The sequence below is a fragment of the Mastacembelus armatus genome, chromosome 1, assembly GCF_900324485.2.
Source record: "Mastacembelus armatus chromosome 1, fMasArm1.2, whole genome shotgun sequence".
NCBI classification, from domain to species: Eukaryota; Metazoa; Chordata; class Actinopteri; order Synbranchiformes; family Mastacembelidae; genus Mastacembelus; species Mastacembelus armatus.
The window spans coordinates 10,652,791-10,937,480 of NC_046633.1; the positions used below are offsets into that span (position 1 = coordinate 10,652,791).

Here is a 284,690-nt window from a genome sequence, read left to right on the forward strand (position 1 = left end):
TTGGAAGAAAATAAAATGGGTCCGAGGTAAATAGAATATGTATACTGTGTATATTTATATTATACATTTCTTACCTACCAAAACATCTGCAATGAAACATCAAATGTGTTGAATTTCTCAAAAAAATTTAACAAAGCCACAGAACTGCGTAATTCGTTTTTATGTAAATCAGTGTTGCAGTCTGTGGTACTGTACTTCAGAGGTTTTTTCTTCCTTTTCAGGCAGCAACAGTTTTCTTTCCCTCATCATCATCCTCAGCTGCTCCCAGCAGGCAGGTTTCAGCCAAGGCCCTCATCACAGAGTAGGGGTCACAGTTGGCAGCAGGACGTCTGTCCTCCAAGTACCCACAGCCACTCCGGCTGACGTGGTCTGGGATGCGAACACTAACCTTACGAGAGGCTGTGGCTGTAGAGAAGCTTTGGAAACTGGATGTAGTAGATTGATTAGTGAGACGAATCATGTTGTCAGCCCCACCATGTGGATCGTAGACACGGAGGTGCTGAGAGTGACGCTTGCTCAGTCTTGCGATTGCTTCTTCAATGTATCTGTAACGTTGCAGAGAATGGATTTTATTTGTTCATCTCTTTCTAAATGGATATGTGTTTTACACCAAGGGCATAGAACTGGATTTTGGATAGTGTGTGTTTGTGTTAATTAGTAGTCAAAACTTACTGGAGTCCCCCTTTGCTCCTCATCTCCTTGGTGCTGAAATTGGTGTGACAGCCTGATGTATGTTTTTTTTCCTCGATGGGTGTAGCATCCAAGGAGGCAACAACCCCAAAGTCTTCACAGACACGGTGCAGAATGTAACGTATCCAAATATTTGTTTTGACCAGGCTTCACTTGCAACAGATACTGTCAGTAAGGAAGAGTGCTGCTTTCAAAGAGAAGCCTTTCCTTGAGTCTGGAAGAAAATCATGATGTCTACTCTCTCCAAAAGCTTCGGTCTTCACAAGATAGTCAAGCAGCACTATCTGTCTCTTGCCAAAGGTGCAGAGTGTCAGGTCACATACATATGGATTGACAAAGCTGGAGAAAACCTACTTTGTAAAACCAGGACTCTGGAGATGGAGCCAGCTGGAATCAGAGGTATAGTAGAAGACACTGATAATTTCACTTTAGAGTTAAAAATGTGTCTGATAGCATTATCATTGGCTTTCACAATTTAGAAATATCATACCTGATATTTTCCTGTTTCATATAGTTTTAACTTTTAAAATATTCATCCCTGACAGACGTACCTGAATGGAGTGCCTACTGGCCAGATGAGAAAATAACTGAAGTCGTTTTGGTCCCGGTCAGAATGTTTCGAGATCCTTTCACTCTTGACCCTAACAAACTGGTTCTGTGTGAAGTGCTTGATGGCAACTATGCACCTACAGGTATTAAACTAAGGTTTTAGCTGAGAACTCAAAAGTGTCACCTACATGAATGTCCACTCTGAGTTCTAAATTGTTTTTTCACCTCTTGCAGTTTAACACATACCTTAATGTTATTTCATGTTATTCATTAGACTTGAACTGCTTACATTTCAATGAAACCTGGAAAAATGTAGGTGTAGGTGATTGGTAGTATATTTTCAGACACACAATATATTGTGGTCTCTCCTCATTGTCCACCATTGTACTGTTAAAGCTTGCAGTCATATATGCCTTGTCATATTTTCTTGTCTTTGCTTTGGAAGCTGTGTGTTGGTGAAGATTCATCCTCTTGTAAATTTAGGGGTAGCTGGTACTCCTCTCATCAACTTCAGTGCTCATGCCTGCCTGACAGGCCCCTTGGCTATAGCTCTACGTCCCCTCCATTGGTCCCACCCCCCACTTTGAGAACCACTGGTTTAATCCATACATAGTTCAAAACCTACATGCTGTAGTTTTATAAAGGGCTAGTGCCGACTACCAGATGTAACTTCTTGGAGACTGGTCATCACTATGAGGCTGCCGGACATCCAGAGTAGACTACAAGCCAAGATGCTATTTAACATTCATATTTACCATTAAGACAGAAAAGCAGCATCAGTCTTCTCATCTAACTCTTGGCAGAAAAGTGGAAAAAAAACATATTTCCCAAAATGTAAAAATGTTAATTTCTTTCATTTTGTTTTTATTCAATACAGTATATTGTAATATTATTGCACTGCCATTCCTCTGTCTTCTACTGTGAGGCAAAATCATTCAGACAATATACAACCATGACAGTGCATTTTACATTTAATACCCCTTATTCCCACAGCTCGCTCTCTCTCTCACACACACATTCAAACATACAGTTGCACAGGACACGCTGCTGTGAATAAAAGCAGGTGTTTTGGTCGGGATAGAACCAGATGGCACCGCTGAAGTCAGATGACAGTTGAGGAACACTGAAATAGGACTCGAGCAATATCTGGTCTTTATTAATGGCAACAGGGTTTTGTTTGAATACACATTTAGTGATGGAGACAGAGATTCAGAAGCAGAAGGCGGGACTTGATAATCAGATTATCTCCATCATTTTAGAGAATTTGCACTATTTTAATGCATCTGCTGATTTAGGACACACGGGAATTACATCCATTTGTTTAAATTGCTTTCACACGGGATTGATTTGCTCTCTTTTGTTAACTAATAATTATAGATTAAATATAGAGAATTTAAAAGTCACAACACATATTGCCTTTTACATTCCATTCCATAATATAATTAAGGTCATAGCATACCTATGCATGTAAAACATAGCAGTTATAATGTATTTGACACAGTAAATACACAGAAAAGAGTAAATTTAGTTGCTGTTACTGTACACAGCATGGATTTCCAATGCTTTCTAAAGCTGCATTTAACCCCATCAGTCCCATCTCTTGCATGTATCCTGTCACAGTGGCCAGTGTGCTTCTTTTCTCTGCAGACTTCTTGATCGTCCCGCTGCGTATTTCTGAACATCTCTCATTGCTCTGTTTGTTCAGTGTGCAGATGTCTTTGTCATACTTCTCTCTGTCCCTCCGCAGGTACACCTCCAGCTGTCTTTTGAGGTTTCCTTCACGCACTTTTTGTTCCTCCATCTTCGTTTTCAGGAGCTTCAGCTCCTGCTGTAAGGCCTCAATTCTCCTTTTCTCCCCTTTTTGATTTTCCATCCATATGTGCCTTTTTCTCTGATTCTCCTCCCTCTCGCGTCTGAGTGTGTCCTCCATTTGCTTTTCCCTGTTCTCCTGCTCCCTCCTCTGCTCCTCAAAGGTTCGAGTGAGTTTATTCAGCTCTTTCTGCACAGTTTCCCTCTTCATTTCCTCTTCCTCTCTGATGGCCCACTCTCTCTCTATCAGCTGAAGTTCTCTCTCCCTCTCCTTCTTTTCATTTTCCAATCTCCTCCTTTGCATCTTCTCCTCCATTGCTCTTTTCATTTTCTCCTCCTGCCCAGCCTGCTCCTCTAGCATTTTAGTAACTTTATCAAGCTTCTCCTGAAGCGCTTCCCTCTTCTCTTCCTCCTCCTTACGTATCTTCATAATTCTTGCTATTTCTTGTATCTTCCTCTCCTTTTCCCTCTTGTCGTTCTCCTCCGTCTCTCGTCTGAACGCTGCCTCCCAATCTCTTGCCAGTTTCTTCTCATTCTGCTTCTTCAACTCCAGCATTCTCATCAGATCTTCCGTCTCCTTCTTGCTTTTTTGACGAAACATCTCTAGCTCTCTGTCATACCACTCTTTTATTTCTTGCTCCTGCTTCTTTTTTAACAGTTCCTCCTTCTCATTCAGCACCCTCCAGTCATCCTGGAGCGCCTGATTCAAATCCTCCACTGCTTTCTGGAGCATCCTGCTGGTATAGTAGCTTCCTTTATTATCTTGTGTCATTTTCTCCACCAAGGAAAGTAGCTTAGACACCTGCTCCTGGTTCTGGGAGTCCTGGTTATTGAAGACACAGTACCTGCCGCCACATTCAGCCACTAGCTCGGCCAACTCCTTGCAATCATCTATCATACAATGCTTCAGAGATGTCCCATTTTCCAGAAGATCTCCATGGGTAAAAACCACCACTGAGAAACTCAAAGCATGGGTGCCCATTGCCTGTTTGATCCACCACATGCACTTCTGATCCTCCTGAGTGAACCTTCCAATCCGAATGACTATGAGGAACGCGTGGGGCCCAGGGCACAGGAGACTAACACTCTCCCTCAGATGTTTGTGCAGCTCCTCTGGAGTCTGATGAGTGCTGAACAGCCCCGGAGTGTCCAGCAGCGTCAGTTGTCGCCCGCAAAATTCTCCACAAGCCTTGCAACAAAGCTGGGTGACAGACGAGCTCCTGGTTTGAGTATCAAACACTTTACAGCCCAAAATGGAGTTGGCCGTACAGCTTTTTCCACTGCCTGTCTTCCCAAGCAAAACCATTCTGATTTCACTGGAGGAGAAAGGTGACTTCCTTCCTAAAGAGACAAAAAATAGATAAGATTAGGTTATAGAAATAAGAAATCAAAGATAAATCACAACTTACCTGCACAGCTCATGTAGGACAGCTGCTTGCCAGCGGATAACATCTTGTTTCTGCTCCATAAATGAGCAGTGTGTCTCTATATAGATCCCAGCATTGTGGGTGTGTCTGCCCCTGTGACACATAAATCCCCTCTGAACTCTAACCATTGTCGTCACCATGTTTCTAATGTCTGTCAGTAGAACGCTTTCCAATAGTCTGTCTCTGAAACACTCAATCCAGCAGATCTTATCTCAGAGTAATCACACTCTCCAGCCTGGGGACGTGGTCCAGCTGAGGCAAAGATCTTGAAAGCAAACTGAAAATTAGGAACAGGGCTGTATGAATAAGTTGGTGTCAATGTTATCAAAGTCCAAAAAGATTTGGTTTGATTGCTGAGTCTCAGATTAGTTGTTATTTGAGAACCACCAGGGATCAGTAAATTGGTCCCTTCCTGTCAGTGTGGATGGTCTTTGTACAGACTGATGACATAAAAAGTCCACGTCTACTGCCATGCTAGCAGCTCTGTGAGGCACATAATCCTTTGAGCTAAATGCTAAGATACAATGACAGTGCTAAGACAATAACATTTAGGTATCAGGTTTGTCTTGTTCCCCATTTTCATATGTCAACATTTGCAAATAAGGCTTAGGCTGATGGGAATGTCATTAGTTCTAGAGAAACCGGACTAATTGTAATTTTAGCCTGAGCATTTCACTGGATGAAAAGTTAAAAGATTAAAAAGTCATTACGGATTCATTCTTTCGACAGCATGAATAGTGAAGTAATCCCATTTTTAACTTAAGTAGAAATGCCATAGTGTAAAAATACTACAAGTAAAAGTCTTTGTTTAAAGTTTTACCTAAATAAAAACACAAACGTATTAACAGCCAATTACACTTAAGTACCAAAAAATGACAAGGACCAAAAGCAAAAATAGTGAATGGCACACTTTAATTTTATTGTGTTTATTAGTATTGATGCATTATTATATTGATCTCTGTGAGGTTACAGCTGGTAAATTTGGAGAAAAATGTAACTACCTTAAATGCTTACAATTCAAATTACTTAACATACTAACTGACTGTGAATTTCCCACCAGTGATCAATAACACATTATGATTATAATGCGTTTTGTTTTATTCAGCTGAACTACTTACAGTGGCTAGTTATTGTACAAGTAAAGCACAAATACCTTAAAAGTCTGCTAAAGTACTTAGTTACTCTCCAGCATTGGTGGCAAATGTCATGGTTACCCATGTACTAGTTTATATATGAGTTTATCATGCCTGGTGTGACTCAGCTAGTACAGCTAAAATCTACACCGTAGTATTACTACATCTCCAGCAGTAACAAATGTCTGATGTCACTAGTCAGACAAGTTATTGACTGTTTTGATTGTGATGTGGTGCTGAGCCTCCAGGTCAGCCTGATGTCCATGCTTTGATGTCACAAGGACAAACTCCCAGAGATAATCAGAGTGGACTTAAAATCAACCTTTAATAATTGGGTTACTGTTTATGTTTTATCTTGTGACTGTTTAGTTTTAATCTGTTTTAATGTTGCCTGCAGAAATCTATGCAGGATATGCATATGTACTATACATGGAGTCAATATATGGGAACAACTATTTATAGAACTATTATAATAATCTTCAGCTTGAGCTGGAAATGTTTGGTTTGTCTGGTGTTGTTTCTCACACTGGAAATGACTGTGCCACAGTAAGATGTTTATTTCCTTGACTTAGATTTTAACTTTTTTTTTCACTTGGGAAATTATATCATCTAATTATGGTCCCTACTTGTTTTATTGTTACTTTTAATTTATGAAAAACACAGTTCATTTGAGGGAAAATAAATATCATTGTGATTTTTCATTTTGATTGAGAGACTTTTCCTAAATAATTTCTTAATAATACTTGTTTCTACGTTAAAATTTCAAAAAGCAAAGGGTTGAAAAAGCTTGCAGAATGTAAATATGGGACCCTTAAAATCAGTTCTTAAAATGTACTTTTCCCATTTACCTAGATCTGATTTTTTTAAAATTATTCTTTTCCTTATTTTAAATTCTTTGTCATCAAGACATCTACTGTGCACTTTCTAAATGGATCTATACATGTTAATATTGTTATTATGCATGGTCTTTCTTTCCTTAAGCCAGTCAGTAACTGAATCCTCTATGATTATCTGCCCTCTAGAGTCTCATAGAGAAACAGAAACTGCACCAGACTCACTTGCCCACATTTTAGCTTGCATTGAAATGCATAACGTTCTCTCTCTATATAGACTAGTGTTAAAACAAGTGTCTGTTTTCATCTGTATGACTATTAATACATAAACCAGGAGGATGAAACTATCTATATAAGAAAGCAATGATTTTGCAAGAAAAGCATTAGGTTCATAGACTATATATAAATATATATATATTACATATTTAAAAAACTGAAATGGACAGTTTTACAAAATGTATACATTCAACTTGAATAAGAAATCAGATTTATTCCACAAAGCAAAGTGCTGGGACAGGAAGTAAAGCCATATTTAATAATAAGATATAAAAGGTTTTTCCTTTACTGTATCAACTTGATTGTTTAACTTGATCAAAATGCATAGTGCATCAAGTGAGGTAGGCTTTAAATATGGAATTAAAAACTGGGGGATTTTATTTTAAGATAAGAAGAATAAACATTCACATTTTTGCTCCAGATCTCAAACTTACCGGTGTATGAACATCTAAACTAGAAAAACTTTTTTTTTTTTTTTTACCTGACTTCATTATAAGGCCATGCATGTTTTACCACTCGTTTACTGTCTGTATACTGTTTCGTTGACATTTGTTTCATCATCATTTTCATTAATCCATCCATCCATTAATTTTCTATACCCGCTTATTCCTTAACTCGGGTCACAGGGATCTGCTGTAGCCTATCCCAGCTCTCTTTGTGTGGAAGGCATGGGTACACCCTGGACAGGTCATTTTCATTAATATTTAAGGTAATTCTGCTGCTCTCATTGTACACAACTCTGGAAAATGGTAGAATGTATTGTAAATAATATAACGCCTATAGCTGGATGTCAGACTGTTAGTCCATCAATAATGGAGAATCCAAGTGCGATCTAGATTGTATTACCGCTCCACTGCTCTAAGACACATAAAAGCACATCTGATGTTAAACAATCCAAGAGGCTTTGAGATATTTCTCAGTCCTTGGATGTGTGGTTAAATCGATGCTTTGTGTGCAGTGACCTTTTCCTCTTTGTGTCCAAAAACAACAATGAACTTTCACCCACACACACACACACACACACACAACACAACACAATACTGACATATGAAATACAGTTGCTTTGCCAACAAAACAGGTCTGATTTGTCATACATTGTGTTAAAGGAAAAATAAGGTGACTCTTGATTAACACAGCTCCAGCAGAGGATGTCAGGATGCCTTGGCGATGATGAGGATGCTCATCAGGAAAACCATGACAAAGAAAATCCACATGAAAAACCTGTCCATCACTTTGGCAACCTTCTTCCACTCTGCCACCTTAACACACGTAGCTCTCTGCTCGCGGAAGCAGTTGGCGATATATTGAATGTTCTTCACCACCTGAGGAAGAGTGACATAGATTAACTGAAACAACCACGTAAAAGAAACTTTAGAAGAAGTGTAATCGGATATCTAGGTTAAGTAAGTAAAAGGAGAAATGGCACGCTGTGGTGACACCTGCTTATGTTGGAGGCAGGGACAGCAGCAGGGACAGACTGGGACTGAGAATTTCTCTGAGGGATAGAGAAACTGCTCCTTCAGCCCCCCATTCAGGTGCTGGAGGTTTTGTGGATAAGAAAGGGCCTGGTAATCCAGTTCATCTCTTCTGATGTGGTGGTAGTGCTGTGTGGGCTCTCGCTTCACCTCACCCCTCTCAAGTCTGGAAGCGTGGTTGTTATGGTTGTTATAATGATGATTCTTGTTGCTGACATTGCACTTTGCTGAGTTTCTATGATGCTTGTTGTGGTGCACACTGTGACCGTTGCTGTACTTATAAGGGTCACTATTGTGATAGTAGATGCCATCTTGAAAAGGGTCGTCATGGTAGCAGCCTTTATCGCTATGTTGGGTTGAAAAGGGCTCCTCTGGGTACAGAGGGGTCCTCTCGCTCTCCGGCGTAGTGCAATTCTCCCCCACCTCGTAAACAAAGAAGATTTTGGACATGTAGTCAATGATGAGCACCTTAGCCCAGTGAGGGACTGGCTTAGCCTCAGCACCACAGAAATGAATGTTCATGATGAAGATGGTGAGGGAAGTGGAGGCTGTGATCATAGTCATGGTAGCGATGTAGTACTTCCCTAGAGAAGAAAAAAGAGACAGCAGGGGTTATTTAACTAGAATACAGGTTTGCACAGATATGGAAATCTGTACTGCCATATATATCACAATATTGAGATGTATCCACCTTTTTTAACCAAGTTTTTTTTTTTTATTTCAAAGTCAAAATTGCTTAGCTTAGCTTCAGATAGAAGGCCATTTCCACCATAAATGTGACTTCCTTAATCAAAAATATTAGATACTAACTTAAAAATGAGTTGCTAAGTCAAAATGACACACTATGTCAAAAGTAATTTCCCTTAAAATTTTTTGACACTTAAAATGAAATGAAATTGAAATGTGTAAAAATATAAAATATTTAGCAGCATCTAGTGATGAGATTGCAGAATTCAACCTCATGAGCATCCCATACCACCCACAATCCTCTATCTATAGCCAGTTTTTAGTTTGGGCTACCGTAGAAACATGGTGGTGCAACATGGTTGCCTCCATGACAGGAGACCCGCTCCCTGTGTAGATTTAAAAGGCTCATTGCAACAGTTGGTATTTTGCAATGATTACACACTAATGACAGCAGTTTCAGTATTTCATTAATGAGAGTACAACTGAATGTCAACATTTATTCAAACCTATATAGGGCATGCTTTCTGCAGGAGGCATGCTCTCAGCCACCAACAACTGGAACACAGTGAGTGCCAGCAGCACCGTGACCCCAAGGGAAACCTTCTCTCCAGAGTCAGCCGGCAGGTAGAAACCCAACGGGGCAAGGAACGAGATAAGGAAGCAGGGCAAGAGCAGGTTGAAAATGTAGAAAGAGGAGCGGCGCTTGAGGAGCAGGGTGTAGGTGATTTCGGTGTAAGGGTCAGAGCAGCAGCCATACATCATGACGTTTCTAACTGCAGGCATGCCGTGGCATTCCCACTCCACATTCTCCACAAAGTCAGACAGGTCACCGCTGTCCATACCTAAACTGATGTCCACCTGGGTAGAGGACACAATAGGTGTAAGCAGTTTAGAGTTTCTGTACCACTAAAATAATGGCAGGGAACAAACAAATCCAAATCTTGCTCTGTATTATAAGAATTTTTTTCCCTTTTTTAAATCTCCTGAATATGTTCCAAGCAAACTGTTTCACCAAAGTATGCCTAAATATGCTGCTGTGTTTGGTTTGTGGAAGTGTTTTGTAAGGTTTCTATGTAGGATTTGATATTTTCTCAGCTATGCAAATTTCATGCTACTGGAATCCAAGCTGATTTAATTTAGAAGCCAAATTTGATTTGAATTGGTGTTTGATCACCAAAACAAATCACTTTTTAAAAAAGTCAATTCAAGGTTTTGAATTGTTTTAATCTAAAATATGAGCTGATTAAAATATGATTTACGGAAAATAGAAAGGTTGAACCTCTCTTATGCTTTCTCACACCTGGTTGCCGTTGTAGGTCCAGGAGCCAAAGGTTAAGTTGCATTGTTGCCAGTCAAATGGGAAGTAAGAGACGTCTACCACACATGTGCTCTTTGTGATGGCTGGAGAGTCCCAGACAATCTCTCCGTTATAACGCAGCTTCACATTAGTGCTGGATGGACCTGATGACTCCTCATCTGCTCTACACAGACATCAGGTGTATCACAAGTAGTGTCAGATGCACTTTTTAACCTTCTAAAATACTTTAACCTTTTACATTCGCTCTTTTTCTGTTTTTACCTCTGTGTCTCTTACTACTCACTTGTTGTAGAGGACGATATCTGGCTTCCAAACCAGGTCGCTGGGGATATTGATCATTTCTAGGTCATCATAGTCCTCTTTGTCCCACTGCAAGTAGGCATCATGCCAGACCTGCCTGATCCACAGGTATGTTGTTAGCACCTGGTTCCTTTCATCCTAAACACATATAGAAATATATACCGGAAGTGGTAACGTTAAAAAAGTACTATCAAATATAAAATATCATGTAGATTAAATGTTCAAAAAGCTCACAGACTTTCAAATTAAACTTGAAATTTGTTTTTTTTAAAAATCAATTTAAACAAATTATAGATACTGTAATTTTTTGCTGCAGTCCAGTGCTACTCTAGTGGCCTCTGGTGGTCTCTACTGGAATACCAGATTGAAAGGTAATGCTGTTGCCATGACCTTTTTAAAGAGCAACTCTAACAAGACTACATGTTACAGTAAATTCAACAGCCTCTTGAGGAAAATATGGGATGTGTGATATTATTTGTGATTAAAAAGAGGACTTGTCATGAGTCAGAGGGAGTAGTGCACAGCCTGGGAGAACATTTGTACGTTTTATTCTGTGGCTCTGGAGGAGCTTTGTCAAGTCGGCTCAGGCTTAGAGACCGAAAGCTTGAGTTACAACCTGGCGTTTGGCATTACACTACATTTTTTGCACTTATTTACACATATGAGTCGGTCACAATATTATAAACACCTTTTATAATTGCTTCAGGTAAATGAGATTAACACCTGTGCTACAGTAATTCTTTATCTTTACCGGTTAGAGAATTGTCCTTCCCTCTGTGATTTGGTATTATATGACAAACCTTTGCTCATTATCTACTTTAGTTCTATTCTTATATTCACTTTTATTCTAATGATTATTCTTTATTACACACTAGCCTGTTTTGAATTTTACGGCACATATTGCATGGACATATGACAAATAAAACCTTGACTTGAATTTGAATATTTCAGTGTAGTCATTTCATAGCTTTAACAAAGCTGTAGGATGCTAGTTCATTGTTAGGTTATTTGGTAAACCTAATAGTTCACCCTGCAATAAATCTAGCATCATGAATGCGATCATGTCCAGTTTTCACTCAAGCTGTTATAAGTGTGGAAATATGTAACCTAAAGATACAGAGGGGAGCATCTAAAGGATTCTTTTCTGTGGTTTAAGGGTCATATCTGTGGCTGGGGTATGCGGGTGATTTATCGCTAAATCTATGTTGTGTGATGATACGTACTTTAACTTCCTCTCTACTCACCATATCTTTAATCTGTGACAGTGTGATCTGCAAGGAGACGTTGAGGGCTTTGTCGGTGTCCTCTACAGGCCTCAGAGCATTGGAATAATCTTCCATCAGGTCTTTCAGAAGTTTGCGGGCAAAATGACCCTGGGCACCGTAAGACACTGAGGGGGCAAAGGCAAAACAGAGGTTGGATACAACACATAAAGATGTAGGAAAGGTTCCACGAGACAGGAAAAAAGATATTGCAGAAACTAACAAAGGAGCAGAAAAACAAGAAAGAGTTGGCTTTACAGAGACACACTTGTGTATGTGTATTCCATATAAACATTATCATGCAGAACTGACCTTGCACCAGAAAGTTAATCCAAACCATCAGTGTTGCCTTCTTCATTTTCAACCATTCACAAGCCAAGAGATCAATTATTGAGTACAGCACTCACTGAGACAGCCTGGGTCTAAATCCAGAGTGTCACTCTATTCTGGTCTCCATTCTCCCCCTGCTGAGGCTGAGTGAGCTGAGACCACAGAAAATTCTTGAAATCTTACATCCTGTCAGGTCTGAATGCTTCGCTAGTTGTTAGTCGCAGTTTCTCTGTCTCTGTCACTGTCACTGTCTGTGTGTGTGTGTGTGTGTGTGTGTGTGTGTGTGTGTGTGTGTGTGTGTGTGTGTGTGTGTGTGTGTGTGCGTGCGTGCGTGTGTGTGTGTGTGTGTGTGTGTGTGTGTGTTTGCGTGTGAGATCGCTGCTCTGAAACAGGACCTGGGGCTAGCTATCATTCACACAGAGACACTGCACTGCAGTATCACATAACACACAAGCACTGGGTGAAATGTGATGCCCGTGGCCCTATCCACTCGTGTACATGACCGCAACCAGCTGTACAACACATAGGTAAACACACTGAAAAGTACTGCATTACACAGCTAAGGACATGTGTCAGTCAAACACATGAAGTTCCACTTTCTTATCCACGCCCTAGTCATTCAAGATGAACACACACATCATTGGGGATGCGAAACATGTCATACACACTACTTAAACTACTCAAAGCCTCATGCTCAGGTGTCCCATTCTAAAGAGAAATATAATATAAATAAATATGAAGGAAATTAAGCTTATATGGTGATACGAGCAGTCAACTTGATCATATTTTAGATATTTTAGTAGATCATTGCTCATTTTTATTCTCTCTTTGTCTATAGGTTGTCAAAAACACCAGTAGCAGGCTAATTGGCCTCTGTAATATTGTTCAGCAATAATTACACTTTAAGATTTAGAGTAGTTTAACAAGCTCATTCACAGATTTTTTTTTTCCACAATATATTTTTGTATCATAGAGGCATATTAAAATAAATGAACTTTTCAGGTTTTTGAAACAGAAAAAAAAGTCAGATTAAAGTTGTGTATTTAAGGAACATTTTAAATAATACTAATAAAAATAGTAATACCAATATTAAGAAAAATATTTAAGCAGTATTACTGTTATTGGAGTTAATACAGAGATGTGCACCTGAAAACAACAAAGTCTCCATCTTGAAAACAAAAAACATGTGAGCAGGGAGAAGGATGGTACACACATTGTATCAGCAAATGACCTAGTGTGTGTGAGTCGCTGTTTCAGTTGCTGGATTTGCCTGTAGGTAACTTTACAGCTTCAGTGTGTATATTTTTACAATGTATTGTCTGGAAATGTTTGATAATTATTTTCGGAAACTGCAAGAAGTACAAGCCCCCATTCCCTGTGCTGTCAGTGTGTCAAAGTGAAGGGTACTGGATAGTAGACGAGTTGCCGGTTAAAGTTTAGAAGTACATAATTATGTGTTAGTTCAAGTTTTAGTTTTTAGTATGACTTTTTATATACAGTGAAGTATAAGTAAATATGACCACTGATAAATATTCAAAGGTCATTCAAAGGTTAGAATAGAATGTGGGTTTAATCACTATATTTGTAATATTTACAATATAAAAGAAAGTTTTTAACATGAAACCCATTGAGAGGCCCTGTGTTGTAATTTTTGCAAACTTATATGAAATTTGCACTGAAAAGCTGAAAATTAAAACATCACACTCATCTTTTTAAACTATTTTTAAACTCATAATTAAATTTTCATTGACTCAAAAGTAGATGAGTCCTTGAACCTTACACAACTCTATCTGTCTCACAAAATTATTGCATCATACAGTAACAGTAAGAAATGTTACTGACATTGTTTTACGCTGTTAATCTGCAGAATACAGTGCATGGTGATATGATGTGTTAAAGTGTCATTGAGTTTCTGTGGTACTGAGCATAGGACAGGTGTTTCCTGTGTGTGTGTGTGTGTGTGTGTGTGTGTGTGTGTGTGTGTGCGCGCGCGCGCGCACGTGTGTGTGTGCGTGTGTGTGCCTGTGCCTGTGCCTGTGCCTGTGCCTGAAAAGGAAGACCGTGTTGATAGTGTTGAAATAGTGTTGTAGCAGCATAAGAGTCAAATAAGACCTTTTGTAAGATATGTTTTGTGTAAATCTGTGTGCAGGGGTATACATATGTTAAGTGTGTGTGTGTGTGAGAGAGAGGAAGAGAAAGACAGATGATCGATTTGTATGCTTAGCATTGAAAATAGCTTAATACAGCCTATCATATGCAATGTACAAACAAAAGAATCACTGTGGGAATGTGATTAATAATTAGGCACACAGTGGGGGTGTGTGTGTCTGTGCAGTGAATGAGTGAAATATGGGGACAGAGTCTGAGTGAGAAATACACAGAAGTATACTCTGTCATCTTTGTCTTGCCTGGGCAGCAAAATAGCATGTGTTAAATGAACTCAGAGATTGTTAACTTAACACTAAAAAGTGTTCTTATGTTTCCACTGTCCACATTTAAACACTCCAAAATCAACAGTGAATTAGTCCCATAAAGTATTGTCTATTTGGCCATAACCAGACCTGCCTTAGTCTCCTGCATTGTTGACAGCAAACTGTTAATAACACATCAATGAGCCACATTGTTTCACATGTGCCTTCATAGTCTTTTTTCACTACAGACATTTTACCATCGTCACAGACAGAACAGTAGACGTGTTAGTAATAACATGAATGATGCACAAATTTCATTTAGGTGCTTCTGGTTCAGGGTCTTGGTTCTGTCTACTGTGAAAAAGAAATGAACACCACCACTGTAATCTGAGTGCCAGAGACTAAAACTAAAAGTAATGAGAGAAGGGCTGACATGTTGGTTTTGGTTTCTTTCATTGGATTTAACTATCACCAGACTTTTCCTTTAACGTCAGCAGTTTTGAAACGCTATCAATTTTATAATCGGTGCTGCCGTTTTATAAGGCAACCGGAGTGTGAAAATATACATGAAACATACGTAGTAACAGGCTGAATAAAACTGATCTGCTGCACATATCAGGAGAATTGACTATTGACTGTTGCCACTGTTGTCAACAAGCATGCATTTTTATTTGTCCTAGCAGTAAAGGCACAGCTATGGCTTAGTAACATTAATGACAGCTCTCTACAATTTAGTGGGACTAGTGAGCCATGTCAGCATACCAGCATGTACAGTATCAGACCGCTTTTATATCCATCAGTCCACGGGCTGGCACCTATGGAGCCTATTCTAGCTGCTGACATTGAGTGAGAGTGGGGGTACACCCTGCATAGATCGCCAGTCTATCACAGGGCTGCCCTACAACAGTAACATGTAAATGTAATGAAGCCCGTATTGGTACTGTTAATAACATCTGCTCTTGTATCGCTGTGAGAAAGGACTGTTTATCAGCTGCTTAGATAACACATGAGAGGCCCTTGAGAAAGGCTCTTAAGAAATAAGTATAACCCCTATCTGATGACTGTGAAGTAACTCCACAGCTACTGCACATCTATATGCCATGTATAGTGTGTGTGTGTTTGTGTGTGTGTGTGTGTAAGAGAGCACAAGGAGGATAAGGCATTGTGGTAGTTGTGGGAGAGAGCACAATGAGAGATGAAAGACCTGACCACAACAGGAGGCAGACATGCTCATCTCTTAAAGCATAATAGCATTTCTCTGTCACCTATAATTTATGATGTCGGTTTTTTACCACATGTCAGGTGATACACTCCCATACGTATAACTTGTAAAATACTAATAATTTTGGTTTTTCATAGTATAACAATAGTGCGTACTACCATAGCTCATTAATTACAATGCTTAAATGCTCAGAAAGTAAAAGAGAAAAAGAGTTGATGGCCATACAGGGACTTTGATGGTGTTTACACCATGTCCCGGTGGCCTGAGTGCCCTGTGTTTATGGTATCTACATGACTCTGTATTATGAGTGAAGATGTATGGGTAAAGTTGTATATGTAAGGACACAAGTAAGTGTGTTTAAGAGACCAAATGAGTGTTTCAAAAGGGAATGTCATTGTGAAGTTTGACTGTATAATGTATATAGGTGTGTGTGTGTGTGTGTGTGTGTGTGTGTGTGTGTGTGTGTGCTTGTGAGAGAGAGTGTGTGTGTGTGGATGTGGTTAGATGTTTTCAGCATATCCTTGAAAAGTCTGTGTTGTATCTCTCATCCTCAGCAGCTCTGAACACCACATGAGAAGGAGATATGTAGAGAAAGAGCGGGAGAAAGCATGAGGGGGAAAAAGCAGTTTCTCTTGAGTTTATTATTTTTTTTCTTGGTTGTTTGCTGTTCCTGGTTGTCTTTTTTTTTTTTTTTTATTGCTTTATTTTTTGCACTTTATCATATTCAGTTATAACTTTGGATATTTGACAAACACAAGTATTAATTTCCTCATGTCATCCTCTCTCATGCATATTCAGAGCCCCCTAGTACGCACATTAGGTATTAAATGCACAAACCAAGGTGTATTGAAGACTATTGTGTATTATGTAAGAAGTCATTTCATATCTGGAAAGATGCTCAAAGGATAGACTGTGTCATACGTTAGTAAGTCAACAAACCTCTAAGGCAGATTTTGGGCTAAATAATTAAAACTGACTGGATCACGGCAGCTACCTAAGTCACTTTATATTTCTGCACCTTATCTAGTATAGGTGTACAGGTGTGGTTTTTATTTAATTACAGTGTTTAAAATAAATTCCAGTGAAGTTTGAAAGCAAAAGGCGTGTGTGTATACGTGTGTATGCATGTGTGTGCGCGAGCTAACCAAGTTGTTTGTGCAATTTTTGGTATTTTGGTATACAAATCCCACTACTTTCACAATTTGTCTGTTTATTTCTCATCTTGTTGCTTATTTCGTTGAATTTATCATTTGGTGTTATCGTATTACACGCATACACCACATATGTCTGTAAGCATTGCTCTTTAACCTTTAATTCTTTAACTTAGACATTATTCAAAAATAGCCTGTAAAAATCTCATCAGTCAATACTTTGTCTTGCAATCTACATGCCTCCAAAAAAATCTATTAGAATCGGTGTAAATGATTTATATATGAACATAAAATATCATTTTTATTCTAATACAGATGCTCATACTACAGACTTGACAATTGTCAGCTTAATACCCCATACTGTTTATACTTTGTGTATTGCATGTGATAAGATGTATTAATATAAATACATGCATCAGATGTACAGTATAGTACAAAAAAACATCAGTTTGAAAGTGGCCATAAACATATAGGTCAATGCATACAAAGCACACCATATAGTTAAGTGTATACATTATACCTTTTATGACGTATACATATAGAGACAAAGTTTTCATAATAAATGTGCACCTAATTTCAAATCATTCAAAAGCAGAAAGGGGCAATAAAAGCCAATATTCAGTAAAATGACTTGTATTCATTCCAAATAATGAAATGTTTAGATATAGATGAAACAATACTGTGTCAACGGGTTGAATCCATAGATTTAATTTATGAAATCAAATGAGTTGTTGCAGTAATGAATACAAATGGGGTGGAGATATATTGCTTAATCAATCATGCCTTAATATTTTTATTTTATTTTTAAAAGGAGGTAAACAGCTCAATAAAAAAACAGTTGCACAAAAATTCCATTGTATAATATGAGATAAATTTCTCAATTACACTTTTAGATTTTTTTTTTATTTTCAAAACAAATGTTTTCAGATCATTAGTTTTTTTTTAAATGTCTATATAAATATACACATATAAACACGCAGTTAATCTAGAGAAACATATTACATATGTAGGCATGTTTTGTCTACTCTTTGACCTATTTTATTTTCTGTTCATATCTAATCTAAAAATAAAATATCGAGAACATTGTTATAGAACCTGGTAAAGCCAAACTGTCCCTTTTGTCTGTGAACTGACACCCACATTATCTTGTTCTTAATAGTTGCTGACAAATGGTGTAAATGCACATCATTGTTTTTAGGGCATTGGACTACAGTTTTCCTTGTGATTTTAAAAAATGTGCAGATCACACTGTAAACGCTTCATGCAACTGCAAAGAATTACTTGGTTTCCTCATTTTATTTGTGGTAGTGAAGGCGCTTAATTGGTCTGCTTGACATACTAATATACGTTCTCTTTGCATTGTAGTAAATTCTAGGAAAATAATTAAATCAACCATGAAAGCATTTCTCAAAAATCCACTGATGTGCTGTGGTTTAACTCAAAAAAAAAAAAGAAAAAGAAAAAAAAAGGATCTAAAGAATCAAAGAAACACTTTTCTTTACATCTCTCTCTGGATCAAACAGAAGTGAACATTTTTACGAAAGTCTGTTAGGTATATAACTAATATATATAACTGTGTTCTTAGTTTTAAATATGATCTAGCGCAGTCTTGGGAGGCTGGACACCCTGTTAGTGAAAAAGAACCCTATGTATAAATAAAAGCAATACAACTTTTGGGCACCTTGTGCCTCTGTAAGACCCCACTGAGTTTGAACAGCACTATAACACAGATTATTAAACCTGCTGTCTCAAGACAGTTCCAGGCCCACCAAGTCAAGGCCAGTGTTCAGAAGACCTTGCACTGGTTTATGCTGAACATGCGTCTCCTGGCCTGCTTCCTGACCTGGTTAACGGCCGTCCGCACTGCGTATTCAAACACCTGCTGCACGCCACGGTTGCTTAAGGAGGAGCACTCCAGATAGCCTTTAGCATGGATTTCATGAGCAATGCGTCTCCCCTCTGCTGCTGAGATGCAGCTCCCCCGATAGGCTCCCGACTCCCGCAGGTCCGTCTGGGTGGCCACAACCAGCACTGGCACCCTGGGCAAGTTCTCCCGAACCTCAGCGATCCACTTGTGCTGGACACTGGATAGAGAGTTAGGGTTGGCCACAGAGTAGCAGATGAGGACGATGTCGGCCTGCTGGTACGATCTTGGCCGGATTTGTTTAAAGTTGTCATGACCGGCCGTGTCCCACAACCCGAGACTGATCTGAACCCCGTCCATGTACACCTCAACCCCTGTGTTGTCAAACACTGTGGGCTTGTAGGAATCTGGGAAAGTCTCTGAGGTGAAGCGGACCAGTAGGGCCGTCTTGCCAACCGCGCTGTCCCCTACCAGGACACACTTCACTGACATCTCTGCCATGCCGTTCATGTTTGCCTCTCGCAGTGTCTCTCCTCTATATGTCTGTGGTTCTTTGGAAAGAATCTCAGAGGTAGCTTTTTTTCTGACTTGTCAATCTGGAGAGAGAGAGGATTCACGAGGTAGACAAAGGCGATCGCTCTCTGTGTGTGATGTACTTCCGTGTACAGGTGGTAGTTTTCATAGCAGGTGATTTGTAGCTCTTGTGGTAATCATTCCTGTTCTGGAGATTTCAGCAGTCATTGAGCTTGTTAAATCAACCTATGAAGTCTCTTTTCAGAGTCCTTTGATATCTCTCATGTATAACACAGTCAGAAGCAGTGAGCTTTATATTCACGTCACATAACTTCCTTAGGTCCTTTGGCTCGCTTCACTTCCGCTCAGTGTGTGCAGCATAGTGAACAGCTTCTGGTCCTTGTCTCTGATCATCCTGAAGGCCAACATACTGGTTTTGGTCAGATGGTTCTATTGGTTTTGGTCTGAAGAGGGAAATTTACTGAGAAAGAAAAATGAAGAGAGCGTATGTTATGAACATGAAGTGTCTACATTAAGAGCTCAGTCTCTTGTCTTTACTTTTAAACAGGACAATCAGAAACGGAAATAGCTCTTTATACGTTTCTCCGTACAGCTGACAGAATCTGCTCATACATCATGTCGTCTGGTGTTGAAAATTACAGCAGCGTTCCTCTTATTAAAATCCTTTTTGAGAAATATCTGCCTAAACATTAAGGAAATATCTGCTAGAGTTGGCTCCTATACATGGCGGACAACACACATTTTTTATTTTTACCAGCAAAAAAAAAAAAAGTTTTCAAAGAAGAGTGTAAAGCGATAAACCTATGACAAAGTACTGCTTAAATGCGGAAGTAAAGATTCGTATGTTTGGGTGTGACCCAGAATTCACAGCTTGATCCTGAAAACTTTACCAGGTGCTCTTCAACAACATATCCATGTGTTGTATAATCAAACTCTTACACAGACAATTCACACTCCTCTAACCCCAACATATCGATTCACTTTATGTAAAAAAAAAAAAACAGGCTCGGTTTTGTATTTAACTTCATAAACAAACGTCTGACAATGGATGAAGATGCCTGTGTGTTTTTGTTTGACACTGTGACAAAAAATCATCTTTTTGGTTCTTAATCCTGGGATTGAACAAAAATCTACTGGTGTTTTTTTTTTTTTTTTTTTTTTTTTTTTATGATTTCATCCAATACCTCAAATTGACAGTTATTATTTTCTAAAGTACCAGAAGTAACCAAACCTCAAAACCACCTGCAGTGTCACAAACACATAGTCATCTCAATGGAAAGACCTCCATAACGTGGATGGGACACTTTAATCAATGGGTTTTCCACAATTCAGCTTAAACTGTAAATGAGCTCACTAGAAAAAGCTGTGGTTTTTTAACTCTCAGTCTAGTCTTAGAGGAAATAAAAATAACTCAAAAAAAAAAACAAGCTTACTTCAACTGGTTTGAACTAGTAATTCAGGAACAAAGCCTGTAGTTTCAGATAAAAAGGGATTTAAAATATTACACTGTCGTTTTGTTCTATGAAAAGAGAAAGTAGTTTCTGAACATATCACTTTAAATTCATTTACAGTCTTTAATACTGAAAGAAGCTTAAGTTATTGGTCCATATCATGAGTCTTATGAAATGTGCAGATAGAAGAGGATAACAGGAGGATTTCAGTAACACGGTGTTGTATCGACACTAAGTTAAAAACAAAGTGAAATGTAATTACCATTCTTGTCGATCTGTGACGGGCGGATGCTGGCTGCCGCCTCGGAGCTCCTCACAGCGCCGAGTCACAGAAAAAAAAAAACACACAGCCTTTAAGCAGCAGAAACTGTTTGTTATTGGCGATATAATCTGCAGGAGAACCTACTACAAGAGGATCTCTAACATGCTGCCATAAAACGCCCGCGGCGCACTGGGCTTCCTATTAATTAGACCAAGACAGAATCTTCCGACACCTGTAGCAGAAAAAAAGTCGAGGTCGGTGCGTAGAGGAGGGAAGTGAGAAAGCGCAAGAGAAAAGAAAAGTACAAAACGCATCCGCTTCTTGGAGTGTGGAGGTGTGACTGAGTCTTCTGCTCGCCTCCCCCACAGCAGCTGTGCACAATACGTCTTTTTTTCCTCTTTCTTCTGTGTGTGTGTGTGTGTGTGTGTGTGTGTGTGTTTGCTGCTGTTTTTAAAAAATGTTTTTTGGACCATTTTTGATGCGCTTTATGGAGCAGCGGTGCGCACAGCTGGCGCATACAGGATTTAGGTTGAATCTAGAAAGATCTTAGGTTGTAACAATGTAACGTTACCCCCAAAAGCATCACATTTCATCCCTGGTATTACTTTTGACATCTGTTATTTGAAGAGTCTGCATCAGTGAAGTAGGATAACAGCTGTTCCTTGCACTGCAGGAGGACTGCATCAGTATCTAGTTTTAGTGGGACCCTCGTTCATTCATGTAGCCTAATGTGTCTTATTAAATTGGGTTATTTTTCCTGTTTCAGGTAATTAACATACCTAATACTGGACTGTCAGAACCACAACCGACAATTACTTTCATTAACAGTACAGGTAAGACTTTTTAATCAGTGATTAATCTGTGTATAAAATGTCAGATTCATCAATGTTTGCTGAAGATGTAGTGAGTTTGTAGTCTCTTAAATGCCCCAGTGAAGTTCATCTGGCCACATGTAACTATCATCACACTGTGGGAAACAGAGACAACAGAAACAGAGAAATAAACCCACCTGGCAGGTAATGTGGGTGCCAGGTTTTGATTAGTGGAATACATAGAGACAGGATCTCTTGTTAATGACTTAACATTTGTAAATGCATGCAAGATGATTATTGAGGTAGCTATTATGAGTAATGACTTCCTAACATATATTTACAACTGGGCCTAGAGGGGTTTCCCTTAATCAATTTAGGTTCATGCTGAAGGAGGATTTCCCACAACCTGGCAACCCAAGAGTTCTTACTCTTGGCTTTGGTAAATAGTCAACCATTACCAAAAGCATTACTTACAAATTTGGAAGTCTTGGTTGCTTATCTGAAAGTGGTATCCGTTTTAATTGGTTGTCCACCATGACTCCAGCACATGTTTTGTTTTTAATTTGATGTTAATCCTCACATCCCTGGTCAAGGGAAAGAATTCCATTTAACAATCTCCGTCTCAGTCACTGTTTGCCCAGTGGCACTATTAGGTCTAGACCTATAGAGAATTTGGCTATGTAAGTATACATTAGAGAACCTATGAGAGTGTAGCCGTCTTTGTATACATGTCTCTGTATTGGCCTGAAGCAAGTGTGTTAAAAAAAAAAAAAAAAAAAAAAAAAAAGAATTTGGGAAATTTTACTGGTCCTCTTCCATCTGCATCATTCAAGGAAATTATACAAAGACTAATTAACTATAGTACTATTGTTTTGTGTTGATTTGTTTTAACAAAAGTGTAAATAATGCTCAATTTCTATCTAGAATCCAAACTCTTCCATAGAACTATTGAATAAACCTGCTTGTTAAAAAAAAAAAAAAAAAATTACAGATTAATCCAAATTAATATTAAGGCTGCATTCACTAAAAGAACTACTGATGTAAACCAAGGTTAAATTGTACATAAACAGGATTTTATTTCACAATACAATATTCTCTGTAAAACCATTTGAACAAATGAATACAAAATAAAATATCTCTGTAAATAATGTATTTACAACATTTTACACAATCAGCTGTTACTGTATCTTAGTGCATATCATATAGGTGAAAAACAGAAGCAGCATTAAATCTACAAAACAATGCTAAAAAATCTGACATGTGTTCCTGCTTCCAGAAATCAGGAACATTCTTCTTGAATGAGAAGAAAACATAAGTGATTGCTGGTGTTTTACCTGAGTTTGGATGCTCATATATTAAAAGCTAAGATTTACTTGGCTTTAAGCTAAAATAAATGAAGAGTTGTGGTATGTTACAGAGGCAGATGCTAATGTAAATAACAGTCATTGCTACAGAATGCAGTGGAGGTTGTTTAAACTACACACTGACCTTTAATCATCTGCAGAATGTCAGCTTCACCTTATGGTAAGACGCAGTGTTATACTACAACCAAAGGAAAATACTCCTCCCTTTGTAAGAACTTCTAAGCTGACAATCTCTGACTGGTGACAAACTGTTTAAATTAGGTCTCAGAAAGTGTATCTTATTACTATAAACCCCAGAAAACATCCTCCAAACAGGCAATCACAATTTAAAAAATACTCGTCTCAAACATGACTAGTTAAATAACACCTTATTCCTCATGTGACCTTCCAATCAACAATATAAAACATTTTTAAATATAAAATATAAAGTACATACATTCTATCTTTACAGATGCATAAAAATACATTAAATGTGTTTCAAAGCAATTCAGTTTTGACAAAGAAAACTATTCTGATTAAGATCTAGATTAAGATTTAACCCACATATTAAATTTCAGACAACAATATGACTGATGGATAAATAGAGGAGATAGTATTAAAAATACAGGTTCAATGTAGCATAATGTAAATACTGTAATAAATGTATAGGTAGGTGAGATAAAGACAGAAAGTGGGTCGGCCTCCATAGCAGCTTTTGGTTGAATCCAATAACTCAAGTTCTTCTCACTTCAGAGAGATCAACACAAGACCTGGCTTTGGCTCAGTGAACCTGAGAGATAAAAAGATACGAGAAAAGGTGGGTGATGATGAACGTGTTGTGCATATGTATGTGTGCGTGTGTGTGCATAACTGCGTGTATACCTGTAGTGTTTGTTGGTGAGGTAGTCTATAACGGCGGGGCGGATGCGGGCCACGCCCCCCTGGCTGTGGTTCCCTCTTCCTGTGATGACAGAGAGCTGAGGTCGACACAGACCCCGCTCACAATCTAGACAGAAAGAGGCCAAAGAACAACAAAAGACACACAAACAAAGTACACAGTTAACAGGAGCAACATGTGAAAACTTTGACAGGGGCAAGAAGGCAAACCTAGAATATAGAGCTTGCTCACTGTCCTGTTTGCCCAGTTGTAAACCACGTACCAGTATCAGCCATAGTTGAAGTCTGGACTTAAGGGGCACTCCATCGATTATGTAAGTTAAGTTCAGTGAAGTTGTCATGACTTGTCATGTATATTATCCTCCGTGTCTCTGAGGAAGTTATGCATTTTTGACCATCTCGGCTGCTGCTTTTTACTTCCACACCAAGTGAACAGCACTGCAGGTTTAACAATCACTGTCGTCTCTCCCATGTTTCTTATGGCTTCATTCAGACATAAGCTACAATGGTTGCGTAATATTCAGCACCTGGTGTGCGAGAGCGAGTAGAAGAGCGAGGGAGGAGATGGAAGTTGAGATATGTATTGCAGTCGTCTTAAAAGGTAGCAGTGTTGCTGCTGCATGTTTTTCTAACAGCAATCACTTGATGCAGGTCCAAATCTAGTATGATGAATATTATGATTTAAAAATAAAAAGTAACCAGGGTACCTATTCAGCCATGGGACCAGCATCTGATATTGACATCAGATTAAAATACAGAGGTGCCTGTCTTAAAGGAGCTATATCGAATGTACACATATGGCATATTGCTAGGTACCTGTAGTTTTATCCTGCAAGACCTGGGCCAGATGCTGCAGGGCCTCATCTACATGCAGTCCATGGAGGTCCAGGATGTTACTAGGCAGCAGTGAGGAGTTCACTCTCTCAAAAATCTGAGCTGCTGCACGGTGATTGGCCTCACGCATCCGCGCCCCATGCAGGTGTCCCTAAAATGAGTAGACAGAAATTCACTTATTCTCCAGCAGATTATTTTTCACCATTTTAAAATACTTGCAAAGTACTTCACAGGTGAAAATACCTGCTGTGCGTAAAATGAGGCCACTTCTTTGCGTCCTTGCTTATATGCCTCAGCGGCCTTGGCGAAACTCTCCATCTGCCGGCTCCTCTGTAGGCTGGCCTCGGTCCTGAAATCATCATAATCTGGGTCCTCCGTATCCTGATAGTCAGGTACAATTGATTCCAGGCGCTTCTGCTTCTGACAGATTAATGAACAGAGTGATACAGACACATAATTAGGGATCGATAAAACAATTCATAACTAATATATTGTGATATGATCTTTTAGCTGCAATTTGTAGTGATGAGGGGTAAGTCATTTCACCATTTTTTCTCAAATATTCGACTTCCTGAACTGATGTTTTGTGGCTGTTTGCTTTACATGATGGCATGTGCCATTTAAAATAAAATATGATGCATTCCTGCCTTTGGTTAATACATCTGCCATTTTAAGGTTATAGATACATAGACACTTTATTCATCCCCCATGGGGGAAATTCAGATTGTCCTGTAGCTCTTATATTAACTTTAACATAGAAATGTCACTATAAAATATAAAATATTATAAAAAGATGAAGCACTGTTGCCTCACAGCAAGAAGGTCCTGGGTTCGCAACCTGGCCTTTCTGTGTAGAGTTTGCATGTTCTCCCTGTGCTTGCGTGGGTTTTTTGCAGGTACCCCGGTTTCCTCCCACAGTCCAAGAACATGTATGTCAGGTTGATTGGTGACTCTAAATTGCCCATAGGAGTGAGTGTGAGTGTGTGAGGTTGTTTTTCTCTATGTGGCCCTGTGATGGACTGGTGACCTGTCCAGGGTGTACCCCTGCCTTCCACCCAAAGAGAGCTGGGATAGGCTCCAGAAGATCCCCATGACCCTGGTTAGGAATAAGTGGGTATAGATAATGGATGGATGGATAAACAGATGAATACCTTTTCCCTCTCCTTGCTGACTGCTCTGTGGTGGACAGACGGTACAGTTTCTGGGGCGACAACTGTCTTGATGGGTTCCTCATCCAGTAAAGAACGAAGAAATAGCTCTGTTTGGCTCAGGCTGTAACTATACAAGCATAAGCACAGAGAAAGTACGGTAGTCAGGAGTCTTGCTCTGTCACACAACACATAAGATTACAATAGAAAAAAGAAAATTCCACTTCAAAACATTTTAGAGCCTCCTTTTATCTACCTTATACCTATTAGTATTGCATCCAGATGAATGTACTGTTAGCCTTGTAATGAAATGTTGAATTATGTCTGACAGACAAAACCAGAGAGCTACAGACTTAAAAATCCACTTGTCTCACTTGTGGTCTCTGAATATGTCCTGCAGGAAGTGTCTGTCAATAGTGGGGAAGAGGGAGTACAGTTGATTCTCTTTCAACAGTGTGGCTGTATCTCGTTGGTCGAGGTCTACACGACTTTGCCTATTCTGAAATTAAGAGACAGAAAGAGGTCAGGATGAGAGGAACGGGAATGAACAAGGACAATAATATTTCAAATGTTTGTGCGCTACCTTCTCCCTGTTCTGCTGCAAGAGCTGCTCCTCTTTTATAATGTCTCTAAGAGAGACATTGTTGGGGACTCGGGACACATTCCAGTGGTCCATGAAGGGCATCTGACTGTGGGCCTCTGGTTGGCTGTCCAGTGGCACGTAGCCATCTGCGGTATTCGAAAAACCGGATGCTGGCTGTGTGGGCTCTCGCAGCCCAGGTTTGGCCAGCTGTGATTTGCCCCCGTGTACTGAACCTGAACATTTAAGGAAAATGATTTAAGACAAAATGTTAGTTCTGTCTTGCAAATGTTACTCCCAGAACTAGTACCAAAAACTAATATTAATGCTTATACTAAGTACTACTAACATATACTAATACTTAATGTATTTTTCCCTTTGCTTGTTTAAAAGGACCATACTGTTAAAAAGGAAAAATGCAATAGAAATAATATGCATTGTGTGTACATTTGAATGCAGTCATACACTGAGCAATTTAAAATCCAAAGAGTATGCTCTTTGGATTTTAAATTTGTGTTATTCAGCCTGTGTGTGATTTTGTGTGAACTTACTGTCCTGAAGCAAATGAAAGGAAAGAGATGTTTGTCTCTGCCTTTCCTATAAAAGACCATGTATAGTCAGATTAACCAATGAAGACACTTAACTTCACATGCAGTAAATTAGGTTATCATGGTAGGTTTAAGCCAAGATAATGCTCTTGTTGGTTAGGTAAATGTTTAAAAATTCACCTGGATTGTTTCCTTCCACTTCTGGTGGAGTAGTTTAGCCAGGTTCATGTCCATGTGCACAGAATAGTCATCAGTGGAGCACGTGCCTGGATACAGTGAACCAGAGAACAGATGTCCTTGTGTTATTTCAGAATAGCAGAGAAGTACAAAGATATTTCGTGTTTTTTATTCAGAAATTCACCAAAGTAAACCAAAGGCCTCTGTAGGTTTCATACATAGTGGTTGGTAGATCATATAGATGCTTATGAAATACCCTTGAGATGGAAGCAACAGCTGTGTGCAGAATTTTTGAAAACGCGTGACAGTCTCGCTCACACTGCGCAGCAACTGGCCAGGTGTGTGCAGCTGTTGACTTTGAACATATCTTACCGCTCTCTAGTTTCCATTCTATTTTACAACTACTTTCATCACTTTCGGTGTGCACAACACCGTGAACGCCTCCAAAGAGAGACGGCACCAGTGTATGTGGTGTGTATCTTATTTGAACCAATAACTACGCCCCCTTCCTATGACAGCACCCTGCTGTGGCTCATCTGATCAGCTTCACTTTACACTTGAGTCTTTGTACATGAAGGCAAAATGTCCCTTAACTAGTTCACTTGAAGCATACTGACATTTTAAGGCTTGCATTGTCATTTCAGCATTAAATGTACTGCTTGCAATTTTCGGTGTGATACCTGTGTGTTAATTACCTGGATCTACTCCCACAGGACCAAACAGTTCAGCGAGCTGTAGTGCCAGCTCAGTGGGTAGTTTCAGCTCCACACTCTGAATGTCCAGATGTCTGCCCCTTCTCTCCTCCTGGTGCCTCTTTTCACTGCTCTCCTCCTTCCTCCCTTTTTCCTCTCTCTCCATCTCCTCTAGCTCCATCTGCAGCAGCCGGTGGATCTCATCCATGCTGGCAATCTCATCCTCAGTCACAACCACTGACTCCTCAATCACCACTCCATCATCTGAGCTCCAACCCCAAGCGCCAACTTCTAGGTCAGATTCTGATATTTCTTTGTGTTCAAACTTTTTAAATTTCTCTCTCTCTTCTGTTGCTTCAGGCAGGTAAAGCTCTGTTTGAGGAGACTTTTCTAATTCTGATGTTGTATCAGGATGATCTTTCTTACTACCTGGAGCAGCTACACCTTCAAAACTTGGTAAGCAAGTGTCACTGCAGCTCCTGTTTGACTCACTAACTGTTACAGGCGTAGACTGCTCAGTGCCCTCCTCACACCTAGATGGCCCTCCTTCCTTTGGCAAATCTTCAGACTGGCATTCATCTAACACTTTTGCACATGACCTGGTTTCTGTGACCTCACCTAAATCGTCACATAGACTGGGTGTGTTCTGGTCATCCTCACCACCAGAACCATTCTTCTCCTCCTCACCATCCTCATCTCTAAAGAAGCTCTCACCAGAGTCCAGCAGCAGGTTGGTGGTCCATTCCAGGTCTTGATGGCATTTGTCATACAGATCTTCTAATGAATCAACACTAACTAGTTTAAAATGACGGCTCAGAATGTGAAGGCTCTCAAGACGGTCTTGAGTTGCCCCAAGTGTCTTCTCCTCCACTTGTGTGCCTTTCTCATGCACCACACGGTAGGGTATCTCTTTGTGGCCAGAGGGGTCAACTGCAACCACTGCAGTAAGGGCAGTGGATACCGCTGGCACGAATCGAGAAGAATTGGCAGACAGGGCCGTGAAGTCACTGGAGTGGCTGCATTCAGGGACAACTTTGTCAGGCTTGCCTTGATGATTCACCCGCCACAAAAGGGCAAAGTCTTGAGGTTCTGTCTGTGTGAAACAGCCTGTGTCTACCAGAGCAAGAGGGGAAGTAGGTTGCAGGGGAGCGTTAGAGCTGGACTTCATGAACAGGTCAAAGTTTGGTTTAAGGTTGAAGCCAGTGTTACAGTCAGAACTGCAGTTAGATTTAACATCTGTATTAATGCTATTCTGACTACTGGTTATATTTTGAGCCATGGTGTTGGTGGATTCGAGAGTATTCACTGAGGGAGCAGGACAGTTTTGAGTGAAGGTGAGGGCTAGCTTGCACTGTTTCCCTGATCTGCGACCGTGATGCTGCTTCTTCTCCTGACTGCCTCTGCTGAAAGCACTGCATTCTGTTTCCACAAAGCCCTCACATGCAGGACTCCAACACACCCCACTACCTTGGCTGTCTTCAGCTTCAGTTCTAATCGCCTCTGTTCCTCTAGATCTGTCATCCTCTGTGCCGTTATCACTATCAGTATGACCACCTCCACACCCTTTACCAACTTCATCTGCAATATTATTGCTTCCCACTTCATTATGGAAAACACTAATCTCTGCAGCTTTGGAGGTAACCAATAAATCATCAGTAGTAGCAGAGTGATGACTTATGCCGTTTGATTTCAAATTCACAATTTCTCTGCCAACCCCTGACATGTGATCATTCTCTCCTGTTGCACAACCTGCTTCATTTTCAGTTTTAATTTCCTCCCCATTATTAAATTTTCTGGCCTTGCAAGAGTCAACTGGCTTCCAGTCTAACACACAGTCAGGCAATTCACATCTGCTGCTTTTACCCATCTTCACGTTTTGCTCTCTCGCTTCAGTATCAGATCCACTACCTTGTGTTTCCTCAAACCTGCCACCTGCGTCCTCTTCATCCTCCCTTACTTCTACAGAGCTTTGGGAAAGGGAGGATGAATGAGTAGAGCTGGTATAAATGGGAGCTACACCTGTTTGAATAAGGTCAAGAAGCTTCTGAAATTCTGTTAAATCAGGTCCAGACTGCGCTTTGATTTTATTTTCAGTAGCTACTTGAAACACATCTTCATCTACCTTCCCATTTCCTTCTATGTGCCTTTCTCTTCTCCTCACTTGTCGCTGCTCAAGGGACACTTCACAAGGCCAATCCCCTACAAAGTCCAAAATCTCTCCCTTTTCTGCCTCATCCCTCAACACCTCAACCCCTTCTGCAGCTATTTCTTTATTTTCTTTCTCCTTTGCCTCACTCTTTGATTGGTTAGTATCCTTCACCAGATCTGCAGGCTCCTTCCTGTCAAAACAAGACCTCCTGCTTGGCCTTTCTCTCCTCGTCCTCTGTCCAATAGACTCGGAGAAAGCAACAGGTATTTCATCACTACTGTGATCTTCATTCATTGCTGATTCCCTAATGCAGTCAGGGATTCTCTGACCTCCTGCTGAATTATTCAGGCCTAACTGGGCATCCAATTCAGAATCTAATTCGCCCAAATCCATGTCATTATCCTTATCGGAAATATCACGGTTTTCCAGGCATCTCCCAGTAGGCAGGAAATTGAGTGACTCAGTAGATTTGTGGGTGCTGTCTTCCAGCATTGCCACTTCACTAGAATGACCAATAGATGACACATCAGGGAGGGAGGAAAAGAGCTGTGAGCGGGATTTCTTACAATCCTCAGTTAATCCAGGCTGTTCAACCAGGTCAGGACAAGGTGTTTCAGAGGATACTGGCCTGAAGAAAACAAGTGAGCTATGAATGACACAGCTGCCATAACTAATGCACAGTATATTGGTGTTTACTGGTCTGCCGTGGTAGTAATTTCTTAGAAATTTGTATATTGAATTGCAACAGATACATATGGCTGGTAATTACATGTGCATAAATTAGCCATTTATACTTATTTTAACAACATTTTATTAAAAAAAAAAAAAAAAAATGAATCAGTTGATATCCAACACTAAAAGCATGTACACTTCTAAAAACCGTGGTAACTGAAGAAACAGAATATTCATTTAAGGCAACAGTGTGAAAAGAAAGCTATCTATTCTGCAGCAGTAAAACTGCAATTATATTTAAAACTATCGGACAATAAGTTTTACGTCTTTTATAAACACAATGTGATACAATGAGTTAAAAGCAAATTTGTATCAAGACAAGTGTTTTTGAGTGAAACTCACCTTAGTTTCCTGTTCTCCACATGGAGGCACTGTTTCCACTCAGGCATTTGTGAGCCCATAATAGTCTGCACTGTGACGAAGCGATCATATCCATTAAGCATGCGGCGGATCGTTTCCACTTGAACATTATGTGTGGTGCGTCTGCACATGCACAAACATACATGCACACACCCAGAATGAAACAAATAAAAGACTTAAAACTGCAATCTTCAATGCATTTTTCTCTTACAAATTAACATTTTGTTTCAATCAAGGTAAAAACATATAGTACAATAATTCCTTTCTCTCTCACCTCTGCAGTTCTCTGGGCTTGTTCTTCCACCAGGTTTCTGGTTCTCGGAACAGCACTTTATATCCATATTTCAGCGCCTGAGACAGATGTAAGGACCAATCTTTTTTTTTTTTTTTTTACGGTTCAAAGCAAATCAAACATGTTCAAATGTCATACAATCTGTTTTGCTCTACAAACATGGTCATGTCAATGTTACAGATGTTACAGGATGTGGACGTAAACTGAACTGGATAGCTATAAGACAAGAGTGTAACTGGCGTTAAGCCTTCTATTTAGACTGTCACAACTAAAGATAATACAGTTGCCACCGTGATAACTTTCCAGAGTTGTAAAAAAGCATCAAACACATAAATCCATTCCCCCAACTGGACCTCTTAGATTTCATTTCATTGTCTCACCAGTACATGAAATAACACATCCCCTCAAACTCAGCTCCTTCATTGTATTAACATGCATGTCTGTGTGAATTCACACATTATTAAACACATTAAAGGCTCCTCAGACAGCAAACTACCGCACAACAGTTAATACTGAAGCAAAATTGAATTGAAAGTTATCACAATGTTTTTTTTTGTCACCTAAACAACCATGAATTCATTGATCATTGAAATGTAAGTTGAAATAAGATATTCATTTTGCAAAGTAATCTATCAGGAATGTGTGTGTGCGTTTGTATGTACTTGATTGACCATTCTATTGTTTTGTGAGATTATGTTGTGTTGCAAGAGAAGTTTAGCAAGACATTACATTTATTCAGGATGACACTGCATGGTTCTGCCAGGGTCTGCTTGTGTGTTGGCATCTAGTTGCTTTGAGGAATAAACACCACTTAAATGATTGTGCGTCTCTCCCCCCCCCCCCCCACACACACACACACACGGCTTATGTTGTTCTGAATGCAGACTAAACCACCAACAGTGTCATGAGAGTTTTATGAAATTCTTCTTCAGAGCAATAAGTGCAACACTTAGTCAAATGAGCTTTGTTATTGTGCTGGATAAACTTGTGGAAAACTGACTGACCTGAATCACATAGGGTTTCATCTCCCAGGCCTGCATGTTGGTATTGTCAATGATGATGGGGTTAGTGTCGTTCCCAAATGCTTCCTTGGCTATGGAGTGAAGTTTGCGTAAGAGAGACAGCACAGAGGAAACAAAGTATTTCTTGTTTTAGAACAACTGGGATAAAAAAGAAACACATTACATTCAGATAAAAATGATAACAGTCAATTACATAGATAAAACCATCTTAAAATCTTAATAGACTTTACTTTTCTCTTTTCTTTTCTTTTTACCTCGTTCATGGTTCCACACATGGGCCTCCCCCAGAGCTGTGGGGTCAAACTGATATTTTCCATGGTGAAAGAAATAGTCATCAGTGCTCAGTATAACTCCACCTTGGTTATGCTGTAACAAGGTTCTACAGGGAGACACAGGCATACACAGAATCATAAGATTGTAATCATGTGGTATTGGCTGGAATAATGTTTCTAAACATATAACTCTTCACATAATACTAGTTTTGTTGTAAACTTGTCAAGTGTCAACACTGCAGACAGAGGTTTCAAGGGTATTCATTTTAATATTAATGCTGGTTACTGTCCTTAACAACCCTGCTTCCAATTATAAGTTTTAAAAAAAAAAAAAAACTACTACTAACTCATTTCATGCTTCAGCACCTGAAGGGACAAGCTAAAAATAGCTAAAGAACTCTTACTTTGATAATTTGACATTTAAAAAAAAAAAAAAATCTATATTAATCATACTATTTATGAATTTGTAATACTAGAAGAGGTAAACACTTTCCCTCAAATATGTCTTGTTTATCTGTTGACACGAGCAAGCAAATTATTACAAAGAGAAAGATAAAAGAATTGGGTGTATTACCAGCCTAAGTGTAACAGTACATTTAAATAGCAAATCATAAACAAAAAAAGGTAACAATTAAGTCTGATTTTTTAGCTCATTAAAATAAAAGATTAGAAATAGGATTTTTTTTTTTTTTTTAATAAATGGCTGTTTCTTATTCTGGCATTACTGGAGCACAAATAATTCTGCACTCTATAATTGCAAACTCAATAGTGTATTACTATCCAAACATTCACACCTTGCCATAGTCGTCTTGCCAGATCCTGGAGCCCCACGCAACAGCACAAGCACTTTTCCTTCCAAACGAAATTTGCTGTACTGGGCAGGAGGCTGTGGAGCAGCAGGCAAGGCCCATGATTTTGGAATAGTAGCAAAAGGTTTGAGAGGAGCTCGACTGACATGGGTTTCACCCAGCCAGGGAGAGGCATGTCTGTGTTGGCTGAACCAGTTGGAAGGTGGTTGGGCTACGGGGGTGATGAAGGCTGGGTCTGGGTTTGCATGGACACGGGGAGAAAACTCTGGTGCCTCCAGGTTCCAGACAGATGACAAATAGCCAAGCGGCCCCTGATTCACCGCGTTGGCCTTAAATCTTGCACCTCCGACAACTGTGTCAGAGGACAGAACCTGCTCTGAAAGACAGTGTGGTGGGTGTTGCTTTTTATACACCTGGAAAGCTGATGGACGTCCTGAAGCTGCCAGGTCCAAAGGAGGTATCTGCTTGTCCACAGTTGTCTGTGTCGTCAGATGGGTAAAATCCACCACCAACTCCTGCCTCTCTGTGGTCTCATCTTTCCAAGTGCTGAGCTGGTCGAGCGGAGAGGAAGCACCAGACATATGCTCCACTAGGCTGCCCACTGAGCCTGGCTCCCTGGCAGAGGGCTTTCTAGGTCTAGGCTCCAGGCTGGACTGAAGCAGTTCAGGTAGGGCCTGCTGTGGAATTGGTGGTGGAGGGAAAGAAGAAAGGGAAACACCAGCAGATAAATGCTGACTGCCTAGATTGTGCTCCTTTCCAACACCTTGCTGTGCGGTTAGTGTCTCTAGCTCCTGATCAACTAGCACATCCAACTCGTCTGTCAGGAGATTAATAGATGAAGGAGAGGGTGGCTGCTGTGATGGTTTGAAGGAGTCTGGGTCTCGTCTAGGTTCAGAAAAGTGGTGGGGGCTGAGCAGGGCTGCAGCAGTGCGCTCAAAGCCACAGACACGAGAAGGAACAGGGGCTGCAACTTCAGCAGCCACAGACAGCTCCAAGAGGGAGTCCATCGCATGCTCAACTAGGACACAAACACCAGGAAAATCAAATAAGCAAGATACTCAATTTGATGATATTATATCTTTGATATTAAATGCTTAAATTTTTCATGGTTTGAGTGTAATTTTAATGTCAGTAACAAGAAATGGAATGACTCCACAGGCAAAAACACAAAAGAAACTTCAGGACAAGTATTAAAAACAAAAAATTATCACATCAAAGATGTAACATATGATTCATATCTTAAAGACAAGAATAAGAACAATACATTTAGATATACATTACATTTAAAGACTAAAAAGTATAACTGAAGTATTTTATTTATTTTAATATTCAATCTCTACTCAGTTTCAGATCAGCTTCACTGTCCAACTTTTGCCCCTTTGCTCGGTAAACCTGACACTGAAGATTAATACGGTGCAGCTGCTGATAAGCAGTAAACCTTTGTAAACTCCTACTGCTGGATCTGTTCAGTGATTGGACCAGGGATTACTAAGTGTGCCAACTTTAAATTGTTGCTGCTGAGAAAAAAGATCTGGAACAGCCTTTTACTGTGTAATCAGCTCACTCAGCAATGCCTTTGTTTGTTATTACTATTATTGCTGACTTCAGAGGACCTTACTGGTGTTACATAAACGTTCAGTCACTGATACTGGTGTATAAACCGTAGCTTGTCTTTTCTGTGTATTGCAGACGCAGGGAGTGGTATTTTCATAGCTCATATAAACAGCCAAAACAGGTGGAAGAATGTGGTGAATCAAGACATGCAAGGTGTAGCTTTACATAACTGCTGATACAGTCAATAACAATAATAATAGTAAAACACACGGGGCCGCCACAGTCAACTTTGGTAGCAAAAGGCTTTGCCTCATCATAAACACACAGCTAACGAGCTACCCAGCTAACTGGTTAGCCCAGTTTAGCGTTCCCAATAGTCACCCAGCAGGTTGGGCACCTGGTCTTCCGTTTTCTGGTTTACCTTTAAAATCACACTCTGACAGCACGATGTATATAACTTCAGGATCCAGGTGTGAGAACATCTCCTGCATGTTTTTGACGATGTTTTCCTTGGCGGAGCTGGTTAACCCGCTGCTGGACGGAGAGCTGTTCGCCATTACTCCGTCATATCCCTGAGGTGGTCGATAAGCCGTGGTGTTCCCAAGGCTCCCCCCTTCTGACGGCCCAATGGGGACTCTGGCCGGGCTCTGGCCGTTTTTCTTTCTCCGGGGCATTTCGAAGTCGAGCCGGTTACTCTCATTAGCGGCTAAACTGAGCTAACTAGCTAATGTTAAGTAGCCGAGGAGCTACAAACAAAAAGTCCGCAGCTACAAACATACTAACTTTACTGTAATATCGGTTAGAGTAAATAAAGTCCAAGAAGTCAGTGTTAAGTATGTAGCAGCAGTCCAAGTGGTGCAAACACATCAGAAAATAGAAACTGAACCAAGAGCGAAAGCGAAGTTAACACCGGAAGTCAGCACTTCACAATAAAATGTTGGCCTGTATATAACATGCTCCTCTGGACTCACCCAATTATGTCTGAACTGCTGTAATGAGATAATTTAGGTAAAAGTACTGACACAGCAATGCAAAGCTACTCAATGACAAGCACTGCATTTAAAATGTAACATAAAATATCAGAAAATTGTACTCAATCGATGAAACATAAACTTGTATTTACAGTACAAAATCTCTTACATGGGTTTATATTGTACTTTTTGTAGTTTTTGCCATTTTTTTTTACTGTTTTTGTGAAGTAATTATGGATAAGTGTATACTTAAACTAGATTATTCTTAGTGATGCAGTAACATGTAAGTGATATAGCTGGTGAAGGTGTTGCTAAGTTATTTAATAATTTATTCTGAGTAATTTGATCTATAAAACACATAATCCTTTATAAACAGGGCATATTTTATGTAAAATCTAGTAACTTACCAATAAATGTAGTAGACTGTAAAATGTTTTTCTCTGAAACATAGTAAGCTAAAGTTGCATGAAGTGGAAACACACCATTAAAGCACAAGTGCACACCAAAATTATACAATATATATGATATTGGAAACATGTTTAAGTACATGTATACGTGAAATACCCAACTGGAATTTTATATATTATATTATATATCACATTTGATATATATCATATTGAACTGAGGTTTCAAGTATTATATGCCTGTTTCTACATGATATGCATTGTGAAAACAATTCATATATATACATATTGTAGAAATTTTCAATTAATTCTGCTTAATATGCATGGACAATCCAGCACCTGTACTATACAGGCATTTCCCCCTGTGTATTACTCTGTAATACTACTACCATTGTACAGTGCATGTTCAATACATAGTATGAATCACTTCATTTTCTTACACAAGAACATTTTTATGGATGTGCTATCAAATTTTACAGGTCAGACTGAGCCTATAATTAGGAGTGCAATCAGCAGAATATAACGTCATATCATATAGTACTGAAACGATCAAATATAAGTTAATCTGAGTATTTGCAGAAAATCAGCAGATGGTCTGCAGCGCTCTCGACATGGGTACATTTGAAACTTAGTGAATTGCACCAGTTGACCACCAGGTGTCACTACTCTCACCGATTCACTATTTATGGAGAAAGTTAAGGTCCCGAATTTGTTATAGCCACTAGTAACTATAATAGTAGAGAGAATAATGACAAGAAATAACCTGTAATCAGTAGTAGCAGAAATAAGTCGGTCCGTCACTTTATCTCTTTACAATATTGCAATGATGTAGACTATTACATTTACGATGATAACGTTAATATTAGTATTAGGTGGAGGCGGGAGGCTATTTTTTAATTGTGATTTTTATACACGTACCACAAAATGTGTATAATCTCAGTATATGTGTAACTATAGACAGACTGACTGAATTTAGGTTAAAAAAAAAGGCTGACACCTACGGCCGATAGTTTATCTGTAAACCACAGCCTGCATGAGAAAGTGAAGCGAGCTGTTTGTTTCTGACTCCCGCCATGTAGTTGGGGGTGCAGTACTACTGTGAGACCGAGGGGGGCGCTCGACACTCAGCCTTCACACAGACAGCACTGACTGAACGGACAGAGAGCTTTGTGCCGAAAACTAAACCCAACCTGTGTCAGACTAATGAATTAAAACGGCCCACTTGAGAGGTAAATACTAACGAAGAAATGCTTGGCAAATACCCAGGGGTTTTATTCGTGGCTGTGTATTTGAAAATAGACCAATTCTGCATTTGTTAGTGTGTTCAAAATCATCCGTGAGGGCAAGTTGGTTGTGAGAGAGGAGGGCTCACGGCGACGGTAGCAGCCCTTCTTCGCCTGTAAACTAGCGGCAGTACGGAGCGATGCGTTGAAGTTGAAAAAAGACAGTAACAAGTAAATTAGCTTCATTTTTAAACTTCATAAAGTAGTTGCAGTTGTCGGAAACCACAGAAACTGACCACGGGCATGGCTGTTTTTAGCAAAGATGATCAGATACTTCACTTCCTCCGTGGTTGTAGCTGGAGATGTGATGGGTACCTGAATAGTTTGCGGCCTAGGCTAGCAATTAGGCTAACCTGTTAGCTAGCTCGGCTAACGTGCTTTAGCCGCTCGCTGCTAACATGACTTCCTTCCCGCAAAATGCTAGCTAGCCAGTAGCTTACTAGCTAATTTGATAACCTGTATGACAGTAGACATTACACCGTCTGCTCTCGTGTTGCTTTTAAAGTTGTTTTCCGACAACTTAGTGGGTCAAATAGCTGTAAGGTTACCGAAATAGCAGTCGAGCTTGTCTCTGCAGCTGTACGGTGTTTGATTAGAAATTTACGGTAAATATGGAGCTGATGTTTAGCTGGGGCATTTTAGCATGTGAGCTAATAATACACACAGTGCTGGTTTAATATTGGCTTTGTGATTGAAAAGTTTTCTCGATTGAAATATCGATAAGTAAACACATACGGTTTTATCAATTTTGGCGGGCAAAATTGATAATTGGCAAATGAGAATGATGCTTAAAACGAGGTTTTTGGTAAGTGCGGTAGCATGGTTGTGTTGAACTTCTGTTTTTTGACCCATAGAGGCCAGTAGAAGACCGTGTGGACTACACATAAACAAGCATGGAGTTCCCGCAACAACAGAAACCAGCGGGGGACGGAAAGATCGTCTATCCTCCCGGAGTAAAAGAGATTACGGACAAAATCAGCAACGATGAAGTGGTCAAACGACTGAAGGTATGATGATGAGATGAGATGCTGTCGGGAGACGTTCTCTGCTAACCTTAACCTCATGTGTCAGTGTCCAGCCCCTGACACAACGCCAAAACGTTCCCAACTTTGTACAGCACTGGACATTAAGTAATGAGAGGGCATTTATTGTTTTAGGCAATTCTCCCAGTCCTCCATCTGTAAATAACACTCACAAATTCTCTCATCCCTGACAAAGTATTATGATGATTTTGAATCTGAGTGTGACGTCCATTTGAAAAAGTAATTACTGTTGTTTGTAAGTGTTGAAGGCTCAAAGTTCTCTGTCCCTTTATCTTAGTCTCTTAAGGCTGAAAATGGGATGATACCAAATTGTAAAAACGAGAAAAGTAAACATTACACACTGAAGCTATTTTACTGCAAAGGACCAAAACGGTGATTGCTTTTTGACTGAATAAAGCGTCTGAGACAAAGGATCAAGTAACTAAAACCTTTGACCTATATCAGCAGGACCCGTATAGTCAATTGAGTATAGCACATTAGCATTCTCAATATTAAAACATGCTAAATCTTCCCTGAAATGTTTAATTTGAACTTTCTTAAGCAAAGGGAATATATGCTAAATATGCAAATAGCCTCTGGTCTCTTTGTCAGCGTTGTGAAGTGGTTCTGACACGGCTGTGTTTCATGTTCAAGTTCAGTTCAGTGTATAAATGGGCAATAATCTATTATTCCAGGACCATCACTGAATGCCAGTTTGATTATTTTATATATGACTTGTCATACATTTGTCAAATTAAAAATTCACTCAGTTAGCAGTTTATCAGATATTCCTTTGTAAAGGTGTAACGATCTGTAGTTTGTGGCGTCTGTGAACTTTACTGCATTAGACAGATGTTTCTGTTATTTCTGGTTACGACTGGGGGCAGTCGTGGCCTAATGGATAGGTAGTTGGACTTGTAACCTGATAATTACACGTTCGAGTCTCAGATGGGTTGGTGGGACAGTGTGAATAGCCAGCACCCTGTCTACCCTCAATACCACGATTGAGGTGAGACCCTTGAGCAAGGCACCGGACCCCCAACCGCCCCGCCCCCCGGTGCTGCAGTGCATTCACTGGTGCATTCACACCACCCAAGGTATGTGTTCACCTTGGGTGGTAATTGAAATGTGGATCTATTAAAAAATGTGGTAATTGTGGGACTAATAAGGGTAATAACTTAACTAACTTAACTTATTTAGCTTTGCCTCTCTGATGTAACTAATATAAGACAGATTTGGTGAAAGTGTCAGCAAGTAGTTGCCTATTTACACATCTAGGAACATTTACGGAACATTTGGAGTCATGTTTGTGATCACCAATATATCTGGCTCTTTAACTGCTAAAGGCTCCACTATGTTCTCCAGATGCTGTAGTTGGTTTCAGCATTGCAGGTTTCCAGTCCAGAGTCTACAGATTTCATTCAGAATCCACTCAATCAGTATAGCAAATTGTTTTTTGATTTGAGTATTGCATAACCATTTGCCAGAATATGCTTCTAAACTGAACTGAAAGACAACTTTATCAGTGTAGTTGCAGGTTTAAGTTTCATATTATATGTCTCTGAAGTCTGAGTGGATTCTGTCCTTGTATTATGAGTCTCATCCTGCCCTTTGTCGTTTTGGCTTTGTGCCTGGAGCGCCGCCGCTGAATTAAGGTAGATTTTACATGGAGTCTGGGAGCCATATTATTGGTCTAAACATTGTTTTTATCTGCTTGACTGTCATCAGATACACCACTCCATTTTTAATTCTTAATGATTTGGACATAAATGTATTCCCTTTGTGACTAGCCAAAGTTAGAATGTGTAGGAGTAACTAGCAAGCTAAGTTAGTCAGGCATTAAAGACAAATGAAACAATGCATGGCATAATAAATACACATCCAGAATGATATTTTTGGAAAACCACTACTGGATACATTTATATAAAAAGCCAAGCTTAATACAAAAGATGTATTAAGCTTGGGGGTTGGAGCCAATCCTAGCAGGCACTGGGTGAGAGAGAGGGTACAGCCTGGACAGGTCACCAGTCCATCACAGAACTGACACATAGAGACAATTACTCAGTCAGATGAGAATATTAATACTAGCACATGGTTGAAATCTTGTCACTGACCACTAGTGGAGACTCCGCAAAGTTACTTTACCATACTAAAACTTTGTATTAATTATTGAACTTTAGAGGTGCTGATAGCAATGATTTACCTTTGGAAAGAGTGGCAGGCTAGTTGTTTCCCCAGTTTCCGGTCTTTATGTTAAGCTATGCTAACCAGCTTTGTAGACAAAATGGTATTATGCTCGGCAAGATAGTGAATAATTATATTTCCCCAAATTGTAGTCTTGCCCCTAAATACTAAGGCATGACTTCAGAAGATGCATCTTCCTCACTGAGCAGACAACCTAATTCACTTCTATATAATTTTAGATACTATCATTGTACATTATAGTGATTGAATGTTTCTGTTAACCAGATTAGTTTTTTAGACCAACAACATCCTGTATTACACAACCCTGGGGACTGTGTTGGTAAGCTTTGTTGCCAGCTAGGATAGGCGAAGCCAACTCCAGTCCTCAACTGAACACACTTGATCCAACTAATCAGCAGCTTTAGGGCAGGGATAGTTGGAAAACAAGCAGGACAGTGGCCCTCAAGGACAACAGCTGGCTACCCCTGAGCTAGGTATTGAAATACTACCCAGTCTGAGAGAATAAACTGAGAACAGAGAAATGAGTTTGTAGACTTATCTGGAACCCACCTCTGCCCAGATGTGTGTCTGTAAAGTTATCACAGAAACTATTTTAGCTGCTTTTGTTAAGATTTCCCGATAAACAGAATTGCCATGTCTAAAAATAAAAAAAACACCAGAAACATGCGTTTGCTGTTAAATTATAAAATTTGGTGGGTCCCATTCTACTTTTTACTTTTTCTATTTTACTGTTGTGGCACCACTCTGCAATACTAGCCATATAGAAATGAATGAGGGGTTGTTTTTTTTTTTTTCTTAAACAGTACATTTGATTTAAACGCACCCAAAGGGTTCAGTACACAGACTAACATGTTTGAAATACATGAAGGAAGTGCAAGGAATGGTGTTTTTTTTTTTTTTATCTCCAAGAAGGAAATGGTTGTAGCTTCACAGTTAGCTAGATAGTATCAGAGCAGCTTGCATGAATTACATGGTTAAATTGTGGCTTATTTTCAGTTAAACATTTAACAAAAACAGCAACTGTTGTCAGATTTCCGCCTTTGCATCATGCGGCTGTTTGAAAATGTGTCACTAAGTTGGTAGTTTATTAGGTGCCCCTTGCTAACAGTCCTGCAATAAATCCTCCCTTTATGAGGGTGATAACATAAAGGTTTTGTTCAAACCGTTTTAGGAAGATGTTGATTCAATTGTATTATAATTTTGCAGTTTGTGCTGCTGTTATAGAGAAGTGTGCATGTTACTTATACCAGCCTCACTGATATGAATGTGCTGGGCAGAATAATAGAAATGTCTGCACTATAACGTAGTAGCATTCAGCACTATCACAGTTTCTATTACACTGCAACAGTTTTTGTTCAGTAAGCTTACTCTGTACACTGTTTATATCTTTATATTATGGTTTGTTTGCTTAATATATCTTGTTTTGGTTGCTTGTTTTCTCTTAAGTTTTTGATGACTATAAAGCATATTGAGAGCCTGTGTACCACAGTCAAATTCTATTCTCATTGAGAAACTGTAAACTGTGTGTGTCATTTCAGACTGATTTGTGAAAGTGTGTCCTCATAAACTGCAATATGTTCAGGGCATAAAGCTGTAGAGATACTGAAAAGATCAGCAGGCCCACACACTCATCTGCACGTAGAGACTCTTCACCGGCTGGATTGTGTCTGTTTCTGTTCCGAGCCGTGGCTGTGTATGTGTTTGTAGGAGTGAGTGTGGTCTGTAATCTGCTGGTTCTGTTGGCCCATCCCCCACCCCTGCTGGCTGCCTGCTCAGTGATCTCTGCTGCTCTGCTTTACCTCTCGCTCACACACACACACACACACACACACACACACACACACACTTCTGGAGGAAGCTGTAGATTGAAGCATGGTATGTTTGGTGGTGCATACAGCCTTGTAATACGTTAGTGTCCGTGTTTAACCTGGAAAAAGGAAGCATTACAATTTTATGGATATTAGTTCCTGTTACTTACACTTTGGGCCTTACATGTTTACTATGACATAATCCAAAATGTCAAAGAAAAATTAGAAGTCAATGCCAATATACAGGGATAGTGTTTGAATTTTGTTGGATCTTCATATTTAAGAATCTACCTTTTTATCTAGATTTCATTACTTTCACATTGATAGCAAAATTGGTAAGTTTTAATTTTGTATTGATATAATTGATCACTTACCAGATGAGCATAACACCGATTTCAGTCAAAATTCTAACAATTAACAAATTTCAACCATGGACGTTCATCTGTGTTGAAGGGTCAATATGGCTTTCACCACATATTTTTGGCACTGCTGTTACATTCGCTCATTTTTCTTTTTGCTCCCCTTTCTACTTGCTATGAGTTTTGCTGCAGCTCCAAATAAACAACACATTAAAAATAATATTAAATCGATCGTATTTTCTGGACTATAAGTCGCACCAGGGTATAAATCACTTTTAGTAAAACAACCTTGTTGAACAGGCAAGGAGTGACATCTAACGCTAGTGACTACTTGACAAAATTGTGGTAAATATACACATATAGGTCGCTTTGCTATATAAGGACAAGGAGTAAAAAGCAATTTTGGACTTATAGTGTGGTAAATACAGTACGTAATCATTCAGTGAATATCTGTTAAAGAAAAGCACTGATATTTTATACTATGAAATTAACGTAACCTGAAGGTAGATTTGGTGCAGTGCTGCACTTCACAGAATCTGACAGGTCACAATAAGGTGTAAGGCTGAGGTGAAAGTTCGTCATTCATTTGTCGTGCTCAAGTAATCAAAAATAGTTCTTGCTTTAATATGTGGGATGGTAGTTGAATATTTAAATAAGGCTTGTCCTTTATCGCTAGTGTTCTCCTCTGCGTACTACATTTTAAAATTGTTTTGTTGGTTTTGGAACCTTGGGCCACCATGTTTGTTTGCAACAGGGTTCCTGAGTTATTGTGAGTGATCTTAGTTATCATGCAAGAGATTACAGTTTTGTCAAACCACTTGTACCCATTTAAACCAAATGATGCAAAAGGACACTCATACATATGAATACTTTCTGAAACCACTGTGCTTAACCAGTTTTAACTCCTGTGATTTTTGCAGGTTGTTAAGGATTGTTGTGATTTTTGGAAAATTTCTCTCCGGCCAAGATTGTTCAGATTGGGATTTACCTTTTTAATCGATATTTGGGCATAAAAAAACCTATATTTATTGTACCATCTGTGAATATCATCTCCCCTATGTGTTTTGCAATCATGCACTATGCAGACATTGTGGCAGTCCTGCCTAGGTCTTTGCCAAACATGCTGGATCCAATCTGATACAATTTATTTTGGTTTAATCTGACCGATGAAAGGGATTTCAATATGCATGAAATTTCTTTTCATGCTCTTTGGCAAAGATTATTTGTCAGGTTTTGTGATTTAAGTTTTTCTTGTGTCTATCTGACCTGTTTGTTTCAACATAAACATAAGCTCAAATCAGTCTTTCATCTTAAACGACAATGTCAATTTTCTGTGTTTTTGTTTCTCCACAAATCCCATACAGAGCCTCAGTAAATTTTGTCTCCTTATCCAAACACAGAAGGGCCTTGCATTGCAGGTGCAGCAGTGTAGCTCACTGGTGTGTTTTGAACGGCAGTCTCATCTGGTACTTCTGAATAAGCTAAACATGTTCTGCATTTCCATCTAAAATGCTGCTATTGTCATTTTTGTGATTTTATTTTTAAGATGAAGTGAGGCTGTTCTCTCCAAGATTTCCACAAAAACCGATACTCTCCAAAGGCAATTTACACAATGCTGAGTAGACTAAGCAGTAATATTTTTTTAGATGCAGATCTGTCAGACATTTCACCTTACTGTGTTTGACTTTGGGCACTCTAGATGCTCTCGATCTCATTTTCCTCTCCTGTTGCTCTGTTTCGCAGATGGTGGTGAAGACCTACATGGACATGGATCAAGACTCTGAAGAAGAGAAGCAGCAATATCTCGGCCTGGCTCTCCACCTCGCCTCAGAGTTCTTCCTCAGGAACCCCAATAAAGACGTACGGCTTCTGGTGGCCTGCTGTCTCGCTGACATCTTCAGGATTTACGCTCCTGAAGCCCCCTACACCTCCCATGACAAACTCAAGGTCAGGAACGAACTCTGAACCCTTTTTAAATTTCTTTTCTCTAATATCTTTCAAATTGATATGTATTTGTTCACAGTTTATATACACTTTACAGAAGCAATAATAACTGTCACCGTAACTGTCAAAACAAAGGTATCATCCTTTAATAAGGTCAAAAGACTATTGTATGGATTTCTAGTGATCTCTACCACCTGATTCAAACAAGGATTTTAAAGCAGTCCAAGGTTGTCAGTTTGGCTTTTTGCATCTGTCTGCAGCTGTTAACAGCTGTCTACCGGTTTTATGAGCTGTAGTTAATTAATCATGAACATGAGAAATATAAAACTCTATGCTGGTGTTCAGTTAGCATAATCCAGTGTCTGTGCCATGTTCTACAGTATAGTTTCTTACTAACAACTAGCTGGCAGTTCACAATCTTCAGTCCAAGTTTTCTATTACATTATAAAATAAATGTTTCATAATCCATAAGGGTTACCTTGTTGAAGTGCCATCCACTTTGTGTCTCTCTTTGGACATATTTGCTATGTTGACAACCAGTCAGAAAAGACTTTTTTGGCACTATCATCTGGATTAACATAAGAAAACAGTGATGTTAATGCTCAATTGTTTTTCTTTCTTCAGGATATCTTCTTGTTCATCACCCGACAACTAAAGGGACTAGAAGACACCAAGAGTCCTCAGTTCAATAGATACTTCTACCTGTTGGAGGTAAGGGACAGTGTATTCACTCATTTTCACTCAGAAAACATTATAATACTACTACTGCTTTTTTATTGCCAAATAACTAATCAGAAAAAAGTAAAATAATCCCTAAAATTGCCACTTGCTGTCCTTATTGTGTTTTATGGACTAGAGGGGAAAATTAGGCTGTTGAGTTGCTGCTGATAAAAGAACAACATTCGTGTTCATTTTTGATGTTTCTGTAGAACCTCGCATGGGTGAAGTCATACAACATATGTTTTGAACTTGAGGACTGCAATGAGATCTTCATTCAGCTTTTCAAAACACTTTTCTCTGTCATCAAGTAAGGTCCTTGTTATCTGCCACTATCTTATACCTTCACATTATTTTTCCTTTTCCTTCTGAAAGGTCTGTGTTGTTGATTAAATAATATTGCATAAGCTCCCTTTTACAGCTGGTTTCACTTGCCTAGATAGAAACACATATACTGATGGATATGAAAAATTTAAGCACGTAAACTGGGTATTGTCACTGGCTTAAGAGCATCTACATATTCATTTGCTGAAATAGGAAAATCAAATAAAACATATGGGAAATTTCGCACACTGTAATCATTGTAAATAGATTCTAGTTTATTTTTGTTTTGCTCATCACATAACACTTGCGGTATAATGTCCCTCTCTCAGCATGTCACTCTTCCTTCTCAGTAACAGCCATAACCAGAAGGTTCAGATGCACATGATGGACCTGATGAGTTCTATCATCATGGAAGGAGACGGAGTCACACAGGAGCTGCTGGATACTATCCTCATTAACCTCATCCCTGCACACAAGGTGAAACACAGCTAACTCACATATACACTAACATACAAGCTCATATATGTTAATTATTAGTAGCAAAACCTTAACATTTTGGGTGTCTCAAGACCTTATTATACAACATAACCAGTTCTATTTGGAACTGGGGGGGCCCTTTGTTTCCTCTCTGCCTTTGCCCTTGTTTTTTGTCTTGCTCTAGAGTCTAGACTATCAACTGTGAAATACAGGGAAAATGCCCTCAGAGAAAGTATAACTAACTAATCAGGCCTAACTTTACTTGTGACAGAATCTAAACAAGCAAGCATATGATCTTGCTAAGACTCTGCTGAAGAGGACCGTCCAGACCATAGAGACCTGCATTGCAAATGTGAGTAGCATCCTAGACTCTCTTCTTTTTATCTCCACATTATTTATTCTCAGGTTTACTCTTTCTGCTTCTCTTACTCTTGTCCTAGGATTCTGTCAACAGCATTGCTGTCTGTACGTATTTACTGCTCTGTCTGACACAACTTTTTTTTTTTTTTTTTTTTTTTCTTTCTTTCTTTCTTTCTTTCTTTTTCAGTTCTTCAATCAGGTTTTAGTTATGGGCAAGTCCTCAGTCAGTGACCTATCGGAGCACGTGTTTGACCTCATCCAGGAACTGTTTGCCATCGACCCTATGCTCCTGACCTCTGTCATGCCTCAGCTGGAATTCAAACTTAAGGTAAACACAATGAAAAGAGTGCAGCTGCTACATTACAACTCTTAACTTTTGCTTTTAAACAGCATACACCCCAGCCTAAAGAAAAAGTGTAAAAATCATTTTATATATATTTGGCAGTGTGCCTGTCAGTGTCTTTGACCATCACTATTGTGTCTAAGCACAGCAGGCAGCTGTTATATATTAGCTGCTTCTGTAAAGTGTAGACAAACCAATATATATCAATTTGAGAAAAGAAATTAATTTAAAAAAAATCAAGTGTGATTGAAAGTTTTAGTGAGTGTCCATCCCTGCTCTGTGTGGAATTGTGCTACAGATTATACAGGAATCATATTTAAGCACAATATTGAAATGGTTGACAACTTGTTACACTGTTGTATTTGTATTATAAATGTAACCATGAACAAAATATTATGAATCATCAATATTACGAATATTTTGAAGCAAAAAAAAAGAAAAAATTACAACAAATTGCGTTGTGTGGTGTGTTTGTAGAGTAATGATGGTGAGGAGCGCCTTGCTGTTGTGCGGTTGCTAGCCAAGTTGTTTGGGGCCAAAGACTCGGAGCTAGCCTCACAGAACAGACCACTGTGGCAGTGCTTTCTAGGACGGTGAGTTATACTTTACACACACACAGTGATGATTGCAGTGAATCTAGTTCAAACAAGGCAGACATATATAAGGAAATGTGAGAATAGGTGTTACAGGTGTATACTTTTATACATATATTTTAGTATATAGCCCATTTTTTTTCTGATATGCAAAAAATACCATCATTATATTTTATAGTTTTCACTGGTTAATAAACAAAGTCAGAGTAGAATTTCCCCCAGTGAAGTCTTGAGTCAAGTGCTTGGAAATATCTGGAGATGATTTGCTAATTTAAGAGACATTGTCTCTTAAAGTGATGTATAGAAAGTTTCACCAGAAATTAAAATGAGCACTAGACTGAAGTGTAGAAAGTGGGATATGAGGAAGCTCAAAGTTCATGGAAGGTCATAGAAAACAGCTCAGTGAAGAAAAGTGCTATATTCTGTCAATTTGAAAAGATGGCGGACCAGTTGAGGTAAACACCTGTAATCAGCAGACTCAGTAGATAGTACAGAATGTGTGCATATTCCATTACAGAGCATGCAAGTTAGTCTTTCTAGTAAACATTTGCTTACTTAGTTTTGTGAAAACCTTTTATTTGTATTTCATCCTTCAATCACTTGCTCCTTTACATACTTTTTCAAAGTATACTTCAGTTGAATTGACTGTATACATGTAACTGGTGTTTTTCCAGGTTCAATGACATCCACGTTCCTGTGAGGCTAGAGTGCGTAAAGTTTGCCAGCCACTGCCTCATGAACCACCCAGACTTGGCCAGAGACCTGACAGGTATGCTTTTTTTCTTGTTTTATCTGGATCACACTCTCCTCTTCCCTCCTAATGCAATCCGTTCTTTCACATTACAGTCTGAACAATAATGTGTTCCCTTCTTGTCCAATCAGAGTATTTGAAGGTGCGTTCCCATGACCCAGAGGAAGCCATCCGTCATGATGTCATTGTCACTATTATAAACGCTGGGAAGAAAGACCTCAATTTGGTCAATGACCAGCTGTTGGGCTTTGTGCGGGAAAGGACCTTGGACAAGAGGGTGAGACAAATACTTACTGTGCATCACTAGTTGTAGATATTATTTGCAGGAAAAAAACTGTTTAAATTAAATTTTGGCTGAATGTGTTATTTGACTTTTATGGTTCTGAGTTGGGTTTCTTCCTTCTTCTCCCGCTTTCTATAGTGGCGTGTGCGTAAGGAGGCCATGATGGGCCTAGCACAGCTTTATAAGAAATACTGTCTGCACCACGAGGCAGGGAAGGAGTCTGCCGTGAAGATCAGCTGGATCAAAGACAAGCTGCTGCACATATACTATCAGAACAGTATTGATGACAAGTAAGAGCATCCATCCTGTATTTAACATCTTAACTGCATGTACACATATACAGTGCATTCAGAAAGTATTCAGAACCCCTTCACTTTTTTCAATTTTGTTATATTGCAGCCTGATGCTACAATTGTTTAAATTGGGGTCTAAATGCTTTCTTAATGCACTGTTAGTTAACTCCATGCTGTAAAGAACAACACCGCTGTAACTTATGTTCCAACCCTTGTCGAAATGCAGCGTGATATAAACCTCTAAAGAAAACGGGGACTTTGTATCAGTTGTGTAAACATTAGTTGAGCCCACATTGTATGAATCTCCAGTCTGGAAGATGCAAAGTACTAGGATGAGTAATATAAGCACAAACGTTTTAGCAACCTTCATAAATTTCATTAGATCAAGGAAGTTAAAATGAACTCTCCTCACTTGTTTGTTCTTTTTTTTACATAATCCACTGAAACTCTACCATCATTCAACAGATTATTAGTAGAGAAGATCTTCGCTCAATACATGGTCCCTCACAGTCTTGACACTGAGGAGAAGATGAAGTGTCTGTACTACCTGTATGCCTGCCTGGACACCAATGCTGTCAAGTCAGTAAAACCAGCAATGTGGACATCTCTCATCAAAAGAAACATTTCAGATTGTGCATGTATATTTCTTTAGAAAGTACATGTTGCAAACACAGCCTACTGATCGTTACCTGTGTTTTTTTTTTCCACCTCTTTTCTCTTTTTGTGTAATTGATCTTTGATTTCAGGGCTCTGAATGAGATGTGGAAGTGTCAGAACATGCTCAGAGGCCTTGTCAAAGAGCTGCTTGACCTCCATAAGCTGCCTGTGGTGCGTTGATACACACATACAATATGGAACCTCCCCACCATGTCTTCTGATGCAAATATCAACATATATTTTTTCCTTTCTTTTTCCTTGTATAGTCTGAGGCCAATAACAATGCTATGTTTGGGAAGCTGATGAATATTGCCAGTAAGTTAGGAACACACTGACACTTTTTCAGTTCAGTTTCCTTTTTTAAAGGTTAATTCTTTGTAATGATGTGAGTGATATCCTAATTGTCACTCTGGTGTTTCCAGAGAACCTGCCAGATGCAGGAAAGGCCCAGGACTTTATGAAGAAGTTCAACCAGGTTCTTGGTGAGGACGAGAAGCTCAGAGTCCAGCTGGAGATGCTCATCAGTCCAACCTGTTCCTGCAAACAGGCTGAGATCTGTGTGGTGAGAGGACAGTGAACACTCATCCACTCTGCACATACACTCACCCTCAGAGAGAGAGAGCCTGTCTTCTGTCTCTCTTTAACACATGCACACAAGTGTTAACATTAATTAATCATCCACAACACAATATGGCTGGATGCTATGGGTTTATTTTTGAGGCAGTTCTATTTTGCATATATCTATGAATCTTGGTGTTAGCTTTATTGCAGTTTGTACTTTGAACAGAGGGAGATCACTCGGAAGTTGACGTTCCCCAAACAACCCACCAACCCTTTTTTGGAGATGGTTAAGTTCCTGCTGGAGCGCATCGCTCCTGTCCACATTGACTCTGAGGCCATCAGGTCAGAAACATTTTCAGCACACAAAAACTGGGCTTTATTTTTTATAATTTCACTACATGCAACAAATATTAATGCATTTTCAATAAAATGGTAAGGTATATTTCACCATTTAAATGGATGAAATTAGAAATCATGTCAATCAAATCAAATCAAATCATGTACCATTTGATTTAAGTGTCTGTTTGCACAGTAAACTCAAATAGAGGCAAACCAGCAGTGTGAGTTCCACTATCAGTGATAAAGAGCTTTGTGTATTCTCTCTTTCTGTCATTGTGTAATAGCACAGACAGGCTTTTCTCATTCATTGAGACACCTAGTGGTGATGAAGTGTAACTGCATGTCTCAATCAGGGCAAAAGTTTAACCCTTGGTGTTTTATGGAAAAACACCCAGAGAGAGGGAATACTCATACTGAATGACTTAGTGTTTAAGCTTAGCAGTATAACAGTTTGTATGTTTATTTGATGCTATTTTCTAAGATATCTAAAAGCATCTCAGTTTGTCGTGTAACACACATAGGTTGTGATTATCTTAATATGGCGATTGTTTTAGTGCTTTGGTAAAGCTGCTGAACAAGTCCATTGAAGGCACAGCTGATGATGATGAGGAGGGCGTTACCCCTGACACAGCTATCCGCTCAGGCCTGGAACTACTCAAGGTACATGTCAAGGACACAGCAAGACAGTTTCATGCAAAGTTTGCATGATTTATAGTAAAGTGGGACCTAAGCATGCAAAAACACTGCTGTTGTCTATTGGGGTGTGATTATATCATTCTGGATAAGTAATCTAATTAATGAATTTAAAGAAGGAAAATTCTACTCTATTTAATTCCTTCTAGGTCCTGTCATTCACCCACCCCACAGCGTTCCACTCAGCAGAGACCTATGAGTCTCTTCTCCAATGTTTGAAGATGGAAGACGACAAAGTTGCTGAAGCAGCCATCCAGATTTTCAGAAACACCGGGCAGAAGATTGAGACGGAATTACAACAAATAAGATCGTAAGTGATGAATGAGAAGAGAAATTATGTTATTCTTTGTATACATATATGTAAGTAATACATATGTATGCATTACTTACCTCATAAAACTACAAGTGTGGAAGTAGGTATATGTCCAATTATAAGAACCAGTCAAAGATGTACTTTGAAGGCCAGTATACCAGAAGTCCAGATGTAGGTTGAATTAAAATGATTACTCTGCTTTGTACACATCTTCCTAATACCTGCTATGTCCACCAGGACTCTGATTCCCATCTTGCACCAGAAAGCTAAGCGGGGGACACCTCACCAGGCCAAGCAGGCCGTCCACTGTATCCATGCCATCTTCAACAACAAGGAAGTGCAGCTGGCACAGATTTTTGAGGTGAGTTACTATTTTTTAACTGGGCAACCTGCAAGGATCTACATTGTGTTACAGAAAGAAGAGACGTTTTTTATTTTTATTTGTCAACTTGCATTGGATAGTATGTTACTCTGCCATGAATATCAAGATTTTTTAATGTTTTTTGTTCAGATGCCCTTAATATGTGTCTTTCTTCACCTCCAGCCTCTGTCACGTAGTCTGAATGCAGATGTTCCAGAACAACTCATCACTCCTCTTGTGTCCTTGGGCCACATCTCCATGTTGGCCCCAGATCAGTTTGCTTCTCCAATGAAGTCCATTGTGGCTAACTTTATTGTGAAGGACTTGCTCATGAATGACAGAGTAAGTTACGTCTCTATGAGTAAACAGATGATTGTTGATATTGAGTAGTGTGTATATATTCAAAGAGTCCTGTTTCTTCTCTCCAGTCTGTGGGAAACAAGAACGGGAAACTGTGGACCACTGATGAGGAAGTCTCCCCTGAGGTTCTAGCTAAGGTAAGAGGCAAACACATCCATGGCATTGAGCTCATTTTAGTCTAAGCTGTTTTATTTCTGCTTTATTCTATTGCTGAAAATTTGCTTTGGATGTTATGTTTTTGTAGTTGTGAAGATGCATAGACCTTATTTTCTCAAAATGTTTCTGTTTTATGTATTACCACAGGTGCAGGCCATCAAGCTGCTAGTGCGTTGGTTACTAGGAATGAAGAACAACCAATCCAAGTCAGCAAACTCCACCCTGCGCCTGCTATCAGCCATGCTGGTCAGTGAGGGAGACCTCACAGAGCAGAAGAAAATCAGGTAGTTCAAACATTGATGGTCACTTTGTTTTGTCACAGGACAGCTAAGATCTAACATGCTGAACTCTTTAAAAAGAGTTCAAAAATATGCCACCATGTTGTCTTTCTTGCATTACTTAGAACAAAACATTGTTATTCATTATTATTTTAGGAAAACAAGCAGCTGTTAACACAATTTATTATTTTAATTTGTGTTTCTGCTGTTTTTTTTTTTTTTTTTTTTTTTTTTTTTTTTTGTTTTTTTCCTCTTACAGTAAATCAGACATGTCTCGTTTGAGGCTGGCCGCAGGTGGAGCAATTATGAAGTTGGCCCAGGAGCCTTGTTACCATGATATCATCACACCGGAGCAGTTCCAGCTCTGTGGTCTCGTTATCAATGTCAGTCTCACTTTTTCTCAGCCGGTTTCAACCAGAGACAGTAAGACATTTGCTAGTAGGAAAAGCACAAATAAGGACAAGTAATAAAATGATAGAGGCTTTGGTTTCAGGGCCCTGGCATTTTGTTGTATCGCTGTCACTGTCATGGTGAACTGGGACACTTCAATGAAACTGAGCCATTGTCAGCGATAATAGTTCATGTAAATAGTCAAATCTGTGTTTTTCCTACTATGTACAAATCAAAATATGTGCAGTGAAAAAGGACCTATTGTAAGATGCACAAATACAAAATAAGACCTAATGTTTACGTTAGCAGCCCTCATTTCCAGTGTAGTACATTAAGAAATGAAAAAATTCTTTTAGTCACTACAAACAATATTCCTTACTCTGTTGCATGAACAGAGTTTCTATTAACAGTCTCTTCCTTACTTTGTTCAGGATGAGTGCTACCAGGTTCGCCAGATTTTTGCTCAGAAGTTGCACCTGGCTCTTGTCAAACTGCTGCTGCCCCTTGAGTACCTGGCCGTCTTTGCCCTGTGTGCTAAGGACCCGGTGAAGGAGCGCCGAGCCCACGCCCGACAGTGCCTCCTGAAAAACATCTCCGTCCGCAGAGAGTACATTAAACAAAACCCACTCGCTCAGGGTCAGTGTTCAGTCGCCGGATGTTGTCACATTGTAACTGTATGTGTGAAATGATTCTTTTCTGTTGCTATCTATAACTCAGAAGAGATGATGTAAGATGTGTTTCCATATAAATATAGTTCACATTTTAAGACAATCAGGAAATGAAAATGAGAATTACTTCTACTAAAATCACTACTGTTACGCAAATACTAGTGGTACTAATTTACATTTGAGCAGCATTAAATAATTGCAGAAGAAGGCTCAAACTAATGAAAATCAAAAAATGAACATTTTTAAGTACTTTGTGAAATCACTGCACTTAACCTAATTAAAATTACTTATCTCTCTCCCTCCAGAAAAACTTGTCTCCCTCCTTCCTGAGTATGTTGTTCCCTATATGATCCATTTGCTGGCTCATGATCCAGACTTCACAAAACCACATGAATATGAGCAGCTCAAAGACATCAAAGAGTGAGTGTTAACATATTGTACTTTGGTTTTGTGTTGTAAACTCTCCTTGAATCTAAAGTATATACTATAGCCTATATGCTAAAAAAATAAAAGCGGTAATGAGTGGTGTGTGCACTTATGTGTGTAGGTGCCTGTGGTTCATGCTGGAAGTGCTGATGACCAAGAATGAGAACAACAGTCATGCCTTTCTAAGGAAGATGGTAGAGAACATCAAACAGACCAAGGATGCTCAGTGTCCTGATGATGCGAAAGCCAACGAGGTACGCAAGTACATGTACACTGTCAGTTTGCAGTTTATTCCGTACATATTGCATTGTACTGACAAGTTTTTCTGTTATTTTGTACAACCTAGCCAAATCAGCGTGGCTAGGCTAAAAAACAAAGACCTCTTTCCAAAATGCAGTACAGTGTAACAGCACAACCTATAAAATGATTCAATCAATACCTCTCTAAAACAGTTTGATCAAAAACTGAACCTTATCAGTTTCACGGTTGGAGAATTTATTGCAGGACTATATTAGTTTTTGCTAAATGTATATGTTGTGTATATGGATCAGTAAGGTAGCTTAAAGCTAAAACCAGAAGATGTGATAAAGTTAGTGAAGAATCCAACAAAAACAACTGTTATAAAAGACTATAAAACTGACATTTTAGTTCCCCCCACCATGAACATATGATACTGAATTTTATTGTAGCTGCAGTACCACAATTATGTTTGAAATACATGATTTTGGATCAGATGAGTGTTTCAGGTTAAGGCAGAGCTGTTTGTAAAAGAAAGCAAGGAAGCATAAATGAAAGGCTAGAGGTTTTTAGACTGCAATTTGTAATCAGTCTATCCTAACAGTGCTGTTACATTGTGCTTACAGAAGCTATATATTGTTTGTGATGTTGCCCTCTTCGTGATCGCCAACAAAAGCACTGCATGTCACCTGGAATCTCCGAAAGACCCGGTCTTACCTTCCAAGTTCTTCCTCATACAGGACAAGGCAATACACATACACACACACACACACACACAGAGTCAAGTAAATCCCTTTAAAACTTCTCAAATATAAATTTATTTCTTTTATTTTCCTCGCCATCTGGCGTGACCTCACAGTATTAAACATTTCACACTTCTAAGTGACTTACATCCATTCACTGATAGTGTATGGACACAGACTTCTAAGATTAAAGCCAAAATAATTACCTTTGTGGTTGATATTTGTAGTTTAACAGTTAACGATAATTCAAGTGTTATGTTTCCTTTGGCAGGACTTCAAAAATGATAAAGAGTATCTGTTGGCAGAGATGAGACAAATGCTGCTCACTGGGAAGGTAAATATAAAAAGAAAAACTATATTTGATCACTACTTTAAATAGGTAGTAGGTAGGTAATGCAGAGATTTGATTGGTATATTGAAGCTGAACGATCACTAATTAATTTTACAAAATGAATTGGTCTAGATTTTATAAATGCTTACCAGGTAGATTTCAGAGATTACACCCCACCACTCCTTACCTCCTTTTATGCAGCCAAAACCAGCTCCAGTGTTAGGAGCTGTGAACAAGCCTCTGACAGTACCAGGCAGGAGAATCTTCACCAAGACCACTACAGCCTCAGACACAGCCAGTAACACCAGCACCAACTCCTCGCCACTCAGCTCCTCATCCATCAACAAGAACAGGTTATCACACTGCACTCATTCACTTATACACACTCAGAGAAAACAATGCTTTCGTCAGCTGAGGGATTTCTACATGTCTTGTAGTAATAGCAATGCTGGCACCGAGTCCTCGGAGAGCCGAGCACAGGAAAACAACGAGAATCCAGTTATCAAGAATGATGAGGGGAAGAAGGTAAGCTCAGACAGGACGGCCAGATGTCGACCTGAAGCAGCATGATTTACGTCAGCGTCAACCCGCTCGACTGAGCTGTTGTCACTGTCTTTCAGGAGGAATCCAGTCAGAATGCGACCCCTGACGCAGCGACAGAAGCATCACCTGTCAAACGACGCGGCCGCCCACCAAAAACAGCTGCGGCTCCTGTAGCGGCTGAGAAAGAAGGAGCAGCAGCACCAACAGGGGGTGGGACTGGCAGGGGCAGAAAGAGAGCAGCTGACAACTCGTCTGCAGAGTCAATTAACATCAAGATGTCAAAACAGCAGCAGCAGCAGAATGATGAAGGGACAAAGAGACAGATTGACTTGCAGAGGTAAGAGTGGAGAAAGGACTGGGGAAAGAGAAAAGGCACAAAAACTTCAGGTGGAATTTACTTTAGTAGCTTAGCTTACCGTAGCTCGGTCCCACTGGTAAATAAATAATGAACTAGAGGAAACTGACAGGCCAGAAGGCTTGACAGTGGTGCTTTCAGCTCAGTTTCTCTTTCATGGATAGTTAGTGAATGTAGCCTAATTCTAAGATTTCACAGGGGTCTTACTAATGTCCTTCAGATATCAACCTTTTTTTCAGCAGGTGGCCATTTGTGAACAGAGAGAAAGATAAAATGAGAAAGAAGGAGCTTGAGGAGGAGACAGAGAGAGCTGTAGGGATACTTGCCCTCCACCTGGGCAGTGAGGGTGACACAGAGCTAGAGCTGGAGTCCAGTCCAGATGATGTTATCTGTGGCAGGAAGGACAGAGCGAGATGCACACAAGGACAGACCAGCTGTGCAACCTGGTATAACACATATATCCAGGCAGATACCAAGTCTGCAGGGAGGGGAGATCCCTCTGGGAGGTGGGGAGAGCCCAGCACTGGAGAGAAGACAGGCAGGCTAGCAGTGAGTTGAATTATTTAGTCCAGGATGTCTCTAAACACAGTAACCTGCTGCAGGACTATACAGAGCGGTCTTGGTTTTTTTTTTGTTTCCCATCAACCCTGAACTTCTGTGCAGCAGCTTTAGCTGTTTTAGGGACTTATCCAGCACTTGAAAGTGAAAATGGCTGAAAGTAATACCTCAGTAGTGCTGCAAAAATCGATTAGTTTGGCTGTCATTTTTTTTGTTTGTTTCAATTTGTGAAAAGATGGCAAATATTTTCTGATCCCATCTGTTGAAATAAGAGGATTAGATACTGTATTTCCCGTACTCTAAATCACACTTCTGTCTTTCAGTTCTCTGGCTTGTCCTGTGACTTACATAGCGAAGCGACTTATATGTATTTACTGTCAATTTACTGTCATTGTGTCATTATGAACTGTTTGGCTGGACAGTACAAAGCCTTGTGATTTTTAAAAACATGACGTGTGATCTGTCATGAGCAGTTTGAAAACTTTTTTGACTAAACAGGCAGATCAACCAATAATAAAAATAATCATCAAACACAGCTCCGTGTCTCTGTCATAAAAGTACAGTAGTGCACTTACAATATGTTGTGTTGTTCTTAACTGTGAGAGATGACAAGAACAGAGAAATGGGCTGACACTGAAACCAATGTTTGTTGTGTTTCAGGTAAAAAGGAAACCGGTGAAGCTGAAATCAAGACTGTAGGGAATGGGCCAGACTCTTCCTCATACCTTCCAAACCTTTATGTACACGCTCCTCTGACTTTTAAAGCTTTCCTGGACACATTATGGACCTTTCTTAAACACACACATTGCACACAAGCACCCACATACCACTGATACCCTAGAAAGTTTCAAACACGCTGTAGTCATGATTTGAAGCTCATTGTATGTAGATTTATCTAAAAAAAAAAAAAAAAATGTTATTTTTTCCTTTGTTTGTTGCTCTTTGCTTCTTTTGTGGAGCCATTTTTAAGAAAAAAAAAAAAACAGGATGGACTTTTTCCAAAATTTTAATCTGGTTATGATTGTTGCTTATTAAATTCCCTGGGAAAAATTTTACTATATGTCTCCTGACTTCTTCGTCCTCATCTCCATTGTACGATATTTTTGAGCTCACCAGTTTTACCTAATGCTGTTGTGTTTTGTAAATATCCATGCAACTTCCATGCTCAAACATTTGAATATAGGAGGCAATTACAATTTTCAGCAAACAGCTAAAATATGGGAACATCAAGGCTTTTAACTGATTTACTGGCACCAAAATTTTGTAAACTTTGGTATATTTAGGTTTTTAACTTAAGTATGTTCAGGTGCTTTATCTTGGTTCTAGCATTACAAGGCCCTTGCTGGCTTCTTAACTGCAACTTGTAATGTTTTTGATTTACATTGTGTTAATAGACAAATTTTGGCTGTCAAATATTTCTGGATACTATGTTCTGCTGCGTTTGCATCCTCATCCCCTAGATTGGTCAGGAGCTCTGAAAATGAGCTGGACTTGAATAACTTTTTTTTTTTTACTGCCGAAGTATGTAACACTTCTTTGGGTTGCATAAATGATATATCAAGCATGTGTTCAGTTTTTTTTTTTTTTTTTCATTTTACAATGTTTTTGTACTTGTCATTTTTCTGTTGGGTATATCCTATCCATTGAGCGAGTGGAGACCTTGCAGGTTGACTTATTTTTGATGTAGTTAAAGTATTCCTATTCTCATGATCATATTTAATTTGTTTTCCAGAAAATAAATGCCTTTAGTTGATAAGCCTGTAGTGCATTTGCCTTGATAACCATGTTTCAAAGCATGGCACTTTAAGAAAACAAGACATGAGACAAGTAAACTTGATTTTCCACTTTTTTTTTTTTTTTTTTTAATCAAAGAAACATGACACTGTCACAATAAATAACCATGCTTTTTTTATACTGCTGATGCTTGCTTCCAAGGAAACAGAATAGCTCTCAATCCAAAAGGAGAAACTGAGATGCAACAGCCCCTTTTTAATGCTTTGTCATCGTGCAATGTTGTACATACTGAGAACACCAGGATGATGGGAAGAAAAGGACCTTTTTTCCTTTCTTTTCTTACAAAATATAGATCCAGCCATCAATGGTGCACTCAAGTGAGATGGCTCTTTATCAGGAACCTGACTATTTACATGTAAAGGAGAGGACGTGTGCATTCTAGCTCCAACTATGAACCTTTTTTTTTTTTTTTTTTGGCTCTGGCTGGAAATTGTTCATTATTTATGAAGAAAGTTGCACAGTAACTCCATGTAGTCATCTACCACTGCATTTGTAGGGACTGAGCTGGAGGGCAAGCAAAAGTAGGCTTCTTTTAAAAAAAAAAAAGGCTGTGTGAGGATCTGTCGACACCCCACTTCTCAATCTGCTAAAAACTTCCACATATCTCAAATCAGCATGTGAAAACACTATCTGGTTTATAAAATAACAGAGGAGTTCCAGCCTCTTTTACTACTTAAGACATCATTCAAACACAACATCAATGAGCACTTAATTTGGCTGTGTCGTAAAGCATGTCTGGAAATATAGGATGTCACCTATATACCTGTATATATGGCCAAAGTTTTGATTGAGCACTGCTGGACTGGATCAGTGATTTGTCATAAATCTCCCCTTCAGGACTGAGGAGGAGGAGCAGATCCTTAGTCCGTGGCTGAAAAAAACAAAAAAACGTGTCTATGGTTGAAAATGATTGCTCCGAAATGACTAGAAAAGCAAAAACCACAGCATTGCAAACTCAAACTCTTATCAACATTCAGAACTGCGCATTTCTTCTGAAGGAGTGCTAGACGAACCTGTTCAGAGGTTCCCTACATATTTCACGTCAAACCGGTTGTGCTCGAGTAACTCGCCGAGCGGAGGTTCCAGGTGTCTCTTTCCACAGATCAGAAAGAATCTTGTTCCACAAATCTGAAGGGATGTCGAAGCTGAACAGATGCCCCATCACCACGTCATTGGCCAAACAAAATAACAACAGCATAGAACATGCAAAGATGAAAAAGTTGGATGTAATGACCTTCAGGGACCTGCGCTTGTCTGCTACCTCCTATGCCGTCAGGGCCAGGATACTGACTCTGCAACCCCCTACATAATCTTAAGAAGAAAATACCAGGGCATTGAGAGGGATTTTACAGAGGCATAAAAAGATATCTTTTCTATAGAATCATAAACTAGGCATAGTTTATATTTAAAATAATTTGTTTTACAATGCCATATAAGAAAAAAAGTATATCCCCATTGTATTTTCAAATTTACACATGTATATTTACAGTTAACATCTTTCTTCTGTGCTGTGTGCGTAGATGTCCGAGGATGTCTTTCTTTTCCAAGAAACAATAAAGCCTTGCACATCCAAACCTCTGCAGATAATTGAAGCATCTACAATATGAAAAACTGCTCAGGAAATAAAATTCCACTACACTGCTTATGCAGAACACTATCCAGTCAAGTAAATTTAATCCAGCTAGATCTTTACATTATTAAACGTCCATAAGAGAACAATCTGACACAAGGTCAAACTGGCTGCTACTGTGACAGCAGTATGCAGAACCTTACATACGTTTTACCCTGGAAAATCCACCAGACAATGGCAGTTATTTGATTCTTCGTAATATTACGGAACTCAAATTTGTGGGGAAAAAACGAAAAAATAGTTTACAGCCAATATGTTAAAAGGGCATGAGAAGACAAGATGCATGACAGAGTTTTCAGGGCTTATTACACATTTTGAGTTAGTTAGACTCAGTATAATGGACGGCGGGAATCAGACAAGCAATGGGGTGGTGTGCGCACTGACGAATTGTGGTGCTGACGGTGTTGACTTTGTAGCAAACAGCTGTTATAAAAGAAGGCTCAGACTGCTGTGGTGAATGGGGGGTTGTCTGTGGAGCAATAGGCAATGGTGGAATGGTGCCGGGGGGGGGGGGGGGGGGGGGGGGGTGGAGCGGATGCTATGATGAAGGGAGGTTGGGATCCTCACACCTGGATGGGTTTCAATTGCTGAGTAGCAGCTCTGTCGCTGTTTCCACATCCCACGATTTTGAAGACAAGGCTGCTATTACTGCGTTCTGTAAGAGAAGGGAAAAATTATTTTAAAAACTGTGAAATGTGTGCATCATTTGCAATATGAAATTAATTAAACTGAAACAAAGTTAAAGTTATATTCTTATGAACATATCCTTATAGTAGAAGTAAAAGAAATGCTTTTAAATAGTAATTAGATTTGAATAACTTGTGCTGTGTTAATTCCTTTCAGATTTACTACAATGACACAACACAAAGCCTTGTTTATTGTGACACTAGGTTATTTTTTTTTTATTAGTATGGTCCATAACATGTCAGAAAACCATAAAAAAATGTTAAGTTCCTAAATTCCAAAGGGATATATTCAAATATATATATATAATATATCAAATATACAAACCCCAAAAATATTCATTTGACTTTCACAGAAGACTAAGATTACTTGAAGATATTCACAATTGAGTAAACAATTCATAAACTGGCAAAACTGTTGCAGATTAATTTCCTGAAAATGCAATAATCATTTCACCTCTACAGTCAATACAAAGCCCCCAAATGCTCCTATCCAAGGCCATGCTTTGTTCAATGTGTACACTGTAAGGTACAGCAAAAACAGAAAGTGATTCTGACCTTATCAAAGCCCATGGCACAGAGTTTGTCTATTTTACGTGTATAGTCAGGACTGGAGACTGGAGCGCCTGCGTAGACGTGTGACCACAGCCTTGCAGTCTGTTTGAACATTTCTGGATTCTGCTTATACTGAGCATGCAAAGAGAGACGAGTGAGCACAGCTAATACGCCAATAGTCAGTCAGCAAAATGTCTTTCTTCAAAACATTTGCATTCAACTTTTTTACAAAAATTGTAATCTGTCATTTGAACATAAAACATAAAAAAAAAAAACATAAAATCTGTGTTCTCACCTGGTTTGCTACTACTGCATCCTGTGGATCATCGGGTTCCGCAGCAGCAAGGAGAGCCTGTAAAGACAACAGCACTGTCCGCAGAGTCATTGCAGCTGCCCTGGGTGAGACAAAGTAAAAATTTGAACAGATGAGCAGGTGAAAAGTATCGGGAGGGGAGACACACTGGTACTAAACACCTGTCACTCACCACTGGTCCTTTAAAATGTCCAGACATATTGCTCCTGTCACAGAACTGATATTAGGGTGCCAGATCTTAGTGATGAAACGCACCTAAGACAGATTGGTGAGGTTGTTTTAACAGGAAAAGTGAGGTCATGAAAAAAAAAAAAAATAGATTTAAGTGTAGCTTACAATAGAAACATTTACATGTACAGCAGTATCCTGGTTTTAAGCCTTATTCTTGTTTTGATTATATGTGGATATGTCAGGTCAGTACGACAATATGCACTACAGTACCTGTACACTTATGTTTACACGATACACACTGGAACAAGTACCTTTGGTGGATTAAAAGGATAGGTTTCTGGAATTTTTATTTCAAGCTGATATCTGCCACCTGGGAAAGAAAACAGAGCAACAACGGGTTTCAGCAGAGCAAATCATAACAATAAAGTCTTGTAGCAAATATCTGGTCAGGTTATTGTAATGCAGGTGTGACACGGGTACCTTCATAGGGCGTGTCTGGAGGACCTGCTATCTCCCCTCTCAACTCTGTGAAGTTCTCGTCCACCAAATCTACTTTTATCTGGTTTTTACTTGTCTGTAAGTTGGGACAAATTGGGGGGGGGGCACAATGAGTTAGCCTGGTGTTTTATGGACTCACGGGTCTCAGTCTGTATCCGGACATGTCTCTGTCACGCTTTAACTTACAAGCATGAAGCTACAAACGTGTTGGCTGATGAAGGAGCCGCAGCTGATATAACGTTATATCGCTTTGTTACTGGGTATTTACGTAAACAACAAATAGGAGACAATTAGGAGAACCAAGCTAACAAAAGTGAACTACAAACCCCAGAGTATCAAGACTTGATACTATGATAAATAAACGCTTTAAATCATCGCGCATTTCCACCTTGAAACTACCAGCTGAGTAAGCTTTAATGCAGCAGTAAATCTGTGGGTGTTATAACATGACCCCACATGCTAGGCAGTGCTAACAGTCACAATAACATTACCGTTAGCATGCTAAACGCCCCGGTAACTCGTTGACGTTAGTAAACAGGTACGGCACCCTGTGTGAGGCGTGTCGCCCAGCCCACAGAGGTAACTTTGCTTTAGTTTAATCACCCAAAGGTTATGTGTCATTGTTTGTCAGAAACAAGGGGGCCCCGGTCAGTTGACCAGGCTAAATCCCCGGTGTTTCCTGAACGCATCACCTGACAGAACAGAAGCGCTTCGCCCGGAGTGACACCGAGCTAACGCTAGCTGAAGTTCTCCGGTGAAGGCCTGACCTGCCGCAACACGGGACTGGCAAGGGTACTTCTGGTCTGGGATAACGGTTGTAGCTAGACACTTCACATCGTGACAGAGTCGAAACCCGGACAAAGAAGAAGATGAGCTGGAGTTTAAAGAAATAGCCAGCGACGTTACCGCACCTCTTCGCTTTTGAGAACTTCTTTGAACTCCCGCTTGATCCTTTGGACGGCGATGTTAGCCATAGCTGTGTCCGCTGAGCCGCTATCGCCTGGAAGCTACACCCGGGGCCTCTCTCCGTGTGTTTTGTGTCTGTACGGGGACTGGCTGCTCGGTGCTTTTTCGCACTTAACGGAGCCCTCCTTTCACTTGTAACGGTGTGCCGCTTCTTTTCGCTTCACAGGCAGCTCGCCGTTGCCGTCGGCTGCCAGCGCGCACAGCGTCAGTGAGTCCAGAACATGCAGACAGACGGTGCAGCAAAATCAAGCAGAAACTGGAACTTTCATTACTGGGCTCTGCTCATAGAAAACATGGATTCATGTTCTTTTCACAATTATCTTCAGGATATTTCGCATCATATGCTGAACACAAGCAATTTCTGTCACAGTCACGACTTTTAATCAGACTGTCGGGATAAAACTATAAAGATAGTTTTATTATTTAGATTAGACAGGGATAAATAAACATGAATAAAGGAATCTAATTTGGTACTACTATCTGATAAGGCATCACTCATTAAAGGGCTGCAAACTGTACTTAATGTGTTTAGTAATCTTAGTACATTATTTATTACTTGAATATCAGTTATATTCCCGAATAAATCTTATCTTATCTTATCTTTTAAGGCATTAACAAGAACAACTTTTAGGTTGCCAGATAGCTACTGAAAAATCCTCCTGTACCACAGCACCGCTCTTTAATTCATTAGGGAGACGTCTGCTGTGGACTATGATCCACTGACGATCTGGAAAAGGTTTGTGGACCAAATCCATTTAGAAATGTTAAATGACATTGTTGTGTAAGCAACTGCTTAACTGTTGTAGCCATGAAAGTTGACAGTAGTTTTAGCTGCATTATACAGTAGTCCAGTGGTTTATACCAAGGGGACAGGCCCCTGCTACTGGTCAGTTTTTGGTGGTTCTGAGATGTTTAATAATACATTCTGATAGTGACGTTCTACAACAAAACAATGTATGGTTTTCTTTGCTTTTTATTTAATCTTTGTTTTTTGTGAAATATTGGACCTTGATCAATTCATGTAACCATAAAGGATGTTTCAAGACAAAATTACTCTGGCAATAGTAATGGATTTGTGAAACATAATAAGAAGTTCAAATTAAACTGTTTTTTGTAAAATGGTCATTAGCTAAAAAGGTTTAAACTGGTTTGTTATATTTTAAAATACATAGCATAGCCAATGTTTATTCATTCATTATCTATAACCACTTATTCCTATTTAGGGTCAGGGGGATCTGCTGGAGCCTATCCCAGCTTTCTTTAGGAGAAAGGCAGGGGTACACCCTGGACAGGTCACCAGTTTATTGCAGGGCAGAGCCAATGTTTTGCATGTAAAACTACTGATATGTTAGTTCAACTGTCAGATAAATGTTGTGAAGTGTAAACTCTGTTGCTGTCTAAAATGTTGGTTTGCTATATAAAATATTATGAAATTAAATACTCAGTCCTACCTTATCTTAAACTACTTTATACATCGTATTTTATTTGTTATTACATTTTGTATTAGTTGTCATAGTAAATAAAATCATCAAATAAATGTTCAGTGAAAAGTGCAATATTGTCTCTACAGTGTAGTTGAACAGACATATATAACGTGGCTTACTAAAGTGAAGCAAAGGTAATCAAAAACTGAACATAAGTGCATTACTCAATTAAATATACTCAGTTACATTTGATCCCTGTATATGTGGTTAAACAGCTGTACAGATGTTGGAAGTAATCTGCCTCTGCATAATGACAGCGCAGCTGGATCGTTTGTTTACTATCCAGACGTTGTATTCGTTCCTTACTGTGATTGGCTTAAACGGCCGCCCATCAAACTTTTGCACCAATAGCAAAGGTCGTTTTCGCCCCCTAAGTTCCCGGATATTTTCTTGCTCACGTGTATGAAACAAAACAGACTAGTCTGCAGTTGGACGGCTCCGGGGAAAGCATTAGCGCCTCATAGGCCTTTCAAAGACGGCAAACCGTTTCTAACCATCTACACAGCTCAAGTAAGTGATTTGTGTGATGATGTGGTTTGCGGTCACACCTGTCTCTAATTATGTTTTCATTACTAGGTGAAAAAAAAGACACGGCTCTGAGTTTTCTCTGGGTTTGCTGGCTAGGTTAGCAAGAAGCTAATCTAACGTTAGCTAAATTAGTTTGAGAGTAACATCTGAATTTATAACTCTGGTGTGGGTTGATTCAAAAGTGACGATCGCTGTCTTTGAAACAAAGCGGACACTTCCATTGTTCGTCACTCAAGAAATATGCAGGCAGCCACCCATGGAAAATATAACGCCTAACAGTTTTGATAATACAGTCACAACTCGGGTACACGTCTGTATTGAGTCCAAATGTATCCAGGCCAATGCATCTGACTTTGTTTAGCTAAGCGGCAGGTTTATGTTTTCAACAATTTATATTTTAGTCTTGTAGCATCGAGCAGTGTATGTGTTACTTTCTGCACCGCGGTCAAGCTAGCCGCCGTTCAAGTTTTCTTGCTATTACGGTACTGCTGTATGGCGCGACCAAAATGGATGTTTAAAGGTTCAGGACCTGTTCACATAGAAATGCAATGAAATGTCAAATTTCACATGCCCAATTAACAGCATTAGTTGACACATCAGTGAAATATGAGAAATGTGTCTTACTGAGCCAGAGTCACTAAAATGACTGATTGACTATTAAAGGGATAGTTGAAATCCCTTTTGATAGAAGATGTTTTACTGTCCTCTGTCTTTTTTGTAATACCAAATCTAATCCATGATGTTGAGATTAGGGCTTTGTTGGTGCCATACCATGTTATCCATGACTCCTTGTCCTTCTTATTGCTGAATAGTTATGACTACCCTACCAGTTAAAAGTTTGACTGGAAGTGTATGCTCAGGGTCATCGTGATTCTGCAGAACCACTTCAGGGACTCAGATGCGTGGTGGCTAAACATCTAAAGCACTTAGAACTTTTGGACAGTGCTGTATGTTTGCCAATAAATAGCAACACACTTCAGGATTGAAATGAAAAAAAAAAGATGTGTTTAATGTTGAATAAGTCAGTCCATTCATGTACACAGTAGGGATGAAATGAAACTTCTCGGAGAGTGATGACGCTCCATTTAAACAGTGCAAACAAGGCAAAGGTGCAGAAGAGTGCAGAAACTACCTAAACAGACATTATTTTGTTTAAAAAAAAACAGATTCAAATGTACTGCTTTTTATGTGTTTACCTCACTATTTACAAAAACAATTTCCTGGGCAATAGCATGATTTCAACCATTAGATTAAATTCTTGCATTTTCATCGTAATTTCCAGTTTCTGTCTTCTGGCCAGCATTGATCTAATTTTTACTCTGAAAAATAGGTTTTCTTCAAATGCAGAAAAGTTTGAAATCCAAACAGATTAATGCTTCATATTAGCCAGTGACCATCATTCAATGTAATTCAATCCAAATGTGATGGGTATGACATTCCTATTTTTTTTAATGCGCAGTATTTAATCCTCACACTACTAACTATGTAATCACCCAGCTCTCTAAATGATGTGAATGCTCACAAGTTAATATTGGGATCCTTCCTATCTCTACCACTCATCCCATACAGTATGTATGTGAATGCAACATTAGATAATAATAATAGTGTTATATTGAAGATATGTGACCTATAAACGCAAACCAATTCAAACAGTGCATGTCCAAATAAACAGTGCTAGAGTCAACACTTAGAAAATATGTTAGTGTCTTCTTACATAAAGTTCCAAATAGAGTGATTGAGATATAGGCTTTTTTTTAAATAAAGTTAGAAAAAATCCTTAATTCCCTTTGATGTTGTTTTTTTTTTAATCTTTGGCAGCATAATGGCAGCAACTAAAAAGCATAAATATAGGGAATGTTGAGACAGACCTTACTGTTAGCTAAAGCCTAGATTACATGAGGAAAGGAAATACAGGCACTGAGTGTTCTTATTTGAGCTGTTCCCTCCCCCTTAACTGTGAAACAACAATACAGCGCAGCACTGACAACACGCAGCATTAAGTTTCTCTCGTTTGTTCATGTGCGTCCTAGATAAATATACTACTTTTGGTTTGTTTAAAGGTGGACGCAGTCTGGTGAGAAATGGCCGAAGGAGGTTTTGACCCTTGTGAGTGCATCTGCACCCAAGAGTATAATATGAGGCGCCTCATCAACCTGGTAAGTAATGTAACATAGATGTTTTTAATGTCACTTGAAATATAAGCAGCAGACCTGATAATGAGAGTGAAATGAAAATATCTCCTGTTGAAGTCAAGAGAAAGAAGCACAGAAATAGTTAGAAACAACCAGTAAGACATTGAAAGTATCTACAGAAGCGGAGAAAAGCTGCAGTGAAAGAGTGAGCCAACATATCCTGGTTCCTGTTTAGTGTTTATCTTGAGAGCCGATCATTTCGGCCACACACAGACACTCACTCTGTTGCACCATGTCAGTCAGGTTTGCACTGTGCTTGGAATTATTTTCTGGCTACTGTAAATCAAAAGTGTGTTGTGAGTAAATGAGGGTTAAAATGGTTTTGAGAGTATTAGGGAATATAGTATGTAATAATGTGTCAACTTCCTTGTGACTCACTGGCTGTGCACACATCTAACTTGCATGGCAAGCTGCAATTGGCTCAGAGCTTGATACCACCCCTGGGGCTTTCTGATTTGATTGCAGTAGGAGAGGGTGTTGTCCAAATACTAAATAATTTGCCAGTGAGATGAGTAATATATTTTAGGAAGTAGTTAGTGGTCCTATTATTGCTTTGCATTGTTGAAATGTGAAATTGTGCTGTTGATAACAGTAAGATGGGATTGATCATATGTTTGCATGCCTAATTTAACAAATATGTAACAGTTTTATTAGTAATGTGTTCATACTGTGAAACCTGTGTTTTTTCTCTTCTCAAAAGAGCAATGGCAACAGTGAATAGTGATGGCTAAAGACATGTTATTAAGATCTTACTAATTTTCTTAAGTTCTGTCGAAGGTGGCTATCTTTTTTTTTTGTTTTTACTTTTTGTGCTGTATGAATGTATGAAAGAATTTTTTTTTTTTTTTTTTTTCCATACGCCTAATTCATTCTGTAATTTCTCTTTCAGCTCAGGCAATCTCAATCCTACTGCACAGACACCGAGTGCCCTCAGGAATGTACGTGTGGCCAATTCTTAATGTAGTTCTCCTTAGACCTCACTGCACGCAAACATGTTAGAATATAAATATCAGTGTAGATCACTTAGAATTTAAAAATATTGTTTCTTGTTCAGTGCCAGGTCCCAGCGGGGCAGTCGGCGGAGGAGGTGACCTGACTCTCCCCATGTTTCTGATGGGTTGGGCATTGGTGGCTCTCGTCCTGTTCCTGCTGCGCCCCTCCAGTCTCAGGGGTCCTCGTCCCACAGGCAAACCCAGTGGACCTCACAATGTCAGTACTGATCATACTTTTTTTATATAACAGTGACACTTTAAATGTAATTCCTGCTCTGCCTTGGTTTATTTTGGCACTTCAAGCAATGACTCACACTGTAGCAGGGAATTTGACATTTCTCAGCAGAATAAGACATCATTTAAAGTTAAAATGGAAATAAAAACTAAGAAAGTAAGTAAAGTAAGTAAGAAAGTAATTAATACTAATACTGGATTATGAAATGAAGATTTATAAGTATACATATAAAAGAATAGTATACATATACATATAAAAGAAAAAATGTAACATTATTATGTGAGGTCAATAATAGTAAAGCTAGATTGGTACTTAATTGTATATTTACTGTATATATGTATAATTACTTTAGCATATGAATGCTAAAAAGGGTAAAAAGCTTAGCCAACATTGTGTACAGTAGAGCAACGTCAAGGTGAGCAGTCAGTCAGAAAAATAGGAAATATTAGATCTTACACATTCAGCCAAAAATGATATGATTTTAATGATACACATAGATTTAATTGGACTTAGTAAGTGCTTTGCTCTTATCGGTGTTAATGAAATCCCTTCCTTCTTATCTTTTTTTTTTTTTTTTTTTTATGGACTGAGATTGACTACCACAAAGCCTTCTGGGGGTTTTTTTCTCTTAAAATGCCAGGTGAAGTCATCACATCTTATACGTTTACTGGTTCAAAGCAAAATTCACAGATTTTTGTGCAGTTTGAATAGTAACTTTTATTGTAGTTAATGTACAGTGGCCGACAAGGGCAGACACACCTCAACAGCCGAACGCTGCAAATACAGAAACGCTGCAACAGCCAAAACACATGCAAGAGAGAAACTCTCTAGGGGGACCTCGAACTGAGGGATGCTATGAACAAACTTTGGCTAACTTTTAGAGAGGTGACTTAAAAAAAGTATGTTTTCCGTAAAAGTACAGTATTGTAAAAGATGCCGGCTAAGTGTTTAAAAAGAAATAAACGGAAAATGTACCTTCAGACATCCAACCCTGCAAAAGCTCATTTTAGGGAGGTAGCACCAAACCCCCACCCCCATGTCTCCCAACATTGTATGACACTATTCATTACATAAACAAATTTAATAGAACACTTTTAGCACATATTAGCGCATATGAGAACAATCATCAGAGGATGCTCATTCTGTTGTAATTCAAAACTTATTATAGCTGCGTCTCATTGCGCAGCCTCCAAAATGAGACACGGCTTATATCATTACATGTGTCTCTCTTAGTCGCTCGCACGATTTCCGGGATATTGTATCTAATTTGCGGGCATCAGGGAGCCACTATGAATATGCGGGAGACTCCCAAAACTCCCGGGAGAGGTGGGATGTCTGTACCTTTTTTATGTCGCCTCTCCTAAAAGTCAGCCAAAGTTTGTTCATAGTATCCCTCAGTTCGGGGTCCCCCTAGAGGCCTGGAGCACTTCCGTTCCTAGAATATGCAGCGTGTGTGTGTTTTGGCTGTTGCAGCGTTTCTGTATTTGCTGCGTTTCTCTCTTGCATGTATTTTTGCTGTTGCAGCGTTTCTGTATTTGCAGTGTTCGGCCGTTGCAGCACGCTTACCCTTGTTGGCCACCACATTCAGTGTGTAGTTTGGAATTCGTTCTTTTAGACCAGTGGTTCCATCCATCCATCCATTTTCAGTACCCGCTTTTTCCTGAACCAGGGTCACAGGGATCTGCTGGAGCCTATCTCAGCTCTCTCTCTCGGGTGGTACACCCTGGACAGGTCACCAGTCCATCACAGTAGACCAGTGTTTCTTTACTCGTTTTTCATGCTCCAAGTTTTATCTAGCAATTAATTGTATGAATGTAAATTAATTGTAAACCTATTTAAAGCAATTCAAAAGTTGCTTTTAAAACTTGTAAGGTCAATATTTATAAAGATGAAACTCTCCCAGAACTTGGGATGTTTATTCTGTGATACTAACCTGTGACAAAACTGGAGCTGTATTCAACAGTGACACAGACCCTGTGTATATACAAAGAGTTGAAAAGACATCTCTAAAACCATACTAGATAATGTGTCTGCAAATATAGTTCACCTATTGTCATTACAGGAGTGGTATCAGGGTGTGCTCCTTAACAAATTAATATCTTCTTGTCTTGGGTTACAGAGTGATGGAAGAGAGCCCCCAGCACCTCCTGTTGACTAGCAGTGAAGCTAGACTGCCACCACTCATCCACCTGCCCTGACTGGAGCTGCACAGTTAGTAACTGTGACCAAGTCAGCCTCATATCCCTGTCAACCTTCATACAAATATCTTTTTCTTTTTACTTTATAATACCTTTCCTTTGTTGGGTAAATCTGTCTTTGGTTATTGTTATTGGAGCCCAACTGGTACTTGATTGAAATCTATACAGTTAAGATATTAGAGAGTTTTAAAACTTATAATGGTTGTAGGGGTCCGTATTCCCTTTTCACACAAAATATAAACAAACAAACAAACAATGTTGGCAGGTATTCTGCTTCTACTTGTGTTCCAGCTTTGGTTATTTTTAACAAAGATATGTGCTGAAGCAGAAGATTTTGCAATAAAATGTTTTGACTTAATATTAAGGGAAATATAATAACCATTCACAAAATCACAAAAACATTAAAAATATAAAACTTGAACTTGAGAGAAATCTGGCTTTGCCGACACATGCTGATGCAGTGTACCTATGTTAAGCCATTTCTGATTGATAATATTGATTGACAATGTTGATACATCAGTTGGGCTTTACATGGTATTTCAGTAAGTCTTAAATGAGGAGCTATGGGTTCATTCTGAGTCAGTCCCTGGTGCTGCCTCTGATGCTGACTGATTTGTAGAAACTCAGACATTAACTCAAAATGAAGGAATGTGTTACATGGATTGGAGGAGAAAAGGAGAGTAACATTAAATTGTTTGAGTGCTTGCTGAGTAATGAAGGGTGGTGGGTTTTACAAATTCTCAAACATTCCTTTCATTCCACCTAAACAGTGCCAGTAACTTTTCATATCATGTTTCAAAAGCATATTTAGACCAGCATCATGTCAGAATTTAATACCTTTATTTGGTTACATTTTGAATGAATTTTGTTTATGATAACATGGCATATTGGTTTTAATACAGTGAATTAATCTGTGTTTACATCAACAGGATTATATATTCATCTAAGCCAGCAAATGGTCAGCTCTCTTGGTTTAACTTTATATTTCCAAGAAAATGTTTGCCCCTTAAATCTGCAATAATAATTATTATTTTGTACATTTGTGGGCAGTAGAGATGAGTTGTGAAGACAACATTAATATATGCTAATAATGTTGGCATCACGGCCTTGTTAGCAATTCCACGAATTATGAGCAACATTGTCATTCATTTGCAGTTATGTTTCAGGCCTCCTGATGGGTATCATCAGTTTTTTGCTCTGTTTTGGTCTCTACCAACTCCTGAGGGAAATAACTAGCTTTTTAGCTGCTAAATGCTTTGTGTCCATCAGCTAGTCTCCAGCTGTGTCTGTTTCCAGCTTGATGCTGAGCAGGTATTGTACAGTGTTAATTCATTTAATGATTAATGCTGTACACAACTTAACAATTTGTGCTGACAAAAAAACTACCTTCTCTGGACAGATATGACACTATATGAGCAGCAAGAGTGAACCTAAACAGTAAAGTTGCAGTCAGACTGCGTAATGATTTCACATTTTAACTGAATATACTATCATAACAATTTTGAATATTTCCAGGTTAAGAATCAGATAGTTTGGTTGCTGTAGTATTAGAAGTACATGTGTAATAAGGTATTTGTTATTGTACCACAAGTGAACAAAATATGTGATGCATAAAAAAAGCGATAACAGTTATTTCCCTTAGTCCGAGAGAGTTACAGTTGAATGAAATGAAATGTCTCTTTAGATGATAGTTTAATGTTTGTATTTCAAACTCATTTCACAAAATTGTGATTTGAAGGCAGAGGGTTTAATAGTTATGTTATGAGTAAGCTTTATGCATTAAGGTAATCATATGTACTGTGAGTGTTTATGGTTAAGAAAGAAAATTATAATTTAAAACTGACTTAATAGCCGTGAACCATTAGGGCTTTTATTGTGATATGTTAATTCCTTTTGAAGGTATGTTGTACTGTACGTGTTTCTTTCTTGCTAATATCATAGCAGTCTGTGGTTAATGGGATCAATCCAAAGTCTCTGCTTTATAAAATATATAAAACCAATGAAAAGGAATGAACATGTGCTTTTTCAATAGTGCCATGTACAGTAAGTTGATCAATTTTGTATCATTCCTAATGTCAGTGATAGAGCAGCAATATTTGAGGCCTTTTTTTTATTTTGATTGGGAAAATGACAATGCAATGAAACATTTGCTGGCATGTTTTCTTATTAGCATAGCAGTTGTTTCTGACATTAATCAATATATTAGTCACTGGCTCCATACCTCTGCTAAATGATTAGTTTGACATCTAAATATCTCTGTAGAAGGTTTTTCAGTTTGATTAGAGGGTGAAATACAATTAGTGAACAGAAAAACAGGAAGCCCTGATGCAGCAGTGGTGAATGTTATTTAGCCATGGATGTAATTCTGGGTGGATTTTTATAACAACAGCCATGGACTATGGCCTCAAAGTTAGAAGGAAGTCAGTCTGTCTTTGATACAATTTAAAAAAAATAAATAAATAAATTGAAAATTTTCAATTGAAAATTGAAATTGAGTAATTTTTTTTTTATTTTTTTTTTTTTTATGCCAACTGTTAGCTATCAGATTGCATTACGTAGTCCAGGGTGTGCTGTTTTTCTAGTCTCTTCACTGTATTTTGTGAACATCAAGGAAACATTAGGGTATATGATAACATAAATTACGTGTATTAAATCTTAAAATGAAAGGGTCTTTCTTGAACATATGGTACAACCAATCAAAATCTGGCTATAATCTGCTACAACTGTGGGCTGGCTGTTTTATTTCCATATCAGTAAATGTCTTCTATATTTCAATACATCTTTCTAAAGTTGCTTGGGAGATGGCAGGGAGGAGATTCAAGAAAAGCAAAGCATAAGTAGTAGTATGTAATGAAGGGGAAGCCTTACTAGATGGCTGAGATGAACAGCTGGACTGTCTAGTATCAGGAGACCTTGAATTACACTGTTCATGTCTAAGAGTAAAAGGGCTTCGACTATGCACTTTTCCTATAACAAAAAATAAAAAGAATACAATCTTATTCCTTGTCTGTGTTTTGTTGCTTGCATATCTTTAAAGTTCATTAAGACAGATATAGCTGTCAGTGAAAAGAGCATGCGCACTAATGACAAAGGTGTCACTTGGTCACAATAAACAAGCCGTGGTGGTGGGTTCTACAAAATCATTAAGCATTAAGTCAGAATTTAATATATTTATTTGGTTACATTTTGAATAAGAATTTTGTTTATGATAACATGGCATATTGGTTTTAATGCAGTGAATTAATCTGTGAAGACAACTGATATATACTAATAATGTGAATAATGTCGTCTGAGCATGCGCACTAGTGAATTGGGTTTCCCTTGGTTACAATAAACAAGTCGGTTAGCTCACTGTAGTTTGTAGCTCGTTAGCGAAAAACCATTTTACGAATTGTTGTGTCGTGTTGAGCCCGACAACAGTCACGTAATGATGAAATTTTACATAATGGAAATTCAGGTTTTAGTCGCGCCATAGGAAGCTCAGTGGCTAACAGCTCCTCGAAACGGTGAAGTTAGCAAACACTAGTTAACTAGCATTCTAATGCTAATGAACACAATCAGAGCAACGTGTTGATAGTTTTCAAGATGACAAATCAGGAGGTCAGTATACTGGCTTACACCAAAAGCCCGAAGACATCCAAACGAACAGTGTTTCAGGTAAAATCTTTATGGTAAAGGGATACCGGCTAGATATCATACCAAATGACATTCTGAAATCGTGTTGTTTCAGGATGAACTTCAGGCTGCTGTCTCTGCCAGGGCGAGTAGAAAAAAAACACAAGAATACTCCTACTCTGATGACTTCAGTGAAGAGGAAGATGGTAAGATGGCAGAGCAGCATGTATTTAAGACTAGCCTCACTACTACCAAAGTACTATAACAGTATTTTCTTTAGTTACGTAACATCAAGTTTAAAATATATTCAGATAAGTACATTTGTAAAATGACTGCCTACTAAGTCTGCCACTATATGAGGCAGTTTAATAGTTATTGTTTAATCTGATGTTTTTTTGTATTAAAATGTCAAGAAATAGTCAGAGATGCACGTTGAAATTTTCCAGAACCCAATGCGATGTGTACAAACCAGCTACAGTCAGCAAAAGATTAAAACAGCTTATAAAATGAATAAAAGAATTAATGGATTATCAGAATAGTTGGCAATTAATTTTCTGTCAGTCAACTCTCTGATTTATTGACTAATCATTGCAAGCTCAACATCCACTTCCATCGATTTACTGAATTTCTGTATTTCACAGATTTTTTGAATGCCCTTCTCAAATCAAGAAAACAGAGGACTGATGCATTTAAGGCTGGGAGGAGTAAAGCCAAAATTAATGACTTCGAACTTTCAGATGATGAAGGCAAACATGGGAGGACTAAAAAAGTTTCATTCCTGAAATCCCAAAGTATCAGCCTTCCATTGGAAGACACAACAGCGTCAGAGTCACATGAAACCGAGCCACCAGATAACTCCGTCAGTAGACATAACACTTACAATAAGTCTTTTTTTTCTCAACACTCCACAAACGTCAGTCAAGATAACATGCCATACGAGTCTACCGATCCTGAAATCACAAGAGACAGCTCCAGTAAATCTCTGTCATTCCAAACATCAGATGATACTTTTATGGATATACCTTTGCCCTTACCATCTGACAGCAGTGTGGTGGAAACTCCAGGTCCTGATGACAAGAGAAAGTCTGTTCTGGAAGAAAGTTCGCAGGCTCTAAATGCATCAGAGGCTGATCTGAAACATGTATCCTTAGCAGGTCTGTTCATAGTGTTAATTATATATGAACATATGAAGCCATGCCTCTAACTATTATCAAACTATTATTATTCAGATAATGCTACAGAAAGTGGGCCACCCAGGCCCAAACCAAGGCAGAGAACTCTTGGATTGAGCCTTCAGGAAGCAGAAAATCTACCTGAAGAAACAGAATCTCAAGATCTCAGCAGGCCCCAGACAACTTCTGCATCCATTCCGGTGTCAATTAATACATCCAGCAACATTTCTGTAAGGACCACCAGTCCATATATGTATCATTGCTTGAGTTATGTTTTTGCTGTTAAAAATTTAAGGTTCAGGGTAAGAAGAAAGATTCATTAACTGGAGCCCATGTATTTTATTTGTTGTATATCAGTGGACGGAAGGAGATCATGCATTTTCATACAGCCTCAGCAGATCCTCTTCAAATAAGAGTGAGCAGTCACAGCTCCTCATCAAATCCACAGCTGATTCTGGATCAAGAGGTAATAATTAGTATGTTTTACCCACTGACCTTACTTTTTAAAAATTAATATTTTAACTCAATTATATTTAATTTGCTGTTTCAGATGACTGTATTTCTGGTGACAGCAAAGAGCAAGAGACGAAGTACTCAACATCATTTGAAGAATTTAACGTATGACTCTTTCCCCTTTTAGTTAGCCTCGTGTTAGATATGCTCTGCTTCTTGATCTTCTTGTTAGTTTCAGTAAACATGTTCATTGATTTCATTCAGGATGACTTGAAAGACCACTCAAATCATTCTGCTGCTCATCTCTCGCATGGTCAGAGAAAATCGCTTGACACTAGGTAGGCAATTTCAGGCTCCAAGCTACATTCATCTTCCTGGCTAAAGCTTGATAATAACATGACTGTCATTTTATTTTCTTTAAAATAGGACTTCAAGTTCTCAGTCTAAGACAACTCAAGGATCTCAGAGTGGATTCTCTAAAAAAGTGGAATCAAAGTATTTGGGAACTCTCAAAGTTCTGGACAACAAGGTGTCACTACAGAACATTCAAACACAAGCAGCAGATTCACTCAGAGCTGCCATTTACCAGGTCAGTGTGATAAAAAGCAGGTGTGTGATTTCTGCCACCCAATGACTTAATCATGTTAAGTGTAATCTTTATGATTTCTGTCCCTGGTTAGGAATAAGCGGGTTATAGATAATGGATGGATGGATAATTTCTGTGTTATTGCTTCATTCTCAGGTATAATGGTGCAGAGGAATTACTTCAAGTATTGGTCTGTTCTTTATGTAAAAAAAAAAAAGTGTAGTGGGTCCATGGGAGTCAGATATCACAGCTGACTGCTGGACAAGAAAGATGTGCACATGATTTGTACTCTGATTATTTATATAAACAGAAGACATCATATTATCTACAGTGCCTTCTCAGTCAAGTAAAATCCCTGTCCACTAACTTGTACTGCTTGCAGGAATGGCTTAAAAAGAAAAAGGAAAAATCAAGAGAAACCATGCAAGTACAGAAGGAAGAGGAAATCCTGAAAGAAAAGAAGAAAAGGGTAAATCATCTTTTTTGCAGATGGGAATTGCTCTGAAGATGACAAGAAGCATGTGGCCATATAAGATATATGCATATTGCTCATCATCATTGTAAAAACAAACAGGAAGAAGAGGCCAAAAAGGAAGAAGCTGTTGCATCATATGAGGCCTGGAAAGAAAAGAAAGTAGAAAGTCTCAAAGCAAAAGCCAAAGAACAGCAAGACACAATCAGAAAAGCACAAAAAGCGATTGAAGAGAAAGAAGAAAAAAGGCAGTCTGCTAAACTGGTATGTTTCTGTTTTTTTCCGCATTGTTTCTTTGTTACTGTGAATCAGTATTGTTAGGATTTTTTACAGGTGTTTGAAAAATGGAAACATGAGCATGATCATCTACACAAAGAGAAGTACAGGAAACAGCAAGAAGCAGGAAATAAACTGAAGCTAAAAAAGAAAGAAAAGGAAGAAGAAAGAAAGAGAGAGAGCAGCTCTGCCTTTTCCAACTGGTGAGTCCTTTGTCATTTATTCTTTCTTTTATTTCTCCTTTGAAAGGGTAAAACATGACATTTTTCCAGCAAATTAATGCCGTAGCACTGATAGAATGTTAAATGTCTGTTGCTCTTATGGCCAGGAGCATGTATAGCTCACTTAATTATAAAGCAACATCCTAAAGATACGAGCTTCTGCTGCAAATTCAGTATATTCAGGTGGTAAAAACTATCAACCAGTAGATGGCAGTGCTAGATGTTCATCACCCTCATTTCAAAAAAAAAAAAAAAAAAAAAAGACATCAAGAGACGCACTAATCGCAGCTGTTTTTAACCTTTTTTTCTTAAAAACTTTTAAGGTGTGAGAAGAAGAAAGTTGTTCAGCATGAAAGAATCACAGTGGAACGCAAAGAAATCAGAAATAAAACTGAGGAGGAACGTTACATGAAGGAAGAGCGAGATAAAATGGCTTTGGAGATGTATGAAAACTGGGTGGTAAGTAGATAGTTTCACTAGCAGTCACCACCAGTATGTTGTGTGAACTCTCAAGTTAACTGCTTAACCCTCCTGTTGTCTTCGGGTCAATTTGACCCATTTTCAAAAGTTAATATGTCATAATTTTGGTTTTCTTCCGTATAATTGACTAAAAAGTAAAATTAATTATGACTATTTTTGTTGAATTATGTGTGTTTTATTAAAATTTATAGCACCTGTGGTCTTCCTGGGTCAATTTGACCCGGCCACATTCAGAGGTGCAATGGGTTATATACTATACCAGAGATGGGCACTGAGGGCCACAGCCCTGCTTGTTTTCCAACTATCCCTGCCTTACCAATGCTGATTACCTGGGTCAGATGTGTTCTGCTGATCAGAAGCTGGAAGAGAAGCTGGAAAGCCAGCAGGGCAGTGGCCCTCAAGGAACATGGATTGCCCACCTCTGTACTATGTATATACTATTGCGCTTTACAGCACAATGAACAAATTTACACACACACACCCCAGGCCCAAAATAACCTCTTAACACACACACACACACAACTTCAAAGTTACCAATTTACTGATTTGCTCACCACTTCTGATCTACCTTCATGGGGCTACATGCACACACACAGTTTTTCTGTTGATTGTATTCCAAAGAAATTGAAAACAGTTTTGAAACAGATGTTGTGCTTTGCAAATCATATGTTTGCTCTCTGTTTATGAATACAATTGCATCAGTCAATTTTGACATGGCTGACCTGGCCATCCTGGCTAATGTTTGAGATATACCAGTCAGTGGTTATCCAGACTAACTAATAATTTCTGCTTATTTTGTTCATAAATGTGGTATAAATGTAATAGAGGTTTATTTTTCATAAATTAAGTATAATAAAAAGAATAAGAGTAAAAAGAAGATGAAAATAGTGGTCGTGGTAATTTGAATGATGTAATATTCAACACAGAATGGTGTGATCACTTTACACTTTATGCTTAATAAACTAGTCGAACTAGACGGGTCAATTTGACCCAGGGGGACAACAGGTGTGACTATTTGCTGCCATTAAAAAGATAGATAGATACTTTATTCTTCCCCCATGGGAGAAATTCAGATTGTCCTGCAGATCTTATATTAACTTTTACATAGAAATTTCACTATAAAATATAAAATTTGAAATATAATTAACAGATAATAACATATAACATAAATAGCATAACTAACATATCAACAATTACTATTAAACAGTCTAATGGGAGGCTCATCTCTAATGGGGACAAAGAATCTTCTCTACCTCAGTTCTGCAGCACAGTGATATGAGCCTCCCACTGCAGCTGCTACTCTGTTTAGTCAGTATATTGTAGAGGGGGTGTTTATTATTGTTCAATAAAGAGAGCAGCTTCCTCCATATCTGCTGCTCCGCCACAGTTCTGAGAGGGTCCAGCCCCCTGCCTAGCACAGAACTGGCCTTTTTCACCAGTTTGTCCAGACGCCTACAGTCTCTGTCCATAATGCCACTTCCCCAGCAGACAGCAGTATAGAACAGTGCACTTTCCATGACGGTGTGGTAAAACATGCACAGCATGTCACTGCAGGCACTGTACGAACCGAGTTGTCTCAAGAAGAAGAGGTGGCTCTGCCCTTTTCTGTACACTGCATCCACATTTGCAGACCACTCCAGTTTTTCGTCCAGTACCAGCCCTAGGTACTTGAAGGTCTGTACAGTCTCTATCTCCTGTCCATCAATGCAGACTGACTGGCATGGTGCTTTTGATCTCCTAAAGTCCACCACCAGCTCCTTAGTCTTGGTGGTGTTCAGGAGAAGATAGTTCTTTTTGCTCCAGTCAGTGAAGGCCTCCACCAAGTCCCTATACCCCCCCTCCCATCCACTGCGCACACATGCCACAACAGCTGTCTCATCAGAATACTTGGACTCTTGAGTTATACCTAAAGTCCGATGTGTAGACTGTGAACAGAAAAGGAGCAAGAACAGTCCCCTGTGGAGCCCCAGCGCTGCATTCCAGTGTCCCAGAAACACATCTCCCCAGCCTGACATACTGCGGCCTGGATGTGAAACAGTCTATAATCCATGACATCAGGGAGGGGGCCACCCCCATACATAGAAGCTTGTCTCTCAGTATGGGAGGCCATATAGTATTGAAAGCACTGGAGAAGTCAAAGAATATAATCCTCACATATGAACCAGGCACATCCAGATAGGCATATGCCTGGTGCAGCATGTAAAGCACCGCACCTTCCACTCCCATGTGTTTCTGATAGGCAAACTGAAGGGGATCAAGATCCTCCTCACCGCAGCCTCATGCGATGGACGAGGAGCCGCTCCAAGGTCTTCATGATATAGTCATTTAGCTCCACCGGCCGCCCTGTTTTGGGCACTGGTATTAGACAAGAAGTTTTCCACAGCACCGGGACATTTTCGAAGACTCATATTAAAGAGCCTCTGAAGAGGAACAGCTAGTTGTTCTGCACAATCCTTCAGAAGCCTTGGACATACTCCATCTGGTCCAGCTGCCTTCCCTGGCCGAAGTTTCCTGAGCTCAGCTCCAAACTATTTCGTTGTTAGAGACATAAGCAGCTGTTCAGATTGTAACAGAGGGATGGCAGGAGGAAGAGGGAACAGCCATACAGATGGAGATAGAGGTAGTAGTCATAGAAGATAAGGTATAGTAAGGAGGTGCAGAGGTGGGGGTGGAGGGAGCATCTGCTACATTGGACATCGGAGGAAAGGGATGCCTTCAAGCTGAAGAAGGAATCCTACTGAGCCTGGTCGGCTTGTGGGACTACTGAGGCAGCTGACGGGTACCGCCTGGCCAAGTGTACTGCAGCCCAGGCGGTGACGGAGGCAAAAACTTGGGTATGGGAGGAGTTTGGTGAGGCCATGGAGAAGGACTACCGGTTGGCCCCGAAAAGATTCAGCAGGGGCTGGGGACTCGGAGGCTGAGCCATCCATTACCCAACCCGAGGTCACTGAGGTAGTTCGGCAGCTCCTCGGTGGCAAAGCACCGGGGGTGGATGAGATCCGCCCCGAATACCTCAAGTCTCTGGATGTTGATGGGCTGTCATGGCTGACACGCCTGTACAACATTGCGTGGTATTCGGGGACGGTACTCCTGGATTGGCAGACCAGGGTGGTGGTCCCTCTTTTTAAGAAGGGGGACCAGAGGGTGTGTTCCAACTACAGAGGGATCACACTCCTCAGCCTCCCTGGGAAGGTCTATGCCAGGGTGCTGGAGAGGAGGATGCGACCGGTGGTCGAACCTCGGATCCAGGAGGAACAATGCGGCTTTCGTCCCGGTTGTGGAACACTGGACCAGCTCTATACCCTCTCGAGGGTGCTCGAGGGTTCATGGGAGTTTGCCCAGCCAGTTCACTTGTGCTTTTTGGACTTGGAGAAGGCATTTGACCAGGTCCCTCATGACATCCTGTGAGAGGTGCTCCAGGAGTATGGGATCCGCGCCCTTTGCTAAGGGCTGTCTGCTCTCTGTACAGACGGAGCAGGAGCTTGGTTTGCATTGCCAGAAGTAATTCAGACCTGTTCTCAGTGCATGTTGGACCCTGGCAGGGCTGCCCTTTATCACCGGTTCTGTTCATTGTTTTTATGGACAGAATTTCTAGGCGCAGGAAGTCCAGTTCGGGGACCACAGGATCTCATCTCTGCTTTTTGCAGATGATGTTGTGCTGTTGGCTCCATCGAGCCAGGACCTCCAGCGTGCGTTGGGGAGGTTTGCAACCAAGTGTGAAGCGGCTGAGATGAGAATCAGCACCTCCAAGTCCGAAGCCATGGTTCTCAATCGGAAAAAGGTGGCTTGCCATCTCCAGGCCAGGGGAGAGATCCTGCCTCAGGTGGAGGAGTTTAAGTATCTTGGGATCTTGTTCATGAGTGAGGGAAGGACGGAACACGAGATTGACAGATGGATCGGGGCATTGGCCACAGTAATGCGGTCGGTGTACCGGTCCATCATGGTGAAGAAGGACCTGAGCCGAAAGGTGAAACTCTTGATTTACCGGTCAATTTATGTTCCTACTCTCACCTATGGTCATAAGCTTTGGGTCATAACTAAAAGAACAAAGGTCTCTGATACAAGCGGCTGAAATGAGCTTCCTTCGCAGGGTGGCCGGGCGCTCCCTTAGAGATAGGGTGAGATGCTCTGTCACCTGGGAGAAGCTCGGAGTAGAGCCGCTGCTCCTCCACATCGAGAGGAGCCAGCTGAGGTGGCTTGGGCATCTGTTCTGGATGCCCCCTGGGGAGATGTTCCCGGCATGTCCCACCGGGAAAAGGCCCCGGGGAAGACTCAGGACATGCTGGAGGGACTATGTCTCTCGGCTGGCCTGGGAATGCCTCGGTGTCTCCCTGGAGGAGCTGGAGAAGTGTCCAGGGTAAAGGAAGTCTGTGTATCCCTGCTTAGGCTACTGCCCCCGCGACCCGGCCCCGAATAAGCAGAAGAAGATGGATGGATGGATGGATGGATGGCATCAGAGTGCTGGGTCTGTATCCTGGCAACAGCGTCATGTATGATGTCACACGCCGTTGCAGACACCACCTTCGGTGGAATGTAAAAAACAATGCCGACTATGTATGTGAACTCCCTTTGGCACATAGTATGGGTGGAAACCAACTGAGACCAGTTCAATGTCCGGACAGCAGACCCTCTCTTTCACAGTCACATTTCGGGGGTTAACCCATTTCTGATTGTCGTCCTTGGGTCTCTGTCGCGCTCATACAGCTGTGAAGCCAGGTATATCCAACATGAGTCTGGTATGTTGTCGTTCAGCCAGGACTCAAAGACATATCAAACTGCATTCCCTGTATAGCCTCTGGCTCCTCACAAGCGCCTCCAGTTCGTCACACTTGTTATGCACTGAGTAAACATTCCCCATGAGCACATAGGGCAGATAAGGCTTGTATCTCCACCTTCTGTTGTTGCTCTTAGTCTTTAGCTTACACCCATGAAACTGTCTCCTCAGCATAGTTGGGATTGGGTGAGTTACTCTGTGTCCAATCTTCGACGGGGCCAACAGTTCCTCTCTAGTGTACACTGCTCTACTTGAGGCAGTACGCACTGTAAGAAAAAAAACATACAAAAAAACACAGGACTTACTACCTACTACCTACTACTCGGACTTGCTGCCATTCAGAACGGCGCATTTTTTGAAAATATCCAGAAGCTGGTTAATATTGATCATAACCATAGTGAAAATAATTCAGAATTTCTGATTTTTTTTTGTTTTACTCAAAAATGAGGCATAATTTTATTTAAATCTATCTATCATACTATACATAAAAAATAACTATACATAAAAAATAACTGTAAAATATATGTTATTATGTTGGAAAGAAGTTCGCTAAAAAGATTAAACTAAAAAACTGGTGATCATTTTATACCTCATGCTTTATAAGCAGTCAAAACAAACCCGGACGGACAAAATGTGCGTAGTAACTTTGAAGACAATATGAGGGTTAAATAATTCTGACAGTCTTAGGTCTGACAGCCAAATGAGATAGTGTCTGTGAATGTTCCTGTTTGGTATTAATGATTTTCTTTTTCTCAAAAGGCAAGAAAAGATTTAGAACAGAAGAGACAGAGAGAAGAAAGGCAAATACAGGCAATACTCCAGGACAGCCCACGTCCACCATGGAGCCCTCCAAATAAAACTGTACCATTTGGAAAATAGCGTTAATATCTGTGTGTACTCTATTTTTAAATCAAAGTATGTTTTTTACATATAGTTAATGAAGTCTTTTTAATGTTATATTTTTGCCAGGTTTTGTATTGTAGATTATATTTTATATTCTTTTTTTGTGAAATGTTGCAGTACCCTTGGAAAGTAAGAAAACACTTTGGACAGGTGACAGGGTGTAATGTTGCTATGCAATAAATGTTGTGATTGTTTGTATTGTATTCGATAAATACACCCAGTAATCATCTGTTATTAACTTGTCATACATTAAAAAGCTGTAATATGAAAATCTTGGTATTAACTGCAATATAATTGTTTTTTTAACTACTTAGCTCCTTATATTTACTGCTGAACTACTGTTCATTTCCATGTCATATTTTTATGTTCTATTATGTTAATCGCCTTTTTAAACACTCGAAACATTTAGTTTAATATTTCAAAGAATGCTGTCAATAACGCCTTAAGGTGAGTTTACATCACAATGACGTCAAATTGTCCATCCCAGTGTGGGAGCGACACTTTAAACAGGTCTCGACAGAGAGAGGCATTTTGGTGTTGCAACTTAAATACAATGAACCCCTAATGTCGTAACGAATAGGTGCTGTTGGGGCATTTATTTATGACCAGCTGTTTATTGTCTGATCCTCTGTTATCCAATAAAAGACTCTCCCACAGAAGTGGGGAATTTTTTTTGTGGCAATGCTCTTAAATTAATGAAAGTTGTTCGTGTTGAAATATAAGACTCGAGTGCTCCAGAGTTTTCTTTCATTAACAATATTTGTGAAGTGATGAAGATCATTTTTCACCATGTTGTGTGTGTGTGTTGTTACCCTCCCCCAAGTATTTCAGTAGTTTGGCTGGGTAGATAGAGATCTGGTGTCCTGTGCATAAAGTTGTATTTTGGCATAATCTAATGAAGATATTACATGCCAAAACTGTCCAAGACTGTATGAAAAATGAGCCTGCGCTAAAACTGCGTGGACAGGGGTGTTTAATAAATAAATGACGTTAATATGTCTATGAGATGATTGTTAAAACATTTTGAGACAAATTTGAGAAATCGTTTTTGTTTGTTGTTGGCAGACCTAAACTTAAAAGACTATTTGATATTGTGCATTGTCTTTAGAAATGCGAAAACACATTTTAAAGTTTGGAGTTTGTGGTGCTTCGATCCAATTTTATACCAGCGACGGCAAAGGTGTAATGACTCTATGCTTTTACTTTGAAAACCCAACGCCGGAAGTTATAAGACGTGTGACGCTGAGCTGGCGCTTTAAAAAGTTGGGAGAGGATTTCTCAGACTTTGTCCCTCTACCTCTGGTTAAAGACGTTTATCGTGTGTGGCCGAACAGTGGCTCCAGAATCGAGTTCTGCTTCTCCAAGACACATTTAAGAAAGGAGCATTCCTGAAGTTCTCCGACTGTCGAGATGGCAGAGGTAACATAACGTTAACATTAGCCGACCACTGCTAACTAGCTAGCTGGCTCACATAGACCTCCATTCATTTGTTTCTGGTGTTGAGTTGGTTCACTCAGTGTAAAGATATAAAATTATTATCGGTTAATTAACGTTAGGTGGGATTTTGTCCTGCGAACAGAGACACGGCTAACCTGAACTGAAGTCGAAGGGTTTTTGAAATGAAAGGTGGTTTTTCATTCATCTGCTGGACGTGGCTGAGCTGCGATGAAAGGCTCTTTATTTTCTACCAGGTTGCAGTGGTACGGCTGGTACTGCAGTCCACAAAGAAAATGTAACTTTTTTGACGGAGCTTTGCTTTACTTCTCTGAAGCTGAGACACTGAAATCAAAAGCCTTGACCACTCCCGCTTAGATTTTGAGAGAAGTCTTTGGACTCTTTCAGACAAGAGAAGTAATTTCAGGGGGTCACTTTGTTCTCATTGAAATCACGATGGGCCATTTGCACTATTTTAGGTTTATAAGAAGAAGCAACTAATTGATTAATAGCAAAACTAACTGGCAGGTCCAGGCGAATATTTGTTAGTTTGAGCCCAAGTAAAATATAAGTACCTTAAGGATGGGAAATGTTTTTATTTAGGGCATCTCTGCACAGATTAGTATTTTCAGAAACTCTAGCAAAAAAGTTTCTTCTTTTTAACGTTCCTTCATTTTTTTGTCCATATTCTTTGTGTATATTTCTGTTTGCAGATGTTCCAGATAAAAAAGATTTGTTGCATTGGTGCTGGGTATGTGGGAGGCCCAACATGCAGTGTGATCGCCCAGAAGTGCCACGATGTCAAAGTGACGGTTGTGGATGTCAACGAGTCCCGCATTAATGCCTGGAACTCAGACACTCTGCCAATATATGAGGTATCTTATCAACATTATTATCCAAAGAAGCTGAGCTTTAGGTTTTTCATCAGGATAAACACTGTGACCTCTGATAGAACAAGCACTGGGTTGAATTTCATTAAAAGCACTGATGAGCCATGTGTGTTTTCCCCAACATTCAGTTTTTATATTTGAGACATATCTGGAAGGAATTGTCAGTTTCGTTGCTCATTTCATTAACAGTGTTGTAAAAGTAGATGTTGCTAGGCAATGGTTCCAGCCAATGTTTTTGTGCAATATTACGTCATCATGGAGGAATTGAAAAATAAATTACATCCAGACTTTTCTATGTCAACCAGAACCACAAGGTATTGCGTCATCATGGGTGACTAGCATAAAGGGCAGTTACTGGCCTGTAGTAACCGTAACCGTTTGTGCTGTGATTTTTTTCTCCCTACATCTTCAATGGCACTCACTCCCTGTTTCATTTACCTCCCACGCCAGCCGGGCCTAAAAGAGGTGGTTGAATCATGCAGAGGAACAAATCTGTTTTTCTCTACAGACATAGACTCAGCCATCAAAGAAGCTGACCTTGTCTTTATCTCTGTGAGTGAATCAGTTTGCCCTTCACACATACCAGCACCGTTTCAACAGTTGAATGTCTATAGAAAAAGATATCACATTTGTAATGCATCGTTGTTGTACTGTACCTCCTCTACAGGTAAATACTCCAACTAAGACCTATGGGATGGGAAAGGGTCGGGCAGCTGATCTCAAGTTTATTGAGGCGTGTGCTCGGCGGATTGTACAAGTGTCTAAAGATGGCTACAAAATTGTCACAGAGAAGAGCACAGTCCCGGTTCGAGCTGCGGAGAGCATTCGACGGATATTTGATGCCAACACCAAACCCAGCCTTAACCTACAAGTGTGTGTTGTCGCATGTACAAAACCTTCTGACCTGTTGTTGTTCGTGTTTCTAAAGTCTCGCTGTTGCTTTAGGTGCTGTCCAACCCAGAGTTCCTTGCAGAAGGGACAGCAGTGCAGGATCTGAAGAATCCAGACCGCGTCTTGATTGGTGGGGATGAGACAGCGGAAGGTCAAAGGGCAATCAAAGCCCTGAGTGCCGTTTATGAAAAGTGGGTCCCAAAAGAACGAATCATCACCACCAACACGTGGTCATCAGAGCTGTCCAAACTGGTGAGCGTGGGGCATTTATTTTGCTTAATGTTAATAATTTCTTTCCAACCAAACTAATAAAAACTTTCATTTTATATAGTTTTCTTTTGTATAATCAAAATCTAGAACCACCAAATGTTAGAAAAATAGCATTATTTTCTTTTGAGCAACCAATCATTTCAACTTCTAATCAATTTGAGTGGCTTATATTTTGTAGTCATACAATAAAATATGGTGTGTGTGCGCGTGTGTGTGTAGGCAGCCAATGCTTTCCTGGCTCAGCGAATCAGCAGCATCAACAGTATCAGTGCTCTGTGCGAAGCCACTGGTGCAGATGTGGAGGAGGTTGCCAAGGCCATCGGCATGGATCACAGAATAGGCAGCAAGTTCCTCAAAGCTAGCGTAGGTAAGAGACGTTAAAACTCAGCTTCAGGTGATGCTGGTATTGCAGGTTTTGCAGGTATTTATAATTTTTACCTCCCATAATTTATTTAGTTTTAACTGCTTTCCTCAGCTAATCATAGTGTTTACATTGCCTCTCCACCCATGTAACACCCTGATCAGGTTTTGGTGGAAGCTGTTTCCAAAAGGATGTGCTCAATCTAGTCTATCTGTGTGAGGCCCTCAACCTGCCTGAGGTGGCCTCCTACTGGCAGCAGGTGAGAACTACAGAGCACAATGTCTTGTTTTGCGAGTTTTCCAATGGGCTAGTCTTAATTTCCTTGTTTTGTGACTTTCTCAGGTGATAGACATGAATGAGTACCAAAGGCGACGGTTTGCCTGCAGGATTATTGATTGCCTCTTCAACACTGTTACTGGTAAAAAGATAGCTCTCCTGGGCTTTTCCTTCAAAAAAGACACAGGTGACACAAGGTTAGTCTGTTTTCATTTTGGCCTTTCATGGATATTTTTTGCCTCCAAGTAATTAGTTGTTTGTGTTTTTTAATTTCTTTGTTATGCTAATAATTAACACCAAGAACCCAATAAACTGTTGTGTATATGCCCTTTGTACACACCAAGCTTCCAGTCACAGCTGAGCACTCTTTAGTCCACGTGAACCGAGCCCTCAGTCAGGTTGATACTTGTCTTAATAGAGTTTGTGCCTGTGTCGCAATTCCAGGGAATCATCCAGTATCTACATCTCTAAGTATCTGATGGATGAAGGTGCCAAGCTGTTCATCTACGACCCCAAAGTCCTTAAAGAACAAATCATTCATGACCTCTCCCAGCCCAGCATCTCAGAGGACAACCGTAGAGGTGTGTGTAAGATTCAAAGGGTTCTGCGCAAAGCTTAAAAAATTGCTTTTGTAAGAGTTTCTATCATTGCATAAGACACAGCAGGCAGTTTACAGGAAATTGGAGGAGAAAAAGAAGGGGGTGACAAGCAACAAAGGCTGGACTTTATTGTTTTGATTACATGGTCAGTATCCTGAACCCTCAGGTCATTTCCAGTACCACCCCCACTAACAGCTGGCAACACTGTGGGTGTTCCGTGTGTTGGATCTTTGTGGTATCACAAAACACAACTAGAACAAAGTCTAAAAATAAAAAAGCAGAATAATAGATAAATGTCAGTCTGTTTAAACACAGTAATGGACTGTGGAAAAACATGCAACTAGTTACATGTTTTTGGGATGTTAAGGGTAGAGGCAGTGCTGGTCAGATGAATAAATATTTTCGATAATTTATTTTTCAGTCATTTCTAAGCAAAAATGCTCAAAGACAATTCATGTCCTTCAAATTATGAAGGTTTGCTGATTTTCTTAGATCATAAATTCAATATATTTAGAGGATTTCTTTAATTAGTTTTATATTTGACACAAAAAATGATTGTGACAAAATGGGCAAGTCAATCACAATATAAACAAATAGAATGTAAATAGGTGAATTGCAGCTTTTGTCATTTTATATTAACATTATGTTCTTTGGTTGTATGAGGTTCTTTGCTGCCATATTTCAGAGATTAAGATCAGCATAATTCTTTTTTCATAATAAATGTATAATCTTTTTGCCGTAGTGTCTGAGCTGGTGACTGTGACTTCAGACCCTTATAAAGCTTGCCAGAGTGCACATGCATTGGTCATCTGCACTGAGTGGGATGAGTTTAAGGTCAGACCCACATGTTTCTTTCTCCCCTCTTATAGATTGCTTAATTTTGAAGGAATCTGTGAATATCACCTTTAAACTCATACCACTTTAATTCCACAACAGACTCTGGACTATGAGAAAATCTACAAGGAGATGCTGAAGCCGGCCTTCATATTCGATGGTCGCAGGGTGCTGGACCACCTCCACCCTCACCTCCAGAACATCGGCTTCCATGTGAGCAGGAAGATACCGCACCACACACACTTCTCATGCAAACTCAAAATGAATGTGTGGAAATGGAGCAAGGAAAAGGTAAACTGATGAACTGACTGCAAGACCCAACAACTGCAATTCATCCTTTCTTGTTTTGCTTTTTCTGTCAACAGATTGAGACCATTGGTAAGAAAGTGACAGCCACAAGAATCCCCTACGCCCCGGCAGCTGTTTGTCCTCGCATCAGTGCCACTGAGCCTCCCACCAAAAAAGCCAAAGTCTAAAAAAATCACCTCACTCTGACACACACAACACATTCCTCTCTGGCTTTTTTTTTCTTCTCTTTTTCTTGTTAGTGGTAAAATATTGTATTCACATCTCATTGTTGCTACGTTATTCATGATCAGAATCATCAAATAGAAGAATGAATTTTGAGCCTTAAGTTCAAAGTGAGTGAGTGAAAATGGAAGTTCAGTGATAAATCAATCCAGACACAGTGTATTTTATGAATTTCACACCAAACAGCATTTATCAACTAAACATGTCGGATGCAGTTACTGTCTCTCAAAGGAATAGTCCGTTTTAAAGAACACAAAATGTGAATCTGCTTTCTTACAGCATTTACTATATAATCAAGTGTTGTTGCTAAATTGCAACTTTTTTAAGAATGTTTTTATAAATCATCTTGTGTGATAATTAGTATGTGTGTGTATCGGTGACCAGTTAAGAAAGGGCCAATGCAATAAAATAATAACCTTAATTTGTTGCTGTTTATTTCAAATAGATGAAGGAACAGTTGAGCTTGAGCTGAAATCAGAGTCAAATGTATTAAAAGAGTCTCTTTTGAGGACTATGTACCTGATAAGACTTTTTCCTAATGTAACAAAATAGACTTTTCAAAAGGATCAACCATTTTAATCCCCCGAGGTCCTACAACAAGACTTAGAGCAAAAATACACCTCTTGCTTCATTAAATCAGTCCTGAAACAGCAGACATGCTCCTACACATAGCTCCGGTGTTGAAGGTCAGTAGCTCCACCTGTAGTCCAGGTGGTTCGTGGTAAATAGGATTTAGGGGCCCCATGAGGTGCAGAGATGACAAAGTACAGTCTATGGCTCGCACCAGGTTGTATTTTCTCTGGCCAGCATTGTATGGACAGACATCTGACACATCTGCAGGCTTCAAACTGATTTTTGTTCTCTTTGATCTGTTATGGGTGGACAGTAATAGACTGGTCCCAGTAGTGAACACCAGCCTTGTTCTGTACCCTTTTAAAATACCACCTGCCTTCATTTTATTTTAAATAGCACTACTCAAGTTCAATGTGATTATTGTGCTACAACTTACAACAATGCATCGTGGTACTGCAGGACTAATGCTGATTTTGTCAGTCTAAATGTGTGTATAGGTGGCGACTGGGTAAAAGAGAGATGCAGCACTGTCCAGAAGCTGCTTCATTCTCCTATAGTGGCATCTGCCTTTCTCTTCTTCAGTAGATTCTTCAGGAAGAACTCACCTGTGAGGGGAAAAAGGAGCTTTGATTATCTAAAATTGACTGTAAATGTACAATTACAAGTCTGCTCATAAAAGCAGACCTGTATGTCACTGGACTATACTGGGCTCTTCATAACTGATGGAGTCTGTCTCTCACCTGCTTTATAGGAGGACCGCACGAGTGGCCCGCTGGCTGTGTAAACAAAGCCCATATCGTTCCCAACTTTCTCCCAGTATGCAAATCGCTCTGGGGTGACGTATTCCTCCACCTAAACCCAAACATGCATTGTCAAATACTGCTTTCCCCCCGTCCTGGTGTAGTATATGAGGAGTCCCCACATAGAATATGATGTTTTTACCTTTAGGTGGCGTTTGGTGGGCTGCATGTACTGCCCAAGTGTCAGACAGTCCACTCCTGCTTCTTGCAGCTCTGCAACATCACCACCAAAGTGGGATCAGGAAATGACTGTACTTAACTTAAAAGGTTTAGGAGTGTGATTGAATAATATAGCTGATGTGTAGAATGCACACCGGTTAGGGTGTTGAGTATCTGTTGGTCAGTCTCTCCTAGTCCCAGCATGATGGAAGTCTTAGTGAGCAAAGTGGGTCTGACCTGTTTGGCGTGCTTCAGGACACTCAGAGACTGGTCAAAGTTTGCTCTGGGGTCACGCACGTGCCTGGAAAGACATAGAGAGACAGTGTGAATATATATTCTCATACTGAACATATATACCTAGATTAGCATGAAAAATGAATATAGCCATTGAGGAGACCCTCAAAAATATGTCTTCCCTGTGTTTATACTCCTGCACTTCATCTAGTATTTATGCTAACAACAGAAAAATGGCTCTTAAGGGCCACCTGCTGGTCAGCAAGTGTACTACTGTACAGACTGATTTCCCTCTTGTGGCAGATTGGTACGCAAAATTATTTACAGTACTTCTTTGTTTAATGCTGAAAGAGAGATCTGATACTTAACCTCTACCTTTTTGCATTTACCATCTAATAGAAACAGGAATTATAAGTGCAATGCAATGAGTTTGAGGACCTCTGTAGTTCACGGACTGTCTCCACATTGTGGGCGTACACGTCTGTTCCTGATAGGGCGATCTTCTCTACTGCTGCCAGGTCACCACGAAAATCAGGGGTCAGACATTCAACTAGGATCTGAGGGTTCCTAGAAAGAGATGACAGAAGTGCTTGTTCGTTCATTTCAGCACAGATATGAAAGATACAAACACAAAAACACAATAAAGAGAGGATTTTACCTTTCTTTCAGGTTAGAAACTGTCTTAGCAAAGTGCTCTGCTCCTCCATCAGCAATATCTGCACAAAAAGAAAAACATGTCATCAGAACAAGCCACAGATATTTAAAGTTAACTGTTGCATCTGAGCGCTTCTGAGGAACAATATAGCATCAGGTGTGAAGCTATCACCATCTCTGTCAACTGAAGTGAGAACGACATAGTCCAGACCCCAAGCAGCTATGGCTTTGGCGGTATTGTACGGCTCATCTGGGTCCAGAGGTGGGGGCTGACGGGCCGTTTTTACCGAGCAGAACCTGCATCCACGAGTACATGTGTCCCCCATCAACTATATGTATGCACAGATGGAGAGAAGAAAATCCTTAGCTATATGTGGATTATCTGACTGAAATCAATTGTGAGCTTTTATTTCTGGATGTAGCTTCAGTTGCACCACAGAACCAGCCAGGAGACTCACCATGATGGTAGCTGTGGCTGTGGCGTACTCTCCCCCTCCCCAGCATTCCCCAATGTTTGGACACCTGGCCTCCTCACACACCTGCGAAAAACACATCTTCATAATCACCTGAGCCCTTATTTTCCAAAGTCACATTTGGGATCTCTCAAAATGTCTGTGTGCATTAGTAGTTGCTTCCGACACATTTATTTCTACATAACTTTAAAGCAGGCGGGTCACATGACAATGCTGACACACTCTAAGCTCACGGACATACGACTTACTGTATGCAGGTTCAGGTCCCTCAGTGTGTTCTTCAGCCTGTTGTAGTTCTTTCCAATGGGGATCTCTGTCTTCAGCCATGGAGGAAGCCGCAGCCTCACAGAACACAACAACACAGTCAGTCAGTAAATGCAGAAGAGTGGGATCACATCCATGTCAGTGTGAAACAAGCTGACGGTTTATCTCAAAAACGACACAATACACTACAACTCATAGTCTTCTTGAACTTGTAGGAAATGAAGATCCCGTGTTTCTCACGGCTGCAGTATCTCTGCTGTCTTACCTCTCTCCCCTCTGCCTCTTCAGGCTGCCCCTGTACTCGGCCCACTTGCTCTTCTCCGACAGTTCTCCAGAAATAAAGTCTTGCAGATCAGGCCCTTCGTCGCCCAGAGACTGCTTCTTTCTGGGAGCCTGGTCTGAGGAGGACGTGGACGCAGTTGCTAGGCCGCTGGTATAAACCTGGAGAGGAAGGGTTAGTTCAAGTTCCTGCAGATTGTACTTCGAGGCCAGTGGCTAGGCTTTACGGGCGACGGAAGCCGATAGTGACATTAGATAAGCTATGCTGTTAAAATATCCGGACCATGGGAAAAAATACTCACTTGAGGAATGAGTCTATGACTCAACCACAGATGACCTGCAGAGAAACGACCAGCGACACAACAACCGTGTTTGAGCAGCGCCATGTTTTTACTGACTAACCTCGACGAGCGACTGATTTGGTCTGGTGCTACATTCAGGTGATACTACAGAATAGGAAAAATGGAAATCTCTGGCTGTCCGACTTGCTGACGTTCACTGATTTCTCCAAAATTTCTAAGCTGTATTTGACAGGCTGGGAGCAAATGGGGCTTAAATCTGCTTTAAGTAAAATGCAATCGTAAAAGGTTGCGATCAAAACCATACAAATTGCGCAAAACAATACTATAACAAAAGTAACTATACTGAAGGCTAAACTAACAACGGAAACAAACAGTAAATGGGATATTAACAGGAGTAGCAGCACATGTAGTGAGTTTTAACAAGAGACCTCATATAAATTGTGTATTTTTCATTTAGTTGTCCAAATTTGAGAGTATCGCCAATAAGGCTCCATCACGATCTTCAGTTTTTACGATACAACCTGAACGCAACGGAGCGAGAGGGTGTTGTAGCGAAAAGTGTGATCTGTCCTGTCGGTAGCACGAACCACTACACGGATCAACGCTAGGGGGAGCTGTTTGATTAGATCTGTGAATTAAAGGCTCGCACCATTTCAGCCGGTGACCTGTTGTTTCAAGATGTGTCGAAAGTAACGCCTGCTTACTGAACACGACGAGTGTAATTCTACTGATCCATAAGCCACCAGCCAGCCGAAAAGTCCTACTCAAGATCAGTCGAATGATCCTTCGAAATGGCAAGAGGAAGATGCATGCGTATGCTATCCAAGACGACTGGTCGGAGAGAACCATTCTTCTACACAAAGCTGCTCAACAGCTGGACCTCAAGGGTCAACCGGAAGATCTTCCCCTGCAAACTATCCGACAGGAGTTACAAGTGCTCAAAGGGTCAACCGTTTTCTTTACCATCTCACCTTTTCATCAGCCTGTGAAGAGGGATCAAATTAAGGGTGCCTTCACAGCTCAACAGCTAAGCTTATCAATGCACTCGCATCAGGTGAAAACTCTGAAGAAAAGGTACAAGCACCTCAAAGGACTTCCACTCCATGACTTCGAATCAGTTTGTCCCGTACTACTGATTGGATCTGATTACCCCAATCTGATCTCACCCATGGAACCAGTCCAGCTTGGGACCCCAGGCGGACCAGCAGCAATAAAGACTCGACTTGGCTGGACGTTGCATGGTCCGCTGCAGCATTCAAGACAAGGAATAGATGAGCAGAACTGCCTGTTTACTTCTGTCGCAAAAACCCGCAGTCAGATCTTCACAAAGATGTCGAGAAATTATGGAAACTGGATGTTCTGCCCTGGCGTAGCGAGAAGACTTGCATCAGGTCCAAACAAGATCAGGAAGCAGTGGATCTCCTTGAGAGAAAGACTGTAAGAGTCTTGCGCACCAAGAATATGCCTGACATAAGTGCACCTGCCGAGGCCGTCTTACCACAGTTGAGAGCCACCGAAAGGAGACTGGCTAAAAATCCACGGCAAATGGCCGCCTACACAGCAGAGATATCGAAACTAGAACAAGCAGGTTACGTCAGGAAGCTTCCATCTGATACAGAGAGAAACTTTCCTTCCTCCTGGTACATTCCGAATCATATGGTGCACCACAACGGAAAGAACAGGATAGTCTTTAACTGCTCATTCCAATGTCATGGGCAAAACCTAATTGAGCTACTGCTCCCAGGACCTGTTTTGGACCCATCATTGCTTGCGGTGCTACTCAGATTCCCAGAACACTCAGTTGCAGATAGCGGCGATATCAAGGGAATGTTCGACCAGGTCAGACTACTCCCAGAAGACAAACCCCTGCTGCGCTTCCTCTGGAGAGACCCGAAAGTCCAGGCACAACCCGCCATGTACGAATGGCAAGTTCTCCCCTTCGGAACTACCTGCAGTCCGTGCTGTGCAATCTTTGCACTTCAGAAGCACGTCCATGATCATTGCTATCCTGGCTCAATTCTGAAATCTTTCTATGTCGACAACTGTTTGCAGAGCTTCAGTTCTACAGAGGCAGCAAAGCGTTTTGTTGACAGAAGCAGGAGCCTGGTAGCGGAAGGTGGGTTTGAACTGAGGCAGTGGTCCAGGAATGCACCCTCAACGATCAGGCCCCCCCCCCCCCCCACAAGACCACGCCTTTTCAAACCTGCCTTTTACTCAACTGGGGTTGACTGCTTTGGTCCATTGTTAAGAGTGGCAGACGCAATGAGAAAAAATGGGGGATAATCTTCAAATGCCTCACCACCAGAGCAGTGTACCTTCACCTCCTCCATTCTCTGGATACTGATTCATTCCCGATGGCGCTACAGCGTTTCACAGCCAGACGAAGCAAACCTCACGAACTATTGTCTGATCAAGGCAAGAACTTCAGAGGTGGTGAAAAAGAGCGAAAGGAAACCTTTGCAGCTCTGGCTTCAGATTTGCAGAGACAACTGGCCAGTCAACAGATTGAATTCCACTTCAAACCTCCGAACTCACCACAGGTTGCTGGGAAAGAGAGATTCGTTCTTTAAAGAATGCTCTGAATGTCACTCTTGGAAAGCAATCCACAACATATGAGGTTCATTTGTCATGTCATGTGTCATCGATTGGTCAGGGCTGCGTAGTCTTGGTCAGGGCTCTCTACGAGTCTTTACTAGTCTAGTCGGAAACCCGTTTAAACATAAAACCACGCATCAAGTTAGAGATGTAAAACCTGCCACTTAGCACACTTCAATCTCAATTTGATGGTCAAGTTTTAGCTGAAGGTAATGAATCACACACTTTCTGTTCACAGAATGAAGACCATTCTCAGCAGTCAGACTGTGGACATCCCCAACGATGGTAAGAAACTGGTGATCTTAGTAGACTAACGATTAAGGCCATGTTGAGCTGGTGTTATTAGCCCATAACCTGTGTGGAGTCTTGCTGCTTACACGTTTTCTCACTCGTTTGTTCCTGGCTCTGTGGTTGTGGTGCTGCAGTGGTGGTGAGGTTGAAGGGGCGGACAGTGATGGTCAAGGGGCCCCGTGGTCAACTCCACAGGGACTTCAACCACATCAACCTGGAGCTCAGTCTGCTGGGCAAGAAACAGAAGAAGGTAAGGAGTACCATTGCTTTTTCATAAAATGATGTACAGTGCAATGTATTTCTTTCTAATAGGAATAATCCTATAAACACAACTATTTTCACCAATATACAGCTACATTGTAATATTTGTACTAGTATGAGTAGTTTTTGTAGAAAGTCTATGTGGCATTCTTGTGCCTTTACTTAAAAGCTTCTAAGGCAGATGACTTCTGAAGACAAATTTGTCTTAAATGTAAAAAGTAATTAAATGCAAAAACAGAATGTTCTCAATTCTTATCTGTTGTAATGGACTGTTAAATGGTGTTCTTAGGGATGATGTTGGGAGCTATAACTTAAATTTATTCTATATTCAATATTGTCTGATTAATTTTGTCAAAGTTTTAGCTGTTACAGGCTAAAATCAGTAGAGTTCTCTCCGCATGACTGTTAGGGCACAGCAGTGCAACAGGTGATGAGGTGTCAGGTTACAACCTGCACCGGGCGGAGCCCATTTGACTGTGACTTGTTCACCCGCACTAGTATTCAAATTCAAATTCAAATTTTTATTTGTTATGTCATGTGTCATCGATTGGTCAGGGCTGCGTACGTCCTCTACAACAGCGTCGTGACGTCCTTCCTTCCTCCTTTCCTCTGCTACCGGCGAGGTGAGAATAGCCGAGATAATATTCCTCGGGTTTCATCTGTTTCCATCTGTGTCAATTAAAAATGTTTTTGCTTTACTTTCGCAGTGTCATTTGCGCGTAGCTTTATGATTGACTGCATGATGTGTATTTTGGCGTCACTTTACGTTTATCGGGGAATATTAATTGTTTTCCGCCCTGATGTCGCTCAGTGTCAGAGGTCTGACATTGTAGCTCTTTCTGTCCCAAGAGCCTCATCGGGTTGAATAATGTCGGTTTTAAAGATAAAGTTCAGATGGATTCAGGTGTTACTTAAGCCCACAATTATTTGGAACATTTTTAACTCTTTCTTTTTACAAATGGAGGACAGCCGGTGTCCCTGCGTAACGTAGCGTTTCATTAGCCGTAGCACTAATGCTAGTTAAGGTTGCACATTGTGGCTCATGCTACAACTTACATTGAAGTCAACCATATTCAGAGTCTTTACTGAACCCAGTCTAGTCGGAAACCCGTTTAAACATAAAACCACGCATCAAGCAACCTGGAGCTCAGTCTGCTGGGCAAGAAACAGAAGAAGGTAAGGAGTACCATTGCTTTTTCGTAAAATGATGTACAGTGCAATGTATTTCTTTCTAATAGGAATAATCCTATAAACACAACTATTTTCACCAATATACAGCTACATTGTAATATTTGTACTAGTATGAGTAGTTTTTGTAGAAAGTCTATGTGGCATTCTTGTGCCTTTACTTAAAAGCTTCTAAGGCAGATGACTTCTGAAGACAAATTTGTCTTAAATGTAAAAAGTAATTAAATGCAAAAACAGAATGTTCTCAATTCTTATCTGTTGTAATGGACTGTTAAATGGTGTTCTTAGGGATGATGTTGGGAGCTATAACTTAAATTTATTCTATATTCAATATTGCCTGATTAATTTTGTCAAAGTTTTAGCTGTTACAGGCTAAAATCAGTAGAGTTCTCTCTGCATGACTGTTAGGGCACAGCAGTGCAACAGGTGATGAGGTGTCAGGTTACAACCTGCACCGGGCGGAGCCCATTTGACTGTGACTTGTTCACCCGCACTAGTATTCAAATTCAAATTCAAATTTTTATTTGTTATGTCATGTGTCATCGATTGGTCAGGGCTGCGTACGTCCTCTACAACAGCGTCGTGACGTCCTTCCTTCCTCCTTTCCTCTGCTACCGGCGAGGTGAGAATAGCCGAGATAATATTCCTCGGGTTTCATCTGTTTCCATCTGTGTCAATTAAACATGTTTTTGCTTTACTTTCGCAGTGTCATTTGCGCGTAGCTTTATGATTGACTGCATGATGTGTATTTTGGCGTCACTTTACGTTTATCGGGGAATATTAATTGTTTTCCGCCCTGATGTCGCTCAGTGTCAGAGGTCTGACATTGTAGCTCTTTCTGTCCCAAGAGCCTCATCGGGTTGAATAATGTCGGTTTTAAAGATAAAGTTCAGATGGATTCAGGTGTTACTTAAGCCCACAATTATTTGGAACATTTTTAACTCTTTCTTTTTACAAATGGAGGACAGCCGGTGTCCCTGCGTAACGTAGCGTTTCATTAGCCGTAGCACTAATGCTAGTTAAGGTTGCACATTGTGGCTCATGCTACAACTTACATTGAAGTCAACCATATTCAGAGTCTTTACTGAACCCAGTCTAGTCGGAAACCCGTTTAAACATAAAACCACGCATCAAGCAACCTGGAGCTCAGTCTGCTGGGCAAGAAACAGAAGAAGGTAAGGAGTACCATTGCTTTTTCGTAAAATGATGTACAGTGCAATGTATTTCTTTCTAATAGGAATAATCCTATAAACACAACTATTTTCACCAATATACAGCTACATTGTAATATTTGTACTAGTATGAGTAGTTTTTGTAGAAAGTCTATGTGGCATTCTTGTGCCTTTACTTAAAAGCTTCTAAGGCAGATGACTTCTGAAGACAAATTTGTCTTAAATGTAAAAAGTAATTAAATGCAAAAACAGAATGTTCTCAATTCTTATCTGTTGTAATGGACTGTTAAATGGTGTTCTTAGGGATGATGTTGGGAGCTATAACTTAAATTTATTCTATATTCAATATTGCCTGATTAATTTTGTCAAAGTTTTAGCTGTTACAGGCTAAAATCAGTAGAGTTCTCTCCGCATGACTGTTAGGGCACAGCAGTGCAACAGGTGATGAGGTGTCAGGTTACAACCTGCACCGGGCGGAGCCCATTTGACTGTGACTTGTTCACCCGCACTAGTATTCAAATTCAAATTCAAATTTTTATTTGTTATGTCATGTGTCATCGATTGGTCAGGGCTGCGTACGTCCTCTACAACAGCGTCGTGACGTCCTTCCTTCCTCCTTTCCTCTGCTACCGGCGAGGTGAGAATAGCCGAGATACTATTCCTCGGGTTTCATCTGTTTCCATCTGTGTCAATTAAACATGTTTTTGCTTTACTTTCGCAGTGTCATTTGCGCGTAGCTTTATGATTGACTGCATGATGTGTATTTTGGCGTCACTTTACGTTTATCGGGGAATATTAATTGTTTTCCGCCCTGATGTCGCTCAGTGTCAGAGGTCTGACATTGTAGCTCTTTCTGTCCCAAGAGCCTCATCGGGTTGAATAATGTCGGTTTTAAAGATAAAGTTCAGATGGATTCAGGTGTTACTTAAGCCCACAATTATTTGGAACATTTTTAACTCTTTCTTTTTACAAATGGAGGACAGCCGGTGTCCCTGCGTAACGTAGCGTTTCATTAGCCGTAGCACTAATGCTAGTTAAGGTTGCACATTGTGGCTCATGCTACAACTTACATTGAAGTCAACCATATTCAGAGTCTTTACTGAACCCAGTCTAGTCGGAAACCCGTTTAAACATAAAACCACGCATCAAGCAACCTGGAGCTCAGTCTGCTGGGCAAGAAACAGAAGAAGGTAAGGAGTACCATTGCTTTTTCGTAAAATGATGTACAGTGCAATGTATTTCTTTCTAATAGGAATAATCCTATAAACACAACTATTTTCACCAATATACAGCTACATTGTAATATTTGTACTAGTATGAGTAGTTTTTGTAGAAAGTCTATGTGGCATTCTTGTGCCTTTACTTAAAAGCTTCTAAGGCAGATGACTTCTGACGACAAATTTGTCTTAAATGTAAAAAGTAATTAAATGCAAAAACAGAATGTTCTCAATTCTTATCTGTTGTAATGGACTGTTAAATGGTGTTCTTAGGGATGATGTTGGGAGCTATAACTTAAATTTATTCTATATTCAATATTGCCTGATTAATTTTGTCAAAGTTTTAGCTGTTACAGGCTAAAATCAGTAGAGTTCTCTCCGCATGACTGTTAGGGCGCAGCAGTGCAACAGGTGATGAGGTGTCAGGTTACAACCTGCACCGGGCGGAGCCCATTTGACTGTGACTTGTTCACCCGCACTAGTATTCAAATTCAAATTCAAATTTTTATTTGTTATGTCATGTGTCATCGATTGGTCAGGGCTGCGTACGTCCTCTACAACAGTGTCGTGACGTCCTTCCTTCCTCCTTTCCTCTGCTACCGGCGAGGTGAGAATAGCCGAGAAAATATTCCTCGGGTTTCATCTGTTTCCATCTGTGTCAATTAAACATGTTTTTGCTTTACTTTCGCAGTGTCATTTGCGCGTAGCTTTATGATTGACTGCATGATGTGTATTTTGGCGTCACTTTACGTTTGTCGGGGAATATTAATTGTTTTCCGCCCTGATGTCGCTCAGTGTCAGAGGCCTGACATTGTAGCTCTTTCTGTCCCAAGAGCCTCATCGGGTTGAATAATGTCGGTTTTAAAGATAAAGTTCAGATGGATTCAGGTGTTACTTAAGCCCACAATTATTTGGAACATTTTTAACTCTTTCTTTTTACAAATGGAGGACAGCCGGTGTCCCTGCGTAACATAGCGTTTCATTAGCCATAGCACTAATGCTAGTTAAGGTTGCACATTGTGGCTCATGCTACAACTTACATTGAAGTCAACCATATTCAGTCTTTACTGAACCCAGTCTAGTCGGAAACCCGTTTAAACATAAAACCACGCATCAAGCAACCTGGAGCTCAGTCTGCTGGGCAAGAAACAGAAGAAGGTAAGGAGTACCATTGCTTTTTCGTAAAATGATGTACAGTGCAATGTATTTCTTTCTAATAGGAATAATCCTATAAACACACAACTATTTTCACCAATATACAGCTACATTGTAATATTTGTACTAGTATGAGTAGTTTTTGTAGAAAGTATGTGGCATTCCTGTGCCTTTACTTAAAAGCTTCTAAGGCAGATGACTTCTGAAGACAAATTTGTCTTAAATGTAAAAAGTAATTAAATGCAAAAACAGAATGTTCTCAATTCTTATCTGTTGTAATGGACTGTTAAATGGTGTTCTTAGGGATGATGTTGGGAGCTATAACTTAAATTTATTCTATATTCAATATTGTCTGATTAATTTTGTCAAAGTTTTAGCTGTTACAGGCTAAAATCAGTAGAGTTCTCTCCGCATGACTGTTAGGTCAATTATCTAACAACGACAAATGGTGAATAAGTCAATATTAGTTTTTATTAATTTACAGGTTAATTTTATCAACACTTGTACAGTTTCACGAAAGTCATGAGTTGCTCTGTTGTCTCTCAGCTTCGAGTAGAAAAATGGTGGGGAAAGAGGAAGGAGCTGGCCACTGTCCGGACCATCTGCAGCCGAGACCCGAAATTCCAGGCACAACCCGCCGTGTACGAATGGCAAGTTCTCCCCTTCGGAACTACCTGCAGTCCATGCTGTGCAGTCTTTGCACTTCAGAAGCACGTCCATGATCATTGCCATCCTGGCAACAAAATCCAAGACTCAATTCTGAAATCTTTCTATGTCGACAACTGTTTGCAGAGCTTCAGTTCTACAGAGGCAGCGAAGCGGTTTGTTGACAGAAGCAGGAGCCTGGTAACGGAAGGTGGGTTTGAACTGAGGCAGTGGTCCAGGAATGCACCCTCAACGATCAGGCACTTACCTCATGATGCCATATTGGACAGTGCAGAACGCTGGATTTCTCAAGGTCAAACTGAAGTGCAGGAATCTACTCTGGACCTACTTTGGAATCCTGAGACTGACGCAATCACCTATAAGTTTCATGACAAAGACAATGGTGAGACAGTTACTTTACGTAATATCTACAGAATTCTGGCGAGACAGTATGACCCTTTCGGTTATCTCATCCCATACACCACTCGGGCCAAAATAATAGTTCAAGGCCTGTGGGACGTTCTCAGAGAAGGTGTGTTCAGTGTCAAACATGGAGAACAAAACCAGAAATTCCAAAAATGGCAGACCCCCCCCCCACAAGACCACGCCTTTTCAAACCTGCCTTTTACTCAACTGGGGTTGACTGCTTTGGTCCATTGTTAAGAGTGGCAGACGCAATGAGAAAAAATGGGGGATAATCTTCAAATGCCTCACCACCAGAGCAGTGTACCTTCACCTCCTCCATTCTCTGGATACTGATTCATTCCTGATGGCGCTACAGCGTTTCACAGCCAGACGAAGCAAACCTCACGAACTATTGTCTGATCAAGGCAAGAACTTCAGAGGTGGTGAAAAAGAGCTAAAGGAAACCTTTGCAGCTCTGACTTCAGATTTGCAGAGGCAACTGGCCAGTCAACAGATTGAATTCCACTTTAATCCTCCGAACTTACCACAGGTTGCTGGGAAAGAGAGATTCGTTCTTTAAAGAATGCTCTGAATGTCACTCTTGGAAAGCAATCCACAACATATGAGGTTCTTCAAACCGTGATGGCTGAGATTGAAGGAATTCTTAATTCAAAGCCGCTGAGATACACATCATCTGTTGCAGACCTTGATCCCATTACCCCGAACTGTTTGCTGATGGGGCGGCCAAACGCATAATTTCTGCTGACAGTCTACCCACAATCTGAATTGATCAGTTGCTGTCAATGGAGACACAGTCAGATCCTTGCAGACCAATTCTGGAAACACTACCTTAAGTACTACCTCCCTGGTCTTCAAAGTCGTCACAAGTGGCAGCAGGACACTCTGAACATTGAAGTTGGGACTGCAGTGCTGATTGTGGACCCACAACTGCCTAGAGTCCTCTGGCCAGTTGGGAAAGTATCAGAAATCATACCTGGGCCTGATGCCAGAGTGAGGACAGCCAAAGTTCAGGTGAGAGACAAAACCTACACTAGACCAGTAGTACGCTTGATACAGTTACCTGCAATTCATTCATACAGAGATTCAGAGAAGCGCAGCAGCGCAACACGTGATGAGGTGTGGATGTACAATGAGTCCAGTATTATGTACTTGAGTGTGCAAAAGTGTAATGTGCAATGTCCAGTCTCATGTGCAAATGTGCAGGTGTTGTGGTGTGTGAGTGGGGAGAGTGTTGTACGAGAGAGCAGGTAGGTCTAAGTGGTGTTCTCGTTCAGAAACCGAATAGCCTGCGGGAAGAAGCTTCTTCGAGCTGGTCTGTCCTGCATGGTGCTGTTCCCGAACCAGGTCGTGATGTTTCCCATCAGGATGCTCTCTATGGTGCAGGAGTAAAAGTTCCTGAGCACCTTGGAGGGCAATCTAAAGTCTCTCAGGCACCTGAGGTGGTAGAGATGCTGCCGGGCTTTCTTCACCACGGTGTTGGTGTGACAGGCCGAAGCAGGTCCTGCGCGATATTGACACTGAGGTACTTGAAACTGTCCACTCTCTCTACTGGGCTCTCATTGATGAATGGAGTCCAGTAGTTTCTATCCTGCTTTGTACTAAAATCCACTATCAGCTCCTTTGTCTTGCTGACGTTGAGGAGGAGGTTGCCAGAGGTTCCTCTGGCACCAGTTTTCCAGACGTCTAACCTCGTCCAGGTAGGCCGTCTCATCGTTGTCAGAGATCAGGCCCACCACAACAGTGTCGTCAGCAAACTTTATGATGGTTGTGGAGCTGGTAGTGGCTACGCAGTCATACATGTAGAGTGAGTACAGCAGGGGACTCAGAATACAGCCCTGGGGGGATCCGGTGCTGAGGGTGAGGGAGGCTGAGACATGTTTGCCCATCCGTACTGCATGTGGTCCCCTCCTTGAACCGCCACCTTATCGTGGTGGAGGGGTTTGAGTGCCCGTATGATCCTAGGAGCTATGTTGTCTGGGGCTATATGCCCCTGGCAGGGTCTCCCAAGGCAAACAGGTCCTGGGTGACGGACCAGACTAAGAGCGGTTCAGTGACCTCTTATGGAAAGACAAACGAGGACCGTGACGTCGCCCGGTATGGCAAAGCCGGGGCCCCACCCTGGAGCCAGGCCTGGGGTTTGGGCCCATAGGCGAGCGCCTGGTGGCCGGGTCTCCCCCCATGGGGCCCAGCCCGGGCAAAGCCCGAAAGAGTGATGTGGGGCTGCCCTTCTGTGGACCCACCACCCGCAGGAGGATCCATAAGGGGCTGGTGCATAGTGGATCGGGCAGTGGTCGAGGACGGGGACCTCAGCGACCCAATCCCTGGATGCTGAAACTGGCTCTAGGGACATGGAATGTCACCTCACTGGGGGGGAAGGAGCTTGAGCTTGTGCGGGAGGTCGAGCAGTACCGACTAGAGATAGTCGGGCTCACCTCCACGCACAGCCTGGGCTCTGGAACCCAGCTCCTTGAGAGGGGCTGGACTCTCTTCTACTCTGGAGTTGCTCGCGGTGAGAGGCGGCGAGCTGGTGTGGGCTTGCTCATAGCTCCCCAGCTCAGCCGCAACGTGTTTGTTGGAGTTTTCCCCCCAGAGTGAAAGGGTCGTTTCCCTGCGCCTTCGGGTCGGGGATAGGTCTCTCACTGTTGTTTCGGCCTATGGGCCGAACAACAGTGCAGAGTACCCGGCCTTTTTGGAGTCTCTCGGGGGGGTGCTGAAAGGTGCTCCTACCGGGGACTCAATAATTCTGTTGGGGGACTTCAACGCTCACGTGGGGAGCGTCAGTGAAACCTGGAGGGGCGTGATTGGGAGGAACGGCCTGCCCGATACAAACCCGAGTGGTGTTCTGTTGTTGGACTTCTGTGCTAGTCACAGTTTGTCCATAACGAACACCATGTTCAAGCATAAGGGTGTCCATCAGTGCACATGGCACCAGGACACCCTAGGCCGGAGGTCAATGATCGACTTTGTAGTCGTGTCATCTGACCTTCGGCCGTATGTCTTGGACACTCGGGTGAAGAGGGGGGCAGAGCTGTCAACTGATCACCACCTGGTGGTGAGTTGGATCCGCTGGCGGAGGAGGAAGCGGGACAGACTTGGCAGGCCCAAACGTACTGTGAGGGTCTGTTGGGAATGTTTGGCCGAACCCACTGTCAGAGGGGTCTTTAACTCACACCTCCGAGAGAGCTTCTACCAGATCCCGGGGGAGGCTGGGGACATTGAGTCCGAATGGACCATGTTTTCCACCTCCATTGTCGACGCGACGGCTAGGAGCTGTGGCCATAAGGTTTCGGGTGCCTGTCGTGGCGGCAATCCCCGAACCCGGTGGTGGACACCGGAGGTAAGGGATGCCGTCAAGCTGAAGAAGGAGTCCTACTGAGCTTGGTTGGCTTGTGGGACTTCAGAAGCAGCTGACAGGTATGATGTAGGATGATGGAGGCAAAACTCGGGTATGGGAGGAGTTCGGTGAGGCCATGGAGAAGGACTACCTGTCGGCCCCGAAGAAATTCTGGCAAACCGTGCGGCGCCTCAGGAGGGGGAAACAGTGCTCTACCAACACTGTTTACAGTGGAAGTGGTGAGCTGCTGACCTCGACTGGGGATATTGCCTAACGGTGGAAGGAATACTTCGAGGATCTCCTCAATCCCGTCAACACGTCTTCCATAAGGGAAGCAGGGGCAGGGGATTCGGAGGCTGATCCATCCATCACCCAAGCCGAAGTCACTGAGGTAGTTCGGCAGCTTCTCAGTGGCAAAGCACCGGGGGTGGATGAGATCCATCCCGAGTACCTCAAGTCTCTGGATGTTGTTGGGCTGTCATGGCTGACACGCCTGTGCAACATCGCGTGGCGTTCGGGGACAGTACCCCTGGATTGGCAGACCAGGGTGGTGATTTCTCTTTTTAAGAAAGGGGACCGGAGGGTGTGTTCCAACTACAGAGGGTTCACACTTCTCAGCCTCCCAGGGAAGGTCTATGCCAGGGTGCTGGAGAGGAGGATCCGGCCAGTGGTCGAACCTCGGATCCAGGAGGAACAATGCGGTTTCCAAGGTCCGGGGCCCTGTACAAACGGAGCAGGAGCTTGGTTCGCATTGCCGGTAGTAATTCAGACCTGTTCCCAGTGCACGTTGGACTCCGGCAGGGCTGCCCTTTGTCACCAGTTCTGTTCATTACTTTTGTGTACAGAATTTCTAGGCGCAGCCAGGGGCCGGAGGGAGTCCAGTTCGGGGACCACAGGATTTCATCTCTGCTTTTTGCAGATGATGTTGTCCTGTTGGCTCCATCGAGCCAGGATCTCCAGCGTGCGTTGGGGCGGTTTGCAACCGAGTGTGAAGCGGCTGGGATGAGAATCAGCACCTCCAAGTCCGAGGCCATGGTACTCAACCGGAAAAAGGTGGTTTCCCATCTCCAGGCCAGGGGGAGAGATCCTGCCGCAAGTGGAGGAGTTTAAGTATCTCAGGGTCTTGTTCACGAGTGAGGGAAGGACGGAACGTGAGATTGACAGACGGATCGGGGCATCGACCCAGGACACGCTGGAGGGACTATGTCTCCCGGCTGGCCTGGGAACGCCTCGGTGTCCCCCCGGAAGAGCTGGAGGAAGTGTCCAGGGAGAAGGAAGTCTGGGTATCCCTGATTCGGCTACTGCCCCTGCGACCCGGCCCCGGATAAGCGGTAGAAGATGGATGGATGGATGGATGGATGGATGGACTGCCTGTGGTCTGCCAGTTAGGAAAATGGAGATCCACTGACACAGAGACGGACTGAGTCCCAGGTGCTCCAGCTTGATGGTGAATATGGAGGGAATCATAGTATTAAATGCTGAACTGTAGTTGACAAACAACATTTTAACATAATTCCCCTTTCTGGTGTCCAGGTGTGTGAAGGAGATGAGCAATGGCATCATCTGTTGACATGTTTGTGCGGTAGGCAAACTGTAATGGGTCCAGTGTGTCAGGTAGTGATGAAGTGATGAAGTCTCTGACCAGCCCCTCAAAGCACTTCATCACTACTGAGGTAAGGGTTACAGGATGATAATCACAGAGGCTTACAGGATGTGGTTTCTTTGGGACAGGAACAATGATGGATTCTTTAAAGCATGTGGGGATTACACACATCGTGCTCGGAGATGATGAACGCGTTTCCGGTGATGGAATTCTCCTCCTGTCTGCAGCCATTAGTTCTGTTAGCTTTGCTAGCGTTATTAGCTGCAGCGTCAAAGCGAGTGTAGAATGTGTTCAGCTCGTCTGCCAGAGTCATGTCCGCGTTCGTCATACCGGATGTTGGTGCTTTATAATCCGTTATTGTTCTTAGTCCCTGCCACAGGCTCCTGTGAAGGCCTCCTTCACCGCTTTCCGAACGTTGTATGACGCAGCCTTGTACAAGTCCATGTCACCCAACGCAAGTCCCATGTTGTAGGCGGCGGTGCAAGATCTCAGAGCGTCACGGATAGTTTTATCCACCCACGGCTTCTGATTGGGAATCGTTCTGATGAGTGTTTTTTCCACGGTATCATCTGCTAATTTCCCGATGAATCCCACAACCGCTTCTGTAAACACGTTGACGTCATCGGAGCTGTGCCAGAACATGTCCCAGTCTGCGTCATCCAGTGCGTCCTGTAAGGCGGCCACCGATTGGTCCGTCCAGCGCGCGACTTCCCTCTGAGCCGGGGCTTCCTGTTTAAGCCTTTGTTTATATTTCAGCATGAGGAAAATGGCGGCATAGTCGGATTTCCCAAACGGGGGACGAGATTGCGCCTTGTAGCCGTCTTTGACTGTGGTGTAACAGTGATCTAGTGTCCTTTCGCCCCTGGTGGGGCAGGTGATGTGCTGGTAGAAGCCTCTCCTTTATTGTCCAAAAACCACAATTTATCAGAATAGACAAAGAAACCGAGCCAACTGAATGGTGATCCTGGATTATTCCTCTGACCTGCCTTTTCACTTATTGTCTCTAACCGGATAACCTTTGGTGGGTGTATATTCCAACCGGCAAATAGGCCTACTGTTCTTATGGTGAAGCGCTGAAAAGCCTACCATTTTTCACTGTCCACGATACTGCTTTGTGTGACATCATATTGTGATTTTAATACAATGACATGCATTAGATAATGGTTGTCACAATGCATAGACAGAGACAATGCAGAGATAGATAGATGGTACCGAGGCTTTGGCGCTTGGGTCACTCTTCCTGAAGCGGAGTGATTCGAAACGCTGTGTCGGAGCATGTATCAAAACACCAGTGTCACGTGACTGATGACTCATCGCTGTTTCGCTTCGCGCTTCATTGCTTCAAAATGTTTCAAAGCTTTTCATTGGCTCATAGTCTTTCAGTGTGTGTCATTGGCTCATGGCGTTTCAATGCATTCTGAGCCAATGACAGCTTGAAAGGTTTGACAGATTTGAGTGGTTTGGTGCCATACCAGCTATATAAGATGCATCATTCTGCTTCAGGATTTGGCAAGTTTCATGGCGAGTCCCACCAATAAGCGACGTTCTAAAGTTTGGGATCATTTTGATCTCAAGAGGTCTGAACTTTTATTGCTGTCATGGGATTGAAACAGTGCATCAGTCGTGCTCTTTAGAGGTTGCTATGGCTTCAGTTGTCCACCAGATGTCACTGAAGTCTCGAAGCTTTGAATCTTTTTCGGCACAATTGTTAGGAAAGCCTCAGTGCTTCATGAGGCTTCACTTGCCCATCACTATTATGGATGTCTCTCTTAACGCAGCACCACAACCATAGAACCAAACGCCTCACAGATCACATTTTTGGCTACAACCCCTGGGCTCAATAGAAAGAGATGTAGCTACAAAATAAAATAACCTCTTCATGTCGGACGGTGTTTACTCCCAATTTCACAGCTAAAATGTGGTACTACTTTGTTGTCATGGGTGGTATTGATCCAATTTTCTTCTAAAGTTGTGTCATCGATTGGTCAGGGCTGCGTACGTCCTCTACAACAGCGTCGTGACGTCCTTCCTTCCTCCTTTCCTCTGCAACCGGCGAGGTGAGAATAGCCGAGAAAATACTCGTCGGGTTTCATCTGTTTCCATCTGTGTCAATTAAACATGTTTTTGCTTTACTTTCGCAGTGTCATTTGCGCGTAGCTTTATGATTGACTGCATGATGTGTATTTTGGCGTCACTTTACGTTTGTCGGGGAATATTAATTGTTTTCCGCGCTGATGGCGTTGAGTGTCAGAGGCCTGACGTAGCTCTTTCTGTCCCAAGAGCCTCATCGGGTTGAATAATGTCGGTTTTAAAGATAAAGTTCAGATGGATTCAGGTGTTACTTAAGCCCACAATTATTTGGAACATTTTTAACTCTTTCTTTTTACAAATGGAGGACAGCCGGTGTCCCTTCAACCTCAATTTGCTGGTCAAGTTTTAGCTGAAGGTAATGAATCACACACTTTCTGTTCACAGAATGAAGACCATTCTCAGCAGTCAGACTGTGGACATCCCCAACGATGGTAAGAAACTGGTGATCTTAGTAGACTAACGATTAAGGCCATGTTGAGCTGGTGTTATTAGCCCATAACCTGTGTGGAGTCTTGCTGCTTACACGTTTTCTCACTCGTTTGTTCCTGGCTCTGTGGTTGTGGTGCTGCAGTGGTGGTGAGGTTGAAGGGGCGGACAGTGGTGGTCAAGGGGCCCCGTGGTCAACTCCACAGGGACTTCAACCACATCAACCTGGAGCTCAGTCTGCTGGGCAAGAAACAGAAGAAGGTAAGGAGTACCATTGCTTTTTCATAAAATGATGTACAGTGCAATGTATTTCTTTCTAATAGGAATAATCCTATAAACACACAACTATTTTCACCAATATACAGCTACATTGTAATATTTGTACTAGTATGAGTAGGTTTAGTAGAAGGTCTGTGGCATTCCTGTGCCTTTACTTAAAAGCTAAGGCAGATGACTTCTGAAGACAAATTTTCTTGTCTTAAATGTAAAAACAGAATGTTCTCAATTCTTATCTGTTGTAATGGACTGTTAAATGGTGTTATGGTGTTCTTAGGGATGATGTTGGGAGCTATAACTTAAATTTATTCTATATTCAATATTGTCTGATTAATTTTGTCAAAGTTTTAGCTGTTACAGGCTAAAATCAGTAGAGTTCTCTCTGTATGACTGTTAGGTCAATTATCTAACAATGACAAATGGTGAATAAGTGAATATTAGTTTTTATTAATTTACAGGTTAATTTTATGAACACTTGTACAGTTTCATGAAAGTCATGAGTTGCTCTGTTGTCTCTCAGCTTCGAGTAGAAAAATGGTGGGGCAACAGGAAGGAGCTGGCCACTGTCCGGACCATCTGCAGCCACGTTCAGAACATGATCAAGGGAGTCACTTTGGTGAGACTTCACTTCGGCAAAATGTCTGTCAAATTGCTTCCCAGCCTCTATGGAAGGATTTTTTTATTTTATTTTTTTTTTAAATTTCTATTATGTGTATGTATAGTCACATAACTGTTGTTGAAAAACAATGTATTGTTTGCTTTGGCAGTCAAGTTTGTCTCCTCTGCTTATGACCACAGGGTTTCCGGTACAAAATGCGTTCTGTGTATGCCCATTTCCCCATCAACGTAGTCATTCAGGAGACTGGAACTCTGGTGGAGATCAGGAACTTCCTGGGAGAGAAGTACATCCGCCGTGTGCGTATGAGGCCTGGTGAGTGTGGGGATTATGATCATTTGCTACCGTTCTGTTCAGCAGAATGCCCAACCCCATACCTTTCTCAGTTTGTGCAGTAGATCCATCACCACCTGTGTGAGCCAATGAATGACATTGTGAAGCTTGGCTTGTCAGATGTACCGATGCAGGCTGTCTGGTCTTATGTGGTGATATCTCCTCCCTGTTTCCCAGGTGTGATGTGTTCAGTCTCCGCTGCCCAGAAGGATGAGCTGGTGCTGGAGGGTAACGACATTGAGCTTGTGTCAAACTCGGGTATGTCTGTTTGCGTTCTTCTCTACATTTGTTCTACCTGGACACATTGGAACCTGAAGTACTGTAATGCTACCGCTTATGATGTCCTCCTCAATATTTGCAGCTGTACAGTGCAGTTACAGCTGCTACCTCTCCTAAAACTAGGCGTTAACATTTCTGTGACACTCCAAGCTGCAGGTTTTGCAAATCAGTCCTGTGGTGAAGCAGGTGACCCTTCTTAATCCTGCTGCCAACCCCATTTCTGTTCTCCAGAGTGGGTGAAAATTCCCCTGACCTAACAGATTGTTCACTTTTCTACTATATATGGCTACGTTATAAAGTTATACTCATCACCAATTAGGCAGTTAATTGTGTTTCATGTTATCAATGAAAAACATGAAACATGTTCTGATGTAGAAACTTTCAGTATGTTCTTTGACTTTTCTCTACAGTCAGAACATACTGTACAAAAACATCATCACTGTTCCTCAGTTTTGGCTCTCACCTACTTGTAAGATCTGTTCTTGGGCCTTACTCTGACAACAGGTGTTTCAAGCACATTTTTCAATTGTCTGTTGTCTGAACACACTGTCTGTGCTGCTATTATAATTAATCCAGCTGTCTACACAGGCAGCCTAATGGCTGGCATTTTACTTAAACTATAGACAGCAGCATATTTTTACTCTGTATGCTTTTCAGCGTTTTGAATGTACAGCCACTGTGATTGTGTACTGGACCTTGAGAACATCGAAATCCCAGGCAACTCAATTCTGTGTAAAAACATGGAACACCAGAGCTGCTGCCGATGTGCTGACTCACACTTCACCACCTGTGTAGAGACAGTGCTAGAGATTTTGATGTGAACCTATACCCATTTCCACAGGTGTACAGTATTGTTAGTAAGGGGGATAGTAAGCTTTTTGTTTTTCTTTTTGGCTTTGGCTTGGACCCCAGTGTGTTGAAATTCAAATTAAAACTGCACCTCAGCTTTTTAGGTGCCTGAATGAGAATGTTGTTACAGCGCCAAAACAAAACTGTCACCTAGGACTTCCTGATTGTACTGTATCTCTCCCTCTGTCCTCTCCACCCTCCTCTTAATTTTTTTGGATCTTTGTGTGACGTGATGTGCTGCTTCTCACCCCACCTTGTCTCTCTTCCAGCGGCTCTCATCCAGCAGGCAACCACAGTCAAAAATAAGGATATCAGAAAGTTCTTGGACGGCATTTACGTGTCTGAGAAGGGAACAGTAGTGGAGTCAGATCAGTAAAAGTTGCATCTGCATTTATAGAGGTTAGACAATGGTTTTTGCATGTTATTCATACGTCTTTAACTGTTCTGTTCCAGAGGTGTGTAAAATCATGCTTTTTGTGTTGCTTTGATTGTTCAAAAAAAATGGCTGGGAGATATGGTTTTGGGGGGAAAAATGGTATAATATGGTATATATAATTTCCCAGAGCCAAATATGTTTTACAAAAATTACAAAAAAGAAATCAGTTTATGTCAAAGAAAAGCATCAAATTGTCATCTTTGAAAAACTAGACAGGCTATTTCTTTCTTGAAAATGACACAGTTTTCATTAGTCAAGAGACCAATTGTTTAATCTACCAGTTGTCATGCATTAATCATGAATTTGTAATCGGAAGTTTACAGGTCTTAACTGAGAGCCTGACTAAATGTGCTAACACATTTTGAGATCTAGCTCGTTAGTTGCTTCTGGATGTCTAAATAAATAAGACGTTTCACACCATGGCAGATATATGCAATGACATTTAAGTGAACAGTTTTCACATCTAATCTCTTTAAGTGAGAATTTGTTGGTTTGTAGTTATTTAATTTGTACCATGGTTGTTTAAAACAGCACAATATGTTTATATTGACGACAGGTCTGTTTGTGTTTTTGGCTGTATTTGGTTCTGTATTTAACATTAACCACAGCATGCATCTAAAATCAACATTGTTAAATCTTAGTTATTTGGATTGTTTTCTGAAGAAATGTTAATCATACTCCTCACTCAGGCAGATGAATGTAGCATGTTGTGGTAATGCAAACTTTTCAGTAAACCCATGTACCTTTCTCATGTGATCTGCTTGTCTTTTCAGCGGACTTGATCCAGCAGGCCACCAAGGTCAAAAAGGACATCAGGAAGTTCATGGATGGCATCTACGTCAGTGAGTGACCAAACCACTGTCGCAGATCCAGATGTTGAATAAATATTCACCGTGTTCTGTTATTAATAAAGTGTCAACACTTCCAAATAATCTCTCGACTGGTTCTTCGTCTGCTTTGACTTGGATAGCTACAAGTCAAGATGAGTTCTGTTAACAGGACTTGTTCTTTTAAGTCTGCAAGAAACTGGTCTACCTGGTCACACAAATAAAGGGTCTACATATAATATACTTGAATTGCTTTCTTCTGTATACTATCTATAGCACCATGCATAACTTCATTTCATTGGCCAGGCAAGATGTGAATATATTTAACCATAAGTAGTATTAAATTGATCAGACATGTTGCTTTCAGTCCTGCTGTCATGAAAACCAAATGTTACATTTTCCCACTAAAAGGAGAAAGTTCAGTGTAATTTAGAAATAAAGGTCGATACACAGCATCCAGTAATGCACATACACTGACATTTTCAGAGCAAGTAGGTTTCAGTCAATCATGACTAGTACTGCCAGCTTCAGGTGGAAGTTGTGGGCAGTGGCGGACTGGCCATCTGGAGCACCGGGAGTTCTCCCGGTGGGCCGCTGGCCAAGGTGGGCCGCTGGCCAAGGTGGGCCGACCCAGTCAGTACGCAAATATATTTTAAAAATGACGGAAACCATAATATTGCATCTCTTTTGTACGCAGATGGATGAGTGCGTTAAACGCACGGGCGCCGCCGACAAAGAGCGTGTGTTTGTGTGCATGCAAATGTATTGTTCCCCCTCCCTATTAATTAGTTTGGTCTATTCCAGACGTGTTCTGAAACACGCCCCATTCACTTCAAATTTACCGAGGGAGAGATGTTGATCCTTTCTCGATACAACGAATTTCGAAACTATAAAGACAAAACAAAAACGAAACTATAGTTTTATTTTTTGTCTTAATGTTCTTTCCTTTGTTTTACAAATATGACCAAATAGTGTATATGTTCAGTGATACTTACATAAAGACACAGAGACAAACAACCTCACACACTCACACTCACTCCTATGGGCAATTTAGAGTCACCAATCAACCTGACATACATGTTTTTGTACTGTGGGAGAAAATAGGAGTACGGATCACGTGTTTATCCTATCTATGACAACTTCCGGTTGTGCGTCATCTCCAGGCGACGTCAGAGTCCTGTTTCGCGCCAACTAACGATCGAAGTATTTGTGTGAAGCGTTTCTGCAAAACTTAAACCAACAGGGCGAGAAACGTCTTCATAATGGTGAGTCACATCTTCCCGATGACATCTTGTATATTTTGTGAGGTTCATTTCATGCTGGTCTTGCTCCTGTTAGCGTGTGATAGCTGCTGTTTACATGACAACTTCACTTCGTCAATAACAGGGATACGTTACCTGCAGAGATCTGTGCTCAGTTTTCAGGGTCGTGATAATTAACCTACGATACGTGTGTGTGTGTGTGTGTGTGTGTGTGTGTGTGTGTGTGTGTGTGTGTGTGTGTGTGTGTGTGTGTGTGTGTGTGTGTCTGTGTCTCTGTGTCTGTCTGTCTGTCTGTGTCTGTCTCTCTGTCTGTCTATCTGTCTGTCTATCTATCTATCTATCTATCTGCGTGCGTGCACAGGACATCAGGCGGTTCTTTGCACCGACATCCACCAAAGCTGCGGTGCAGAAACCAGCCCCGAATGGAAACCTAAGAGCAAAGAAGCCCGCTCCTCTATCTTCAGACGAGGAAGTGAAGAAGAGAGGGACCACCAAGGCAAGGCAATCATGTTGTTTTGTCCAGCTCACAAATCTGAGTTAGTGTTTTAGATAGACTTTTCCTGTTTGTCAGATTTTCTAAGTCTGTGTTGCAGGGCAATACTGTGTTTTTGCTTTGAATGTTTCTTTTGAAGGATTTCTAATTTGCTTTATATATAATAAGTGGATCAGAATACAAAGAGCCACTTTGCTCTTGTATTGATGCTTAAGTTTCCTTTGACTACTGAAAGTTAATTTCAGTGTTGTCTGCTGAGTCTTTCTCCTAATGGTTTTCACTTCCCCCCTCACCTTTGACTGTGGTTGATGTGCTTCAGGTCAGTCGCTCCCAAACAGAGCAGAAATGCAAGGATCGGGAGAAAAAACGAAAGAAACATGCAGTCATAGAGTCAGGTACGAATGATTTTTGTGCTACTGTGTGAGTACTGCACCTAACAGTTGTTTTTAACCATTCATATTCAAGTTTATTGGTCACATACACAATCCTGTGGAGTACCACATGCAGTCAAATGTTTCCCACAACATAATGTACACAAATAGCTCATTGACATTTTATAGACATTTGAGAAAATAATTAGATTAACTGATAATAACAACATTTCTAGTTGCAGATTTTCAGACAAACATTTGTCCAGGTTGAGGCTCCTGCAGTTTAAATCCAAATAAAGAAAGCCATGATAGATCTCTGTGTCTCCTTGACAGCAAAGTGTTTGTACATATAAAGAACTTCATATTAAAACAAATGTAATTAATAATAAAAGCTTAGATTTTGTTCGACTGTACAGATTGAGCAAGGAGGTGTCATTTTCAGCTTCCAGTAGGAATTAAAATGAATATTTTATTCATCCAGATAGTTAGAAGAGTCTTGAACATTCTGAAAATATCTAACAGCTCAGAATATTTACTGTGATGTGTAATGTGTACAGACCGTGATTTAGTGAGTGTGTGTGGTTGTTTGTCTCTATGTGGCCCTGTGATGGACTGGTGACCTGTCCAGGGTGTACCCTGCCTTTCACCCAAAGAGAGCTGGGATAGGCTCCAGCAGATCCCTGTTACCCCAAATAGGAATAAGTGGGTATAGATTATGGATGGAGTAGAGTATAAAGAATATTACAGCACTACAAAGAGGCACAAACTCGTGCTGCTTTTTGGTCTTCTTGACATGTTACTCGCTAAGTTTTTTTTTTTTTTTTTTTTTTTTTGGTTTTGTTCACCATGCATTATTTTTCTGTTTAGACTCAGAGGAGGAGCAGCCTGTGAGTAAGTCTAAGAAATCCCCTAAAGAGAAGCAGAAGACCAGCAAACCAGAGCCCCCTCCCAAAAAAGATCCTGTGCAGTATGTTTCTGAAACAGGTGATGGTTTTTTCAACATCTCGCAGACATAAGATGAATGAAAACGTATTCTCACAGTGCATAATTAAGGAAATGTTTAGAAAAATATGGATCCAGCAAAGGGGCTGTTTTAATCGGATTTTTTTTTTTTTTTTGACTGTAGACTCAGACAGCGACAACTTTCAAACTTTAAAGAAAACCTCCAAACCCAAGCAGAATGGCACATCCAAACTGACAAAGATGGAGACAGAGACTGCTCATCCAGGAGCCAAATCAGGAGAGAAGTCTCCTGTCAAGCGCTCCCCCGCACAGGGGAAAACCGGGGTACCTGTTACCCCTAAACCAGCTCCGCCTCCTCAGCCCAAACAAACCCCCACCTCTGTGCTGGATTACTTCGGCAGCGGGACTGTCCAGCGCTCAGACAAGAAGCTGGTAGCCAGCACCAAACGAAAAGCTGTGAGTACTGAGGAGTTGTGGCCTACTTTCACTTCTTCTCTTCAAGCATCCTCATTCTTCTTTTATATCTAAACCAAGGTCCAGGCTTTGTCTGAGATCAAGCTTTTCATTACTGGTTAAGACGGTGTGACAAAGTGACACTCTGTCTGCTCCTCAGCCCATTCAGGACACGAGTGATCTGATGAGTGATGAGGAAATTGCCAGACAGCTGCAGATGGATGAGGAGGTAAGCAAAACAAAAACACTGCTTGTTGCTGTAGTAGTAGAATTAATCAGCCTGTGGACTGATAGAAAATGAATCAGACACCTACTTTCATAATCAAGTTTCTTGTGAGCAAACAAAAAGTTTGTTTATATTTATTAATTTATTATTATACCTTTTGCGTGCATGTTCCCAGTTTATATTTTTTTTCCTTTTTTATAATTTTTAATGTGAAAATGCCAAAAATCTGCGTTTTTATATGGTTGTAACGGAAGAAGGAAAACATTAGGAGAGAAACACTTTATTTCTCACGTGTTTGCTTCACTCAGCTTGAAAAACAGGTTCATGATGATGAGGAGTTTGCCAAAACTCTGGCCATGCTGGATGAGGAGCCCCTGGCAAAGAAGGTGATGAACATATCTTTTATTAAGGCACATGTACTTTAAATATTACTGGCTGGTAAATATCATATTTTGTGTGTCCTCCTCCAGGCACGTAAAGGTTCTGATGAAAAACAAGCCCCTAGTGGATTTCCCAGAAAGAGCTGCACAGACAGTAGCCCCTCTAAGACCAACTGGAGGGTGTCGGAGAAAGCCGTCACTCCGTCTCCTAAGAAGAACCCATCTCCTAAGAAGAACCCGACTCCTGTCAAAGCCAGCTCCAAACTAGCCAAGATGAAGAAAGAGGATGACGAGAGAGATAAAGAGCCAAAGAGCAAAACGCCAATTTCACCTGCAAAGATGAAAATCTCTCCCAAAAAGGTGCCCCTTTCAGAAAAGAAGTTCACACCCACCACACTTAAACCCTCTCCAAAGAAACCAGAGGTAAAACAAGCATTCAGAGCGTAACAGATGTAATGTGTCGATAAATCAATTAATTTCTCCACATCCTGTCTCGCAATCTGATCAGAGCACAAGTACAAGCCCTGACGATGGTGAGAAGAAGAAGGTCAACTCGTCAGCTTACAGGAACTACCTCAACAGAGAGGGACCACGAGCTCTGGGCTCCAAGGAAATCCCACAGGTAGGAAACAGATCACCATTCAGACACCATCCTTGTCCTGTTGCTAATGACTGACTGTACGGCATCCTCTTTGTGTGTGTGTGTGTTCTTTCCAGGGAGCAGAGAACTGTTTGGAGGGCTGCGTGTTTGTCTTGACAGGCGTCCTGGAGTCAATGGAGAGAGACGATGCTAAAACCCTCATCGAGCGCTACGGAGGCAAAGTGACGGGTAACATCAGCAAAAGGACCACATACCTGGTACAGGGCAGAGACAGCGGCGAGTCAAAGCTGGAGAAGGTGACCAGCGTAGCATCTTTCTCAAGACACACATAGAATAGCATCTCCTGAAGAAAGTCTATTGTGATTGCTGTGAACAATGATGCTACCCAGTATTTAAAACGTTGCAGCAGCCACGTACAATGAATTATATCAGGATTTGTCACATCAGTCATTGAAATTGTAAGAGTTGGTGCATATGAAATGTCAAATACATGCGGATTTTATAAAAATGTACAGAATAACACACGTTTGAATATATAAGCTACGTAACATAGAAGCTTTTGAGCTGCAGTTGAGAAAATACAGTGCACAAGCAGCGACAATCACACCTGTTTGCTCTTTTCTGCACTGATTTTGGGTCTGTCTGTTTATACACTGTTTGTACACTTTGGTTTTATACTCTCTTGTCTCGCTCTGCTCAGGCAGAGAGTCTTGGTACCCAGATCCTAGATGAAGATGGTTTGTTGGAACTGATCAGAACAAAACCAGGGAAGAAGTCCAAGTATGAGATTGCTGCAGAGGCAGAGGTCAGTGCTGAAAATATCCAAGGTGTTTAGATAATAATATAGTACTGCATGCTGTTGACATAGGAAACTTGTTTCTTTGCTTAAATGACATTTATTCATTATTCTGCAGATTATCTCAGTTTATCTGTTAACAGGTTAGTCTATGAAATGTCAAACAAACTGTGAAGGAGGTATCATAACTTTCATAGTGAAGTCTTGAGGTTACTTACTTTAACAGTTCAAAGACGTTCTCTTCATTCTTCCTCTGTCAATTAGAGCAAAGCCTCAAAGACCAGGACTCCACCCAGCCAGACTTCAAAGAGCACCCCCAAATCCCAGAAGATCTCTCCATCCAAGGGGAACTCCAGGTCCCCACAAACGCCGAGCCCATCAAAGACCGGCCTGGTGCAAGGTTTTAGTGGCAGGACCAGACATGGCAGCACCCCAACTGGAAGACGCTCAGGTCCCACAGCTCGCAGAGAGCTGAGCCTTTCCTCCTCTGCCTCTTCATCTTCAGCCCCAGAGCCTTCATCTCCATCCACCACTGCGGAAGGTGCCAGTCTGCTGTGGGTGGACAAGTACCGCCCGCTCTCTCTGAAGACCGTGATCGGCCAGCAGGGAGAGCAGAGCTGTGCCAATAAGCTGCTGTCCTGGCTGAAGAAATGGCACAAGCACCACAGCAGTGGAGCCTCCAAGCCACCAGGTACCAGACAGCTCATGTCGGATTTTATTAATGATACAAACTACACACTCATTTGTTTCAGTGAATTTTACCTCCTGTGTTGAAGACCATGTGCTCTGTGCTGCTCTTTTTGTACAGCAGCAAGATTTGGTAAGTTTGGTGGAGGAAAAGACGACGGGTCAGGATACAAAGCAGCTCTGCTCTCTGGACCCCCGGGCGTCGGAAAGACCACCACAGCTTCCCTTGTCTGTGAGGTCAGTCTGAAAAACAGGCATACCTTGGCCATTCTGTTGCTTTTATTTTACAGCCATCCTCCTGAGTTGGGACATGTGCGAAACATTGACCTTATGCTCCGATGACAGCCTCGTTATGACTCTGCACTGTGTTTGTGCGTCGACCTGTAGGAGCTGGGCTTCAGCTACGTGGAGATGAACGCCAGCTGTACCCGCAGCAAAACCAGCCTGAAGGAAGTCGTCGCAGGGTCACTTAATAACACCAGCATCGAGGCTTTCTACAAAGGTGATCTTTTTTTTTTTTTTTCTCTCTTTGCTGTTCATGTGAACCTGTGTCAGACTTTAAATAGATCCACACAATTGTAGAAAAATGACTGCACACACAGTCATCAAACACAACAGTGTGGGAGTGTTTGGCTGCCCCGGGAAACACATCATATATTTACATTAATTCTGTTTAGTTTTGACATGAAAACATTGAAACAAACTTTGGACTGTTACCTCATTTTGTACATTTTATTGCTCACTGGTTCCTCGTGTGAGTTTTCCATACTATTGCCTGGTTAATTTAACAAATTCCTAACAAAATCCTCACATCTGTTGTATTCAGTCTTTTTTCTGCATAACGTAGCACAAAGAAAGTTCATCCATAAGTGAAGTACATACTACATTGGTATATGTAAGTGTTGGTGTGTGTTTTGTAGGTACGTCTCAGACAGTGAGCAGTAAACACGTCCTCATCATGGATGAGGTTGATGGCATGGCTGGCAATGAGGACCGTGGAGGAATCCAGGTAACACACAAAACAGCAGTTCAGTCTGATAATCTTTTTTTTTTTTTTTTTCTCTCTGCTGTTTACAATACCTGACCTCTGACCTTTCCCCCCCTCCAGGAGATGATTAGCCTGATTAAAAGTTCAAAGATTCCCATCATCTGCATGTGCAACGACCGTAATCACCCAAAGATCAGGTCACTGGCCAACTACTGCTTCGATCTGCGCTTTCAGAGGCCACGAGTGGAGCAAATTAAGGTACGCACACGCACCCTACCCCTTGCCAGGCCTGACAGAGGGTACGGGAGCCATCACCTTTAAAACAAAATGCCTTGGCACCTTTAACAAAGTGCCAACAGACAGCAGCTACTGTGACTTCTAAATTGAAATATTTAAAAGTAACTTTTTAGATATTTAACTTTTTTTTTTTTTTTTTTTAATTCTATCATTTTCGATTTTTCAGGGAGCCATGATGTCCATCGCTTTCAAAGAGGGAATCAAGATTCCACCTCCAGCTCTAAATGAAATTATCTTAGCTTCCAATCAGGATGTGCGTCAGGTAAAGAAATTATATTGATATTATTAAAAGATTGTAAATGTCCGTTTTCGACCAAGGTTGTTTCTTGATGTGCCACCTTTGGTCTCCCCTCTCACTTGGCTGGTCTTTTTTTTTTTTACTCAGATTATCCACAACCTGAGCATGTGGTCTGCTAAAGACAAGAAGATGACATATGAACAGTGCAGAACTGACGCCGCCAGCGCCCGCAAGGACATGAAAATTGGACCGTTTGATGTTTGCAGGAAGGTGTTTTCCAAAAGCGAGGACACTGCCCACATGAGCCTCATCGACAAGTCCGACCTCTTCTTCCACGACTACTCGTTGGCGCCGCTCTTCGTCCAAGAGAATTACGTGCACGTTCGTCCAGCAGCTGCTGGGTGAGAGGCTCGCTGGTTCCTTGTGTGAGAAAACAAAATGTCTGACTTGGCCTTTCAAGGTTATGTTTTCCTGTCTTTCTTCTCACAGTGGAGACCAAAAGTCCCACCTTGTGTTGCTTAGCAAGACGGCAGACTCCATCTCTGATGGAGACCTGGTGGACAGACGGATCCGCTCTGGCCAGAATTGGTCACTGCTCCCTACCCAGGTAACACACACACATGGAATTCGAAAGTTAAGGTAGATTTCTGAGATCAGATGTTATCAGATATAGGTTGTTTGTGAGAGTATAATATTTTTCTTGAAAGACTGGGTGTCTTAACATTTGCTGTTAACGCTTGTGATCACTGCTTGTGTTGTTCTGTAACCTTTTCTTTAATCAGCATGAGGCTCATCTTTGAGGTCTGCCATTTACTTTGGTTTTAGGCCATCTATGCCAGTGTGTTGCCAGGGGAGCTCATGAGAGGCTACATGAGTCAGTTCCCCACGTTTCCCAGCTGGCTCGGCAAGAACTCCTCCACCAGCAAACACTCCCGTATAGTTCAGGAGCTGGCCTCGCACATGAGTTTAAAGTGAGTTGGACCTGAAAGACTCTTTTAATTCTTTATGCACTGTCAAACCCAAGGTAACACTCAGTGTATTTGTTGGGGGCCGGCAGGACGTTGAGTAGCAGGCAGGCGGTGAACCTCGACTACCTGCACTACCTGCGGCAGGCGCTGCTGAGCCCACTTCAGAGGCACGGCGCAGAGGGAGCCACACAAGCTGTGCAGCTGCTGGACGACTACCAGCTTGTCAGGGAGGATGTGGATAGCATCATGGAGATCAGTATTTGGGGCGGACAGCCTGACCCCTACTCCAAACTGGACTCTAAGGTGAGTGGCTGAGGTAATTAGGACAAAACAGCATTTCTCATTCATACCTACAACAGTCAACAGTTCAACCAAATGCTGAGCAGACACATAGCAAAAACACCTTGTAGAGATGAGTTTGGTGCTAATTGACTGTGGCTCTATCAATATAAGCAATTCCTTTTACATTTTAGATGTAGTAATTTGATCTATTGTTAATTTTAAAAGTATTGACCATAATTTTGTCTCAAAAACCAAATCATAAGTCCTATTAACTAAATAAATGCAGAACAGAAAAAATGCTCTCTACACCGTTAGCAGCCCAAAATACAAGCTGACATAACATCCAATAATAAGCCCAGCAAAGAGCAGTATGCAGCACAGTGTAAGGTGCTAACGTTAGAAAATGAACTCCAGTGCCATTTTCTTCCGCTTTTGTCTCTGAAATGAGTGGACCCACATGTGATGATTATGTCCTTACAGCTTCTAATGTAATGCATAGAAATAACATCAGTATCTATGAATGATTGGGCCTTTACGTTGTTGCTCTAACAGTAAATGCTCAATATGTTCTGACACGTGCTGCTGATCTACTTTTCAGGTGAAGGCAGCCTTCACTCGAGCATACAACAAAGAAGCTCACCTGACGCCCTACTCCCTGCAAGTTGTGAAGAAGGGACGCCGTGGCGGCGGTGGGGAGTCCGAGCTGGGAGGGGAAGACATGGAACTAGAAGCTCAGGAGTCTGAGGACGAGGGGGAAAGCCTCAAAGCGGACGCCATGATCAAAGTAAGAACAGTCAAACAGTGCATGTGATAATGTGCAAAATCAAACCCATATTATCTTTATCTTTATGTCTCATCTGTTTCTGGTGTCTCTCTGCAGCAGAAGAAGGCCAAAGATAACAAGGAGGGAAAAAAGGAGAAGAAAGAGGATTCTGGGAAAGGAAAAGGAAAGGGGAAAGGCAAGGCTAAGAAATGACTGATGACCAGTGAAGCAAAACAGACTGTCATTGCCTGCCCTTTTTTTTTTTTTTTTTTGCTGCACTTACATTGATATGAATGAGCATCATAGAATAGTGAAACTGGCCATACACTTTACAGTTAACTCATCTATCTGTCATCCAAACACCTCAGTTACACACTAGTTAATATATATCCTCTTTTTAACTTGCTTGTTTCCATCAGAGGGCATCTATACTGAGAAATGATACACATCTGCTTGTTTCACCCGATATCATGTATGTGCACCTCGGTAGTAACGTCCCATTGGGACTCTCTGTTTGCAGTCCAGGTGCTGAGGCTGTAAATAATGTGACTGTGATGTAAAAGACTGTTAGTTTTTGCTACAACTAGAACTGCGATTACTGTTACTTTTGCTCTCATTGAGCCTGTGAATTGCAATTTTGTAAAACAAATTTCATGAGGGTTAATACAAAAATATTTCACTTGTGTTACTGACTTTTTTTTTCCCCACCTAAGGGAGGGAGCTGCCAGATTTTAGAGAGTTTAAGATCCCACTTGAAAACCGATAAAGATGTGCAATAGTGCTGATGCTGCCATAGGTGTAATTAAGTGATAGGGCTGCAACAACTAATTGATAGATAAAAATCGATTGTTAAAATTGTTGGCAACGAATGTATTTAGTGATGTAGCTGTTCGCGGTGGCACGCGGTGTTACAATCAGCAGCTGCAGAGAGGAAAGTGGCAGAAGTGGGAAAGAGTGAAAGTCGTGTTTTCCATAAACAATTTTTACACTGTTATGTACCTAGTTTTAGTTTTTCCAAAAATCCAAAATTACCCCCTATACACTGTCAATGGCACAGCCCCAGGCTGAGGGGCAAGATGCCACAGAGGACCAGACCCCAACCCTGACATAAAAGTCTGAGATTCAAAATGAAATTGTGACAGAACAAACACCTTGCGGTCCATTTTTTTATCCATTAATTGTTGGTTGCAGTTCTATAACATGAAAATTTTGACCATCTTAACCTTACAGATAAATCACTAGTACAGAAATATTTGTCTCCAGCCACTTAATTTACAAAAGTCATGATTTTTAATATACAAAACAGAAAGCTTTATATATTCCATCTAAAATATGTATTTCACACATTCAAAACAATTTATTTTGAAAAATCCTGTACTCACATAAAATGTATGTACATGTAATAGTATTTGTTTCATCATGGATCCAGTTCATCAGCCTGCAGGTATGTGGAACAGTCGGGGATCTTCTTTACATGTTGGACACTAAGCGTTTCAGAGCACATGGGACATACTGTCTCCGTCTCCAGCAGCCTAGAATAAAGGGTCCAAAGTAGATTAAAGATCATGAATATTTTTGGAAATACATTTTGCTTTGTCAAGTAAGACGATAAGTAGCACTCTCACTTCACCAGTCTCATGTTTGCATGCTGAGAATAACGCTAGAGTACAGAGATGCTTACTGTGGGACCAAGACTGACAGAATAAAGACAAGGAACAACTACTCTGGCTCTGTCCAAACAAAAAAAAAAATCTGCCTAACAAAGTTTCTAAACCTAACTACCATGTGTGTTTTCATACAAAATTGAAAAACATAAATGACAGGATGAGTTAAGTGCTGTAACTATTTGTCAGGTTGTGGCAGTGACTCTCAGGTAGGTACTGATTATTTCTTGGTAAGAAAGCAAAAAGGAATATTTCAAAAAAATGTTTGAATTATGTTCCTAAACGTTAACACTTTCTAGCATAACTTGCTAGAATAGCAGGATGGGGGGGGGGGAGGGGGTGTCATAAAGTAAATAATAAAAATAAAGTTGATCTTATAATATTAAGTAATCCACCAATCTAACATTGCAGTTCTATACCACAGGGAAAAAAAGGCTCTAAATAGGTGCATCAGAACCAGAGAAAGCTTTATCCAGCACTGATGTTTTCTTCATCAAAACCCTTAATGCAACATTACACCTCAAGGAGAGATGAGAAGTAGCTACTGCGTCTGGTAAGCTCACAGCTTTTTAACTCAATGCCCAGATATTTTTTATTCTGAAACTTGTAGTGTTAAGCCCCATTATAAAAGATTTGTACAGCTTACTCTAAAGACACAAAATCTTTTATGTAACCTGCACGAGTACTGGTGTAGACCTCAGAGCCTTTGAATAGGCAAGGGGGCCTGAAATACACAAAGGCCAATGTGAAAATTAAATAAATTTTAAAAAAAGGCACATTTTATCTTTCTGGTGAAAGTAAACTTGACTCTAATTCATGAATTGTGTATTCATATCACACTGCTACATCTGTGGTCTTAGATAAATATGAGTGTTATTGGTTTAAGCTGGTGCATGTTTGTGCATCACTTACAAAATGAACTCGGAGTAGAGAGCAGGAAATTTACAATGAGGACACATGGACCAATCTTCTTTCAGCATATGACGGCCCTGAGAAAATTACAAAAAAAACATTTTGCCATCATTGTTTTTCATGACCACATTTGGTGAACAAACAAGACTTAAATGTCCTCTGTACCGTGGCAATGCAGTAGGGCAGGTTGTTTTTGCAGGACATGCACAGCAGCTCGTTCTGCGGTAGCTGGAAGCCACAGAAGGGACATGGAGCAGTTTCTTCCTCCAGCTCTGACATATCAGGACGTCTGGTGTGGACACATATGTAGCAAAGAAGAGGATTTGGAAGGAGTGGAGGAGAGAGTGGGAGACGTAAGATGAACAAATGAGGTTAAGTGGATAAAGTGAGGTCAGGAAAGATCAGAAGAGTCAGTTTACCAAACATTAAATCCAATTCAAAATTGGACAGGAGGTGTGGACATTTTCATTACGCACCGAACCATAGCCTCAATCTTCTTCCTGTACTTTGGGTCGATCTCATTTCTGTACTCTGGTCTCATTAGCATGGCAGCAAAACCAAAGGCTGAGTTCTTCAGGCCAGCACGGTGGCACTCGATGACTGCTGAAGTCAGAATGGGAACGACATCTACACATACGCAAAGATAAACACTGATGAGACAGGTGAGTCACTGAAGCTTCTATTAAACTTGTTTTTATGTTTTCTTCACAATAGATCAGTTTTGGGAAAAGGTGCCTGTTCTGCGTTGACTCACGTGCGGGAAACTTGCTGATATTGTTGCTGACACGGATGAGCATGCGTGCCCCTTTGAGGTGGTCTCCTCTCTTCACATGGATCTAGATAAAAACACAAAGTCAGGAACACTGCACTTATTTTCTAAGATTTAGATAGACAAGCTCTACCATCTAACAATTACTACTACTGACCTTCACCAGTAGGTAGGAGTGGAGGATCATCAGATTGGTGGCCATTTCAGCAGGGATCTTGATCTTCTGGGCCTGCAGCTCTGTGTACATGCTGAACAGCACATCATGGGCGTTACGGTAATTCCCTGTAGAACAAAAAGAAAGAAAGGAAATTCAGAAGCCAGAACAAAACGTGTGATTAACCTACAGTACATCTATGACTACATGTGTGTTCTGTTATTGATATAAACATCTTGGTTAAGGTTTGTGTGTGAATATACTTGTACCTGCACACTGCTCTTCTCTGGCAATGATTATGGCGGTGCGAGCAGCTTCCCTGTACTGTTGCAGTGCCATATACAGCCGGAACAGGTACTTGGCATCCTGGGAAGAGGAAAGAAAGGTGAACTTACCATTAAGATGGCAGTTCCTTCTTGTTCTTCTTTACCTTACAGGCAGACATGAGCACACTTGATCCAGGGAGATGAAGCTACTCTGTGTGTTGCATTTCTTTTGTCCTCCACCCAACACCTTCACACCAAACGTGCCATTGCAGCCACTCACACATTTAATGATTTCATTGGCATTCGTGACTAATTCTGCTCAGTTTTCTAATTAAATTTCTGTTTCTCTTTCTTTTTTGTAAAGTTAAATCTGGTGTCTCTACCGGTCAAGGCTTGAGTCAGTCATAACAGGGTATTTTGTGAGCAAAGGGAGGCTCAAAAGTTGCAGTTCATTGTCTAATTACCTTGGGCATCCCGTCAGTCTCGCCCATCAGGTAATCTATCAGCTGATTGGTCAGATTGACATCTTTGGCCTGACCCACCTGTAGTACATAAACAAAAAACACGTAAGTGAATGCTTACTTCATTTTATCTATGAATAAAAATATTCGGTTCGATACAAACAGCGCTTACCGTCTCAATAGCCATCTCGACTGCCAGGTTGTCGTCAGTGTTAGGACACTTCAGGAAGTGTTTCAGGGCCTAAGAGAAAGAAAAAATGATTAGAGTGAGTTGATGTACAATCATATAAATGCTAAAAGTTATAAAATAAATGAAATAATAGCAGAGAGCTCTTACTCTGCTGTACTGCCCACACTTCTGAAAGAACTTGCCAGCCTGCAGGTGTTTCTTCTCTCCTTCAAAGTACAAAGCGATGCTCTGGTAATCCTCCTGCGTCGCCTCAGGGCCTGATAACCACACACAGGAGGCCATGCAAATAATATTCAAAATGTTTAACTGCATTAATTACAATTTACAACGACTAGCTGGAAATAATATTGGAATAATAATATGCTCTACTCATACAGACATAACCCCACAGACTGACCAATGATGTCAGCGTAGACCTCCATCTGTCCGTGCTGCTGTGCAAGCTGGAAAGCTTCATCATTGCACTGGGACAGAACCAGGAAGTGGATGGCTGAGCCGTAGTCATTCAAACGCAGGAAGAACCTGAGACACACAATATGTTTATGTTCTGTTACAAAAGATTTAGAGCTGAAATGATACCTTGATTATAATATACCCTTTCTTTTTTTTTCTAAAGTCAACACTAATATGCAGATAAAATGGTATAAATGGAAATAAAAGTTATCATTTGTGATTTAAAATATGGATGTGGTGTCTAGGGAGTGGCCCCAAGCGATGGAATACTTAGTGAATATCTCAGGCAACAGAAGCCCGATGCAGAGGACGAAGAGCAAGAACCATCATGGCAGGACAAACCCCTGCACGGCACGTACCACCGACAGATACAAGAAGTGGCTGATATCGAAAAGTCCTACCGGTGGCTGGAAAAAGCTGGACTGAAAGACAGCACAGAGGCACTGATCGTAGCAGCACAAGAACAGGCCCTGAGCACAAGATCGATAGAGGCCGGGATCTACCGCACCAGGCAGGACCCCAGGTGCAGGCTGTGCAAAGATGCCCCTGAGACAATCCAGCACATAACAGCAGGTTGTAAGATGCTAGCAGGCAGAGCGTACATGGAACGCCATAACCAAGTGGCCGGCATAGTGTACAGGAACATCTGTGCCGAGTATGGGCTGGAGGTCCCAAGGTCAAAATGGGACACGCCTCCAAAGGTGAAGGAGAATGACCGAGCTAAGATCCTGTGGGACTTCCAGATACAGACCGACAAACAGGTGATGGCTAACCAACCGGACATAGTAGTGGTGGACAAACAGCAGAAGAAAGCCGTAGTGGTAGATGTAGCAGTCCCAAGTGACAGCAACATCAGAAAGAAGGAACATGAGAAGCTGGAGAAATACCAAGGGCTCAAAGAAGAGTTGGAAAAGATGTGGAAGGTGAAGGCAACAGTGGTCCCCGTGGTAATCGGCACCCTCGGGGCTGTGACCCCCAAACTGGGAGAGTGGCTCCAACAGATCCCAGGAACAACATCAGAGATCTCAGTCCAGAAGAGCGCAGAGCTAGGAACAGCTAAGATACTGCGAAGAACCCTCAAACTCCCAGGCCTCTGGTAGAGGACCCGAGATTGAGGAAGACACACACACCACCCATAGGGGTGAGACGGGAATTTTTTTTTTTTTATATATATGTATATAACAATAATTTCTATAGAAAGTTATCAGTAAAGGTTACAGATGGAGGACAGACAGAGGAAAAAATTCACTACTCTTACAAAACCGTGGTTGTGTGATTTTGTTTGCCCCTACCTGGCAACCATCTTTGCTCCATCAATGCTCTCTGTCTCCCTGACAATGCGAACAGCGTCTTCTGGGTTGTTCAGGTGGTCCAGCAGCACGCGGATCATGTTGTCCCAATCTTTCGCACTCTCATAGGCCTGTGCTGCCTCCTTATACCTAGATGACACAGTATACATTACACTGGCATCTCTTTCAATGATTCAATGTCTTCACTGGAGATAGACATTCAGTATGTGAACCTACTTGCCATCAGCCTCCTTTGCCTTGGCATATTGGAGGTGGATCTTAGGAGAGGAGACATGTGGGAGTAGCTCTCCCACCTTTGCCCTGAGTGTGGAATTAAATTTTAAAAAAATGTGGAAAAAATAAAAACGAGGTAAGTAACTTGCAGACGTTTGACGTTGTTTGTCTCACCAGTTCTTGCACCGAATGTAGACAGATGCAGCCTTGTCATAATACTGGCCTTTCTCATAGAGCTGAGCAGCTTCAGGGAATTGCTGTAAGAAAGGAAAAAACACAGACCATGGGAACAAAAAGGTGCACAAGATACATCCATTACAAAATGCATAAATAAGCACATGAGATGATTGCAATTTACCATATAATAAGGGAAACTATCAGAACATAAGTTAGAAAAAATAATACAGCTGTGCCTCTACCTTCATGCTCTCCAGAATGGCTCCACATTCCTTCTTGAGGACTCTGCTTGGATGCTGAATAGCCTGGGAGGATCCTCTCCTGATGTCACCCATCCTGATGCACATCCTAGCTATGCCTCCTTGACACGCCTCATCATGGTCCTGGAACTGCACAGTGAATGAAATATGGATGAATAAGAGTATAATAGATAAAGGGGACTTCAAAATTTGTCAAATTACACTTATTTCATCATCAGCTGCTCATACCTTGTACATAACCACAAATCCTAAGAAGGGACCCTGAAATGATCTAAGCCTAACATACAGTAAATGTGCATACTTGTGTTCAACTGTTCTTTAAATATAAAAACCAGCTGGGAAGAACAACAAACTGAACAGGAGTCTCCCATGGAAGTATATGAAATCACTGAGTAGATGTGCCATTACTTCTTAACTTTTACATCTCAGGAATACCAGTAAAATGAATCACTCCCTTTCTTTTTTATATTTGTATGTGTAATTCTTTTGGGTTCATGTTTTTGTGCAACTCAGTTTTACTTTGTCAGGCATATAATTTTTTTTTTTTATTAAATATAATAAACCGTTTTTATTCTCTAAAAAAATATGTGATATATCTTCAGAGGTTAAATTACCATTATTTGTCCTATAGCAGCTATTTATTCTAATTACATTATGTAAAAAACAATCACTTACTAAGAAAATGTGCAATAAACAGTGCTTTAAGTGCTTGTAATGTTATTAATGCTCAAAGAGGCACTTACTTTATTATTGTGGGTCATGCCTTTCTCATAGTGTGCTAATGCATTCACATAGTCTCCACTACAAAGAAAATCAGAGAGGTGTAGATACAGTTTAGACAGTTTAGACAGATCAAGTCTACTAAATGTGTTGTGTACAGTACACTTACATAAACTCCAGGTGGACAGCATATTCTTTGGATATAAAGGGAATCTGATCTTCTGCTAGCCTCTTAGCTAACATAAGAGCACTGTCCCACTGCAGCAGGTCTCTCCTCATCTAAAACACACACATATGTGCACACAAAATTCTACATTAACATGTTTAGCTAATTACATGTCACACACCAAAATGGAAACCAAAATAAAACACAAACGATCATTTTTAATATTTTATACAAACACACCTCAAGGGCAGAGATTGGACAGTTTGAAGACAAATAGAGGTCCTGAGCCAGGTTGTAGTCACCTAGAAACATGGCCAAATGCCCTGCCAGTAAATTCACGTCTTCTATACCCTGGACACAGGAAGACACAGAGACAAAGACAGAGAAAAGGACAAGGAGAAAGGAGGAATGTTGATATAGTACACAGAAGCACTGTCCTTTATGTGGAGTGTGTGAGATCAAGTCTATGGAATGTAAGTAGGTGTGTGTTTTGTACCAGGATGCCCTGGAGTGACAGGACCATGCCCACATTGCCACTCATGCGGTAGACCTGGATGGCCAATTCAACCTCCATATGGATCAGACAGGCTTTGCCTAACTCTGCCCAGTCTGCGTCACTGCCTGCAGCCTTACACAAATCCAAGGCTTCATGGAACCTTGACAGGAATACACAGACAAATATTTCATCCCGTACTTATCTCGGGCAAAAAAAAATAATAATTTTTTTTAAAAATCATGAAGTAAAATTTTGTTCCTAGTCTCAGACTTAACCCAGAGTCATAATGAACCAAAAAAAAAAAAAAAATTAGTTGCCAAAACCAATTTGTTATGTTTGAATACATATATATGTGTGTGTTTGTATGAATATATCAATGACCTCTTTCTCTTTTATATACAGTGTTTTTGGATTTTCAAAAACTTCTAAGCTGATTTAGACAAATCCTCATCATGATACTGCTATGCTCTGTGCTCATTTAATAACTATACCAGATTTAATAATCTGGTATACAGTAAATGTGCATACTTGTGTTCAACTGTTCTTTAAATATAAAAACCAGCTGGGAAGAACAACAAACTGAACAGGAGTCTCCCATGGAAGTATATGAAATCACTGAGTAGATGTGCCATTACTTCTTAACTTTTACATCTCAGGAATACCAGTAAAATGAATCACTCCTTTTCTTTTTTATATTTGTATGTGTAATTCTTTTGGGTTCATGTTTTTGTGCAACCCGGTTTTACTTTGTCAGGCATATAATTATTTTTTTATTAAATATAATAAACCATTTTTATTCTCTAAAAAAATATGTGATATATCTTCAGAGGTTAAATTACCATTCTTTGTCCTGTAGAAGCTATTTATTCTAATTGCATCATGTAAAACCAGATTTAATAATCTGGTATAGTATATAATAATTTAATAATTAATAATCTATTTACAGAACAACATTCATTTGTGAACCAGTACAAGCAATGATACTGTCATCCCCGGCAACAATATATTGTTTTATCTTGAACAGCAGCATCTAATAGAATTGATCCCAGACTTAACTGACCTCTTGAGCATGAGTGCCTGGGCGAGCTGCTTGCTGTGCTCAAGCTGTGAATCTGTCAATGTGCTGGCTGACTGCTTGAGGAAAGAGTGTGTGCTCAGAGCCACTTCACTGGTGTTGCCGCTCGCTGTCTGACAAGTTAGCTCCCCATTATATAAAAGCAAAGGCTTCTGGGCAAAGAGAAGTGCAGTGGTCCCAACCAACACCACCCGGGGGCCTGGGCAGACAAAGTGAAACAATCAAGCCATATTTTATTTGCATAGATTCATTTCATTCAGAAGGAGTTGTTTCTGAGATCAGGGTATTGAGTCTAAAGTGTAAAAGTGTGTCTGATGTGGCAACATCCTACCATATATGGTTGTTTTATGCAGGGCGTAGGTGTAGATCTTGTCATCATCATAAGCTACAAACACTCCTCTGTCAGCATGCCAGTTGTCCCACAGCACTCCCGTGATGGTGGGAGAGAAGTTGGGGAGCTCACAGCAGGACTCCGTTGTCTGGGATGAATGGACACACAAACACAAAACCATCTGTTTTTTTTCCCACATCGACTGCTGTGAAGTCAAGTCTAAATCCAGCCTAGGCCATCATGATCACGTAAAGTGATCAAACTGTCATAAGTAGATCTAAGTGTTAATAATGCTGTCAAAGATTGTCTCAGTCATTTCCAGTGTGAGACTTTGATCTTAATAATATCTCTTATATTAGGGATTTCTTGGTTGCAAATTTTGTTTTTAACATAACACCATAATACCATATTTCATCACTGAATAATTAGCTACTTACTTAAATACACTACATGTATACTGTACAACATTTATCCATAGAGTGTATGTGCCAAGTAACCATATATACTGACATTTGCAGGGGAAAGCAAGAAGCCGCAGTTCTTGCCATCGATGAAGACCAGTCGTGTGCCATTTTGGTCAGGAAACACTTTTCTCACTCCAACTGGGTGGCTGTAGCTGCTCACAGTCTCCAGGTCTTCCACCAAAACACATACAACATGACCTGACTGAGAGATAAGAATGTCCATTAGAAAGAAAGACATTTATCAATCAAAGCCACATGAAAACACAGGCAGTGCTAACGTAAATACTGCATGCATGGATTGAGAGAGGCGCAGAGGTATTGATTCTTACATCAGTGCCGTAGTACAGGAAGTCAGCTGTAAGTGCATGGCAAAGGATCCGACCTTTTCTGTCATCATCGGGAAACAACTTCATCTGCTTCTTCTCCTCCTGGTCTTTGCCTTCAATCTGAACATGCACACAGAGAGACACAGACGTGACAATAAATCAGTCATTGGTCAATAAAACCAGAAATATAAAGATATCTGCATACACAGGTAACTCACAATGTGTAGCTGCACTTTTCCCTCAAACAGTGCTGCTGCATAGTCTGAGTTAAGGCACATGCTGGCTATTGTTCCCAAATACTCAATGTCCTTCAGCTTCTTAAAACCTGAGTGACACACAAACAGTTTGGTAAAATTTATGTGCAGACATGACTAAATGAATTCCTGCGCACACACACACCACATAATATTATTTGAATAGTTAACTACACATCACACACACACACACACACACCAGGTTCTTGGTCGATCAATGCGTAGAACCAGGCTCTATTATTCATCCCCACTGCCACATGGTATGGCCCCACTGCAATGAAAGTGGGCTCTACTTCGACTTGTATGGCCACAGGACTCTCCTGAAAAACACAGTTCATTAGAGATAGCTTTAATAATAAAACTAGCCAGCAGTATTGATCCCCAGCCATACACAACTAGCTCCATCTTACATAGTGTTTCTGCCCATTATACTCTGATGTAAACTTTCCTCTAACAAACCCTGACCTCACTTATTTTTGTCCAAATACTTTTGTCTTCCATTAATACATTTGTGTCACAATAAAACTGCTAGAATGTGAACACACTCTTGTATGTCTCCTGTAACCTTGGTAATGATTTCACATCTATTACTTTTGGAAATTTTATGTTTGGCTGTTGGGCTCCAGCAGATCCCTGTAACCCTGGTTGAGGAATAAGTGGGTATAGATAATGGATGGATGCAGGGATGTTTGGCTGTGCGTTAGTTAGCAGGCTAGCTACAAACATGCCTGACAGGCTACAAAGTAATATATTTTTTAATATCTTACATCACGTGATTTAGGTTGCTCCATATTATGGCCAGCATCAACAAATCAAGACTGATTGTCAATGTTGCTGAAAACGTCTAAACCTTTTGCTATTTTGCTCCTGTTAAAACTAATTTAACAGCTTGACCAATTTTATCAGTGTGAGTTTTACATACTCTGTTCTTTCTTGTCATAGTGCTGTTTTCACAAACCCCCTTTCTACAAAATTTTATTTGCGATTATTATTGTTTTGATACTGTGCAGGTGTGTGTGTCCTCACCCTTTCCACCTGGTTGGACACAGTGACTTCCAGCAGAGAAGTGAGGTAGGCCAGCCGGGTACCATAGCAGCCACCCAGGATGGGAAGTTTGGTCAGGAAGACATGAAGTGTCCCTTTCTGTGTGGAAACCGCCAACAGCTGGCCATCATCTGTCCAGCTCAGCTGGTCCAGACCTGAAGGAGAATTGACAGGAGGCAGAGCAGGGAAAAATGAGTAGTGTGTTCAACACTGCCTTCTGACAGTTTGATTGGAAAAGATGAGTTTTACCTTTAGTCTCATCATCTAACCGAACAACATGACTGATATCTTTAAGCTCAGACAGCTCGTGGATCTTTATGCTGCAATAATAAACATGTGACATTAGTTTTTCCTGTAAACACATAAATAGTAGATGCTGTCTCTTGAAAGCCTGTGTACCTGTTGTCCCCGCAGGAGGCAGCTTTGTTTAGTGCTGGAGAGATAGCCACACTGTTGAGACTATCTTTATGGTTGTGAGCCTGATAAAGTTCCTCCCCAATCTCTCTGATGTGAGTGGAAATAACCACGAAATATCCATGGGAGAATCCAATAAGTATGTAACCATCACCATACCTGGAAGTGACAATCAGTGCAAGGGAGAACTAATTTTAATACAAATATCTCACAGGCATAATTTAGTATATGTGTATGTATCTGTGAATGTGTGAGCAAATGCAGTACCAGCGATAGGACACAATGTTTCCATAGCGGCGCTGAAAAGTCAGCTCTATCCGGTTGTCAGGGTCATTGATACTGAAAAGCATTAGTATCTTCTTGTCCACAGACACGCTCACCTAAAGAGTCAGTGATTGGAATAAGGTTACCATATCCCAAGACATGACTAGTCACATCCTACCTTGCTGGAAAAATAAGTGAACCCCTTTGAATTAATTGCTTTTATGTAAACATTAAAAGGCTGTAATTTAAAAAAAGCATTTTTACTTTTGACTAACCAGGCAAGGATGCACTCCAGTTTTTACTTTCTTTATGGTAGAGAGAGCATTATAATTTAGAGTTGCTTTGCTGCCTATGGGTCTGGACATCAGGTTTTATTAAGGTATTTTACAGGTTAATGTCAAGGTGGCTGTTTACCAGCTGAAGCTTAGCACAAGCTGGGTGATACAACAGGTCAAAAAAGAAAACAAAAATCAAAGTAAATCTACTACAGAATAACTTCAAACTAGGAAAGTTCACCTTTGATAGTGGCTCAGTCAGAGGTCAGACACTAAGACAACAGCAATGCTGTGGAATGACCTCAAGAGAATCATTCACACCAGAAATCCTAAGAATACAGTTGAGTTGAAGCAGGCCTGAAAGGAAACAAGGTCCAAGATTCCTCCTGAATGTTGTGCTGGTCTGATGTGCAGCTACAGCAAGTGTTTGTTGTTACTGATGACTGAAGGAGGTTGAATCACTTATTAAATGAAAGGGTTTACTTACTTTTCCACCAACTCTGTGAATGTTTAATGAGTTTGTTCAGTAAGATGCAAAAAAAAATTATTTTGTGTTATTGGCTTAAGCATACTGCGTTCATCTATATGTGTGATATAAATGAAGGTCAGGTCATATTTTATGAACTTCCAGGAAGCTTTCACAGTTGACATTTAATGCAGAGAACCAAGTAAAGGGTTCACATACCCCTACCTTTTGTTGCTACTGTAAATGCTTCATTTCTTTTTGTGAGTGAACTTCAAATAAGTAATTTTTAAGTATATATACAACAGTGTACCATGGCCAGCCAGACCCACTCCCTTTCTTAGCAAAAGAATCCTTTGCAAGAAATACAAAAAGAGTTAGTCCAGCTAGCCAGGCTCACAGTAGTTTGGGCTCAGTATAACACACTTAAACAAGTGACAGTTTAATCCAAGACACCAATGTGAACATATTGTAAGAAATGTTGTGACATAAATTATGGAGTGTAGATAAATGAGGAGAATGATGGCTGCAGAAAGCACAGAAACTTACAGTGCTCTCTCCTTGAGAGGATCTTTCATCTGTCTTCATTACAGAAAAGTAAATTTCAGCAGGCTCACCACGGAGTGTTGTCTGGCAAAAGAACAGAAAGATAAATGTGATCCTTTCTTTCTATCTTTTCCATCTAATTCTTTTCCTCTACTTAGTGACATGCTAATATGGGAATTATCTACTGTAAAAACTTCAGTGTCATGGCTGAAATGATGCTAACATATATAAGATGCCCATGTGTTTATGCACTGATGGATACCTGTCTGACAGTGTCCCCCTCATGATTGCTGATGCTCACTGTGTTATCATCACTTCCCAGAGCCAGTAGATTCTGAATACTCCAGCACCCACAGGTGATCTTTTTGGTGTGTTTACCTAGAATGTGTGTGGAGAGAGAGGAACAGACAATCAATTCAGAAGCGACCAAAGATGATCAAAACCATAAACATGTATCTTCAGTTGTGCTGTAGAATATGTGTATTACCCAGTACAGGGATTTTCCGTGAAGTCTGCTGATTGTAAATCAACAAGTTTCCTTTGACTGTCCCAACTGCTAACAGCGGCCCAGTCTTTGACCACAGAATGAAGGACATTTGATCTCTGTAACAATAGTATTAAATGTGATAAAAAAAAGAATCATTCACACACAGATAATTGCTCTGTTTGAGCCACAAATTATAAACCCACTAACACTGGCAACAGATGAACAGATATTCAACATCAAGCAATATATCTGTAGCTCCTTCTTTGGAAATGTGATGCATTTGTGTCATACCTCATTCCGCTGTCTATCTGGGATGTTTTATTTACACTGGCATCCCAGAGGTAGATGGAGCTGGACTTTGCAGCTATCACTGCCAAAATGTCTCCATCCTTATCCCAGTCCATACCCACACAGCGCCTAGGAGAAACAGGAGAATAATGAGAAAGTGGAACTTACTGTAAATAAGATGTATTGACGTAAACAAAGCTGAAACTTAAAAAAACATGTTTTTACACTTACCCTGGCAGGTTAAGTTCTGTCCACTTGTGTCCATGTCTATCAAATATTTTCACTGAGTTGTCCTGTCTGCATCGTTAAAAATATACATTTTACTTGTATTAGCTTAGCTACAGTGCCGATGTAAACCTTACATATTAAATGTATTATTCGACATTTCCTTAAGGTTACATTTTCTACCACGACAGTTTACTCACCCTGCGACAGCGATATAATTACCGAGGCTTTTCTGCCACTTATACAGCAGACTAGAACCTGCCCAGGCTTTGTCCGCAAGAATAAAAACGTTCTGTGGACACAAAAGAAACACTTAATGTAGCTAAGCTTTATTTTAAAATAAAGATTTCGTAATATTAACTTATTCATTTAGTTAGTTAAACAATTACATATAAGGCAGGCAGCTGCGACCGCTAACAGTGGTAATTTTGGCCGATAGCTAGCCAAACAATGTAGTTACGCTTTCCTGTTGTCTTTATAGAATGCAGTCTTATTAAATAGCTTATCTTTGGAAACATTGTGCTCGACATACGCTATAGTCATCAAAATAGCTGACCCAGCCAGCTAACGTTAGACAATTTAAAACGTACACATGCATTGTTAGCTATTAGCTTGTTTCCAGGAGCTGCCTTTTTAACATAGCAAACAAACGGTACCATTAGCTAACAGCTAACTAGCACGCAAGCACACTCAACGTAATCATGAAACCAGAAAAATGCTGGTGTTTTCTATTACTTAGGTGGTACCAACCTTCATCTTGGTGATATTTACTTAATCCTTAAAAAAAAAATCCGTTCAAGGCATCTTCGACATATTTAGGTTAACTAACTATTGCTTGTATCCCACAATACTTCACTCGGAAGCGTCTGCAAGGCGATGTCATGGCAACAGTCATTAGCCAATGAGAAGCCTCCAAAGGAAAGCGGGGATGGGGGTTTAAAGAGACAATAGGTTTTACTTACTGGCAGATGTGACCAAGAACATCTGCTGTGAAAAACCCATATGAATCTAACACTTATTGGCCACTAATGCCGAATGCAGAATAGTGCTGTAGCCTCTGTAGCAGCTAAATATTACTGTTTACGTAACAAGATTATATATTATAGGCTCAGTATTTCTAGAAGCATTTTGTGTGGTGGCTACCACAAAATCTGTTTTTCAAACCAGTTCCAAGTAATAGTGTCAGGATTTTTTTTATCTCAATAGCAAGATCGATACCACTTATTGTTTAAAGCAGCCAATGCCCTATCATGTATTTCACTATTTCTTCCACGATCCCGCATGATATCATCATTAAAACATTGTCACAATCATCAGACACCATCAGAGAATTGTGGAGATTTAAGATTTACAAGAGCAGAATCCTCCTATTTGGATTAAGTGGAACAGATTGTGAAGCTGAAACAAAAGAAAATGTTTGAAAGTCTCTGTATTCCCTTCTCTGTTTTAAAAAAACATAGAGTGAGCCATCGGGTATTGTATTGTCTACATACACTCTGAGTGTCCACCCAGCTGTTAAGAAGACATGTTGTTTTATGCGCACAGTATAACAGCCCAAGCACTGATTTGAGCTCTGCATCAGTCCCAGTGCTCCTGACTGGAGCCTGTACAGTAAACAGCTGTAATAAACCAGAGACCAGACCATTAATAACAACAGACATTTACTAGACTTTTTATGGAGTCCAACTCAGCAAGTAATAGTACTGTTGTTCAAGCAACATCATGTGCTTATATGTTTGTCAGTTCCTGCAGACAGTATGATCCCCTCTGACGCATTGGTCCACATGTTTAACCCCTATTGCACAGTTTGGAAAACTAACCCACCAGTACATTTGTGTCATTGCACATATAGTACCAGTCAAAAGTTTGGACACACTTTTTCATTCAATTCAATGGTAAAGTGTGTCTACGCTTTTGACTTGTGGTGAAGTCATATGTATGAGTGAATAAAAACATGACAGAAGGTGCCATATTCCCTCTACATTACATAATTCTTTCCATCTTTGTACATTGTTCATTCGAGGTCCCATAAATAAAGTTGTGAAAAAAGCACTTTTCACAGACAGTTTACAATAATAATTACTATAGATGCAAGTATAACGAACAATAATGCAGAGTGGTGGTAAACTTTGCTGACGTGGATAAAAATAGAATTTGATTCTTTTCACATTGTAGAAGAGATATTATTATGAATAATTATGATTCATATCACAATGACAAAAACAAAAAGGCTTGTGATACTGGGGTAAGAGCCGCTGTTTTACAATCAACTTCCAGTGAATTTACACTAATAAATTCTGTGTTAGCGTTTTCCCATATATAGCAGTTTCACTATCAAGTACACTTTGTAAATGCTGTCATATAGTATTGTGCTTGCACCACAGATCCAGTAGACAGCAGCCTTGTACAGTTTTTATGACTATTTCTGTCCAGTGTCACATTTTGATGTCCCATCTTATTTTCCCTTGTCATATAATTAATCATTGATGTTTTTAAAGAACCATCTTCAGCTTTTGTAACTCAGTACTGAACAGACTATCCATCCCTTCATTTGAAATAAATCAAGCTCAACTGATCCTTCCCTTCTCTTAGTTCATTGTTGACTCTAAAACAGAACTGGCAGAAAACACTGTGGTGACACAGCACCTTCTGAAGACCTACTTTCTCATGTATTGATGGAAACATGACAGCTCATTTTCCTTTGCAAAGCTGGGAGCGGAGATGAAATGCCAGCTGTGTGACACAAATATTCCTGACTGTACTTCAACATGCCATGGTAGTTTACACCCTGCTGAGTCAGACCTCATTAGGATGCACTGAAGGGAGAAGCTGTATGATGTCCAAGCAAAATGGTAAAATTAGAAAAGAAACAGAAAAACTGGTGAAAAATGAATGTTGCCAATAGGATAGGAAACCCAAGTTAAGCGAGTAGAGAGGCTGGATGCTGTTTGTAAATCTATGGTAGTGCAATACTTATAAAAATATATCAGTTTAAAATAATTCCCGTAATCATGCAATGAATCATGGAAAGTCTGTTATTTACTGTATGTCCATTTATCTTCCTTACTATATTGAAGCCAGCAGACTAAATGGAACTTGTGGAAAGACTGTTTTGTTTAGTGTTTCCAAGGTCTAGAATGAACATCATATCTCTATGCTTTTTCCTATTTAGGGTCACAGGGGTCTGCTGGAGCCTATCCCATCTCTCTTTGGGTGAAAGGCAGGGGTACACCCTGGACAGGTCACAAGTCCATCACAGTAATTTCAAACATAATTGTCCAAATTAAGCATGACTGAGTACAGTATCTTGGGAAGGTTTGGGCTTCCATAACAACTGAAAATAAAATTGTGTGGGTTTAAAAAGCATCTGTCTCTACAGCATAAATTTATAATAACTCACTGTCCTTACCTGAAACATATCCCTGTACAGCACTGAAGCTACTGTGAGAAAACAACCAGTTGTGTGTTACTTCTGCATTTAGATGTTGGACATGTGGGGTCAGACAGTCCAGCTCTTTCTGTTGTTTCAGTCAAGAGTAATGGACTGTTATGATGACAAGACAAGGACACTGGCGTCTTTTCTCAGCGCTACCAGGAGCCATTTGCCAGAGCAGGTTATGATTTAAAGCTTCCACTGCAATAAATAACAGAATGAATCAGTTGGCTACTGGCCACTGTCACAGGGTTAAAGCATCTGTAAATTGTGAGCATTCCTTTTCCTTGCACGCTTGTTTTTCACTCAGTGAACACTTTAACCTGCTGCCCTGTCTGGCTTAGGGTGCAGCTTCTAAGTTAAAGCACCCACACTTAAGAATGAGGCCCTACATGAACCTGCAGACCCAGAAAAATGAATCCAGAGCAATACTTATACAGAAAACAGTCATACCTATGCAGAATATATGGTGGAAATCTCATAGAAACCTTTGAAGTTGCTGGGGCTGTTTTGAAGATGCTGTTAGAGACAGGACTCACATATAAACATACAAATTTACACCATAATAGCTTTTATAGTCACTGTGACAAATGTAGACTTCTTGCCAAAACATCTGTATCATAAACACAATTTAACTGCTACCGTTAAACTGCTTCACATTAGTGTTTTATACAGGCAAAAAGCAAAAAACAAACAAAAAAAAACAAATGTTAAATCACATCTTGACTTTAATGTATAAAAATCCCATAATAACAGATTATAGGAGCATATATGGTACATACATAAATGATACTGTAAAAGTGGAGGTGGAATATTCTGGTACAAAAACATGAAATAAGCAGCTGTACCATCTCTCACCAACTGTGATTTTATTACAACACTTTATCTGAATTCATGGTACAAAAACAAAGACACAATAACATATTATATTTAGTAGTTATTGTAATATATACAGCATAATGCAAAAACACCACATACAGGTTTTATACTTATTTATGTACATACTTTACACTATATATATATTGGAATGTCTGTCTTTATTTTTAACCTATGACTGAAATCAAACTCTCTGACAGTCGGCAAGTTTGAAGGGCAGGAAAACAGAATAATGCAGCAGAGATTTAGGCATCAGCTCACCTGTGGGGAATTGTTAGCTTGCCTGTCCTTGCTTTTTAGATGTCATACTGGCAAATATGGGAGGCTTTTCAATCTTCACTGACTCCTGGGGCACTTTGCTTTTAGCCATGTGGTTAAAATGTGCCTTTGTACATGTGTGTGTGAGTATGTGCATATGCATCCGAGAAGTGTAATCCCAGGGGCTACATTAGCTCTAGATCCGTCAGTTTATACAGGATACCTACTTTGCCTTTCACTGTCATGAGCTTGCTTTCTATACACTAGACATGTAGATATTGTATACATACATACATACACACACACATGCAGGAGTACACTGAACCAAACAGTGGAAATAACACAATTAGGTGTACAGCATAAAATGATAGTGGCATTTCTCTGTACTCAACCTGCTGTCAGTGTGTTCTTGATGCTTCTTGTCGTGTAAGTTTACTCGAACAAGCACAAACTATGAGCGCACGAGATTGTTTCATGGGACTTGTTTTCTGCTCATGGCACATACTTTGCAGCAGCATCAAATCTAATAACACTTTGAACGTAACAGCAAACAAAACGTCGGCACCAGCTGAATCAACTTTATTAAATTCATGGTCTCATTATATGGTCTGCTCTTCATTTTGTCTGGGTGTCCAATTCTGCTCTAAAATGTAGTGTTGTGTGTGTGTATATGTGTGTGCTTCCAAGTGTGTGTGCGTGTGTGGTGATGAGATGGGAAAATGAGGATGAAGAGAAAGCAGCAGGGAATTGTAGATGTGGAGAGGGGAAGGGGGAAGATTCTCATTTGAGATAAAAATATACTCCTTACAATCTCTGAACATCGAACACATGTGCGCACACACGTGCACACACACACACACAGATACACACACACACACACACACACACATATATGCAGGATATACACCAGGTGCTCAGAGAAAAAGAAGGTAGCTGGAAGGTAGGAAAGCTCCACTGACCCTGTATGAAACCAAGCTGGTAAATAGCTGACCCCTGTGCTCTGCAGGAAATTGAAAGCAGAATTTCCCTACAGGGATCAACAAAGGGCCACAGTGTTATTATTGTTACTATTATTATTACTCAAGCTATACCAGGCTAAACCCAATGACAGCGCTTAATGGACGTGTGAAAAATGACAAAATGAGACAACTGAAAAGCAAAAATAAAAAGAAAACAAGTTGGATAATTTGCCAGTTTAGCTTGTAAAAAAAGCTATGCTAAATTGCATATCACAGCCTACTTCAGATGTAAGCTGATGCAACATGGAAGACATATATACAGAAACACTAGCTAAGCAATGACGATCTCTTCTAGCCTGAAAAGAATAGTCTCACAGTTCCTTACAGTATAGTTGTTCAAAAGGTTGTGCCGATTATGTCAAAAGTCTTTCTTCTATCTGTCACCGGGCAAGAGAGGTAAAGAAAGAGACAGAGAGCACTTACCAACTGCAGCATAAAAATAATACGGAATATATTAAAATAGCATCAATAGACACTATCAGATATTGTTAGGAAAACTGAGAACATAAAATGATGAGCCATCTCAGCTGTCTTGACAGTGCCTCTCTGTCTCTCTCACCTCTCCTTCTGTCAGCAGAAATAGAAGCTGAAAGCAAAGGTAAGGTTTGTGTGTGTGTGTGTGTGTGTCCCACCTTGTCTACAGGACCAAAATAATTGCAAGAAAAAAAAAAAGATGTGAGACAGCAGTTCTGTCATGCTCAGATAAACACTGCACATTCGTCTTAATTGTGGGTATTAGTTCACTTTGGGGGCAGGGGGTATCAGTGTTTTTAAATATGAAAACTTTATCAGAAACCTGGCACACAACTTAACCCCAAACATTAAAATGAATTGTTGGAAGTCTTTAAGGAGAGTGAAGTTTTCTTTGAAGAGGTGTAAAACCTGAAGAGTGTTTAGTGTTCAGCCTCCTTTCCCCCAGTATAGAGAGACAGCTCTCTTGATTTACATGGTACATTACACTGCCACTGATGACAAAGAGCTGGGTCTCTGAGCCACATTAGGTGAAGTCAATCAAACATCAAATGTTCAGGTTTCATTTCACAGTCTGACAGCCACGACGCATGCTCCTGCTCTGCCCAGACATAGAGATGCTACCTGAAAGAAAACACAAGAAAGTCAGTACTTCTGGAACATAGACCTTGAAAACCCCAAACTAAAACAAAGCTATGTTCAGATTGGACCCCTCATCACATATTGCATATGTTTATGGGATGTTAGCAGTTTAACTTGTAATTCTTTCTCCTCAGTTACATCTGGAGGCCAAAATAAATAAAATTACCCAGATATTCACAAGAACAAAAAGCTAAGGTTAAAAGAAAGTCTGAAAGGAAATATGTTTTTTTCTACTTTGCTTTTTTCTTTACCTCCTCCACTTTTATCTTCTGACTTTTTGACCCAAAGGCTGACATCCATTTGTTTCCTTAATACTTACTTATATGTCATCTTAAATCAGCATTGTACATCTATCAACATGTATCAAAATGTTGAAACAAACGAGTGTTTGATTCCTACAGGAGACACCTAATTTTTTTTGGCTTAGTGAAATTCTGATCTCTTTTGTGTGTTTATTTGCACTTTTGTGTTTTTGTAGCCACTGCTTCTACACAGAGTCCAAACTTGCTTTCATGTAATTTTCATTTATTTTCAAACATAAACTTTTCACTCATTTAATGTGTCTTGGAAGATTGTTTTGTGCTAAAGAAAGCAGGGTGAAAGTGATGCTAATAGGAGAGGACAGACAAGCCCCCTGCTGGTTCTTAACTTCTGACAATGAACAGAGGACACATTTAAGGGCCTAAACGTCTCGTCTTATCTGAGTTTGTCCTCATCCCCCTGTGTGTAAATTTAAACATTGTCTGTATTCTGTATCGGCCCACCTAAAACCCTCTTGTTCTCAATATGGTGCATGATTCTAAAAATGGCAGATTTCAAGAAACTTTGGTTGGAAATCCTGTGAGGCTATGCAGAAGATGGGGAATAAACTGAAGTGCGACTTCAGCTGAATTAGACTTTTCATCTTTGAAACTATCATCTCTACCTCCTACTGCTGCTGTGACAAGGACAATATTGAAAGCACATCTTTACATAATTAAATACCTATAACAAGGTACTAGCCAGAGGAGCTCCAAGAAAGTCAAACTGTGGCTGTGTATTATATATCAACTTTATTGTGAATACCACTGCGTATTAGTGTGTATACCTGTGTCCACTCATTTGTCTGAGGGTCGTAAGCTTCTACAGTATTGAGATACACCTGGCCATCATAACCACCCACAGCATAGAGACGGTCACCAAGGAGACAAACGCCAACAGCATCTCTGCTGATGCTCATAGGGGCTACTGCTGTCCACACATCTGTCTGAGGGTCATACCTGCACACACACAAGGATATACATGGGTTCACACAACACACTGAGTGATAAACTGAATAAATTACGTCTTTTTAAAGAAATAATTGAGAAATTATTCACCTCCTGCCTGAGAATTAGATTAGAAACTCAATGTCAATCTCATGTCTGTACCTTAAGTAAAAGCTAAAGTCATTAGGAGGAGCTAGTCTGGATTAGCATAAAGACTGAAAGCAAGGGGAAACTCGCTAGCCGTAGTACCTTAAACATCATTTTACTAATTCATACACAAACAAACGTAGAAACAACAACTTGGAGCTTTCATAGAAGTGCTGTATCTATTTCTTGGCAAGGAAAAGCTGGGTGCAGTCTTGTCATCACTGAGGGGGTGGCCAGGTGTGGCACCCTCCTGCCAGTACAAGTCTCTAACCTTAACCAGCAACTGCAACTACAACCTGAGGGACAAAAGTGTTGTAAACTGTTTGTCAGGTGTTAACCCATATAATGCCGTGCTAAAAGCACAGACTGTTCTCTGTGCACTAGTTAAACAGGATACAACATGGTAATAAGTATCCTTAGAGCTGCAGGTAAGTGTATTTTTTGGACTTTTGCTAGACTAACCATGTCCTGACTCCAGTTCAGTACTTCAGAGAAACACCCTTTAGTGTCAGCACATGTCCCATTGTATTCCTTTAAAAGTATTTAAAAATGTTAGTGTTAATATAAAATAATAATACTGTGGCCAGCAGCAACATATACTGCCACTTTTGCATCAGACTTGTCCCATTTTCCTACAAACAAAAACATCTTTCAGCATTATCTTCTGAAGATAATATTATATCCACACAATGAACAACCATATAAAAGACATATAAAATAGAGATTAAACAAAAATTACATTTGTCATATCTCCTTAATCAAACAGCAATAAACCTACACATGGATACATATAGACTCACCTTTCCACGCAGTCACTTAGCCGAGACGCCAGGGACGAAGCGGGAGCATCGTGACCTCCGATGGCATACAAAAACCCATGCCATGTGGCTACACCCACACCTCCACGTCTTTTAGCCATAGGAGCACAACCACTCCACCTGTAGATGGAGGTTGTAACCATCAAAACGAAAGGTGAAAAAGGCAGCCTTTAAAAGGGGATAATTTGCCATGGAGCAGAAAGAACCTTCTCTCAGGACTTCCAGAGGAGACCATAATGAATGTACTTAAACCAAAGATGTTTGAATGTGGTCTAGTCTAATCTAACATCCTAAGAGGGATAGCAGTCCCCTTTAATCTGTGGGTAAATAACCTTAAAAGCCCAGAGACACCTCAACAGACAGGACAGGAGGCAGGAAATAAAGCATGAGATGACAATTAATTCTGGTCAAATGAAGTCCTTTATTGCTGACCTGTTGGTGTGAGGGTCGAAACACTCCACTGAACGCAGGCAGGATGAGCCGTCACGACCTCCTACAGCATACAACCTGAGGAAGACAGAAGATGGTGTCATTCCTCTGGACATACACACACACACACACACACACACATCTGCCAAACAAACCACACACATTTCTGAAGTCTGGAATTGCCTTTTCAATTTAGTACCACTGAAACAGATGGCAGAAGGTGCTGTGTGCGTATGTCTGTGTGTGTGTTGTGTGCAGGTTTTTGGGGGTCAAAGGGAAGAAGAAAAAAAAAAATCAATCAGCCAACACTCTTGGGGCATCACAATCCTGAGCAATCACTCAATGTGTGCGTCTCTACACGCATACAAGGATGTGGAGTTGGGAGGGTGAAGAAAAAAGTGCATCAAACCAGTCAAGCAAGTAATGAGCTATATCAGGCAAAGAGCCCAGAGAATACACATACATGCCTGCACAAAAAAAAAAAAAAGACGCAGCCATGCACAAACACACCACTGCTGGGCATGGTTAACACAAATCAGTTGTTTCTGTATTAATTAGCATCTATAAAGCCTTTCTCTGTAGCTTCTCTCTGAGGCACGGAATAATAAAAACAGTGTAATATTGCAATAGTAATAAATTCTGCTGTCAGCTGCTGGAGAAAGTGATGAGATTCAAGCCTTGAACTGATCAAATCCAACTATTAATATGTACAAACTGTATCGTTGTGTGTGTGCTTGACTGAGTATTGGGCCAGTTACATTACTGTTTGATATCACATCACGGCTGTGCAGAAAGCGATGCATTTCACACCAGTCATAGTAACATATCTTTAACTCTGTCAGAGTGTGAAGTTGTAAATATGCTCTCACATTTGGAAAAAGAATTTATGTCTAAATTTTCCTCCTCTGAAAAAAACCCCAAAACCTCATGGGTTCACCTGCAGGTAAAGAACAGTTTTATGTTTCGGATCATACAAAAATGAATCGGTCCTGGTGTTTAAAACTACGAGCACTGAGTTTATCACCTTAATTGGCTCTTTTTATGGCATACAATGTCTATTTACTATAAAGAGCCATATCTAGGGAAGGACAGCATCTACATGTGTACAGTTCAGTACAGTAAAAATGTATTTAGTACAGTGATTTTTGTGTAACTTCTGGAAGAATGCATGTGCAACATCACAATACATGAAGATTGCACATACTTTTGTCTAAAGTGACTCTCAAAAAATGGATTCACCATTAATAGGAACAAGACTAAAAGGTAATCCACACTATTAGTACATCCCTCCATAAGAAAAACAGCTGGATTCATTCAGGTCTTAGTATTTAATCTTAAACCTTTAGCTTGAATGTAATGTAGAGGTATGAATTCATATGTGGTTTGATCTGTGTGCTCACTTACTTGCCATTAAGTACAGCTACTCCTACGGTGCTTCTAGGTGTAGCCATACTTGCAACAAAGCTCCACTGGCGAGCTTGGGGGTCCCACCTAGCAGAAAGTGTGTGAACAGCTTCTCAGACTTGCACACCAAAGAGTACAGGATCAACAACAATTGGTCAACCAACAGAAAATTTATCGGTAATTGCTTTGATAATCACGTAATTATTTTGGGTAATTTTGAAGACAAAAAAGCCAGCCAGCCATGTGAAGTATTGCCTCACCTTTCTACTGTGCTGAGGTAGCTCCAGCCGTCATGTCCACCTACTGCATACATAGGCCCTTCTAGGACAGCCACTCCTGCAAACACAAACACATGTGCATGACTAAATCATGGCAATTTACCAAAACAATACCAGGTTGCACAACACACAGTTTTAGACACAAGGGGTGTGAGTTTATATCATGTGTGCGGCCACATCTAGGGCATTAAGCATGTAGATTTACCAGCATGTTGACACCTCCATATTCAAGGGAATTATTTGCCAGAACATCTGTGCTGCCAGATGTGTGTATGAAGCTCTAGCTCCTTTCGCACAATCAAATTTTGGCATTGAAATAGTAGGCTTGCGGAATGAGTGGGGAGAGTGCCCTTTAAACAAGATATACATAATCTCTTACTATCTGCTTGTGAGGTGAAACTGACCTCATGGTGAAAAGATGATTTTCAATCAAGGATGAATAAAATACCAAAAAACACCAGCAACTCATTATTTTCCCCATAATTGATCTTATATAAGGCAGATTCAAAATTCAAACACCTTACTCAATCCCCTTATAAACAGCTGTCCTATTAATAAAGTGCCGCATTTGTGTTTAAAAGAAGGTGCTCACCTAAGCCGTGCCTGTGTGTGGACATGGGAGGCATGACACTCCAGGTCTTGCTGTGTGGATTGTAACACTCCACAGTGTTGAGGGTCTTGAGTCCATCTCGGCCCCCTACCACGTAGAGACGGCCATCAAGGACAGCTACACCAAACTGTAGTCTCCGCCCACTCATGGTAGCGACCTGTTTCCATGTGTCCCGACGCAGACAGTACTGCTCGATACTTGTAGCACCTGGAAAAAACATATAAAACAAAGAGGGTTATGCTGTGCTCAAATTTTGTTTATTCAATTTATTCATATCTCATTCATATTCTTTCTTTTTACATTATCTTCTGTTTAATGTCTTTGTGTCTAATGCATTGTGCTTAGTTCAGTGGGCTGCACAAATAAAATTTCCTTGCCTTAAACTCATAATTATCAGATGCCAAATTATAATTATGTGTTACTGATTAGGAGAACATTTCTGTGAATTTTATTTTCCTTAATGATACAATGTGGTACGTCATTAAAACATTTGCCAGTTATTGTGATCCAACACAAAACACCCGCAATAACTCTGACCTTTATCATGGTTATGATGTTTAGTGTTTGATGACACTGTCCCGATCCTCATTCAAAACAAAACGTGAATATTACAACCTTCATGAAGTGTTGCCGTATTAGACTGCATTTATTTAGCTTCTAAACTGGGCAAACACTCTCTCTGGTCATGTGTAGATTTGTGGAGGTGACTGTTCCACCTTTAGTGGCATCCATGCCGCCCACAGCAAACATGACTCCAACCGTTGCCTTGCGGGGTCGGGTGCGAGGGCTCTGAAGAACGGGTCGTAGCTGTGGTAAGAGGTGATATTTCATTCCCTCCATCAGCAGTCGCTGGCACTCCACGCTGTCCCGAAGCAGAGGGTTGGACTCCAGGTCTGCCAAGAACTGCACACACACACACATAAAGGAAAACACACACGTGACCACACAGGAGCATGTGAAAATCACTATTAATACGTAGCTGTGTGAAAATCACTATTAATACGTAGCTGAAACAAATGGTAGGTATGTGTGTGCTGTGGTGGTAGAGCAGTGTGGATTATGGTGTTATCAGTGATTGTGGCGGTCTGAGGGTTGAAAGAAAGCTGTTCTGTCATTGATTGAGAGATTAGATCAGATCAGACCAGCGGCTATTAGTGTTCACACGCACACAGAAATACACACTTGTTCACTGGCACACTAAAGGACTAATCTGTTCTCAATATCTCATCAGCTTTCTAGTCCATACCCCTCTAACCTCATCTATGAACACACACACACACACACACACACACACACACACACGAGCTAGAAGCTGTAGGTTGAAGTGCTTCAATCCACCATTCTGCTCCTTAAAATACAGCCACAAAAAAAAAATCAGTGTCTGTGAGAGGCACAAGGTGGTGAGAAGCAAGTTTTCCCTGAAGGAAAAAATTACAAGATTTACATTTAGATTGGTGTGTGTTTGTGTACATGTTCATGTATATTGATAGAAATAACTAAAGGTTCCAGTGGAGCCTGACATTTTACAAAAGTCATTTGAAGTTTCTAGGCTGTGTGCAAACCTGCATGTACAGTTTGTGTGTGTTGGACACGAACCCTGTGTTTCGGAAATGGCTGCTAAGATTCAATTACACAGAGCAAGTATTAAGTGTATTATACATATAAATATATAATTATTTGTACACTCCCAATTTCCTCTATGTTGACCTCCCTGACAGTGTTAAAGCATGTATGCTAAATGGATAAGCAGCTTACATGCCAGGGTGAACCCATATTTCAACACGATCACCAAGGAAAAAATTATGGTGGACCCCATTTCAGCAGTAATTTGTGTATGTGTGTGGTAAAAAAGGACTGAGATAGAAAGCCATGTTTGTTCTCTCCTGTGCTATTTACCAAACAGCAGGCAAAGAGAAAGTTGTGCCAACCTCGACTCATATTTAGATAGGAATGGACTTTGTCCACTTATAATAAACACACACACAATTACATACACATAGAAACATATGTTTTTCATCCTATATTCCCCTTTCATTTCCCTTGGAAGACATACTCTTACTAGCACCTGCCCTAACCATCAGCGCTACACTGGAAAATGAAAACATTAGCCAATTAATCAACTGATCAACAGAAAGTTTGCAAATATTTTACTAAACAAATTGAAGTCATCTCTGAATAGATGAAGCTCAGTCTGAAACCAACAATCACACACACTTAAGGCAATGTTTAAAACCCTTCAACTCTTTTCATTCTTCAATCGAATTTTACGTCCGTTTTTCTAAATCCATACAAGGGCCACAATATAAATGTCTCCCAGGAGAGACGATCTGACAACAGGTGGTTGTAATCTCCATATTTAAACAATTGAATTTTGAATTTTTCCAATCTAATGGCTGGTTTTCCCCTACACTTTAAGTCGTGATTCAGAGCAACTATAAACAACCTGGATCTCTGACACGAGCAGACACCATGTTGTACTAACTATTTCTTTTCTAGCATAACCCATTGCTGCCTGGTATATATCTGATTAGTTCACAGTGTGATTTACGGCCATGGGTGCTCTTCTGAGAAGATTAAACCAAGTGTGTGTGTGTGTGTGTGTAACAGTGGTAATGAGAAGTAGGGATTAAAGGTATTAATCTGGTGAATCGACATCCTCTTGATGAGTAATCAAATGATGGCCTAGATAAAGAGCAGACTAATTGGTTGATGAATATTGATCAGTTGTCTGGGTAAGGTTTATTCCTTGTTTAATTGGCATTTTACAGCTCATGAGGTTGCTGAATGTTTCTTTATTTGTCAGTTAAGTATGGTGGTTTTGGTGGGAGGTTGACTCAATCCTCAGCTCCCATCCTCTTTGCTCTGTCACTGTTTCACTGCTTTACCTCGCTGCCATCCATCCTCTCTCTGATTAGATGTTACAGCTACTTGTGATTTCAGCTGACCAGGGCAAAGTCATACAATGCGAGGTGTACTGTATACCACACAACTGCAAAAACAGGGAGATGTATAGATACGGGCAGAGAAGAGAAGGAAGATATGGACCACAAGGGGAGTTTTAACTCTCATGTTTCGTTGTATATAGTGAGGGAGATGACTGAAGATGGAGATGAAGAAAATGGATAATTTAACTGCAGTTAAGAGAGATTTTGCATATGTGGGCTATTTAAAGCTCTGGGCAGTAACTGAGGTTTAATCTAGCATCTAGCAACTCCTCAGCAACAGCCTCAGCATTACAAGTCAGACGTCGTTGCTGCTGTACACTTGCTAGGATTGAGAGAATGGAAGATAAAGCATGTGGAGATATGTGCACATTTCACACATGCTGAAATACACACGTATACTGTATACACACAGACACAAACACATTAACCACAAGCACACACATGACAGAGTAATGGTTGTGATCTACGGTTAGTATAATGGCTACAGACACTCTAATTGCCTAAAGAGGATAGTGAAACTAAGTGAGAGACAGATTGGAGCCAGGAAAAGGTAGAGAGGAAGAGAGAGGGAGAGAGCACAAGACAACCAGTAGAGGAAGACTCATTCAAAATCTTGACTCTACCTTTGTTGTGAGAGATGGTAATATATGAGCAACTATGACAAAGTGCCTAAAGTTCCTGCAGTAGTTAGTAAAGGTTCTACATGTTGATTGATACCATACACCACACAAAATGGACAACAGCCTCATAAACACATAATCTACTCTTGTTAGTGAATGTAATTCATCTTTTCAGTTTGTTCCTTGGGAATATATGGATTCATTAATATTCATTTAACCCAGTTAAGCATGCAAGAGAAATAAAAAGGAAAACAAAAGAGGACAGAGGAGACTGTTGTTGATAATGTGGTAATTGACCTGTGATTAATGGTATTCTTTGTTCTTTGTATCTACTGTGTGCATTTCAGTTTATCTACCTGGTGAGTTGTTGAATGCAATTGCTCTTACAGGGATAAATAAAGTAAGTAAAGAAGTTTTAAAACTTATTACTGTTTTATATTTAGAAATAGAGATAAGCCCTCACCTGAGGCTGCAGCAGCGGCAGTCTGATGTGAGCCAGCAGCAAGGGCAGATGACGTTGCCGAGTGGAAATGTCATGACGTACCCATGTTAGCAAAGAGGTTACCACAGTTTCCTCACTGGGCACATTGATGTCTTCAGAAGTGAGCAGCCTCTCCATCTCCTCCACTGGGAGCAGCAGGAACTCCTGACCTCCAACAACCTCTAAAAAGTGTTCCTGGTGAGCAGAGAGGGAGGAAATTGAGACAGCGATAATAAGAGAAAAGAAACAGTAAAATAAAGTAATGGATCAAGTGGTTGTATGAGTAGAGAAGGAAAAAGACAATTTAGATTAGTTTCAAGTAAGAATGGAGGGTTGAATAGTAATGCAGAAGAGAGAGGGGAATGGAAAGTGGAAAGAGGAATAAGAACATTTGAGTGCCAAAGGATGAAAACCAGGACCTGACAAGGATCAGGGAGATGGATGTGAAAAGGTTGGAGTAATTCAGTGGTATAAGCTGGGAAGGTTGCTTGACAAATGAAGGGCAAGGCAGCAAAAAATTATTATCATATATTCTGCTGGTGTTTTTCTTAATAAATCAATTAATTGTTTTATAGGCAGAGTGTCATAACAAATCACAAGTTCCCAAAGTTCCAAAAGGTGATTATTTCAAATTGCTATTGTCTAAAATCAAACCTCTAGAGATGCACTATCACAAAAGCCACCCACACAAGTAAGAAGCTGAAGCATGTCTTCAACCTTTAATTGTTGATCAAAACAGGAAATATAATAAACAACACTTGAGTGCATTTACCCAGAATTAGCCCGCATTGTACTTCATAACTGTGCACAGTTTTGTGTGATTATCTGTGTATTTTGTGGGAAGCATTATAGGTGGGAATCAAAAAAGAAAAAAAGTAGAAAAGTAAATGTGACCTACTTTCCCTTACATAAAACATTTTAAACTGTGGGGGGGGGGGGGGGGGGGGGGGGGGGGGGGGGACCTGTATATGTTTGTCTAAATGCGTATGTAATTGAACTGCAGACATAGGCGGACAGTCACACCCAGATAAAGCTGCCTCTACGACATAATTACCCCAGATTAAAGTTTAGCGCTAATCCACTTAGAGAAAGAGGGGAACAGTGACGCTGACAGAGGCAGACACACAGAGGGAGGCTGCGTGAAGAAAAAAAGCATGTAAAGACAGTAGAGAATAAAAACAGAAAAAGAATAATCAAGTCGATGAAGGAGCTGTTTCACTGTCACTATAGCAACCATGTGCTGAAAACTGCCATTGTGCCTATAATGAGTTGTGAATGTGGAACCAATTTGTTGCTAAGAATAACATCAAGACTGGAAAATGACCAGAGTGAAACTAGGGAGTAAAGAATAGAGGCAGAAATGGATGGAAACCTGTTTAGTGTAATTACTGTAGATTTTGCTATTAAAACCAAAACATGAATCTACATAATTATTTTCAGATCTGGTTCCCCTATGCAGTCATTTCATTTGTTTTCTTGTGGTGTATCAACAATTGCTAGAGGTATTATTCCGAACTGGCCATGCACTCACCATGGTGTAGGCGTGAGCGGCCCTCTGAAGGTCACGACAGCCCTGAGCATCAGCGTAGGAGCGAATGCCCAGACAGTTGGAGGGGTGAAGCTGCTTCATGAGGAAGGAGCAGCAGGCCTGAACCACGGACGACAACTGCAAAAGACAAGAGGCTGACAGCAAAGACTCAATGGTATCCTCCCTCAACTCGAGACGGCCTGGACAGAGCAGAGAGAAAGACAAGACGAGAAGAATGGCACACAAAGAAAAACAAGATATCACAAAAGGACTGCGGATTACAATGTGTCTAAGATGCATTATTTAAGAAATCTTCAGAGCAATACCATCTCAACTTAAGTAAGTGGTATTTCAGCTGCCCAATCTGCAGTTTGTGTACAGTGCCCAAACCGTCACCTGAGCTGACACAAATGTGCATGGTACATATATACACTGTTGGGTTAAGGGGGTTTGTTATGTTTAAAAAGTGTCTTTTATAGGACAACAACATTGTTTTAACAAATCCAATGGAAATGCCAAAATCAATAATGTATTCAGTCTCTAAAGACTTCACTCTCCCTATTCTATCTCACACCAAAGCCAATTTGTTCCTAATGAAGACATTAATCTTATTAAATGGATTACAAATATATACTTTCATTTATTGAAAAAACTATGTAAGTCACGTGGATATTTCTACCATGAATTAATACATATTTGGTGACCGGTGTATATGGACTCAGTTACAGTTCTACAGGGCCTATGTTGAGGGTTATGAAGGAACACTGTATTAAGTGTTTCTAAATTGCAATGGTGATATATGGGACAGAGGAATAAGCTGAATTAAGCTGGGCTTAACAATTCAATGGTGGCTTTTGTCTTTTCTTGACACTGTCAATTAGAATCATCTATGTTTTTGTATATACAAAATCTTGTAAAGTAACAAGTATGCATCTCAGTCGACTTATTGTGACTTCTGAAATACAATATGTCAAACAGCACTGATAGATCACCTAAATTTGATCATGTGATTGGTTCCTGAGAAAGAGTGCAGCCTCAAAGTAATAGTTTTCTAATGAGGCATGTGTATATGTACCTGTGTATGCATACTGAACCAGGACCCACAATGCATCAGGGTCTACTCCCTCCATCTTCACTTCATCTTGCTTGGCCTCTAGCACGTCACTGGTGAACATGGCCGCAAAATAGTCTGAGACGGATGAGAGGACCAGCCTGTGAGAGCAGAGTGTTGGGCGTCAGTCAGAGGGAGGGGATGGCTCCAATGAAAGAACAGAATACTTTGACCTTGGTGACAGGACAAGTCTGGGCTGACAGGGAAAACCCATAGAATACACATAGAAAGAGCAGCCTGAACAATGACACAACCAGATAACACACAATAATATCAACCAGTAAATATATTACAAAAAAGATACACATGCGAGGCACATTCACCGTGCACCCTTAGATCTTAGAGCTTATGAGGTGGGAGTGCAGTATGATGAGAATGTTGCGGGATGGAAAATATAGCAAACACTTTTGAAATGCTTTCAACATAGCAAATGTTTGAAGTAAATGCTGTTAGATTAACATAAAGGCTGCTAAAGGTAAAACATGCAAAAACGTGAAAAAGACTGGATGAATTTTGTAATGTTTCTCCCTTACATTCGACCATATAGTATCAACAAGCATGCAAAAAAACTAACTAAATAGGACGTGATTATTTCAGCAGCAGAGGGAATAACGTTCTTTGTGTATGCACTCAATGACAGCCTGTTAGTGAATGTAATATTAAAATCACCTGGCTTTCTTTAAAGTAATAAATTCCCTCAGAATGAGATTCACCATGTATATCCCTTTCTCTGAAGAGATTTCCTTTGAGGCAAAATGAAACTGTGCAAACAAAATGATGAAAATCTGGCATGGGCCTCAGGCATCTCCAGATGTTTGTACATACTGAGCACATTGAGGATAAAGAGCTTGCTGTCCTCAAACATTAAACCCTATAATATTCAATCTGTGGTGTATTGGATCAGGTTTTTCAAAATGTAACACAGATATTCAAAACTTGATTTAAAGGAGATAGACCTGCCTGACCTTTTTGCCTGGTTATCCCCTTTTTCATCCAGATCACTTTTTAATTTCTTTAGTTACCCATATTATTTATAAATACCACAGTATTTTTTCATAGGATTTATAGAAGTCTCCACAAACTACTACAATACAAAAAAAAAAAACACACACGCAACCCCAGCCACACCAAGCCCTGGTGTCCTGGCACTATAAAAGAAATGCCAATCCATCGAGTCACAAAGGAGATTATTCACTTTGCATGTGTCAATCACAGCAGCTGAACTCATGGAGGAGGGATAAAGAGACAGAGACAGAGGGACATGCTTAATGTAAGGTTAATGTAAAATTTACAGGCATGAAAAAAAAAAATCTATGGAGCAATGGAGAATAAGGCAGAGGAAAGACAGACGGGTATTATGTTAAGACAGTTAATTAACTCACCACCACAACTATCAATTTCCTTTTCATGTCACCACGAAGTTAATCACATGCACAAACACAATGGCATTTGAAAAGAACCAGGATGTCACTGTTATGTTTTTTAAACTCTTGTTTCTTGAAGAAGTCTTTGAAACGACATGGTGGCTGAGACCATGATTAGGAAAACTGATCATAATCAAGCTCATATTAAAGCCCTGTCTGAGTCTCATATTGAGAGATTTCTACATGCTGATGTTTGCTTTCACTGTTGCATGTCCTTTTTGACTTCATCATCAATATACTTCAATTTGTGTGTTTGTGCACTGAATGTGTAAATGTTATATGTATAATCTCATTAGTGTGTGACACTGGGACATTGACACAGCCTGCAGCACGGATGAGCAGAGTGTGTGTATGTGTGCTTTAGAGACAAAGATGTCACAATTCACTATACTCAGCAAGTTGTTCTGCCAGTTGACTCGACTAAGAATCAGGTATCATTTTCTTATCTCTCTCTCTCGCTCTTTCTCGCTCTCTTTCTCTCGTTTGATTACATTCTTCATGAGAACTTCCCACTACATACCAAACCCCATCTCTTACCTTAAACCTTAAACCAATGATTTACATACTGGCCCCAGCATATATCACATCATAAGTGTGTAAACAGGTTTTGGTCCCACAATGTGTGTAATATCAGGTATACACACACATATACATAGACATAGCATTTCTACTTCTTAATTTTTCATGTGGGTCTCTGTGTGCCTTGCTGAGAGACACAGTCTATATACAGCAGCTGGTTATTTACACACAAACAGTGCGCTGAAGACAGAGACATGGCAGGCAGTGTGTCACACTATAATGGAAAGAGCAGAGAGTAGACAAAATGCCAGAGAGACGAGAGCAGGAAACACACATTTTGGACTCAGGATGTGCTGTTTCATACAGAAAAAGAGATAAGGGAAAAACAACAGGAGGGGTGGTGAGACAGACTTACTCAAATACTGTGAATTTTCCCTACACATACTCAAAAACAGAAGTACAGTATAGGTACATACAATATTTTAGTCATGGTACAGTTATTAAATGGATTGCCAGAGGATGCATCCTAATTACTCTGGTGCAAAATGGTGCTAATTACTTTGGCCATGAGGCTGACATTTGTAGTTCTGATGAAATGTCTCAACCCCTACTGGACGGATTAGCATTTTGGTAGCAAAATGGGACAACTGGATACAGACATCTATGTCCTCTTGAGTAGAAATATTAGTCATTTTAGTGAACTCTTCATCAAATTTCTATTTTGCTCAATACTTTGGTTTAGAAATATGATGTGATTCCAATCTACCTCAGCTATGCTGATTATGGCTGAAATGAAAGATAATCCATTTTTTTCTGTATATGCAAAATATTTTCTTGGTTAATTGATTTTCCATTTTGTCTTTGAAATGTCTTTCCCAGTTTCCCAGAGCTCAGGGTGATGTCTCCAAACATCTTGTTTGACAGTCCAAAACCAAGATATTCCAAGTATTCCAGAAACAAAAAAGTACAATTGTCTTACACATACAAAAAAATCTCTGTTTTGTTCAAAATGCTTTGCTTGCAACAAACTCCACAAGAAATAAGCAGCTATATCCAGTACAAGTGGCCTATTCAGCAAATATGGTGCACTTGTTTGTGTGTACATGTAAGAGAAAGAGGCAGAGAAAGAGGGGTGTATGTTTTGTTCTCAGAAAAGCACTTTTATCCTACACATACAATAAATCAATTGCAAACAAAACAAAACCGCCTTCAAACAAAGATGTCTTACTCCCACCCTCCACACAGATACACACACTCAACACACACACATAACTTCAGACACCAACACATTCACATTCACACACACCATTAGGATCCTCACACTGCAGGGCTTTTTGTTTGTCACCATCTGTGCCTTGAGGACTAAATCAAATGAGGCAGAAGGGGAAGGCAGTGGGAGAAAAGGAGTCTTTCTCCTGGTGGAGGGCCACTCTTCTGTCTCATCCTTGTGCAGATGGACCCTGCGGCTGCACCAGTGGCCACATGCCCAGAGAGCAACAGTGAGTTGCAGGGGCTATGAGGTGGATGACAAGCACGTGTGGTTGTGTGTATGTGTGTTTGATGCATGATTCAGAGGCTCAAGTTGACTCAGTGTGATATGCAGAGACTACAAAAATAAAAGGGTACTTTTATTAGCATGACTGTGGTTCTGCTGTGTGTGTAAATGATTTTTTTTTCCAAAAAAGAATTCTGTGTATCCAGTGTGGCTCACCCTTTTACTGTGTTCACATATTCCAGTGAATGTGTCATTACTTTACAGAAGCATTGAGGCTTATGCTTTTGAATGTGTGTACATTGTAAAGGTTTGATGTATACGGTCAATTTATGGCTGCAACAATTTGTTTCAACATTGATTCATTTATTGATTATTTTTATTAAATGTCAAGTCGCATGTTTATTCCAACCAACAGTTCAAAATGCAAAGATTTAAAATATTCAATGATATGCGTCAGATAGAGGCATTAAATGGTCATATTCAAGAAGCTGAAATCAGCATATGTGTGGCATTTCTGCCTAACACGTGACAAAAACAAGTAATTGAGTATTAAAACAGCTGCAGATTTATTTTGAGTTGATTGACTGATTGATTAATTCCATGTGTATGTTTGCCTCTGTTGCTATCTAATATATAGATATATAATTTAACTTCTTATCATCACTCAATCTGTCATCAGATTATTTTCTTGATTCAATGGTGTTAGATGGTTGGTAAATAAAATGTCTGAAAAATGTCTACATGAACTTCCTAAAGTTAAAGGTGAGCATAAAAACAGAAAATATTCACATATGAGGAGCTAAATATTTATGTATTTCTTTTCAGGAAATGATCGATTGTTGCCAATTATTTGTCTGTTGATCTACTAATCAATTAATCCACCAATTGCTGCAGCTCTATAATCAGTGTGCAGCACTTTTTGTTACTCTTGGCACTCACCTGTGTGCAGGTATCCGCCTGTCTCCAGCCACCAGTATGACATCACACAGCTGTCGAGTCCTAAGGTAACCCTCCATCTTGCGGAAGGTGACGTCGGCATGGGACAGGGCGGTGAACATACACTCCTCTGGACGTGCACATGGCTCCATGGACACGCATGAGGACAGTGTGGCGCTGCTGTTAGACGTCCTGTCCCATACAGACACAAGCACCCACACACACACACACACACCAGGACAAAGACACAAAGAGAATGAGACAGAAGCTTAGAGTGCATGTGTTAATGCTGATTGTCTTGTGTTCAAGATGAAGAAACAGATGTGGAACACCAGCTGCTCTCTCTCTTGCATGTTCCATCTTTTCCTTTGTACCTTTCCCTTACATGTATTCTCTCTTTCCATTATTTTTAAACAAGGTTACACTATGTCGCCAGAAGCAGACAAAAGCTTTTTAATGGTCCAATTACAAGGAGTAAATGCCCAGATAAGTTTGTCCCACTTAAAAGAGAAGCTGCCAGTTTAACAGCTGTGGGAGCTGAGCCCATAGGATATTCTGTAATTTACTCTACTCCCCAATGGCAACCGGATTCCATGTATCTATACCAACAATGGGAAATGAAGCAGGGTTTGGGGCCAGGATGGCTTCAGTGTTCGTTACTCACCCGTGCTGAAGCCCAGAGCTGCTTTGTCTTATTCTTCCAGTCAGGATTGATGAGGTGTGTGCATGTGTGTTTGTCAAAGATAAGCACCACCATATAGCTGCCCTGTGAATCATCAGCCATCATGGCTCCCAAACCAGCATTTAATTTATGGGAGCCAGAGCTGTACTTCCATTTTTAATTTAACAGCAGAAATGGCAGGACGGACCCTACAGCACAAAGAAATCCACTTCAAATAAAATATAATACGAATTACCGTTAAAGTACGTCTCTGTACTTTTTGTATTCAAGGCCGAGGCAAAATCAAACTGTCCTAAACTGCAATTTCCCACATGCACATTCTGACCAGAATAAACAGAAAGAAAGCAAGACAGAAACACCAAGAATGGGATTACAAAATGTGGCTTGTCTACATGAAATGCTATTGAATCTTTAGTGTGTCCTCTTTGCTACTGGTGTTCAGATGCATCTGGAAACTTAACAAATCTTTAATTTTGACACCAGTTTCAGTCTCTAAAATATTAATAGTTGTTTATTTTCTTCTATCACAGTAAACTGAATAGCTTTAGGTTTTGAACTGTTACTTGAACAAAACAATAGATTTAAATGTCAACTTAGGCACCAGAAAATGACAATAGTCATCCATATTTCACCATTTTATGACATTTCATAGAATAAACAACTATTTTAATTAAAAATCTGAAAACTAATTAATGATGAAAACAGCTGCAGTGCTATGATGATTTTGGGGCTTGACTCGCACATATTCAGGTGCATGATACTGTCGTGTGTGTGCTGATGCTGATGTGCTATGCAGGAGTCATCTCCCCTCTGCTTCTGTCATCTACTCCTTTACATCTGTCTACCATCCTCACATTTATATCTTCGACTAATCTCCTCCATCACTCACTTCATTCTACCTCATCCCATCGCCCAAACATCCATCTTTGCCTCAGTTTTCTCATTTCCCTACCCTATTCTAAGTCTCCGAGCAGGCTTTTTGGCTAGCTTTCCTGTCATCTTCTGTTTGTGTGTGCATGTGTGTACATAGACGAATGGTGTGGCTAAATACTGCCAAAGGAGACGGCTTTGAAGTGGGGGAACGCTGCCTTCCAGTCCCCTTAATTGAGCCTGGCAGGCACTCAACATGGACAGAGAGGGAGACACAGAAAGAGGGAGAGAGAGATAGAGAGGAAACAGAGAGAGAGCGAGAGGGGGAGAGAGAAAAGAGAGTCTGTCTACGGTGAATCAACACCATGTGGCCAGATTCTTTTTTTTTTTTTTTAAAAAGCCCTGCACCAGGCAAGGACACTCACACAACTGTCACTCAGTGTCTCTCTCCCTTTCCTGCCTCTCGCTCTAACATGCACACACCCTTGTGATTAAATATCTAGCCTGATTTGTGAACAGCTAATGCAAATGAAACTTACTTTTGTAAGCTGATATAGAGTATGTTACGATTGCACAGCCACAGTTTCAGGCTACACCCTTTGTGACACATACAAACGCTTTTGTTTCCCAACACATTAGCAGGCAAAAAAGAGAGGCCAGATGAGTTGACAAGATGAACATAGGAAACAAGAGACAGAAAGAGGTTGAGTGCAGTAGGCAGACCAGGATTTAACAGAGGAAAGCTGAGTGGGGTGAGAAAGTGGAAAGGAGAGGGGGTGAGCGAAAGCACAGTTGAGCTTCAGCCACTCTGGGATTCTGTATGCATCCCTTCCCCGTGAGCCCATTTGGGATTCTGCCACCCGTGTTCTTGGAATATCATACTGTACACAGCAGCTCTCAGAGGATGAATAGCATACAGAAAATCATACACATGTAAAACATACACACACACAGAGCTGCACACACATATGCTGCAGAAACTAATCTCTATGTTGGTATGGCAACCATAACATGTGCAAGAACATGGCTATATCCATGCATATGTACAGTACATATGTCAATCAAAGTTCAGGCTCACATAATTTCTCCTGTGCCTACATGCTAAGGAGGCTCTTGCGTGTGTACGTGTGTGTTAATTGTAAGCAAAATCAATTCCCTATTTTATCACTGAAAATTTGACATCAAGCCTTGCATGACAATAGACATTTTTTAAACCACTCCCTCTCTCAGAAACATACACATTTGCAGTGAAAATAAACGGGGCTTCACACTATCGATTTAAAAAAATACATCTGCGTGTGATCCCACTGAAAACTGTTTTAAAGTGGGAGTGTTTGTGCATGTCTTATGAATCTTTTATACTTCCTAATGTGTGTCTTGGGAACACCCTATGATAGGAGGCTTTCAGATACATCATTATGCTAGTATAGTAAACACACACAAAGCCACATGCACATGCGCACACACACACACACACACACGCAGTCTGTTTCTGCCTTTACTTCATCACATTTACTGCTGCATCATAATAAAAACATAAACCAGTGAGCCTGTGCAGATGTGCTAAAGAGGAGTTATAATGCCATAATTGCTCTGTTTTGCTGTCTCCATGGCAACTATTAATTAAATGCTTTTTCACACCACTATATGCCTGAATGGTAATACACACTATCATGCACGTGTGGACACATACATTAAAAGCATAAGAATCAGTCACTGAAAACAAAACTATAAATGTCAAGTGCTGTCTGCAGCATCATGTGAAGTCATATTGTTTATTTGGCTCTGAAAATCCCAAAGCCACAAGTGTGTACATTTCTGTTTCTGCGTGTGTGTGTGTGGGTGTGTGTGTGTATTTTCTAACAGACTGGTTGGTGAAACCTCATTAGGAGGTTGAGAGGAGAAATCAGCGGACCACATGCTGTCCCAAAGGTACTAAGCCATCATTTTCTCTCTCCCTCTTCCTCTTTCTATATTTATATTATGATGCCCCCATTAATGCATGGAGTCTAGTATGAACCAATGCTTGCTTGGTAAAGCCTCCATTCACATTTTTCTGTAGTCTGTAGGTCCTCTTGTAAATTTGACACAGTAAAATGATTCATTATTACTAAGTTCTTCACTTGCCCAAACTTTTTGGATGTGTGTTGTACCGTGACTTTCACAAACCGATTTGTAAGTGACTTAATTTTACTGTCAAATTTTCCTACAAGTTTTATCAAAAGGTCTGGAAGCCGACAGTAAACCACCAAAGAAAAATCCACCTCCTACCTGCAGGAGCTGGAGTCGGTTTCCGGGTGGTTGATGATCTCCTCAGCACCCGCCGCTACCGCCGCCGCCGCCGCCGGCTCCTCCTCGACCCCGACAGGAGCGGAGGGCTCGCGTACCAGCTGGGGCACCGGGGCCTCTCCGGGTGGTTCCATGTTCGTAGTCGGGCGAGAGCGACGATGAAGCGGCGGGGAAACCCACGACAGCGCCGCGGCAGAGCTCCGACACTCCGGTTGGCTGAAGGAGCGGGGGCAAGAGCTCCCCGTCGCTCCAACTGCCGCTCCTCCCGGACCGCTCCGACTCCCCGCCGGATCAGCAAACTTTCTGTTGCTGCCGCCGCCGTTACACAGGTTAGACCCAGCACTGCCGCTGGCCACCAAACCGCTGTGACCACCGGCGCTGAGGTTCCCGCTGGCTGAAGTGGAGTTGCTGCAGCCGCTAACTGAGGGTCCTTCTCCCGAGCTGCCGCCCGTTCTCCTCCCGGCAAAGTATTCTCCTAGCGGCGGGGAGTGAGGCGGAGGTACCGCGGGGTGACCGAACCACCGCCATCGGATCCTGAGGATCTGCTTCACATCGAACTCCTTCCGCGAGGAAGAGCCCGAACCGCTACTCGACATTCCAGGGCTCGACACGAGGAAATGGCGGGGGAGAGCCCGTGCGCTCTGCCGTTAAAGCTGCACGCTGAACTGTACGCGCGTCTCTCCTGGCAACCGCACGCCCGTTAACCGCGACCGGGGGTAGTGAGCGGAATATAGCGGAGCATAGAAACACAGAGAGAGAAAGAAAGAAAGAGAGAGAGAGAGAGAGAGGAGGGAGGCAGGACTACACGGAGTTTTAACGTCATGCTCAAACCAAACCACAAACATCTGCCACAAGGACAAATTAATTTCACATTTCTGCCAAATAATGTATTGCAGACTGCAGGCATTTGGCAGCACAGAGGAGTGATCATTATTGTTTTTATCATTGTATTTATTAGGCCACATAATCAATAGGTTGGCCCGAATAGTAAATGTACCCCACCAGTCAATGTGGCAACAGCCTGGAGCAAGAGATTCCTCTTTCTCCAACAGTCTGCGTTTGTGTGTGTGTGTGTGTGTGTGAGAGAGAGAGCTAGGGAGGATGGTGTTTGCATTTAAAATCATTGATTAGTAGATTCACAGAAAATTAATTACCAGTTATAGCTGCAACCAAGGATGGATTATCAACAGAGCAAGAGCCCAGATGCCCATAAATCCCCAGGTCCATGATGTGTCCGAGCTTTTTGTAATGTGATTACTTCAACCACTAAAGCACAACATCCCATGCATTATTGTGTAATCTGTTAGTCTTGATTATTTTCATAAAATCACTAAAACTCAGGGATGAGGATGAAACTATGAGAGCTGGTTGGTTTCTGAGTGTCTGTGCAAAATATCCATCCATCCATCCATCTTCTATACCCGCTTTTTCCTGAAAGCGCGTGAAACACAGGGGTACACCCTGGACAGGTCACCAGTCCATCGCAGGGCCACATAGAGACACACAAAGACAGACAACCCCACACACTCACACTCACTCCTATGGGCAATTTAGAGTCACCAATCAACCTGACATACATGTTTTTGGACTGTGGGAGGAAACCAGAGTACCTGGAGAAAACCCACACAAGCACAGGGAGAACATGCAAACTCCACAGAGAAAGGTCCCTGGTTGTGCAAAATATCATAAGCCTGAAATCTATAGTATGGTGTTGTGTACGGTAGTCTACTTGATGGGAGCATAGCAGAAACAGAGACCCATCAGTTCATTGCTGCACCTAACAATTTTCATTGTTGAATAATCTGCCAATCCATTTGTTAATAAATTATCTGTTTGGTTTCTAAAATGTTGAAAATGGTGTCAAATGCCTGTCACACTTTCTAAAATCTGAGGTGGCATCACCATGTTGCTCGTTTTCTCCCACCACAGCTAAAAACAGCATCAAAACCAATCTACTACCATATAAACAAAGCAATGGAGCAAATTCTCACCATTTTTTAAGGAAAAATACTTAATGATTTATAAAATCTTTTTCTGTCAGGCAACTAATCGATTATTTGATTGTTTCACCTTTTTTGCAAGTAATTTCAACCATGACTTAAATGTTTAACTACTTTTCAAGTAAACACACTGATCTCTCTATGGTTTCAGCTTCTCTAATGTGAGAATTTGCTGTTTTTTTTCATTTTCAACTTGGGTTTTAGGTTGCTGCTCTGACAAAACCAAACATTTGAAGATACAACTTTAAATTAATTCATTTAAAATTTAATTATTTTTCAGACATAAATTACAAAGTAAACCATTAAAATAATTAGGTCTGTAGTTATAGTTGTGTTAGGCATGAAGCAGATGATTTCAGTGTAAAACCTCTAATGAATGATCAATGCAATACAATGACATCCTAAAAGATTAAAAACACTTGTGTGTGTCTGTGTGTCATTTGTGCTAACATGAGTGAACACTGAGGGTTGTAAGGCTGCAGCAATCATTACATGTCCAACAGTGAGTCTGAAATTGTAATGAGGTGATGAACACGTCCGCTTTTTCATCTTCATTTCCACCTTGTAGGCTGTTCTTGTTCAGTCTCTCTTCCCAGCATTTCTTTCCCTAAGTCTCTGTTTTATTGCCTCCAAACAATCACACTTTGTTTACCTGCCTGGCTGGAACAAGGAGACTGCACATTTGTTTTTAGAATCACCACAGTGAGGGACCTGAGTGTCCTTGAAAATAAAATTTCAGCTGTGCCCCTCGCACCCTTGTATACACTCTTACACCACCTACTCATTCTCCTTTCCACTATTTTATTCCTCTTTATCTTCACAAACCATTGGTCTTCCCCACATTACTACACTTCTTTCACATCTACATGTCCTGTTTCCTCTATCTGCAATGCAGTAGCTATTCATAGGCAGCAATCATCAGCAAGAGCCGGTCCTGTGGGAACCATCTTATCCAGATGACTGGGGAACTCAGCAAACCCACAGTAGACCTTCTGCAGTAACCCCAAGATGACCACAGGATGTGCTGGAGCCCCAGAGCCGGAACATAGTGTATTCTGGATGGAGGCCCACCAACAGGAGGAGAGGGATGCTTTAGGAGCCCCACTCTAGCGAAAATCAATAAGTCAAACAGCCGAGGTCAGTTTGTGAATTACACAGACGGGAGATGTGTTACTCATAAATTGGCTCTGTAGACCAGCAGTCAGGCCCAGAGAGTAATTTTTTCCATGAATAAACGACTGAACGGAGCAGATGAATACAGCTGATTTAGGTTTTACTGCTTTTGTTTGCCAGATTCTGAGAAACTGGGTTTTTCTTCAGCTTCAAAATGTACTGACGACTAAGTGCAGGACCACCCTGCTGCTCTATCTGATCAATACAACAAAGTCAATGCATACACACACACACATACACATACACATATACATACACACACACACACACACACACACACACATATACACTGCAAGGAGGCATGAAAACAAGCAGCAGATTCATTAAGGCAAAGAAACAAGGGAGTAAGCAAAGGACTCAAGAACAAGATTTCATGGTAAACCAAATTAGTTTTTTTTCCCATTAAACTCAATTAAAATGAAAAACATGCTGGTGGTAATATACTGCCTGATGGTATTATGAAGTATGACTGTATCTGATATGCTTTTCATAACATCATTGCAGCTGTTCTGTTTGCATGTCTCCTTTCTTTGCATCCCTTGAGGGTGACCTTATCTATAGAAAGCATAGATGTTTTGCATCTGGGCTAATTACGTAAATAAGTGTTCCCCACTTTCTGTTTGCCTTATGTCCTCAATTTAAATCACTGTCTACTAACAAACACTAAGAAAAGAATTCATGTTACCCCCCCCATCCATTGTCTTTACATTGGCCATCATTTTATTACAGAATCGATTTTACTCATTACTTTTAAAGCACCTTGTGGCATGGCCCCAGACTATATCTCTGAATTACTGGCTGTATCAGCCTGTATGCAGTCTGAGGTCCTCAGGCAGGCACTTGTTGGCGGTCAAGATATTAGACTAAAATGGAAGAGCGCTCTTATTGTTTAAAACTAAGGAACTTGTTCTCGCTAAATAGCTTGTGTTCGCTTCTGAAACCACATTTTTATTTTCGCTAAATTGTTGAGAGATTTGTTATCAGATGTATTTTTATTGTAACGACTGGTATATGTACTGTATACAGGTTGGTTTATGTGGGAAATATGTATGTGACATATGTTTGACACATGCTACATACAACTACAGTATCCTTGGATTATGTGGAAAGGGAATAGATGTTACATGGGCTCATGAATCTAAAAGCCCTTTAATAAAAGGGTTCTCTGGATAACCCCATAATCCTGCCTTTTAAATTTCCACCCTGAAAAGTCCTTCCTCCTATAGAGTGCTGCACACAGCTCTAACAAAACTAAAGACCCAGAAAGAAAACTAATGCATTTCTGCAACACTCACTAGGAAAAGCCATCCTGTTACTGGGGGAGTGGGGCTCTGTGGGGGAATGAAGCTGAGGAATGAAGGGCTCTAGACTCCTTTGGTTGGATCCAATCACTGGTCACTTGGCAGGCGACTTCTTGAGCCGCCTGCTGTTATTGGTCTCCTGGCTGTGGTAGTCCAAGGATATCACTCAAAACTTTTTGGAACCACTTTATGACTGTACAGCACTTTGGATGCACACACATAAACACAGGCACACACCCAAGAAAATGACACCTCATGAAATGTCATTTACACACACTTCGCACTTTGTTATCATCTTGTTTATGTGCATTCACACATGCATGAACACATATACACACAAGCAAATACAGCATGCAGTCTCATTTATGCACACTTTGTATTCTCTAAGTATTCAAGTGCACACGCACACACAAATACAAATACAGGGCAAATAAAAACAGGTAGCAGTCATCTGGGGAGAGCTGTTGTAAAAGATTTTATGGGGCCAGAAAGTGAAACATTATCTGTCTGGCCTGGCTGTGATGATCAGCTCATCTCTTCTGACTGATGTTCATCCTGCAACGGCTTTCTTCCAATCGCTCTTTTCCTCTCCCTGTCCTGATCTCTGTCTTCTTTTTCCTTCTAACACTGTGCTCAGCTTCAAAAACCTCCTCTTTCCCCCTTTCCGTCCAACCCACACTCTCTGCTATTCTCCCCAGTCTCCTTCCCAACCTCAATTTCCTGCTCCCCATCCTTGCTATTATGCTGCGGTGCACAAGGGAACGTGTGTGTGTGTGTGTGTGTGTGTGTGTGTGTGTGTGTGTGTGTGTGTGTGTGTGTGTAATAGTGGGACTGTGGCAATGATTCCCTGAGGTGGAGACCTGCAGGAATGATGCTGCAGGAGTCATTGTTCTATGCAGGCTCACAGGCATACATACATCATGACTTGTGTATTGTGTTACTTGTGTAACACCCACATATGCCCACACACATACTGTACAACTACACACACTGAATAATATAAACTATACACCTACTGTACGTTGTGCATGCATATATATAAAAATACAAGGGCACTCTTTTATTCAAGTAACAACCCCTAGATCAAACACAGACAAACACTCACACACACTCACACACACTCACACACACTCACTTGCTGCCTGTTTCCGTTGTGTAATCAGAGTGCTGGTTGGTACTGTAGCTGCAGGCGAGTCTGTCCTTGAGACTGAGAGCAGGCTCAGACTGGCCAAGCAAATAATTACCTCTTCACATTGACATGCCAGCTCCTCCCAACACATGAAGGAGGAAGCCTGTGTTTGTGTGTGTGATTGTAATGAAGTTGAACTGGAGACAAAATATTCCAAATTATTGAAGATTATATTAATTTAACACTGGCAAGAAGACCAAAGGTCGAGCTTTCTTTAACTGAGTGTTTAATTGTGAACTCTTGTGCTTTGGGGGCAGTCGTGGCCTAATGGATAGAGAGTCGGGCTTGTAACCCGAAAGTTGGTTCGAGTCTCAGGAATGAATAGCCAGCGCTCTCTCCACCTTCACCTACCATGACTGAGGTGAGACCCTTGAGCAAGGCACCGAACCCCAACTGCTCCCCGGGCGCTGCAGCAATGGCTGCCGGGTGTGTGTTCACTGCTGTGTGTGTGCACGTTGGATGGGTAATGCAATTTCCCCGTTGTAAGACTAATAAGGGTAAATAACTCTGTGGTCAACTGAAGTTTTAAACCTTGGAAGTAAGAATATTTATGCAATGTGACTGCATTTTGACCAGTTGTCATTTTGGGATAGATCTTTAAAAGAGTTTTAGAGTTAAGACTTGTTATAAAGCTGAGGTAAAAATTAAATATAGCTTAGGTGTTGGATGGGCTACATAGATAAACTTGCTTTTTTCTCCACAGCCCCAGTTTTTTTTCCACTAAATTAAGTGTAAAGTTAAAAGTAAATTATTTGAGGCAATTTACTGTATCAGACATTGCACAGATCCCACTGGAGCCACAAAATTATTCACACAGCTTTTAGTAGTACTCCCCAAGACCTGCAAACTGATTCTGGTGTGTAAAATTAGCAGGATTCAAGGTTAGGGTTAAGGGCTAGGGAATGCATCATGTCAGTGAGTGTCCTCAGAAGTGTAGGTGTATAAATATGTGTGCGTGCGTGCGTGTGTGTGTGTGTGTGTGTAATCTCAATGAAATGCAGACCACCTTCAGATGGTAATTTCCCTCTTATCCTCCATCACATCAGTCAATAGCAGAACCACACAGATCAAGGATGGAAATTCTCTGTGGTCTGTGTGTGTGTATGTGTATATACAGTAGGCCTTGGTGTACTGGGTCCTATCTGCATTCAAGGAGTGTGTGGTTAAGCTCCAGATGGATAATGTTGTCCCAGTTTCCCAAGAAGTAACTAATAGGATAGATAAAAGAATGAAAGAAATTCAACATTAGTCCATTTGCAAATTTAGATTTCTCACTCTGGTGCTCCTCCCCCACCTTCTCTTTTTTTCCCCACATCACGTGTATGTTATAGGAGAAAAAACATCCAGTAAAGTTTATGATGGGGATTCAATCTTGCAACAATCAGAGTGAACAATGCCTCAGCCTGCTGATCACTGGACCGGCTCGCCCATTTCTATAATGTTTCCTTTTCTAGCCTTCTTCTGATCACCTCATGTAGTAACCTCCGCTGTCCATTTCCTCCTCCACTTTTCTCCCATCCATTACCCTTGTTCTCTCATCTATTTTCTTTCCTCCCTCCTTCAACACATGTATCTAATGCTTTAAAAAGGCCAGCATTAATTGTGTGTGTCTTGGGTGTGCAACTGGTAGACAGTTATGAGAGCAGATACACTAGATTGTAATGAGTGGGAGAAAGATAAGACAAAGAAAAAGGGAGAGACACGGAGAAAGCAAGTCTGTGATCCGTGTGATGAGAGTGCAGGCAGCAAGGATCAACACACCCAAACCAGCCACAATTACATCTATGCCTTGTGTGTCTCATGTTGTTCAGACAACATGAGAGACACACACACACACACACACACACACACAATCTGATCTTACAGCAAAAACCTTCCATCCTGTTCTTCCTGCACTGAGCAAGACTTTGACACACTTTTACTGCCATGTTTTATTCAACAAAAATGTAAAGCGAAAAAGATGTTATTAAGTGTGTATATGTGTGTGTGTGTGTGTGTATGTAGTTAAATGGATGTGTGCTAGAAGTATTTTGCCAATAGCTTTGAGATGCAAAGAATACAAACACACAGAATCACACATATTCATGTGCTCACAGGGCTTTGGACTGCCCAAGTGTGAAGCATACTGTCCAATTACTTTGATCCATGCCTGTTGCTTGGGAAGAGAAAATAGTTTCTCCGTTTTTGCCTTTAAGTAGTACACCTGGGAACCCACACACACACACACACACGCACACGCGCACGCACGCACACACAAACATAATGGCTTTGTTCTGGCTTGCCAGCTCTGGTTCCTCTAATTGCCCGGGAGGATTGATAGAGAAAAAAGGCAGGGGCCAAGAATGCAAAATACCAAATTTAACCGCATTTGTTGAACTGTGCATCAGTAACACTTGAGGAGGAGGAGGAGGATGATGGTGATGACGATGGGAGCAGTAGCTGGAAAGCAATGGTTTCTGGCTCTCATCCAATCTAATCAAAAACCTTGTTATATCAGCTCTTGCCCAAACACACACCCACATATCCATCTTTTGTGAGCAGAGGCAACCATTGATTTGTCAGGGCCTGACATTTGGCCTTGGTGTGTGTACCTGTTCAACGCTGACATTAAATCCTGCTGCTGCAGGACAAACAAGTTTATGAGCAGATGTTATGAGATTAAATGACCCCTGAAAAATCACAGTATGCCCTCCAGCAGCAGCCTACATCCATCTTATAATATCCATGCACAATGAAAACATGATCCTTGCTCATCCCTGAAATATGAAGTATTGCACAACAGTGAATTAGGATATTTTATTGCTGAACAATACACGTTTTTATTGCAATTACAGCCCATGCAAGATGTAACACTGGTAAAGTACCAAGAAGAGAGATGTTATCTTTTCAGTAATGGCCTCTACTAATCAGTTACAAGTGAAATAATGCATTGATTTAAAGATAGCTTTATTTGTTTGAAATTAGGGCAGAGATTTACACCAATTTATACTGCCATTGTTATTCCTAGATTTACTCTTTTTACTGTAAGGTCCTTACAGACTGTTTTGTTGCTATTCCTCTTGTGTTACCTGATTAAGATAATCTTACATACTGCATTTGCTTTAACTTTTTCTAATTGTTTTACTTACTTTAATTTCCATTATATAATATATTATAATGTTCTTTGGAAACACTTTGTTCTTTTTTAAATATGATCAAGAATATTTACGTAATTTATTTGACATGTTTAAGATCTACCTTTGTTACATTCATTGATTTGGTTTCTTTAGTTTTTTTATTTTATTTTTGCCACATTATCACCTCACAATCTTTTTTTAGCCAATATACTCTCAAGTAGCTGCATTTATTGATATTTGCTTGCCATTTACATGGAGTTGTGTTTCAGGTCATCTCATAAAGTCTGATACATTTCACCCTCTCCTTCTTGGGAGTGTGTTTTTTTTTTTTTTATTACCCAAATCAAGGGTCTAAAGATGAAGGATTTTGTTCAGACTGACCCTGAGGTAATCTTCTGATTTGTGATATTGGGATGCATAAATAAAAGCAACAAGAGACACAGATCATATAACACAAAGTCATTTGATCCATTGTTAATATAAAAACATTTAGTAGAGCAGCTCTAAAGATCACACACAGGAAAAAACAGAATACAATAACTGGCTTCAGCAAAAAAGATGGAACAGCATTGTAGAGTAGATGCTGGTATACATGGTGAAATATTTGAAAGACAAATGAACAGCTTACATTAACCCACTACTTCTCTGTAGTCAGAATTTTCTCATATAAAGAATCCATTACTTCCACAAATTATAAGTCTCTGTGCAAAGTGACACAACTGATCACTAATCCTGTTGTCTGTGGGTGTGTTGGTGTGTGCACACGTATATATCGGGTTGTTTTCCGTTGTTAGAATCGCTGAGCCATGAGGTTTGCAGCTGCACACAACAGGAGATAATACATATCTGAATTATTGATGGAAATGAAAACAACTCTTTTTCTTTCTATCGCTTCCTCTATTGGAAACTGTCTCTCCTCGCTCTCTCCCACTTCCTTTCTCTGTGGCCTCACCCATCTGGCAGTTTAACAACCTTCTTATGACAGCAAAACTCAACTGGTCCCTCTTTGCTGTAGCGTGCAAGCACATACACATACAGCACCAGCAAATAGTTTGTGTTTGGCATAAAGTGTGTGTGCTCGCACGATGCACTCAGGTTTCAGTGTGGCAGGTGGCAGGTGGAGGATAGCATAGTGCTTGCTGTGCAAATCATCAGCTCCCTCCCTCCCTCTCTTTCTAATATCTCATAGCTCTTTTCCACCATTTCCCTACTGCCATTCTTTCTCCATTTCTGTCCATCATGACAAGCCACATTTGTTTCTGTGTTATTTCCTCTTTTTGTGCCCCCCTCCCCTTGCTGCAGTGCCTTCTTTTCTCTTTTCTTGTTCACTCTCTTCCTAAATTGAGTGTGGAAGGAGGAGAGGAAGCAGAAAACAGGAGACAGAGAGACATGTAAAGAAAGAGAGAGAGAGGGAGAGAGCATTTACAGCCAAATAAAGAGCAGGTCTTAATAATTTACTCTGCCCTGCAGCTATAAGCCAATCACAGTCCTTTGCTCCCATAGAAATGAGAGCAAGAGTGTCACAAGTAGTGAGAGAGAGAGGCTACTATGTTGGTACTGACAGTCCCTCGATACTGTGATGAATTATTTGAGGTGATACACTGGCCTAAAAGCTCACTGTCAAATGTCCAAAAAAAAACAACAAAAAAAACAAAACAAAACAAAACCAAAAAAAAAACCCAACTAAAAATAAAAGGTATCAATTAGAGTAGAAATGAATATAGCAAAACAGTGTTTGAGTCATGAGATCATAACTACATTCTATGAATATGGTGTAATATTTATATATAGAATGACGGCTGGCTTGATTTGGATGATAGACATTTTGCATTGTGCCGAATGTCTGGGTGAGGAAAATGTTTTAGCTGTTGGCTGAGAAGGCCTAATGCACTCCACCTCAAAACTGCATAATTTGGGCAGCAGAACACAACAGTGAAATTTCATCACCTTATTAAATCCTCATTAGGTGTCACACGTTGCATGTTCCTGCGTTGGTTGGCAAGTTCATCACACACATTTACACAAACAGCAGAAACAATGCAACACCTGAAGGAAAAATCTGTTTCTTCAAATGCACATTCTCCATTATGTTCATCAGCTACTGACAAATTTGGTGTGTCTTTGTGTTCAGAGGGTTTTTAGAGTTGTGTTTTTTTATTATTTTATTTTTATTGCTGAAAACAGCTGTCTGGTGCTGCAAAACCAAAATTGATGACAGCAGTGACAGACTTATGACTAATGCAAGGCATTAAAGGGAGAGTTGCAATATACTGTAAGTACAAATGGTGTATGTTGTTATTTATAATGAAATGTTTGGTGAGATTGAAACATTTGGAATCCTAGACACATTGTATTGTATGTCATCAGTTTGCATAATTATTTTTGAGAGTGGTGCTGGGGTACTCATTGTACTTAGAGCTGACAGTACATCCATAACTTATAACATTATTTCTTGCCTTGTCTCATTATTCATCAGGAAACTGCTGTGTTGCAATTGCTCTGTTTACGCTCATTCCTTCAGTGTGACAGAGTGGTGATCGCAGTGAGCAGACAGTTTGCAGTGGCGATGACCTTGAAAAGCAGCAGATTACTAAGGCTTTGTCTTTACTATATACAATCTCTCTCTGAAACTTGTAGGAGAAACCAGCCAGTCACAGTTCTGATGATCCTGGAGCCATATTCTCCAAAACCTGATGGCTAAAAGTAGCTCCTGACTGGCTGACCTGGGGAGCATTAACTACAAATAAATTAATAAATACAAACTAAATAAATAAATGAACACAGTAAAAAATAATGAATTCAACTAAAGTCTTAATCTTAAGAGTAAGCCATAAAACCTTGTTGATGGTTTTCACAGCTCCATCTACCTGGACACAAATTTGCAGCCTCAGCCCTTTTTTGTAGAATTGTTCAGCAAAGCAAAAATGCTTTTCAGACCTCAGTTTGTTCAACACTTCATTAAGTGCACATTAAATAATCATCAACTGCAATGAGTACATTAAAAAAGGTGATTTCACAACTCACTAAATTTTCCAATAAAATGAATGCTATTTGTAGAATTAGCACATAAATGTATAATGATTTGTTTTGGTGGATGTCTCTTAATGTTCACTGACACAGGACAGACACCTGTCAAATCCCTGTGGTGTCATTGAGCAAAGGTTCTTATTTTATCTTAATTTAGGAGGTCACTTTATTCCTTACTAAAAGTTGCTCTTACTAGCTTTGTGAATAACTCTCTGTTTTTAGTGCCATTTAGGAAGACTCCTGATGGTCAGATAAAAATTTTTTATGAATAAAGATACTGCTGCAACCACAGGCCTGCCATGTAGTTAAATGTCTGAGGTCAGATGTGGTGTGTCTTATACTCCAGAGCTACGCCATAACCCCTTAATGTACACATAAATAAAGTAAACTTAAAGTTGAAACCATAACAATTAACTGAAAGATGTTACAAATGTCCGTAGTGCTGAGAGGAACTGCAAAATTCATCACTACCAGAGACGCCTTTTACATTTCACACTGGTCCGGTGTTAATAAAAAGATGTTAATTAGTGTAGCTTTAGGTTCCATTGATTTCAGGGCCACTGTAATTTTAGAATCCTGAATGTCTTTCTCAAGCAGGGAGATGCTATTTTGGGCTTTTCTATTTATTTTTTTCCCTGGAAGCTTGTACTGTCTTTAACCATATTGAATACATAGCTCAGCTCAAACCTTAACCTAACATTTTATTTATTTATTTTTGCCTCAATGGAGACAGATACCAATTAGTGCTAAATGTGGTTGTAGTGAAAACAACCGAGGACACCAGTTTTTCTCCAATTAGACAAGCCATCTGCAATCAACATATAATATAGTAAGACCCACATCAGTGCACGGGCTCATACAGAGATTGTACAGTGTTCTCTGGACCTCACTGCTCCTGCATCGTGTGAAATAAGCCATAGTGCCTGAGAAGCATTTTTAGTCTTTGGATGAGGCAGCACGCTATACAGCAGGCTCTCAGATTAGTCAGTCTGAGGAAGGTCACCTTACCCCCCCAACAGTCATTGATCCAGAAACCTATGAGCCAACATAGTCACAGAGGAAGGACAACCGGAATGGACAGAGGGAGAAATTAAACCGTAGAAAGAAATAAAAGCTGATCAATAAATATTACAATTGTTGTTAAAGACGTAGTGCAATGCTAGCAGTTTACCAGAATGTCAACCCTTTTTCAAAGCAATCACAGCCCACTGTCACAGTCTTAAAATAATGTCAACACTGATCAATTCTGAATCAATACCTCAAACAACGTGCGTGCTTGGTAGTGATGTCTCAGTGCTTTGTTTTTGCTGTTCATAAATAAAAGAAAAGAAAAGAAAAGAGCATGAGGTGTCTTGGGTAGAGACTTTCAGCATCACAGATGGCAAGCAAACAATAAATTAAATGGCAAAAAAATATATATGTATTTGGAAAAGTCCAGCAAAATTCTCTATATTGAGATGTTAGCTTCCATAAGCTGTCCAAATATATTTCACTTTAATATAATTTATTTCAAACACTGAGGACCGAAAATAAACATTGAAACTAGCCTCCTGGGTTAGCATAGAGATCTACTTATGGGCAACTTGCCGGCTAACAAAGCCTGCTGCCTGTTTATCTGCACACACTGGTTTGTTTACATATGTGAAGCTGCGGGGTTGATGTTGAGGTAGCACACGTGCATGCTAATTAGCAGCCAGTGAGACGAGGTATTTTTTTTTGTTACAATCTTTGCATGAAACAGCAAGGACAAATATGAGTCATTTCACTGACCATAACTATGTAAATCAGAGTTTACAGATGAGGAGATAGACGCATCAAATGGAGGAAGAAAGACAAACATTAGAAGCAGGTTTTTTGGCCATGTAGCCTAATGTGTACACATACAGTTAATATACATAATATACATATTTTTTTACCTACTGATCTTAGTGTCTGTATACTCAATTCCAAGATCATTTTTAGGTGATGGACAGATTTAGATCAGCATAACAAACCTGAGTGCAAGGGTGCAGAGTGCAAGGACTGGTGGAACAATGAGGAACGTTACAGGTTTGTTTTATTGGAGGGTTACATGCAGTACATGTACCGAATTTCTATATACAATACACATAGTGTGTCTAAATGTATATTTCAAAATAATGATGATATGTGCAAGTTGTGACAGGATGTGTATGTAAAGTGAATGTTATATCATTTGTAGGTACAGTATGGTGAATGTTTAGTGCAACAGGGCTATTGCATGGAGAGTGTTTCGGACATTCTGACTGACTTAACTGTTCAAAGTAGAAACAACAGCAGACATGTAGCAGAGGACTGTCCACTAAGATCAACCTAAAGAAAAGTAAAAATGAGGTATATTACAGTGGTATAAATGTTTTGTCTGCATTTCCCAAAGTGCAAAAATAGTATGACCTATAGACAAAAAGCTGTCAATAATGGGGAACTGAATTTGTCCTTAAAAAGTTACTTAGGGGTAGTTTCTTAATTCTTCTGCTAGGTAAAGTTCAATTAAAACCCTAGGATGGTGACTGCTGCGTCTGCCTCCAAACATCCAAAATTAAGTTCTTGGTTAATTGCGAGATAAAAAGGAACTGGGCAGGATGAGGCAGATTAATAATAAGAATGAGTGGACGGAGGGTGTGTTAATGATGCAAAGGAGAGGAGGAACAGGCAGGAGGCCTTGTCGGACAGAGTGACTGAACATTAATCAGCAGTAGGTGGGATAATTACTGGGGGGAATGGGGGGGCCACTTAGGGGACGCTGACACTGCAGTTTATCAACTCATAACTGGCCCTCGATGTTTTATGTTTTTGCACAAGGGACTTTTTAGCATGCATCTGGTTTACTGAGAGAATGAGTGAGAGCATCTGATGACAGAGGAAAGCATTTAGGACGTGTGGGTCGGAGGACGGCCTGGACATGGCAGATAAAATGTTAAATCAAACTGCAAAGGCTTGAATGTTCTCAGTGCTGTCTGATCATAATTATCCATGAGCAAAAGTATTACAGTTAACAATACTGGCTTAATCTGCTTTTACTAATTTAGGGTATAGCTCTTTTCTCTGAAGCACAAAGCTACATTTTTCCAAAATTGTCACTGAAAAATCAAGTCCACCAGTCAGTCCTGTTTGCTCTGTAATACAATAATTTGCTTTATATGAGAAACTGTGTATGTGAGTGTCTAATGTTTGTGCTTGCTTTCTTTTATGAAGTAAAATAAAAGACTCATGTTATTTTCATTGTACAAGCTGTGCTACACAACATGACAAGGATGGGCAGCTCTAGACCAATTAAACACTTCATGAACAAGGCAGAGAAAGACTGTGTTTATCTTTTGGGAAGCTCTTACAATATATGGGAAATAACTCTCTAATCAGCAGCTCTCATTGCAAATATATTCCTCACCTTGCTCTGCATAATACAAAATATAATTTAGAAGTTACATGGCAGTCATATGGTAATACATCATAAAACACTTTTATTCCACCCAGTCAATTATACAGACTTAACAGTCACCACCATTTCTCTGAATTAGTGCAAACCTAAACTTTACCAGACCATATAATCTCAACTCACAGGGCCATTTAAAAGCTTCCAACTGCATTTTATGCTCTGTGTCAGCTAATGACACTGACTCAGGGGTCTGGTTTCATACCTCTATATTGCCACCTGCCTCTGAGACATGTTTAGCAATTCAATTTACATTTGGGGTGTTGTGCCTTTTTTTAAAAAATTCATCAGTTTATGTAACAATTGATCATCAGGGCTCAGCAGTAGCGATTAAAAGCTTGGATGTCATATTCTAGCAACTTTTTATGTCTTTATTGGAGAGATGACAATAGAGAAATGGCAGGAAACTAGAGGCAGGGACTGACACATAACAGTTCCTGAGCACAATTTCAACCAAGCATGTCACTGCCCCCTGTTGTTGCCTCGGCCCAGGCCTGGAGCACCCCTGCTACCTAACTACATTCATGAAAGTAGAAAAATAATGCAGAAGATATGAGATCGATCCAGTTGTACAGGTTGTTGAAATAACTCTTCAAATAAAGGTTATTTGTGACGTTGCTGTCAAAAACTGCTCCAAGCAGCCACCACCTCAGCTGGCGTTAACTGGAAATGACACTGGCAGGATGGACACGTCACTTCTCTGTGATCGATTAAGGCAAAATAAAACAAAATAAATCTAAATTGGCAATTTAGGCCATTTCATCAGAGTATGATCATGTGATAAGTGGTTAAAAATAGGTGGAACATCATAATGCTTTAACCTATGAATTAAAAACAGATACACTAAATACAGCACTGGATGGTCTGGACTTTGCTGTGTTTAAAATAAGGGGTTGTATTTCTGTTTTATCTCCAACATGAAATGATATCCAGATATCCCTCTAGATATCTGGGCCAATAAAGAGTTTTGGACTAACTGATTAAATGAGAGATTGACTTCTGGCTTACCAAACGACGTGGGTATATGTGTCTATTTATCACGCATTTTATTGAGCTTTTATGTTAATGTGTTTTTATTGTGTTTTTATTGTTTTTATGATACATTTTTATTGCAACCCTGCCTGCAAGCCTACTTTCCCTTTCAAGGCAATAAAAGCTGATGGTCCAAGTTGCAGTAAAGCACTTTAAAGTATAAAGTGTTCATTTCAGGTCATGGCAACATAAACAAGATTTCAAAAGCCTCATAAAGGTTGTGTTTTTTTTTTTTTTCATTGTACAGACAGCAAAACCACAGAGATTCTGCTTTAGAAAACTTTTTTTTTTTTTTTTACTCACAAACCACCTTGTGGACAAGAGCAGAGCCACTCATTTGTTCAATAGAGGCATGCTTCAAAAAAAGGTGCAATTGGAGCACATTGATTTTTGTTAAAGCTTTTATTGACGTGGCATTTTCTTACCAGAATAGGTTATAGCAGGGGAGAGAGGTAGGGAGAAGGTGAAATTAGCGGCTACAAAAGAGACGCAGCACCCTGATGGCTCTTAGCTTCACGTGAATTCACCCCACTTTAGCCCACTTTAGCCCAATTTAGAGTGTGTGTGTGTGTGTGTGTGTGTGCGCAAAGTACTGCCTTTCCCAACATTCCCACACACATATACACACACACACACACACACTCTTAAGAACAGACATGGCTGATGCTAAAAATCTTGAAAGTCTGAGATAGAGCAGCAAATGGGGCTAAGAATTTTGTAGAGGGAAGAGAAAGGGTGAAGGACACACTGTATTCAGAGCACAAATGAATAAAGCACTGTGATGTAGACAGGCAGATTAGAGCTATGAGGAGGATAAGTCAGGGAACCTTCAACACCTTTAACGGTGGGCTCATAATGATAATCTCTTTGTGAAAAATTGTAATTTCTCCATAAAAACTCATAAAGCTTCACAGCAGTGTAATCTCTGGAGAGCCAGAAGGTCCCTTACTGCTGACACAGCACTAAATCACCATGCCCCCCCCCATGTTTTTAATGGAAAAACATGCTCAATGTTTATACCCCATGTCCTACAATTTCTCCCCTATATGTCTTTTCTTATATTTGTTTGTCATTTTCCAAGTAGTGCTTATCATTTCAAAATTGCTTCAACCAAGATAATATGCTGTTTAAGAACATAAACATTAGCTCTATGGCTCTAAACATAATACAAAAGGTCCAGTAATATAATTAACCCTGCAATAACAGATTTCTTTGGGACATTTGGGATAGTAGAATAAAGTTATGACCACAACTGACACTAGCCATTTGTTTAATCAGGGCAAAATTAGGAAATGGGAGCCACTGCTGTTTTTTCATTTATAGAATCCATTAATACATTTTACACAGTAGTTAACAGCCTGCTATTTTGTATGCAGTTTGTGTTATACAAATATATAAAACAAAGAACCTAAGTTACTGAGCTTTTTTTTTTGCCATATTTGTGTATACACAAACTGAAAATTTCAAGATTGATTAATGTAATGATCACTTTCCTGATCACTCCTTTCTGATGGTCCTGTTTTTCTACCCTCCTCGTCATCCCAATAAGCAGGCTGCTTAAATATGTAGGGTTTTTTTTTTTTTTTTTTGCATTCTTTGTGGTGTCAACCTGCAATGCCATTTGCTTTTTCTACCACTCTGTTTCTGCAGTGCCAGCTCTGGATTCTCTCCATGCTTCTCTTGATATCATAAGCACTAAACTACCCATGTACCACACATTAGTGAATTCTAATGTCTGAGCCATGATACCAAATCCATGACAATCCCTTCAATAGCTACATTTCATTCTGAACCACAAATATCAAAAAAAGTCAGGGAATAACCAATGTCTCTGGGCACCATCCTCTATTTGCATATTTGTTATCTGGACAACAAAATCTCCAGGAAAAAAAAAATAAAAAATTCACAGCAGAATAATCAACCAACAGACCAACACTGAGCAGATCTATGCTACAGTACCTGCAAGGGTAAAATGCTGGCAGAGGTGAGACGGATTGTTTTCTCCTAAGATGCAGATGAGAGGCAAAGATTAAATTTTGAAATGTTATGTAGGCAGAAGAGGATTTGCAGCTGTATTATTTTCTTATTAGCATGTCGAATCTCATTCAGCTGTATGACAGAAAATCTAAAATGCAATCTGATATGAGTAACTGTAAAATCAATAACTTTAGGGAAGACTAGTTTTTCCACCCACAAAAATTACAGAAAAAGAGGCAAGTCCGACAGTGTGTCAGCAGATAACATTGGGAAGACCTGCTGCCAAAATGACGTGGAGTGCCAAGGCATTCATAACCAGTCACTCGTCACATTTTTAGATGATTAAAAACACCTAACAGGATGACCTTCAAATCTTCAAACTGAAGCATAGTTATAACTACCCTCTTGGTTCTGTCATGATGAATCAGGCATCAAATTGGACAAAAAAAGGAAAAAAAAAAAAAACCCTGTTTCACCTCTTCAGTTTCTAAAAAAAAAAGATCCTCACAAACACAAAAAAGGTGTATAGGATGAAAGAGAATTTCAGATCACTGTCTCCATTTAATGCCTTAGTCTATCCAAGAACATCTCTGTGTCCATTTAAAGCCAATCCAGGTATTAAGTTTAGAAATCACAGCAAAGACACGATGTGAAGATCAAACATACAACATTCAGTGCCTGAAATACAACCAATAACCTGTGCTGAGCCTGTGGAGGGAAGCCTGTTCTTAAATATCGCTCTTGTTCCTAAATCCCTAATCTCATCACGCTGTTACATTCAGTCTCTAAAACTCTCTACATCAGATTCTGCAGTAATGCGGGTGCTTCAGAAACAGCCCTCATTCAGCAGCTCTCAGGCGACTTCTGTTCAAGGTGACACTGCAGACTGTGAACGTGTCTGACAAGACGGATGGTTAACGTGAGGCAAATTACTGGGTGTTAAGTACCGATAAGGGCAGCCGTTGTCTCGCTCTCCCACTCTCACTTATACACAAATATGCACACACACACTGTTCACGTTGTCAGCATTTGCACAGCCCCTGTGTGTAGTGTTAAAAGTGATGGATGTCCAGCTAAAGGTGACGGATATGACTGTGTAAAATGACGGATCACTACTGAACCAATCACCTAGTTACATAAGTCAAATGATTTAAATAATCTGAAGATATTGCAAAACTATATGGAGGAGATTTGCTTTTTAGCTAGACAAAGCATCTGAAGTGTTGCTGTTAGCCCCTGGAGGCTTCAGATACCACTAGAGGGTTGGACTGGACCACATAGGGTTTATTTTCACTGTACTTGCTGCCTTCTTGGAGATCTGTAAAAACCAAGCTTGTCCTAAGACTGTCCAGTATAAAGGCGATGGCATCATTACATTCAGAAGAGCTCTAATTTATTGTAGGGCTGCACATAGATCATTCCAGCACCACCATTGTAATATGTGTGTGATACGTTTTCATATCTTAATATATATTGCAAAAAAATGTTTGTTTTTTTTCCTGCTTTGCAGACAGTGAAAATTTTCAGCAGAGAGTGGCACTAGAGGAAAGACAGTTAGGGCAACCAAAACATAAAGATTCTTAGGCAACTGTACATTCTTATTTAATTTCCAATCTGTTAACAGGAAGCTGCAGCCCTGAAGCAATTAGTTTAGCTTAGTTTAGCATGAACACCTAAATCTAAATCTAGACCTAAAAACCAGACTTTATTCTAAACTGAATGAAGTTTCATAATTAAGAAACACAGGTTTATTGTAACTCTGTACAAGATGAAGAAGTACATTTTGTTTTTGTGTTAGTAAAGGGGAAGATTTCATCCTGATGCTTGTGCTACAGTGGATGAAAGGTCAGTGTCACTGAAGTTACTCTACCAGGGATCATTATTCATATTTACTTTTAAGACATTTTGCTCTGAAAAGGCTGACTGGTCCTGACAAGTCAACTGACATCCCCATATTAAGCTCCTGCTGCTCGAATCCAGAGTGTCAGAACATTTTGTTTCCCCTTCAGTGCCCAATTCTCACCAGGCATAATCAGCCAAGTCCATCTGCTGGAGTGTCACAATCAACACAATCAACCCAAGTTATGAATTATTAGATTTTTGGCTGTCAGGCTGAAGGTTCAGCAATGAAGAGACATCTTCATTGTCCGCATGTTTTATCTTGCTGTTAATGCTGGTGTGTTAATTAACCACAGAGGAATCATGAAGCAGTTTACACAGTCACACAAACGCAACGAGGAGGCAAGTCCATACCTGTGGTTCTCTAACCAGGGTTCAGTGAGACTTGGGAATCATAAAGATTTTTCTAGCTGGTTGCCTGAAACATGTAGAACGGTAACGCCATCACTCTATCCGTACAGCCAGCTAATTCAGTTTAATTCATTTCAATTTAATTCAATTTATTTGTATAAAGCCAAATCACAAAATAATCATCTCAGGCACTTTACATAGAAATCCATCAAATCCCTCATGACCAAGCAAATAGTGACTGTGGAGGGGGAAAGAAACTTCCACAAGCTGAAGAAACATCCCACAGAACCAGTTTTGATCAGGGGTTTCATTCCCATCTGCTATCGTCCAACTCTCAGCTTGTGCCATCTGTGTGGAGGAGTGATGAGATAACATGCTGAGCATACATACAACATAGTCAAAACTTTGATAGATTTAAAATATTATGACATTTCCATCAGGAAGCGTGAAGTGACATTCAAAAACCATGCATATGTGGATAAAGTGGAAAATGTGAATCCTTCATCGAAAGAAAATGAAAGTTGTTAAAAATGTCTAATTGGGCTGATGTAATATCCCACAATCTGCTGTATAGTTTGATTGCATGACAAAAAAAAAAAAAAAAAAAATCACAACCACTGGTCCAAACTGGTTAGTGACAACTTTCGACCTTCTTTTTAAACTAAACAATAAATCACGGTCAAACTATTGAGTCTGACTAACTGTTGGTAGCTTAGATTAGAATGACCTGTTATAGGAAACATCTAGTCTGATTTGACAATCAGCCTATTTATTCATCCATCTTTTACACCACATCCCACTCCAGCTGCCACTGTGTGATAGGTGGGCTACACCCTGAAGCAACACTCCTTCAAATACATTCTATTAAATATCGTATCAATTTATAGTTTTAAACAATTTGCTAGGAATTCCTAAAAAGTACTAAATTATATTAAAATAATTTTAAATCCAAGTAAATATTCATTATTAATGTAAATATTTATTACTTATGCATATGCTTTTACATTCAGATGCCTTTGGAGAAAAAAAAAAAACCCCTTCATCTCTTGACCTGTATTTTTTTTTTTATTTCATTTATCTTCAGAGGCGTTTTGTTGCTTAAACAGGTTTTGGTCTCTGCGACATGTGTAATGTCAGGTACACACTCTCAGTCTCTCACACACACACACACACACACACACACACACACACACACCCTCACACACACACACACACACACACACACACACACACACACACACACACACACACACACACACACACACACACACACACACACACACAAAACCTTTGTATATGCCACAGGTATTGTGGTGGTAAATTCAGCCATACACTCAAAATATTTGGAAGTGCACAAAGTGTCAAGCAAATTCGACTGAACACAAAAGCGCAGAAAGTGAATTTATTTTCCTTTTGGCTGCTTCCATCCTGTTCTATAAGCCGCTGACTGAGCCCTAAGAGAGACAAGCCACTGTGGAGCGGAGATAAGACTTCACCTGCCAGCCATGCTCATCACTGTTTGTGCGTTTGTGTTTGTGTGTGTGTCTGCCGAGATAAGTGGCTCTCAGGAACCCAACCGTACAATCTCAGCTACACTAAACAGCCGACAGAGATCGAGTCAGGTGGTACAAAGGAAAAACACATATTGTTTTCAGAATAGAGTGAAATAGGAAACAGAAAGGTTCCTCTCCCGCAACATCTGTCATCTCTCTACTGTGGGATAATGTTAATTCAAGTATTGGTAGCTGGATGGGGGCTTGTGTTAAAATCCATTACCTCATAATTGTATGTCATAACAATAAGACGCTTTCTCATAAATATAACTTATATTTATGACTTAGCATCTCATAATCACGATAAACGCTCTCATGAATATGGCCTAGTGTGCATACTGTCCTAATTATCACATACTACTTCATAAATTGTAGTCAATTATGAAAAAGTTTGTATGGGCCTATCTAGTCTTCCATACATAATCCTAATTTGACTTTTTAAAATTATATGAAGGTAAAAACAAACAAACAAAAACAAAACATCTGTCACATATATCCACACAAATAAACAACACAGGATTATTTATCTCTGCAATCTAATTGGACTGAATTCATAAAATAAACTCTGTTCATCTCCTTAACAGAGCACAGCTGGCATTCACACACCAATCGCAACATTTCTACTTACATTGTGTTGACAGAAACTCTGTAGCTTTCATTTTCTCTGTTTCGGGGAAAACAACAGGAAGTGTAATAGGAAGTAAAGTGTTCTGTTGCGATGTCACCAGCCTTATTTCTAAAGCATCATCATCAGGGCTTCTTATTCTCTACAAAGGCTACTCTGATGGGCAGGAGCAAGGTGTGAATGCCTGCATTTGTTTAAAAACTGAAGACGGAAGCAGATACAACGGACCATGGATCATGCATGTGTTACTGTGAAGACGTGATGTGTGTCTGTCTGTGTGGGTGGGTGATCTTATGGTGTAGCGATGACAAGGGCAGCACTGACTAAACTTTTCATCCTCGTGATCCTCGCTTTTATCATCTGCCTCCCAGAATTCTTCTCACTATACAAAGGTGGGTCATCTAAGACACATTCAAAGGGAGGTTTACCCATTCTGCTTGGGGTCTGTGTGTATCAGTCTGACTCCACATGTTCACAATCTTTTAAAGCATAAAAATCCAACAACTGGTTTGTTTTGTCTCAATTTTATATTTTGTTTTTCGTCAAACTTTTTTTTTTTTTTAACTAAAGTTCTTAGAAAAATCAGCCTTTCACAAAAGAAAAGTTCTATTTTACTGAGTCATTTTATTTAGTTTCTTCTCCTTCATGTAAACTCAAACTGATTCGACCTCAGTGTGCTCTTTTTTCTTCCTGGAGATAAATATAGCTTCATACAACATTGACTGACAGGTGCTTTGAAAATGTTTCCTATTGTGTTGCCTTGAAAAGTTTCTCTTTTTGAAAGAAAAAGCCTCCAGCCTTTGTATTTGTGCACATGTTCGCCTACAGCACTTTGGTTTTTTGTCCTTCCTTCCTTTGTCTTCCTCCTTCTTTCAGATATAAACTGAAAGCAACAGCGCTACTTTGGAACCTTGATCATTTCTGTATTTTGTTGTTTTCCCACTTTATCATTTTTAATTAAAATTTTTTTTTTTTTATTGTTTGCTATCTTTCTTTTTCAGTATTAAAAGTTACCTTCCTCTGTGTGCCCTATCGACCCTGTGAGCGAGGCAATCAGGTGACAAAGGGGGAGCTTGGGAGGACTGAGGATGCTGAAATTAAGAGAAGGGACATGTGTGACCCTTACCAGGCTCAAGAACGTGAACAGTGGGAGTTGGCCTGTACACACGATAATCGAAGCTACACAACAGATCCTGTGTCAGACTCCAGGAGAGACGGTGAAGAAAACAGCTGGTTCATATGTCAAACAGACACGGGAGTGACAAAATTACATAGCAACATCTCATCTTCAGGTAATCTACATATTTGTAAAGATAAGCTGTTTTCTGTAACAATACTAGCAGCATAGCTCCATTGATGGCAATGTTAGTCCATCTCTTGGTCCAACATGTCAGTCCAGCCTATACAGTGGGTACGGAAAGTATTCAGACCCCTTTAAATTTTTCACTCTGTGTCATTGCAGCCATTTGCCAAAATCAAAAAAGTTCATTTTATTTCTCATTAATGTACACTCAGCACCCCATCTTGACAGAAAAAAACAGAAATGTAGAAATTTTTGCAAATTTATTAAAAAAGAAAAACTGAAATATCACATGGTCATAAGTATTCAGACCCTTTGCAGTGACACTCATATTTAACTCACATGCTGTCCATTTCTTCTGATCCTCCTTGAGATGGTTCTGCTCCTTCATTGGAGTCCAGCTGTGTTTAATTAAACTGATTGGACTTGATTAGGAAAGGCACACACCTGTCTATATAAGACCTTACAGCTCACAGTGCATGTCAGAGCAAATGAGAATCAGGAGGTCGAAGGAACTGCCCAAGGAGCTCAGAGACAGAATTGTGGCAAGGCACAGATCTGGCCAAGGTTACAAAAGAATTTCTGCAGCACTCAAGGTTCCTAAGAGCACAGTGGCCTCCATAATCCTCAAATGGAAAAGGTTTGGGACGACCAGAACTCTTCCTAGACCTGGCCGTCCAGCCAAACTGAGCAATCGTGGGAGAAGAGCCTTGGTGAAAGAGGTAAAGAAGAACCCAAAGATCACTGTGGCTGAGCTCCAGAGATGCAGTAGGGAGATGGGAGAAAGTTCCACAAAGTCAACTATCACTGCAGCCCTCCACCAGTTGGGGCTATATGGCAGAGTGGCCTGACGGAAGCCTCTCCTCAGTGCAAGACACATGAAAGCCTGCATAAAGTTTGCCAAAAGACACATGAAGGACTCCCAGACTATGAGAAATAACATTCTCTGGTCTGATGAGACCAAGATTGAACTTTTTGGCGTTAATTCTAAGCGGTATGTGTGGAGAAAACCAGGCACTGCTCATCACCTGCCCAATACAATCCCTACAGTGAAACATGGTGGTGGGAGCATCATGTTGTGGGGGTGTTTTTCAACTGCAGGGACAGGACGACTGGTTGCAATTGAGGGAAAGATGAATGCGGCCAAGTACAGAGATATCCTGGAAGAAAACCTCTTCCAGAGTGCTCAGGACCTCAGACTGGGCCGAAGGTTCACCTTTCAACAGGACAATGACCCTAAGCACACAGCTAAAATAACAAAGGAGTGGCTTCGGAACAACGCTGTGACCGTTCTTGACTGGCCCAGCCAGAGCCCTGACCTAAACCCAATTGAGCATCTCTGGAGAGACCTGAAAATGGCTGTCCACCAACGTTCACCATCCAACCTGACAGAACTGGAGAGGATCTGCAAGGAAGAATGGCAGAGGATCCCCAAATCCAGGTGTGAAAAACTTGTTGCATCATTCCCAAGAAGACTCATGGCTGTACTAGCTCAAAAGGGTGCTTCTACTCAATACTGAGCACAGGGTCTGAATACTTATGACCATGTGATATTTCAGTTTTTCTTTTTTAATAAATTTGCAAAAATTTCTACATTTCTGTTTTTTTCTGTCAAGATGGGGTGCTGAGTGTACATTAATGAGAAATAAAATGAACTTTTTTGATTTTGGCAAATGGCTGCAATGACACAAAGAGTGAAAAATTTAAAGGGGTCTGAATACTTTCCGTACCCACTGTATATGCCCAATAACTATTCCATAGATTCTCATGGTGTTTGGTACAGACATTTGTTCATCCCCAGATAATGAACCCTAATGACTTTGGTGATCCCTAGATTTTTTCCTCTATTCCTTCTATGAGACCGACGTAAGTCAAACTTCTCTACAACTTTTCGATGTGATGACATAAAACTTGGTACAGACATTCATGTTCTTCTCAGGATGGATTATATTAACTTTGGTGATGCTTCAGGTTTCTTTGTTGTGTATTTATCTACCATGATCATCATATCTACATTTGTCCAGTAGGCCTACTTCACCTTAAAATACTAGTAAACTAATGACGTCAACTGACAGCTGGTTGGGTAAAAGGCAGGACTTGAAGCTAAAATATAAGCTCTGATTAATGTGCCCTCTTCAGCTTCTGTGCTTTCAGACAAGACAAGTGAAAAGACATCAACTGGACTGTGCATTTTTGTATTTCAACAGGGACAGACAGAGTTGACTCTTCTAGAAAAACAATCTAGTTGATCACCTCATCTCCATTTAACAATGCTCCAGCTAAGCTTTGAATCACACCAATATGTCATCACTACTAAATTGTTGTGAAAGCCTACAGGGGCTACATCTGGTAAATAAATGTCAGACGCATTAAAGGAATATTTCATGTTTTATGCTGCACATTTTGTTTAATTGCAGCTACAAGATGTGATAATTAATGCTAACCAGGATGCCTCTAAAAACCAGCATTTTTGCTTTTAGCCTGTATGTTAAATGGTAAAACATTTAAAGGATCAGGATTAGATAAGGGGCAGCACAGTGGTGAGGGGGTTAGCACAATACAGGGTGTACCCTGCCGCTATTATACCTACTGATATTTTTCCAAAGGTAAGCATACTAAGATGCTCAACTAAAATGTTAAACTTTACATCAACTAAGTGTTTGTTTGGTAGCATGGCCATTGTGGGCATGCAAGTATACAGCTGATGGCATTTAGCATTAAGCAAGGTTGCACAGTGTCACAGCGCAGACATTTCAATAACAACCTGCAAGTTACTGTGTAGGTTACATATTTTACACACACACACGCACACACATACACGCATGAAATACAAATAATCTATAAAACTATTTTGTTACATATTTCCATTTTCAATATCATGCAACATTAAATGGGAACTTTACATTATTTATCTATCCATCCACAGATCCAAATGTACATGTGGAAGTGACTGTGGAGCTTCAACTTGGCAATACAGAGACCCTGAATCTCACCTTGTATGACCACAGTAAGACCACCTCCTTACACTTTTACCCTCCTGAGGAGGAGGAGGAAGAGGAGCTGAAGAAGGGACAGGATGAGGCATTTTACTGCTGTTTGCCTATCCTGACAGAATCAGAGTCAGACAGTCAGAGCCGCTGTCTGCTTCGGTTTGCCAATATAACAGTTCTGACTGCAACAGTAAAAGAAAAGCTGCCATGGAAACAGAAACATAAAGGTTGGTGTCAGGCTCAGAGAGCAGGGCCTCCTTCTTCCCAGTGTGGTCAGTGTGGCTTTAAGACTAAGATTGAAGAGGAGAGTATAAAAATGAGGAAATTGGCCAATCAGTTTTCATTTTGGTGAAAATGATTCAATCTCATTCAAACCTGCCTCCTCTCTCAATCCACAACGGAATAATTTTTTCATTAGGACAAATTCCCCACAGTTTAACAGTATCAGCCTTTCTTCTTTGTCTCACTCCGTGCTGTATGATCAGTCACACTTTCTCAGAGATACTGTATATCTTAATCTACTGTATCTCCAAGGCTGTATTGATTTTGTCTCACTTTCTCTTCTGCTCTCCAACACTCCTGATTAAACCTACGACTAAGTCATATTTTCCAGTGTGCATGATGAAAGCTGGATATCCTTCTCACTTCGAGCTTTCAGTGCCATTTTCAGCACTGAAAACACACTCACCTCCTCTACAATTACTTGATGCTGTATCCTTCTCTTGTACCTACCTTGTTTCTTTTTTCTCAAATCTAACCTTCTTATAGATTTTTCTTTTTATGTACAGTATTTATTTCTTCTGATTACATTTATCTGTCATGATAAACTATTATATCTCTTTCTGAGGTTCCTCTTTCCAGATATTTATCTCTTCTATGGCTCTTTATTGCTAAAATAATTAGTTGCGTAGTTGACCAGGTCTAATAATCAGTTGATTAAAGTTATTTATACAGTAGTAATGGCAAACAATTGCTGTTTATGATTCTCAGATGTGAGGATTTTGCTTCTCTTTCATATTATTGTAAATCTAGTGTATATTTTTTTAATTAATTTACAATAATATTGTTTTCCCCTCAAAATGATCAGAGGGGGAATCCAGGGGCCTAATTTTTATGGTGATGCCCACAGAACTGTGGTATCCATGGTTTGGATGCAAAAACTTATTTATTTTGAATTTTTTCTAATAGTTCACATAGTAATCAATAATGTAAATAACAGTTGTCCCCGCTCTCAACCTTTTCTGTTTGATAACTAATCTGTTTTCATTTCTCTCAGATGAGTGGTGGTGTATATTTAGGGTGATGTGGTTGGCTCTCGTCTGTTTAGTGCTCCTGACAATAGTTACATCTGTATTTGGACAAATCTACCGGAGGAAATGCTCATACAGTAAGACACGCACAAAAACAAACAGGACTCTTGGTCATCGGATTAATTTGATCTTTTGCATTTGACCTAAAATGTTTCTTTTCTTTGTTAGAAAAGCCCACGGTGCATCCTGTTGGTTACATCTATACTGGTCAGTATTTAAAGGGCAACTATCTGAATGTCTGGGTCTTTTGAAACCTAATTTCTTAAATACGCCTTTGTAATCCTCATCACATATTTCCTCATTTCCTCTGTAAAGGATGGGTGTACTTATTTAACAAAGCCAGATTCACACTTTCTTACCACTCTCACACTCTCACACACAGGCACAAATTTTCTGTTATTTTGTTCACACTGTGTTTGAAGGCAAACACAGACACACACAGACCATTCAGTCACTCAAGTAAAATAAACCTGAAATTTCAAGCTATTGTATTCTCAAAAAGTGAAAATGAATTTCAGTCTCTGAACACGGTAACTGGACCACATTTTCTACTGCCACCGTTAACCAGTCTAATGGCATCTGCAATGTGGCATTCGGTTAACATAATCATAGTAAGCACAGGTCATCATCACAATCCAGACAAGATCTCAAAGGGTAATTACTTCGATAAACTGGATTTAACGGTTGCGTCATGTTTTCATAACATGTCACAACAGGTGTCAGGGCTGAAAACAGATAAGTCTGTTTCTTAAACCTACAGTATTTTGTATCAGAATTATGTTAACATTTAGTAAATGTAATGTAATGTGATGTGCCTAATATACTGTATGTTTCTAAAGTAGATGGAGAGAAGAACACTGGAGTAACGCCTAAAGGTAACTCTTCAGGATACTTTATCCCATCTTTCTGCATTTTAAAAAAAAATTGTAATATTAATAATATTAAACTGAGTCATTTTAGTTGCCTTACAGTAGTCCCATAATATACAAACATGACATTTGAATGTGATGGGTTTTGTAAAATGCAATACTAACTACCTGTTACCACCTGGCATTCACAGTCCTTCACACATATGGGCCCCGGACCTGGACAGGTCAGTCCCTAATTCTATACACACTTTAATTAATCTATGTTTCAGTATTCTGACTTCATTTTCAATCAACAGGACTATCCCCCATTGAAGAAAGAGATATCCAAGGCAAGGACACACACACACCCCCCACCAACACATTATTAATCAAATTGCTCATGACAATCTAAGCTTGTGTCTCTTTGTGTACATTTTTCAGAGGACATAGAAACTCTGCTGCATGGAAATGTCGACAACTGCTATAATGGTAAAGTCACTACTAGAACAAATGTGCAAGCTCTGAGAGGCTACTTTTAGTGCATATGTTTTTTTACCAATTGATTTCCACTGAGGACCACAATTTTCCAGCTGTGGTACTAGTACTCATTTCTTATACTGAAGTAATAGTAGTACTGAATACAAATACTCCAGCATAAGTAAGAGTTCTGCATTCAAAAAACTCAACTTGGACCAACTAATAGAGATTTTATTTATAGTGCATGAAACATACTTCTCTCCTTTGATTAAATAGCTGCAAGGGTTAAAGGCAGGGCACAGACAGGGGGAAGCAGTAAACAACTACAATAAGCAGATGTCTCAAATAATAAATAAATAATGTGAAGCTAGACTGAACCCTCAGGGAACTTGATGTCAAGATGCCAACAAGACCGATTCACCACAAAATGGCATTAAATCAGAACTGTTCTACACAACTCCAAAACTGCCTGTAGTCTAATAACCATGGGAAAACATTTGACCTTTCTAGCAGTGTGACTTTGTTTGAACACTACCTGAACCACAAGCACATTGCACAAAATGTAACAGTTCATTACCTTGCTAGAGTGGAAGACATTTTTACCTCATGAGAAACATGGAAAGGATGGGATTATTCATTACAAATGACAATAGGTTAATGATGCACAAAGGACAATTGAAAGGATTCAAATACATGCAGTTTTAGTTCCTTGCTCATTAAGAATATTGAAAATACAGTAGAGTACTATGAAGGAAGAAAAACATTTCATGGTTCTACAATTGAAGTCTTCAAATTAGGCTCTTAGAAACGTTTAAAAGAAGCTTACCAGATCAAATACCAAACAACTGCTGGTCTCAGGTCCTGTCTCTCAGGTATGTCTCACTGCAGGAAGACAGGGCCATGTGACAGCCCAGCCCCTTTTTATAGACTCTGCCCCCTTCCTGCCTTAACTTCCTGTTACCTTTCTCACAAGTATTATCATTAGAACATACTTTGAGTTTCAATGCATACTCATAATGCAAATTTGCCATTTCTGAATAATGTACTGCATGCATTTATATTGTGGAACTACAATTACTGATTTATCAGTGTGAAAGACAAATATTTCATCTTGCTTCCTTATATACTGCTGGGACACTTAACCTATGAAAATGCATTAAAATTTGCAGGCTGTAACTTTATATTAATAATGTAAATTTGGAAAGTATCCAGTAACTAAGTTTACCACAAATTACACTTTATGGCCTCTATCTCAAGCTGAGAGTTCAGCTCAACGCCACCCTGACTCCTTTTACTGTGATCTATCTCCAGTTTTTGTATTACCTTTTTTAATCTTTGGCAAATCTACACCATTTTAGCCATCCATCCATCTTCCTCCTCACAGAGGAACAAGCCTGGTGACAGAGGATGCAAAGACAGATGAGCCAAAGGATCACCAAAATGGACTAACAGTGTGTTGGAGAGAAATAAAATGGACTGTTTCACCTAAAAGCCACCTCTGTTTTAAAAATAAAAAATTCTGAGACACATAAAGATGGTTGAAACATTTCCTCTACAGTCAGTCTTAAGATGATTTATTAGAACAATCCTAATACATTAGCAAAATGTCTAAACATTTTTAATTCAACATTACGAATAATTTGGTATTCTAAGGCAAAAACAGTGTTACCACATCAGGCTCTGGCTGAAAGGAGCCAAAACACTGTGACAAAACTGACTAATAATGTCTTTACTTAATAGCTTTCTTACTTCAGTGTATCTCTACAAGAGAAGAAGTAGATGTAAACAAGAGAAAGGGACTTCAGTTTCCACAGGTCAGAAAAACTGCTGCTTAAGTTAAAAATGAGGTGCACTGTGTGCTGAAACTCGACGGGTGATCAGAGGGGAAAAACAGAAAACAGTAGATGGTTGAAACATAGACCTCTGGGCATCATGATCATTATAGATGTAAAGATCCTGGCAAACAGTATTTAGAGACTTTATTTGGGAGGTCAAGATGACATTCAAAGGACACATGTTTTGGCTAATTTCTTCCTACGGATGGGAAATACATTTTCTTGCTTTCAGGCAGAGTTAGATAAGAAAAAGCCTAAAGACTGGAAATGGACAAAGGTATTTCACCTTTTGCGTAAACACACTAAATAAAACATTTTAATTAGTTAAATTTAGGGGTACTGGTAGGTGTATTTTATTCTCCATGTTTCCAGTCTGTGTTCTGAGCTAAACAAAATGTACAGCCAGTTGATATGGCAATAAAGTATATCTCATCTTTTTAGAGTGGCATCGATCCTCTCATCTAACTTTCGTCAAGAATGTGAATTTCCCAATAATGTCAAGTACTCAAAGTGCAACAGAATGGGGGGAAAAAAACTGAATTAGAGATGAATTCCCCTAAATTACATCTTCTCATATGAATGAAGATCAAATTTTTCTTTCCAATCAGACTGGATAAGAATGAAATATAAGGTACTGTTGCTTCATAGAAATTAATGTCATAACAGAACAAGGAGAAATTGTGGTGTACAACTAATACTGGCATTTTTCTGTCAAACTCGATTAAAATATTTTAGCAAAAGAGACATTAATTAGTGTTATTCAGAATTTTTTCTGTTAAAATAATGGACCAAAAGGAGTGCAAAGAACGCTTGATATAAATTAATGTAGAGTTCAACACAGTCAGTCTTTTTCTGTTTTTGGTTCAGCTGTTGGAGACGAGAAACATCTTTATCAGACAAAATGAGCCTCAGGTGAGCTGGAAATAATCAGCTGTTTTTCTCTGCAAAGCAGCAACTAAAATAACATTCAGAGATAAATAATGGAATAGAAGCACATACAAGCTGCACATGGTTCATTTCCGCATGTACCTGTTAAGGAAGTTGTCTTCAAGAATATATTCTGCATATATAAACAACAACTTCTGTCTATTGCAATGGCACTTTGATAGATATGACAGATATAAGCACTTAATCCAGAATAATCTTTTCTCTTTACGTTACTGTACAACAACTGGTACATTAAGACAAGCTGGTGAGCAGGTAGCGTGTGTGTGTTTGTGTGTTAGTGCTGTGTCTGTGCTGCTGGGTCTGTAGCAGGCCGGCAGTGTTGGCTCTGGATGTGGGAGATCTGGAGGATGGGCAGCAGCAGCTGAAATGCATTCTGGATGTAGTTGGTACTGTTGGAGCCCTGCAGACAGGACACTCATGACCTTCAACATCCTCACTGTCATCATTAATTAATCACCACCACCATCATCACCATCATCATCATCATCAATCATTCCACCAAATAAGCATAATTAAAATATAAATATACTGTATATCAGTAAAAAATGTATGTTTTAAAAAGCATAAATAAAAAATATGTTATTTGCTGAGGATTGTTTGAGTAAAAAAAAAAAATAATAAATCTGTGTTTCTTACCTCTAGCAGCACACTATCTACTAACGGATTCAGCTGCTCTGCTTTCCTCTGGCCCTAAGTGAGAGATGGGGTAAAGGAAGCAGCAGTGAGCAAAGATCAATCATAATACTATTACTAATAGTGCTGATTGAAAAACAGTTCTTTGGTAGAAAAATAAAGCACAACAAACTACACAGACAAAAATTAAAGGATAGGACAGATTATATTTTACATTTGAAGTACTTCCAACAAATCCCAAGAAAAACTACTGTAGTAGTTTAGTTTATACCTATGTGTCATAGAGCATCATTAAAAACCCCAAAAAACACTACTGAAATAAGCCACACATCACGCTGAGTGACATTTTCCTTCACCACCACGGAAGAATATACTGTCACTATTTCACCAGCCAACACATAGCTCACTTAACTGAAGTTGTGTTTATAAAGCCTTCTTCAAGGTGTATTACAAGCTGTGGAAAAACACGGTCTACGTGTATACACAGTTCATGTCCCTCTCACCTACCCCAATGAGAAGCAGTGTATCGGAGAACTTCTTGGCCAAACAGTCCACCTCCTTACACATGGCACATGTCAACCTAAAAAAAAAAGAAATCTAGTTTTTAGCAAAACATACTCGCCAGAGAGTAGTGTTCCTCTCACTCAAACACACACACACACACACACACACACACACACACATAAATATACACACCTGGTGAGGATATGTGCCTGGTCTCTGGCAGGTTTCTCCAGCTCCTGACCGTGGAGGATGAGCTCTGCCACCTTGTGGAGCTGTTCAATACTGCGAGCCGTCACTTCTGCCAGGCTGCCAACTGATGACAGGTAGACAGGCTGGAGAGTGGGAGAATACACACACATATATATATGTTCATATATTTATATGTATACATATTAGAAACACCCTGCTCTCACAGTCTGAATTGATATTGCCAGTGGAAAGAGAGAGAGAAACAATATCAAATTTAATCAAACTGTACAAGCAGAATAAAAGGCTGTTAAAATTAAAAAATAGAAAAAAAATGCCACACTAAAGAGTTTGACCTCACCTCTACGGATCTGGGGTCAGCCTCTTCCCCCTTCTTTTCCTCCTCTCCTCCCTTCACCTCCTCCCCCTGCTCCTCACCATCTTTCTTCTCTTTTTCGTTCTCTCCAGACACCTCTCCTCCCAGGTGGTCCTGCATTTCCCTGCCAACTGTCTCCGAAGTGACAGGCTGTTCCACCTTGCTCACCCAATCATGGGCCCTCACCCGAGCCTGTAGATGGATAATTACCACCCATCAGATCTGCACGGTGAGAGATGGCCATGCTGATGTATGCTAATTATATGCATCAACACGATTATATGCTAATGTAGGTTCTATATAGGAAATTTTGATTATGCAGTAGGACTTCAAAGGTGATAAATCAGATATTCCTTCTATAAGACCACAGCAGGAAAGAAGGGCTGTTAAACTGCTGTGCATTTCTGCATTCTGCAAGTTTTTCTAGTGTTAAATGAAAAGCATATTCTCTGACAGACAAAAAAATGTTTTGTCTTCAATGGTCATTATAGTCCAGGCTTTATTCTGTAATGGTCTATTTGTTTTGATACAACATTATCTTGGGCTCTAGGAGTTTACTTACTTTACTAATTGAGCAACACCCAATAAATCGCTTATTAAATTATTGAAAAACCCACAATCAAACAGCAAAAAAGGAGGGTGTAATGAAGAAGAGTTTGTGCTATGTGTTTTCATCATGGTGGATATCCACTGACAGCCAAACATATTTCTATTGTACTATACATGTATGTTTTCAAATGTAAATACTCTAATATATTAATTATGTTTAGCAGGTGTTACTGACATTCATGTGTGTATGACTCACCTTGTTGAGCTTGTCTGGTGTGGCAGCAACATGAAGTTCAAACAGCAGCTCAGTGAGGACATTCATAAACTCCTCACCATCAGCAGCTAATAGAAACATGTCATGTCAGCATACTGTTCACACAGAGTATGTGTAAGCCACAGATGCATAAAGGGTAATATGAGAGCAGATTTCCAGCACATGCTAACAATGCTTTGAATTCCCCCATGCTGAGATTAAAATAATATTTTTGTCATAGATTTGGTGAACTTCTGATTCTTGTTTTGTGTTAAATTAGTCCTATATCTAAGTTAAATTAACTTAAATGTGTACAGCGCACATGCAGATTCAATGTCTTGATTAGCAGTTCAATTCTTTTGCTGACTGTATTTTTAATTCTGTGTTGTGAATGCAGAGAGGCCCCTGGACACCAACACCGAATCAGGCACAGTGTTAAACCCAGGTAAAGGGACACCTGTCTTATCTGAACTCTGCACTGCTGTAACATCACCTCAGGGCACCTGTCACACAGCGACAATAAATGTAAAGTGACAACAAAGGGGACATCTTTAGAGAGACTGTGCTTTAAGCACTTTAAATCTCTGCATTAACACTTGGTTTCTCCACTGAAGTGTCACAGAAGCTGAATCCCTACTGGCTGTTGCTCTGTTCCCTGCCCTGATTTGTGACCTTGCTGTAAAACAGGCCTATCAAATGAGAGATTTAACTTTAAGGGATCACTATAAAGTACCACTGAATAGTGCAATATACGGGCATTGCAAAATGTGAAAAAGTGCGAAAATGGTGGTGAATTTTGGAGCTACTCAAGCAATTTAGTGTTGCACTTCCATAAATTTAGAAGACGTGTGAGAGCAAGATTGAAAAAGCTAAACACTGAAGCAGCAGAGACTGAAATATCCAGACCTTTAGTCTCTAGTATAATCACAAAGAATGCTGGATCTTACACTTACAATACAACTCAATAGGGTCTTTTGTTACACCATCCCTGCTTGGCAAACACTCGTATCTTTCAAACATCACATGACTTGTAAATGGTTTTTTGTGTTTGAAATGAGTGTAGTGCCCCTGCAGGGCTGAATGGACCATCGAGCAACAGATTTCAAAAGAGTCCATTCACAGCTGAAATAGCACGTGATCATAACTATAGTTTGATTAAAAAAAAGAAATAACATCAGGTAAGTCTTCATTTTGATTGATGGACATAACTTAAGCAAGCTAAGTTAGAAAAAAACACAAACACTCTCGCCATTAAGAGTCAAAACATAATAAAGTCCTGATACAGTCCTTGAAGAGTAACCTAAACCAGGTCGCACTGCAGCATTTTAGTGGAATCTCTTATCTGGAGTTATAAGTCTGTTTCATATCTGATCCAGCAGCAGTGATGGGTGTGATATCGCAGGGTATTGGCTGCACCCTGGAGCCCATTTCTACATCACTGCAGCAAGGTGATAAATTATCAACAAAACAAGAGTTTAAGCCTTTGTACTAAAGGTTTCCACTAAAGCGTAATATAAGTTCATTTCCAGGTGCCTCTGTTACTACAGTATATCTACACTGATGTCCCTGTGTCAGAGTCTATCAGAGTTTAACTGATCCTGGGTCAGTGCTCAGGGACCAGCTCTACCTCCATCACATTGGTGGTTGGTCTAGCTTACTCACACAGGGGGATAGAACAGTGTAATTGGGAACTTAGATCACCGTTATCCTTCTCCTTTCCTCCTCCTCCTCCTTCTTCTTCTTTTTCCTCTTTCTCTTCTCCCTCCTCTTCTTCTTGCTTGATGAATATATCTTTGATGAAAATCAGTTCCTTCTTCACCTCCTCCTGCTCCTCCACATCCAGGGAAGACAGGAATGCTTGAACCTACAAGAAGATATATGACTTTATTTTCACTATTTTCAACAGACTGTGTCTCCACATAGTATTGTATATTCCTCACACCTGGCACTTACCTTGGCCTCACTCTCATTGGACAGGATCTCCAGAGCCTCGAGGTGGGACAAGCCCTGGTAGTCGTCAAACAGAATACCATAGTGAGCCGTGGGCGCACTGATTGGCTGGTTCCTCAGACGTGCCTGCTCCTTCTCCTTGGCTTCCTTCAACATCTGAAAAATCACAGTTAAATCTTATAACACCATGACAGAGTTGTGACTTTAGAGCAATTACAGAATGTGAAAAGCAGAGTTAACATTTTTTATCTGATATGAGGAGGCACTGGCTTTCTGTGTGAGTGCATGTCAGCATGCCTGACTCAGTGATGCAGTCTTCTGCATTAGGGTCTTGGTCTTTTTGAAACCTGGATCACTCTCAGCAAGAACAGTCATGGTCTTCTTTCCAATAAATTCCAAGGCATCCAGACCTCCACTGATCACTGACTTACCCTTAGAGAGACACAGAGAAACAAATTACCAGAATGACCATGCAAGCTACAGGAGAAATTACTGATTTAAAGAGATACATACAAATAGATACAAATAATTAGGAATTATGGAAACTCAGGGTAAATGATAAATATATGCTTTACCTTCACTTCATTTTCACTGAAGTAGAATTATTATGTTCTGAGGCAAAAAAAGGCATTCTGAATTTAGAGTCAAAATCATCATATACTAAGTACCCATTTTTGCTTATCGATTTAAAAATTCCACATTTCATAATTTATATTCACTATAGTAACTATTGTGCGTTAAGTTAAATGTTCTGTTTGTGCAGACAAACATTTACAGCAAACATTATTACACCTAGCCTTCTGTCAGCTCATATACTCTTTTACTCATATAGACTGTTTAAACTTACATGTTTAATTTACTAAATTGTGTTATTTACAGGGCCTTAAACGTGCAATGTGTAAATGTGAAAGATTTAGTGGTCAGACTATAAAATGGAAGGGGTAGCATGGCCGTCACCTTTAAAACAAAAAGCAATTCCCTGTGTAGAGCCAGTGTTTGGTTTGTCTGTTCTGGGCTACTGTAGAAACATGATAGTGCAACATGACTTCCTCCATAAAAGTGGACCCACTCCCTCTGTAGATTTAAAAGGCTCATTCAAAGATTGAAGAAGAAAATGCAACAGCTGGTATATTCGGGTGATTACACACTAGTGACGACATATTTCTGAATCCAATATTCAATTTATACTAACACATATTGTACCTTTAATGTTGATATTTTCTTTCTTTCTGTCATGAGAGATAATGTAACAAAATTTCTTCTGAATACACCTTTTTATTTTTCATCTTTAAATTGTCGTTGTTCTAACACTGTTTTATGAAATCTCACCTGTTTCTTATTTGAACTCACTCTGTGATTTTTCTGTGTTTTCCTCAATATTGTTTTCATACTTTTTCCAAGTAAAACTTTAAAAGCCAGCTGTTGTCTTCAGTTTTAATCGGAAGTGAGTTTACCTGGCTGCATTGCAGTGTACCTACACATACTGACGGCAGAAGAAACCCAAGAGACAGCATATGTGTTGAGACGTCAACATTTCAATTTACTACAATTTTGATGTAGAACAAGTAACGAATACAAAGCTGTCAATATCTCACAAAGGGGGAGATATCTGGGTCATACCTCAAAAAGGGAGAATGTATTAAACTAGGTAGGTTTGTATTGAAAATCACTGAACTTATCTCCACTGGCAGGCTTTCACCACATCACTTTGTAAGTGTGCATGTTCACTCACTGTGTTCTGCACAGCGTGCGTGATTGTAGAAAAGACACCCCTGCCTGAAGAAGCTGCAACACTTGCAGGAGAAGACTCCCCAGAGCTGAACAGGCCAGCCTCTCCATTTTCTCCTCCTTCCTCTCTCTTCTCCTCTGCTCCCCCCTCCTCTTCATGTGCCTCCTCTCCTACTGAGGTCCTGTGGAGACGCAGAGCCTCTCCTGCCTTCACCTTAACAGAAGTCAGGCTTTGGCCTGCACACACAAGTGCACAGTGTTAAAACGAAAGCATATGTAGAGCAGTAAGAACAAGACAAAAAAAGTTTTAAAAAATGGAGAGACGGCGAAAGGAAATAGGAACAGAAGACGTACCCACTGTGGAGGTAGCACTGCTCAAAAGAGATTTTCCCCATGAACTCCAACCTTCCCAACCTTTTTCTTTCTCTTCATGTGACCTCTGCACACAAACACCCATAAGCATTATGTGCAAGGAAATGCTGCATTAGCTGCTTATAGACACCAAGTTAGTACTTGTAATTACTAGCAACAAAACTGAAGTAGAGCTGCAATCAACAACAGTTACTGTACATAGTTTATCCAAAAAGCACTACAGTCTGTTTTTCAAATGTATAATTTGACACGTTAGGGTCTTTAAATTTATGGGATGCTTACAAAAAGATCTTTGTTTATATTTTGTATGTATATAAACAGTGAATGCTGTATATCAAATTTCAACATTAGAAGTGGTCTCAAATAACCAGAATTAAAATTCACATATGCACTGTATGACAAGATAATATAATCAAAAAAAAAAAAAAAAATGCTGCAAACCTCCACATCCTCCTCTGCAGCATCTGTGTCTGGTTCCAGACTCACTGCTTGGTCACATTCGATCACTTGACTCTCGGCCACAGGCTCTGGTTGGTGACTCAGATCCTCTGAAGTGTTAATCTTGATGGTGGTGTCCTTTGTAGATGTCACCTCGGTGGACTGTGGGAGGTTGACACTCTCCGAGCTCAAAGGAGGCTGAAGAGGGGCTGAGAGCGGTGTGAGAGCTTCTGGGACATCCTGAGCGAGGCCAGGTTCAGAGGGGGCGTGTTGAACAGGTGGAGGGGTGTTTTCTGTGGATGGGTCTGCGTCAGTGGGGGCAGCCTGGGACATGGTGATCTGGAAGAGACAGCAAGAGCCTTGATTTGAGTGTTTTTTGTTGAGAAAGTGCTCATCTGTGGTTCTTTATAAATCTTGCAATCAAAATATACATACACATACAACATGCACTTAAATTTACAAAAATGTGCAAAAAGATGTTTCATTTTTGGAATTTCAGTTACTTTTGTGTACCTGCTGTTTGATATATTATTATAAATCAAGTGAAGTCTTCAAATGTCTTATTCTGTCTACCACTACAAAAATTATAATAATAAAAAACACACAGCATGCTCAGGTGGAGGAGCTGAATCCAGTGTTTGATTTTTTTCTTCATAATTGACTTAAACAATTAATTGATCCCCAAAACAGCCCAGTGAGCCAAACTCTATAAATTCAAGATAAGATACAAACTGCAACAAACCAAATCACATGCTCACTCTTTTGTTCATGATAGTACAAAATTCAAATCCTGAAGACTTAAAAATTAATAAATCAATTTCCCGTTTGCAAAGATTTTCCGTTCTCGTTCAGTTAAACCTTGAACGTGCAAATGATCTAGCTTCATTAAATCAAATAATTACTACAGTTTGAGGACAACACTAAACATATCAGGGCGATTGTACTTTGTGTCAAATGAGAAACCCTATTTGGAAAAGAACCAAAGCAGTCAGTGAGATGCTGCAGACCACATCATTGAATATCACGTCGTGGTTAAATAGCACCACCTGGTGGTCAGTTGATGTGCCCGTACCCACATGATTACCGTCATCTCCTGCTATTCAATCATTGCTAAATAAGTTTAAAGCTGTTTCCTGGCAGAAAATATCTAGCACGGCGTTATTTCTGACAAACTGTGTGCACAAGACGACAAATAAACCTTCTGACTACACAAATTTACATTTGTCCAAAAAAAAAGTTAACAGCTTGTAAAAAAAAAACGTTAGAATGACATGAATAAGTATAACACGACAATGATATTTTAATCTGGAGCAAAAAGGATTATGATATGTCAGACTTGTCAGACAGGTAGTACAGACAAAACTGCTACTAGCTGCAACCAAAACAATCATATCAAAAACACGATGTCAGACAACTAAGCCTCTCCTGTGCCTTTTAAAACCACTTAACTCATCATTACAACGTGACAACGTTCAGAACCATGTAAACAGTAAATAAAAACATTTGAAACAACCATACGATGTGACATTCAGTTGTTTTCTCGCAGGATTGTTATTCTCTTGACAAACACGTTGTCAACGCAGCAACAAGTTGACGATAAACTCAGCTCCCGTTTAGTTGTACATGCATGTCTTTCAGTTGTTGCAGACAAAGGAAACATATAAAGCTCAGAGACAGTTTTGTTTTTGGGAAAGTGACGGTGCAGCTCACCCGTTTGGTGCCAGCCAGAGGCTCCTCTTCCGCCCCGCCACGTCGGCAGGCCGGTAGGCGACTGCACCGAAGAGTAACAACAGACAAGATGATTCCCCATCTCAAAAACAACCTCTCCCTGTATTTCCCTGGAAAATACGAGTTACATGTACTGATACAAAAAACACAAAATGAAAATTGTTTAGTAAAATACAAATATAGAAAAATGTACTTGTATAGTTCTTGAATAAATGTAATTTGACCCTTTCATCGTTGTTTCCCTTACATAGCCTCTTTGATATACTTCTTAAGGAGGAGTCGCTGAACACTTTTAATGTATGATTTTTTTCTACCACTACGTAATTTAGGCAATAAATTGTGGATAAATTACCTATCATAGGGCTAAAACGATAAATTCAGTTGCGTCACACCATATTAAAAACTGCTTCTCTTAGAGGCTAGGCGAGGACGCAACAGAGAAAGACTGAATCATCTCGCTTCCCTAGATACCCATGTTTGTAAAGGATATACATCTCATGTGGTTGACCGTCGTTGTATATAGAATTAAAGACTTTGATGTCGATTCCTGCTTTATATAAACAAACCACGAACAACAGCAGATATAGCTATATATGATATATTATATCATATATACGAAAAATTCTTTCACCAGTCATGGCGGCTCGTTGGTCTAGGGGTATGATTCTCGCTTAGGGTGCGAGAGGTCCCGGGTTCAAATCCCGGACGAGCCCAGTTTTTCATTTTATAATTGGGTGGAATTTAATTTATCTATCATATTATATTATATTATTTTATATTAAGCTCTTTACAAGTCTTATAATTATATTGTCATGGTCTACATGACAATTAAAAAATAGATTTGTAGGGAATTAACATCCTTAAACTACTCATTAAATGTTTTGATATAAATGCACATACAGAATTTAAGACAAAACACTCTGTTCTGCAAATATTATCAATAAGTTTATTAAGTGGTATGAATATTCTATTTCAAAATAAATGCAAAATTGCAAATACACCTGTACAGTTATATGTTCACAGTTTAACACGTTCCCTTTGAACTGCCAATGTTCAGATTAAAAAGAGATAGGGTTTATTATAGAAACAATATTATAGAAATGCATTATATTCATTACTGTGAGAGTATCAAAATCATGCCTAATAAAAACCTTTAAACCTTTATTTGCTGCCCTTTCAGTCTAAAAATCAGTTTTAATATTATTTATAAGTTGTTATAAATTTCGCCATACATTAACTAATATATATATATATATATATATATATATATATATATATATATATATATATATTCATAACAACTTCTTTTTGCAGAGATACAAAAAACATATATGAGCAAAAAGAACAGAAAGTATCCAGGAGCAAAACTGAGTCTCTACATTCGACGTGTGCTTATATATATGTACTGTGGATAAAAGAAAGGGTCACACCCTTAGTTTTATGGTTTTACCTAATTAGAAAATAACAAAGCAAGACCCCTGTTAAATGTTTCTAATAAAACTGACCAGCAGAGCAAAACTAATGGGGTTTTTAAAATATCTTGGTTTGGGAATTTTATACATATATAGGTATACATATATATATATAAAGTGCACAATGGAGACGTACAAAGACAGTATACACAAAACTACTCTTTTCTCCAGAACATGTAAAAAAAAAAATGCCTGATCAACATGATGGTGGTATAGTTTAATTGTTTGCTGTATTTGAATCACATGGTTATACTGCTGCAATGCACTGGTGACCTGTCCAGGATGTACCCCTGCCTTTCATCCAAAGAGAGCTGGGATAGACTCCAGCAGATCCCCCTAAATATGAATATGTGGGCATAGATAATGAATGGATGGATGGTTACACTGAACTGTTGAGCCCTATGGAAGGAAACTGCATTTTCTTTTAAAACAAACATCCTGTAAGGCAGGCTGGAATAAAACTCATCTGCTCCTGAAAAACAAAAAATGATGAGCAAATTTCCCTGCTTTGCACTATTCTTCCCATATAAAAGTGTCATACAATAAAAAAAGGATACCACGGTGTTGCATCACAAACCAAACAATAGTTCATATCATAGATATAAAAACTTGATATAATACATTGATAAGACATAAAACATTTCATTGCTTCTACCCTTAACCAGTCGAGTGGTGTCTTTTCCTCACTAAAACAATAATGCCCCGTGCAGCAACTTTCACATTTCTGAATGAAAATAGAAAAAACACTTCACTCTGACAATGAATGAGATCCATAGTCCCCCATTTTTCCAACCCAAATACCAAAAGCACACAAGACGGAGCCTGAACTGCTATTATTAAGTGCATGACCTTTGCTGTGTGTGCTGTTGAACACGTGCATGTTTATGTACAAGCTAGCATTAGCTACCTGTTTTTTAAGGTCACTTCATGATATAAGCTGATAGAGGCAGATGAGGTGTGTGGTGTGGTGTGTGATTGTCCATGAACGAGGAGATAGCATTAGCGTTATGATACAGGTAGCTGCGCTGATGAAATAAAAGCTAAAATATGTATGACACAATGCACAGTAGGCGTGATATGATACATTCTGGAAAATTTCACATTATATTGGCCTGGCTAGTGTAAGTGTCAGTGTATTTGTCTTTCCATGTCTGTGTGGATACATTTAAATTTGATACCATCGCTGTATCCCACAATTACAGAGGACTGCCGAGGGTTTAGGGGTTAGGGTTTTAAGGGTTAAGATTAGGTTTAAGTTAGGGTAAAGGGCTGGGGAATGCATCATGTCCTTACAACTATAGAAAGACAAATGTATGTGTTGTTTTTCTACACTAGTGAAGACCCAAAATGGAAGTCCACTGACATTGTGGAGACTTGACACCTAAAACTTGACTTGAAATCATTGAATTCTAAGTTGATGATCTGGGTTAGAGTAAGACACCTAGTGGTTGTGATTAAGGTTAGGGTAAATCTCAAGGAAATTAATTTAAGTCCATGTAAAGTTCCCACAGGTGATGTTAACAATGATGTGTTTATCTGTGTTTATCTGGACAACTTTGTTTAAGGTTAGGGTAAAGCTTAGGGTTAGGGATAGGGTAAGGGAAATGAATCAATGTTGTCTCCACAAGGAAGTGTGTGTGTGTGTGTGTGTGTGTGTATGTGTGTGTGTGTGTGTGTGTGTGTGTGTGTGTGTGTGTGTGTGTGTGTGTGTGTGTGCCTAAATGCCTAAAAGCTGTTGCAAAAAGAAGCTTAAGCATATCCTGTGGCTTTAACAGAGGATTTTGTTGATTAAGTTTAGTTCTGTGGCCACAAGAGGGAGCTGCTCTCAGGCCAGCTGAGATGCAGCAGCCTCTCTTTAAAAAAAGACCTTCCATAGCTGATCATAGGTCTGGTACAACACCCATATTTTCATTCTAACATTAAAAACGAGCTGATAAATCCACAGTGAGGAACTTGGGGGTGGATGCTGTAATGGTTAGATGAGTAGCACCCTAATACCAGCTCATATTCAGGCTATAGAGGTGAAAGGGTCTGAATTTGCACCCTGAGGAACATTTCCCCACTCCCTCTCCAAGTCCAATGTTTAAGGCCAGCTCTTTGAAAAAAACAAAAAAAAACAAACAAAAAAAAAAAACATAAAACCTCTCAAGTCAAAGTGGTATAGTCTGATGTGGAAACCAGCACCATGTTACTTCCAAGTTGCCCAAAGTGCTGTTTCACACTAGGAGGTGGCGCTTCTTGTGCAAAGCCAGGTGGTCTGAGCGGGAGAAGCTGCGTTCGCAGTCAGGACACTGGAACGGTTTGACTCCTGTGTGCTTGCGGAAGTGTCTTGTCAGCTCATCTGAACGGGCAAACTTCCATGTGCAGCCTTCCCACATGCACTTATAGGGTTTCTCACCTGTGCATGTACAGAAAAAAAGAATAACTGATGTTTGTAAAGAAAATACAATGTTTGTGCAAATTGGAAAATTGGAAAGTTCATGGGTGTATTAAGACTCTTACCGGTGTGTGTCCTACGATGCGCTTTGAGATGAGAGCTCTTGGTGTAGACTTTGTTGCAGCCGGTGAAGTCACAGCGGTGAATTCGCCGCTTTTTCAATGAATCTGGTGAATCAGCAGGGAGAGGATGCTTTGCACCTGAATGAACTATTACTGATGGGTTGTTGCCCCTGTAAAAGACACACAGAGTTAAGAAAAAGACGTTAAGGTTAAGGGTTAAGTATTTTTAAAGAGTGCAGTTGCACTCTTGCAAACTGTCTTCACTGATTTGACCAGGAGGGGGCACTGCTGCCTACTTTTTGATGAAGAACTCTAAATACAAGTTTTAATTTGGCTGCAGCTTTTCTCCAAACCATTAACAACTTCTACTCGTCATGAAGTTGAAAAACACCTCTCGTCTTTTCCAGTCCACCACGCCTTTGCTTTCTTCTGTCACCTCTCTTATTCTTGTTCTTTCTAATTCTCTGTTTCGCTACGCTACCATGGAATTTGATGCTAATCTTTGTGTGTAATACTGACAGCTGACAATAAGAACAATAAGACAAAAAAAAAAAAAAGTGAAATCATATATGCAACTTTGCAACACTCTTTCCAGTCACGTACCCGAGTTCAACGAGCCCATGCAGATTAGATTTCTGCGATCACTTTGTGTGTCCAAAAAAAAAAAAAAAAAAAAGTTGGAATGAAGTGAATAGAGCTGAAAAGTGACACACTCGAGAGTTTTAAAATCAAAAAAAGAAAACGGGGAGTTGTCTTTCTGCACTTATTAAAAAGCCTGTGTTTGGATGTGCATGTGCCTGTGTGTGCGTACATGTAAGTGGCAGTTGAGAGCAGGTGTCAAGTGTTGAAATATGAATCCCTCGCAGATCAGTTCTGCGTAAAGGAATGTGCAGAAAATCCCCCCGTGAAATACACACACATTTATCTTCATTCCTTGTGGGGACTTTACATTGACCTACACTAATTTCCTGAAGACTTGTACTCATCTTAACAATAACCACTACTTGCCTAACCTTATACAGGAAGAGAATGTCTAAACCTAAATCTAACCCTTAAACCAAGTCATCAGGTTAAGAAAAGCTAAGACTCCACAATGTGGGTGTGTAAACAGGTTTTTGTTCCCCACAATCTGAACACACACACATAACCCATCATTATTATACAAATTGAGTATATTTACATTGTTCATGTGTGTGATTTGAGACGAAGGGCGATGACAGATAAAGACACACCCATTAAAATTGTCAGGGTGACAACAGCAGCCTGTGATGGCAACCAACAACTACTGTTGTAAGATGTGGTCACATGCATGACTATTACAGGCTGACCAACAATGATGTTTTTGAGGAAGAGCCTTTGCAGAATATGACATTAATGGGGTACAAAACAGACAAAAAAGACCAGGAAAGAACCGATAGGCATCAGAGGAGAGGGGGGCGGAAGAAGAGGGCAACAAGGAATGGGAGATGCAGGACAATGAGCGCTAAAAAATACAGGAAGCGCCAACAGAGGAAGGAGGGGAAAGAAAGGTGAGATGGAAAGAGGAGGAAGAAGAATGGAGGGGGCGGTGGGAACAAGATCGCTGATATGAACTTGTGTGGCTGCCTAGATGGCAATAAGGAGATTCGGTTCAATTCAGTTCAGTTCAAGATGTGGTTAAGAGCTGTAATGAGAGGTGTGGCTGATGGATGGGATTGAAAGTAAGAGAATAAAAGATGCCACAGAGGAATGAAGGAATCTGACACACACCACCAGTCAGGTTGGGAAGTGTGTTGTTCGCAAGAAGCATCAGCACGTAGAGAGCCTGTTTAAAAACTATGCGTATGTAGAGTTTTCCCACCAGAATTAAAACAATAAAAACAAAGCAGCGATAATGATTGTGATTGATAATGACACACTACAAAGGCCCCTGGTCTGATTTATCATGGAGATATTTGATTATATTGTCAAACATATATACGTATATATAAAAAAAAAACATATACAAACATATATAACATCACTAGGCCACCATAAATTATACTTTTTGAGCATTGACCTAATTGTGTCTGTATCAATGGTCAGATAGTTCATTTATCCTTTGATAAGAATTTTTTCCATCTCATTATGATAAAATGAAACACTGGTAAACACGAGAGGCTTGTCTTATCCCATTTAACTAATATATAACTAGATAATTTTAACGACTATCACCAGTAAAGAGCAAACCATTAACAAATCAAGCTTCTTCAGATTTACTGTTGCATGAAAAGTTCAACTTTGCCCAGCTGTAGCTTTAGAGATTCAAAGTTGAAAGACATACAATTCCCCAGTGACAATGACAGTAAACCTGAGAGCCACATAAGCTTTGTCAGGTCTGATTTGACTAATGTATTTGCTTGATGACAGTTTTTGGTTTCTTTCTTGTCAAAAGTAAAGGACAAAACAAATATGTATCTGGTCAAAAATAAGTCCCCGGTTGTCACTTCCATTTAAAGTTAAAGGGGAAGCGCCTCAGCAGACAGTGCAACTTGAGAAATGTTTGGTGCTTCTTTAAAAATCTGAGTGTCTTGGCGAGTTACTCACTCGTAATCATGTGGTATCCGGATTACCGATGATTTAATCTCATGGCTGCTGTGGGGGTCATGAATGACCTCGGGGCGAGGCTCTGTTTTAATTGGCTTGTGTAGGTTGTGGCCGTCGCCTCGCAGCTCCACAGGCTTCGTAGAGTGAACTGAGTAGATATAAATACAATACAATATGTAAGGTGGTGAGCGTGTTAGGGATATATTAACATACTGTTAATATCTCATTCAATAAAGTAAATCTGCAAGGCCACAGGTCAGAAAGATGGTAAAGTTAGCCTGTCTACCGCTTTGGGCCAGACTAAAATGACAAGGATTGATTGGATTGTCATGAGGTTTTGTACAGATTTTCATGTTCCCAAACTGATGAATCCTTATAAATATGGTGCAAACCCATTTTTTCATCTAGCTGCTAGCATGACTTAGACTAGTACATAAGTAAATACTTTTTTCTCCCCATTACTCTTCTTTTTATTAGTTATTTCTATGTTCATTTTGCTTTGGATGAGGATCATAAACAAATGCTTATATGAAACACATCTGATTGTTACAGTATGGCTGCATGGGGTCATTCTGGGAATGTCAGTAACCTCCAGCTAACCACAAAAACAGAACAAAAAAAAAAAAGACTTCCCTAAAAACAAGAATTGAACAGATCGGTTATTCTAAGGACAGGGGAAATGAAAAACACATCACTGTGAGTGAAAAATGTATATGTACAAGATTTCATTTGGGGAAAATGTGTACCAACACTTTCCTTATATTCTGATGTACTTCTTGATATACGACTCTAAATATTTCCTGTTAATGTAGCTCTTTTGGCATTGTTCCCATTTCATTACATCGTTTTGCTTTTGTTGTAACTTAATCATTATTGCTGAATTCATGTTTTATGGCTAATAATTTGTGACTTGAAAACTCAAGTGAGGTCTCACCTGTCTTGTGCTCCCTGCTTCGAAGATGGTCATCATCAGTGCTGACGGGTGGGCTCACCATTATCGGCTGATGCAGGTGGAGAGGTGAGGGGTACAGGACAGGCAGAGGCACCATAACTGGGGACACCATGACCCCTGACCCCTGGATGACCCCAGAGCCTGAGCTGATGAAAGGAGCCACTATGGTGGGGTAAGGAAGTGAAGGAGTGGGTGGCGGGAGAGCGTGGGAAGGTGAGGAACGCAGCTGGGAGTGGGGCGGGGAGCACCGTGGGGAGGCACGGCTCGCCGAGCTGTAAGGGGAAGGCGGAGAGCTGCGTAAGGAGGCCGGGGAGGAGGCTGAGGAGCAAGGAGGGGAGGAGGAAGAGGAGGAGGAGGAAGAACGCTTGCTGAGTGACAGGTCCACTGGCTCCAACTGTGAGTGCATGGGGTTGCTGGGGTTGTGGGTCTGGGTGAAGGCCTGAATGGGTGGGTACAGGGGAGCAGGATGGGGGAAGATCCCTCCGTAAGGCTCTGGGGTTTTAACTAACGAAGAGTAGAATGACTGTAAAAGAGAGAGAGAGGATACAGAAGAAGGAAGCAGCAAAGGGGAGACAAAAGAGCAGTGAGTTAAAAATTTCCGCTCTGCAATGAATAACAGGGAAAACATGTTTCTGCCGCACAAACAGCTACAGCCAGCCAAAAAACCTAAACCCATATCTGTTTGGGAGGGGATAACTGTTATGTCTCAAAATACAGTGTGTTTGTGTGTGTGTTCATTAGCCTGCTGCCTGGCAGCGTGTGTACCCATTGTATGCAAATGTCCACTGTCCAGCAGCCTGTTTGTCCAGGAAGAGTCGGAATGTGGGAACCAGTCTGTCTAGACACGTAGCAGGAGCGTATGTAGGTGTGTGCGCGCATGTGTGTAGGTCTGAGTTACAGTATGGCATCAAAGACATGTTCAGGCATGATGGAAGCAGGTAAAGACACACACAAGCACCCAAAGCAACATTTACACATGTGCCTTACCGTCTCCATGTCTGTCTTCAGAGGGTAATCATACATCAGCATGGCTGCACAGGCCAGGCTCCTACAAAATCAACACACACACACACACACATACATTAGTCCACACAGTTAATAAATGACATGGCTAACCTTATATTTTAAATTGATTTCCTGCTTAGTGTGGTTGCTAACAAAAAGAAGTACTCTGATCCTATTCATGTAAAAGTACCAATGCAAGAATGTAGAAATACTCTCAGTACTCTTTTGGCAGAAAAATCATACATTCATATAACTTTTACCTTTTTGTGAAACAAGGCAATTTAATGGGGCTTTTATCAATTCAAAACACCTGAAACGTGACATGTTCTCAATTAGACACTGCTTTTTTTGTACAAAGTCACAATCCAAAAGGTTTGGAAACTACTGGTTTAATCTTTAATAATGTGTTGTATTTTGTAATCTTACATGTTTTTTTTTTGTTTGTGTTTGTTTTTTAAAGCTGAACAGAAGTGTCAGGTACTGTATAATGAAAATGCTCAAGAAATGTACAAGAACCTGAAAATTACATTCCACCTCTGGCCATACCATGTTCATTGTCTTATTTTCACTGGAAAGACATCAGTAATTTAGAAAATTACCTTAGTAGCTAAAGAAAACAAAAAGAACAGCAAAATTGCAAGAGATGTCATGTATGCGCACACACACCTTGGGAAGTGCTGAAAAGCAAATTACCTAAAGTGGAGGGAAAGCCTTGACAATGGTGTGTAGTTGAGCACAAGGGACTGAAAACTGTGTTTCTCTGTGTGTGTGTGAGCACATTTGACCTCATTTCCAGTAAATCACACAAGACAGTGATCATGAACATATATTTTTCTGTCAGATTTTACACGTCTCGTCCTCCTCTCTACTTTTACCATCTCCACAAAAAGATCTTCTTTCTCACACTGCCAATCCTGCATATGGACAGATCTGAACAAGTCTACCTGATACTTTGTTGGGCCCTGCAAACAAACCACTTAACGACATGGGTGTCGTCTGAAAATACATGACGCTCAGACAATACCACAGACAAGTTTTTACAGTGGGTCATTTTACAGCCTGTTCCAGGTGTGATGTGGCTAGAAACTGCCCAGTGCCAAAGACAGTGACACCTCAAACAGACAGGTAAACACACACACACACAAACACACACACACACACACACACACACACATATACACACAACATGCACCACCTACTAAGGCCTAGCAAGTGTGTGGATTATAAGTGTGTGGATTAAAAGCGTGTGAAGTTTCAGAGGCGGTTCCAGTTACCTTGGCTTTGAATAGCCAGGTGCAGCTGTGAAGTGTTTGTGCCTATGAGTGTGATTGTGTATGTGTGTGTGTGTGTGTGTGTGTGTGCGTGCATGCGTACGTGCATGTGCCCAGTGGAGCATTAAGGCAAAATTAACTGTCAAAGAATGTACCCTAAGGGAGTTTTTGTGTGTGTGTGTGTGTGTGACCTGATTAAAGTCCACAGTCTGGAGACAAGTTAGCCTTTAATTATTAACAAATGGGCAACAACACAGGGCGTCACACCCTGGAACACACACAGGCGTAATGCACACACGCAAGCACACACTCACACGCACACACACACACACACAGGCCAGATGGGGAACAGACCAATTGCAGAGCAGGATGCTCGCTTGCTGGGTCAGGAAGGGTGTGAACATGACGACTGAAGCCTCACCCTTCGATCGGCTCCAAAGAAACAAAGAGACGGCAGTCAGGTGGGGATATAGTCATGCATTGCAGTTTTGTGTGTTTGATGGTGTGTGTTTTCTTATCCGGGTTTGTATTGTATTGTATTGTGGTTCAACTAGAGGTCAAGCAGTTGTTCTATCGTGGTTGTTATACAAACACAGAGGTGTCAATAAGAGAAGGTATAAAGTACCAACAGAAAGATCACGAAACTGCAATCCCACAAAAGAAGCAACTTCTCAGATTGTACACATACACTGTAAGTGGAATGTACAGGTATTTTACCTACATAAAAAAGACATTCGAAACCTCCACGAAACTGTTTGGACTTTTAAAAACCAGTGCCCAGTGTGGAAATCCCCAATCCGTGTGTCTATCCTGTGTTCATATTTTTTTTAAAAATTCCCCTCACTTTCTGAAACAATAAACCAGGGAGGTAGTTGGGCTTCTGCAATGTGTGCATAAGGATACAAAATGTCATAGACTGAAAACACTAGAAACCAGATCCTGCCAAGATATATATATATATATATATATATATATATATATATATATATCAATTTTTTATATATGTATATATATAAATATTGAGTTTACAAACATAGGTTTCCAAAATCTTCCACTTAAAACAGCAGATGCTTTTACAGTTTATCTTGATAAATGAATTAAAAGATTAATTACCAAAACTATTGGTTATTAGTGTTCTGTCATTCAGATGATAGTGTAGTCCGTCATTTAGTGATATCAACCTGTTCCACCTGTGAGGACGAAAAGTACAAGTGACTCAGGCTCCCTCCCTTTTTAAACTATGAAATAAAACACATGCGAATTATCTTGTCACTGCAGGGTTTGCGGAGCCAGAACGACGACTTTGAAGTATAGCACTGAAAAATAACACAAGGTACTGAAAACAAAACCAGAACTGAAAAATGAAACACTGGCACTGAAAAAAGTATTAGGCTAGTTTTGCTGATGTAGTTTTTTTCAATGCCAAAGTTGTTTTCTTCAGTGACAACCTTTTGATTTTCAGTCAGTGTCATTTTTTTTTTAAACGCCAAAGAAAATCAGAAGATTGTGACCGAAAAAAAGCTTCGGCATTAAAAAAAAGATTTTTTTTTTAAAATTTAAGATTTTCTTCAGTACTGAAGAACTACTTTTTCAACTATCCATCCATCCATCTTCTATACCCGCTTTTTCCTTGTTCAGGGTCACGGGGATCTGCTGGAGCCTATACTTTTTCAACTATGATTTAGATTTCTGTGCCAAGTATCGGTTTTCAGTGCCAAAGTTTAAAGTCATTCTTTTGCCCCCATATAGGATTGGACTCAGGGAGATTTACAGTTACATGTGCACTTGTGAGGGAACATAGCATTCCTCTCAGAGTTCACCTGTTTCCTCTCACTGGCCTGCTTACACAAAGGCTAGGTTGATTTATGTAATCTGAGACTTGTTACTTATAGTTCAGTGGGCTAGATCTGCAGGTTAGTGGTTTAGGTAAAGCGAGGGTAGCTTGGGTGATGGTGTCGACTTGGGTCACATAGTATCATGGAGGTGGATGCCAGTTGGTTAGGGTTTACCACATAGTTACCAGCCAACATGTACCAGCAGGATGGTGAGTGGGGGGGGGGGACCGTCCTTGTCAAAAAAAAGACAAACTTTCCCTCTGGGTGTATCATAAAAGAATAAACACAATGAGTTGCACAAAGTTTAGACAATCACAGGAAACAAATTTAATTTAGCTGCAGAGCATCTCCCTCGTTATACATCCACAAACCTCAGGAGATAAAAGATCAAAATCTGGAGCTTGAGCTTGTGAATTTATGTCTGAATTTAAAACCAGAAGAATTAGTCACTAGATTTGTCTTTCTGGAGAAAATTAATCAGTGACTCTTTTGATAGCTAACTATTTATTTTTCAAGCTAAAAAAAACCAAAAAAAACAAACATTGCTTCTCAGTTGCATGGATTTGCTGCTGAGTGTGAAGTAAGTTCTTCAGTAACTAGAAATACTAGTTACTTACACAAACAATACTGTGTTTGTAAATTCAAACAGTTCATTTAAAGACATTACCTTGAGATTTAAAAGACTTTAAATGGCATTGTTCATCAAATGTGGCACTGATTTCGTTTTACAGTAGCTCAACAAGCTCCTGTGAGAGAGAAATCAAACAGATGTTGCACTTCTGCCTCATCAGAGCATTTAAAAATGAATAGGTGAACAAATCTAAGGGGTATATACTGTGACGTGAATAAACCATTGTGCACGGCATCCACTGGGTAAATAAGTAGGATTACTGGATTACTGAGGAGTATTTTCTGCCTGTGCGTATTACGTCTAGGTGTGTGTTTGTGCGTGTCAAGTGTGGTCTGCAAATATTGTCCTTCTCGGTCAGTGGAGCTACTGTGTACTCAACCCCAACCCACTCAGCAAACACTTCCTACACGCTTTCCTCTCTCTCTTTCCCCAGCCTTAGATATCAGATCTTCTTCTCCACTACTTCTTCACTCACTGCTCAGCAAATCACTCACATCTTTACTACTGTATTTATCGGAACAACACACCACCCCGCACTCTTCTTCTCTGCTTCTCTATGAATGATATAAAACAACATGACTGAAGGGGAAAATATTGTGGCTTGGAGTCCCTGGTTAGCGACTCAACCACACACACACACACACACACACACACACACACACACACACACACACACACACACACACACACACACACACACACACACACACACACACACACACATGTGCGCTCACACACACATGCGTACTTATATGCAATCACAGCCACACACCGAGTTTCTGCTAGCTCAACAAAATACACACATTAAATCACTAAAGGACTAAATTATTACAGACACGCACACATGCTTAAATGTACACAGACACGAACAGGGATGCGCACACACACTCAAACACACACAGTAATGGCAACAGGCTGGAGATGATGAGATCACCAGAGAGACCAGAAACCTCCAGACAACAGCTTTGTCCAAGAACACGCCGCAACAGACACACACATTTGCTTCCAGCCTTCAGTTCCCTGCTCTCGACTTTTTTACTTCTCTTTGTTCAGGACTTCTTCTACCTTGTCAGTCCCGCCTTCTGTTGGTCCTCTGGTGTTTTTCACCATGACTGTCATTACAAACCGCCTTACATGGTTTGCAGTGTAGAACTTCATGTACTGTACATACTAGAGCTTGACTCACACCTTCTTACCTAGTCACACACCCTAGAGAATACACTAATTAGTGTTAATTTAAGATCCCGGTAACATGATTCATCAAGATGGAAAGATAATATTCCATCATTTAAATGCGTTTTTCTCCATTGTGGTTTCACATTGCTCAACACTACTTCTGTTGCCCCTGACCCATTTAAAATTACTCCTCAATTCAAGCTCTCACCCCCAAGTGTACCTCCCTGCTCCCTTATTTCAACCCCTTACCTCACTTCCTACCCTTGCCTTCCCTAATAACTCCTCACATGCTGACTCCTCTCACTTTACAGCCCCTGCTTCCTATTCCCTCATCTGAGCCGTCAAACCCACTCATCACGATCTTTTACACACACATAAACATAAACACACATATACAGGGCACGCAGCCCCTACCTGCTGCTCTCCAGCAGACTGTGGGGCTGCAGGCCTGCAGGTCTCTAGGGAAGTCAGAGGGGGCCATCAGCAGGGGAGAGGAAACAGGATCATATCCAAACACACTGATACACACATTTAAAGACACACTGGAGTTGACATAAAGCTCAAACACTAACAAAGATGCACACGCACACACGCACACCTGAAGCTGAACAGAGTGCTAGAGATCAGTTTTGAGGCTTTCCAGACAATTGAGGACAGAAAGGAGAGAGGCTGCCAGAGAGAAAGAGAGAGAAGCGGAAGCCCTCAGAGTTTAGTCTGACTGTTATTATTTCCACACTGCGTGATGGGTCGGGGGCTGCAAAGAAGAGAAGGAGGAGGAGAGTGAAGCCAAATGGGGGGTGCTGCTGCAGGGGGCCTGTGGTTTCCTGTCTGACCCCCCCCCCCCCACAGTATGCACCTCCCTACCCAAAGAATGAGAAGAGAGAGGAGGGAATGGAAGGAGAGAAAGGGCAAAGAAAACAGCCACTGTGACCAAACTATGTCAAAATGGAAGTGGAAAGAACAAGGCAGAGGCAGAAACAGGGAAGAAAACGAAATGGGTTTCAACCAAAATATGACAAAACTTCAATGAACCTCAAACATGGGGAGGGGGGAGGCGGTAAGATAGAGCTACACAGTGGCTCAATCCAGTGGTTTAAAAGCAGCAACAGCCACACTGCACAACAGCGAGTGTGTGCTTTTACATGAGTGTATGTGTGTGTGTGTGTGTGTGTGTGTGCGCGCTAGCATGCATGTGAAGTTGTATAACGAGTTGCCGCTTTTTAAGTTTATGGCTGTCTGTGGGCCACAGTGTCCTTATTGCCTTAACTTCTAATGGACAATCACCAACTATTCAGCATCCATGAGTTTAATGTTTAGCTCTAATGTTCCCTAGGACATGCCCTTTGAGCAGTGTGTGTCTGTGTGTGTGTACACACTCTTGTGCATTTTGTTCCATCAGATAACATCAGCATGTTGATTTAGGAAAAGAGGCATAGGGGTGGGTGCGGTGTTTGGGGCCTGTGGGTGTGTACTGTCCCAGAGTGAGACAAATAAATAAGAAATAAATAAAGCAGCTTATCTGTTTCTTCTTTCTTTTAACTTTTCTACAGTGGGAAAAGTGTATAAAGTAAGACAAAGAGGCAAAGAGGAGAGAGAGAGAGAGAGAGAGAGGTCGCCCTCATTCCACCCATCCAACCCCCCACATCCACATCCCTCTCTCCTCCCTTCTTTCTCCCTCACTCCAGGCTCTAAACAGGATAAGGGCTTCATATGCCAAGTGGAATGTGTGACGCAAGCCTCAGCCTTGAAACAAAGCACAGGAAACAGGGAGAGACAGAGACTGAGAAACACACACACACACACACACACACACACACACACACATACACACACAGGAAGAAAGAAGAAGAGATGTGTATTGTAAAGGATGCAGTGAAGCGAGAGGACAGACAGGAGACGCTCAGGTGTGACTGAGTGTTTGAATCTCTCACTCTCACACAATTAGCTCCGACACCAAGAAGCGACAGTGTCATCTCACACACTCTCACGCCACCATTTAATTCTCCATTCAGCATCACACTCAGCCTTTACTGGTGGCCTGTCACTTTGGGTGTCCAGCTGAAACAAACTACACCACACCAGTTCTCACAGCGAGTCACTTCTGCTGATTAATCAAACTGAAATGTCAAACACTTTGCTGCTTCTCAAATGTGACATTTATTTCATGTGCAGTTTCTTACAACACCTTGGAAAATATGAAACACTTAAAGTGTCAACTTGGCCTCTCAGAATTTATAATGTGCATTTTTCACGTTTTTTTCCTGACATTTCATGGAATAAACATTTACATTTTGACCATCTTAACCCACATAAAAGTCACACAGTGACATTAAAGAAGAACCAACTTATGCGGACAGATTAGTTTTTTTCTAACCTGTATTTTAACACTTTTTTATTTGCTCTTACACATTAAAATGTCATTTAAAGAGTAAAACTACCATGGTATCATGGTGTTGTTAACTGTTAAGATCATTGGTCATCAGGTCAATAAATTAAAACAAAAGATGCTGATTTATACAAGAAATATGCAAAAATGTTAATTCCTGAACACATTTAACGCACAAAAATAAAAGCACTGTCACAAAAAAAAAAAGACCTTTGAGTGATTTACTAATGAATGAGACACATTTTACAGGAGGATTTATAGACTTGCGTTTCCTATAATAAAGTCTGCTTTAATACATCGTCTAACTTTTGAAAGGCCACGCGGCAACAAACGATAGGAAATAAGAAGAGGATCCCGGGGTCAGCTCCGACACACTGTCCCCGCAGATCTCAGACTTACTTCTCAGGTGGGAGTACTCGGGCTGTTCCTGGAGGAGAGACGATAGTTTCACAGCTGCCTTTCTGAGCGGCAAAAGCTTCCTCTCAGTGAGAACCTCAGCTCGGCAACTCCGCAGAAAAAGTGACGCAGGCGACGATCAACCCTCCGCGGTGTCACTGACATCAGGCTCCGAAAATTAAAAAAGAAAAAAAAAAGAAAAGAAAAGACGCTCCAGTGATCGGTGGCCCCACTAAACTTCCCTAAGTTACGAAACTGTCTCTTTCTCTCTCCCTGCGTGTGTGTGTGTCTGTGTGTATGTCTGTGTCCGCTTTTGTCGTTTAGAAACTTGCTGCTTGTCACATGATCCGTTGTGTTCTCTCCATGGGGTCGGGGCCGCTGGGCGGGACCGGGGCGGGGTGGTCCGGTTCGTGTATGCGTGTGTGTGTGTGTGTGTGTGTGTGTGTGTGTGTGTGTGCATAAGTGTGGGTGTGGATGTGTTGCAATTTTCAGTTCAAGTTTGGAGGAGACATCTTGCTCTGAACCTTTCAAGCCATTACCATCAGGATTTTAAGTGTGATAAGAATCTACTTCTCTGAAGCTGTAATCAACACTGATTAATACATCATTTACTCCTACAGGTTACACAGGTTACAGTTGCATCAATAACTACTTTTGGGTTACCAGGTTGTTGAAAATCCTCATGTAGGACTCACCTTCTGGAAAAAGACCAAATATCTGCCCCATAATTCTTTGTGACTACACTGATTCATTAACATTTTTAAGTGACTGACTAACTTTTGCTGTAGGCGTAATCTTAAATGTGTCTCCTTAATGATTTTGAGCGTCAAGTCAATAAATGTTTAAAAAAACAAACAAACATATTTCTCTCCCTTACATGACAAGCTGCACAATTTGGCAACACAAAAGTTATTGTTTTTAACTTCAAACTGATCTGTAAAGCAGCAGGAAATCACTTATGGGCCATTTAAAAAAGCCATTATTAAGAGCTTGTATATAACCTTTATAAATTGCACCTTGTCAAAAAGTGGTACAGTATAATTCATATGATCATTAAGTCACATTTAAATCCAGAATGCTGCATTAGTGACTTGACATATTTAATGGCTGAAACAACTCTGGTATTTATTTATTTATTTCTTTTTTGTTTGTTTTTAAAACTTAAATTGAAATAGAAATTCTATAATATTTAATATCAGGGACATCAGTGATATCGTTACCAGTATCCATAGATGGATTACCGAATGAGCTAACTGGGCACAGGCGCTCAGGCCCAAAGGGTCTGGAGGCTCTTGGGGATCATCTGTAATGAAGTGACTGTTTATTCTTGTATTTGAAATGACTATGAAATGATTCAAAACAAATAAAAATGGAAGCAAAACAACTGAAGAGACACAACATGACTTGTGACTCTTTTCTCTTATATAGCAGGGATGGAGGCCTCTTTCATGTTTATGCCCAGGGGGGCCAGTTGTGTCATACTCCAACCATACCAATATCAATACATTTTTATCTTTATAAGCAGCTAATTTACTGTTACATCATGCATATTATTTTGAGTGGATTGTATGATTTTTTTTCCCCCTCCCTAAGAACATGTGTGATGGGCACAGTAATTTCAGAAAAGCCACTGAATGCACTTTTTTTGTTGCTGCTGTTGTAGTGTCTTATTTTTATCCATTATCTGTCATTACTGTCTGCACATTTTCTGTATCCCAGTCTGTTGAACTATGACCTCACTAGTAAAACACATAATGTAAGTAACACCTCTATAGCAATATAAAAAACAACCCCGAGCATTATAGGCATCATAAATTGAACTAGATTGTAGCTCTATATCTAATAGAGTGGACACTGTGTGCACATTTGTCATGTAAAAAAGCAAAGCAACTACAATTTATAAGTGTATATATAAAACATTTTACTCTTGAACTGCAGTTGAGCAGAAGAATAAATTTGTATCAATATTCAAGCATAATGTAGAGTATGAATGTACTGGGTTACATGCCAGAGATTTGAAGTGCACTGACCTTGAGAGTGTAGGATAGTGCTGTACAGAGTTTCTGATATTTGTATATCAAAGAAAGAAAGAGAAAGACATATTCATGTAAAAAAAAAAAAAAAAACTTTAAAAGTGTTAATAATCAATGTGGGATCAATAGCAAGTTCCACTCCTCTTTCTATGTGTGTGTGTGTGTGTGTGTGTGTGGAACTGCATTAGTATTGTAAAAGGAGTGAAAGATGACTATAGGGCAAAAAGAAATACAGATTATGCAATTTAATGTGCAGTATTTTTCACTCTTCACTAGAGAAAATACTCAGTTCTGATTGGCTGGCAGGTGCACATTAAGAACATGTTTCAGCACTTTCTAATCACAGACGCTGTCGACAACTTTAATCCTGAGCTAAATAGGTGCCAATGGTATATTAGACTGCAGGTAACCATTCCAGCAAAACTTCCCACAACATTTCCAATTAAAGAACCATTAAGCAATAGTTTTATTACCAACACTCATCTAGACCTTTAATCCTGGACCTGAACATTACAGTCATAAAATTTGTAACAATAAGAATGTTTAAAATACAGTGTTACAAGAGTCAAGACAATATTTGTTAGCAACTTATCAGACAGAAAAATAAAGAAAAAACATGAATTAAACATGTTACAACCCGTGTGAAATGTATGAGCTCCCTATGATAGACATTCAGTGATAGAAATGATACCAGGCTTCAATGATACGATCAGGGAAAAACTTGAAAAAAAAAAAAAAAAAAAACCTGAGTGACTAGCATTTGTCAGGGGGTGAGTAGAAAACTTGTTCTGATGATCACTGATTAACGGATCATGCATAACAACTTTGGCAAGGTGATGATTTACTGTGTCAAAGTGAGCTGCCTTTGACAGTTTCCTGTCTTCTCATGCTGAAACATCAATCCATGCAGGAGTTAATTCTCACTTGGTGAGACTGACCTGGGTCAAAACTGCTGACAGACCTGTTGATGATTTACACGCAACCTCAGCTTTATTAGACCAGTGGCCATGATATAAACATGATAATATGCTCCGAGGTGTCTCGATATTTAAAATTAACTTCTTTATCGCCTCCCCTCTCTGTCCATATACCAGGATACCACCCCATGTATTTCCACATGTGTACAACACAGTGTTTAAATATTGATAATGCAGTGTTTTTCTGCCGTCAGTTGGCCATTCAAATCCTTCATCAGAAATAATTCCAGTGAACACTTCCTCCTTTTTATCCTTGGCAAGATGCCAGGGTAAATTGTAAGCGGAACAAAGCAGTCCAGTAGTACATGTGCTGTACCTGTGTACTCCGTTCACTATACGTGCATTTCACATACTCACTTACTCCTCTGCTGCATTTTGTGCATTGTTTAACATTTTTGTAATAATTTCAAATCATTTTTTACTGTTCTACGCAGTTTTAAAGACAAGAAACAATAGAAACATGTTCAGAAAGAAAGACATTGTTGTGCAAAGGTGCCCAGTACAATTTAGTCCTTGATGTATTGAATGACTCAGAAGCAAACTGTATAGGATTATGAAGCCTGGTCCCATTGTTGTGCAAAAAAAAATAAAATAAAATAAAGTAAGTAGAGGTAAAAGCCTAACCTAACAAACACACACAGACACTCACACGGTGGCATCTGTCATCACAGCCCTGGCCTCCCTGCTCTCACAGCCTGTGCAGCGAGGTGAGGCCGTACTGGGTGCTGTTGCAGAGCTGGTTGTTGGAAAAAGGCTGTGATGATATGACAGCTGTTATTTCATGGATGGTTTCTATACTAGTATAGGTGTGAGCCTTTAAAGTCAGTACACACATCCGCTTCGGCTTAGCCCACTCTGTCTGCATGAGAAGTGGAGCATGAGAGGTGATGATGTTTTACAGTGCATGATGGCAGTGTGATGGAGGGCTGGTGGGTTCAGATAAGTCACTGTAACTGTGTTTCTGTGTCAGGAATGGGAAAAACTAGATATGCCTGACACCACAGTACACTCTGAACCTATAGAGAGTTCAGAGACAAGAAGAATTTAAATTAGAAATCGCAGAGCATTTGTGTCATTTTGAGAAACTGCCAAAATATGAACTGTACTCTAGGTTCTTTTTATAACTTTTTAAGTTAAAACATTTTTGGGACTGGGTAGAACTGAATTGTTTATATCAGATTTGGACAGAAAAAAAATTACCTGTAACACATGGCACCTTTTAAAAAAAAAAAAAAAATAACGGTAGATTTTCAGATTTGTAATCTTTCTTTGCATAACAGTGAACAAAACCAAAACATCAAATTCAGACCCACCTATGTAGATACATATCAAGTAGACAAAACACTTGGGTAGGTTGCTCCCAGAGAAACGGTCGACTGTGTGGCTATAACAGATTATTTGAAGATACTAGATTGCTGTCTCTAGGAGAAACACAATATTTTTCTAAAGCAACTTTTCAATGCATTCAGCAACAAAAATAAACTTCTATTCATATTCATTATAATGGTGGTGGTGGACGTTTTAGCAGTGTGAATGAAAAAAAAAAGTTATGAAAATAAATTAAAACTTCCTCATGGATAAATATTACTTGGATCACAAGGGATAAATGGGATAATTATATCCCACATTATATTTGCAAGTAGACAGACACGACACCTAAGATGCTCTGCAGATGTCGGTCTATTGAGAAATTAGACATTAACATTTTGGGGTTAAAGTCAGAAAATTCAACTTTCACATCAGTCCAAAACCTTCTTCTGTTTATTTTTTAAAAAAATTAATGAAAAATAGTGAAGTTGGTGTCTTCATCAGAACAGTTTAGGTGTGAAGGCTCGTAAGCATTCACTTATTAACTTTAAATCAAACAGGACCATGAGTCTTTGCTCCGTCAATGCACTTCACTAACTCATACATTTCATATATTTGAAGCATCTTTTAAATCATTATGTTTTTTTTTTTTTTCATGTTTTCATCATTTTGAGGATGGTCTAATGTTAAGAACCTGTACTGGGTATAGGGCATTAATGTTTCAGTTGCAGTTGGTTCTTTATTTTTAGAAAGCTGGCAAAAAGCCGCAGGTAAGTATAACACATTTTCTACAGGAAAACATTTAGTGTTAGTATAAACTCTCATGTCATTTAGTCCCACCCCCAGAGGGCTGCGAACGCTCCTGTAAATTCTCTGGAAAAATACTGATAGCATGACCTCAGTGTCCTCACTGGAGGCAGCTGCTCTGACCCTAGGTCAGTCATATACTTTGGTTGTCGCTTCTAATAATAAGCAGAACAAAGGTCAGAGCCATGTGTCTTGACAATAAATGATAATCAAAGTGATACTGGGCAGATTTAAAAAACAAAAAAGCATTGGGAAAGAGAAAAAAAAGTCCTGAGCTGAAGTCCTACTTACCCCTGATTGGATAAGCCTCTCAGTATCAGTATCAGTTTTTCTTTGGAAACCAGTAAAAAGTGTAAACATAGGTGTGTGTGTGTGTGTGCCAGACAAACGCAAGAACAAAAACATTACAATAAGAGTACATGTTGGGATATGTGTGAATCAAACCCCAGCTCTGGAAATTGAACGTCACAAACCACAGCACAGTCGAAACCTGCCTGCAGTGTGCATGCAACCTGGTTTCAATATACTTCATTTTGTCACTTTTTAGTAAAAACAGTTCATACTGAAAACCTGTTCAGAATCAGTACATAGTATGCATTTGGGTTTGGACTGGAGGAAGATCAACAGATTATCAGGATGAGCTCTGCCCACAGCTACAGTTTCATCAGTGCCCTCAGTAAAGAACACTGGTTTCATCATAATGTTTGTATGTGTATGTCTTGTCAGGTGTTTGTTACAGAAGAACATGAGGAATCATAATACTCAGCAGTTACTCTGAGTGAGCGATCGTCTTTACGACTGTTGTACGTGTTTCGAGGTGGAACGTGAGATACCATTTTGTCTTCCCTGGAAAAGGCAGGTGAGATTATTTCCTGTAAAACCACACACACGCACAAAACTTGTCCAGGTTACATTGTTCCAGGTTACATCATGCCTCGCTGCACATGGAACGGGAGCTTTAAAACACATTCAGGCTGCTCTTACTATTATTGTGTCACTTCAGTTCTAGTATTATAGTATATATAGTAACATTTTAAACTTTTATCAGACCATATCTACGATGAGATAGTTTATTAATCACTAAAGTTATCATGACTGATCGTATTGAATGTCTTGGCAATTGATCCGGTTATTAAGACATTTCATTTAAAACCATAATTATGAATCTCATGAAGGCACAAGAAGAAAAATCACCATAGACTGAAAAATAGTAATAACTAAATGCTCATACTGCCACAAGCTGATCAGCTGATTATGAAAACTTTAGTATTTCATGAGTCGAACTAAATCTATTACAAGAATAATGATCAATGCTTTTAACTGCACAACAATGTTAGTCAAACTCTCAGAGTTATGATTGCTCAAAGCACCACTGGCATTGCTGTCATATTTTTAAAATAGAGCCTACTGTTAATATTCATCTTGATTGACTGGACTATTCCCTAAGTGCATTGTCAAGCACAACAGCAGCCACTCCTTGAATTATAAAAGAAACCAGTAAAGTAAAAGCACAAATAAAGTAATGTATATATGTCCTTTAGATCTTATTTCCATACCCTCAATGTGAGGATATTTTATCTTACCACTTCAAATGGCTTTTCAGGGGTTGTTTTTAAGAGAATTAGGTGTGTGTTGACCTGGTTAGGATTAAGGTAAGGGGATACGAAACTATTATGTGCACATACACATACAGAAAGACAAGCACGTGGGCATGCGTGTGCTGTGGTGTGGTTGTTGAGGGAGGATTGCAGTTTGTTAAAGCTAAGTTCAGCCAAAGGTGAAGGTGGTGCCCCACACACCCACATACACACGCTTGTTTTTATTCATCATGCGGACATTACATTGACTTACATTCATATCCGGGAGACTTACCACCACTTGCCTAGCTAACCTAACCTTGACCTTAAACCAACTCATCCAATCCATCCATTCATCCATCCATCCATCCATCATCTATACCCGCTTATTCCTAACCTGGAGCCTATCCCAGCTCTCTTTGGGTGAAAGGCAGGGGTACACCCTGGACAGGTCACCAGTCCATCACAGTTAAACCAACTTATCACACTAAAATTTGATGATTTACTGCATCTGGTCCCCATAAGGCTGTCAAGTCCCCACAATGTGAATGTGTAGAACAGGTTTCGATCACTCCAGTGTGAGTAATACCAGTAATACACACACACACACACACACACACACACACACACAGACCAAAATTTTAGCATTTATTTGTGACTGTTTTTCATCTCTTATGGGTTGTTTTGCATCTCTTTAATAAGTTTATGTCTTTTTGTGGTCATTTTGCATCTCTGTGGTCGCCTCTTCGTTTTGTATTATGTCTCTGGCTGGCTCATTACTGTAGTGAGCAGAGATTTGCGTTTGTTAAAAATTAATGTTGTTTTGGGGCAGCCCCAACCTGCTGAGAAATAGATGCTGTCATGTTATTGGCACTGCTATTTTACCCACTAACACAGACAGTTATTTAAGTCAGGTTTGACATTTGGGACTTGGCGCTTGGCAGGATGCAGGTGATTAGAGATTAGTTTATTGATGGCGCGGTTTGTGTGCACGGAAAATCCTCGGAGTCAAGGTGCCTTGTTCCAGTTCTTACAGCTCCACTAGTACAGTAGCTCTACAGATCAGCCTACCCTCAAAATTTGGTTTTGAGAGAACAGCTCTGTCTAGTCACGATGCTTGATCAAGTCACAGTATTCATGAAGACTGTGGACAACAAAAAAAAATCTAAAAATCTAAAGAAAAATTTTAGCTCCATAAACTTAAAGGGCTTGCTACGTTACACCAGTCTGACCTCCTTACACCTTATCCATCCTCTTTGCTCTCACAACGACAGGCTGGAGTTAGGATGCATTCACACTGACTTGCACTCTGTGTGCAAAAACATAGCCCTCCTCATTCGTTTGAATGGGGGTAGAGGCACCTCTGTTGTCCTTGGGTCTAAGGACAGAGGGTATTGTATGACTTACAGATTGTAAAACCTTCTGAGTGAATGCATTATTAGTGATATTGGGTCATATTAATAAAATGTGAATTGACCTGAGCGCCCCGTTTTTACTACACGGCTTTACTGGTACTTGAATCAAGCCCCCACTACCACAGCACATTGCACTTTTAAGGATATTTTAAAATGCCTGAATGTCCACTTACACCTTTAAACAGGTTCCAACTGTATCCAAGCATAAGGTAGCGAGTGTTTCTCCCTGTTTTCTGCCCTTCCTGAAGAGCAGTGGTGACAGAGGGAGGGAAACTGTAAATATACTAGACTAGACATGGTTTTTGCGAATGCCTGGCGCTGGCCCACAGATTTTCACTGTTCCCTGTTCCCACTCTGCTACTGTATTGTTCTTCTCACAGTTCATGCATGTAGAAGAGAGATAAGTGCTTGCACCCATGCACACCAAGAAGAACATGCAGTGGACAAAAAAAAATAAAAAGTTTCTACCAAACTTGTAAATTCGGATTGATGTTGATTGATGCCATTAAGGAATGACATTTGTGTTCCTGGATGAAGTGCAGGAATGCTGAAACACTGCTCTATGAGCAAATCATCAAATGCTGGCTGCACCTGTAGATCATGTCTTCCATTTGACATTTTTTTAAACTCTACTTCCCTGGAAAGCCTGTGGAATTTAAGCTGGAATCTTAAAAACAATGGGCCGAAACCATGCATTATCACAATCACCCTGTCACGGTTTAAATGTTGTGGAGTATGAAAAGCATTTCAGGCAGAATAAAAGCGCTCCAAGATAAACACAACGTCAAGATTTCAGTTAATTTGAAATCGATTAAGATGCATTTAGAGGATTCGCTCTGACCTACCCAGTAAAGTGATTATGTTTTGCACAGTAGAGACAATGATAATGGGCTGACAGCTGCAAACATACAGGCGCTAAACATAAAGCACCCTCTTAACTTTAACAACCATCTTATTTCACTGGAAATATTTTGTCTATTTTCTTAACAAATCCTTAGATTATAAATTTGGTGTAATCGTTTATTGGTTTTAGTTTTCTGCATAACGTTAAGCTCTTTGCAACTCAGCTTTGGTAAAGTGCACTATTGTGTCAATAAATATCATTTCAGCTATTAATTATAATGTCGGTGATTGTTCAAATTATAGGCAACTGGTTACAAAGAACCAACTTTATGCTGACGATGACAAAGCTGCCAAAAGGCTTTCACTCTGGAGGGGAGTACAATTATCAGTTATTCACAGAGGTAGAAGAAGTACACGGTACCTTTACTTACAGTAGAAATACATTAAGCTAAAATCAATACATTATAAATTAAAAGTACAATAGCTTTCTTCAGCTAATATTATTGTTAAATAGCCAAAGCTAAAGCTAAAATTAAATGATGTACTCAAACAAGTTTAGATCTTGAGAATGTAACTCATCTTTAGCAGCTGACAATTTGCCTCAGGCAGGAATGCCTTGTTCTACAAGGACCATTACTAATTTTATGAGGCTAGTAATTTTTTTCATTTACACTTATATATTTTTCTTTTTTTTTTCATTTCCTGGTATTTTGTCTTCATTTGACACAGGAAAGGTCAGAAAATAAACACTGTGATTATATATCACAATCTTGTTTTAACTTTGCATGTGTCTGTATTGTTTTACAGCTTTTCATGCAGCCTTGTATATTATCTTTGTATCTTTGGTTTTAAAAATACTACATAAACAGGTTTTCATTGCTATGACTAATATTTAGGATGGATGAGCTTCAGGAGGTGAAAAACTACAAAGCCAAATAACTTGAATTACTTGGGGTAGTATGAAGAATAATTAATAATTTCATTTAAACGTGAAACATTTTACTTCTAAAGGCATGAAGACACACATACCAACACTGGGCTGGGTCAAATTCAAAGAGAGCTAAATGCTCCTGGGGCAGATCCCACACTACCGAAGAAAACCTATCACAAGCAGTCAGTCAGAAGAGTCACAACAAAGTTTTTTTTTTGGAAAACGCCCAGACCATCCTGGTTGGTTATCTTCCTGACAACTCAGATCAACGTGAAATCAAGTCTCTATTTTAGTATCAAGATCTTAAAAATACAAAAAAATAAAAAATAAAAACATAAGATGTGTGTTTTTAGGTCTTTTGATTCTTCACAACAATGCACAATAGAAAAACATGAGGTGGAAATGCAGCTCTGCAGAAGTGAAGAGAAGTCAGATGCCAGCTAAGATTTCACCAGAATCGCTGCCCTCACTCAGGTGAGATGAACCACACTGATAACTTCATTCCTCTGCACAACATGAGCTACTGCAGCAAAAGTAAATAAGCAAATTGTGCTTTTCCAAAGTACACCAGGAACGATGTTATGACTCACATGTCCATCCCGTTGAGGTTAAATATATTTATTACACATAGTATTTACCCTGAAGATTTCCAGTTAATGTAAGGAAATATAAATTGATTCAATTCTATCTGTTATGAGGAAAATGTGTAACTAATTTACAAAGGAAGGATATTCTGGGACTTTATCCAAATAAAAAATGTTGTTGGTATTATAACGAATAGCATGCTAAACCTTCAGTCCTCATCTCAATAATATCTCACATACCATATTCATTTACATAATATTTGAAGACTCCGTACAGTCCTCTGTCATTATGCACAAGTTTTTATTTACACTCTGGTAACATCTCAGATTGATTATTTCAAACTTGTAATGTAATCTAGTCCATCAGCCCCCAGTCACCAAAAAGTCTGCTACAGGATCATCCCCTGTCAACCAACCATATCTTTCCTCATCCGGCTTCACTGGCTCCCACCCTCACATCCGTTCCTGTTCTTCACAATCCTCTTCAGCCATCCCTCAGCTGATCTGCACCAAAACTTTGGCCTCATTGCCGCTACACACCAGTCAGCTGGACTCGAAACGCATTTATGTAATACCAGGCACACACATGCACGCATGCACACACCTACACTTACACACACACACACACACACACACTCCTTCTGTTGAATGTGTGACGTATGGAGAGCAGAGGCGTGTTCAGACAGAGATAATCCATTAATCCATAATTATCACTTAATCTGACCTCATCTGAAGAGCACAACTACTTTATTCACAAACACACACACAGTTGTTTTTCTATGGTTGTGGGGGACACATATTGACATAATACAATCCCTAGCCCCTTAGCATAACCTTAAATATCACAATTAAATCCCAGGTTTACCCTAATCCTAACCCAAACCAAACCAAACTCTAACCTGAACCTCATTTAAAGGTGTCAGAAAATGAGAACCAGCCAAAATGTTCACTTCCAAAAACGTCCTCACACTTATGTATGAAACTAAAATTGGTGCCTAAAAAGATACAAACACACATGTAAAATTGACTGTGTGTATCTCTTAAACTTTAAACTCACTTTAACAGCATTTACTTTACAGTTTATTACGTAAAACCTTCAACTTCACAATAACAAAATCCATCACAGAGTGCAGACAGGAGACACTCCTTACTCTCTGTGATCCAACAGTCTCTATATTATTCATTTCTATTTGATTCCAGACTGATAAGAATGATTATAAATCAAAAACACGACGTGTCTGTATTGATGCCTACGTTCGTGCCGATAGACATGCAAGGAGAACAATCTGCCAAATGATTAGAAAAACAAGAAGAAGGAGCTCTAGGACAGAACCAAACATTGTGCAAGATATTTGTGTGCATTTCATTTGATCTTGTCATAAATGCTATTCAACAGATTGAGCGATAGGCTCATGAAGAGATAATGAATTTTGAGGAATATTATCTCTGGAGGATTTTCAGACATATCTGACAGGGAGAAAGAGAGTTGCATGGAGGTCTGGCTACCATAAAAATAACTATAATAAAATATAAGTTTGACGTAAGATTGCAATCTGCTGTCATATTAGGTGAATACTGTGTGTGTGTTTGTGTAATTATGGAAGGCGACTCTCACACTGAGCTATGCTATACTGTATGAACGACTCCCTGGGGAACAATCACATCTCTGTCTCTATATTCATCACAGACAGACAGGCACTATGGCGTAACCGCATGAATAAATCCCTAAGAACAAATACTGTGATTGTTCCTATCTGTTTTTTTTTTTTTTTTTCCCAGTGGCTGCACCTCTTTAAAAATAAAAAGACTCTGCTGGGCTTCCTCTGGCATCTAAATTTTCCCAGTACAGGTGTACATAGGGAGAATCAGACCAGGGTGTGTGTCTGGCTTGTTATTTGAGCAAGCGCTTTCTTTATAGCGATATTTAAAATATCACCAATTAAGCCATGAGGTCAACCTGAAGGAAGATCCACCCAAATAATAAAGAATGAAACCATGCACACAAAGCATGTACACATAAAAAAATCTGTCTTCACTTATTGTCCAGTGTGGTTAAAAAAGGGAGAATTTTAAATTTTATTTTCAAGGTCCTGGGTTCACAAGCTGGTTTTCTGTGTGGAGTTTGCATGTTCTCCCTGTGCTTGTGTGGGTTTTCTCCACGTACTCTGGTTTCCCCCCACAGTCCAAAAACATGTATGTCAGGTTGATTAGTGAATCTAAATTGCCCATAGGAGTGAGTGTGAGTGTGTGAGGTTGTTTGTCTCTGTGTGTCTCTATGTGGCTCTTTTACCCAAAGAGAGCTGGGATAGGCTGCAGCAGATTCCCGTGACCCTACTTAGGAATAAGTGGGTATAGATGATGAAGGAATACATTTTCTTTTCTTTATTTATTTATTGGTAATTGTGGGTGAAAACTGTCAGAAAGTGGAAGATTTGGTACGACGTTAAAGGAGGTGGGGTTGCTTTCTAGCAGGGATCCACCTGGATGTCAGAAGCTGAGGCTCAGCCTGAGCCCAGTTTTGTTTGATTCATTGGTTATGTAGCAATTGTATACGCTAAATAAGGAGACCTGAAGTGTTACCCTAAATAGCATCAGATAGGCTGGTTTAATCTAAGATTTCCCACTCTGATGCACTAACAACCTTTTTTGTATAAATAAATGTTTAAAAACTTACAAAACAAAAGTCTGTTGTGGGTTATTTGGCTGCAGTCACAGTATTGCTACTGATGCTGTCTGTTTACATGACTGATTGCCATGATCAGATTATACCACCAATACAGTATTTGCTTGAGCCATAACCCAAGTCTTTATGAGCTATGACACTTCCTAAGCATTAATGATGCAACTGGGTTTGGTAAATCCTTATTCTAAAACTAGCTAATCTGGTATTTACTAAGACCTTGGGAATGACTTTAAACACACGCTTTCAGATAAATAGATAAACGTATGAGTGGCCGATTTACACCTGGACACTGCAACATACAGATAGACAAGACAGACTTAAACAGAACAAACGCAACAGTGAGAAAATATTTCTTTTCTTTCTTCTTCAAATATAAAGCAGCATGACATAAACTACAGGAATCCAGTCAGGTGGTGTGCTGTGAACCACTCCCAGTCATCTGATAACCCTGCAGTTCAATCAACATGTTTGTCTTCTTCCATCTGTTGTCTGGCCCTCTGAGCTAACGAAGTCTCATCAACCAGCTCCACCCTATATTTTACTGATGCCCCTCCTTTGCATATGAACAGTAGCGTGTTGTCATGGCACAAACACATGTGTTGTTTAGTCTTTTTATGGGTCATGTAAGGCAAAGAAGAGCAGGCTGAGGGCTGATGATTGCTCTCTAGTCATTAAAGGCACAGAAAAGCCAAATCAGCGTACACCATTAGAAAAACTGCTATTTGTGATTTTGAGTGAACTATGTAGACAACCATCAGATGACCGGCCATGAAATTTGGTTTGAGAGGTTCATTTTTCAGGAAGAGTATCTTAATAAGCCCAGTGATCCTGTACTTTTCCTCTAGTGTCATCATCACTACATTTGTGCATATATTTATATATATAATATTTGCAGTGTTTATTTTAATTTTTTATTATAACGTTCCCATTTCACTTTGTGTTTGGTGCTAATTAACAAACTTTAGCATACTGGTGTCAAACATGAAAAACATTCTACCTGCCAAATATTAGCATGGTTGACCTCACAACACAGCATCACAGAGTCATTTGGCATGTAGATCCGTGTCCTGTTATAATACATCTCCAAAGACGCACACAAACGCTTTGCAACAACAATAATTACTTCCCTCTCAAATATCTCTGTAAAGCATGACTGATTTTTTTTTTTTTTTGGCTGATCACTCATGCACACATACTGTACATTTCACTGAACCCAAATTATTCTTGAAAAACTAAGTATTACTCTCTGTGTTTGTGTACCGTGCGTTACTGCAGTAATTACAGCCAGCTTTACTACAGACAAACAAGAGACAATAACATTTCTTTTCTAATCAAAACTGTAATTACAGAATCAGACTTCTTACATAACAGCGCATGTAATTGACCTGCAGCACACCTTGATTCAGAGTGGTGCAGCAGAAAGAACATGCCTGAGGGAAGTGTCCAGTTATTCAGAGCATTGTTGGAATATGGCCCGACTTCATATTAGACGACTCCTTGAACGACACAATTACTGATTCCTGCACAAGAAGGGTGGGGCACACAAGTGAAATACACTTTGGGCTCAAAGATAGCCAGTGTGTGCAACTTGTGAGCTGTGTGCTTCTGGATCGCTATGTGTGTGTGCTTGTGCGCACAGTAGTGTATTTTTGCATGTGTTTGTCTGTGTATGTGTGTGTATGTGTGTGCATTTTGGGTGGGGGCCGTATGAATCGTCTCCCCACCCTGCAGGGAGTAGTGCTTCCTCTCCAGGGTTCAGAAATAACCAACAGACAGCTTTATTGTTCAAGAAAACCTGCCTGCTGTCTCTGCCTGTTGCTCACACACGCACACACACACACACATAAAGACCCTCCTCTCCTTTTACAGATCTGAGTAACTGACAAGTAAAGTCTTGGTTACGCCTTGGCTCTGAGGAAGGGAGGAAGAAAGAGAGTGAGAGCGGGGATGGAGGGAGAGAGAGAAAGCGAGGGAAAGAAAGAAAGTGAAAGAGAGAGATGGAGAGAGCGAGAGCAGGGGGTAAAGGGAGGGGTTTTGTGGACACTCGATGTGCTGACAGGACAGTGGTGGTCACACCCAAACTGTGGCGCCTGACCTTCTGCAAACAGCAACACCCTTACACACATATATATACTGCACGCACATGCATGCACACACACATTCATACACACACACACACAAAAATCCTGTAACATCATCCTTCCTAGTTTTCCAGCGAGGATGTCTTTTCTCCGCTTGGCCTGCTGTTAGTAGTTTGTGACTCAGCAGGTCGACTACAATCTGCCTCTTTCATAATCTGGGCCTCTCCTCACTAACAGAGCCTCTGCAGCACCCTGGGGCCTTTAGCTTTAAATACTCTATTGATAGAAAGTAATTAAGTATATTTACTCAAGTTTAGTGTTGTCAAAAAGGATGTAAAAAAAAAAAACTAAAAAGAGTCTTAAAATTAATTAACAATGGTCTTGATGCTTTTTCTACTGTGGCTGTATTTCAGTTATGAATAAGTTTGTGTGCACCTTAAGCAAAAATATTTAGGATTTCCTGACCAAAGTGTGATACAACTGTCAATAAATATATGCACTGTTAATGGTTTTCTTTGATATCTTTCATCATTCTGATAAACCTGCAAAACCCCTGCTGTATTTCCATTTGATGTCACTTTACACTTCCTCTCCATAAGATTTTTGAGGGAAATAATCCTTACAACTGCACTACATTTATTTTAAATCCAGCCCTTAACCAGTTATTTTGCTGGAACATGCAAATATATACATGGACATATATAAAAGATTTATGAGACAGTATCTTTAGCACTGAGCTCCAGTTTCTAGTGATGTATTGTCCAACATTTGCTGATATATTCCAATATCAACATAAATATCTGAAATTGGCAAGTATTGATTACAAACGTTCGTCAGTCAGCCTCTCATACAATGACGTTTTATATAACCCTTCAATTAATTATTCATAACACGAAGAAACGAGACTGTGAAACGCGTCCAAACCATCCATCACCAGTGATGTGTTAACATGGTTGCTCACACATGCCCAGGTACACAGCTGATCACTGGCAATCCACATTCAGCCTTTTAATGGGTATTAAAAAGCAGATTCATTAAATAATGTTTCTTATTCCATTGTATATTGGCAATAAGAACTAAACTGTAATGTTGAATAATTACTGAGGGTTTGGCCTCATACATATCAGATTTGTTTATGGCCTTTTATTTCATAAGTGCTCATCAGCTCAGATATCAGCAGTCATAAATCAGTGCTCCTTTTAAAGGCCGGGCAGTCTGATGTAACTTCAAACCGACTTTAATCTTCACATCTGCTCCTTTAATTTCTAACACTGTTTACCACCTCAATCACCCGCTCACTGCTTTACTGTCAATCAGCACCACACACGGGATAAATTAGACATTCTTGCTTTTTATACAGCAGTTTATCACTTTCAGTTTCACCACATGGTGAAAACTATGATACACACGCACACACACGCGCACACGCACGCACGCACGCACGCACGCACACACACACACACACACACACACACACACACACACACACTTTAATGTATCACAGGGGAATATGTGCATCACTCATTGGACAGATGATTAAGCAACACTGACATGTTAACCAGAAGTCTGCATGTGGAGCGGCAATGGTCTGGGTATTATGATGAAACAGAAACACACACACTTACATATACAGTGATGTTGAAATGCACAGGATGAGATGTGTGTGCAATTTCCTTGCCAAGACTTTGATGTTTCTTTGAAAAGAACTGTTTCTTCACAATCAAGTTTTCTGGTTGACAGAACACTGCAAGGAAAGAAAGTATGGGTCAGGACAGAAAAAAAAAAAAAAAATCATTTTCTTAGCAGTTAAAGTGGGAGGTCAAATTTTTTATTTGCCACATGTTTATACAATATGTGGCTGCGCTACAAAAATATGGGCAATAATCAAATGGAATTTCCATTTAACCAGCCAATCCTGGCAGACAATGGGTGAGAGGCGGGGTACACCCTGGACAGATTGCCAGTCTATCACAGGGCTGATAGAAACAGACACTCACACTCACATTGACAGCTATTGGCATTTTTTTTTTTTTTTACCAATTAACCTAATCCCAAACTGTATGTCTTTGGACTGTGGGAGGAACCTGGATCACCCAAAGAAAACCTACACAGAAACAGAAAGAAAGGCCCGGGGCTCTAACGGGATTCAAACCCAGTGCTAAGGGCAGCTCCACTATGCCTAAATCAAACTTGACTTTGTGAAGAAAAATCTTTAATAATATATCTTTAAATATTAAAAACATTAAAAAAGTCAAAACTAAAAAATTAAAAACAAAAATGTAACAAATTCAGCCAGTGTGTAAGTGGGCTGTGCAACATTTCACTACTTAATGAGATTTAAGCCAACCTATATATAATTTTGCACATGCTCGAGTGCAGATATGCGCTTGAGTGCAAATCAGTCAAGTGTGACGTCACTCTATAAAATGGGACAGATGTATACAGTACAAAAAAAAAAAAATTAAAAATTAAAGTTGAAAATACTTTATTAAACATTCCCACCCTCAAACTGGTGTTAAATGCAGGGACTACTTTGGAATAAATCAGCGTAAGTTATTATAGTTTTCTGATGCTGGCTGGCATTTATTGTATCAGTAATGTTTGTAAACAGTAAAGTGGGCTGGGGGCTCTTAGATGCTCAGAAATGGCAGTTAAAGTATTTATTGAGCCAACAGTGACACGTTACGTAAAATGCTAATAATAAAACTGCAGATAAACCGAAGTCTCAGACTATTTTAGGCATTTCCTGTTTAATTTGTAAATATTTCAACTTTTGTCAAATAATAAAACAGGAAAAAAAAAAAATACATGAGAGGTAGATAAGCCTGATCATTGGCTGGGTGTGACCCAAAAGGCTTTCTTGAGCTGTCTCCAAATTACACCAGTCCTGGTTGCCATTTATCATTAATGCTATTAAAACATAAATTTATTGAGATCAAGATTTTAAAGATTTGCCAGAGAAGACTGATGCCAGACATCAGAGACTCCATGTCAACAGGTCCAGTATAATCAGGAGCTTTACAGCCTGTCACTCTGAATTATCCAGCCACTTCAGGTAAAGTGTCTGTTTATCAAGATTTAGAACTGCTGTAGTGTGTTATGAGCTGTTATTCAAACCGTTCGCCCTTTTGTACTGACCAGTGCACCAACTTCTTAGCACTTGATGTGCTGTTGTATGTCATTGAACGGATGTTCATTACTGATTACATCACCTGAATGACTTTATATACCACATAAAAGTGAAGTTGGTATTTGTCGGTGTGTAAAGGTGAGCTGATAAAATCAGAGCCACAGGTTCATTATATGATATTATTACTGCAGCACAGATCTTTGGACAGCACCGCTGGTCAGTGCCACACTGAAATAGAAGACTGAAATATCCGCACAACTATTTGATGGATTACCATGAAATTTGTAGGTGGACATGAACAGACTCACTCTTGGATACTAAGACAATGGCTGATGAGCCTGGTAGTGGGCTTGGTGTGGAATTTATTGTACCTACGTGATTTATTGTAAACCTAATGTTTTTCTATGTAATGGCCTTGGTCTAAACATTGGTATCTGAGCTTAATAGCCTTTGATATTACACTCAAATACCACTTAGTATATAAACTGTTGGTAATTATCATATTCTATGTTTGAAAATCCCTCTTTCATGCTCGCTTAGGAGTGTTGAAAGTCAAGATTTGCAGGAGGATACGGGCAATGTGGTGGAGCTCAGCGCAGGGCAGGGCAGGGCTGAGGTGGAGACTGGAAGGGTAAACTGATGCCAAGTCAAATAAAAGAAAACTCCAGGCAACAGCATAACGGCACAGCCCTGGCAGTCTGCTCAGCCTGGCAGAAACACATAAACACACACACAGTGTACACATAACACTGTTTACACACAGCGTAGGGAGCACTCTTAGAGAGCGGGTGATCCTGCTCCCTCCTGGTTCAGTGAACCAGAGAATTAAGCAAACCTGCCCGCAGAGGCCCAGTTTCAGCCACGGTCACGCAAGACGCTCCCGAGTAGACGAGATATTTTTGCCTTTTAAACGTGGCAACTTTGACACAGCAGGTGCACACACGAGGACAAAATTTTAGCCGTTGCAACACAATGATTACTGAGCCTCTAATACAGGCACACACAAGATATGGGCAGGGCTTCCCAGGCAGGGGTTATGTACTTTAAAAAGAAATCCCCATGAGAATTAAAGAGATCATAACAGATATGCTGCATCAAGCTATGGTTATGGTGGTCCGCAGGGTGTGGCCACACACTGAGCAGTCATGCAGTTTAGCTACTGATCAGTGTCATTAGTAGCAGAGGGTGTCTGCAGCTTCTGGATGTAGCACTTGACTGTCTTTGTTACAGCTTCATGGAAATCTCCATTCAACAGAGTGTTTGGATAAAGACTCCAGCTGCGCATTTGAAGCACAGCAATCAGTGTACGAGTTTACTGACATTATTAATTATGGTAGTTAATTCTCTGGTTGATGGCTTTAGGGAAATACTTCTTCTTCTACCCGCCTCCACAAATTGGCTGAGGTATGAACAGTAAACGTAAATTGGAAAAGATCAACATACAGACTAAGAATAGCTTAATTTGTGAAGGTGCTGTTCCAGTAAAAGAGACAACACTCTCCTGTAAAACAATTAAAATAACTTGTGGCTAAGGGTGATTCAGTTGCAGAAAGATCTCAGATGACAAGCTTTAACTCTGAATAACAGTTGCATTGGAAAGTATGACAGCATGATTGATGTTTCACAAGTGCGGGACAGGACAAATAACTTGGGAACACAAAACTGGTATATCATCTTTTAAGTGGATGTGAGCACAACCAACAAATACATAGCAACATTATAATGGTTTGGATTCATGTCTCTAGGCACCTGGCAATTTTCAGTTCAATCAAATCTTTCTTTTTATTCTGTGTTTAGTCTCTATTATGTCCACTAGCTAACTGCTAATTTTGCAATTCTGCTGCCTGGTGCTGAGAAAGTAACATGTCACTGAAAACAGCAGCTGTGTCTGAAATGTGTTAAAGCTAACAAAATATGTGAACATCAAATATATATATGTATATACATATATATACACACATATATATATACAGTGGGTACGGAAAGTATTCAGACCCCTTTAAATTTTTCACTCTTTGTGTCATTGCAGCCATTTGCCAAAATCAAAAAAGACCATGTGATATTTCAGTTTTTCTTTTTTAATAAATTTGCAAAAATTTCTACATTTCTGGTTTTTTTTGTCAAGATGGGGTGCTGAGTGTACATTAATGAGAAATAAAATGAACTTTTTTGATTTTGGCAAATGGCTGCAATGACACAAAGAGTGAAAAATTTAAAGGGGTCTGAATACTTTCCGTACCCACTGTATATATAAACAGAATACAAGCTCTAAGATCAGATTAAAGGGCAAGGAGCCATCTTTATTTGGTATCTAAACGGCCAATTGAAACATGTATTTGGTTATAAAGTAACTGTGTATTATCCTGTATTATTCATCACATGTTTATAAGCTTCCATATGGTACAACAACTGTTGCTGTGTCCTAATTGTTTGAGAATTTCACCTAGAAAGCAAAGCGGACAATCAACACCAAAACCTTGACATTTGCTAAAAAAAGAAAAGGCCAATAAATTACAGTTAATAATCTTTAGTATCAAACTGAAGATAAATTTCTAAACTTTCACATGGTACCATTTTCATTGTTCTACAGTACTTTGTCAAAAGGTTAGGAGGCATCATGACCATCAGAGACCCCACCCCCGTTGTAGGCAAATATACTTGCCTGTGTATAATTATAAATCTTAAGAAATTTCTTGAAATGTTTTTACCAACCAGCACCTTTAGCACCTGTTTTCTAATTCACCTAATCAAAATATGTAAGAACTAGTACATTTTATCTCAGAAGCCGATAATTTCTCAAAATTTGTAGACCAGTGTAACATATACATGCTTATTATTATTAAAAACTAACAAAATTCTTGTATTTTATTCTCTCATTTAATTTTTTTTTTTGGCTGATGTTTTGTTGCTGGTGTTTTTTCTATTGTGTAAACACATACATACATGCTAAGAGAACCACAACTTGCCCCAACATGCTTTTCCTTCCCCCTCGGGACAAGTTCCTGGAAATAAACGCATGTCTGGGTTTTAAATACTGTGTACAGTATATTTCCATATGTTTGAAATCTTTTTATCATACCTGAAGCATTCAAACTGACTGGCATGTTTGGACAGGAGGCTGACAGTCTGACACGTGACACGTGAGTTCATAGTATATGCATGCAAAAAACAAAAAAAAAAAACAAAAAAAAGTTTCAAATGTGCAGAAAGGATATGAAAGGTATTTTAAGGTACGGAACAACAACAATCAATAAAACAAGAAATCGTGGAAGAAGAGTTGGGAGTAAAAGCAAAGATCTCTTTACAGTGTCCGGCAACAATTTCTTTGCAATCAGTGGTGTGCACAAATAGTGCACAGTAACACACACACACACACACACACACACAAACAAACACAAACACACACCAAGCTGCAGCTTAGGTGTGTTGAATACAGTAAATGACTCAGGCTGACAGATTGTCTTGATAGCAGAGGTTTCATGTTTGAAGTTTCAGACATATGTTTTTGTTGCAGTAACTGATTTCATAAACGTATGCACATCCACTCACTAGAAAAGCCCCGCGACTATTGGGAAGTTTTCTGCTGAAACTGCATGTTTGTTTTTTTTTTTTTTTTTCTAAACCAATGGATTTGTGTGTAAAACAAAGGTGAAAAAAAAAAAAAAAAAAAAAAAAAACAGGATGTGAAATGGACTGGATTTATTGTGTTACTCTTCCTGTAGGCTACTACAGCTAAATGAAGTCTGAAACATACAGGATAAGGAAATGAAAACATGAAGGCTAGAGAATCAGAAATAGTTCAACTCCGACTCTGAAAAAGGAGCACCGCTGTCTATGACCTAACATCATTTAACTTATACTCAACCTTGTTAAGAGAAAAAACACTGTCATGAGGTTCATTACTTCACCCGTCCCTCGATCTCACTTTCTTGTCACACTTCTCCCCTCTTTTGTCTTTGGAAACATTCCTTCCTTGTATTACTCATTTGCAGCGTGTAGGAGTGATCATTTAGATGTTATTTCAAGATGCTATCAGAGTCTTTGTTCGAGCTTGCTTTACACTGACATTGACATTCTTTGGCTATTTTAGCCTCGCGGTATCCGTCACAGTTCAACAAACCTTCTCGCAGGAGCATAAAACACACCAGCAGCAGCACTCGCAGACATATATAACGCAAACAAACGTATAGGTGCAAATGTCACTGATTTGTTTTTACAGTAGAGGCCCAGAGGGACAGTGCTATTTTTGAGGACAAAATCACATGTTCATTTATATTGATTAGAGAAGGGAGAGGGAGGGAAGGGCATTTGTGTTGTTTTGGGATAATATTCACAGGTCCCATGTTTGCTCTTTTCATCTCATCCCCATTTTGCTGTATTTCCATTCGTCTGCTCTCTTGTTTTAGGTCCAACTTTCTGTCTCTTCTGTTTTTTATGAAATATTCTATTCCAGTAAAAAGGACCAAGGTCGAGGTAGGGGAGTCATCTTTATGGCTCCCTTGACCATCTCTTCCCGAATCTTTCAAGCCGGCTCTTCCTGTGGTTGACCTCAGTATTTGAAAAATGATTATTTGCAATTACAAACTCTCTGGGAGAGCCAAAGGGTGGAGATGGGAGTCCACAGTCCTGCTCCCCAGCCCCTCTCTGTCTTCTGCTGTGGCTGCGTGTGTTTCAGAGAGTGGGGGGAGTGGGGGTCCATGAAGGGAGGTGTCTATTCCAAGACTGTTGAGAAGGTTCTGGAGGCAAGTGACGGTGCTCAGTAGCTGTTTCTTCTCCTCCTCCAGTGCAGTAACCTGCTTCCTCAGTTGGCTTTCCGACTGGACCAAACCTTCCACTCGGCTCTCCAGGCTGCACACACGAGCATGGGACACCTGGAGGGGCAATGACCACGTCAAAGTTAAAATAGAGAAAGCAACAGAGACCTTAGCTTGTGTTTACGTGCGATGCGTGTGTGTGCACCTGCAGCTCCTCGAGCAGGTCGAGGTTCTGCTGTCGGAGGCTCTGATTGGTCCTCTCCAGCTGTGCAGCTCGCTGGTGTTGGTTAAGGGTCGGGGGTGTGTCCAGCAGCTCATCCTGCAAGACGTGGTACTCCACCTCATAGGCCTGGAGCTGCTTACACACATCCATCTCACAAACCTGACAGATATGCATAAAAGAGACAGTGTATAGAATGTGTGTCAACGTTGAGAAAATCCTGACCTTAGTAGAACAAAACATACAATCAAAGCCCTTTCTTCTTGTATGTTACACTAAATATTTTGGCTTATTACAAATTGCATCTTTTTTTGTAATGTCAGCCAAAACAACTGAGAGATCTGAGAACATGACAAATCTGACAGAGCAAGAAATGATCAGACAACTTGCTCAGATTTAAGCTAGATTTAAAAAGACAATAGGATTTGTATTGGCTGACACCTGTGCGTTTTGAATGAAAGCTCCTACAAGAGCCAACATATACAGTCTGTATTGTAGTCAAATTATAATCAGGACTTAGTGGATCTTTGACTCCAGACAGCACCATTGTTTGCTGAACATTTTGTTTATGAAGGCAGGCTGTTATGCAATAATGGGATACAAATGGGAGAGTTTGTCTTTAGTTTTTCTTCCAAATAGGTTTGGCTCACCTGTAGATTCATTTAAAACTTGGAAGATCATCTGACTGTGTTACTTCCCATGTTCTCAAGTCTCAGCTACCTAACCGAATAAACATAACGTTATCGTTACTGACAGGAACGGCTTAAACTAGGAACAAAAGGCTGCATGAAACTGGAAATTCCCTTAAAATATTTTCTTTTCATGTAACAAATGACCTAAATTAACTAGTAATCCTGTACCTAGAAATTCCATATTTCGGCTTAATGGAAATTGAATAATGGTTTTGCAAAAAATGTTCCATACATCCTGTAAGTCCCCTACTTAGGTTTACGTCAAAAAACAAAACAAATGTTACACCAGATAAACTATGTATAAATGACCGTATGTGAATAAAGGTAACTGCAGGGAAAGTACAGACAAGCTGGTCCATGACTCAGCAGACTTTCGCCATCTGAAATGCTGAGGTAAATGCATATTTTCTAAACTAGGCTATAGCATACCTTAACAGCCTCTCACATGTTTGAACTCCACAACCTCAGCTCCTCCCATCACTAGGCAACTGAACACTGAACATATTACTGCCAACGTTAAAGGGAAATGCCGTCTCTTGTCAGCAATTTAAATCTCTCGTGAAAACGTCACACAAAAAAGTCTTACCTTGACTCTACTGGCTATTGACACACCGTAGTTTTCTTTTACCACTAATACTGACGCATGAAGTGAATGTTAATGAATTCAATGCTACTTCACCTGGTCTCACATTTCATAAAGTGTGTTTACCAATGATAGCTTCTGTCATCCACTCAGTATAACATTCTCAATTTTCTTCTTTAGCCATAGAGCAACTAGATTATCTCTTTATCACCGTCATGAGCTATAAAATCTTGTGATAAAACACAACTGTTTATTTACATATTTATGCTGAGATACAACATCAGACAAGTTACAGGAGGTCATCTAGCCACTGTGCTACGCATTGTCTTACCCCAATGCAAATTCATTCTACTTCTCACTCACATAGTGAAAATACAAGTGACAGTTTACATGAAATGTCATTAAATGACTCCTAACTTTGTCAAATCTGAGGACAAAAACATAATAAACAAATTTTAATCCAGGGTGACAGATTACAGGTTGTGATAAGATGGTTACACATCATTGACTAAACCTGTCTCTTTTTCTAACCTGGTTAATTGTTTTCTCCATCTGCACTAGTCCCAGGTTGGGCAGCGTGGTCTTGATGAAGTCTACTATGGACTCCAGGCTGTCATGCTGCAGAATCAGAGGCTTGTGACTCCCCAGCAGGCTCAAGGCCACCTTGAAGATGACCTCTGACCCCTGCAGGAACAGCATATCTGAAGAGGACAAAGAGAAGTCAAACATAACAAAAGATAGAACCCACCCCCCACAAATCAGGAGGTAAAGAAAAAGACCTTGACACGGCAGCTTTTTAAAAAATTATTTAATGCAAAAATTAACAGTGACAAGTGACATCTTACTATGCTGATAGGTGACCTTTTTCAAATGACGTCAATAGAAACGTTTAAGCAAACCCAAATATAGACCAGGGTGAATACGAAGCATCAGAGGACAGTAGGTGTATGTGTATCTGTGTACAAGCTTTGAATGCATTAGGGTGGGGCAAGGGTTAGGCAGGATTGCATGAGATCATACAACAGATTAAGGAATGGGAGTGGAGGCGTGGAGCCACACGTATGATATCAGGGACTTCACAGTGCCGTGATGATGCCCTCTAACTGTATCATTCACACACACACACACACGCACAGATATACACACACAGACACTGTGTTATGCTTAGATGAGCATGAGGAGCCAGTGAGTCTGGCTCAGCGACTGAACAACATGTAGGAAATTAGGCATGAAAACAACAGTAAGGAAGGAATGAAGGAGAGAAAAGCACCATGAAAAAAAGAACGGACATATACGAAGGGGCTGTGGGTGTGATGGTATTTAGCCGAATGATAAAAGGTTACTTAAACAACAGCCTGAACCTGACTAACAGACCTTATCTCACGTGAGTCTGTGGGTACGTGACACATTATTTAAAAAAACAAAAAACAAAAACAAAATAAAACAAAAAACTTGCTGTCTAAGGATCCAACTTTCACCCTGTTTCACCACTTTCTTCCTCACTTCCTTAACTCTGGGTTAAAGATCTAATTAAAAGAGTTAAGTATGGTTGAGATAATATAAACACCTCTGTGCTCGGTGCTACCACACCGCTTCTCTTCCCACACGGTCACTGACAAGCTTTTCTTCATCAGAAGAAAAAATGTGGTGAGCCCAGATGTATATGCAAATCTCATATCTTACCAAAGACTCTGGCCACAAAGCCGAGTGGGAAATGTGACGCGAAGGCAGTAAGGAACCAGGGAGTGGCGTATAAACTGGGTCCAATCTCTTGCTGCTCTAGGTGGCTGTAAAGGTCCCTGTGGTAGTCATGAAGTAGTCGCGACAACTGGTACATTTGAATCTGGTGTGAACAACATACCAGAGACTTTTTACAGATTGTAAATACAGTAACCATATGTATATATCGATGACAGGACAAATACAGACAAATCCAGTAATAAAAAGATATTGACCGCCATCCTTTATTTGATGTCATTTATGCATGACAAATGTGTGTGTAACTAGGAAAAATGATCAAGGTCGTGGTTCTGTAGGGAGGAGTCTGTAAATGTGTACAAAGAGTGCGTGCAAGCATGTTTTACCTGCAGAATAATCATATCAGGCCTGTACTGTTTACGGAGCCCAATGTCATACATTAAAAATTTTAGCAAGTTGAAGGCGTCCTCCTCCCCCATGTGCAACAGCAGCACTCCAGCAATGAAGGACAGGCCCTGGCAGTAGCCCACCTATAAAACAACAACAAACACCACATCGGCATAGGAGGAGGAAAAAAAAAAAAAAAAAAAGTTAAGCCTAAAAGACATGACAATTTAGTTTAGTCCTTTGAGAAGAGAGAAAGACAATATGAGAGTAAGAACAAAGAAACAAATTATACCTCAGGGTCAAGCAGTGAGTAGGCCTTCAGTAAATTATACAGAGACAGCTGTCCTGCCCCCAGCTGGGCCTGGAAATATGGATGAGTTGGAAAAGTGCGACCTGAGAAAAAAAGAAAAGACTTGAAATATATTTAAATATATTTGATTTAGTAGATTTATTTTTTTTTAGTGACAGTCCTGGAAAGAATCTCAATGAACAGTGATACCTAAGACACCAAAGCTGCTCAGTGTGTACACATGATCGAATGAAGCGTGAACTAGGCTGAATTTTGCCTGAGGATGCTAGACTTCACACTTTGCTGGTGATGTTAAAAAAAAGGAGATCAGTGCGTGAGCATGTTAAATAAAACACACACAAGAATGTAGTTTTACATAAACACTTCATACTCTCCTACAGAAGCTTAACATATATGGGTGGATGCAGTGTACACCTTTCAAAAATGACAACATAATGACGACCTGACTGAGTACTCCTTGACTTACAGTGTATAAAGCAAGGCTTTGGAGACAATGACCATGGAAATGTGTATGTGAGGAATGTGCTGTGAGGCACCTGAAGGAAAGTGTGTGTATGTCTGTTCTGTGCCCTGAGTGTAAGGTGTGGGAGTGCAGAACTTAACAAGTCTATTTTCTATATGTTCTTTCTCTTGCCTCACCAAACTGAAGTCACACTCTGCGCTTTCACATGTTTACATGCAGCAGCGAGCTCTGAGTTACCACGTGTCTTCTACCTGCAAGGCCCTGGACTGCTTCAGTGCCATAAACACAAAATGCTTTTGTGCTGTAGTGCATAACACCTTCATATTGGACCACGTTAGTGAAGCGTAACTGTAAGCTGTTACCACCATCCCCACCCTATTTAGATGTAGTGAATAACACGATAAACAGATGAAAGTCACAGAGCCAACAGCAAAAACACAAAAAGTTACTTGCAACATAGATGGATATGTGGGTAAACGTGTTGTGTATGTATGTGGGTGTTATATGGGTGGGGTGTGTGTGTGTGTGTGTGGGTTTTTGGGTGGGAGGTGTTGGGTACATTTGAGGGTAAAAGTGAAAACTTTTTTAATACCAGAAAAAGTTAACTATATAACAGTTATAGTGGCCAAAGAGTGATGGAAAAAAGACATACTGTGTGTCACATTTTTGTCAGTACCTTATTTCTCAACTGCACATAACATTAGTATTTGATAATCAAAGAATAAGAACTGGACTCATAAAAAACACTGGATGGTTAAACTATGTTAAAAAAAAAAGAAAGAATTTATGCATGTTTTTGCTAACATCTGCACCTTACTATTCCTATTGTATCAATGTCACTTGAAAACCTATAATTGCATTTTTTCAGATAACTGAATTAAGACTTTTTAATGCCATATATCCATCAAAACTTTAAAATGCATTATTGAACTTTAAAAATTGTAAGAAGGTTTATACAAAAAAACTTTAAAATGCATTATTTTCTTGTGTTACACATACATACACACAAGAAAAGAAAAGTAAAGATTGTGCACAAAACCTACGGTATTTTCTGGTTTATAAGTTGCACCAAAACATTTGTTGTTTTTAGCAAAATAGCCTTGTTGGGCAGAAAAAAAAACAAAAAAAAAACATAAGTCACTGCGGTGTATAAGTCACATTTATAATTATACTAATTATAGTGTAAATTAGCCAAGGAAGAAGTGGCAGTTGAAGCGGCGTGTCCCCCTCATCTCTTGGGCTGCCTGAATGCCAGCACTCACTCCAAATGTTGTTTCAGCTGTATAATTTATTACCTGCACCTTAAAGTCTGCAGTACAATGCTTTCTTTTGGGTGGCATTTTCATTTGTTTTACACTAGGGGTTATAGTTTAATATATATTAATATATAAGTTGCTTTACTGTTTAAGGTGGAGGGCAAGCGAGAGCACTACAAAAAAAAAAAAAACGTGAGCGTCTGGAAAATACAGTAGACATACTGTCATACATATAGGTACAGATGAGCTCAAAAACAAAGAAATTTTATCTGTATGCAGGTGAATATGTTATGTTTTTTAAAATATTCTATTATATTTTGAGTGTGTGAGCATTACCAAGGTCTATGAGGATGGCGTGTTGCTGCGAGGTGAGCTGTTTCAGCAGCTCTTTGTATGGTGTGTCATTGGCAGGGGTTCGGGAGGGGACATTCTGCCTAAGCAGGTACTGCTCAGAGAGAAACTTCCAGATCTCACCTCTATGCTGCCTTGGGACACCTGTCAGAGAAAAATGAGGACAAGGGTGGGGTAGGGTAGTGCAAAGGTGGTATATGTCACTGTGCTAGTACTGGAAGCCCTGCAGTTGCAGAGCTTGACAGAAACAAACATATTGAACACTCTGCTGCTAGTATTCAAACTGTAAGAAGATCTGACATCATGACTTGAAAAAAGGTAAAGGTAGCTGAAATTACTGAGGAGTTTTACTTGACTCTAAAAATACCTTACGTCAGCCCAACCACAGCTTATTATTATTTTGCCTGCTTGTTCTATTTTGCTGCTAGTTGGTGGATTTTATTACCAACTGAGCCTATTTCATGGTTTCCAGACTTTGTTTGAAGCTAAGCTAACCAGCTGCCAGGAGAAACTGTTTTATATACAAGGCTACAAGTGTTCTCTGTCTGAGTACAAAGAAGCTTTTTCACAAAATTGAAAAATTGCCCATTAAATGCTTTGATCAAGATCACTTTAGATGTTTAAATGCAAGTGGGCAAATGTAAAATTGGTAATTTGCATAATATGAATGTGTATTCTGCTTTAGTAACACTGATTCAATCAATATAGGGTTTTTGTAAAACAATAACAGCACAAAGCACAAGCATGTCAAGTGGATATTTAAACATGTGACCTTGCAGCTTTAAGCCTGTCCCCTTGTCTGGCACCCTGAATTGTGGCCAGAGTTTTAACGTGATAACGCCAGCTTGCTTAATAACATGGCTGCAGAGATCTCATTTGTTAATATGGAGACTGAGGATTGAAGAGAAAATGTTCCTGTCCTCTGTGCAGAACATTCTGATACTACAAACTGAACAGTGCAGAGAGCTTTTACAATGTCGGACACTGGAGGTTAAGTTGTTAAAGAAAAATACACACTTCATTCTGATCATAAACGCTGGATTTAAAACACTTCAAAAGAATTCATGTGGTTTCTTTTTGCTGTTGTTGGGAAAAGGGCACAGGTGGAGGCTGATGATAAGGAGAAAAGCTACAAAACATATTTTCAGTTTTGGAGCTTTATACATTAAGCTCTGGTAAATATTTGCAGATGCCTAGTTAAAAAGAACAAACATTTCCAAGAAACACTGATATATGTATTTGTGAAACCAAATATGTACCTTGTGCAACTGCAGCATGTATGGTCTCTGTGTCAAATTTGACCTTTGCTCTTCCGGGAGTTCCTAGCATCTTCTCCCACACCAGAGTGACCTCCTTCAGACATGGAGTTATTTCCTCATAGTCCAGCTTCAGACGCTTGTTTTGCAGGTCACTCTCTGAGGCTGCACAGGTAAAAACAAAAAATGTGACCAATCCAGATCCTCTTGACTTAGCACTATGATCTGTGTGTATGTTTATTATGGGTCACTGGCAGGGTGGAGCTCAAAATGCGAACACCTGGAGAGTGAAAAAGCCTGAAAGCCATTTAAACCCAAACAGCCCAGACACCATGGACGTACTCTCTCATGAACATACACAAGGCCCTGCATGTGTTATGCTGGTCTCTTGGTTTGGTTTTGCACCACCAACATATGCCTCACATCAACCACTGCACTCCACACACACACACTGTTGTGGCAATTCTGCTGGTCGAAACAATAAAAACCACATGGAGGAGAAAGTGGGACTGTGACTGCAGCTGTTTAAGGCGAAGCCCATTCAATTACAACCTCTGCTAATGTCAGAAACCAAATAAATAGTTTTATGAAATGAAACATTCGCTGTTAGCTACAACCTGATGTTTCACGGCCAAATGTATTTAAGTGAGGCTGTCATAACTATTAAAAAGAAGTCGGTCGCAGCATTTGTCCGACACATGCTAATGAAACGATAAAGCACGTCACGTAAAAACAAAAAATCTTTTGAAATTTGTATCACTTAGGAAATGTTCAGGGTAAAAGCTCAGTCAGCAGCATGAGGAATAATAACTGGGAGCACTGCTTCTTGTTAAACATCGTGTTTGGCGTCTCAGATGTTATTAAATCTGCAATTCACAATTTAATTAAGTAATTGAGAGCAAAACCACGATGAACATTGATGTGTCATTATCCTGATACACAGCTGATTATTAATGCTTCCATTTGGAATAATGTCTGTGGCCAGCTAGCAAACACAAGTCCATTGTTTAATTTTGTAACACCTGTGTTATAATGAAGCATTTTGCATAATCAAATGTGTGGGGGAAATCCTGGCCCTGGACTTTCAGATTAACGCAGCCTAAACAGAAACAAACTGTGAATTCCGTTACAACATATTGACACCAATGATGAAAGAAGATGAAGGCACACCCAGCGCCCCTCATCTGTTCCTCTCTTTTTGACAACACCCTTCCTCTCTCCCTCCTCTAATGTTTTCACACACAGACCAACTCTTCTTCTTTCTCTTTCCTGCCAACAATCAACTTTCTCTTCTCATTCAATCCCACATTTCCCTTGTTTGTCAACCACACTCTCCCTCTCCCTTTTCTCCCTTCCCATCCCCATGTGGACATCCACGCCCTTTCCGCTCATGTGTGGTGTCCACCCAGTGACCAGCTGCAACTTGGCAGAGCTGGACAGAGTGACATCATCATTACAGGACAGGACAAAGACAACAGGCCACTTCCAGTTCAAACTGCACTGTTATCTTCCAGGAAAGCAGGGGAATTTATGTGTGTAGCCAGCACAGGGGATTTATCTGAATGAAACTGAAAAATGTAGCAAAATGACAACTGGAAAATGTTATGAAAGTTTCTCTTCAAATATATGTATACACAAAAATTATTCTAAATTTAGTGTCAAAGCAAAGTGCTTTACATAACACAGACATACACAAAAAAACCCCGGAGAAAATATATTTTAACTTGGAACAACTTCAATTGATAAGATCTGTAGAGGTCTGAATGCTCTTTATGAAGTCGGGATGGAAGGATGCATATCATGGCCTCAGCAATCAAAGACACAAAAATAGCAAGTGTGACCTGGAAGGCGTATTCTTGGTAATAAAGGAAGAAAACTTGGATGGAGCATATAAATGACACACCCAGAGTAAGAATAGATGTTTTTGGAGAGACTGTAGCTCTGCTGTCTGTCTTATCAGCTGTCTGGTGCAGGCAGAGTCTAATCCATTAGGACTCACTCATTGGCAGCATCCCAGCTAGCACTCAGCCTCTCCACTTCCAATCTCTCCTATTCTCTCCCTTTCTGTCACCGGAACACCCTGCCCTTAATAACACACAGCAGGATAGGATATCCCACCCTAGAGCTCATCAAGATACTCTCTCTGTCTCTGTCTCTCTCTCTCTCTCTCTCTCTCTCTCTCTGATGGAGTCACAAACACTTTCACAGTTGACCCATAATCCAAGGAACAGAGAGAGAGCTGAACAGATACAATGGAGGACAGGGAGTTGGGCTCCACCCAGATAAATAAAAGATAGAAAGGTGGAGAGCACCCAGTGGGAAGAATAAAACACATGTACAGACGCCCAAAAAAGCCACCAGTTGTGAATATTGGTTAGTTTATAATGTGAGTACAGCAACAGTCTGTCCCTGTTTTGTGTGTAGTGCATTATGCGCAGGTAGTTTTAGGTGTGGCACATTGTTAGGTGTGGGTTGATAAAGTGCCAAATAGGTCAGGAAAGGGGTGGTGCACACACACTTAGACATGCCTACCAGCAACCTCACACACACACACACACACACACACAACTTCACATTATATAACCGTTCATTTGCTCTGGGCCAGAATATTCAAAGACAGAAAAACAGGTGTGCGCTCGATTGCCCAACTTGTGTATGTGTACATCTGGGAAGGCCTATCGCCAAAGGCAAATTAAAGACAGATTTGTTTGTCTTGTCAATTACCTAGAGAACCCAACTCATCATGTTATTCTACAGCACTAATAAGTCAATGATGCTAATGGTGTTTAATGTAACATTACTGGCTGCTGTTCATCCAACTCACCCAGCAGTTTCTGGTTCTCCTTCTCCATTCTCTGCAACAGGATCTGCTGCAGGATGGCCTTCTTCCATAGCTCCCTCAGCTCCTCTTTGGTCCTTTGGGTCCTCTCCTCAGGCACTGTCCTCATGGAAGAATCTCCGCTTCCTCCACCAAGCACCTGGCCCACGCACACTCGACTCCCTTCTAGACAGGGATCTCCCTGCTCTGAAAAGACATCCAAGAATATATTCGATAAGCCACGCTATAAAGATATTGTGTAAATATCAGTATTTGCTAGCAAAAAATACTGAACAAATAATGTCTACCATATAGTTCTAACAACTTACAATTTACACTGAAATAAAAACAAAAACAGAAAAAAAAAAAATCATTGCATTTTTGAAGTTGCAAAATGTGAATAGTTTTACTTAATGTAGTCAAACTAATGTAGTTACTATTTACACGTGGCTGTTACGACTTCACATATAGTATGTATAGATTCATTTCTAAAGACTAACTAATTAATCAGTGTTTCAGTACCTTAAAGCTTCTGGCTTATTTGCATGTTTGGATTTAAACCCGAGTTCTGACGTTATGTGGTATGTGTCCTAACACTGATTCTTGGCACCATGATGGAAAAGGATGGACACAAGGTTATGGGGCTGGAATAAACAGATATTTCGGAGTCATCCACTAGGATTTAAGCAATGCTTTACTTTGCATGTATTAGAGTGATAAATTAGAAAAATGCAGTAGAAACAAGTAAAGATCGAAACACAGAAACAATGCATTGAAAAGAGACTGCCCAACCTCCTTTCTCTCTGTCAATTCCTTGGATACTGGTGCAAAATGAAAATGAAAAAAAAAAAAAAAAAAAAAAAAAAAAAAAAAAATCTAAACATAGATATATTTGACACAGTTGCGTGCAACACACAGTAAAAAGATGTGTTTGTGACTCCACCCCAAAGTACAGGGTGGATCCCAAACCTCAAAATACCCTGTGTTGTTTAGAGGAAGGACATAACAACTACAGAGATACCACTTGCTTGCCTTTTAGTTCATAGGAACAACACAGTAGAGGTTGATCACGAACACACAGACTTGTGCACAGACCTAAGCTTGTCTTTGGTATGTAAATGTAATGCTCATCTTTCCCAAAAATCTTCAGTGGAAATCATGTAAGATAAGTCCTGTGATAGCTATACCACTAAGAAAAACACCAACACATTATACACACGCACAACCCTTACTCTGACCTCGACCATCATCACTAAATGCCTAAAACCAGCCCCCACAGTAATTCTGAACTGAACCCAAAAAAACAATTTGCAAGGACCAGAAATTCAGCCAAAATGTCCTTGTACATTGGTATTAAAACAAAATGTGTCCACACAACCATAAAGATGTGCAGTACAAAGACATATATACACACAATTACAATAGTGTTCAGTATGTGTCTTTGTGTCTGTGGTAGTCACTATGCCAACATAAGGCTCTTTTATTGTAAGAGGCATAAAGAAAAACCACACATGTAACAGTCACACACTCACATGTCACTATAGTTGTGAGAACACTTGTAGACATAGATCCTAAAACTTAACTCTAACCCTTACCTAATCCTAAAACCAAGTCTTAACCTTGAAAAAAAAACATTGGAGGTTGTGAGGACCGGCTAAAATGTCCTCAAGGCCAAAATGTCCACACAAGAATGGTAATGAAGTAAAACGTGTCCACACAAGACATGTACACACAAACGCACACAGTGACGTCAGCAATGTATTTGTTAGACAAACACAGACTGCCACTCTGCTTCAACACACCACTGTTTTTAGGTGTGAAAAATGCACGCGCACACACACTTTAACACACAAACTTATCCTTAGATTACTGTTGTGACTCAGAATACACATATTCCCTTTGCCCTTTTTCTTAACCTGACCTTAACCAAAACATATACAACTTCGTTATGTGCCTAATCTTAAAACGAAAACCACGTTTTAACACCAAATATCCCCACAAACACACTCTCTTGCACGAAGTGGCACAATCCACACCCTGAACAAACACTCCAACTTGGGCAGTCCCAGTGCACGTGCGCGCACGCACACACATGCAACATGTAAAATGGGTCAACAAAACTGGTGCTTTCCTCTGGCGCTGTCTGTGTGTGGACTGTCAACATGACCTTGAAACGCCGCCATCCCCTCAAACACACATACCCGACACACCCATGACCTCATGTATGCACACATATACACACCCAACTCCACCCAACGGATCTGCTAAAAGCACTATTTTTCCTTTACTTTATGGCAGTTGACTGTCAAAATAAACTTCAAGTGCAGACTTTATTGATGAAAAGGCCTCTTACATCTGAAAAGGAAACTTAACACACTATGACAAGCTAATCCCTTATCGGCAGCATATTCAGTGGAAAGGTGCAAAAAAGGTCACATTAGTCCCACATTCCTTTTTCAATTATTAGACCCAAACACAGAATCCAGAGGGGTGTATATAGAAGTGAACAAATTAATGGGAACACCTTGCAGTGTAATGTAATCCATTACCCCTGAAAAAAACAAAACAAAAAAAGACTACTTTGTGCAGGTTATAATGCTCAGTTGCATCTCAGTGGTGTTACCCAAACTGCTGCCGCTGCAGTGTGTTGTTAAAGCTGCTGTGTTCAGAATGAGGAAATTTTAGATGTTGGCACCCCTCTGTGGTAGACGACTCAGTGGCAGACAATGCATGACTTACTAGTAGTGACCACTCTGTGTTAAGGCTGTTTTTTTGGGGTTTTTTTGAGTCTTGTCCATTCTGTCATGACTTTAGAAAACATTTTTAATAACTTATACAGCTGCCTTGGCAGGTGTAATTTAATTATAGTACTTTAAATATTCTTTCTTATGTTGTGCTTTTTTAAATTTCACTCAATCCACTGGACAAAATCACTACTACAACTATACAAGTCAGTCCAATTAGGTTGAAAATGGCCTTTTTAAAAATAATAAATCAACATGCAGCATCTCAGTCCAAACAAGTCCAAACAAGATCATTTATCTTAGCATTTCCCTTCTACTGACCGACACTTCTCTACTGAGCTGAGAGCACCTGAAAAAAACACACACAACCTCGCAGCAGAAGTAACATATTATGCTTTCATATGTATTGTGCTTTAGCTTCCGTGTAATCCATATTGTGGCACATGTTGAATAATGTGCTATCTTACGCGATGTTTCTGGTCTAGCTCTTCAGAATGGAGAAAAAGATGACTAAAGGTTGCTGCCGAAATTGTAGGTGTTTAATCTCTTTGTTAAAAACCGATAAATACTGTAATGTGCCCCTGACCAATACAGTCTAAGAGACATTTAACAGGATATTTCTGCATTGGCATGAAAAAATACCAATAAAAATGTCAGCTGCCTTGAATTGATGACATTAACATGACCCTTTTTAAAGGCCAATGCCAATGATAATGATTGGTGAAATTATGACTGCTGTAGGAGGCCTAGACCTTAGTTTAAATTGTTCAACAGAAGCTTTTGATAGATTCATTTTAGAGTTGAGACAATTAGTCACTAAACAAAATGAATCAGAAACATGTCAGTTTCTCAAACGTGAGGACTTGTTGCTTTGTGAAACCAGTTGTTTTCACTATTTCACTGAGATTTTATGAAGCAGATCATTGATTGATACATGAAAAAATAACATTGATCCATCCATTTATTATCTATACTCGCTTATTCCTATATAGGGTCACAGGGATCTGCCGAAGCCTAAACAGATTAATCAATAATTAAATAAATAATCCTTGGTTGATATTCTAATTTTTTTCATGGCAGGTTTACTACAGGTCATTGCAACAAACTTTATACTTTAAGCTTACTGAGTTTAAATGAATTGATGTCTCCACTAAAACAATTTATGGAGAACAGGCTAATAAAGCCTAATTAAGAAATTCCTCCCTTCTTCTGACCTAAATGTGCTGGTGTTAGCTGTACATACAGATGTTACAGTGGTGTTACAGTACGACCAACCCAACTATCTCAACTGTCGACACCTATTCTGTCATGAGCACACACACACACACACACACACACACACACACACACACACAAACTATCTAAACACAGGATCTGAAGACGTGCTAGCCCAAACATGATTCCTATGTCTGTACAGGCAGACACACACTCTTGTTTAACACATACTGACATAAGACTGCTGATTGATATTTCAAAGTTTGTTAATCTTAAAGTAATATTTGACTATATGTAAAAACTATTTTCTCCAATAATTAACAGGACTGTCAGGCCATTTCATTTCAGACCAGCTGTCTTTGTCAAACATTAGCGTTATGAAAGATACATTTACACAGAGATGCTACAACTAACACCAATCACAGATTGATAATGTATTATTGAAAAATGGTACAGTGGTACTCCTAATTTAAAAGTTAATTAGCAGTGGATACTATACTGGTCTCCAGTGAAGGTGATACTAATTTGACACATTTTCAGTAAAAAAAAAAACAAAACAAAACAAAAAAAAAACAACAACAAACTAAACCCAGCATTACTATCAAGAACAAACAAAAGTGAGGATAAAAAGATACCAAGTAAAGAGAGAAAAAACTACCAGAGGGGAGGTGATAATTCAAGCTCCTAGAGAAGAGAAAGCAGTATAGTGAAGTGATCAATTCCCACTACCTTCTTCTTGTACATTCACGCTAAGTGAAAGAGTGACGCAGAGTGGAAAGGCTTTGTCACTGCACCAGTCTTCATGTGGCAAACTAGTACATTCTTATTTGTAAATATTTGTAAAATGTTTAATCTCTGCACACATTTTGCACACTCTTTATATTTTTCATTCTTTGCACCTTACTGTTGTCCTGTAGCTGTGGTAACTGAATTTCCCCACTGTTGGATCAATAAAGAATTATCTTATCTTATCTAGTATGGGTGTTTTTGGTAACAGCACAGGTGATGAACCAAATGTGAGGTGTTCTTTTACTTTGGTAGGATGTTTATAACTGAAATTCAGTTATTTCATAATTCTTTACTGTATCAAACCCCTACATGCACATTCTTGTGCCGTACTGTCTAACACAAAAAAACCCATTAGTGTTACAGTAATATATAGATTGGGCAATGCACTAATAGCTCCATAATTTCTCAACATGGAAATTAGATGATTTTAGCAGTATCTTTTTGGGCTGAAAGCAACTGCTACTATAATAGTATGTAGAATGAAAAAAAAAAAAGAGTTAATGTAGACTCTAATGCTTACAATGTCTTTTCTACAAAAAAGGAAAAGTTCCTATTCAGATTTATTACAATAAATTATAAGAAGAGCCTTAATCAACACTAATGGGCCTCCATTCAGCAAATTTTTCAGAGAGAGTATAAGAACCTGAACTTTGTCTGAAGAAAGAAAAGCATTACTGGCTGGGCATTATGGGGAACCCTGTATAAAGATAAATAAATGTGCGTGTGTCCATTCTTACCGTTGCTGTCTGCGTTCTTCTGAGGTGTAGCGACTCTTAAGAAGATCTGCTGCCTCCACGAATGGCGGTGACTTCGCAGAGGACTTTCCTCTACCCCACATGCTGCACTTGGTGTGGACAGTGCCACTACATCACTGAGAACATAAACAACCACACAGAACATGGAAACAAAAACTGTTAAGCATTCAAGATTGGTCATACTATACGTCAAAATGTAGACACACAAGCAGTTCAAGGAATCTATAAAACAAAGAAAACAAGTTGTTACTGTGTTGGACACAATAGCATGGCATGATGATTTGGTGTATGTGTGTACCTGCTCTTTGGTTCGGGACAATCATCCTCTTGGACAGGAGCCAGAAATTGAAATTTCAGAAAATTAGGGACAGAGGAGGAGGAGTGGAGACGAGCACGCAGACTACCAAGAGGACTGAGATGGAGATATTGAGGTGAGAAAAGGAAGAACACAAATGAAAATAGAAACTTAGGCCTTGTTCATAGAGAGAGATTTTGATTGGAGGAAATGCTTTTAACTCCATCCATTTCAACATTGTGAGTCCTTGCGCTAAGGTGGGCTCTAATGTGTTTTTTGATGCAGAGTGCTGATGTAAAAAAAGCTGAAAAACTTTTCAACTTTTAAACCTAAAACACCTGTCAAACTGGCAACCAGTGGGTGACAGGTATTTATATATATATATATATATATATATATATATATATATATATATATATATATATATATATCTTTATAAACAGGGCCTTACATGAAAATCAAGGTCAAATGAAGGTTTGAGAAAGTTGTACAATGAACAGAGAACAGAAATACTGCATGAGTTGCACAGCAGGTTTCTCACCTTCTTTTACTGAGATGGGCTCCAGAAGAAGGGGAGGAAGGATGATGAGGGAGCAGGGGAGAGGGGAATGAAGGGCAGGTAGGAACAGGAGCAAGGGGCGAGTTGGGTGGTATATGCCTAAGAATCGGCACAATTGCAGAGAGGAAGATAAGAGAGAAGAGCAAAAATCAAAGCCACAGAAAAAAATAAAAGCAGAAAAACAGAAGAAAATAAGCAGGGAAAATGGAAGGACAAAGTGTTTTGAAGGTAGAACTTGGCAATACAGAATAAGTGAGTAGATATTTTGGCTGAATATTACAGACGCCTTGTCATTCGCAGCTTCACTTTTTCTCACACACATCATTTCCCATTTCCTGCTTAATTACTGCTCTCTCTCTCTTTTTTTTGCTTCTGACTATCTTTAGTTAGCTTCTGGCTAATTTTAACAGAGGACTAGTTGCAACCCTAAAAAAAAAATAAAAAAAAAAAAATCATGATCTCTTTCATGTAACAGGATGCAATAGGTGAATAATTGAATAATTTAGACTTAGAAATATCTGTATTCAACACTTGCATATAATGTATATATTGTAGATGATCACCTCTTATAATATGATCTGATGTGATGTCTGTCAGTACAAACAAGTGCATACACTTCTTACTTGCTCTGGTGTGGAGTGTCGGTGCTGACGGAGTAGTGTCGCACGAGCTTGGGCTTGGCAGTGGTGGTGGGTTCTTGCAGTGTGTGAGTTAGTGTGTGCACTGGTGAGTGCTCAAGGACTGAGGAGGGGGTGGTGGGAGGGTGGCTAAAGGTGCTGGCCCGTCGACGGAAACCCTGTAGCTGAGCATCACCGGGTAAAGTGCATGAGGAGGGAGACTGGAGAAGAGCAGGCTCAAGGCGCTTCAGGTCCCCTGTCGAGTTGTGGCACCTGAAGAAATGGCGAGGCATGAGAGTGAGAGGGACCACATGGTGTAGACAAAATACTGTGCATACAAGTTTAATGTAATTTCAGAAGATCAAAAGAAAACTAATATTCCATAGCTAGGCTGCTAGGTTAAAGAAAGTCCATAAAACATAATTTAAACATAACGTTATTACAGACTGTGTTCACTAATAATTGTCGGAGCTTAAAAACTGTTATCAGTAAAATGTAAACTGTAAAGTACTGTGCCAATCGGTTAGGCAGAGCGGAGAGGAATCTGATCAGCCCCGAGTCCTTTAACAGATGGTGCAATCCGCACACAGCCATGATTTCAACATTTTGTCGGTCTGGGATTATGAGAAGAGATGAAAACAATTGACAACAAATTACTTTGAAAAAAATGTTACCAAGTCTGGTCACACCAAATGCTGATTTGATTTAGTTTTTCTTATTATATTATGTTATTATTGCCCATTATATTGAACATTCATAGTATTTTTAAAAGCATCCTCACTTTCTTTTAGTGCCTACCAACTTTGCATAGAGCTGCATCTCAGAGCAGTGCAACTCAGTAATCAGCCATAATATTTGGAGACTTTCAACATGGCCCTCACTATTCCAGTTTCACACTTAGGTTCATGGACAACTGTGCAAATGTTGGTAGATGAGGACCTTGTGGACTGTGGCTCCTCTCCAGATCACATAAATCTCTATAATCCTGAAATTCATGTAAAGAAACCTGTACCTACTCACACCCAAGATCCTGAATGGACCTGTGTCTTTAGGTGTATTTACCTGAGTGGGCTGCTGGGTTTCAGCTGGGAGGGGGCAGACAAGGAGTCATCTAAGCTGGGCTGGTCTTGGCTGCTGTTTACAGTACAGATGGAAGAACTGCTGTCACTTCCTTCACTGTTGTTTCTCTGAGCTCTAGCCTTGCTGCTCCCCTGCCAAGAACACACACACCCAGGTCATACAGTATGTCTTTTTGCATATAACCTAAGACCACAAACCAGCATACTATTTTATGTATACCATTTCTAAATTTAAGATGAAAATCCATGAAACATGAACACTTCTATCTCCACTTCCTGTCTGTTTTTCTATATTAAAATCACAAGAGGATAGTGACGACAGCATTCCCTGTATAGAAGTGCATATTAGTGCATCACTGCAAACAAATCTACACAGAGCTCATTGCTACCTTCCAGATGCCCTCCAAGGACTCAGTGAGAGAGCGCTTAGCTCGGCTCTTTAACAGCTCGAGCCTCTGGCGACTGCTACTCTGCTGCTGCGCCTCCACCGGGGCTGGAGCTGCCTCCTCGCACAGCTACATAAACATAAAGAGCGGAGGAGAAAGAAAATGAGCATGTTATATCTGCATGAAAGTGGAATATATAAAATGCTTTTCCTTGGTGATTTAGTTTGTTTTGGAACTGTTGACCTTGTTGGAACAAATGTAGGACAAAACCAGAAATAAGCAGTGCAAGTAATACAGCTGACACAGTACAGGTTCAGTTCTGTTTCTGCAAAAGTTACCTGTTTGCTGTCTCCAGGCAGTGTGTGCTTATGGCTCCCCTGTTTCTCCTCATACATATTCCTAAGCAAGGCCATCACCAACTCATTCTCTTCCTGGTCGCTCTTAGGATGAGCCCTCTGGAACACACAAACAGAAGAGATGGAAAATAGAGACATTACATTAAATGGCTGTAAAGCTGAAGAGAGCCCATCTCAAAGGCTGGGAGGCTGTGAAGGGTTTTGTGTGATAAATAATACTTAACAAGCTGCACAGTAATTTTGGATTACATATTTACAATGGGCTCCCAACATACTGTCTGAAAAACAGTTATCTGATACATATAGTACATTCCTGTGCTACATGAGAAACGGCGATCTTATACAGCTGCAATTCATCTTTATTACCAGCAGATGTCAGCTGAGTCATAGACAAATATCTGTGGACATTCACCTCATGTTCTTCACCACTTCTGAAATTTGCTTTTACTGTACAGCAAGGTTAAGCCAGTTGAAGCACTGATGTCATTTTAGGTGATCAGCTTCCAAAACTTAAACAGAAATGCTTATTTAAACAAAATCATTAGTGTTGCTGCATAAAGGTGAGGTTAGCTGAAGAAGCTGAAGAGCAAAAGGGGGAAGATAGTGAGAAATGAGATGGCACAAATACTTAAATCACATGTGAAGAGACAGAGGAGTGTGTTATTGTTAATCCCACATGAAAATCTTGTGATCCCAGAGAAGCTCAGTCTTGATAAGCTGGGCTGAAATTGCAGACTGAAGGGTTTGTGTTCTAGTTGTAATCAACTCAAAGCTAAATCTATGAATTCACACTTATGCAGACACATTACCATAGTGTTTTCAAAGACTGAAGCTTGTTCCTGATTGTCCAACGTGGCCAAGTGTTTCTGAAGCTCTAGTTTGGTTTTTGATGGGTGTAGACCTGAAAATAGTGCAAATTCAGCATTAAAATACAATACAATACTTTGATAGTAAAAGGCTTACCCAGTAATTCTTTTTCAAACAGCTATGCCTAACCTTTACTTATCTTTCAGATCTTATGTTTACATAAAAGGTCATGAGATGATCAGAGAGGAAATCCTTCGTAGCCAGCCGTAGTAAGTGAAATTCACTGAACTGATTATTCTACCAGTAAATGTTTAGGGTTAAAACTGAAATTCAGAATCTGAATATGACTCACAAATGATGACTGATAATATGTAAGTGCTCTATACCAATATAATTCTACAATTATCGTGATACAATAAGATACATCTCAATTTTATTTATATTGCCCTTTAACAGAATCAGAGGACTTTATAATCTGTTAGAAACCCTTTGTACTCAGACCCAGACAATTTAAACAGGCTTTACTTTTCTAAATGATTTTAATATACTGGATATCAGCAAGTTGAAAACCAAGGAAATCTGAAATAGCACATATACTCGAGCACCCTCACACTCAAGAAAATGTGCTAATAGTCAAGTCAACACTCACCAAGATTCTCTCTAAATTACCACCTGTGCTGCTTCATGGGCCAGATGGCTTTGTAACATTTGTATTAGAGTCTGTGTGAGAGCTTTGATAAGCTAGATGGGTGTCCAGCTAACTGGACTTGCAGAGCACATTTGAAAGGAATATAAAATATAAAATCCAGTACTAGGTTCAGCCTTTTCCCACTGAATTAACATTAGCAGAATGAATGTGTCAGATAAACAAGGGCTGAACACAATGGCTTTTTATCAGTGTAAGGCAGATTAAAGGGTAAATCTTCAAACCTGTCATAACTTGAAAATGCTTTTAATCTTCTTGATGTTTCAGACATGTATGTATGAACAAGCCCTTGGACAGTTTCGTACCTTCTATCCTCTCACATAGTCTGTGGAGCTGCTGCATGGGGCAGCTGTCACACTGCTGGCTCTGGGTCTTTGCGTTCTGCTGCAAGGCAGCCACAGAGAATGCCTGTTTCAAAGTCAGCATGATCTCATCCACCTACAAGAGAAAAGTAACAGGCACTTTATTTGTTTTTGTCATCTATCCATTACTGTTCAACCTTCAGTAACAAATTAATCAGGTTGCTTCTATTAACTATTATCAACAATTTATGTAGAAAGCTGCTTTCCTCAATGCTACTTTGTAAAGTAAAATGTTATAGTCAAAATGTAGTTGGAGATACCCAACTTGCATTTGCTGATATTGGTTTTGAATTTAAATATTTCTAAATATTTAAATATGTATACAATTTAGGGGTTGCACTGCTGCCAAACCTCAAGTTTCCATGTTCTCCCTGAGTCAGTGTGGGTTTCCTGCTGGTACTCCAGCATTCTCCCACAGTACAAACATGCAGGTTAGGTTATTTTAATTGCCTATAGGTGTGAATGTTTGCATCTACACGTCAACCTTGTGATCTCTCCAGGGTGTACCGCGCCTCTTTCCCACTGCCAGCTGGGATCGGCTCCAGCCCCCATGACACTTTACAGGATAGCAGTATAGATAATGGATGTACAGAACGTAGATGAATAAATTATCAATAGGTACCTATATAAAAATGTTAGTTCATATAACCATGTAACTTCTAATAAAATTAAAAACCAGACCAAAGCAAGCAATCCAAATTTGGCTAGTTAAGGAGATCACCCTGCAACATTAGCCTACAATTATACAGTACATCCATCCAAGGCTTTTTATCAAACTGACAGTCCATTTGGCTTGTATCAGCACAGGGACACCATGACCCAGTGAAGCACAGATGCACTAAGTCTTATTTACATTCACTGAAATACAGCAGAATGTATTTTTCATTGGTAGAAAGCAACACTGGTGACAAATATTTGCTTTGTGAATTGTGGCACTAAATTTTAACTCAAAAGAAAAATTGTGAAATGTTAAATTAATCAGAATTTTAAATTTGAACACTGTAGTTTGTAGATTTGTGTCTTGCTGTGTTGTTATCTATTATCACCATCTCACCAGTGATTCATCTGTACACTGGAACACATAGCAAACAAAGTGACAGCTCCCTCCTTCCACAGTCTCTCTGCAAATGAAACCAAAGTGATCCACATGCCGAATCCCCTAGAAAGAGATGAACAATAAATTTTATAATCACAAATAAATAACCAGTATAAACAGTAAACATAGCCAGTATAGGCAGTATAAAATGATGCAGTGCTTCATACCTGTGAGCAGAAGGATATTTCTCTGAAACTCTTTTCTATGGCAACTTTCTTTGTGTCTGGACTAACCAAGAAGATCTGAGACCTGCCCACCTAAAACGCAAATGCAAAGGAAATACAGTTAGACTGTAAAAGAGTGTGTTTTTGTGTGAATGTGTCTTCGTTTGTGTTTGTGATGAGGTTTGGGGTGTAGTTATCATACAACTAATGAAACTCACAGACCAAGGCAGTTATGGGCGACCAATTTCACACAATCAAATTTCAGCAACATTAACATACGTTGCTATATCTAATGACAGGAAAGCCTGCATCAGCGAACTGCTTCTTAAGTGAACTGCAACTATAAAGCTTGGTCAATGATTACATGTTACATGCCTATCTTTTTTGAATCTGGCAAATGAGACAGTTTCACACCAATGAATTTTAGAACAGTTCTGCTTCAGGGGATATCCTACTTCACACCATTATTAGGAAACAAGTCACTATGACCTTCAAACTTTAGCAAGGGACTCAGTGTTTCATAATAGGCAAGTGATCTCATGTCTCTTAAATCAAGCCTTTAAGCTCAGTAGCCATGATTATTCTCCTCTCAACAAGCTGCCCAGATATGAATCACATGATTAGAATTTTTAGACAAACAGGGGAATCTGATGTCTCTTCAAATTTCAGGAGGGGAAAAAAAAAAAAAAAAAAAGAGGTAATGATGTCAGTGGGATGAAGTAATGCTGACTGTTGACCATGGCAGCAGCAGGATGTTGCATCAGTTTAAATAATATATTTGTTGTATCTGCTGAGGGAGGATAGCCACAGATCCTGTCTGTCTGACACACAAACAGGAAAACTCCTGTTAGCAGGAGGTCTCTAAGGTCAGGCAAAGGTCAATCAGGGCATTGTGACTGAGTTCATTTTGAGTATCAGTCAGCATTTTGAGTCATAAGGGGATTTTAATTTGTCTTTTGTTCTGTCTCTTACTATCCTACACAAATGATTGTGTTTGCGGCTATTTGATTCCACTACAAAGTTCTGTTCTTATTCTCATCTAAGAGAAAAAGCTGTGTGTCAGCTGAAACAACTTACACCGAAAAGGTTTCAGTACTTCGTAATTCTGTTCTGTATTAAAGCCACTTTGGAGCTGGATCTGAATAAAATCTGAAGCAAACCTCTGACAGTATGCTAGGTGATAAATTGTGTAAAGATAATGTGCATCTGGTGACAGTGAATCACCTTACTGATGTGTTGACAGAACTGCGTGTCATTTTACAGTTGAACCAAGCCTGTCCTGGACTGCACTGCACATGAGCTGGCTGCACCATTCACAAAATCATCTTTTAACTTGCACCTCTTTACAGAGTTTATTAGAAATGCAACGTTTCAAAGAGAACTATTTTGCGTGTGTGTGTGTGTGTGTATCAATTTCTGAAAGTTACCGTAAACAGCATGGTCCTGTTCTCCTGCAAGCTGGTGGGCTGTACTTCAGCAGAGCGGGCAAGCCCATCAGTAGTGTTAGTGTGAGAAATCTCTGGTGAGAGTCCGTTCTCATCCAGCGCCTGCAGACAAGGAAAACTGGGGTCTTTCTTAAACAGGACAGGGCGTTTCCCAGGGGTGGGGCTCCCAGCATCACCATTACCTACATCCCCACTCCCAAGCCCATTGGATTGGAAGCTGAATGCCCTCCGTAGGCCACCAACCAAACCCCCAGTATTTCCTCCTTTATCCGTCGTCCCTGAGCCATGCAACTGACTGAACTTCTCGATGCACTCATCAATGAGGGCAGGCGGTGCTTTTTTGTGAGCAACACTCACGCGGCCGCAAAACAGCACCTCGAACTTTTTGGCAAAGGCTGTCGGAGACACAGCGACAACAGGCGCCACCGAGGTTGTGGACAACGAAGACAAAGATGTTTCAGAGGGCTCAGTGACTCCACCGGAAATGGTGGTGATGTCATTGCTGCGTGCAGAGCTCTTGCCAGCCTGCCTTAAAGTACTGATGATCTCAGGGACCTGGAGAGGATAGTAGTGGATAATGAGCAGGAGATAAGAATAAAACATGACAAGTAATTTCACGTGGCCATTATAGAGGTACACTAATTGCAATGTTGGTTATTGATGAGTTACATATGCACATGACAAAAATGGGTGTTCTTGAGTATCTGTGTGAATATGATTATATTTTTTTAGTTAGTTAGTATTTAGTTTCACACTTAAACACCTGTGATAAGACCTTACATAAATATCAAACTACATCAGGGGCCTGGTCTGTGTCCACTCTTGATAATTAAACGGAAGATACTGACTAGTTTTGAATGAGGCAGAATTAAGTCACTATGCCTCCAGACTAGGTTAGCTCTCAGGATTAGCTTCCCCTCACTGTCACAGTGAAACACAATGTTTTAATACAAAGTTCCTCCCTGGGGGTTCCTCATCACTACATTACTGTTAACAAGACTCAGTAAATCAATAGTAAGTAAATGTTAAATTGATCACATTTGAAAATGGGCTGAATATATTAAAGTCAGAGCTCCTATCATTTTCAGCCAGAAGTATCTGTATGTACCGTATGTCCTCCTCCACTCTTAGGTTGTATGAATGCCGACACTCACTCCAAACTTTCTTTAAACTGCAGACTTTATTATCTGCACTTTGAAGTGTGCAGTATAGCTCTTTCTTTTGGGCAGCATTTTCATTGGTGTTACACTAGGAGTTGTAGTTTGGCGTGAACATAATTGTTTTTCTTCCTTTTTTGGTGGTACAATATTATGTTCAATTGAGTCACAAGTGCCAAAAGTGACATCTAACGTTAGTAACTACATGACAAAATGACAGTAAATTAACATATATAAGTCACCCCTAAGTTGCATGCCAAGCTATAGTACTAAAATAAAGTGCAATTTATATTCCGGAAAATATGATATGTACTTTTGTAAATGTTTTTATTAAATGTTAACCGTAAACGCAACATTGACATATTATGACCCTTTGTTACAGGATATGATACTATAATTATAGTGCCTTCAGAAAGTACTCATACTCATTCAGATTACTGTAGAATAAATTGGATAAAATTGCCATGTACCCATCTTTCTCACTATAATCAAAATTAAGTTTTAAAAAAAATCCCACTTTAAAAATTTAAATCTCTAATATAGAAAGGTAGACTGAGCCATCAATCAATGCTTTTTTAGATCTCATTTTGACAGCAATAACAGCTTGAATTCTTCCTAAGTTGGGGAAAATCAGAGAATATAGATGGACAGCCTGAAAACATAATGCCTACAGCCACGGCTATCACTGGTGCAAAGGCATAATATAATAATAAGCGAAGATGCACTGAAAACAGAGCAGTACAGCAAGAAAATACTTTGCTGCTTTCTTCATTTTTTATTGCAGACGTGCTGCATTTCTTTTTCACCTGGGCTGCTCTGCTGATAACTGGACATTAAGGGTCAGCTGAGGACAGAATAGATCAACTGAATTGTAACTATGTACTCACTGACACAAAAATCCTTTTCTGTGACCACTTTCCATGACTAACATTGAGGATTTCCATTAACATTAACACAGTCTGACGCATTGTTTGTGCCAGTTTTAAACACAGACATGCAGTAGCCAGAATGCTTAAAAAAATAGAAAGGAGGCTAAGAGAGGTTAGAGAAACAGGTTCAGGCCAAAGGGTCAACAGTCCACCTGGAAATTAATTTCCAATGTACTCACATGTTGAAAAGTACGAAAACCTTCAGAGAAGCTTCTCAAACAACTCTAGCAGCAATACATCAATTCTGTTATCCATCCACATACTGTGTGTGTTCCTAACAGTCAGCAGTCTCAAAATATTATGGCCAAATACTCTACTTCCATTTGTCATTTACTCACATGCCAGTGGCATTTGTGGGAACACTGAAAGCAGTGATTCAACTTTAAAAACGGGTATTAACAATCACAATCATGGTTTAACCTCATCTGAGTCACTCTCTAGGGAATATAAGTTTTTTTTAACATGACCATGGCTCACTTCCCGCTCCATACAGAAAAGGTTTTGTGCGGTAAACAGCTGCATTTAAATGGACCTCGATTTTCCATTAATGATAAAATAACAGCACAATTAACGATAAATATGCATCACATAAGCATCTCAATCAGTACAGACTGGCCCAATCTGGCCAGACTGGAAGAAATTTTCCATAGGAATAAGAGGGGTGGTATAAATCTTTAATAATTTGTTCAACAATACTGGCCACTTGATCTGATTTGTCTCTTGTTGGAATAAATATATTATAAATATTAGCCGTTTTTGTTGAAGCTTTAAAGACATCGGACACGGGTTTGTAACAATCAAAATGAACACAGAATAATCAACCAAATAAAAAAAAATCTATTATATTCAAGATAGAATAGTGGACATAGGTCATAGTGGACAAAAGCATTTTAAATGTGAAAAGGGCAATACTCTAAAGTATGTAAACGCACATCTTATTGGTTCAGTGTCCACATAAATACTTAGATTAGATTCTCCAATCAAAATGATTTCAATTAGATGGATGAAATAATGTCCATGTAATTGCAGCTGATGATACTGTGAAAGGTAGTTGAGTATCTCAACACAGTAAAAACCTGCAAGCATAGTATCTCAGTGCAACACAAGTTCCTTTTGGTTTGTAAATACTTTATTAGGCAAACAATATTATTCTGGTCTCAGCTAGATAAGCATGGATTTCCATCACTGTTATGCTGATGACTGATATTTGTTACAAACACATTCCCTTTCTCATCTTCAGTGTACACAGCCAGGACACATTGTACTGCTCATATGCCGCAGCACATGCAACATAAAAACTGCAGTAAAAGGCTGACATGCAGACATACCGCCCATGTAGTTAAATAAAATAACTGATTAAACCCAGTAAGACAGACCAGTCTGAAATATTAAGCTGCCCTAGCTCTGTGTCCATGGATGAGTGAATATACTTGTTAAAAACTTTTTTTTTTTTTTTAAATTTACTATGACTAACAAGATTAACGTCTTCACAAATTAATCATCATCTCCCATGCTACTAACTATGAGAACTTCCTCTTTGTATTTATACACAATTAATGTTCCAGTAAGACACAGACAAAAAAGAAAGTAGGAAGTTTGCGTGCTTGTGATTGAGCATACCGCTGACTTAATGAGTTAATAACTTGTTAATCATTGTATGTTAAGGTATTTTGCTTACGCATGAAGATTAGAGCCCTGGGTAATCTAAAAACATAGCTGGTTCGGTTGATTTTGTCCTACTCTCTTACTACTCTCTTGCATTATTCTACATAGTATAATACAGTAATAAAAACAAACAAACAAACAAACAAACAGCAGCAGCCACATACAAATGACACAATCACCTTTGGCTGCCAACATATAATACACATGCTTCTCCTATTGGCAGTGTACCAGACCAATAAACAAAAAGCAGGAAGCAGGCAAGCTAAGCAGAAGCAGTGGTTGAGTCACACAGTAGTGATATTAATGTGAGATGCCTGAGCAGCTAGTAAACCTGCCGTCTCACAGATACACTTACAGCCAAGTCCTGCTGTGTCTTGCCTCGGTATGAGGTGTGTGCTCACTCCTGTTTTTTTTTTTTTTTTTAGAAATCGAAATGCGTGGTCCTTTGTTCTGTCTCAACTCTAAGCTCTTTGTAGATATCACCTACAAAGTCCCAGTGTTACAGTGCTTTAAAAGATAGCAGCACAGCAGTACACCTGTGGCAAAGTAATATAGTACTTCCACTGCAACTTTTTACTTCACTATGTTTATCCAAGGACCCACCAGTACATTAAGTAGTTCAGATTATCTTCACCTTAAATAGGGGCAAAAATCCAATGAACACTGACACATGGGTTCACAGAACGGCATCTATTCAACGCAAGCCTCCTCCAGAAGGTCAATAAAGAAATATGCCTACTCTGCACTACTCTACAATTTAGCTTCTCCTCTCAACCTAAACACACACAATTAAAAGTACTTTAACAAATGAGTGAGTGAATCCAGCTTCTGAATGATTTACTGTGAGCTGTGGTAATGCTAGATGCTAGGTGAGCTGGAAAGACAGAGGTTTTGTTTAAACACACAAGAGTTTAGAGATGCTAATTGGATTTACTGAGTCGAGTCAGTGACATGGACACCATGTGTGATCTTTAAAACAGAGCCTCTTCCACTAAACCTTGCACGGCACTTTGATTCCCACAGCAGACCAGGACAGAGAGGCTGAAATATATGTCAGTCTAATCAAACATTTTGCACACACATCCACTGTCCACACAAGACCGACTGAAGAACTAAGTAACTTATAATAGACCTTGTTTGTGTAGGGCCAGGTAACATTTTGAAAGGGGCAAACTGCATCATAAATACCATAAATTCTGGAATACAAGACAAGCCTGATTATGAGATGATGTCCTCCCTGTCCTGCATGGCACATTAGGTATATATATTATTCGTCTGCTGCCATTACTTACCGATAACAGAGCATTTTTTAGCATTAGTGATGTTGCTTCAAAAAGAGTTTTAATTACCCCTTCCACCATCATTAGAGGGTGACTCAGTAATCTCCTGTGTAACAGGCCAAACAGCATAAATCTTAGGAAGTCTGTCTGCTGTGTATAACCGGGACCTTTTCAGTGTTGGAGGTGTTGTTTTATAGTATATGTTTTAGTCAGTAGAATATCTCCACATCCTATTGACAACTTTCAGTGATATTTAGTGGAAAAATACATCACAGGACAACATTTTAATAGTTCTTGACATTTTAGCATTTCACTGACACAAACAGCTAATGAATATGTTTCTTGACTAACAGAACAGAAGTGCTGAGGCAACCTATGTCAGCTCCATGTGTTCAAATCGTGCTTGTGTATGTTTCTATATGTTTTTTTTTTAACTCAGAAAAAGCTCAATTTGTTAAAGCTATTTTCTTCCAGATCTTTTTTTTTTCTGATTTTTCATGTGCCTTAATTAAATAGTGTCATACAACTCAGCATAATAGGCTTTTCTGGAGACTTTTGATTTTGCGCTGTTTGAGTCCAGATTTTAGACAGCTTTCTCTGTGCTCACATGTTGAGAAGACCAGGGCCTCACCCTCAAAGGAAAACTCTAAACAAAACTCAGCTAAACACAACACTAGATAAAAAGACACGCACATATGCTGTATAAATTAAACGGGGAGTCTGTTTTACTGTTCTTTTAGGTAGTTTCCTAGTGTAATACAACTTTTCAGCAATGACCACATTCATTGGAAAAATTAATGATACCTCAGGTTCTTGTGCCATACTGGGTATTTTACAATGAATTACATAGAATGAAGAGATTCACTTTCACTTCTGAGGAAAACACAAAAAAATCAAGTGGAACTATTAGAGACTTATCTGAGCACTTAATTACTCTGTCCGGATACTGCTTCACTAACTTTAATTCAGGGCATCCGGCGAGAGACACTTCCAATCTATTACCAGATCTCTCCTTTTAATTTGTTTAACACAGTACCAACAAGTGAAAGTTAGCTGAACTTGCTGCATAAAACAGAATTGTGTAACAAAACTGCCAAAGAAACTGTCTTAATGAGGATTTGCTGTGTCATAGATGACATCCCAGTACAGTGGTCATGAACAATTCCAAACCTACTTTATGCAGCAGAAATGCTTATCATTGAAAGTCTCAGTTTTAACCTTCTTTGCTATAAAGTTATATGAGCTACCTTTTACTCATGTGTACACTCACCATCCCCATTTTGTTTACCACTTCCTCCAATATCTCTTTAATCAGTGTTTAACTTACTCATTCAGTGTTCGACCCCCCTCTCCCAACGCCATCAGCATCTAGACACCATGTTTCTCACCCTCTCACTTATAGGGTCTACTTGTTTTCAATCACCCTGGCAGCAGAATGGAGTCTGCTATCTGTCCACTAACAACAGACCTCTGTCTATTTTCCCTAGCCCCCACTCCATCTACCCCTTCCCCTTCCTTCTGCTTTCACTGGTCAAGTGAAACACTTGAAACAACAGATACATTAAGTCCTTGCATGTGCTTCTTCTCTCACTCCTTCACTCTATGTAATGTCCTTTGTCATTGAAGACACAGAACAGCCATAAGGAAGAGGAATGCTTGTCTTCTTTCAGGTTCTGGTCTAGCCTTTTCTCATGTCAGCCCAGTTTCCATCCCTCTACTTTTTGGCTGATAACATGTCCTTAAATGCCCAGCATGATGATATTATCAGTTGCCTCTCCATTATCATTCAGACACTCCTTCTCCAAATGCATTGTCAACTGAGACCCTTGTTTGCACAGATTCTTTTTAACAGGCCTACCAAGCACGGACATGCCAAATGAGTATGAAAAGTATCAAACTTGGAAATTTTGTTTGTCATGGCTTCTCATTTGGGAAGAGAAAGAGCAGCAAAGGCCATTAGTCAATTAATCATTTAGTCTGTCAACAGAAAATGAATCACTAACAATTTTTGTAAGTATAACTGGAGCTATTTTTCAAACAGAAATATCAATGTTCACCGGTAACAGCTGCTTCAGTAAGAATTTGCAGCTTTGAATATGTTTGGGATTTGGACTGTTGATCAGGTAAAACAAACATTTTTCTTTTTTTCCCCCAATACTTCACAAATTAAACAACCAATCAAGGAAATAATAAACATTCATTAATTAATTTAAAAAACCAACCATTTATTACTATACTATAAAGTTAGTGTTTCTATCCAGTTCTGTGATCATGCAGAAGAGAAATCCAAAGAACTAAACCCAGATCTGATGGCTGGAGTCACAAACAGATCACTGTGGATCTTTCCAGTGGTGACGCAAAACTACCCAGTCATCATATCGTCTGTTCTTGTATTTCTTATTTTAGTACTTCACCTTTTTAAGCGGCCTTCCTACACCATTCTTCCTTTTTTGGACTGGTTGTACAAGGCTAAAACATCTGATGTGAACTTGTGAATTGGACAGAGTGAAGGGGATTTGGGGAGAGGATGTGCTAATCAGAAGGCAGCCTGAGTCACTGTATGGACATACCGTATCTTGCTCAGTGAAACGTTTACATGAGGCTAAACTCGAACAGGAAGGCAGTTAGACACAGCCTCAAGCTGTGGGCCACATTTTTGGACTGTAACAGAGAATCAACACTGAACAACTATGGTGACTCTCATCAAGTTTGACTGAAATCAAGCTACTACAGGAATGAAAAGAAGGAAGTTACACAAGTACCAGTGGTAAAAGAGAAGCTGCAATTCAGAGAAATAAACAAACTTAAACTTTCAATGATTGTTAAAGAGAAGAAAAAGGTCAGTAGATGTGGCTATGACATCAAGAGCACAATGTTTCACCAGGACTGTTTGAGTCAACATTATTTATAACTAACTCAAAAATGTCTTCTGAAGATTTGCCTGCATCTCTTTACTTGGTTTCTCTCTGTGCCTTCACAACTACTTGGTTGCAGAAGTATTAAACAGCAGCTAGCTGACATGACTAGAGGTTTGCCCAACAAAATGAAAATAAAAGCAAGACTATGTAAATGTTCTACACAAACATTACAAATTTACAAAACTATAAACACTGTTCAAAAGTAACTTAGCATCTAGATTTAACTATACAATATTATCTGCATTAATGTAGAAATGAGAAGTTAGAGAGAAATGATTCTGAAAACCCAATACCACACCAGGCAGCCTAGAAAATCAACAACAATCATGGCAAGCCAACTAAAAGTTCCACTGCTGCACTTCCCATGGTCATGTGTCTGGATCTTGTGCCTTGTGGCGCGTAGCCAGAGCTCAGACAAGTCTAAAGTTCAGGGGCCATGGAACAGATGAGAAGCATCACTAACAAAGAGTGAAGCACAAAAGAGAGAAATGGGAACATTTTGAGGGGTGGGGTGATGTTGTATAGAGCAGGAAGTGTCAGTGGGTGACTAAAAATATTTAGCTACAAGAGTCACTGACATCACTCCATTTGGATTAAAGAGCCACTTTACAACACAAAGACAAGTGAGGTAGAGATAACAAACTCATTCAAATGTGCACAATTGACCCTAATGTCCTCATCTCAGGGAGACTTAAAGAGCCTGGAGTTTTAGCACTGACAGGACGACAGGTGAAACAAGTGACAGACTGCTAGGCAAACAGACAAGGACAGACTGTCAAGTTATATAAAGACAGGAAGGTGCCTCCAGTTTACAGGCTTTTTTTTTTTTTTTACTACAGTGCAAGGACCCTGTCACATGGAAATGGGATTAAATATCCAAAACACGTTACAATATCATGAATAATTTAGGTAAGCAATAACCCAAATCACTTTAGAGATATGATTTTTGGGAAGAAACTAATTTTAGTCAGTCGGACTTTCCAAGCTGAGACGGCTTGTCTTATCTGACAAAGTCTGACATCAGGTCTTTAAACAATTTAGTGTGGAGATGGTAGAGAACGTATGTTCAAGCAGCAACATTCATTAAAACCAAGTAACTAACTCAATAGCATCACCACCTCCAACCAGTTTTCATCACATTACCACAAATTTAATTTAAGCATGTATACAGCCTCAGTGTTCTGTAATCCACTGCAGTCCTTGTCACTCCAGGACAAGGTTTTAAGGTGGCATGTACACTAACCAGCCATAAGACAGAGCCTGCTGAAGTAAGCTCTTAAGACAAAATATGTGACTAATACGGTGTGCAAAACGATGTGCACCCTGTTCCTGGAGTGAAAACCTGGCATAAGCACAATGGCTCTGGATGTGATACTGCAATGACTCACTCACACATTTACTGACATACACCTACATTATATTTGGCCAAGCAGACAGGATTTTTATGTACTCAGCTTTATAAAGGGTCTGACAGTCAGTGCCTAATAAAACCAGCAGCGGGTCACCCAGTCAAAGAAAAATCCTGTTTATTACTAGAATGAAGAAGTGTTTCCGTAACCAGGTTGAGCAGCACTGTGACCTAGGAAGAAAAGAATACTGTGTACAGGTTTCTCTGATAAAACTGGGAATTGTGCCATCCTGTCACAGTAATTTCTTCATTATCCAAGTACTTATTCTGTCAAAAATTTTAGGAAAAGGTGAAAAACAGCCATCATATTTTTCCTGAGCCCAAGGATAATGAACCTGTCCAACCAACAGTCCAAAAGCAACATATAGATTAGTCAAGTCACTATCATGGAAAACTAAGACTACCAGCAATCATTCACATTTAGGACATTGCAGTACTACATTTTTTTACACAACTTTTCATAAAAACCTCACTGATAAATCAGTTCTTAAATAGATGCTAGTTTGTTTTCTTGTCGATTTAATTATTTCCATTTTAACAGAGTTCATTAGATATACCCAATAGCCCTGAATATGTGGCAGTAGTGTTTCGACCTCAAACAAACACATCCACCGTTTTGCAACAGATACATACCACACCAGAGTTCAAATGAACACTTATCTTTCAAATTTAGAGGAAGTTTGACAAGCTAATACTCGAATATCTTTAAATAATGCAAATACACTTTGTTTAGATGTCTACAAAACAAGATTCAAAGCAAAGTTACGAACTTTACACACTTAACTACATGACATTTATTGTTTCTGTCCAATACATTTCTATGCATAAAGGGCAAAACCCTGACAAATAACTATATAGTAAAACCTCAATATTTACCTCCGGGTTACTATCAACACCTAGTTACTGATGACCATCTCCACCCAAAACGTCTTGAACAGCCTCGGTAGTAACGTTACTAATGTTACTTGACATTACATGCAGTTCACAGGGAAGAGGATCACTGCTGTAAGTCTGACTTGTTATTTACACACAGCGTCAAACAAACATATTTCTGGCATTAAAAACACGTCTCTGTGTCGTGTATTTATATACGTTAAATAGCTGAGACTAATAGCTAACGTGTTAAACTAGTTTGGCTGATGTTCGGTTAACGTTAGCTAGCGTTAACTGTCCACTTAGTTAGCACGGCACGGAACCTCAACAACACGCCTCGGTCACGACTAAAAAGTAAACTTACATCTTTCTGTTCTTGTTTGCTGTTGAACAGGTTGAGTCGCTGCAGTCGTGCTCTCATCCCATTCGCCATAAACTTAACAAAGCCAAACTGTGAATGGTTATTTTCTTTGAAAAGTTGCGTCTGACAGAGAGACACACTTCTATATCATTCCATTGGAAAGTTGAGTTTGCTCCCTGAAGCCGAGGAGCCTGTGGTTAAGCGATAAACCAACGTGAAACCACAAAACAAGCCGATTTCAAAGTAAGATAAAACCAAACGCGTAATACGGATAACCTCTACGAGTTCAGGTTTCTTTGATTTTATTTTGAAGGCAAAGCGAGAAACATCCGCTTTTAGTCCCCGCTAGTCCCGGCTAACTTGACGGAGATAAATCCGCCAATGCGCCGAGAGACTGGGGTGGGCACAGTTCCTGTCCCGGTCCAGTCAAACTTTAGGCGGCAGGTTTTTGGGTGGTCTTCGCTTTACCGTTACACAGTTTTGATGACCTTAGTTGGTATGACAGAATATAAACAGCATTTCCTGTCTGCAGGCTGAGCAAATCCAGTCAAACAGGAATAAATGTCGCTGGGGCAGCTGGGAATGAACTAAACAGGCCAGAGGCTTTTGGAGTTGTAGGACTACGAAAAACTACGGAAACGAAATGTTCAGTAGAAGAAACAATTCAGTAGTGATGAATGCAGCATTGGGTTTGGATTGCTAAATGGTTAAAAAAAAAACAAATTTAGTTTCCCCTGACACTGTAACGAGTTTACATGATGATAATAACAGCAATCACTGGGGCACAGAAGTCACTTGTTAACATCTAAATGAGTTAATGTGTAATTTAACTACCATGAACAACCTATCAAATCAAAACTAGCATCTACAGAAATGAGTAACTATTAAGGAATTCCAGTTCAAATTGTGGATGACATTACTGATGGAAATTAAAGGTTATTAGTCAACAGTGGCCTTTTTATGACCAAAGTAGCAAGGAATAAAATTCTGTCAGTCGGCTACAGAGTTGAACTGACCAGTGCCTTTGAATTGCCTTCTGTTCAAAAGCTCAACAGTGATTAAGTAATAGTACCAAAATGAATGCATTAATTAAAATAATTACATAAATAACTAAACACTTACAACTAATGACAATGGTCATGAGTGACAATGGTGACTGAATTCCTTAAAAAAAAAAAAAAAGACTTTACACTGAAACTAGGTGGTGACACCCAGTGGTTGTAGTTTGTGTTTACCACTAGAAGCAGTAAGGGAAACCCCACACACTGAAAGTTTTTGTCCTCTGACAATGAAGAGGAAGTTGTTCTTTTTTTGCTGTGGGGCTTGAAATGTGAACTAATGGCACAATTTCCCACAGTAACTATTACCATAAATAGATAACGTTTGTCACAGACTTAATGTCCTAGATCTCCTTTTGCAAATGTGCCCACTGTATTGTGAACACTGTTCATATTCAGATTACAGCAAAAATATATTTGATCTTTGTCTTAAATGTCTCATATCTCATTCAACAGGCCTATTTATTTTGGGCAGTCCAAATAGGTTGGCTAAGTAACCGAGAAGTTAGCAGCATCTTCTTCATGCTTTGCTCTTTGTCACATACACATAAAATTCTGAATTTACATTAACTGTTAAATCTAGGATGGTAAAACATGGATATACTGTACTCCAGTACTGCTTTTGAACTCATAAACACCTTACAAAATTCAAAATGTCATACAGTACAAATAATCATTATAGTCTTCTACCATTGTATGCTGGACAAATGTTACTGCACCTTTAAGTTCAGGTTGTACTGCCACAAAACTAAAAGGTGCCTGTATCCCATAATGTACATGTTATGATACAGCACATCACAGCACAAAGGTTACTTTTCCATTTTTCTGTCTCTCTTGTAGCTCGTTTTGAATGTAAGCCCATAAGCACACACTTGAATGTTTGTGATCTAAATTAAACTGCTGGTTAGTGTGCCATTTCCACCCCCTCTTGAAACTGACAGTAATCATGGATGCAGGGTGTGAATTTGTGTGTGTGGGTGAGTGTTTCCTGTAGAAAATGTCAATCGATTTGATTGTTTGTGTGGTTTTGATGGTGAGGACCGGGGCTGCTCCTGGTCCCAATTCTATGTGCCTTTTCTGTTATAACTAACAACTCTTTTTAAAAAACAGGGTAAGGATACAAATCCTAAGGATTGCAATAATAGTCAGCATGTAGGCCTGCGTGTGTGTCTAACCCAGCGTGACAGAGCTAGAGTAACAGGTGGCCAGCCTGACATCACCATCACATTTTTGGACGGGCTGAAAAGAGAGGGCGAGAACAACACACACTCATATGGACCATAAAATCAAATGTACACCACGGCAAAGACATCGTAGCAGTCGCTGGGGCACAGGAAATGGTATCCATGGTAACACGGTTCTACATCCTGCTTGGTTTATGTAAAACAAGCTCATCTACCGTCAATCAAGAAAACATAAACACAGATCAAATACCTGCACACACAGTTCATATACTGTGTGTATATGCTCAAAGACAGTTGAGTTGACTGTGCATGCAGGCTGTTATACAGTATATTTTATATCAAATTCAGTATTATGTGAGTCCAGACACGTTTGCATGACCCTGGATCAAGAAAAAAATAACCTCATAGATTAAGGTTCTGCCATCTTTTATTACGTTAATATCTCATTTACGTTCCTCCATTGTCTCCACCTCTCTGTTTTGTCCAATTCGTCTATGGTATGTTGGGCATGGCATGCAGTTAAGGCAGCTCTTAAATGTCTCTGGACCAGCTGCAGGTTTACAGTGTACCCAGGCAAAGCGTGCCATGTAGAGGAGAGTTGTAAGGATCACTGGGTGTGTTTTTACTCTATCTGGATGTTATGTTTTTGTTGTTGATGTTCACTCGTGTTAGAGTAGAAGTATTGAGCCTTATCTTGGCTCTCTAAGACGTTTTTAGAAATATTTACAGTCAGCGGTTTTATACTCACATAAAAACTATGAAATAGCACATATAGAATCATGTAGTAAGCAAAATGTATAAACAAAGCAAACTACGGTTCATGTTTTAGAGTGGCCACTGTTTTACTTTAATGAGAGCTTTACACACTGTTGGCAATACCCTAACCAGCTTCATAAAATTATCCCCTGAAATGGTGTGCAATTAGTAAGTGAAGCTAAGGTTGCTATGAGTTTTGAGGTTGCTCTATTTGTCTTATGTATTTGTCTTGCATTTATTTGACCACTGCCATGTGGCAAAGTGATGAGTTGTTCTTGAAATGTTTTCTTGTCTGGTTATTGCTATTCGGAATAATACGACATATCATCAGGAGTGATGGTGATTTGAAGGTTTAGTCCACAGGAAGGTCCATTTCATTAAAAAAAAAAAAAAAACATCTACAAATCTGGTTTCAAGTGGTGATTCCCTCATGCTTATATGACTCACCTTGGTGTTGCTGTATTTGTAACTGATGTGTAGATTGTAGTTATTGTAGAATATACTTCTGCTTATTATAGTATGTCTGCAGCACTAGACACTAATCTTAATTCTCATGTCATCTAATCACACTCACCTTGGTGCTCTCCTGGCACTGGAAGACGTAGCAGGCACAGTTTGGAACGTCTTTGACCAGGCAGCCAAAGCTGCTGGGCTCCTGGCTGTTGTGAATTAGCTTAGCCACCTGGTGAGGCCGACATTCAAACAGCAGTGTGTGTGTCAGGGGGTCCCAGACAGCTCCCTGTCCCAGAACAGACACACATCTCACCCATGATGCTGATACACATAGAAAAACTGTCTGATTTGAGGAAGAAGGGCCCAGCTGTCCAGCACTGCAGGCTCTGCTTTTCACCACAGCAGCAGGGTCTTTATCCGCAGGATGAGACCTGCTAATCTCAGCTACCACCCAGGGCAGCATGGCCATGGTTGTGAGATGATGGACTGGCAGAGAACCGATCAATGTCAGGTTGTATCGCACTTCCTCCTCCTTCTCTCCCCATGTTGCAGTCCGTTCCCTAGCGCAGCTGAGGTTCTGTGGACTTTGTGTAGAAGAGGTGAGATTTGAAAATGATGGACAGGACCCGTGTTTTGTTGTTAGATTAGAACGTGTTTTCTCAGGGGTCCCTAGCCTGCGGGGTTCATCTCTTCTGGGCTTCACTTCAAAGTAGAGCCCCTCCATGGCTTGTGTGGTCAGAGGGTGTTGTCTGCCTCCGGTTTTACCTGAAAACCAGCAGAGGACAAAGATCTTCAAAGCCAGGTAGCAGGAAAACCACATGCACAAACAATACAATCTCTAAGAAACACAAGCAAGTATACAGAAACATTTATTATTTCATACTGTGTGTTGCTGCTGGTTGTGTGCAGCACAGAAAAGGAGGACACTATGAATCTGAGTCTTAAAAAGCAGTAGGCAAGGGGTCATTTGGAGGATACTACCACCTGACGTTGTTTACCCAGCCAGAAACGCATGACTTGACTACTGCCCTACACTTTTACTGTCTCAAGGACACGCGGACACATGGTCTTTAAGCTATGACAATCAAATCCGGCCACTGACTAATGTCAGAGAGCAAAAGGACAGCCTGCATATATCCCGTGTAATCGAGAAACGTAGAAAACGTAGCTCACGGAGCGATGTGACATTAGGATTTATATGTCAAATCAGTGGTCCAGTAATGTCAAAATATTCATTTTCGCAGTGATAAAAAAAAAAATCACATCCTGTGTAGCACCAAAGCGGTCACGCTAAGTTACCGAATGTGTTACTATAATAAATCCAAACCGGCCAATCACGTACCTCATGTCCTTGCGATATAAGTATATTGTCAACTTAAACCAGCTGTGCGGCTTGTATTATGGGTCGGTCTGCTGCACCATGGCAGCGTACGGAAGTGCAAAGTAGATGTTCAGCCGGAGACGCTAAAGCTCCTTTACCGGTTGTAATTTTACGC

The 284,690-nt window shown here is 40.0% G+C and overlaps 18 protein-coding genes and 1 non-coding gene across 39 annotated transcripts in view; 8 read left to right on the forward strand and 11 right to left on the reverse strand.

Moving 5' to 3' along the window:
* Positions 1-241: 241 nt before the first annotated feature.
* Positions 242-818, reverse strand: LOC113128847 (glutamine synthetase-like; the record flags this gene model as incomplete). Its single annotated transcript, XM_026304443.1, has 2 exons — positions 242-545; positions 673-818. Coding segments are annotated over 2 exons (450 nt in total), but the record flags the coding sequence as incomplete, so codon positions are not given.
* A 7,050-nt stretch (positions 819-7,868) lies between these two features.
* Positions 7,869-12,272, reverse strand: chrna9a (cholinergic receptor, nicotinic, alpha 9a). The gene is made up of 7 exons (XM_026304434.1): positions 12,072-12,272; positions 11,742-11,887; positions 10,481-10,635; positions 10,180-10,360; positions 9,386-9,737; positions 8,157-8,776; positions 7,869-8,039 (listed from the first exon to the last, which is right to left on the reverse strand). The coding sequence occupies exons 1-7, from the start codon at positions 12,115-12,117 to the stop codon at positions 7,869-7,871; spliced, it is 1,671 nt and encodes a 556-aa protein (XP_026160219.1). The 5' UTR covers positions 12,118-12,272.
* A 4,688-nt stretch (positions 12,273-16,960) lies between these two features.
* rhoh (ras homolog family member H) lies at positions 16,961-21,289 on the reverse strand. Its single transcript, XM_026304442.1, has 2 exons — positions 20,985-21,289; positions 16,961-19,731 (listed from the first exon to the last, which is right to left on the reverse strand). The coding sequence occupies exon 2, from the start codon at positions 19,245-19,247 to the stop codon at positions 18,660-18,662; it is 588 nt and encodes a 195-aa protein (XP_026160227.1). The 5' UTR covers positions 19,248-19,731; positions 20,985-21,289; the 3' UTR covers positions 16,961-18,659.
* A 1,558-nt stretch (positions 21,290-22,847) lies between these two features.
* On the reverse strand, positions 22,848-36,133 carry n4bp2 (NEDD4 binding protein 2). 2 transcript variants are annotated; one of them, XM_026304428.1, is made up of 16 exons: positions 35,627-36,133; positions 33,637-34,669; positions 32,825-32,949; positions 32,553-32,641; positions 31,531-31,607; positions 31,259-31,379; positions 28,019-28,745; positions 27,327-27,412; positions 27,150-27,195; positions 26,602-26,834; positions 26,393-26,517; positions 26,022-26,148; positions 25,114-25,290; positions 24,853-25,021; positions 24,022-24,145; positions 22,848-23,929 (listed from the first exon to the last, which is right to left on the reverse strand). In XM_026304428.1, exons 1-16 carry the CDS (start codon positions 35,877-35,879, stop codon positions 23,884-23,886), a joined length of 3,558 nt encoding a protein of 1,185 aa, XP_026160213.1. In that variant the 5' UTR covers positions 35,880-36,133; the 3' UTR covers positions 22,848-23,883. The 2 variants fall into 2 exon arrangements, with proteins under 2 accessions (XP_026160213.1, XP_026160212.1); XM_026304427.1 differs by having other exon boundaries at positions 28,019-30,792; positions 31,239-31,379.
* On the forward strand, positions 31,539-58,366 carry pds5a (PDS5 cohesin associated factor A). Of its 5 annotated transcripts, none has more exons than XM_026304431.1 (33): positions 31,539-31,618; positions 38,718-38,870; positions 45,001-45,204; positions 45,826-45,912; positions 46,131-46,228; positions 46,593-46,719; positions 46,991-47,071; positions 47,267-47,407; positions 47,900-48,015; positions 48,690-48,784; positions 48,898-49,043; positions 49,188-49,339; positions 49,808-49,921; positions 50,089-50,170; positions 50,266-50,314; positions 50,422-50,561; positions 50,787-50,902; positions 51,454-51,559; positions 51,742-51,902; positions 52,143-52,266; positions 52,450-52,608; positions 52,695-52,763; positions 52,930-53,066; positions 53,320-53,443; positions 53,882-54,086; positions 54,424-54,538; positions 54,666-54,798; positions 55,408-55,527; positions 55,796-55,858; positions 56,057-56,208; positions 56,293-56,380; positions 56,476-56,735; positions 57,972-58,366. In XM_026304431.1, exons 2-33 carry the CDS (start codon positions 38,757-38,759, stop codon positions 57,973-57,975), a joined length of 3,882 nt encoding a protein of 1,293 aa, XP_026160216.1. In that variant the 5' UTR covers positions 31,539-31,618; positions 38,718-38,756; the 3' UTR covers positions 57,976-58,366. The 5 variants fall into 5 exon arrangements, with proteins under 5 accessions (XP_026160216.1, XP_026160218.1, XP_026160214.1 ...); XM_026304433.1 differs by lacking the exon at positions 31,539-31,618 and adding an exon at positions 34,299-34,318; XM_026304429.1 differs by lacking the exon at positions 31,539-31,618 and adding an exon at positions 37,692-37,809.
* Positions 58,367-59,144: 778 nt separating this feature from the next.
* Positions 59,145-64,182, reverse strand: ube2kb (ubiquitin-conjugating enzyme E2Kb (UBC1 homolog, yeast)). Of its 2 annotated transcripts, XM_026304441.2 has the most exons (8): positions 63,867-64,182; positions 62,938-63,031; positions 62,769-62,827; positions 62,459-62,541; positions 62,269-62,368; positions 61,977-62,105; positions 61,305-61,390; positions 59,145-59,976 (listed from the first exon to the last, which is right to left on the reverse strand). In XM_026304441.2, exons 1-7 carry the CDS (start codon positions 63,927-63,929, stop codon positions 61,316-61,318), a joined length of 603 nt encoding a protein of 200 aa, XP_026160226.1. In that variant the 5' UTR covers positions 63,930-64,182; the 3' UTR covers positions 59,145-59,976; positions 61,305-61,315. The 2 variants fall into 2 exon arrangements, with proteins under 2 accessions (XP_026160226.1, XP_026160225.1); XM_026304440.2 differs by having other exon boundaries at positions 59,145-61,390; positions 63,867-64,181.
* A 1,620-nt stretch (positions 64,183-65,802) lies between these two features.
* smim14 (small integral membrane protein 14) lies at positions 65,803-74,549 on the forward strand. Of its 2 annotated transcripts, XM_026303744.1 has the most exons (5): positions 65,803-65,915; positions 67,994-68,089; positions 69,015-69,063; positions 69,180-69,334; positions 71,472-74,549. In XM_026303744.1, exons 2-5 carry the CDS (start codon positions 68,015-68,017, stop codon positions 71,508-71,510), a joined length of 318 nt encoding a protein of 105 aa, XP_026159529.1. In that variant the 5' UTR covers positions 65,803-65,915; positions 67,994-68,014; the 3' UTR covers positions 71,511-74,549. The 2 variants fall into 2 exon arrangements, with proteins under 2 accessions (XP_026159529.1, XP_026159530.1); XM_026303745.2 differs by lacking the exon at positions 65,803-65,915 and having other exon boundaries at positions 67,877-68,089.
* Positions 74,550-74,888: 339 nt separating this feature from the next.
* map9 (microtubule-associated protein 9) lies at positions 74,889-85,184 on the forward strand. 2 transcript variants are annotated; one of them, XM_026303619.1, is made up of 13 exons: positions 74,889-75,207; positions 75,281-75,371; positions 75,807-76,319; positions 76,395-76,567; positions 76,695-76,803; positions 76,888-76,955; positions 77,055-77,128; positions 77,217-77,379; positions 77,759-77,845; positions 77,951-78,112; positions 78,182-78,327; positions 78,669-78,804; positions 84,359-85,184. In XM_026303619.1, the coding sequence occupies exons 1-13, from the start codon at positions 75,136-75,138 to the stop codon at positions 84,476-84,478; spliced, it is 1,914 nt and encodes a 637-aa protein (XP_026159404.1). In that variant the 5' UTR covers positions 74,889-75,135; the 3' UTR covers positions 84,479-85,184. The 2 variants fall into 2 exon arrangements, with proteins under 2 accessions (XP_026159404.1, XP_026159405.1); XM_026303620.1 differs by having other exon boundaries at positions 74,889-75,150.
* A 559-nt stretch (positions 85,185-85,743) lies between these two features.
* On the forward strand, positions 85,744-91,009 carry ugdh (UDP-glucose 6-dehydrogenase). The gene is made up of 12 exons (XM_026304150.1): positions 85,744-85,921; positions 86,650-86,811; positions 87,277-87,378; positions 87,494-87,697; positions 87,772-87,969; positions 88,207-88,354; positions 88,513-88,607; positions 88,691-88,821; positions 89,069-89,205; positions 89,966-90,057; positions 90,160-90,270; positions 90,423-91,009. Exons 1-12 carry the CDS (start codon positions 85,913-85,915, stop codon positions 90,531-90,533), a joined length of 1,500 nt encoding a protein of 499 aa, XP_026159935.1. The 5' UTR covers positions 85,744-85,912; the 3' UTR covers positions 90,534-91,009.
* On the reverse strand, positions 91,001-94,437 carry lias (lipoic acid synthetase). Its single transcript, XM_026304151.2, has 11 exons — positions 94,327-94,437; positions 94,011-94,186; positions 93,730-93,823; positions 93,467-93,547; positions 93,181-93,337; positions 93,013-93,070; positions 92,793-92,921; positions 92,276-92,421; positions 92,104-92,174; positions 91,902-92,013; positions 91,001-91,766 (listed from the first exon to the last, which is right to left on the reverse strand). Exons 1-11 carry the CDS (start codon positions 94,408-94,410, stop codon positions 91,705-91,707), a joined length of 1,170 nt encoding a protein of 389 aa, XP_026159936.1. The 5' UTR covers positions 94,411-94,437; the 3' UTR covers positions 91,001-91,704.
* A 3,639-nt stretch (positions 94,438-98,076) lies between these two features.
* rpl9 (ribosomal protein L9) lies at positions 98,077-114,448 on the forward strand. Of its 2 annotated transcripts, none has more exons than XM_026304244.1 (8): positions 98,077-98,096; positions 110,689-110,735; positions 110,876-110,991; positions 111,527-111,622; positions 111,805-111,937; positions 112,133-112,213; positions 113,353-113,482; positions 114,293-114,448. In XM_026304244.1, exons 2-7 carry the CDS (start codon positions 110,690-110,692, stop codon positions 113,457-113,459), a joined length of 579 nt encoding a protein of 192 aa, XP_026160029.1. In that variant the 5' UTR covers positions 98,077-98,096; position 110,689; the 3' UTR covers positions 113,460-113,482; positions 114,293-114,448. The 2 variants fall into 2 exon arrangements, with proteins under 2 accessions (XP_026160029.1, XP_026160028.1); XM_026304243.1 differs by lacking the exon at positions 98,077-98,096 and adding an exon at positions 110,205-110,270.
* A 1,048-nt stretch (positions 114,449-115,496) lies between these two features.
* On the forward strand, positions 115,497-124,797 carry rfc1 (replication factor C (activator 1) 1). The gene is made up of 23 exons (XM_026303525.2): positions 115,497-115,611; positions 115,970-116,104; positions 116,421-116,496; positions 117,340-117,456; positions 117,599-117,891; positions 118,049-118,117; positions 118,423-118,500; positions 118,585-118,917; positions 119,003-119,116; positions 119,212-119,391; positions 119,796-119,900; positions 120,156-120,582; positions 120,700-120,815; positions 120,966-121,080; positions 121,499-121,587; positions 121,687-121,824; positions 122,030-122,125; positions 122,249-122,502; positions 122,591-122,708; positions 122,927-123,072; positions 123,159-123,372; positions 123,950-124,135; positions 124,232-124,797. The coding sequence occupies exons 1-23, from the start codon at positions 115,609-115,611 to the stop codon at positions 124,325-124,327; spliced, it is 3,498 nt and encodes a 1,165-aa protein (XP_026159310.1). The 5' UTR covers positions 115,497-115,608; the 3' UTR covers positions 124,328-124,797.
* Positions 124,798-125,221: 424 nt separating this feature from the next.
* wdr19 (WD repeat domain 19) lies at positions 125,222-139,662 on the reverse strand. The gene is made up of 36 exons (XM_026303524.2): positions 139,532-139,662; positions 138,982-139,073; positions 138,788-138,853; positions 138,560-138,685; positions 138,269-138,384; positions 138,044-138,159; positions 137,785-137,865; positions 136,501-136,613; positions 136,219-136,392; positions 136,069-136,139; positions 135,802-135,974; positions 134,975-135,095; positions 134,740-134,846; positions 134,525-134,641; positions 134,242-134,397; positions 133,732-133,879; positions 133,386-133,599; positions 132,326-132,485; positions 132,070-132,180; positions 131,833-131,942; positions 131,687-131,744; positions 130,926-131,072; positions 130,681-130,763; positions 130,510-130,593; positions 130,276-130,422; positions 128,928-129,052; positions 128,678-128,787; positions 128,513-128,581; positions 128,344-128,421; positions 127,883-127,979; positions 127,617-127,741; positions 127,445-127,526; positions 127,167-127,317; positions 126,856-126,979; positions 126,691-126,767; positions 125,222-125,646 (listed from the first exon to the last, which is right to left on the reverse strand). The coding sequence occupies exons 1-36, from the start codon at positions 139,535-139,537 to the stop codon at positions 125,532-125,534; spliced, it is 4,050 nt and encodes a 1,349-aa protein (XP_026159309.1). The 5' UTR covers positions 139,538-139,662; the 3' UTR covers positions 125,222-125,531.
* A 3,397-nt stretch (positions 139,663-143,059) lies between these two features.
* klhl5 (kelch-like family member 5) lies at positions 143,060-195,803 on the reverse strand. 3 transcript variants are annotated; one of them, XM_026304114.2, is made up of 13 exons: positions 195,759-195,803; positions 161,476-161,664; positions 157,063-157,199; positions 155,991-156,187; positions 154,442-154,654; positions 151,130-151,316; positions 150,396-150,620; positions 149,786-149,861; positions 149,526-149,612; positions 148,125-148,199; positions 147,675-147,812; positions 146,568-146,739; positions 143,060-145,462 (listed from the first exon to the last, which is right to left on the reverse strand). In XM_026304114.2, exons 2-13 carry the CDS (start codon positions 161,622-161,624, stop codon positions 145,406-145,408), a joined length of 1,713 nt encoding a protein of 570 aa, XP_026159899.1. In that variant the 5' UTR covers positions 161,625-161,664; positions 195,759-195,803; the 3' UTR covers positions 143,060-145,405. The 3 variants fall into 3 exon arrangements, with proteins under 3 accessions (XP_026159899.1, XP_026159898.1, XP_026159897.1); XM_026304113.2 differs by lacking the exon at positions 195,759-195,803 and adding an exon at positions 188,011-188,137; XM_026304112.2 differs by lacking the exon at positions 195,759-195,803 and adding an exon at positions 165,296-166,558.
* LOC113128644 (uncharacterized) lies at positions 188,125-196,480 on the forward strand. Of its 3 annotated transcripts, none has more exons than XM_026304121.1 (10): positions 188,125-188,399; positions 189,009-189,299; positions 192,234-192,524; positions 193,574-193,684; positions 193,776-193,814; positions 194,447-194,482; positions 194,668-194,700; positions 194,773-194,805; positions 194,897-194,944; positions 196,291-196,480. In XM_026304121.1, exons 1-10 carry the CDS (start codon positions 188,312-188,314, stop codon positions 196,353-196,355), a joined length of 1,035 nt encoding a protein of 344 aa, XP_026159906.1. In that variant the 5' UTR covers positions 188,125-188,311; the 3' UTR covers positions 196,356-196,480. The 3 variants fall into 3 exon arrangements, with proteins under 3 accessions (XP_026159906.1, XP_026159907.1, XP_026159908.1); XM_026304122.2 differs by having other exon boundaries at positions 194,450-194,482; XM_026304123.2 differs by having other exon boundaries at positions 196,317-196,465.
* A 3-nt stretch (positions 196,481-196,483) lies between these two features.
* Positions 196,484-206,471, reverse strand: fam114a1 (family with sequence similarity 114 member A1). 5 transcript variants are annotated; one of them, XM_026304116.2, is made up of 13 exons: positions 206,415-206,471; positions 204,708-205,043; positions 204,249-204,333; positions 203,899-204,131; positions 202,464-202,598; positions 202,170-202,322; positions 201,879-202,080; positions 200,220-200,305; positions 199,400-199,606; positions 199,045-199,184; positions 198,856-198,928; positions 198,352-198,405; positions 196,484-198,115 (listed from the first exon to the last, which is right to left on the reverse strand). In XM_026304116.2, exons 2-13 carry the CDS (start codon positions 205,035-205,037, stop codon positions 197,990-197,992), a joined length of 1,824 nt encoding a protein of 607 aa, XP_026159901.1. In that variant the 5' UTR covers positions 205,038-205,043; positions 206,415-206,471; the 3' UTR covers positions 196,484-197,989. The 5 variants fall into 5 exon arrangements, with proteins under 5 accessions (XP_026159901.1, XP_026159902.1, XP_026159904.1 ...); XM_026304117.2 differs by lacking the exon at positions 206,415-206,471 and adding an exon at positions 206,223-206,401; XM_026304119.2 differs by lacking the exon at positions 206,415-206,471 and adding an exon at positions 206,218-206,401 and having other exon boundaries at positions 201,918-202,080.
* A 602-nt stretch (positions 206,472-207,073) lies between these two features.
* Positions 207,074-207,145, forward strand: trnap-agg (transfer RNA proline (anticodon AGG)). Its single transcript has one exon. It is a non-coding gene; the product is annotated as a tRNA-Pro (tRNA).
* A 955-nt stretch (positions 207,146-208,100) lies between these two features.
* On the reverse strand, positions 208,101-222,938 carry klf3 (Kruppel like factor 3 (basic)). The gene is made up of 6 exons (XM_026303043.2): positions 222,624-222,938; positions 214,908-214,968; positions 213,903-214,443; positions 212,969-213,116; positions 210,407-210,573; positions 208,101-210,302 (listed from the first exon to the last, which is right to left on the reverse strand). Exons 2-6 carry the CDS (start codon positions 214,947-214,949, stop codon positions 210,121-210,123), a joined length of 1,080 nt encoding a protein of 359 aa, XP_026158828.1. The 5' UTR covers positions 214,950-214,968; positions 222,624-222,938; the 3' UTR covers positions 208,101-210,120.
* A 21,735-nt stretch (positions 222,939-244,673) lies between these two features.
* The window catches only part of tbc1d1 (TBC1 (tre-2/USP6, BUB2, cdc16) domain family, member 1), a 40,319-nt gene continuing 302 nt past the window's right edge, over positions 244,674-284,690 (reverse strand). The window contains exons 2-23 of one of the 4 annotated variants that reach the window (XM_026303232.1): positions 283,316-283,959; positions 269,135-269,707; positions 267,711-267,800; positions 267,502-267,606; positions 266,391-266,523; positions 265,382-265,473; positions 264,555-264,671; positions 264,220-264,345; positions 263,814-263,962; positions 262,758-263,024; positions 262,117-262,233; positions 261,579-261,692; positions 261,263-261,396; positions 255,784-255,984; positions 252,963-253,124; positions 251,689-251,847; positions 249,616-249,716; positions 249,323-249,466; positions 248,922-249,081; positions 247,770-247,939; positions 245,949-246,125; positions 244,674-245,860 (exon numbers count right to left, since the gene is read on the reverse strand). In XM_026303232.1, coding sequence (XP_026159017.1) covers positions 245,567-245,860; positions 245,949-246,125; positions 247,770-247,939; positions 248,922-249,081; positions 249,323-249,466; positions 249,616-249,716; positions 251,689-251,847; positions 252,963-253,124; positions 255,784-255,984; positions 261,263-261,396; positions 261,579-261,692; positions 262,117-262,233; positions 262,758-263,024; positions 263,814-263,962; positions 264,220-264,345; positions 264,555-264,671; positions 265,382-265,473; positions 266,391-266,523; positions 267,502-267,606; positions 267,711-267,800; positions 269,135-269,707; positions 283,316-283,918 — 4,188 coding nt within the window. In that variant the 5' untranslated portion in view covers positions 283,919-283,959 and the 3' untranslated portion in view covers positions 244,674-245,566. Of the gene's footprint in view, positions 245,861-245,948; positions 246,126-247,769; positions 247,940-248,921; positions 249,082-249,322; positions 249,467-249,615; positions 249,717-251,688; positions 251,848-252,962; positions 253,125-255,783; positions 255,985-261,262; positions 261,397-261,578; positions 261,693-262,116; positions 262,234-262,757; positions 263,025-263,813; positions 263,963-264,219; positions 264,346-264,554; positions 264,672-265,381; positions 265,474-266,390; positions 266,524-267,501; positions 267,607-267,710; positions 267,801-269,134; positions 269,708-279,746; positions 279,932-283,315; positions 283,960-284,690 lie in introns of those variants that run through there. The other 3 variants (XM_026303233.1, XM_026303230.2, XM_026303231.2) reach the window with 3 other exon arrangements.

Coding starts and splice junctions, on each gene's coding strand:
- chrna9a (XM_026304434.1), bottom strand. CDS start 12,117: ATGAAGAAGGCAACACTGATGGTTTGGATTAACTTTCTGGTGCAAG. Junction 11,888..12,071: donor GATTAACTTTCTGGTGCAAG/GTCAGTTCTGCA, acceptor TTGCCCCCTCAG/TGTCTTACGGTGCCCAGGGT. Junction 10,361..10,480: donor GATATCGTCCTCTACAACAA/GTGAGTAGTAAG, acceptor ATGTCTGTGTAG/AGCAGATGAGGAGTCATCAG.
- rhoh (XM_026304442.1), bottom strand. CDS start 19,247: ATGAACGGCATGGCAGAGATGTCAGTGAAGTGTGTCCTGGTAGGGGAC.
- n4bp2 (XM_026304427.1), bottom strand. CDS start 35,879: ATGCCCCGGAGAAAGAAAAACGGCCAGAGCCCGGCCAGAGTCCCCATT. Junction 31,608..32,552: donor TGAAACCCTATGTGATTCAG/GTCAGTCAGTTT, acceptor CATCTGTCTCAG/GCGCTGAAATATGGATATAA. Junction 25,291..26,021: donor TCAGCAAGGAGAGGGAAAAG/GTATTCATCTGT, acceptor TTAATCTGTCAG/AAGCAGAAGCGCCTGGAATC.
- pds5a (XM_026304431.1), top strand. CDS start 38,757: ATGGAGTTCCCGCAACAACAGAAACCAGCGGGGGACGGAAAGATCGTC. Junction 46,720..46,990: donor ACCTCATCCCTGCACACAAG/GTGAAACACAGC, acceptor TACTTGTGACAG/AATCTAAACAAGCAAGCATA. Junction 53,067..53,319: donor ACAGAGCAGAAGAAAATCAG/GTAGTTCAAACA, acceptor TTCCTCTTACAG/TAAATCAGACATGTCTCGTT.
- ube2kb (XM_026304441.2), bottom strand. CDS start 63,929: ATGGCTAACATCGCCGTCCAAAGGATCAAGCGGGAGTTCAAAGAAGTT. Junction 62,828..62,937: donor TCCAGACACGCCCTATGAAG/GTACCCGTGTCA, acceptor TTTCTTTCCCAG/GTGGCAGATATCAGCTTGAA. Junction 62,369..62,458: donor GACATTTTAAAGGACCAGTG/GTGAGTGACAGG, acceptor TGTCTCACCCAG/GGCAGCTGCAATGACTCTGC.
- smim14 (XM_026303744.1), top strand. CDS start 68,015: ATGGCCGAAGGAGGTTTTGACCCTTGTGAGTGCATCTGCACCCAAGAG. Junction 68,090..69,014: donor TGAGGCGCCTCATCAACCTG/GTAAGTAATGTA, acceptor TTTCTCTTTCAG/CTCAGGCAATCTCAATCCTA. Junction 69,064..69,179: donor CACCGAGTGCCCTCAGGAAT/GTACGTGTGGCC, acceptor TTTCTTGTTCAG/TGCCAGGTCCCAGCGGGGCA.
- map9 (XM_026303619.1), top strand. CDS start 75,136: ATGACAAATCAGGAGGTCAGTATACTGGCTTACACCAAAAGCCCGAAG. Junction 75,372..75,806: donor CTTCAGTGAAGAGGAAGATG/GTAAGATGGCAG, acceptor TGTATTTCACAG/ATTTTTTGAATGCCCTTCTC. Junction 77,129..77,216: donor AGAAAATCGCTTGACACTAG/GTAGGCAATTTC, acceptor TCTTTAAAATAG/GACTTCAAGTTCTCAGTCTA.
- ugdh (XM_026304150.1), top strand. Junction 86,812..87,276: donor ACACTCTGCCAATATATGAG/GTATCTTATCAA, acceptor CTCCCACGCCAG/CCGGGCCTAAAAGAGGTGGT. Junction 89,206..89,965: donor CTCAGAGGACAACCGTAGAG/GTGTGTGTAAGA, acceptor TTTTTGCCGTAG/TGTCTGAGCTGGTGACTGTG.
- lias (XM_026304151.2), bottom strand. CDS start 94,410: ATGGCGCTGCTCAAACACGGTTGTTGTGTCGCTGGTCGTTTCTCTGCA. Junction 93,548..93,729: donor GGGACCTGAACCTGCATACA/GTAAGTCGTATG, acceptor TGTTTTTCGCAG/GTGTGTGAGGAGGCCAGGTG. Junction 92,175..92,275: donor GATACTCAACACCCTAACCG/GTGTGCATTCTA, acceptor GTGATGTTGCAG/AGCTGCAAGAAGCAGGAGTG.
- rpl9 (XM_026304244.1), top strand. CDS start 110,690: ATGAAGACCATTCTCAGCAGTCAGACTGTGGACATCCCCAACGATG. Junction 110,736..110,875: donor TGTGGACATCCCCAACGATG/GTAAGAAACTGG, acceptor GTGGTGCTGCAG/TGGTGGTGAGGTTGAAGGGG. Junction 112,214..113,352: donor TGAGCTTGTGTCAAACTCGG/GTATGTCTGTTT, acceptor TCTCTCTTCCAG/CGGCTCTCATCCAGCAGGCA.
- rfc1 (XM_026303525.2), top strand. Junction 117,892..118,048: donor CCAGCACCAAACGAAAAGCT/GTGAGTACTGAG, acceptor TCTGCTCCTCAG/CCCATTCAGGACACGAGTGA. Junction 120,816..120,965: donor CAGCTTCCCTTGTCTGTGAG/GTCAGTCTGAAA, acceptor GTCGACCTGTAG/GAGCTGGGCTTCAGCTACGT.
- wdr19 (XM_026303524.2), bottom strand. Junction 138,385..138,559: donor CAGATAGACAGCGGAATGAG/GTATGACACAAA, acceptor CTATTGTTACAG/AGATCAAATGTCCTTCATTC. Junction 133,880..134,241: donor TCTTGCTTTCCCCTGCAAAT/GTCAGTATATAT, acceptor CATTCATCCCAG/ACAACGGAGTCCTGCTGTGA.
- klhl5 (XM_026304112.2), bottom strand. CDS start 165,909: ATGTCGAGTAGCGGTTCGGGCTCTTCCTCGCGGAAGGAGTTCGATGTG. Junction 148,200..149,525: donor GTAGCTGTACTTAATGGCAA/GTAAGTGAGCAC, acceptor TGTCTTCCTCAG/GTTGTATGCTGTAGGAGGTC. Junction 145,463..146,567: donor AGACAAATGAGTGGACACAG/GTATACACACTA, acceptor GTTTTCTTTCAG/GTAGCATCTCTATGTCTGGG.
- LOC113128644 (XM_026304121.1), top strand. CDS start 188,312: ATGACAAGGGCAGCACTGACTAAACTTTTCATCCTCGTGATCCTCGCT. Junction 189,300..192,233: donor TAGCAACATCTCATCTTCAG/GTAATCTACATA, acceptor ATCCATCCACAG/ATCCAAATGTACATGTGGAA. Junction 193,685..193,775: donor CCGGAGGAAATGCTCATACA/GTAAGACACGCA, acceptor TTTCTTTGTTAG/AAAAGCCCACGGTGCATCCT.
- fam114a1 (XM_026304115.2), bottom strand. Junction 202,323..202,463: donor AGACTGCATCACTGAGTCAG/GCATGCTGACAT, acceptor GTGATTTTTCAG/ATGTTGAAGGAAGCCAAGGA. Junction 198,116..198,351: donor TAGATAGTGTGCTGCTAGAG/GTAAGAAACACA, acceptor TCCTGTCTGCAG/GGCTCCAACAGTACCAACTA.
- klf3 (XM_026303043.2), bottom strand. CDS start 214,949: ATGCTGATGTATGATTACCCTCTGAAGACAGACATGGAGACG. Junction 213,117..213,902: donor AAGCAGGGAGCACAAGACAG/GTGAGACCTCAC, acceptor ATATCTACTCAG/TTCACTCTACGAAGCCTGTG. Junction 210,574..212,968: donor CGGATACCACATGATTACGA/GTGAGTAACTCG, acceptor TGTCTTTTACAG/GGGCAACAACCCATCAGTAA.